General features: G+C 43.7%; 4 protein-coding genes and 1 pseudogene across 10 annotated transcripts; 2 read left to right on the forward strand and 3 right to left on the reverse strand.

Moving 5' to 3' along the window:
- Positions 1-15,906: 15,906 nt before the first annotated feature.
- LOC121548633 (serine/threonine-protein phosphatase 2A 56 kDa regulatory subunit gamma isoform) lies at positions 15,907-79,530 on the reverse strand. Of its 5 annotated transcripts, none has more exons than XM_045210137.1 (16): positions 79,422-79,530; positions 78,906-78,953; positions 77,223-77,385; positions 36,558-36,757; positions 27,990-28,100; positions 27,732-27,824; positions 27,432-27,562; positions 26,669-26,728; positions 26,457-26,565; positions 26,189-26,242; positions 24,955-25,125; positions 24,601-24,728; positions 24,346-24,447; positions 23,990-24,062; positions 23,337-23,447; positions 15,907-18,865 (listed from the first exon to the last, which is right to left on the reverse strand). In XM_045210137.1, exons 1-16 carry the CDS (start codon positions 79,446-79,448, stop codon positions 18,731-18,733), a joined length of 1,716 nt encoding a protein of 571 aa, XP_045066072.1. In that variant the 5' UTR covers positions 79,449-79,530; the 3' UTR covers positions 15,907-18,730. The 5 variants fall into 5 exon arrangements, with proteins under 5 accessions (XP_045066072.1, XP_045066071.1, XP_041716082.2 ...); XM_045210136.1 differs by having other exon boundaries at positions 77,223-77,388; positions 79,422-79,529; XM_041860148.2 differs by lacking the exons at positions 77,223-77,385; positions 78,906-78,953; positions 79,422-79,530 and adding exons at positions 63,364-63,526; positions 65,055-65,102; positions 65,571-65,679.
- An 18,460-nt stretch (positions 79,531-97,990) lies between these two features.
- On the reverse strand, positions 97,991-112,998 carry LOC121548635 (heat shock protein HSP 90-alpha 1). 3 transcript variants are annotated; one of them, XM_041860152.2, is made up of 12 exons: positions 112,744-112,998; positions 111,349-111,498; positions 110,835-110,972; positions 103,098-103,329; positions 102,775-102,908; positions 102,088-102,420; positions 100,896-101,061; positions 100,599-100,789; positions 99,641-99,788; positions 99,275-99,543; positions 98,738-99,071; positions 97,991-98,496 (listed from the first exon to the last, which is right to left on the reverse strand). In XM_041860152.2, exons 2-12 carry the CDS (start codon positions 111,496-111,498, stop codon positions 98,387-98,389), a joined length of 2,205 nt encoding a protein of 734 aa, XP_041716086.1. In that variant the 5' UTR covers positions 112,744-112,998; the 3' UTR covers positions 97,991-98,386. The 3 variants fall into 3 exon arrangements, with proteins under 3 accessions (XP_041716086.1, XP_041716087.1, XP_041716088.1); XM_041860153.2 differs by lacking the exons at positions 110,835-110,972; positions 111,349-111,498; positions 112,744-112,998 and adding exons at positions 103,770-103,919; positions 106,837-107,018 and having other exon boundaries at positions 103,098-103,467; XM_041860154.2 differs by lacking the exons at positions 97,991-98,496; positions 98,738-99,071; positions 99,275-99,543; ... (4 more) ...; positions 102,775-102,908; positions 103,098-103,329 and adding exons at positions 107,495-107,927; positions 108,166-108,499; positions 108,609-108,877; ... (3 more) ...; positions 109,814-110,122; positions 110,306-110,439 and having other exon boundaries at positions 110,606-110,972; positions 112,744-112,959.
- Positions 112,999-115,840: 2,842 nt separating this feature from the next.
- On the forward strand, positions 115,841-125,087 carry LOC121548636 (WD repeat-containing protein 20-like). Its single transcript, XM_041860155.2, has 4 exons — positions 115,841-116,154; positions 120,390-120,572; positions 120,905-122,317; positions 122,926-125,087. The coding sequence occupies exons 1-4, from the start codon at positions 115,906-115,908 to the stop codon at positions 122,977-122,979; spliced, it is 1,899 nt and encodes a 632-aa protein (XP_041716089.1). The 5' UTR covers positions 115,841-115,905; the 3' UTR covers positions 122,980-125,087.
- Positions 125,088-125,491: 404 nt separating this feature from the next.
- Positions 125,492-215,123, reverse strand: LOC121548673 (annotated as a pseudogene).
- A 13,633-nt stretch (positions 215,124-228,756) lies between these two features.
- LOC121548675 lies at positions 228,757-259,584 on the forward strand. Its single transcript, XM_045210041.1, has 7 exons — positions 228,757-228,847; positions 231,556-231,615; positions 233,021-233,080; positions 234,490-234,549; positions 235,962-236,021; positions 259,158-259,244; positions 259,370-259,584. The coding sequence occupies exons 1-7, from the start codon at positions 228,757-228,759 to the stop codon at positions 259,582-259,584; spliced, it is 633 nt and encodes a 210-aa protein (XP_045065976.1).
- The last annotated feature ends 28,774 nt before the right edge of the window (positions 259,585-288,358 follow it).

Genomic DNA, 288,358 nt, shown 5'->3' on the forward strand with positions numbered 1-288,358 from the left:
ATGAAAACAATAGCAGTACTTTGGTTGTTTATTAGTTTATCAATCATTCAGTACTTTTGCAGGTTCTTAAAAAAAACACTGAATAATGTCAAAAGAAAAGAAATCCATCATTACATATAATGATATTAAAAAACTATTAATTTATATGAAAATCTATTGATAGAGGGGGACATTGAATTTATAGAAAAATATTAATTTGATAGAAAACGATGAATTTGCTCCTTACTACACTGTAGACCAGAGTATTACAGCAGACCAGAGACTAGAGAGGACAGTTATCAAAGGAGGAATCACAGTAGACTGCATACCTTTAATGAGCTCTGAGCAGATTACCAGGCTGTGTTGGGTTCACTCTTCTTCTCTAGTGCCATGAAGAACATGGCTGACCTACTATACCCACCAGCCAGGTACCTTCACACGTTTTCAATTAAACTACCAGTCAAAAGTTTGGACACACCTACTCATTCAAGTTTTTTAAAAGTTTTTTTGACACATTTTTACATCATAGAATAATAGTGAAGACATCAAAACTATGAAATAACACATATGGAATCATGTAGTAACCAAAAAAAGTGTTAAAACAAATCAAAATAGCCACCCTTTGCCTTGATGACAGCTTTGCACACTCTTAGCATTCTCTCAACCAGCTTCATGAGGTAGTCACCTGGAATGCATTTCAATTAACAGGTGTGCATTCTTAAAAGTTAATTTGTGGAATTTCTTTCCTTCTTAATGCATTTGAGCCAATCAGTTGTGTTGTGACAAGGTAGGGGTGGTATAGAGAAGATAACCCTATTTGGTAAAAGACCAAGTCCATATTATGTCAAAAACAGCTCAAATAAGCAAAGAAAAATTACATGAAGGTCAGTCAATACAGAACATTTCAAGAACTTTGAAAGTTTCTTCAAGTGCAGTCGCAAAAACTATCAAGCGCTATGATGAAACTGGCTCTCATGAGGACCGCCACAGGAATGGAAGACCCAGAGTTACCTCTGCTGCAGAGGATAAGTTCATTAGAGTTACCAGCATCAGAAATTGCAGCCCAAATAAATGCTTCACAGAGTTCAAGTAACAGACACATCTCAACATCAACTGTTCAGAGGGGACTGTGTGAATCAGGCCTTCATGGTCGAATTGCTGCATAGAAACCACTATTAAAGGACACCAATAAGAAGAAGACACCTGCTTGGGCCAAGAAACATGAGCAATGGACATTAGACCGGTGGAAATTGGTCCTTTGGTCTGGAGTCCAAATTTGAGATTTTTGGTTCCAACCGCCGTGTCTTTGTGAGACGCGTTGTGGGTGAACGGATGATCTCTGCATGTGTAGTTCCCACCGTAAAGCATGGAGGAGGAGGTGTTATGGTGTGGGGGTGCTTTGCTGGTGACACTGTCTGTGATTTATTTAGAATTCAAGGCACACTTAACCAGCATGGATACCACAGCATTCTGTCCCATCTGGTTTGGGCTTAGTGGGACTATCATTTGTTTTTCAAAAGGGCAATGACCCAACACACCTCCAGGCTGTGTAAGGGCTATTTGACCAATAAGGAGAGTGCTGCATCAGATGACCTGGCCTCCACAATCCCCCGACCTCAACCCAATTGAGATGGTTTGGGATGAGTCGGACGGCAGAGTGAAGGAAAAGCAGCCAACAAGTGCTCAGCATATGTTGGAACTCCTTCAAGACTGTTGGAAAAGCATTCCAGGTGAAGTTGGTTGAGAGAATGCCAAGAGTGTGCAAAGCTGTCATCAAGGCAAAGGGTGGCTATTTGAAGAATCTCAAATATAAAATATATTTTGATTTGTTTAACACTTTTTTGGTTACTACATGATTCCATATGTGTTATTTCATAGTTTTGATGTCTTCACTATTATTCTACAATGTAAATTTGTTTAAAAATAAAGAAAAACCCTTGAATGAGGAGGTGTGTCCAAACCTTTGACTGGTAGTGTATGTGTTGGAGCTGTAGTTGCAGTTTCATTTAGCTCGTGATGACCCCATAATAAGTTTGGCGTTTCATCCTCACATAGCATCAAAAGGTTACACCATTGGTTTTGGTAAATGTGTCAACTCACTTGATGAACATTACTTTGCTTAGATTAAGGGGTTTTCCACAGAATAATTTTCTTATGGAATCTACTGAGAAACTGGCGTGAACCGTGACTGATATCTGTCTGTCTGTCTGTCTGTCTGTCTGTCTGTCTGTCTGTCTGTCTCTGTCTGCTGACCAGTCAAATGTTTCTGCTCATATTTACATAATGTACATTCACCCCTTTGTAGCTATTCCAGAAGAACCATCATCACAACACATCTAAATCAGATAATTGAAGTCATAGAATGTATTTAAAACCTTTGTCATGGCTCCTCCTGGTGAACAGTGGCTCCATTAGTATCTGTCTCTGAGTTTCTAGAAAACCACATTCCCATGGTCTCAGCTGAGAGGGTGAACTCAAATCAACTCTCTTCAACACTCCGAACCCCCCCCCCCCCTATCTGTGGGTAGAACAGAACCAGAGGCTGAACATCAGGTGACTGGAGTCATAACAGAGTGGTGCTCACAGATCTGGGACATCTCAGAGCACGCCAGGACAGTGTGCACGGGACAGTGTGCACGGGACAGTGTGCACGAGCCATCTGTGCAGGAATGAACACAAACCAGCTGAGTACAAACCAACAAACTGATAAAAAAAATTGTTTTACTTCTGAATCAAGTTAAAAATGTAAATGTAATAACAAGGGGCCTCTGAAGAGCTGGCCCTGTTTGAGAGGACGGACGAACAAGCCATTTGACTGAACCACAGCCTAGCCACAGCAACAATACATGTCCCAGAGCAGGATGGAATCAGAACGCCATAAAAACGGTCTAATCTCTGTGTGTGTGTGCCATTCTAAATGTTTAATTCAGCGGCCCCATGCGGACCACTGTGAGGTTATGCTGACGTTACGTGAGTGGTCTGAACATTACGTGAGTGGTCTGAACACTGCTTGTCCTATCTGGCACAAATTGGATCTCATGAAACGGCCGCTCTTTAAGTCACGCACAGTGAAGGTCTGCTGAAGTCTCCAGAGTAGTTGTTGTTAGGTAGAGCAGGGGAAACTGGGGCTTCGGTTAGTGTTTACAATTAATGTACATTTTCCTTCAAATATATATGGCTACTGTTTTACATATGTCTCTGTATCTACCTGGCTGAATACATGTTATGTATTCAATTGGTAAAACTTATGTACATGTTAACGAACAGGAGTACACAAGACACGTGCTGGTTTTGTTGCTCATCCACTCCACTTGTGGCACAAAGACATATACTGTATGGGACTCAAACTTATCAGTCATAAACAGTACGTACACACACACAAACACACACACACACAAACGGCAGATGGACTACGGAGGAGAGAGAGAGAGGAGCAAAGAGAGGAGCAGTGTTCTGCTGGGATGACATTTCACTCGATAATCTGATGACCTTTTATGATAATATTTCATTTGATCAAACACTCCTCTCCTCCAGGGAGACTTAGAGATAGATGAAAGCCTGGGTGGCAGACACATGGACACGAGAGGAGGCTATAAGTGTTGTTCCTGCCAGTCCCTCAGTGCGTCAGACTCTGTCTGTAAAACACAGGACCAGTGTTCTGATTGGATCCATGAAGTTATGCTGTTATGAAAGCTGCAATGCACCGTTCGGTGAATATCTATTCTCTACCCATTCTGGGGAATTTAGAATATTTATAATGACACAAAAATGGTCAACAGTTAATGTAAGACCCAAGTTAAAGTATATATCATTACACACATGATAATTACACACATGATAATTACACACAGGATAATTATACACATGATAATTACACAACAGTCCTAAAGTGGATGGGATCTAATCGTAACCTATTAGAGATCTATATGGGGATGGTGTGAATGTTGCAACGGAGAGAAGAAAATAAGAGAAGAAAGGTGAAAACAAGACGAGACGATGTCGTCAGTTTTTTTTGGGGGGGGAAAGTGTCAGTCCAGCATCCAATCATCACTCGTCAGGTTACCTCAGCGTGGCATCTGTATCCCGGGTTGCCATGGCGATTCAGTTGCTATGAGATCAATCCATCTGTAGATCACACAGTGGCTGGCGGAAATCGGACTCAGTTCTCTGCTCAAAACGGACTCAGTTGCACACAGTTAAAAACTCGAACTCCTAGCTTTTACACTCTGGCTTGTCACTGAAACAGAATCATATCGCCTATCACAAAGATTTAGAAACTACATATCTTTCTAAAGGTAGAATCGATAGCCTTAATAGGAGATAATGCTCATGCTGGAATGAGAAATAACTAATAACTGATTGATTCTCCATTAGCATTTATCTTACTGGAGAGTGTGTTGAATGTAAGATGGAGTGTTATAGATCCCCTAACAACTTCTGCTCCCCTCACCCTCTGAGTCATAATCAATGAGGACAGTGAATAACTCCAGCATAGAACTACTCTCCACAGTTTCCAGGTAAAAAACAATCAATAGGACGTGTTTCGACAACAGCATTAGTCATACCAAAATAAACATTGAGGTCAGACTGCATTGCATAGCTAGTTATGACTAGCAACCTTTCACTACACAACTAAGGCCTGTCGGTCAGTCATGTCTCGACAGGATAAAGCTTTTGTCAAATCGGACATAAAAAATTAGATTATTTTGCATTTTCGCTAACCCTAACCCTTTTCCTAACCTTAACTTTATTCTCCTAACCTGCTACATGAAATCTCCTTACCTGCTGTGTAAGTTCTTCTAAACCTTCTACGAAAAGTCAATTTTGACAAAAGCTGTATCCCTTCTAGACAATGCCTTGTCTGTCTGGCCATCTGCAAGTGCCTCTTTAGAGTAGCATGCCACCCAACAAAGACTGTCCCTCCCCCTTCCTCCCCCCTTTCCCTCCCTCTCTACCCCCTTCCCTGCGTGTCCCAGGGACTCTCCTGCGCAACAAGGTGTCCCCGTATGACGCATGGCCCAGTCCCTCTGACGTGGGGCAGTGGCAGAGCCCTGGCTGCCAACATAGAGTACACTCAACTTCCTAATACCATCAATCAGCTTATTTCCCCTGTGACCTCAGGTACCTGAACTTCTGGTTGATTACTCTCCTCCATCTGCACTTCCTCTACCAGTGGCCTGATTTATCATTATCCTTCTCATCCCTCGTGTGTGTGTGTGTATGTGTGTGTGTGTATGTGTGTGTATAGGAGGGAGGTGTGGTTGAGAGAGTTCTATGTCAAGGCTTTGTGTTACACATGGGCCTGTTGAGGGTCTCAATAGATAGTCTCATGTTACATGGATGTTAGAGCCTCTGGCCTTGTACAGGGTGATATAAATCACAGCAACAGCTGTTGGCAGAGTCTACAGTACACTACACCACAGTACAATACAATACTACATTATGAATCATTTGTCACAACGGAAACTGGTACCCACACACAAACACACACACACAAACCGGATATTGGAAACAACAGAAACTGAACACACAATATAAATTGGACACACACACACACTCACACAGGGTCAGGGGTCAAAGGTGATGGTCAGCCCCAGTGCAGTGCCCCTGGTCCTGGTTCCAAACTGGGAAATGGGAAGCACACACACCGTTTGACTTTTTCAGTAAAGTGACTGAAGTTTTCTACGTACTGTAGTATAATGCATAATGCAGCCAATCACCATCTCACCTGAATCTGAAGGAGGTTGGTGTCAGAATTGGGATTGTGAGTGCAATAGGGAGGCATAGGAGCCAGGTCTCCAAGACATTATGTATGAATTCTGTATCTCTGGTTGCCTTTTCTTTTCAGAGTTTCAGCCACAGAGAAGTGATAACGCAAGGATCAATCAGAGGATATCACAAAATCAATATGAAAGTTACAGTCTGTTCCAACAGCTCATCATGGACCGTATAACCTTCCCCTGTCTGGTTTTAATGATTTTACCTTTATTTAACTAGGCTAGTCAGTTAAGAACAAATTCTTATTTACATTGACGGCCTACCCCCGCCAAACCCAGACGACACTGGGCCAATTGTGCACCGCCCTATGGGACTCCCAATCACGTCCGGATTGTGATACAGCCTGGAATCTAACCAGGGTCTGTAGTGACGCCTCTAGCATTGAGATGCAGTGCCTTAGACCGCTGCGCCACTCGGGAGCCCATATAACCATGACTCACAGCTGAACATCTGAACATCTCTCTCGCTGCCACCAGAGGTTACGCTCAGCCCCCCTGATGTCATGTGGCCACTCAACCTTTTGACTGCATTCCCCCAGGAGTGAGTTGGAGAGATCACTTGTTGCAATATTAATTAGGAGGATATGTTCTGTTCTGTACAACATGGAAGAAACGCCCTCGGATTGACAGATTACTGCAGTCAGTGATACTCAGAGGTTTAATATATTTTCTATATTTTCATAATAAAACAACTTTTGTTTTAGGCTATTCATAAATTATATAAATGTACTTACAGAGATGAGACCAAAATTAATTGCATTGAATACTGTACTTCTAAGAGCAACGAGTGATTAAAAGCAGTTTTATGTGAGTGTGGTGAAATAGTAATGAATCCATTATTCTGTTTATTTATCACATCAAAGACATTCATTATGGAAGATCTGTCAAGTTCATTGTCTGCTCAAACAGCTGAACAATGAAGCAGTTTTTTCTGTTTAAATGTTCTTATGGAATTTCATTTTTAAAAAGAGTGCCGAATTTAACTTTAAAAAACAGTAAATTATTATACTGTATTCTACACTAATTCTACCAATAGTGTGATCATGTTGAGCAGTTGGACTGTAAAAACTGTGATAAAGCTTACTTAGGCTCATCGTTCCCCAGGGACCATAGGCCATCGACGACTCCTCTCCATCGGACTCTGTTCTGGGCTGTCTGCTCAATCTCGTTCCACCCCATGCCGGATCTTTTGGTGTCTGCAATAAAATGTCCTTGATATCAAATTAATAATTAGCTCATTATCATGTCAGAAATATATTTTTTTATGCATCTTTGATCTGGTGTACTTATAAATACACATTGGTACACGTCATTCTTCTTACTCAAATGTACAAATGCTCCATCCATGCAGAAACACACCGGATTCTACAAATCAACTAATCATATTCTCTAATCAAGGCTTTGATTAGTAGAATCACTGTGTGTTACAGCTTGGCTGAAGAAAAAAAGACTGGACGCACACACACGTCCTGGCAGGGTAAGATTGCCTACTCCTGTTCCTGACAGTCAGAGTGTGGTCTTGGATACCTGTGGTTTTCCAGTGTGGTCTGAATGTACCTTTGGCCCACATACAGTACAGCTGCAGCTGCAGCCAGACACACAATAACCTACCCACCAGACTCTCACACAGAGAGGGTGTTGTTGTTCCCATTTGACTGTGGTAAACAATAGCATAGTCCCTGTGTGTGTGTGTGTGTGTGTGTGTGTGTGTGTGTGTGTGTGTGTGTGTGTGTGTGTGTGTGTGTGTGTGTGTGTGTGTGTGTGTGTGTTGCTTCAGACGGTGACAGCGGGAGAGTGTCCTGGTGTAACTCTGTGGTATCCTGACAGTCAGCCGTCCCAGCTTCCCTGTTGATTGGATTACTGCTGAGGAGACCAACACAGCGTTATCCTCTTGTCACACACACAGACAGACAACACACACAGACACAGCTCTGCCTGTCCCTTATCAACTGAACTGAGATCACGGCGGCTCTCCTCCTCTCACCTCGCCTTACCTCAGATGAACTCTCAGCACCCCAGTTTCATACATCCCCCCACCCTCCAAGCTCCCACTCCAGCACAAAATACAGCTCTCCTCCCATCCTTCTCGCTCCTCTTCAGCCAATTGGATCTTGGTGGCTAACTCTCAGCTCGCCTGGACTGATTGCTCATCGTTCAGATTCTAACACTGTCGGCCCCTTGTCTTCTAAATATATCATCATATATTCTCTCGTCTCTTCTCCTACACTTTTAGAAAAAAGGGTTCCAAAAGGGTTCTTTGTCTGTCCCCATAGGATAACCCTATTTAGTTCAAGGTAGAACCATTTTTAGTTCCAGGTAGAACCCTTTTTTGTTCCAGGAAGAACCATTTTGGGTTCCATGTAGAACCCTCTGTAAAAAGGGTTCGGCATGAAACTCAAAAGGGCTTTTACCTGGAACCAAAAAGGGTTCTTCAAAGGGATCTCCAATGGGGACAATTGCAGAACCCTTTATGGTTCTAGTAGCAGCTTTTTTTCTAAGAGTGTAGGAACCATGGCTAGGTTCCAATATACACACTAGCATATCGTTTAGAAAGCATACCCAATACATAGCTTCATTCTAAGTGGTATGTTAGTGCAGATATCAGAACAGGGCCCATGTCTATAGTTTCCTAAGGGCATCTATTTCCTGGAAAATCGGGGTGTCCTCCTAACACTGAACACACTGTGAAATCTCATAATGTGGCAAAGGCGGAAATCGGAATCAATCTTTAAGATGGTTCCTGGGAAAGAGTTCAGCCAGAAAATACCCATCAATCACAGAAGTGCTCTCTGCTCCTGGAAGACACAGGAGAGCCAATCAAGATAGCAGAGTTCCTGGAAGTTGCATCTTCTCCTATTAAGAAGTAAGAGGGTTCCAATTAACAACAGCATACCCACTGGGCACAGACATCAGTTCAACATCTAGTTTTGATTTACATTTGGTTGAGTTGTCAACTAATGTGAATTCAACGTGAAATCAACAAAACATTTCACCATGTCATTGGATTTAGGTTTGGGGGAAAAAAGACGGAATACCCTTAGGTTGATGACTTTTTGCAAATCCGATCAGTTTTCCTCGTTGATTCATCGTCAACACATTTATTTTTGGGGTTGAAATGACGTGGACACAATGCTGATTCAACCAGTTTTTGCCCAGTGGTGGTCACTAAAAACGGTACTTTGTCAAAATGATGCCCTATTACTTTGTAATTACAATGTACAAAGTCACAGAGCAGTTACAGACAATGAGCCTGTTGTAATACTACAGGAATGTATCTCTCTTCCTTTCTTGGATAGTTAGGGAGCTAACAAAATTAGGGAGCCAAGATGCCACGACATTCATTAACCCAGTCAGCTCTGATCAATAAACATTTCCCAGTGAACATTTCCAAGGAAATTAGGAGGAAATTATCCATTCTATTTTCAAGAACTAGACTAGAACACAGCTGAGCCGTCGTTTTTATTTTCAGGGCCAAGTGGCACTCTCTTTCTGAAGGGAAAAGACAAGGTGAGAATTGTAAGTCTAGCCTATCGCAGGCAGCTTTCTTTTTGTCTAGGGTGAACTGTGAGTTTAAACCGAGTTCATAGAGTACCATCCGAACACCTAAAGGCAGATTCACAAACCAATTAACTGTGCCAACTTTCCATCCATTGTCCTTTCCCTGTGTGGCCTTCACAACAACTTCCTTCATGGCCGATTAGTAGCTATTTAGCCCTCCCTTCAGGACAGAACAAAACATCACCAACATCAGCCCTATATCTTCATCTGGTAAAAACCTGTTAGCAGTAACTACAACCTCTTTAAGATGCTAAATGCATACAGTAGCTGACAGAAATGTTTGTTACTGGTTAATGCATTTATTTGTTAAAGGCATAGTTAATTGAAATAAGGTAGGCTACTGATTTCCGAGTCTGAATAACCATTTGAAGCCTGTTTCTGAATTTACAGCCTATTTTATTCAATATGGAGACAAAGAAGCTTTGGTAAAGTGTGACGGACTCCTGTAGCTTCAGCAGACATCTTGTGTTATGGTTCTAGGCTGGACCAAAAGCAGACAGGGTAAAAACAGCCAGCCAGTCTCAAGGTTCTTGTCTCATATTAAGTCAATGCTGGGCACTCTCCCTTTCTCTTTTGTTCTGATTGTGTCCATGTCTGTCGTTCTATCACCATCTCTCTCTTTACCTCTCTCATTATTTGTTTGTTTGTTTGTTTGTTTATCTTCTTTCTATCTCTTTCCCCCTCCCTCTGTTTATTTCTGCATCCCTCTCTACCCTCTTCAGGGTCAATTTAACTTGATGTGTGTTTTAATGAAGAGTGGAGCCTACATAACCCCTGATCTGAGTGAAGGCCCTTTCTCCTGCACCATTAAAGACTTATTATATTATTTCCTTTCTTTTCTGGCTAACTTTTATGTTCTCTGACAAATGTGGTTAATTATTAAAGTAGGAGAGCAGCACAGGGTGAAGTAGAATATCCTAAACTAGGTATGTCGCTTAAAGCCACTCATTCGCGCACTCGCTCTTTCCCCTCTCTTTATATTTTTATTTTGCTCTACCTTTTTTTTCAACATCCTTCTCCCTGTTTTTCTCTCCCTCTCTGGGTAGATCGATTCACGCCCCTTTCAGTGTCATAACTGCATACCTCTCCCTCGCTCTCTTTTTCTCACTCTCCCACTTTCTCTCCTTCTCACTCTTTCTCCATCCGTCTCTCTTCCTCCCCCTCTCCTCTCATCTGTCTGCCTGTCTCTCACCCTCCCTGGCCCTGCCTGCTGCCACACCACTCCAGTCAGTCTGCTGACCACAGAGAGAGCTGTTTTGGTGGTGAGTGAGTCGCATGGTCCCATGACAAAGGGAACAGAAAGAAAATAGGTCAGGGAAAACAAACGTATCCCTCTCTACGAAGCAGCACAGCTGAGGGCCTCATCTCTTTATGATGGAGTCACTCGCTGCTTCTATACTGAGTTCTAGCTCTACGAGGTAGAGGCGGGAAGGATAGAAGTAGGGAGAGAATGTTTGTGCAAGAGAGAAATACAGAGAGAGATGGATAGAGACAGATACATGAAAAGAGAGAGACAAAGACAGAGATAGACTTTGAAAATTAAAAGAGAGGGAGTCACATCCATGCTGCTCCAGACCCCCAGAGCAGTGTGAGTCAGCTTCCTGGTCCTCAGTAGCTCTTTCCTGGGTAGCTGGCCCCCTCAGTCTTCCCTCCATCTCCCATTCATCCACAAGCTGCTGGAGAGGGGTGCTGAGTCATGGAGAGGCGGGGAGGAACACAGACATTGCTACGAAAGTAATGCTCACTGTCGAATGCTTTTCCTAAAATATGATTGGACACAATCACAATGGGGTCCCTTAAAAGTTCTAAGCCGTGTTTCCATGGCAATAGTAGCTGACACCATCCTGTCGTGATAAGATGTTTTTGGATACAGAGACCTGGGGTAGCGCCGCAGTAGCAAGATTTAACACTGGAGATAGAGGGGGTATACAGGACAACATGCACACAGCTAGTATATCCTCTCTGAAACTCTCTGGTAGCCTACACAAAGCAAGGCGAAAACATTCAACGAACTCAACGACCTCATCTGAGAGACAGAGAGAAAGATAGAAAGAGCGAGAGAGGAATGAGGGAGGGTAACTACAGGGAGAGAGAGAGAAAGAGGAAGCCAGAGAGAAAGAGGGAGCCAGAGAGAGAGAGAGAGACAGAGAAAAATACTCATTTAGACAACCAGCCGTTGACATATTTTCCCACGTCTCAGATTCCTCAAAGAGAACATTTGTTTTGGGATAAATGGCAAGCAATGTGTCGATGATAAAGCTAATTATTTGTTTTTAATAAACACCTCCAAAGGGTCAAATGCGGACACTCTTTTCACTTACATAAAGGAATGATTATGGCACAGACTGAGGTTAGCCTGTGGCTAATGTTGTTCTAACTGGGAGTGATCCACACTGTCTATTACGACACAATATGGAAGTATATTCTGACTAGGTTACCACCAGACAACGAAATGAAGAATTACTGTATGTATCATCATCATAACCATATCCACCATCATCACCATAATAATCATTGTTATTATCCTGATAAGGATCATGGCGTTGATTGAGCATATTCATTATAGACATGATTCCCTGAGCGGCTGAGCGTGTCGGTCCGTGTGTTGGATGGATGGATGGTGTGGGACCAGAGCAGAGCAGGGCTCAGCAGGGGTGCCTAGGAGGGGCGGCCGCCACGCGACAGTCAGCCCCATCTGCTCTCTAAGTCGCTGGAGAACTGCATGACCCCGGAACAACCAATTAACAGTCAGGGGCTGGCACTGTGTGGCCAATTGGCCCACTACACCACCAGCTAGACAGCACAGCCCAGAAATACACTTACCTCATCTAGCTGTGCGTTCCAAATGGCACCGTATTCACTATATAGTGCACCCCTTTTGCCCAGAGCCCTATGGACCCTGGTCAAAGATAGTGCACTAAATAGGGAATAGGTTGCCAATTGGGACGCAGCCCTGGAAGCTTATATTGGTGGATAACAACTAATAAGGTTAGAGGTTTGGCCTCTTGGTACTGTGAGGCTCTGGTCCAATATCCACACTGGAATCATTGTCAGGTGGCGTCACTCATGCATGAGGCTCGTCCCTCAGTGCAGGCGGAATCTGATGTAAGACAATGCACTAGAACACCATTTAAGAGGTCATGTATTGGGCATACATTAAGACTTGGTATGCTATGGACATTGGGACGTAGCCTGTGAGGTGAGTTTCAAAATAGAAAGGGCCTGCACAAGGCCTTCCTGCAAAATTAAGTTTCATATTTGATTAGAGTTTCCTCTTAATGTCTTCTGTTGGATCACATCATATCTAATATACTATATATAACATAACATAACCCAACATAAAATAGGCCGGAATTCAATCCGATCAAGCTTGTAGACAACGCTGGCCTATTGTAACGAGCAATGGCCAGCATTCGAAGTTCGAACACAAGGTAATCTGTCGCTAAACCATCAATACATGCTAAAATCACCCACATAGCTGATTGCTCAATTGCAACCATCATTGGCCACCGATGTACTGCTCCCTAAAGCAGATGTCAGGGTACATATTTTGTCCTGATTGCTGTCAACATTTTTCAAGACAATTTCATCCTCTTGTGGGTATTATGACTGACCCTGGCTGTGGCTCCACTCTCCGAGGGTGTCTCAGGGGGAGTTGGGATATGCAAAACATTTCCAATTCACATATGCGTATAATACACACTTGTACATGTGTGAAATAGAACAAATATAAGCACCCACCAAATTATTATTAATGATATGCTGTAACTAACCTGCAAGAGAAGTCTTCCCCAATGTGTCAGTGAACAGACTTTAATCTGGACTAATCTCAACATTGGAGTATTTGACATATGAATTTGACCCTGGTCTGGTTCAAATGTGTAAACTAAGCCCCCAGACTTTGCCTAGGTCCTCGTCTGTCAGTAGGTCGTCCCATTTATGCAACAGGCTAACTAAATTTTGAATAGTATTTCAAAGCAATAACAAGACCCCCGACAGCTCCAATCAGTTTTATGCAACAGGCCTCTTGTCTAGTACTTCAAATGCCAGAGTAGCAAATCTCTTCAGATTGTCACTGGTTCACTATGATCTAAAGATTCCTTGTTACTTGTATTTGATTTCTGGTGCTGTGTGAATAAAGAAGTGACCATTTTAAACCACAAGACGGTAGCAGAGGGTTACAATAGGATGCTCTAGTCTGGGAGCTTGATCCTGGGGCCCGGTTTCAATGCTTGGAAAAAACTTGTTGCTTCCTTCCTTTTGGACATCGTAGGTGGTGTAATTATTATTTATTTTTTAAGACAGGCGACTACGTTGTCTACGTTCCAATATACTCATGACAATGAGACAAAACATAAGGGGGTCATACATGCTAATAAAGTCATACAATGCATTATGACTGCATCATAATACATTATAACTGCATCAGGGTTTGTTCTGCATAGAAAAGTATTGGGCGTGCCACCAAAGTTTTTTGCCGGGAAGCCTGTCAAACTATTAAATTATTGTATTTATTATTTATAGAAAATAATTTTCGGGATGAAAAAATGTTTTCAGTGTAAACTTAAACAACTAAAATCAGATATAAAGTATGTAGAAAAGCTAGACAGTCAGGGAGAATCTAAAAGTTAGGCATCAAACATTTTTATGAGAGTACTTTTTTTTACCAGGTTAAGTTGACTGAGACCACATTCTCATTTACAGCGACAACCTGGGGAATAGTTACACAGGAGATGAATTAGCCAATTGGAAGCTGGGGATGATTAGGTGGCCATGATGGTATGAGGGCCAGATTGGGAGTTTAGCCAGGATACCAGGGTTAACACCCCTACTCTTACAATAAGTAGCATGGGATCTTTAGATGACCACAGAGTCAGGACAACCATTTAACATCCCCTACACAGGGTAATGTTCCCAATCACAGCCCTGCAGCATTGGGATATTTTTTTTAGACCAGAATGAGTGCCTCCTACTGGCCCTCCAACACCACTTCCAGCAGCATCTGGTCTCCCATCCAGGGACCGAACACAACCTACCCTGCTCAGCTTCAGAGGTAAACCAGCAGTGGGATGCAGGGTGATATGCTGCTGGCAAAAATACGTCGGATAAAAAAAATGACATGATAGGCCTGGTGGAAACAGAACATTTTCCGGTAAACTTTCCAAATGTCGACAAAACAAAATACGGTAGACAAGTTGGAATCTTTTTGTGTCGGTAAAATTAATTATGCGAAAAATGTCAGCGGAAACGCTCTTATGCTCAAATATGATATAATAACCATCATATCGAAGTAAACTTGGAGTCACGCGATGACAGGTTCTGTGGTCCTCCCACTACGACTCGTCAGGAAAGCATGCAGTTTATTAGGCTACACATTAAATAAGTTATGAACTTCACCGGGTCGTGAAAGTGCAAGGTGATGAGCTCGATGCTCCTTTCCAGTAAATATCGAGGGTCTTATTACGGTGACATGATCGAGGATTGGCTGCCGTTTAATAATAATAATCTTGCTCTTTTGTCCATAATAATCTCATAATAAACCCATTAAACTTTTATTTTTTATTCGGTACATGGGAATTTAACCGCAAAAAAGGTATTTTTATGTGCACTACGTCACCACGCACAGCCTTTTATCTGCAACATGATGGAAACCTCTCTGGTGGGAAAATGTGCATATTGTTTTTATGTATATTTTAGAATATTAACATTAAAATCTGTTGCCAACTGGATGGAAACCTAGTTATTCAGGAGTATTTGTGTCATGGCCATTAATTATGTTTGAGTCACTCAGATAGCATAAGCCATGGCCAAATGCGTAGAATTGAAGGAAAAAATGTGCTTTAAAACTGCAACATTTTATTTCCGCTACATGTCAAAATGTGTTGAATTGCAAGAAATTAGCTTTAAAACAGCTAAATTTGGTCACTGTGGCCAACAGGAGCCACTACATTTTTAGGTCAGCGACTGCACCATTGACCACACCCACCACCTAAACCCCATTTTTATCCACAAAATATTATGCATTATACCTGCAGACTTTACCTACATCATGTTAATAGGTTATTTCTAAATTGTACGCTAGATATTGGAACAGTCAATAAAACAGCTCTGCCGTTAATGCAATCGGTATCGTTTGCATAAAGTATCAAAGGAAATAACTATTAAATGTTTGGGAGCATAATTAGTGTTCACAACTTTATTTTTTATAGTTTACTCTGCGTTAGTCAGTACCTCTATAAAAACGTTTTCGGGTATAAGTCAGTTTATGCCTTTTACTGTAAAAAATATTAAAAAACAAGCTTCTGCTAAATGTTAATATTCTCTCAGGGGTGATGTGTTATTATGTGGAGATATAGTAGGCTAGTCATAAAGGCAATCTCCAGACTGTGCTGGAGAGGAGTCTGAAACCTTGATAAGTGATCTGTGACCATGGATACAGAACTAAATAAGAGGGATAGGGGACACAGTTCATCAAGGAGTAGTCTCACGTGGCCATCCTTCCAAATCTCTTCACACGGGCTTCCAAGGGTAGGCAAGGAGGAATGAGGCAAATCATGAAAGCACTCTATCCCTGTTCTAGGATGAAAATATAAAAACTCACATGTTCTCTTTATTTACCATATTCAGCTAGATAGATGTACACCACTGGAGATTTTGGATAAAAGCACACACACACAATGCTAATGTATGTAGGATCTCATCACATACTTTTAAATGCTGAAACAAACAAAATGTTGAATTACAAATCGATAAAAAATTGTAGAATCCAAATTCTAAACGGTTCTAAATGCATATAGGTCATGTTTTGCGTTGAAGTCTGTGCCACATCCCAACTGTCATAGCTAATAACCGGTTCCTGTACACAGGGGGCATTCTGTACAAAATATGACATCTACCATGTAATAGCTATAACATAAAATAAAAGTACATTATATGTACAATATTAGATGAGGCAATTATAATACAGGGTGTATACCAAAAGACACTTTCAGAATCATTATTTTCAAAGAAAACAAAACCATATGTAAAATGAAGAGGGCGCCAAAGAAGCTAAAATATTAAAGCAATTTGATGAAGAACAACAATCACCAACAGAGTCCTCTCTGCTCTCAGGACACTGGGAACAGCCAGAGATCCATTTACATTCAGTCAACTGAAATTCCAATACTCCTCTGAGAAGCAATGAGGAAAATTGGTATTTCAGATTACTTCCTAAATTGACCCAACCCTGCTGCAATCCTGTTTTGTTTGTGCCATCTATAAAGCACTCTATTCTTACTTTTAGTAATTTTACAACAAAATAGTTGGGGGGGGGGATAAATGAATGGTGAATGTTATTCTTTAAGACAAATAAAATAATCTAGAAAGAGACAGCAAAACAATGTGATCATGGTAGTAATAGTAGCATATTTACAACTTGCACATTCAATCTGAACATCAGAGTTTTTGCAGGCAATGGAAAAGACCCTGCACACATCCAGAAGCAGTGTCGCGTGCACACACACACAGAGAGCTTCTCTACAGGGATACAGCCAGAGTGCATGTATGTCTGGGGGCTCAAACAATGGTGTTGTATCACATACACGTCACATCAATACTCTTGTTGTGTCTCAAATGGCACACTATTTCCTATATAGTGCACTTCTTTTGACCACGGTCCATAGGGCTCTAGGGGAATAAGATGCCATTTGGGACACATCCTAAATGGAACAGGGGGAATAAGATCAGGTTGAATGGGGAGCATCCTTCTCTACACGTTTTTCATTAGAACTAAAACAGACCAGACAGCACAAATGATTTCAACTCATTTTGGATCTTGTGTTTTTATTCAAGTTTTATCAGGAAGTGCTTCTATGTTAAGTCTTTGGGGCTTCTCCACTCCTCTCTAGCTTGACAACAATCATTGATCTGCTTTGTAGATTTACCAAAACAGCTGGTATGCGTTTTACACTCGACACGGCCCTAAATACATACTGAATACTCTGGGTGTGTGTCTACGTGCCTCTCTGGTCTGTTGGGAAGCTAATGATAAATTGAACATGGTTTGGCATTCACATAACGCTGCTATTCTATTCTCAGTTTAGAAGCTTGTACAATAAAGGCACTATGAAAGGAAAGGCTTGTGTTCAATTTTGACTGACTACAGACAGAATGGTCTTTATATGACTGAACTAGGCTACTACTTAAAAGCAACATCGGAAAGAGAGGGGTCTTGGTTATGAAGAGTAGTATTCCTCTGTGTGTAGCCCAGTACAGCTCCTCTCGTCTCCTCCCACTCACACACTAAAGCTCAACAGGAGTCTGTAAACACTGAACTAGAACATAGACCTCAGCATTTTCACAACACTAACATGACAGGACTTCGATATATTGATCGATACTGATTATGAACAAAGACAAAAACAGACTGACAGGGAATGGGGATTGACGTGTTCACATGGACAGTAAACTCCAATGGATCCAGAAAACCATTGATGTGCTGTGCCCTCAGTCTTAGAAAACCATTAACCATTGTTTGAACCAACCACACACACACACTGAAACCTGGGACAACTTATTGCCTACAATATCATACAGCTAAAAATGGGTGGATAAGTTAAAAAAAGAAAAGAAAAAGCAAGAGTGAGGTTGGCACCAAACTAGGTTTGTACAGACCAGCTGACGTCCAGTGGAGGACAGAAGAACCCCCCTTTCACTCAGGCCAACACGTTTAGAGCCACACAACTTTATTACAACAACGTCTTTTGACGGTCCCCAATACTTCACCTCCTATCAAATCAATCCTAGCAGAACACAAGAAACAAAGAGAGAAAGATGAAGCTTATGGCAATAGCAGCTGTAACTAGGCAACTAAGAATAAACAGGTGAGAGAGAAGTACTGTGCATTCCTCTCTATGCTGAGAGAGAAGACAAAACTGCTTCTTCCTTCGCCTGTTACGTACAGTATGCATCTATAATACATGTCTGTCTGCCAGTCCTATTGCACATAACATCTAGAATGAGAGAAAAATAACAGAAAGAAACCAACAAATTAAAACAAGAACAGAAGACCTGAGAGAAATGACTAGAAGGGAACATCACTGCACTCTAGAAAGCTTTTGAGAGAGAAACAATGTCACGTTTGGTGGTCGTGCCATACTGTCCTGTGCCATTGACATCTCTGGGCAGGGCTTGATCGGACTGGGGATCAATTCATAGTTGGACTGGGCGGAGTTGTTTGAGCTGCAGCTTCTTTCAGCTAGGCCATTCTGTTTTGTTCTATTCTGGTCTGGACCTTGTCTGTGCTGGGCCTCTGGGGGCTGGTCTGTCTGTCAGTATGTGGTGTCGGTCTGTCAGTATGTGTCTGACTGTGTATGTCTGACTGTCTGTACTGCGTGTGTGTGTGTGTGTGTCTGTACTGTGTGTGTGTGTGGTCTCTAGTGTCCATCGTGTGGTGTGACCATGTCCTCAGCCCTCCGGTGAGTCTCCAGGGCCTTGACGGTGGAGATGTCCTGAGGCAGCTCAGACTTCCTCCTGACCAGCGGACGCTCCTTACGCTCGTTCCTCTGGAGCTATCGGGGGGAGAGGGAGAACAGTTACGCTCCAGTCATACCAAAAACTAAAAAATATGCTGTTCTATTGCGCATGCAGTGATGGCAGAGGAAAAACAATTACTGGTTCTTTGTTTGCAGTAACTTCTTTGTTGTTGTAATATCCCAAACGGACATAACTGTTTCACCATTAAGGATCCCAGCTAAGTAGCTAAATCAAATCACATTTTATTTGTCACAAGCCGAATACAACAGGGCTTACTTACAAGCCCTTAATAAAACAATGCAGTTCAAGAAATATAATTAAGAACATATTTACTAAATAAACTAAAGTAACAATAAAATAACAATAACGAGGCTATATACAGGGGGTACTGGTACCGAATCAATGTGCAGGGGTACAGGTTAGTTGAGGTAATTTGTACATGTAGGTAGGGGTAAAGTGACTATGCATAGATAATACACAGCGAGTTAATAGTCCCGGTGGCCATTTGATTAATTGTTGAGCAGTCTTAGGGCTGTTAAGGAGCCTTTTGGACCTAGACTTGGTGCTCCAGTACCGTTTGCCGTGCAGTAGCAGAGAGAACAGTCTATGACTTGGGTGACTGGAGTCTTTGACAATATTTTGGGCCTTCCTCTGACACCACCTAGTATATAGGTCCTGGATGGCAGGAAGCTTAGCCCCAATGATGTACTGGGCCATACACACTACCCTCTGTAGCGCCTTACGGTCGAATGCCGAGCAGTTGCCATACCAGGTAGTGATGCAACCGGTCAGGAGGCTCTCGATGGTGCAGCTGTAGAACTTTGAGGATCTGGGGACCCATGCCAAATCTTTTCAGTCTCCTGAGGGGGAAAAGGTGTTGTCGTGCCCTCTTCACGACTGTCTTGGTGTGTTTGGACCATTATAGTTTGTTGGTGTTGTGGACACCAAGGAACTTGAAACTCTCGACCCGCTCCACTACAGCCCCTTCGATGTGAATGGGGGCGTGTTCGGCCCTCCTTTTCCTGTAGCCAACGATCAGCTCCTTTGTCTTGCTCACGTTGAGGGAGAGGTTGTTTTCCAGGCACCACACTGCCAGGTCTCCCACCTCCTCCCTATAGGATGTCTCATCGTTGTCGGTGATCACGCCTACCACCGTTGTGTCGTCAGCAAACTTAATGATGGTGTTGGAGTTGTGCTTGGCCACATAGTCGTGGGTGAACAAGGAGTACAGGACGGGACTACGCACGCACTCCTGTGTTGAGGATCAGTGTGGTAGATGTGTTGTTGCCTACCCTTACCACCTTGGGGCAGCCCGTCAGGAAGTCCAGGATCCAGTTGCAGAGGGAGGTGTTCAGTACCAGGGTCCTTAGCTTAGTGATGAGCTTTGTGGGCACTATGGTATATCCTCGTTTCCCGCTCCCAACTTTGATAATGAATGACCTCCAGTTGTTTGATCGCTAGAGATGATGCCTGGCCTTAGAGACATTAGACTGATCACACATCCTCTGCTCCAAGATATGGGGGAACAGTTACACATCCAGAGAGCTTATCCCCCTAAACAAATGTTATCTAGTCCATGATAGTCCTCAGCGCCGCTAGAATTCAAATAGCAAGTTTAACTAGGTCTATCACGTCTTGACTAGATCACAACTCAAAGTGCTTCATATTGTATAGCCAACTAAGCCCAATCCATCATGTCCTAGCCATTTAGTAGTCCGGTATGAAATGTACATTATGCTGTAGAGTGTACACTGAAGTATACACTCTAGTATTCATTACTGTCAGCTCTCCCCTGCCTTAGAAATGTGAGCCTGCCTATAGACATCTGATCCTGTTAATAAGTACATCACTCACAGCCCTATCCCTGACCCTCTCCTCTACTGCCCAGGCTGCGTCCCAAATGGCACCCTATTCCCTATGTTGTGCACTACTTTGGACCAGGGCCCATAGGGCTCATTTATGACACAGCCTGGGCAGTAGGTGAGAGGAGAGGGACAGGGTCAGGAGAGGGCTGTGAGTGACACACTTCTACTCCTACCCATGCTACACTGCTCCTGTTCGTACACGTCTGTCTCGACCAGTCTTTTAACCCTTAGCCTACAATTTCTGCGCCCCCGTCTGTTTAAGCTAGAGATACGTTTTTTTGCATGGGCTGCGTCTCAAAATACCGCAGCGGCCGATATCGCCCTTCCGCATCTGCGGTGAAAGGTGGCAGAGCTAGAGCGGTGTTTGTCAGACCATGAGACATCCCAAAAATCTTTATTTTCACAAAAAACGGCTGAACACTTTGGCCTACAAAGTATTATGACCACTATTGAAAGATGACTCACAAAAACTATGTATTTTCCCGTTTTGCTCTAGGTAGCCCACAAGCCTCACAAGCCTCGTCTGAAGTCGGTACAGCCTCTTCTGCCAACTTCTGTCTGCAGTGACCGAACGGTTTGGGCTACACACTAATATGACCAATCTGTGGACAGCTGAGACTCTCGCCCACAAGCCTCATCAGAATGTCCCCGGTACCAGTTAAGAAAAATTATGTCAGTATATACAGTGGGGGAAAAAAGTATTTAGTCAGCCACCAATTGTGCAAGTTCTCCCACTTAAAAAGATGAGAGAGGCCTGTAATTTTCATAATAGGTACACGTCAACTATGACAGACAAAATGAGAAAAAAAAAAATCCAGAAAATCACATTGTAGGATTTTTTTATGAATTTATTTGCAAATTATGGTGGAAAATAAGTATTTGGTCAATAACAAAAGTTTCTCAATACTTTGTTATATACCCTTTGTTGGCAATGACACAGGTCAAACGTTTTCTGTAAGTCTTCACAAGGTTTTCACACACTGTTGCTGGTATTTTGGCCCATTCCTCCATGCAGATCTCCTCTAGAGCAGTGATGTTTTGGGGCTGTCGCTGGGCAACACGGACTTTCAACTCCCTCCAAAGATTTTCTATGGGGTTTAGATCTGGAGACTGGCTAGGCCACTCCAGGACCTTGAAATGCTTCTTACGAAGCCACTCCTTCGTTGCCCGGGCGGTGTGTTTGGGATCATTGTAGTGCTGAAAGACCCAGCCACGTTTCATCTTCAATGCCCTTGCTGATGGAAGGAGGTTTTCACTCAAAATCTCACGATACATGGACCCATTCATTCTTTCCTTTACACGGATCAGTCGTCCTGGTCCCTTTGCAGAAAAACAGCCCCAAAGCATGATGTTTCCACCCCCATGCTTCACAGTAGGTATGGTGTTCTTTGGATGCAACTCAGCATTCTTTGTCCTCCAAACATGACGAGTTGAGTTTTTACCAAAAAGTTATATTTTGGTTTCATCTGACCATATGACATTCTCCCAATCCTCTTCTGGATCATCCAAATGCACTCTAGTAAACTTCAGACGGGCCTGGACATGTACTGGCTTATGCAGGGGGACACGTCTGACACTGCAGGATTTGAGTCCCTGGCGGCATGGTGTGTTACTGATGGTAGGCTTTGTTACTTTGGTCCCAGCTCTCTGCAGGTCATTCACTTAGTCCCCCTGTGTGGTTCTGGGATTTTTGCTCACCGTTCTTGTGATCATTTTGACCCCACAGGGTGAGATCTTGCGTGGAGCCCCAGATCGAGGGAGATTATCAGTAGTCTTATATGTCTTCCATTTCCTAATAATTGCTCCCACAGTTGATTTCTTCAAACCAAGCTGCTTACCTATTGCAGATTCAGTCTTCCCAGCCTGGTGCAGGTCTACAATTTTGTTTCTGGTGTCCTTTGACAGCTCTTTGGTCTTGGCCATAGTGGAGTTTGGAGTGTGACTGTTTGAGGTTGTGGACAGGTGTCTTTTATACTGATAACAAGTTCAAACAGGTGCCATTAATACAGGTAACGAGTGGAGGACAGAGGAGCCTCTTAAAGAAGAAGTTACAGGTCTGTGAGAGCCAGAAATATTGCTTGTTTGTAGGTGACCAAATACTTATTTTCCACCATAATTTGCAAATAAATTCATTAAAAATCCTACAATGTGATTTTCTGGATTTATTTTTCTCAATTTGTCTGTCATAGTTGACGTGTACCTGTGATGAAAATTACAGGCCTCTCTCATCTTTTTAAGTGGGAGAACTTGCACAATTGGTGGCTGACTAAATACTTTTTTTCCCCACTGTATATGGAGATAGTTTAGTGCCTAAAATAAGGTGATAAATACATGCAAAAAACTAACTTTTACTATCTGTTGTGCCATGTATCTGCTATTCAATCCGTTTCTATTGGCTAATAGCAGTAATGCCAAATAATTTTTTTATATATATTTTTTTTATACCTTCAGGGGCCTTAAAATTAAAAATCTAATAGCTAAATGATCCTTGGTATGACCATCTTAAAACAATTCCATATGTTAGCTTAGATGCAATGCACTGACTGACAGCATAGAGGACGACAGAGGAATAGCATGCTAGCCCGCCTGCCAACAGATACGCACACACATTACACACCCTTGTACCAACAACACACAGTACCTGTGTGGCTTCTTCCTCTATAGTCTTCTTCAAGATGTTAACATCCTCCATCATTGGTCCGTCTGTCTCCATAGGACTACCCAAGTCTGACGGGTCCACGTACACCAGGAACTAAACACAGCAAGAGAGAGAGAGGGGGGAGGATTATAATGACACACCAGGAAGTAAACCCAGCCAGAGAGAGGTGAGGGACTCCCAGAACCAAAGATAATTATATAGACCTTTTTAGATAATTTGGTCAAATCCATGATGATGAGTCAGAGATGATTTCCTGCCTTAGCTGTGTGTCAGGTTCTGCTGGGAGGTTGTTGTTGGGCTCTGAGCCATAGACACAGAACAGCCATAGACACAGAACAGCCATAGAATACACCTACCTATTTGGTGCTGCCTGGGCTGTCCTGTGGTGGAGGACTAGCGGCAATACTACTGGGTTGATCCCTTGTGGCTCAGTTGGTAGAGAATGGCACTTGCAACTCCAGGGTTGTGGGTTCGATTCCCACGGGGGACCAGTACGAAAATGTATGCACTCACTACTGTAAGTTGCTCTGGATAAGAGCGTCTGCTAAATGACTAAAATGTAAAATGGTTGAGAGCGCAAGAGACAACAGGGCTGGAGTAACACACACACACGAGGAGTGACGGTTAGAGCTCACCTGAGGGTTGGACTTGGCCAGATTCTCAATCTTCACCCACGCCTCTTCTCTCTCTTTCCACTTGGCCTTCTCTCTGCACACACACAACGCCAGGTTTAGGGTGACAGGGGAACAGACATCACAACAACAGTGGATCAACAGTCATCACACAATGACAGCGGAACAGAGATCAGACAACGACAGCGGAACAGAGATCAGACGACAGCAGAACAGTCATTTCAGAGTCATTTCAAGATTAAATCTGCTAAGTGGAGACAGACATAGAATGAAACTATGTGGGTGGACGTTGCGAATGAATGAACAGTTATGACAAATATGTTATTCAGTGTGTGTGTTTAGAGGTAAAGGAGTTTTACTTGTTCTTCTCTGTTCTGAACTGCTGTGTGCAGTCATCAAACAGCTTCTGGTTCATCTCCATGAAGAGCTTCAGGGCATTGTATATCAGACCGTGGATCGTCCTGCACACACACACACACACACATTAACGATACATATGGACCCAGGAGTGCATAACAATAAAACATATGTGTTGTTAACTTCCCTATCACAGGGCAGTAAACAGAGAGGGGAAAAGAGTCTGCTCCATAGCAGTAGGTAGTTGAGTGGCTCACTTGTTCCAGTGGGTCTTGGAGTTGAGGTAGAGCGAGGGGAACATGATAGGGAGGATCCTGGCAGCGTTGTCACTGATCAGACTCATGATGTACTCGTTGTTCCAGTAGTACAGCGCTCTCTCTGCAACCTGACACACACATAAGGAGACAGGGATGCCTAGTCAGGTTTCAACATAGCACAGAACCACACACACAAGCATGGACAGGCACTACATACACATATGTGCAACGCGCTCACACACACACACACACACACTCTGCTTGAGTTCAACCAGAGCACTACATACACATATGTGCAACGCGCTCACGCACACACACACACTCTGCTTGAGTTCAACCAGAGCAAACGCACACCTGGAAGTGAGGGCTGGACACACACTTGGCCAGCTGTCTGAAGAGAGGCTCCATGACCTTGACGAACTCAGAGGGTTCGATGACGTCCAGGATTTCCTCCAGCTCATTGAGGAACATCACCTCCTTTGGACTGTGGGTCTTTGGCCAGTACTTCAACAGAGCCATCACTGTCTATAGGAGAGAAGATTAGAGCCATACATTAATATTGAACTAACTAGTCACACACACAGAGCTGTGGGTCTAACTAGTCACACACACAGAGCTGTGGGTCTAACTAGTCACACACACATAGCTGTGGGTCTAACTAGTCACACACACATAGCTGTGGGTCTAACTAGTCACACACACAGAGCTGTGGGTCTAACTAGTCACACACACAGAGCTGTGGGTCTAACTAGTCACACACACAGAGCTGTGGGTCTAACTAGTCACACACACAGAGCTGTGTGTCTAACTAGTCACACACAGGGCTGTGGGTCTAACTAGTCACACACAGGGCTGTGGGTCTAACTAGTCACACACAGGGCTGTGGGTCTAACTAGTCACACACAGGGCTGTGGGTCTAACTAGTCACACACAGGGCTGTGGGTCTAACTAGTCACACACAGGGCTGTGGGTCTAACTAGTCACACACAGGGCTGTGGGTCTAACTAGTCACACACAGGGCTGTGGGTCTAACTAGTCACACACAGGGCTGTGGGTCTAACTAGTCACACACAGCGCTGTGGGTCTAACTAGTCACACACAGAGCTGTGGGTCTAACTAGTCACACACAGAGCTGTGGGTCTAACTAGTCACACACAGGGCTGTGTGTCTACTAGTCACACACAGAGCTGTGGGTCAACTAGTCACACACAGGGCTGTGGGTCAACTAGTCACACACAGGGCTGTGGGTCAACTAGTCACACACAGAGCTGTGGGTCTAACTAGTCACACACAGAGCTGTGGGTCTAACTAGTCACACACAGGGCTGTGGGTCTAACTAGTCACACACAGAGCTGTGGGTCTAACTAGTCACACACAGAGCTGTGGGTCTAACTAGTCACACACAGAGCTGTGGGTCTAACTAGTCACACACAGAGCTGTGGGTCTAACTAGTCACACACAGAGCTGTGGGTCTTTGGCCAGTACTTCAACAGAGCCATCACTGTCTATGGAGAAGATTCACACATTAACACTAAGCCAGCATTAGAGCAAAGTACTAATCTCACGCAGTCCGTTGGGGATGTCTTACCGGTTCAGTGAGGGTGCTGTCCTTCTCTAGAAACTGCACCACGCAGTACGCCAGCTAGAAAGACAAACAGATACACAAAATAGCAATTTTAACTACAACCATCATGTCGACACCGCTTAATACAACTGTAATGAACGCTTATTACAACCTATAACGCATATAGGCCTAAATCAAAAGGTTTATTGTATAGCAGGCCTAAGGCTTTTTTAACTGTACGGTCATTAACAGGAATTATGTTTCGAAAACAAAGGTAGTTATGGATAGCTACCTGTGGGTGATAGACACTAAGGGACTTGACTTTGTGTAAAGGCAGCAACACTTTCAACAGGAAAATCTTGTGCTCCTCTTTCAACGGTAAGGCAAAGCCATTGATTATGCTGCAAACAGATAGAAGCAGAAAAGGTTGTGATCAGCAATATAATACTTCTGATCAATACAACAAAACAATGTAGGCACAAAAACTATTAAAGCATCAAATACCTTCCTAATATTTCCAACAACTCTGCTATTCCGTTATGATGTTCTGTTTCATAAATGAACCTGGAAAGAAATGACAGTTATGTCATTTAAAATCACGAAAGCAAAACAGAGCAGTTAAACAAATGGTATATTTAAACATTGGCATTCGTCATGTCAAGTGTCTCCAATGATGACACGACTCAGACACTGAGTGTACAGAACATTAAGAACACCTTCCTAATATTGAGCTGCACCGCCCCCCCCCCCTTCTGCCCTCAAAACAGCCTCAATTTGTCGGGGCATGGACTTTACAAGGTGTCGAAAGCGTGCCACAGGGATGCTGGCCCATGTTGACTCCAATGCTTCCCACGGTTGTGTCTAGTTGGCTGGATGTCCTTTGGGTGGTGGACCATTCTTGATACACACGGGAAACTGTTGTGTGAAATACCCAGCAGTGTTGTGATTCTTGACAAACCGATCCGCCTGGCACCTAATACCATACCCTGTTCAAAGGCAGTTAAATCTTTGGTCTTGCCCATTCAACCTCTGAATTGCACACAATCCATGCCTCAATTGTCTCAAGGCTTAAAAATCCTTCTTTAACCTGTCCTCTCCCCTTCATCTACACTGATTGAAGTGTCTTTAACAAGTGACATAAATAAGGGATCATACCGTAGCTTTCATTTGGTCAGTCTGTCATGAAAGAGCAGGTGTTCTTAATGTTTTGTACACTCAGTGTATGACAATACAATTTCATAGTGCAGTATTAGGACCATTTACTCACTTATAGAATATGTTATTTATCTGTTTCCTGATGTACGCTCTCAGGCCCAGGAACTTGCCGTAGATGCGATGCAGAGTTGTCTTTAGAAAGTCCCTTTCCCTGGGGTCTTCACTGTCAAACAGGTCCAATAGCTGTAGAGACAACGCATGTAGTGACATTAAATCACCTGTTCTTTTACACACAGAGACCACACGCAAAAAAGAAATGCATAGAGATGCGGAGACACACTCGGCGACAGACACACATAATCTCACATCCTGTTTCTTTACTTCCAGTGAGAAAGGACCAGTGCCTAGCTACCTGCATTACAAATTTCTGGTCGATATACTTCTTGGCCACATTTGGTTGAAAGTCTGGAGACTCTAGAAACCGGAGGAAGAACTCATAGACGAGCTGGAGAAAGAGGAACAGAGGTGTACACATCAGTGGTATGAAACGGTGCGTGTGTTAATTTCCTTGTTTGTGTGTGTGTGTGTGTGTGTGTGTGTGTGTGTGTGTGTGTGTGTGTGTGTGTGTGTGTGTGTGTGTGTGACTGCGTGTGTGTGCGCGAACATATACCTGGAGGTGTGGCCACGCAGCCTCTAGTGTGGGCTCATCCTCCTCGGGGTCAAACTCAGCCCCTGTGGGGTTGGATGATGGAGGCAACGTCCTGAACATGTTCACTGCAAACTGAAGGACAGAGACACAGGCAAACAGGTCACTACACAGAACATCATATTATTACCATCAGGGCTATTGGAAGAACTATCCCAGGCAGGTGTCAATGGTTGGCCAACTCCAGCACTTTGACATTGAAGTGGAAACTGACATGTTGGGTGTTTCTCAAAATGCATACTACCGTGCTCTGAGCACACGAATTGGAGCATGCACCAGTCGGAGTACGAGTCCAAATCAAAGTATGTGAAATGGAGCGCGGAGGGCACCTCTCGGATGCGTACTCCGCTTGTACACATTTCGAAGCATGTATCGATGCAAGCTTCAATGGAAAGTATGCACAGAAATACACTGCTCAAAAAAATAAAGGGAACACTAAAATAACAGATCTGAATTAATGAAATAATCTTATTAAATACTTTTTTTCTTTACATAGTTGAATGTGCTGACAACAAAAATCACACAAAAGATGTCAATGGAAATCAAATGTATCAACCCATGGAGGTCTGGATTTGGAGTCACCCTCAAAATTAAAGTGGAAAACCACACTACAGGATGATCCAACTTTGATGTAATGTCCTTAAAACAAGTCAAAATGAGGCTCAGTAGTGTGTGTGGCCTCCACGTGCCTGTATGACCTCCCTACAACGCCTGGGCATGCTCCTGATGAGGTGGCGGATGGTCTCCTGAGGGATCTCCTCCCAGACCTGGACTAAAGCATCCGCCAACTCCTGGACAGTCTGTGGTGCAACGTGGCGTTGGTGGATGGAGCGAGACATGATGTCCCAGATGTGCTCAATTGGATTCAGGTCTGGGGAACGGGCGGGCCAGTCCATAGCATCAATGCCTTCCTCTTGCAGGAACTGCTGACACACTCCAGCCACATGAGGTCTAGCATTGTCTTGCATTAGGAGGAACCCAGGGCCAACTGCACCAGCATATGGTCTCACAAGGGGTCTGAGGATCTCATCTCAGTACCTAATGGCAGTCAGGCTACCTCTGGCGAGCACATGGAGGGCTGTGCGGCCCCCCAAAGAAATGCCACCCCATACCATGACTGACCCACCGCCAAACCGGTCATGCTGGAGGATGTTGCAGGCAGCAGAACGTTCTCCAGACTCTGTCACGTCTGTCACGTGCTCAGTGTGAACCTGCTTTCATCCGTGAAGAGCACAGGGCGCCAGTGGCGAATTTGCCAATCTTGGAGTTCTCTGGCAAATGCCAAACGTCCTGCACGGTGTTGGGCTGTAAGCACAACCCCCACCTGTGGACGTCGGGCCCTCATACCACCCTCATGGAATCTGTTTCTGACCGTTTGAGCAGACATGCACATTTGTGGCCTGCTGGAGGTCATTTTGCAGGGCTCTGGCAGTGCTCCTCCTGCTCCTCCTTGCACAAAAGCGGAGGTAGCAGTCCTGCTGCTGGGTTGTTGCCCTGCTACGGCCTCCTCCACGTCTCCTGATGTACTGGCCTGTCTCCTGGTAGCGCCTCCATGCTCTGGACACTACGCTGACAGACACAGCAAACCTTCTTGCCACAGCTCGCATTGATGTGCCATCCTGGATGAGCTGCACTACCTGAGCCACTTGTGTGGGTTGTAGACTCCGTCTCATGCTACCACTAGAGTGAAAGCACCGCCAGCACTCAAACGTGACCAAAACATCAGGAGGAACTGAGAAGTGGTCTGTGGTCACCACCTGCAAAACCAGTCCTTTATTGGGGGTGTCTTGCTAATTGCCTATAATTTCCACCTGTTGTCTATTCCATTTGCACAACAGCATGTGCAATGTACTGTCAATCAGTGTTGCTTCCTAAGTGGACAGTTTGATTTCACAGAAGTGTGATTGACTTGGAGTTACATTGTGTTGTTTAAGTGTTCCCTTTATTTTTTTGAGCAGTGTATGACGCAACCACGTAAAAACGACAAAAAAAATTTGAAATCAATATTTTAACATACCGTGTTAATTTTGGCATGTTTACCTGCCTACAATACCCACTGTAGTTTGCATAGAATGCAATCCCATAGTAAGCCAATAGGTCTAACTGGCCACGAAGAGTGGGTAGCTAGCCACGAAGAATTGACAGCTAGTCATCTACCTTGCATAACATTCGTTTTCGGTCATTTTTGCCTTTAGAACTAGCTGGCTAGCTAGATTATCACAATTCACATATAGCTAACTGGTCATTCTGAAGTTAAACATTTGTTTATGTAGTTGTCTTGTGTCGTCTGTATTGCCATTAGACTGGCTGGCTCGCAGCAGATTGAGTGTTACAGGCAGTAACGCATTACAGGGCATAGTTGTGCTGAGGCGACTGAGGCACGCACATCTCTCGTCTACTGACTCGTGTAAGTATTTGTAGCGTAGCTAGTACCAGGTTATATTGGCATGTTTTCCCAGGGTACTTGCAGGCTGTGTAGTAGCCCATGCAGCAATGGATCATGACTATTGATAGCTTAGCTAGCCAGCTAACTTGGGCAGCTTGCTAACCATGGACGAGGGTTAACCTATAGTTCCAGCACTAGCAAGTTACCTTTTGCTAGTAGACAAGTAGGCTCATTGACTATGCTAATGTTCTATGTTAACGTTAAAGTATGTTGCAAGCTAATGCATAAAGTAAACACGAGTTGTCTCTTGCTAAAGTTAGCTAGCTAGTTACTTTCGTTAAACAATTGTCTATGTTAGTGTTGTCACGATACCAACATTTTATTAACGATACCAGGCCATGCATCACCATACAGAGTAGTACCGTGATACTGAGTGGTCTAGCGTACTGTTTGCCACATCCTCCCGAAGCCTGTTTTTAAAAGACATGAGCATGTGTACACAAAAAAAATATCACTGATATTCACACTTCTACTCAATACAACACATAGAATTTAACTTCACACTGTATAATAGAATATTGCATAGAATGGCTGATAACTCATATTTGCAAAGGACTACCTGTGATTTGTCTGGAGGAATATACATGCATAATGATCTGCATGTCATTGTGGCAGTACAGGGAGAACACTGCATGAAACCTTTACTCTTCAGTAAACAGACCCACACGCTCTCCCTCCCTCAGTCTCACTCGCTCTCAAAACACACACACACACAGTGCTGCCAACTTTAAAAATGTTAGGCACCAAACATAATTTAAGGAGCACCAGAAAGAGATAGTTTAGGCTTCCATTAGGCAAAAATATATAAATCCTACTTTTGAAAACATCTCATGAGTAGCGAAGCAGAACCTTTTCATTTCTTCCTGTGCCAATCAAATTTGCCTAGACCTACTGTCAAGGTAGCAGGTTGTTAGCTAGGTAACATGACTGAACAACGTTGTTTGTTATCAAACCAATAATTAGAGACCCGGGATTCGTTTCAAAAGGACTTCAACATGGTTTGTGAAATTATATTTTAAAAAGGTAGCTAAGTTAATATGGGTCATATATTTTTTACCATTTGTGCTAGAGACAAGCCATTTTCTTTGCTGTAAGCTGCAAGCATGCCTTTCGGGAAGCTGTGCCGTATTTGTCCTCTCTGGCAGTCTGAGGCTGTGAGACAGCGAACTTGCAAAGTCTACTCAGACTGGCCTGTGCTCTTGGTTATACCAAGGATGAAATTATACAATGTATCAACATTGCTTGCTCTGCACGCTGCTCCAATGTATCAAATGTAACAGAAGACTCATCAGGGACTGCATCCCCGTTCACCATCATGGCTATATAAAAAAATTGATGGCGGAATAAATGCGCAGGAAGACCGGACAGAGATGCAGGTGAGTGATGGCTGGAAGGGGATGCAGCTGCCGGCTGATTACAGCTGCCACGTGACAGGCGCATGAAAGTGAAGCAAACATTATTGGATCGGCGCATACAAGAGACTAGTTGCTGTTGCTTAAATTCAACTGAATTTCTAAACAAAACAGACTATTAACATGATATAAAACAGGCCCCAGCGGGTTCTTTAGACCGGTAGGGACTACAAATGTGGTAGCATCATATGAAACTGTACTACGGTATTCTAAGTACCATGAGGTTTTGGTACCATGATATTACCCTGGTACCGGTATACCGTGCAACACTAGTCTATGTAGCTAAATAATACAAACTGATTAACAGTCTCAATTTGCTTTACTGACAATAATGCAATATGAAACAAAATCAGATGTTTAAATCTACAAATGTTTGACGCATAACATTTACAGAGGATAGTCGTGATCCAGGAAAGTCCAGCATAGATTATCAACCGACATGTTGATGACGCAATTTACTCTAAAAAGGTCAATGGTAATGCATTAGCACGAGAGTGTGTAATGCTTCTCAAAATGTAAAATGTATGCTTTCTCCACACTCTCATCCTAATAAGAACGTACTCAAGAAAATGTCCTCGAAGAACGCACTGAGGATGGGAGTGCAGAGCACGGCAGTATGCATATTGAGAAACACCCTTTGTTGCATGTGTATTGTGAATAAAACTAAATATAAGAGAACAGTACATATTTTCATCTGACCTCTTCACCCATCAGCCTGTATCTTCTTGATCATTTACGTATTCATCATTTTCACATTTAAAAACCTTTTCAATCAACGCAGCCAAGCACAAACCAGTAGCAGACTAGAGAGCACAGGAGGAGAATGATGTCAGGACCTTTAAGATGGCATTTACAGCCCCCACCCCCCCCTCCCTCAACCAATGAGCAGCAGACATCTTTATTTTTTTACCAGCCGACGCTTAGGCTACTCTTTTTGTTCACCTCTCCAAGCCAACATACCACCTTGCATCCCACTGCTGGCTTGCATCTGAAGCTATGCAGGCTCAGTCCTGGTTGGTCCCTGGATGGGAGACCAGATGCTGCTGGAAGTGGTGTAGGCGGGCCAGTAGGGGGCACTCTTCCCTCTGGCCTAAGGAGATCCCAATGCCTCAGGGCAGTGAATGGGACATTGCCCAGCATAGGATGCCGTCTATCGGATGGGACATTAAAACGGATGTCCTGACTGTCTGTGGTCATTAAAAATCCCATGGCACTTATCGTAAGAGTAGGTGTGTTAACCCTGGTGTTAAGGCAAAATTCCCAACCTGGCCCCATTTCGCCATGGCCACCTTATCATCCCCCTCATTCCTAATTGGCATATATTATCATCCCCTCTCTAGCTGATGTGTGGTGAGCGTTCTGGCACAAAAATGGTCGCCGTGGATGAGGTAGGTTTCCCCCTTACTATGATAAGCGCTTTGAGTACCTCAGTTGGTAGAAAAGCACTATATAAATCCAATCAATGACCTCTCACCTTTCAGAAAACACTAGAATGACCTCTTCTCCCCCCCCCCCCAGCAGGTTGAGGTTAACATGCACTCACTTGTGACTGACTTCTCAATGTCCTTTTTTTTGGGGGGGGAGCGCTTTACCAATCTGACGCTGATACAGTCTAACAATAGTGCACTTATCAATATTGAGCTCTCTCAAAGAGCCGTCGTTCGTGGTCTATTTAACCATAAAGAACACACCCTTTAGAGTCCACCTCTCCATACTTTGATGTTAAAAGCAGTGAACACATCAAAGTGAAGGATTCAGGAAGGGGAGAACTAAAGTAAACCTAGAGTATATTCTTATGCTGATTTGGCAGCGGCCTTGCATTTTCTGCTACACTGATCAAATAGAGGCAGGATCAGGAGAATGGGGGGACATTTGCACCTTGATCATCCTTGGTTTCCTGCGTGACATTGAAGCCTGCTTTGATAAACATCAAAGGCCATTTAAATTCAGACCTGGCTGGCTGCCAGGCAGGCAGGCAGCACCACGACACATCATATCCCCAGCCATATCCTCAATGGACCCATTTACATTTAGGCTAATACACAGACCCAGTATTTAATTCACTCCACTACAGCTAGTAGTCTGGCTGGTCTGCTAAACCAGGGCTGAACTGAAGGGGCAACACGTATATCTGTTATAGAGGTAGGTGAGCCCATGACGACGAACCCACAAAGGATGAGTTCGGACTTTCACACCAATTTGATTTTAGTAATATGTAACACAGATATTGAGCCCACAGTGCTAGCCCTTGGCTGATAACAGCTAGCTAGGTAGACAATAGGCCTACTGCTAGCCGTACTATAGAATAACAAAGTAGGCCCCGCCCCTGACTCTGGGTAACAGATTCAAGTTCAGTGTGTGTAAAGCAGTTCCACTCTGCCATGCCCTGGGTTCACAGAGTTCACCTGGTAGGGAACGGGACATGCCTATGCCTCAGGAACTAAAAGACAACATCTAGCCTAACTAGAACTGAAATAACCTGAAGTATTTCTGCAAAAGGCAACCGACAAAAAAACGTGAGACTGAGAAATGTGGAAACTTTGTGGTATGTGGAATATGCCATTTGAAAGCTTCTCTGTGACAGCTTAATTGATTGAAATGGCTTATAACTTTCGTGACCACTTGAGGATAGCAGGGTTATGAAGTCACTCAAGCCAGAGAACCCTGCACAAAATGGTTGTTTGTGTGGGGCCTATGAACACTGATACTAAACGTGTTTGCAACACAAACATCACAGAGGATCATCTTTGGTGACCATTGATAGCAAGTTTATGAGGACAATTAGGGATGTGACAAATGGAAAATGTTGCTTAGCGTTTAAAACAGCCATTAGTTTATCGGTTTTCTGTTAAAACGATAAGAAACTATCAGAAAACTCCACATCAATTTACAATGCAGAATAATGCTTCTATTACGTATGACCGCTAGAGCCAGGCAATGAAATTATATCTACCACAACACTTTACAGACATAGAACGCAGCTACAGTTACATGTCAATAGCGACAATTGATAACTTTTCAGCCAAAAAAAAAAAGTTCAGCAACATGTCTGTACCTTTTCAGACAGTAGAATTCTGCTCCGGCGTAAAAAGTTCTGTATTTTTTCCCTGACAACAATAAACGCTGCTGTGTTGTTGTTTTTATGCAGTTTAATGGTATGGTAATTAGATGTTTTATTTCTACTAAATGGCTTGGTAAGTCACGGTATTTAACTTTAAAGTACTTTTTTAGGAGAGAGGGATCTGCGAGCAGCAGCTCGAAATTATTTGATTGACAGTTCTGGTTGCCTAGTGATGGACTTTAGTCCTGCTACAGAAGCGCTATTCCTTTAAAAGACAAGTAAAATGTTAGTTCATCTCAACAGAGAAGGTTCCGTGTCGGCATTTAAAAAACAGTAGTGTAGTCTACCCTAACAGACAAACACGCCGCAGCTCTTTCAACGGGCCACATTCCATTGTCTGAAAAGCGTAATCGATACTGGCTACCGATAGCCTACTGTATTTTCATATGAGGCTAAAACAAAAGAGTAGGCTAGGGTTGGGCGGTATACCGGTTATAACGTTTACCGGGGCATTTTGAAATACTGACAGTATGATTTTCAATACCGTAACATTTATAAAAATATATTATAATAATAAAATACCCATTTGGGGAGGGTTTGCGTGCTACAGCACTGCTTGAAACTATAAGCTAACAATCTAAGATATGCCAACTAAAATATCTCCAGCTCGGGGCTCCAACTATGCATTTTGTTTGATAACTTGCTAGCTAAGTGGCTAGCTTGCAAGATCAAGCTTCTTGTTTACAGCGGAGACAATCAATCCCCTCCTGGATCAAAATCCCTGCTGCTTACATTTGTTTTGTGCAACAACAAAAAATATAAAAAAATTTTTTTGTTGGTCTGGAAAGAAGTAGCGCCCCTTGTTTGCACCCCGGTAATACCATATTCCCCGGTATGGTAAAGAAATTGTATAACAAGGTATGAAAATCTGGATACCGCCCAACCCTAGAGTAGGCTACCCCGTGCTCGCAAGACTGGCCCAAAGCCGTCGGTGCCAGAATAGGCTAGGATATTCTACTCACAACAGACCGAAGTCTGAACATAAACTAGCGAAGAGACAGCAGGCAGGCCAGCGCGCGAGACAGAGGCAGGAGAAGGCAGAAGCGTGGTCATATGTCTTGTCTTGTATGCCTTGCAAATTCACCAAGTAGGCTAAGGTTAGCCTCTTCCACTCTGGCTTTATTTGAATTACACAACTTCCCCAGGCTTTATAGCAGTCTATAAAACTGAAAATAATATGTGTTGTTATAACTTAACTGTGATTGTAATTAAGTTAGGGATTTTTTTGAAACGTTAAGGATCAAAACTTAGTTTAAACGTTTTAACTTTTAAAACGTTCACACCCCTAAGGACAATACATCAACGTCACCAGAGGGCCTTCTCCATTGACTAGGCCCATGTACACCACACAATCAACGGCAGGAGAAACAAACAGCATGATAGTGTAGAAGGTAAGGGTTGTATAAACCAGGAACCAAAAATAAGCAAAAAACAGGTCCAAAACAGGGAGGGACTACTACAAACACTTTTCTTTCCCTTTTCTGTTTAAAAACATTTTGGTACAGTGTGCACTTATGAATACGACCAAGGCATTCTTCACTGTGTCTACTGACCACGTGCACCACCTCTGGGTAGATGGGCTCTGTGATGACGTTCCTGTTGTGGGTGATGTACTCCACCATCTCGCTGAGCGCCGCCCGCTTCACCTCCTTCCATTTCAGGTCGCTCAGAGGGTCGGACAAAAAGTCAAACAGGACGCAGCACTGACGCAGCTTCTGGACAAACAGCTTCTCCTGCTCCGCCGGAGGGACATCTGGGAGGGAGGAGAGAGAGGAGAGAGTCAGATTCATACATTATCCTCTCCTCACATGAGGAAATTCATTTTTCACTGCTTGACAAAATACACAGAACAAAAACTAATTTGCAGCACACAAAATAACCAAAAACCCAGCCACTTAACTAGAGAATGAGTGAGTGATTGAAAGTCTAATACAAAAAAACTAGTCTCAGACACTGACGCTCCTGATTACAGAGCCTGCTGAAGGAATACAAATGTAAACCTTTCAAATCAGGCTTTAGGAGCACGGCAGCCACCAAAGAACCAATAACTTCCAAATAACATTTACATTTAAGTCATTTAGCAGACGCTCTTATCCAGAGCGACTTACAGTTAGTGAGTGCATACATAATTTTTTAATTTTTCATACTGGCCCCCCGTGGGAATAGAACCCACAACCCTGGCATTGCAAACGCCATGCTCTACCAACTGAGCTACATCCCTGCCGGCCAAACCCTGCCCTACCTTGGACGACGCTGGACCAATTGTGCGCCGCCCATGGGTCTCCCGGTCGCGGCCGGCTGCGACAGAGCATGGACTCGAACTAGGATCTCTAGTGGCACAGCTAGCACTGAGATGCAGTGCCTTAGACCACTGCGCCACCGCTCGTTATCAGCCTACTTTCTCTGGATGAATACCCACTTACGTAGATACACTGCATGATCAAAAGTATGTGGACAACTGTTCGTCAAACATGTCATTACACAATCATGGGCATTAATATGGAGTTGGTCCCTCCTTTGCTGCTATAACAGCCTCCACACTTCTGGGAAGGATTTCCACTAGATGTTATAACATTGCTGCGGGGACTTGCTTTCATTCAGCCACAACAGCATTAGTGAGGTCGGGCACTGATGTTGCGCGATTAGGCCTGGCTCGCAGTCAGCGTTCCAATTCATCCCGAAGGTGTTCGTTGGGGTTGAGGTTAGGGCTATGTGCAGGCCAGTCAAACCATTTCTGTATGAACCTCGCTTTGTGCACGGGGGCATTGTCATGCTGAAACCGTAAAGGGCCTTCCCCAAATTGTTGCCACAAAGTTGGAAGCGCAGAATCGTCTAGAATGTCATTGTATGCTGTAGCGTTAAGATCTCCCTTAACTGGAACAAAGTGGCCTAGCCCGAACCATGAACAACAGCCCAAAACCATTATTCCTCCACCAAACTTGACAGTTGGTGCTATGTATTGGGGCAGGCAGTGTTCTCCTGGCATCCGCCAAAACCAGATTCTTCCGTCGGACTGCCAGATGGTGAAGCGTGATTCATCACTCCAGAGAACGCGCGTATCCAAAAGGCGGCAAGCTTTACACCACGACAGCCGACGCTTGACATTGCGCATGGTGATCTTAGGCTTGTGTGCTTGGCCATGGAAACCCATTTCATGAAGCTCCCCAAATAGTTCTGGTGATGACATTACTTCCAGAGGCAGTTTGAAACTCAGTATTGAGTGTTGCAACCGAGGACAGACGGTCCCGTTCTGTGAGCTCGTGTGGCATAGGACTTCGCGGCTGAGTTGTTGCTGCTGCTAAATGTTTCCACTTCACAATAACAGCACTTACTCACTAGCAGGGCAGAAATTTGACAAACTGACTTGTTGGAAATGTGGCCTCCTATGACTGTACCACGTTGAAAGTCACAGCTATTCAGTAAGGCCATTCTACTGCCAATGTTTGTCTATGGAGATTGCATGGCTGTGTGCTCGATTTCATACAAATCCAATCATTTGAAGGGGTGTCCACATACTTCTGTGTATATATATACACATGTATAATATATACACACACATATACATGTACTTTTGTATATACAGTTGAAGTCGGAAGTTTACATACACCTTAGCCAAATACATTTAAACTCAGTTTCACAATTCCTGACATTTAATCCTAGTAAAAATGTCCTGTTTTAGGTCAGTTAGGATTTCCACTTTATTTTATGAATGTGAAATGTCAGAATAATAGTAGAGAGAATGAATTATTTCAGCTTTTCTTTCTTTCATCACATTCCCAGTGGGTCAGAAGTTTACATACACTCAATTAGTATTCGGTAGCATTGCCTTTAAATTGTTTAACTTGGGTCAAACGTGTCGGGTAGCCTCCCATAAGCTTCCCACAGTAAGTTGGGTGAATTTTGGCCCATTCCTCCTGACAGAGCTGGTGTAACAGTCAGGTTTGTAGGCCTCCTTGCTCGTACATTCTTTTTCAGTTCTGCCCACAAATGTTCTATAGGATTGAGGTCAGGGCTTTGTGATGGCCACTCCAATACCTTGACTTTGTTGTCCTTAAGCCATTTTCCCACAACTTTGGAAGTATGCTTGGGGTTATTGTCCATTTGGAAGACCCATTTGCGACCAAGCTTTAACTTGCTGACTGATGTCATGAGATGTTGCTTCAATATATCCATATCATTTTCCTTCCTCATGATGCCATCTATTTTGTGAAGTGCACCAGTCCCTCCTGCAGCAAAGCACCCCCACAGCATGATGCTGCCACCCCCGTGCTTCAAGGTTGGGATGGTGTTCTTCGGCTTGCAAGCAACCCCCTTTTTCCGCCAAATATAACGATGGTCATTATGGACAAACAGTTCTATTTTTGTTTCATCAGACCAGAGGACATTTCTCCAAAAAGTACGATCTTTGTCCCCATGTGCAGCTTTTTTATGGCGGTTTTGGAGCAGTGGCTTCTTACTTCCTGAGCGGCCTTTCAGGTTATGTCGATATAGGACTTGTTTTCCTGTGGATATAGATAATTTTGTACCTGTTTCCTCCAGCATCTTCACAAGGTCCTTTGCTGTTGTTCTGGGATTGATTTGCACTTTTCGCACCAAAGTACGTTCATCTCTAGGCCACAGAACGCGTCTCCTTCCTGAGCGGTATGACGGCTGCGTGGTCCCATGGTGTTTATACTTGCGTACTATTGTTTGAACGTGGTACAGATCAATGTGGTACCTTCAGGCGTTTGGAAATTTCTCCCAAGGATGAACCAGACTTGTGGAGGTCTACAACTTTTTTTCTGAGGTCTTGGCTGATTTCTTTTGCTTTTCCCATGATGTCTTGCAAAGAGGCACTGAGTGTGAAGGTAGGCCTTGAAATACATCCACAGGTACACCTCCAATTGACTCAAATGATATAAATTAGCCTATTAGAAGCATCTAAAGCCATGACATCATTTTCTGGATTTGTCCAAGCTGTTTGAAGGCACAGTCAACTTAGTGTATGTAAACTTCTGACCCACTGGAATTGTGATAAAGTTAATTATAAGTGAAATAATCTGCCTGTAAACAATTGTTGGAAAAATTACTTGTGTCATGCACAAAGTAGATGTCCTAACCGACTTGCCAAAACTATAGTTTGTTAACAAGAAATTTGTGGAGTGGTTGAAAAACGAGTTTTAATGACTCCAACCTAAGTGTATGTAAACTACCGTCTTCAACTGTATATAGTGTAGCTAGCTAGCTATTGCACAATCATTGCCGTGTGCACTGTGTATGCAATGATTGACCACAACACAGCCTGACAGAAATCAATATTTAGAAGCAACCAGCTTCATACACTAGGCCTACATGACAATTCCAATCTGAAGAGGAGACAAATGCGGTCTAACATGGGTCTCCCGTGGCTTCAGACACAGTGCATTCTGGTAAACCACTCAGAATGTTGCTTTTAACCTGTGTTAAGCACACAAACTATTAGAATAAAAGCTTTTTTTCTCTCAATGAAATGAGTGCAAGTTTGCCGGTGTAGATCTTGGTGCTTAGTGTTGAACTGACCTACTACCAATATCTGCACACTAGGTCACCACTGAAGCAGGAGAGAGACAGGACTTTGGACCAGGGGCCATATACACAAAGCGTCTGACAAAGATGGTGGTATATACTGACAAGTTACTGGAGTCTCCGCTCTAACAATGGGGTTAAATGTCCGCAAAGAACAAAGGCAGGCGGGAACATTCTGGCCAATGAGAAGGCAGATTCACATGTGAACAACAGGCACAACTCCGATATAAAATAGTTTCTCAAAATTGGCGGAAAAACTATGCTCGCATGATGGGTACCCTAACCATGCCTGGCTAGCTGAGATTTAAAGATTCATTTTGGTTCCCAGAACTAACACCTTGGCTTTAGCTCAGAGAGATATTGCGGTCTTGAGTTCAACATCTTACCTGGTCAGGTACATTGGTGTCATGACTCAGACTACACAGTCGGCCCAGTGGAACACTGTTCTGTTCCTTATGCTTCCCGCACTCACACAGACAGCAGTGAATGGATATCAATTCTGAGGAAGGCATCTAATACGGACATGCTGATATAAGCCCTAATACATGATTGCTGATCGGATCACTAGTACATTTATGATTGGTGGGTTTTGTTAATTACGTTTTAGTCATTTAGCAGAAGCTCTTACCCAGAGCGACTTACAGTTAGTGAGTGCATATACACTGCTCAAAAAAATAAAGGGAACACTAAAATAACACATCCTAGATCTGAATGAATGAAATAATCTTATTAAATACTTTATTCTTTACATAGTTGAATGTGCTGACAACAAAATCACACAAAAATTATCAATGGAAATCAAATGTATCAACCCATGGAGGTCTGGATTTGGAGTCACCCTCAGGATTAAAGCGGAAAACCACACTACAGGCTGATCCAACTTTGATGTAATGTCCTTAAAACAAGTCAAAATGAGGCTCAGTAGTGTGTGTGGCCTCCACGTGCCTGTATGACCTCCCTACAACGCCTGGGCATGCTCCTGATGAGGTGGCGGATGGTCTCCTGAGGGATCTCCTCCCAGACCTGGACTAAAGCATCCGTTGGTGGATGGAGCGAGACATTATGTCCCAGATATGCTCAATTGGATTCAGGTCTGGGGAACGGGCGGGCCAGTCCATAGCATCAATGCCTTCCTCTTGCAGGAACTGCTGACACACTCCAGCCACATGAGGTCTAGCATTGTCTTGCATTAGGAGGAACCCAGGGCCAACCGCACCAGCATATGGTCTCACAAGGGGTCTGAAGATCTCATCTCAGTACTTAATGGCAGTCAGGCTACCTCTGGCGAGCACATGGAGGGCTGTGCGGCCCCCCAAATAAATGCCACCCCACACCATGACTGACCCACCGCCAAACCGGTCATGCTGGAGGATGTTGCAGGCAGCAGAACGTTCTCCACGGCGTCTCCAGACTCTGTCACGTCTGTCACATGTGCTCAGTGTGAACCTGCTTTCATCTGTGAAGAGCACAGGGCGCCAGTGGCGAATTTGCCAATCTTGGTGTTCTCTGGCAAATGCCAAACGTCCTGGACTGTGTTGGGCTGTAAGCACAACCCCCATCTGTGGACATCGGGCCCTCATACCACCCTCATGGAGTCTGTTTCTGACCATTTGAGCAGACACATGCACATTTGTGGCCTGCTGGAGGTCATTTTGCAGGGCTCTGGCAGTGCTCCTCCTGCTCCTCCTTGCACAAAGGCGGAGGTAGCAGTCCTGCTGCTGGGTTGTTGCCCTCCTACGGCCTCCTCCACATCTCCTGATGTACTGGCCTGTCTCCTGGTAGCGCCTCCTGGTATGCTCTGGACACTACGCTGACAGACACAGCAAACCTTCTTGCCACAGCTCGTATTGATGTGCCATCCTGGATGAGCTGCACTACCTGAGCCACTTGTGTGGGTTGTAGACTCCGTATCATGCTACCACTAGAGTGAAAGCACCGCCAGCATTCAAAAGTGACCAAAACATCAGCCAGGAAGCATAGGAACTGAGAAGTGGTCTGTGGTCACCACCTGCAAAACTAGTCCTTTATTGGTGGTGTCTTGCTAATTGCCTATAATTTCCACCTGTTGTCTATTCCATTTGCACAACAGCATGTGAAATGTATTGTCAATCAGTGTTGCTTCCTAAGTGGACAATTTGATTTCACTGAAGTGTGATTGACTTGGAGTTACATTGTGTTGTTTAAGTGTTCCCTTTATTTTTTTGAGCAGTGTATTATTTTATTTGTCATAGCCCCTGTGGGAATCGAACCCACAACCCGTGCGTTGCAAACGCCATGCTCTATCAACTGAGCTACATCCCTGCCGGCCATTCCCTCCCCTACCCTGGACGACGCTGGGCCATGGGTCTCCCGGTCGCGGCCGGCTACGACAGAGCCTGGATTCGAACCAGGATCTCTGGGCCACTCGGGAGTTAACTGTTTTAACAAACCTTTTGTATTTTTGTACTTATGTATTGTATATTGTTTTTTGTGGTGTGGTTTTTATATAAGCCCTTAGGCTTCCAACCACACATTGTTTAGTTTTTCCTGTATTGTTGTTTATCACTTATTTTCTTTGATGCAAATAAATTAAACCTTAAACCTACAAAACCAATGAGCCAGATACTGAGGAGGACTGAACACCCACCAGTATTATCCCATCAAACACACAACCTTATGACTGAAAAAAACTGCCTGGCTCTCTCTGAGCCTTTCCCAGTTGCCACAGCATGACCTAAGGTCTGCTTCCCAAATGGTACCCTATTCCCTATGTAGTGCGCTACTTTTGACCATTTGGGACTCAACTCCAGAAAGAATCCTACAGAAAAGTTTGAGGAAACAGACGAGGGCTGTCGATCATATAGCACAGCAAATCTTGAGTGTTTCATTCAATTGAATAATTTGCTAATGAAATAGGCCTATTGCACCAACCATGCTGATTCTCCAAACTAGAAAATTCTATATAGGCCTAAACCTGTGTTTTTTTTTAAAAAGTAAAAAGAAACAACCTGACTTAGCAGCCCAGTGCTAACATGTCCCCGTCTCCCATTCATTATCCCAACACTGCTCCTGCTGTGGAACATGCCTGTCTCAGGCGTGCTGAGACGCATGTTAGAGCAACAACCTGCGTGTCCCAATATCCACTCCTCCCATGCCTACCCTATCCTACCCCATGCCTGCTGCCCTTACACAACAGCCCTAGGGTTTCTCATCATGCCTGAAGTATTAAGGGACGCGAGGCACACACAGCTGACACACACACACACACACACATCTGACACAGTGTGTGTGTGCATGAGCTCATGACCTTTATGCCTCCACAGACCTTTACAGGTTAAGAGAAAGCATCTGAACATTCTCTATGGGTGTAAAAGAGCGCACAGATCTAGTATCAGCGTCATCATAACTCCCAGTGAACACAAGCACATCTAAAGGGTTGATGAACAGACCCGGATTCAGCCAAGGCACAACGGTTAGGGCTGCCACAGTAATTGTGTGTCAAGAAGGGCCTACTCTCAATGCTTTAGGACAAGCTGAAAGTGTGGACTGCTTTGCCTAAACCAACTGCTTTGAATGTTTGCACCGTTTATATGCAAAATAATAGCATTAAGGCATTTCTCATAACTAGGCCTAGTAACACCAGTGTTTACCCTAGGATTTTTTTCAGCAGTGGTGGCAAGGGTAAGGGGTGCTACTAGCGTTAGCGCAATGACATGCTAGCTGTTGCCATAGACTTCCATTCATTGAGCCAATGACCACCCATTTAAAAGTGCATCGCCAGAAACATACACTGAGTATACCAAACATTAAGAAAACCTTCCTAATATTGAGGTGCACCCGCCTTTTGCCCTCAAAACAGCCTCAATTCGTCGGGGCATAGACTCTACAAGGTGTTGAAAGCGTTCCACAGGGATGCTGGCCCATGTTGACTCCAATGCTTCCCATAGTTATGTCAAGTTGGCTGGATGTTCTTTGATACACACAGGAAACTGTTGAGCGTGAAAAACCCAGCAGCGTTGCAGTTCTTGACAAAAACTGGTACGCCTGGCACCTACTACCATACCCCGTTCAAAGGCACTGACCGAAAAGAGGACATTGTCTTCCAGCTGATTCATTGCAGCAGCAGTGCTGGTTGTAGGACAAGTGGAAGTAGGGAGAACAAGCATTTTATGGCTTATACAGTGCCTTCAGAAAGTATTCAGACACCTTGACTGTTTCCACATTTTGTTACGTTACAGCCTTATTCTAAAATGGATTAAATAAAAATCCTAAGCAATCTACACACAATACCCCGTTACGACAAAGCGAAAACAGGGTTTAAGAAATGTGCAAATGTATTAAAACTTAAACAGAAACACTTTATTTACATAAGTATTCAGACCCTTTGCTATGAGACTCGAAATTGAGCTCCGGTGCATCCTGTTTCCATTGATCATCCTTGAGATGTTTCTACAATTTGACTGGAGTCCACCTGTGGTAAATTCAACTGATTGGACATGATTTGGAAAGGCAAACACCTGCTATATAAAAGGTCCCACAGTTGACAGTGCGTGTCAGAGCAAAAACCAAGCCATGAGGTCGAAGGAATTGTCCGTAGAGCTTCGAGACAGGATTGTGTCGAGGCACAGATCTGAGGAAGGGTACCAAAAAATGTCTGCAGCATTGAAGGTCCCAATAACACAGTGGCCTCCATCATTCTTAAATGGAAGAAGTTTGGAAACACCAAGACTCTTCCTAGAGCTGGCCGCCCGGCCAAACTGAGCAATCGGGGGAGAAGGGTCTTGGTCAGAGAGGTGACCAAGAACCCGATGGTCACTCTGACGGAGATCTGGAGTTCCTCTGTGGAGATGGGAGAACCTTCCAGAAGGACAACCATCTCTGCAGCACTCCACCAATCAGGCCTTTATGGCAGAGTGACCAGACAGAGGCCTCTCCTCAGTAAAAGGCACATGACAGCCCGCTTGGAGTTTGCCAAAAGGCACCTAAAGACTCTCAGACCATGAGAAACAAGATTCTCTGGTCTGATGAAACCAAGATTGAACTCTTTGGCCTGAATGCCAAGCGTCACGTCTGGAGGAAACCTGCCACCATCCCTACAGTGAAGCATGGTGGCGGCAGCATCATGCTGTGGGGATGTTGTTCAGCGGCAGGGACTGGGAGACTAGTCAGGATCGAGGCAAAGATGAACGGAGCAAAGTACAGAGAGATGCTTGATAAAAACCTGCTCCAGAGCGCTCAGGACCTCAGACTGGGGCGAAGGTTCACCTTCCAACAGGACAATGACCCTAAGCACACAGCCAAGACAACGCAGGAGTGGCTTCAGGAGTGGCTTCTCTGAATGTGCTTGAGTGGCCCAGCCAGAGCCAGGACTTAACCGATCAAACGTCTATGGAGAGACCTGAAAATATCTGTGCAGCAACGCTCCCCATCCAACCTGACAGAGCTTGAGAGGATCTGCAGAGAAGAACTGGAGAAACTCCCCAAATACAGGTGCCAAGCTTTTAGCGTCATACCCAAGGAGACTCGAGGCTGTAATCGCTGCCACAGGTGCTTCAACAAAGTACTGAGTAAAGGGTCTGAATACTTATGTAAATGTAATATTTCCATTTTTATTTTTTAAAATAAATTAGCAAAAACTTTTTTATTTTTTTAAACAGTTTTTGCTTTGTCATTATGGGGTATCGTGTGTAGATTGATGAGGGGAAACAACTATTTAATCCATTTATTTAATCAATTTTAGAATAAGCCTAACGTAACAAAATGTGGAAAAGGTCAAGGTGTCTGAATACTTTCCGAAGGCACTGTAAAAGTGTTGAATAATAAGTGTTGACGTAAACATGAACTCACTCAAAAACAGCAGTTCTTTATCATATTCATTGACAGTCTCTAGTCATGATTATAAAAGTTTTGAAATCTCATAGTATTAACTTCACTGTGCGGTCGAGGAATGTTCATTTTACGCCTGCTACGTAGGTTACTGAAGACACGATAATCTGAGCAATCCGATTGGCCAGCGCTAGGCTTTTACATTTACATTTGAGTCATTTAGCAGACACTCTTATCTAGAGCGACTTACAGTTAGTGCATAATTTTTTTCCCCCATACTGGCCCACCATGGGAATCGAACCCACAACCCTGCCGTTGCAAACGCCATGCTCTACCAACTGAGCTACACGGGACTAATGACATCAATATGCAGCAGTAGGACACAGGTGTCTTGGCAAAATCGATGTGCATAATAAAACGAGATTGTGCTGATGGGGACAGTACGGTTTCTATAAAAATGTACTTGTATTGCAATCAGGAAACCCTGATTTCTTCACTATTAGTAAAAACACCAAACAATGTATTTTCAATGAATAGTGTCTGCTATTTTGTACTAATTTTGTCCTTAAAGCTACTGTGTAACACCGAGGAGGATGTATGAAACAGACATTTTGCTGTTTTAAAGTTAGTTTCCTGCAATTGTACACATTTTGCCATGGGGCAGAGGGAAAATGTGACCGTTTTAAAGCCATTTTCCTGCAATTCTACACATTATGCCATGGCTTATGCCGTGTTCTTATGCTATCTGAGTGACAAACATGACTGTTTATTTTAATTTGTTTTTTCATAATGGTGATTGTTAGTTCTCAAGATCATCCCATTTTTAAAAAACAATATAGCTCCATTATCTGTTCTACATACTTTATATATCTGGTTATAGTCAACGTTTACACTGAAAACATTTTACCATGCCGAAGATTATAAAAAAATGTAATAATATTTTTTTGGAGTGGCAGCAACTAAATGAATATAGGGGAAACACAGCCAATATAGGGGAAACACAGCCAATATAGGGGAAACACAGCCACTGTGGACAGAGCAAGGGACAGATCATAGCGAAAGGGCTCTGCCTTTTTAGGGTGACACCAAACACACACAAACCGCTGTGATCTCACATCCTTTGACATCAGCAGTCTTGGTGGGGGATGGTAGAGGCAGAAGGCAGTAAAACTAGCCCCCTTCCCCTCCCTTTCTCACACGGAGCTATGCAATGCCCTAGCAAAAACCTTCCTTGTTTTCCTACGACAAAAACAACCTTTTCTTGCTCCAAAAACTCCCTAGGTGCCCAGACAGAGGATAACAGACACCCTTCCCTGCCGCCTCCTAGAGCAGGCTTTGGTCTCAAACAGTTTCTATCTCCAAAGCACATTAAACAGCTACAGATGGTAAATGGCAACATTTTTGCCCTCCTCCCCCTAACTAACTAACACACACACACAGAGACCCAGATAGGGGAGACAGAAAAAAACAGCCAGCTAGCATTGCTCACCTCTGAAATGCATGAGGGCCACGGGCTGAAAAGGCCCATTTGAGCTCGGTGCATCCAGAACCATCACGCTGGCAGCTCTAGTGCATGCCAACATCTAGGGGCTGGGGTAGAGGAGAGGGTAGCGCAGGCTAAGGCGAGGAGCCAGCCTCCATTTTAACACCAAACACTCGAGTAGAAAATGAAACTCTGCTGCAGTTGGAGGGAACAGGCTAGTTAGTGATGTCATCCCTCTAAGAAGGAGTCTGATTGGCCAACCTGGGTCACATGGGACAGGCTGTCAGAATGCATAAGCATGAGGCAGGTCGAGAGCATTTGCTGGTGGGCTGGGGAAGGGGCGGGACCTTTGCTGTGATTGGAGCAGATGCAGGAGGTCTGACTAATAACCTCAGGGGGAAAGATGACTGAAGCTCTGCTAACCTTTCCCCTCATCTCTTTTCTTTCTCTGTCGCTCTCTGTCTCACACACAAACAGTCTACCCCCGCACCTATTACAATAAATTACATTCCCATCAAAAAGAGCAATGAGAATAACTAAATCCAGACTCTGACAAAGTAATCCGCTATAAACAAAAAAGCAAGCAAACAAGCAGTGTAGGCTTAATATACTACATATTATCACCTGCCTTATCTTATCTTATTCATATTTTTTATTTTATCTTTATTTAACTAGACAAGTCAGTTAAGAACAAATGATTTACAATGACGGCCTACACCGGCCAAACCCGGACGACGCTGGGCCAATTGTGCGCCGCCTTATGGGACCCCCAATCACGGCCGGTTGTGATACAGCCTGGAATCGAACCAGGGGGTCTGTAGTGACGCCTCAAGCACTGACATGCAGTGCCTTAGACCGCTGCGCCACTCGGGAACCCATCTTAAAAGGCTACATATTTTTTATTTATTTAACCTTTATTTAACAAGGTAAGCCAGTTGAGAACAAGTTCTCATTTACAACTGTGACCTGGCCAAGATAAAGCAAAGCAGTGTGATTAAAAACAACAACAGTTACATACAGTGCTATGAAAAAGTATTTGCCCCCTTTCTAATTTTCTCTACTTTTGCATATTTGTAATACTGAATGTTATCAGATCTTCAACCAAAACCTAATATTAGATAAAGGGAACATAAGTGAACAAATAACAACAATTACGTATTTATTTCATAAACAAAGTTATGCAACACCCAATTGCCCTGTGTGAAAAAGTAACTGCCCCCTTACACTCAATAACTGGTTGTGCCACCTTTAGCTGCAATTACTCCAACCAAATGCTTCCTGTAGTTGTTGATCAGTCTCTCACGTCGCTGTGGAGGAATTTTGGCCCACTCTTCCATTTAGAACTGCTTTAACTCAGTGACGTGTGGGTTTTCAAGCATGAACTGCTCGTTTCAAGTCCTGCCACAACATCTCAATTGGGATTAGGTCTGGACTTTGACTAGGCCATTCCAAAACTTCCAATTTGTTGCTTTTTAGCAATTTCCATGTAGACTCGATTGTGTGTTTTGGATCATTGTCTTGCTGCATGACCCAGCTGCGCTTCAGCTTCAGCTCACAGACGGATGGTCTGACATTCTCCTATAGAATTCTCTGATACAGAGCAGAATTCATGGTTCCTTCTATTAAGGCAAGTCATCCAGGTCCTGAGGCAGCAAAGCATCCCCAAACCATCACACCACCACCACCATGCTTGACCTTTGGTATGATGTTCTTACTGTGGAATGAGGAGTTTGGTTTCGACAGGCATTACTGGAACCATGTCGTCCAAAGAGTTATACTTTTGAATCATCTGTCCATAGAATGTTCTTCCAATAGTCTTGATGATCATCCAGGTGCTTTTTGGCAAACTTGAGTCAACTTTTTGGACGAGATGGGTCCCATTATGCCTGGCGAAAACCAAACACTGCATTCCACAGTAAGAACATCATACCAAAGGTCAAGCATGGTGGTGGTGGTGGTGTGATGGTTTGGGGATGCTTTGCTGCCTCAGGACCTGGACGACTTGCCTTAATAGAAGGAACCATGAATTCTGCTCTGTATCAGAGAATTCTACAGGAGAATGTCAGACCATCCGTCTGTGAGCTGAATCTGAAGCGCAGCTGGGTCATGCAGCAAGACAATGATCCAAAACACACAATCAAGTCTACATGGAAATTGCTAAAAAGCAACAAATTGGAAGTTTTGGAATGGCCTAGTCAAAGTCCAGACCTAATCCCAATTGAGATGTTGTGGCAGGACTTGAAACGAGCAGTTCATGCTTGAAAACCCACACGTCACTGAGTTAAAGCAGTTCTGCATGGAAGAGTGGGCCAAAATTCCTCCACAGCGACGTGAGAGACTGATCAACAACTACAGGAAGCATTTGGTTGGAGTCATTGCAGCTAAAAGTGGCACAACAAGTTACTGAGTGTAAGGGGGGAATTACTTTTTCACACAGGGGAATTGGGTGTTGCATAACTTTGTTTATGAAATAAATATGTAATTGTTGTGTTATTTGTTCACTTATGTTCCCTTTATCTAATATTAGGTTTTGGTTGAAGATCTGATAACATTCAGTATCACAAATATGCAAAAGTAGAGAAAATTAGAAAGGGGGCAAATACTTTTTCATAGCACTGTATGGAATAAACAAAAACAAAACATACAGTCAATAACACAACAGAAAATCTATATACAGTGTGTGCTAATGTAGTAAGATTGGAGGTAAGGTAATAAATAGGCCATAGTGCAAAATAATTACAATTTAGTATTAACACTGGAGTGATAGATGAGCAAAAGATGATGGCATATAGAGATACTGGGGTGCAAGTGAGCAAAATAAATAACAATGTAAATAACAATATTAGGATGAGGTAGTTGGGTGGGCTAATTACAGATGGGCTGTGTACAGGTGCCATTAATACAGGTAACGAGTGGAGGACAGAGGAGCCTCTTAAAGAAGAAGTTACAGGTCTGTGAGAGCCAGAAATCTTGCTTGTTTGTAGGTGACCAAATACTTATTTTCCACCATAATTTTCAAATAAATTCATTAAAAATCCTACAATGAGATTTTCTGGATTATTTTTTCTCAATTTGTCTGTCATAGTTGACTGTGTACCTATGATGAAAATTACAGGCCTCTCTCATCTTTTTAAGTGGGAGAACTTGCACAATTGGTGGCTGACTAAATACTTTTTTCCCCCCACTGTATATGGGGCTTTGGTGACAAAACGGATGGCACTGTGATAGACTACATTCAATTTGCTGAGTAGAGTGTTGGAAGCTATTTTGTAAATGACATCGCCAAAGTCAAGGATCGGTAGGATAGTCAGTTTTACGAGGGCATGTTTTGCAGCATGAGTGAAGGAGGCTTTGTTGCGAAATAGGAAGCCGATTCTAGATTTAACTTTGGATTGGAGATGCTTAATGTGAGTCTGGAAGGAGAGTTTACAGTCTAACCAGACACCTAGGTATTTGTAGTTGTCCATATATTATAAGTCAGACCCGTCGAGAGAAGTGATTCTAGTCGGGCGGGCGGGTGCAAGCAGTGTTCGATTGAAGAGCATGCATTTAGTTTTACTAGCGTTTAAGAGCAGTTGTAGGCCACGGAAGGAGTGTTGTATGGCATTGAAGCTCGTTTGGAGGTTTGTTAACACAGTGTCCAATGAAGGGCCAGATGTATACAAAATGGTGTCGTCTGCATAAAGGTGGATCTGAGAGTCAACAGCAGCAAGAGCGACATCATTGATATACACAGAGAATAGAGTTGGCCCGATAATTACATAATGTGGCACCCCCATAGAGACTGCCAGAGGTCCAGACAACAGGCTCTCCGATTTGACACATTGAACTCTATCTGAGAAGTAGTTGGTGAACCAGGCGAGGCATTCATTTGAGAAACCAAGGCTATTCAGTCTGCCAATAAGAATGCGGTGATTGACAGAGTCAAAAGCCTTGGCCAAGTCGATGAAGACTGCTGCACAGTACTGTCTTTTATCGAACGCATTTTATCGTTTAGGACCTTTAGCGTGGCTGAGCTGCACACATGACCAGCTCGGAAACCAGATTGCATAGCGGAGAAGGTACGGTGGGATTCGGAATGGTCGGTGTTCTGTTTGTTAACTAGGCTTTCAAATACTTTCGAAGGGCAGGATGGATATAGGTCTGTAACAGTTTGGATCTAGAGTGTCACCCCCTTTGAAGAGGGGGATGACCGCGGCAGCTTTCCAATCTCTGGGGATCTCAGACGATACGAAAGAGAGGTTGAACAGGCTAGTAACAGGGGTTGCGACAATTTTGGCGGCTAATTTTAGAAAGAAAGGGTCCAGATTGTCTAGCCCAGCTGATTTGTAGGGGTCCAGATTTAGCAGCTCTTTCAGGACATCAGCTATCTGAATTTGGGAGAAGGAGAAGTGGGGGGGGCAATGGCAGGTTGCAGCGGAGGGTGCAGAGCTGGTGGCCGGGGTAGGGGTAGCCAGGTGGAAAGCATGGCCAGCCGTAGCAAAATGCTTATTGAAATTCTCGATTATCGTAGATTTATCGATGGTGACAGTGTTTCCTAGCCTCAGTGCAGTGGGTAGCTGGGAGGAGGTGCTCTTATTCTCCATGGACTTTACAGTGTCCCAAAACTTTTTGGAGTTAGTGCTACAGGATGCAAATTTCTGTTTGAAAAAGCTAGCCTTTGCTTTCCTAACTGATTGTGTATATTGGTTCCTGACTTACCTGAAAAGTTGCATATCGTGGGGGCTGTTCGATGCTAATGCAGTACGCCACAATATGTTTTTGTGCTGGTCAAGGGCAGGCAAGTCTGGGGTGAACCAGGGGCTATATCTGTTCTTAGTTCTGAATTTTTTGAATGGGGCATGCTTATTTAAGATGGAGAGGAAAGCACTTTTGAAGAACATCCAGGCATCCTCTACTGACGGAATGAGGTCAATATCAATCCAGGATACCCGGGCCAGGTCAATTAGAAAGGCCTGCTCGCTGAAGTATTTTTAGGTAGCGTTTGACAGTGATGAGGGGTGGGCGTTTGACAGTGATGAGGGGTGGGCGTTTGACAGTGATGAGGGGTGGACGTTTGACAGTGATGAGGGGTGGACGTTTGACCGTGATGAGGGGTGGACGTTTGACCGTGATGAGGGGTGGACGTTTGACCGTGATGAGGGGTGGACGTTTGACCGTGATGAGGGGTGGACGTTTGACCTCGGACCCATTACGGACACAGGCAATGAGGCAGTGATTGCTGAGATCCTGGTTGAAGACAGCAGAGGTGTATTTAAAGGGTAAATTAGTCAGGATAATATCTATGAGGGTGCCCATGTTTACGGATTTAGGGTTGTACCTGGTAGGTTCCTTGATAATTTGTGTGAGATTGAGGACATCTAGTTTAGATTGTAGGACGGCCGGGGTGTTAAGCATATCCCAGTTTAGGTCACCAAGCAGTACGAACTCTGAGGATAGATGGGGGGCAATCAATTCACATATGGTGTCCAGGGCACATCTGGGGGCTGAGGGGGTTCTGTAGCAAGCGGCAACAGTGAGAGACTTATTTCTGGAAAGGTGGATTTTTAGAAGTAGAAGCTCAAACTGTTTGGGCACAGACCTGGATAGTATGATAGAGCTCTGCAGGCTCTCTCTACAGTAGATTGCAACTCCGCCCCCTTTGGCAGTTCTATCGAGATGGAAAATGTTGTAGTTCGGAATGGAAATGTCAATTTTTGGTGGCCTTCCTAAGCCAAGATTCAGACACTGCTAGAACATCAGGGTTGGCAGAGTGTGCTAACGCAGTGAATAACTCAAACTTGGGGAGGAGACTTCTGATGTTAATATGCAAGAAACCAAGGATTGTACGGTTACAGAAGTCAACAAATGATAGCGCCTGGGGTTGGGGTAGGAGTGATACTGGGGGCTACAGGGCCTGGGTTAACCTCTACATCACCAGAGGAACAGAGGAGGAATAGAATAAGGATACGGCTAAAGGCTTTAAGAACTGGTCTTCTAGTGCGTTGGGTACAGAGAAAGGGGGCAGATTTCTGGGTGTTGTAGAATAGATTCAGGGCATTATGTACAGACAAGGATATGGAAGGATATGAGTACAGTGGAGGGACACCTAAGTATTGGATAACTATGAAAGAGATAGTATCACTGGAGGTACCGATTGAGCCGGTCTCCGCGTGTATGGGGGGTGGGACAAAGGAGCTCTCTGAGGCTGGTTGAGCTGAACTTGGGGCTCTACAGTGAAATTTCATAATAAGAACTAACCCAAATAGCAATAGGCTAGGCATATTGACATGGGAGAGAGGCATAACGCAATCACAGGTGTTATTCGAGAGGGCTAAGACAACAACTGGTAATGGCGACGAAAGTTTGGGCTGAGGCTAAACAGATCAACAGGATGGGGTACCGTGTAAAGGAACAGTCCAGCAGGCATTAGCTGTGTTGCTGAGTGATCATAAGGTCCAGTGAACAGCACTAAGTAAGTCCGGGAGCAGATCGTAGGCTGCTAAAGCACAGGCGAGCAGGAGGCATGGCTGTTGATTGCACGTGCTAGCGGGCCGGGGCTAGCAGATGGATCTTCGTGGTCATCGAAACGGGAAGCCTGTTGAAACCACATCAGACGATTACGTTGGCAGACCAGACGTGATGGATCGGCGGGGCTCCGTGTCGACACTAGGAGGTCCCGTCCGGTTGACAGAGAGGTAGATAGCCGGGAGATGGGCCTGGCTCGAGGCTAGCTCAAGGCTAACTGGTACGTCGGGAAGTGGATATAAGCCAACAACAGCCATTCGGTTGCAGCTAGCTAGTTGCGATGGTCCGGTGTTAAGGTCCAGTGATTCCGGCAGAAAATCCGATAGCACGCTGTGCAGACTGGCCGATAATTGTCCAGGCTAGAGCTGGCTGGTAGGTAGTGCAGGCCACGGACAGTGGTGAAGGCCGCTAACGGTGGCTAATAGCAAGTAGCTAGTTAGCTGGCTAGTTTCAGCCGTAGGTTCTTGATAAAAAATAAAGAAATAATAGAATCGGTTCCACATTGGGTGAGGCGGGTTGCAGGAAAGTATATTTAGTTTGAGGATGGAAAGTGAGATAAGATAAATATATACGAATAAAATACTATTTACACGAGGACACAACACAACACACGACCGCACTACTACGCCATCTTGGATTATATATCATCACCTGCCTTATCTTAAAAGGCTACATATTATCACCTACCTAATCTTAAAAGACTACATATTATCACCTGCCTTATCCTTCCTCTAGGAAAAGCACAGATAATCCATTGCTACTTTATACAAAGTAGGTCAGTTCTATACACGCACAAGTATTGTTAGGCTGCATCTTATCTCTGGCCCACAACAACAAGTGGATTTCCCCTCAAACAACACGATAACAAGAGGATACATAATGACACAGTGATTGATCCAAGACGTGAAAAATAGCAACACACTTGAAGGGAGGCATCGACTACCATTCAGTAAAATCTGTTAAACACTGTGGTCACAGAGGGCGCGTGCACGTACAGATGGCCCAGGTGTAAGAAACAGGAAGCCACGGTTATAACACAGGAAGCTAGTGAACGAGTGTTCTCTGCCTCAGTTGCTCTCAGAGTGAGCAGTTACAGCACTAACACCAGCACAATGTGTCCATCTGCACCACAGAGTGAGCAGTTACAGCACTAACACCAGCATAATGTGTCCATCTGCACCACAGAGTGAGCAAACAGCGACGATGGCTCACATCCTTCACTTGCTCTTATTCAGGTGTGTGTGTGTCAGCCCTTTCTGCTTGATAAGACATTGACAGGAGTGTAGACTGACTAACCATGTTCATTGTAAGAGCAGGGACACACATAGGATTGTCTACCGTTCACCAGCCAAGAGTAACACCTCTGAACAGTGTCGGCAGTCAAGCTCTTTTGTTCACACAGCAAAGACCATGAAGTCGGCAACGACAAAGCCTTGTTAAAATACACCAAACCAGGAGATGGCAGTAGCATTGTTTGGCAATGCATGTCTGTTTGTGTTGCTTAGTTTATGATCTAGATTCCAATGTTAGTTAGCTAGCTAGATGCGCTAATGTTTCTATTTTGTAGAAAGCCCTTGTTGATACAGATGGCCACAGCTAGATTAATATCTAGCAAATGACTAACAATTTAATTCACTCTCCATATTCCCATACTGCCAGTGCCTGCCCATAGCCAAATGTTTAGCTAGCTAACGTTAGCATATTTACTAGCTAGCACAACATAGCTATTGAGCTAAGGACACTGCACTAACTCGGCAGCTAACACAGGCATTGATTGAATTATAATGGCAATACTAACTACAGTGGTTAGCTAGCTTGGAGGAAGTATTTAGTGTTGTGTGCATTGCGTCTGTGCACTTAACTAGCTACCATCCCGTAGCTTACATTGCATATGAAGTGTGACTGGTTTATGACATTTAACGGTGGATGTACAGAGAAAATTCCCTATTTTTCCCTTTTTGTTGTCACTCCTGTTGGCTCCCCACGTGGGGGGTTTGTGCTCTCTGATTGATTCAAAGTCAAGTTGCTGGCCGAGTCTACAAGAAGAAACGGCAGGTTCGTCGCTACCAGGTCGCCACGCAGCAGTTACCGCTTTCTGTCTAGCAAGAGAAGGAATGGCCTCCCACTGTGATAAGTACCTATCGGCAGTCTATCGGCAGTGAGATTCTCGCCGTGTTTCATGCTTAAGAGTCATGTCTTCCCCCTACTGCGGTTTCTGACCTAAATCAATAGGTGAAGTTAGTCATAGTGCAACTAGTGAACTCAACTGCGTTTTCAGAAAATGTTCCAACTGTAAGCTGGATTCCTTAGCTTTGTTTGTAGCAGGTCGAACTGAACTTGACCAGTCAGGTTAACTGCTGTGTGTTTTCGGTCTGGACGTTCTGTTTCCAGGGTCACCATAGGAAGGTATGAGTAAGCATTTATGTTGCTATAGATACAGACTGAACCAACGGTCTTTACATTAGAGGTGAGGGAGGCTTCATGTCTGTAGTGGCAAAGTAGCACATGGGGAGAGAGCTAATGTCACTGTGCGCCACACTGAATACTCTGCGAGAAGGTTAAAGGAAGAAGCCTCTCTCTTGTAAGTTGACTAGTGCCATTGACAGTTTTCAAGAGGAGATTAGTTAGTAAATGTATTGTTACCAGTATAACTATTTACAATTAGAAAAGACTGATAGCAGGTAATTCGGTTTAGTTATACAAAAGGAGTTCCTGGTTTGTGTGTATGGTGGTGCTGATATTTGGCAGTCTCAGCCATGTACATAGGTTTATGGTACGTGGACAAAAGATTGCAGGCCTGCCGAAGACTAGAGCAAAGCAACGTTTGCAACCGCAACAAATAATTTGCTCAGACCCCAACCAAGGACCATCAAAAGCTGTGCTATAAATTCTCGGACAAACCAAAGATTCCTAGAGGCCCTTCCAGACTCCCTCCACCTACTCAAGGAAGTCGGAGTACAAAAATCAGTTAACGACCTAACTAAGGATCCACATTTAACCTTGCTTAATACCCTAGACGCAGTCGCACCCCTTCAAACAAAAAACATTTGTCACAAGAAACTAGATCCCTAGTATACAGAAAATACCCGAGCCCTGAAGCAAGCTTCCAGAAAATTGGAACGGAAATGGCGCTCCACCAAACTGGAAGTGTTCCTACTAGATTGGAAAGAAAGCACAGTGCAATATCGAAGAGCCCTCACTGCTGCTCGATCATCCTATTTTTCCAACCTAATTGAGGAGAATAAGAACAATCCAAAATGTACAGTGGGGAAAAAAGTATTTAGTCAGCCACCAATTGTGCAAGTTCTCCCACTTAAAAAGATGAGAGAGGCCTGTAATTTTCATCATAGGTACACGTCAACTATGACAGACAAAATGAGAAAAAATAATCCCGAAAATCACATTGTAGGATTTTTAATGAATTTATTTGCAAATTATGGTGGAAAATAAGTATTTGGTCACCTACAAACAAGCAAGATTTCTGGCTCTCACAGACCTGTAACAACTTCTTTAAGAGGCTCCTCTGTCCTCCACTCGTTACCTGTATTAATGGCACCTGTTTGAACTTGTTATCAGTATAAAAGACACCTGTCCACAACCTCAAACAGTCACACTCCAAACTCCACTATGGCCAAGACCAAAGAGCTGTCAAAGGACACCAGAAACAAAATTGTAGACCTGCACCAGGCTGGGAAGACTGAATCTGCAATAGGTAAGCAGCTTGGTTTGAAGAAATCAGCTGTGGGAGCAATTATTAGGAAATGGAAGACATACAAGACCACTGATAATCTCCCTCGATCTGGGGCTCCACGCAAGATCTCACCCCGTGGGGTCAAAATGATCACAAGAACAGTGAGCCAAAATCCCAGAAACACACGGGGGGACCTAGTGAATGACCTGCAGAGAGCTGGGACCAAAGTAACAAAGCCTACCATCAGTAACACACTACGCCGCCAGGGACTCAAATCCTGCAGTGCCAGACGTGTCCCCCTGCTTAAGCCAGTACATGTCCAGGCCCGTCTGAAGTTTGCTAGAGTGCATTTGGATGATCCAGAAGAGGATTGGGAGAATGTCATATGGTCAGATGAAACCAAAATAGAACTTTTTGGTAAAAACTCAACTCGTCGTGTTTGGAGGACAAAGTATGCTGAGTTGCATCCAAAGAACACCATACCTACTGTGAAGCATGGGGGTGGAAACATCATGCTTTGGGGCTGTTTTTCTGCAAAGGGACCAGGACGACTGATCCATGTAAAGGAAAGAATGAATGGGGCCATGTATTGTGAGATTTTGAGTGAAAACCTCCTTCCATCAGCAAGGGCATTGAAGATGAAACGTGGCTGGGTCTTTCAGCATGACAATGATCCCAAACACACCGCCCGGGCAACGAAGGAGTGGCTTCGTAAGAAGCATTTCAAGGTCCTGGAGTGGCCTAGCCAGTCTCCAGATCTCAACCCCATAGAAAATCTTTGGAGGGAGTTGAAAGTCCGTGTTGCCCAGCGACAGCCCCAAAACATCACTGCTCTAGAGGAGATCTGCATGGAGGAATGGGCCAAAATACCAGCAACAGTGTGTGAAAACCTTGTGAAGACTTACAGAAAACGTTTGACCTGTGTCATTGCCAACAAAGGGTATATAACAAAGTATTGAGAAACTTTTGTTATTGACCAAATACTTATTTTCCACCATAATTTGCAAATAAATTCATTAAAAATCCTACAATGTGATTTTCTGGAAAAAAAAAATTCTCATTTTGTCTGTCATAGTTGACGTGTACCTATGATGAAAATTACAGGCCTCTCTCATCTTTTTAAGTGGGAGAACTTGCACAATTGGTGGCTGACTAAATACTTTTTTCCCCCACTGTATATTTGGTACTGTCGCAAAGCTAACTAAAAAGCAGCATTCCCCAAGAGAGGATGCCTTTCACTTCAGCAGTGATTAATTCATGAACTTCTTCGACGAAAACATCATGATCATTAGAAAGCAAATTACGGACTCCTCTTTGAATCTGCATATTTCTCCAAAGCTCAGCTGTCCTGAGTCTGCACAAAACTGCCAGGACCTAGGATCAATGGAGACAAGTTTTTTAATCCTATATCGAGACAGTCATGGCCTCTAAACCTTCAAGCTGCATACTGGACCCTATTCCAACTAAACTACTGAAAGAGCTACTTCCTGTGCGTAGCCCTCCTACGTTGAACATAATAAATGGCTCCCTATCCACTGGATGTGTCCCAAACTCACTAAAAGTGGAAGTAGTAAAGCCTCTCCTGAAAATGCCAGTAAATGTAAAAAATTAATCAGCCTATATCGAATCTCCCACTCGTCTCAAACATTTTAGAAAAAGCTGTTGTGCAGCAACTCACTGCCTTTCTGAAGACAAATCATGTATACGAAACGTTTCAGTCTGATTTTAGACCCCATCATAGCACTGACACTGCACTCGTGAAGGTGGTAAATGACCTATTAATGGCATCAGACCAAGGCTCTGCATCTGTCCTCGTGCTCCTAGACCTTAGTGCTGCTTTTGACACCATCGATCACCACATTCTTTTGGAGAGATTGGAAACCTTAATTGGTCTACACGGACAAGTTCTTGCCTGGTTTAGTTCTTATCTATCGGAAAGATATCAGTTCGTCTCTGTGGATGGTTTGTCCTCTAACAAATCAATTGTGAGTTTCGGTGTTCGTCAAGGTTCCGTTTTAGGACCACTATTGTTTTCACTGTATATTTTACCTCTTGGTGATGTCATTTGGAAACACAATGTTAACTTTCATTGCTATGCGGACGACACACAGCTGTACATATCGATTAAACATGGTGAAGCCCCAAAATTGCCTATCCTGGAAGCCTGTGTTTTAGACATAAGGAAGTGGATGGCGGCAAATGTTTTACTTTTAAACTAAAAAAACAGAGATGCTAGTTCTAGGTTCCAATAAACAAAGAGTAAATATGTGAAAATTAACAAATGCAAAGCACACTGGGTATTGCCATTGTTTCAGGGCGGAGCTCAAGAGTAATACTCAGCATGCATTGCAATTGTTAATTTTTACATTACATATAGTTCATTTATCTGACACTCCTATCACACCATAGTGCCATCAGACTTTTGATACCAATGTAGGGTGAAAGGGGGCCACAAAATGTTGAACCACTATAAAGAAATGGTATAGAGAAGTATTTTGAAAATACAAATTACAGCTTTCGACAGTACCTGTTACAAAATACATTGGCGTGTAGTTCAATACATCATACAAAATACTCAGAAGTAATTAAAATACATGCAACAGAAATACTGCCCATCTCTGTCTGTGGTCTTGTTCTTCTATCCTCGTGGGGACCTGAAATCCCCGAAAGGATAGTAAAACACAAAAATGTTCCCTCGATGGGACATTTCGCATGTCCCAACGAGGATAAAGGCTATTTTAAGCTTAGGGGTTAGGTTTAGAGTTTGGCGTTAACGTTAGGGAAAAAAGGATTTTCAATGGAAATCTATTTTAGGTCCCCACAAGGATAGAAAAACAAGTGTGTGTGAGATAAAGAGCTCTTTCCGGCCTGCTTAGTCATGGGGCATTCTCCTGTCTGAAGAGCTGTTCTTCTGATACAGACTGGCCGCACTCACTCATTGGTCATCCTCCAAACTCTACTTTGGCACAGACCACCGGGCTCCAGCCATTTATAAACTCTCCTGCTAGCCTCTACATTCGTGTAGAACGAACAGGTTGACTTGTGACACGTCAGACTACTCTGGATATTAACAACAAAGTCTGTTTTCTAGTGATTTCAAAGATGTGTCAATGTAAGGAATTGAAGACTTTATGAGTCTGCTGACACTTCAACACCACGTTCTATTGACCTCAAGCTACTACTACTACTGAAGCCATACATCATCCAGTCAATGACTTGAGTTCACAGTCACAGAGTGAACTTTCTCCACTCTGAAACGACAGTTCCCTGAGATGACAGTTCCCAACAGAGAGTGAGATAAACTGTATCCATCCCAGGACAGCTCCGTCACGGGATCTCACACAAAAACACCAGCTGCTGTTCATTCGTTTCTTCACCACCTTTTGGCAAACACTTGCAGTGGTGGGAGAGTTGAGTTGAGTGGGGGAGAACTAAAAACAGACACTCGTCTGAAACACTGTGGCGTTGCTTTTCCCCCAAAGTAGCAAGTTTCTCATGCTTATCAAACTGTGGAAAAGGTAAACATTATCCTGCTACAGCATTCTTCAGGCATTACCACCACGTGAACAGGATGCATATTGCAATCAGCAATAATGTGAGGTGGTATCAGGCTGCATCTTCCCTGCCTGGTCAGTCTGCTGTCCAAAAGAGGCACCTACTAAAGCTCTGTGTAACACAAAAGAAACAATAACTAAAGTTCTTTGTAGCTCTCGGAAATGAGCTCTTCGGCTACACAGAACTAACTCTGCAAAAGCAGCACTTTACCGCTTTGTGTGGCCCAGGTCTCCAGAGACAGCCCTTTGGCACAGGTCTATGTAGTGGTTTAGTCTGCAGTAGTCCAGCCATTCAAAAGCAGCACCACTAAAGCTCGGTGTAGCCTGATTGCTGCAGACAAACAGAGTCAGTCTCCATCCAGAGGAGAATGTGTGGAATGAAAGAAGGCCTTGCTAGGTGCCTGAATGCCTGTTTGGACAGGACCACTGATAACACCCACAAGGTCATGGCCTATGGGACAATATTTGGAGAACAACCTTATCAAAAGCCTTCTTGTTGGGCCCCTGGACGTGACCAGCTGTTATCACGAAGCAGAGCTTATCGAACGAGTTGTAAAGAGCACAGTAATGCAAGATAAAGGAAACGAAGGTATTACATGATCAGAGAAAACAGTCCTTTGTGTCTGCCTGAATGTAGGCTGTCTGACAGAAGACATAGGGAAGAGTGAGAGGTGAATACAGAACACACCGTATCACTGCTGAAGCTGTTGGCTTGCGTGGTTACTGTAACAAGGCAACTGTGGTGTGTGTGCGGGCGTGACTGGATTGTCTCCAAAGCTCCACTCTAGACCCTTGTTGAATACATAGACAGAAACTAGAGCAGCTCTCCACTTTGCCCCGGCTCCTAGACACCAATGTGCGATGTTATTCTAGACCCTGCATCTAGACCTAAGTAATGCACGGGTAGTCTCTTTCCTTTTCACGTGGTGTAGCATAGCTTATGTACTGCTGGATGTGCATACTGTGCAGATTCCACAGCTATAAAAGTTTGGCCATGGACAGCCAACTGCATCCCAGTCCCTCACAGTAGTAACATAACACTGCACTGGATATATATGTACCAGTGCTGATATTGTCCATGAGAAATGCAAGGAAGGGGAGATGGGTTGTAATGTAGCTCCCTGTCAGCCACCCGCTTATCTGGGCAACAGCAGCATCCTGAAACAAGGACCTGGCAGCATTAAAGCCTTATGTCTGGATTACCCCCTAAATATAGACGCTTGGGTTAAATCCAGCGTGAAGTCATAGCCCTTTACGTCCACTGTTTGTTTCCATGTCTTGCACAACGCTGTCGGAGGTACATTTTATAGCATGGCAGAGGGGAGGTACAGAGACTTGCACAGAGAGCGAGAGAGAGTGATGGTAAAGTCGCTGTGATTTACATCAGATAAGAATGCGAGAGGGCTTTTGGAGATGGCAGGCAGCTATGCTAAAGCTTACCATGGCTAAAGCTAGAGGCTAAGCCATAGCCAGGAGTAAGGGAACAGGGAACAGGGGCCAGCACATCCATCAGTAGGGATGGCTGGGAAACCAAACCTTACCAAGCCAGGATTCAGAACAATCAAAAGTATTGTGTGTGTCAATAGCCTAGATACCTAGATTTACTTTCACTTATGGAGTGAACAGAGCCAAAATATGTCTTTGAATAGGCTGAGTTATGGCTAGCCTAGACTAGGAGTGGCTTACTGTGCAGTCATACCTTTGAAGGCATGAGACAAGAGAATGGGCTTCGTTAGGGCTAGGTTAGGAATAGGCTAGATTAGATCCAGTCGTACCTTTGAAGGTGGGCAGCTTCTGCAGCTCTCTGTTGTTGCTGAGGCTGAAGCGGGACGAGCTCTGCCTCTTGTCCTTCTTGACAGGTGTCTGGGAACCCGGCTGCTTGCCCTTCAGCAGCTGAGTGGTGGGAGGGACGCTGTTACTGCCTTTCCTATTGGAACCCTGCTGTGTGGAGGGGGGAGCAAGAAAGTGCATGGATCAGAGCATGCACCTGGGTTTGTTCATTAGACACCAAACGAAAGAAAACGACAAGAAACGGGAGGGACTATTCATTTTCAAGTAATTTCAAAAGGTTTTCCCGTACTGAGCACAACCCAGTGTAGTGTCGTCCCCGTCCCCCCTAGGGTGGATATGGAGTCTGGTAAATGTGGGCAGTTTCTCATAGTCTTGTCCCACCTGCCTGCTGTGATCCATTAATCACCACACATACACCTGACAAGGCTGTCTCTCCGCTGTGGGGTTACATCAGAGTGGGGGATTTGTCAAATTCACTTAACTCAACTAATGTTGCCTTTCACACTACAAGACAGGGGTTTATGGTTTTAGGCCTTAGTGAGCCGCCGGCCCGCTGACTGTATAGTAATGGGAGGAATAAAGCTGCTGGAACCCATGATGGGCACGGATTACTGACTCATGACACAACAGAAGGTCTTCTCTCCCACTGATTCATTTACCCAATGTGTGTTAGCTTCATACTGTCTTAGCTTCATAACTGTATAGCTTCATAGCGGTGTCGGCTTCATGGCGGTGTCGGCTTCTGCAGCTGGTCAGGCCCTTGGGTAAGAAAGTGGTGTGGTTCACACGTCCAAAAAACACAGGAGACCAATAGGAAATAGGTCTAGCTACATGTAATCAAAGTGGCAGAATTGTCTGTTCAGAAACAAGCAGAATAAATATCAACAGACTTCTCTGCTTGCATCTAGTGCCCTGTTTAACCCTGCTCAAACAATGAGAAGGTCGTGCCAGCTCAGACCATTGGCGCTTAAACAAAAGGCATTACACCAAGCCTGAACCAGCCTGTTTAATATGACTCCCATGTTTTCGTTGTCTTCATCCCACTGATGTGGAAAGCTTAGAGCCTCAGTGGTCACAAGCATCCCAGAGGAGAGTGGAGCCTGGCTGTATGCAGAGAGGGGTTGGATTGGTTTGTGGGAGTAATACAGCGACAGCCATTTCAATTTGACACAAGGTTGGCGCATTAGCAGATCAGCTGCATGGCTGCTGACACACAGTACAGTACAGATAGATAACCCCGGATTACACCACTGAGCGTGGGGGGGGGTTAAACTGTTTCTATGAGGGCTTAATTACTGATTGGTGTATGTTCCTGTGGATTCAAGGCTATATCTACGTCTTCAGTACATCTGATTTCAACTGACATAGCTAGCCATCTTAAGTGGTCTCAGATCACAATGGTAGTAGCTAATGTTATGCAAACATTATTTATATTCTGACTAAGTAAAGGGATAGTGGCTACTATGTTTTTGAAACTGACAACTAGTCTCTCTCTACATGTGAATCCGGTTCATATCAGCTGCTTGGATAGAACAAAATGGCATTCACATTGAAATGCTTGCATTCAAAAACAATTGTTTTCTTTCATATTTTGTTTTTGGTGCTGTAGGTAGCTAAGTGTTTATCTTGCCCATTCATAGACGAGTTCTCGAGAGCTAGCCAAGTGTTTAGTTACCTCATGGTCGTTTTCTTGTCCTCCAGTTTTGCCAACTTTTCCAGACTCCTGTAAAGAAAACAAATATTTTAGGCATGCATTGTTCACAAGTCAACTAACTAATGTTTAGGGACAGGGGGGCACGTTTTGACTAACGTCAAATGCTAGCACTTCTTCATGTTTACCTTCCCAAGCTAAGCAATTGTTGTTTGACAGTTTTGTTGTGGTTGAAGTTGAACAAATTATTTAGTAACTTTAAGACATTAACTTTAATTGTAGCAAACGATAGCTATGCGTTTTCATGTCCCTCAAATCGTACTGTACTTTTCATTACAAACAATCTGACTAGCTACACGTAACTAGCCAGCTAACGTTAGCTATCCAAGTTAGCATAGCTAGCTAACGTTAGCTAGTTATAATGGGACATTGTAAATGTCAAGTCGATGGCCGCCTGTTGGTAGTTTAAAACATAAAAAACTAGATGTTGTACACTCCACTACTCGTATTAACAGTTTTGCAAACAAACTCCCAACCCACCTTGTCTTTTTTCGCTTTATTCGGCATTGCACAAATATAGCCGCCCTGGTACCCTGTCTGACGCCCTCCAGAAACTAAATCCTGACAACGCGTTGCGGTTCTTCTTCTTTGGTATCATGGCGTTCGCACATTTTGTTTGTGCATGCCGCCACCTACTGTGTGGTAGTGTGTGGTCGATGACGTTATATTTTCTGATACAAAAATTAAAAGTAAGGAAAAAATGGCACCACCAACTAACCCTACACCTATATAACCAACCACTATTTAATCAAAATCACCACCCCATTCCACTACTTCGCCCCCTACTGATCCTATACCAGGCTGATGGCCTGGGAGGTCGAGACTCTTTTGTTCAACACCATAATAATAATAATAAGCCATTTGGCAGACGCTTTTGTCCAAAGCGACTTACAGTCATGCGTGCATATATTTTTTTACGTATGGGTGGTCCCGGGGATCGAACCCACTACCCTGGCGTTACAAGCGCTGTGCTCTACCAATTGAGCTACATAGGACCACACGCTACATAGGACCACACCATGTAATTCTTCTGCAGTAAAACCTCGTAAACCCAGTGGCGATTTTAGCATGTAACTGTTGGTGGGGCAAACAAAACAAACAACATATTTTATGCACGCCAGCAAAGCCACTCCACAACACTAAACAATACATTTATTGCACTATAACAGTGACAAAAGGTGCCCACAAACAGTTAGGGCCTACATAAAGCTGTCCCTTCTTCTTCTTCTTCTTCTTCTTCTTCAGTGGTGTTTATCGGCAGTTGGCATCCAAAGTTATGGTGCATTACCGCCACCTACTGTACTGGAGTGTGGGCCAGAGACAGGGATAAACTAAATCCTACCTGCCAGCCTCGTTGCTCTTAAAAAAAGATAACAAAATATTTGAGACTATATCTAATGACGTTCTACTCAATATACTCTTTAAACTAATTTCCTGTATTGCCTTCTCCCTCAAACTAGATATCATCCTCTCTCTTTCCCTCTGATACTGCCCACACTGTTGCAATACATGCTCCACGTCTATGTTTCCTGACAATAATCACATTTTCCTGTTGGATGCTTTCCTATCACATTTAATGTCTTATTCAACTGGCTGTGTCCCACCCATAATCTTGTAAAAATTGCCTCCTCTCTTCTGTCCCTTCCTGCCGTCCTCCCCTCCCCCCTTTCCTCTGTACTTGAAAGAAATGCCTTCCCTTATTATCTCTATTCCACTGCTCCTGCCATCTCTGCACCATCACTGTGTATATCAGTCTTTTTGCCTCTGCCTTGCTCATTGAAACACACTACTAAGTGCTTGTTTAGCCAGTTCATCTACTGCCTCGTTCCCCTCCACCCCCACATGGGCTGGGACCCACGTAAATCTCTATGCCCATCTGTAAGTCGCTCTGGATAAGAGCGTCTGCTAAATGACTAAAATGTAAATGTAAATGTAATCCTGCCATGGGTTTGTAGCACCTCATAAAGCAGGTATTGTCTGCTACGTGAGCTAAAGGACAGGAGACTCATTAACACTGCACATGAATCAGAGCAAATAACTACTCTGTCTTGTTTGACTTCCTCCACCCACTTCAAGGCCAACAGTATGGCCAACAGCTCCACCGTATATACAGCCAGATTTACATATACATTTTAGTCATTTAGCAGACGCTCTTATCCAGAGCGACTTACAGTTAGTGAATACATATATTTTTATACTGGCCCCCGTGGGAATCGAACCCACAACCCTGGCGTTGCAAACGCCATGCTCTATCAACTGAGCTACATCCCTGCCGGCCATTCCCTCCCCTACCCTACCCTGGACGACGCTGGGCCAATTGATCTGTAATACGTTTCTTGTCTTCCACCCCACATTCCTGCACTACAAATGCTGACCCAGTACGTCCTGTCCTTGGATCTTTTGAACCATCTGTGTAAATGGCCACAAAATCCTGATACACAGTATCCAGACGTCTCTTAAACAAATCAGATGGACCAACACCCTCCCTATCTTTCTGTGGTCTCTCCAACACTTCTAGATTGACTACTGGAGGCGGGAGTAGCCACGGTGGATTTACAGGAATAGCTACCGTTGGACTAAACTCCCTTCCATACAGTCCCATCCCCTTCGCCTGGGTATAAAGCTGTCCCAACTGCAGAGCTTTCTTTTAAGCACCATGGAGTGAATCCTTACCACCTTTACACCTGGCTATCAGCCGAGCCTTGTCTGGCAGCGAAACAGTTCATTCAGCCTCATTTACTGCCTTTTAAAAAAAAACAGAGCTGATATGGCTGACTTGCTTAAACAAATGTGGTTTCTACTGACAATTGAGATGTACAAACTATGGCATAACGGAACGATAAAAGGCAATCCGTAATTTCGATTAAGACATTAATGAGCGAGCTAAAACAGACGTAGTCAATATAACTATTTGTTCAGCACTTTTGAAATGTACTGCGACAGAATTCAGAACATGGGCCATTCTTACAGTTTTCTCCCTGTACACCAAGTCAGAACCATAGGATAAATAAAGGGGGCATATAAGCAGACAATGAAAGCTCTTACAATATTCGATGATGACATTTCTCTAAAACAGACTATAGGCTACATGAACACCACCAAGTCAGAACAGTAGGCTAAATTGTGAGGAGGAAAGGGACCAAATTATTAGGGTGAGGCAAATGGGCTAGTAACAGCTTACTACACAACATACACTTAGTATTACTTAGCTACGGTATACATATCTCCCTGGCATATTACATCATTTATGCGGCAGCATACAAAACATTTTTGGACTCACCACTGTGCTCACTTGAACAGGAAGATGGCACGGCGGTCCTTCTTGTGGGCAAGTTTTGTCAAGAAACTTTGTCATCAAAGTCTGGCATTCTCTGGATTTATGGTGCTTTCAGACAACTGGGAACTCGGGAAAAAAACAAAGTTGAATCATGATGTCAGTGATCTTCAGGTCGGAGCTCTAAAAAGAGGCCAGAGTTCCCGACTTGGAATTCCAAGTTGGATGACCGTTCAAAATGTATTTTCCCAGTCGGAACTCATTTCTTTCAGAGTTCCCAGTTGTCTTGAACTCACTGAAGTCTAAGATTTCCAAGTTCAGAGTTTCCAGTTGTTTTGAACGCAGCAGAAATCATGCTGGATTGACAGCATGGCCAGTGTATTCAACCTTTTCTGGCCCATGGTGTTGCGTGTGAATGTTTATCCTTTTAAGCTTGGAAAAGAGACCCTTAAACCTAGACTTGGACCACACACTCTCTCCACCAAATAGCAGGGGAAGCACATTACCGGGGGCAAACTCCCCGCCTTCCAGGACACCTACAGGACACCTACAGCACCCGATGTCACAGGAAGGCCAAAAGATCATCAAGGACATCAACCACCCGAGCCACTGCCTGTTCACCCCGCTATTATCCAGAAGGCGAGGTCAGTACAGGTGCATCAAAGCTGGGACCAAGAGACTGAAAAACAGCTTCTATCTCAAGGCCATCAGACTGTTAAATAGCCACCACTAGCACATTAGAGGCTGCTGCTGCCTATTGAAATCAGTGGCCACTTTAATAATGTTTACATATCTTGCACTACTCATCTCATATGTATATACTGTATTCTTTAATATTCTACTGTATCTTAGTCCATGCCGCTCTGTCATTGCTTGTCCATATATGTATATATTCTTAATTCCATTCCTTACTTAGATTTGTGTGTATTGGGTATATGTTGTGAAATTGTTAGATATTACTTCTTAGATATTACTGCACTGTCGGAGCTAGAAGCACAAGCATTTTGTTACACCCTCAATAACATCTGCTAAACACGTATATGTGACAAATAAAATTTGATTTCATCCTGCACTCTCTTCACTAACTCAGCATATGACACCTTCTCTTCTACTCTGACCCTGGCAATCTCAACCTGTCTCTCTTGCACTGGGCACTTCTGATACCCAGCAACATCGGCACCCCCACAGTTGACACACACAGTTTTTTCCACCGATACTACACATTCCTTTCAAATCAAATCAAATCAAATTTTATTGGTCACATGCGCGAATACAACAGGTGCAGACATTACAGTGAAATGCTTACTTACAGCCCTTAACCAACAGTGCATTTATTTTTAACAAAAAAAAGTAAAAATAAAACAAAAAAAAAAGTGTTGAGAAAAAAAAGAGCAGAAGTAAAATAAAATAACAGTAGGGAGGCTATATATACAGGGGGGTACCGGTGCAGAGTCAATGTGCGGGGGCACCGGCTAGTTGAGGTAGTTGAAGCTAGTTGAGGTAGTTTGTCCCATGCCCTCCTGCATTTCTCACATCTCAGAATCTTCCTCCAACACACTGTTGCAACATGGCCATAAGCTTGGCATCTGAAACACCTTAGTGGGTTAGGCACAAAATATCTCACGGGATCCCCTTTCTCCAAAAATGTCACTCCCACTGGGCCGAATCATCCTTTGCATGACCATCGGGGCGAGGCTCGGACTCAGAGGGCTTCACCATACCTACCACCACAGGTCATTCATCCCCACTCTCGTCAGGTTAAATTTCTGAGCCATCAGAGACAACAGAATGCAGTTTGTACTTGGCCATTCTTCTTCAACACACATCTTTACGCTGCACTCAGCTCTTCTCCTTCTTCTTCGCTGCCATAACCACGGCGATCCATTCACCATGCTCATGCCACACCTTCATCCGCTGTACTGCTTGCAGAACACGTACTGATGGCCTTTCTCCAATACCCAACTTCTGTTCCTTAGCCCAATTTACTAGTCTGGCTGTCTCTCGCCTCTCCATGCTCCCAAAATATGGGCTACTCTGCCCATCGAACTTCGTGTCTCACAGATTGTCTGGATGAAGCATCATAGGAACATTTTGATTTTCCACGTAGTGAGAAGATACAGCACTGTGGCGGTTCACCTATCCTCTCCGATATAATAGGCTGCTAACTGTCAGGCGACTCAACGTCTCTTTTTGACAGACAGTGCTCGAGAGTGCATGGGAGCACCCACACATTGGCACCCACCCTGCTGGCAAGACACATTAAAACGGCAGCTGGTTGACATCAGTCAAGTTGGGTGGTTGTCTATCTGGCTCCCTCTCCAACGTGGCAGGTAGCTAGCAGTTTTTCTTTTAATGTATGGTTGTAACTTTTTTTTTTTTTCATCTGCTGGAGACTCACAATTCTTATGTCAACAGTAACTGTTATCTACAAAGTCATATTTGTATTTTGGTGTCAGATTGCTCCAACTATGACACATTTCTATATTTCACAAAGAAATAACAATGGACATGTAGCAAATACTTAGTATGTACAATACCGGTCAAACGTTTTAGAACACCTACTCATTCAATGGTTTTTCTTTATTTGTACTATTTTCTACAATTTCAACCCTCCTGACATACAGCTTGATGTTGTTCTTCTTGTTCTTGTTCTCAAAGAGGTCAAAGGGTGCGCGGCGAGGCACAAAGAGCAGGGCACGGAACTCCAGCTGGCCCTCCACTGAGAAGTGCTGTGGAAGAAAACAAACAGAAGGTCAACAACTGAATTCAAAAACCTTCATGTACACTACCGGTCAAAAGTTTCAGAACACCTACTCATTCAAGGGTTTCTCTTTATTTTTACTATTATCTACCTTGTAGAATAATAGTGAAGATCTCAAAACTATGAATACCACATATGGAATCATGTAGTAACCAAATATATATTTTATATTTGAGATTCTTAAAATAGCCACCTTTTGCCTTGATGACAGCTTTGCACACTCTTGGCATTCTCTCAACCAGCTTCACCTGGAATGCTTTTCCAACAGTCTTGAAGGATTTCCCACATATGCTGAGCACTTGTTGGCTGCTTTTCCTTCACTCTGCGGTCCGACTCATCCCAAACCATCTCAATTTGGTTGAGGTCGGGGGATTGTGGAGGCCAGGTCATCTGATGCAGCACTCCACCACTCTCCTTCTTGGTAAAATAGCCCTTACACAGCCTGGAGGTGTGTTGGGTCATTGTCCTGTTGAAAAACAAATGATAGTCCCACTAAGTCCAAACCAGATGGGATGGTGTATTGCTGCAGAATGCTGTGGTAGCCATGCTGGTTAAGTGTGCCTTGAATTCTAAATAAATCCCAGACAGTGTCACCAGCAAAGCACCCGCACACCATAACACCTCCTCCTCCATGCTTTACGGTGGGAAATACATATGCAGAGATTATCCTTTCACCCACACTGCGTCCCACAAAGACAAGGCGGTTGGAACCAAACATCTCCAATTTGGACAAATTTCCACTTGTCAATTGTCCATTGCTCGTGTTTCTTGGCCCAAGCAAGTCTCTTCTTCTTATTGGTGTCCTTTATTAGTGGTTCTTTGCAGCAACTCAACCATGAATGCCTGATTCACGCAGTCTCCTCTGAACAGTTCATGTTGAGATGTGTCTGTTATTTGAACTCTGTGAAGCATTTATTTGGGCTGCAATTTCTGAGGCTGGTAACTCTAATGAACTTATCCTCTGCAGCAGAGGTAACTCTGGGTCTTCCATTCCTGTGGCGGTCCTCATGAGAGCCAGTTTCATCATAGCGCTTGATGGTTTTTGCGACTGCACTTGTAGAAAATTTCAAAGTTCTTGAAATGTTCCAGACTGACTGTCCTTCATGTCTTAAAGTAATGATGGACAGGCCTTTCTAATTGACCTGGCCCGGGTATCCTGGATGGATATTGACCTCATTCCGTCAGTAGAGGATGCCTGGTTGTTCTTTAAAAGTGCTTTCCTCTCAATCTTAAATAAGCATGCCCCGTTCAAAAATTCAGAACTAAGAACAGATATAGCCCCTGGTTCTCCTCAGACTTGACTGCCCTTGACCAGCACAAAAACATCCTGTTGCGTACTGCATTAGCATCGAACAGCCCCGCGATATGCAACTTTTAGGGAAGTCAGGAACCAATATACACAATCAGTTAGGAAAGCAAAGGCTAGCTTTTTTCAAACAGGAATGTGCATCCCGTAGCACTAACTCCAAAAAGTTTTGGGACACTGTAAAGTCCATGGAAAATAAGAGCACCTCCTCCCAACTGCCCACTGCACTGAGGCTAGGAAACACTGTCACCACCGATAAATCTACAATAATCGAGAATTTCAACAAGCATTTTGATACGGCTGGCCATGCATTCCACCTGGCTACCACTACCCCGGCCACCAGCTCTGCACCCTCCGCTGCAACCTGCCATTGCCCCCCCCCCCGCTTCTCCTTCACACAAATTCAGACAGCTACTGTCCTGAAAGAGCTGAAAAATCTGGACCCCTACAAATCAGCTGGGCTAGACAATCTGGACCCTTTCTTTCTAAAATTAGCCGCCGAAATTGTTGCAACCCCTATTACTAGCCTGTTCAACCTCTCTTTCGTAACGTCTGAGATCCCCAGAGATTGGAAAGCTGCCGCGGTCATCCACCTCTTCAAAGGGGGTGACACTCTAGATCCAAACTGTTATAGACCTATATCCATCCTGCCCTGCCTTTCGAAAGTTTTTGAAAGCCAAGTTAACAAACAGATCACCGACCATTTCGAATCCCACCGTACCTTCTCCGCTATGCAATCCGGTTTCGAGCTGGTCATGGGTGCACCTCAGCCACGCTCAAGGTCCTAAACGATATTATAAACGCGATCAATAAAAGACAGTACTGCGCAGCCGTCTTCATCGACCTGGCCAAGGCTTTCGACTCTGTCAACCACCGCATTCTTATTGGCAGACTAAATAGCCTTGGTTTCTCTAATGACTGCCTTGCCTGGTTCACCAACTACTTCTCAGATAGAATTCAATGTGTCAAATCGGAGGGCCTGTTGTCTGGACCTCTGGCCGTCTCTATGGGGGTGCCACAGGGTTCAATTCTCGGGCCGACTCTATTTTCTGTGTATATCAATGATGTCGCTCTTGCTGCTGGTGACGCTCGGATCCACCTCTATGCGGACGACACCATTTTGTATACATCTGGCCCTTCATTGGACACTGTGTTAACAAACCTCCAAACGAGCTTCAACGCCATACAACACTCCTTCCGTAGCCTCCAACTGCTCTTAAACACTAGTAAAACTAAATGCATGCTCTTCAACCGAACGCTGCTTGCACCCGCCCACCCGACTAGAATCACTACTCTCGGCGGGTCTGACCTAGAGTATGTGGACAACTACAAATACCTAGGTGTCTGGTTAGACTGTAAACTCTCCTTCCAGACTCACATTAAGCATCTCCAATCCAAAGTTAGATCTAGAATCGGCTTCCTATTTCGCAACAAAGCCTCCTTCACTCATGCTGCCAAACATGCCCTCGTAAAACTGACTATCATACCGATCCTTGACTTCGGCGATGTCATTTACAAATTAGCCTACAACACTCTACTCAGCAAATTGGATGTAGTCTATCACAGCTGTACATATCGATTAAACATGGTGAAGCCCCAAAATTGCCTACCCTGGAAGCCTGTGTTTTAGACATAAGGAAGTGGATGGCAGCAAATGTTTTACTTTTAAACTCTGAAAAAACAGAGATGCTAGTTCTAGGTTCCAATAAACAAAGAGTAAATATGTGAAAATGAACAAATGCAAAGCACACTGGGTATTGCCATTGTTTCAGGGCGGAGCTCAAGAGTAATACTCAGCATGCATTGCAATTGTTAATTTTTACATTACATATAGTTCATTTATCTGACACTCCTATCACACCATAGTGCCATCAGACTTTTGATACCAATGTAGGGTGAAAGGGGGCCACAAAATGTTGAACCACTATAAAGAAATGGTATAGAGAAGTATTTTGAAAATACAAATTACAGCTTTCGACAGTACCTGTTACAAAATACATTGGCGTGTAGTTCAATACATCATACAAAATACTCCGAAGTAATTAAAATACATGCAACAGAAATACTGCCCATCTCTGTCTGTGGTCTTGTTCTTCTATCCTCGTGGGGACCTGAAATCCCCGAAAGGATAGTAAAACACAAAAATGTTCCCTCGATGGGACATTTCGCATGTCCCAACGAGGATAAAGGCTATTTTAAGCTTAGGGGTTAGGTTTAGAGTTTGGCGTTAACGTTAGGGAAAAAAGGATTTTCAATGGAAATCTATTTTAGGTCCCCACAAGGATAGAAAAACAAGTGTGTGTGAGATAAAGAGCTCTTTCCGGCCTGCTTAGTCATGGGGCATTCTCCTGTCTGAAGAGCTGTTGTTCTTCTGATACAGACTGGCCGCACTCACTCATTGGTCATCCTCCAAACTCTACTTTGGCACAGGCCACCGGGCTCCAGCCATTTATAAACTCTCCTGCTAGCCTCTACATTCGTGTAGAACGAACAGGTTGACTTGTGACACGTCAGGCTACTCTGGATATTAACAACAAAGTCTGTTTTCTAGTGATTTCAAAGATGTGTCAATGTAAGGAATTGAAGACTTTATGAGTCTGCTGACACTTCAACACCACGTTCTATTGACCTCAAGCTACTACTACTACTGAAGCCATACATCATCCAGTCAATGACTTGAGTTCACAGTCACAGAGTGAACTTTCTCCACTCTGAAACGACAGTTCCCTGAGATGACAGTTCCCAACAGAGAGCGAGATAAACTGTATCCATCCCAGCACAGCTCCGTCACGGGATCTCACACAAAAACACCAGCTGCTGTTCATTCGTTTCTTCACCACCTTTTGGCAAACACTTGCAGTGGTGGGAGAGTTGAGTTGAGTGGGGGAGAACTAAAAACAGACACTCGTCTGAAACACTGTGGCGTTGCTTTTCCCCCAAAGTAGCAAGTTTCTCATGCTTATCAAACTGTGGAAAAGGTAAACATTATCCTGCTACAGCATTCTTCAGGCATTACCACCACGTGAACAGGATGCATATTGCAATCAGCAATAATGTGAGGTGGTATCAGGCTGCATCTTCCCCTGCCTGGTCAGTCTGCTGTCCAAAAGAGGCACCTACTAAAGCTCTGTGTAACACAAAAGAAACAATAACTAAAGTTCTTTGTAGCTCTCGGAAATGAGCTCTTCGGCTACACAGAACTAACTCTGCAAAAGCAGCACTTTACCGCTTTGTGTGGCCCAGGTCTCCAGAGACAGCCCTTTGGCACAGGTCTATGTAGTGGTTTAGTCTGCAGTAGTCCAGCCATTCAAAAGCAGCACCACTAAAGCTCGGTGTAGCCTGATTGCTGCAGACAAACAGAGTCAGTCTCCATCCAGAGGAGAATGTGTGGAATGAAAGAAGGCCTTGCTAGGTGCCTGAATGCCTGTTTGGACAGGACCACTGATAACACCCACAAGGTCATGGCCTATGGGACAATATTTGGAGAACAACCTTATCAAAAGCCTTCTTGTTGGGCCCCTGGACGTGACCAGCTGTTATCACGAAGCAGAGCTTATCGAACGAGTTGTAAAGAGCACAGTAATGCAAGATAAAGGAAACGAAGGTATTACATGATCAGAGAAAACAGTCCTTTGTGTCTGCCTGAATGTAGGCTGTCTGACAGAAGACATAGGGAAGAGTGAGAGGTGAATACAGAACACACCGTATCACTGCTGAAGCTGTTGGCTTGCGTGGTTACTGTAACAAGGCAACTGTGGTGTGTGTGCGGGCGTGACTGGATTGTCTCCAAAGCTCCACTCTAGACCCTTGTTGAATACATAGACAGAAACTAGAGCAGCTCTCCACTTTGCCCCGGCTCCTAGACACCAATGTGCGATGTTATTCTAGACCCTGCATCTAGACCTAAGTAATGCACGGGTAGTCTCTTTCCTTTTCACGTGGTGTAGCATAGCTTATGTACTGCTGGATGTGCATACTGTGCAGATTCCACAGCTATAAAAGTTTGGCCATGGACAGCCAACTGCATCCCAGTCCCTCACAGTAGTAACATAACACTGCACTGGATATATATGTACCAGTGCTGATATTGTCCATGAGAAATGCAAGGAAGGGGAGATGGGTTGTAATGTAGCTCCCCTGTCAGCCACCCGCTTATCTGGGCAACAGCAGCATCCTGAAACAAGGACCTGGCAGCATTAAAGCCTTATCTCTGGATTACCCCCTAAATATAGACGCTTGGGTTAAATCCAGCGTGAAGTCATAGCCCTTTACGTCCACTGTTTGTTTCCATGTCTTGCACAACGCTGTCGGAGGTACATTTTATAGCATGGCAGAGGGGAGGTACAGAGACTTGCACAGAGAGCGAGAGAGAGTGATGGTAAAGTCGCTGTGATTTACATCAGATAAGAATGCGAGAGGGCTTTTGGAGATGGCAGGCAGCTATGCTAAAGCTTACCATGGCTAAAGCTAGAGGCTAAGCCATAGCCAGGAGTAAGGGAACAGGGAACAGGGGCCAGCACATCCATCAGTAGGGATGGCTGGGAAACCAAACCTTACCAAGCCAGGATTCAGAACAATCAAAAGTATTGTGTGTGTCAATAGCCTAGATACCTAGACTTACTTTCACTTATGGAGTGAACAGAGCCAAAATATGTCTTTGAATAGGCTGAGTTATGGCTAGCCTAGACTAGGAGTGGCTTACTGTGCAGTCATACCTTTGAAGGCATGAGACAAGAGAATGGGCTTCGTTAGGGCTAGGTTAGGAATAGGCTAGATTAGATCCAGTCGTACCTTTGAAGGCGGGCAGCTTCTGCAGCTCTCTGTTGTTGCTGAGGCTGAAGCGGGACGAGCTCTGCCTCTTGTCCTTCTTGACAGGTGTCTGGGAACCCGGCTGCTTGCCCTTCAGCAGCTGAGTGGTGGGAGGGACGCTGTTACTGCCTTTCCTATTGGAACCCTGCTGTGTGGAGGGGGGAGCAAGAAAGTGCATGGATCAGAGCATGCACCTGGGTTTGTTCATTAGACACCAAACGAAAGAAAACGACAAGAAACGGGAGGGACTATTCATTTTCAAGTAATTTCAAAAGGTTTTCCCGTACTGAGCACAACCCAGTGTAGTGTCATCCCCGTCCCCCCTAGGGTGGATATGGAGTCTGGTAAATGTGGGCAGTTTCTCATAGTCTTGTCCCACCTGCCTGCTGTGATCCATTAATCACCACACATACACCTGACAAGGCTGTCTCTCCGCTGTGGGGTTACATCAGAGTGGGGGATTTGTCAAATTCACTTAACTCAACTAATGTTGCCTTTCACACTACAAGACAGGGGTTTAGGGTTTTAGGCCTTAGTGAGCCGCCGGCCCGCTGACTGTATAGTAATGGGAGGAATAAAGCTGCTGGAACCCATGATGAGCACGGATTACTGACTCATGACACAACAGAAGGTCTTCTCTCCCACTGATTCATTTACCCAATGTGTGTTAGCTTCATACTGTCTTAGCTTCATAACTGTATAGCTTCATAGCGGTGTCGGCTTCATGGCGGTGTCGGCTTCTGCAGCTGGTCAGGCCCTTGGGTAAGAAAGTGGTGTGGTTCACACGTCCAAAAAACACAGGAGACCAATAGGAAATAGGTCTAGCTACATGTAATCAAAGTGGCAGAATTGTCTGTTCAGAAACAAGCAGAATAAATATCAACAGACTTCTCTGCTTGCATCTAGTGCCCTGTTTAACCCTGCTCAAACAATGAGAAGGTCGTGCCAGCTCAGACCATTGGCGCTTAAACAAAAGGCATTACACCAAGCCTGAACCAGCCTGTTTAATATGACTCCCATGTTTTCGTTGTCTTCATCCCACTGATGTGGAAAGCTTAGAGCCTCAGTGGTCACAAGCATCCCAGAGGAGAGTGGAGCCTGGCTGTATGCAGAGAGGGGTTGGATTGGTTTGTGGGAGTAATACAGCGACAGCCATTTCAATTTGACACAAGGTTGGCGCATTAGCAGATCAGCTGCTGACACACAGTACAGTACAGATAGATAACCCCGGATTACACCACTGAGCGTGGGGGGGGGTTAAACTGTTTCTATGAGGGCTTAATTACTGATTGGTGTATGTTCCTGTGGATTCAAGGCTATATCTACGTCTTCAGTACATCTGATTTCAACTGACATAGCTAGCCATCTTAAGTGGTCTCAGATCACAATGGTAGTAGCTAATGTTATGCAAACATTATTTATATTCTGACTAAGTAAAGGGATAGTGGCTACTATGTTTTTGAAACTGACAACTAGTCTCTCTCTACATGTGAATCCGGTTCATATCAGCTGCTTGGATAGAACAAAATGGCATTCACATTGAAATGCTTGCATTCAAAAACAATTGTTTTCTTTCATATTTTGTTTTTGGTGCTGTAGGTAGCTAAGTGTTTATCTTGCCCATTCATAGACGAGTTCTCGAGAGCTAGCCAAGTGTTTAGTTACCTCATGGTCGTTTTCTTGTCCTCCAGTTTTGCCAACTTTTCCAGACTCCTGTAAAGAAAACAAATATTTTAGGCATGCATTGTTCACAAGTCAACTAACTAATGTTTAGGGACAGGGGGGCACGTTTTGACTAACGTCAAATGCTAGCACTTCTTCATGTTTACCTTCCCAAGCTAAGCAATTGTTGTTTGACAGTTTTGTTGTGGTTGAAGTTGAACAAATTATTTAGTAACTTTAAGACATTAACTTTAATTGTAGCAAACGATAGCTATGCGTTTTCATGTCCCTCAAATCGTACTGTACTTTTCATTACAAACAATCTGACTAGCTACACGTAACTAGCCAGCTAACGTTAGCTATCCAAGTTAGCATAGCTAGCTAACGTTAGCTAGTTATAATGGGACATTGTAAATGTCAAGTCGATGGCCGCCTGTTGGTAGTTTAAAACATAAAAAACTAGATGTTGTACACTCCACTACTCGTATTAACAGTTTTGCAAACAAACTCCCAACCCACCTTGTCTTTTTTCGCTTTATTCGGCATTGCACAAATATAGCCGCCCTGGTACCCTGTCTGACGCCCTCCAGAAACTAAATCCTGACAACGCGTTGCGGTTCTTCTTCTTTGGTATCATGGCGTTCGCACATTTTGTTTGTGCATGCCGCCACCTACTGTGTGGTAGTGTGTGGTCGATGACGTTATATTTTCTGATACAAAAATTAAAAGTAAGGAAAAAATGGCACCACCAACTAACCCTACACCTATATAACCAACCACTATTTAATCAAAATCACCACCCCATTCCACTACTTCGCCCCCTACTGATCCTATACCAGGCTGATGGCCTGGGAGGTCGAGACTCTTTTGTTCAACACCATAATAATAATAATAAGCCATTTAGCAGACGCTTTTGTCCAAAGCGACTTACAGTCATGCGTGCATATATTTTTTTAAAGTATGGGTGGTCCCGGAGATCGAACCCACTACCCTGGCGTTACAAGCGCTGTGCTCTACCAATTGAGCTACATAGGACCACACCATGTAATTCTTCTGCAGTAAAACCTCGTAAACCCAGTGGCGATTTTAGCATGTAACTGTTGGTGGGGCAAACAAAACAAACAACATATTTTATGCACGCCAGCAAAGCCACTCCACAACACTAAACAATACATTTATTGCACTATAACAGTGACAAAAGGTGCCCACAAACAGTTAGGGCTTACATAAAGCTGTCCCTTCTTCTTCTTCTTCTTCTTCTTCTTCAGTGGTGTTTATCGGCAGTTGGCATCCAAAGTTATGGTGCATTACCGCCACCTACTGTACTGGAGTGTGGGCCAGAGACAGGGATAAACTAAATCCTACCTGCCAGCCTCGTTGCTCTTAAAAAAGATAACAAAATATTTGAGACTATATCTAATGACGTTCTACTCAATATACTCTTTAAACTAATTTCCTGTATTGCCTTCTCCCTCAAACTAGATATCATCCTCTCTCTTTCCCTCTGATACTGCCCACACTGTTGCAATACATGCTCCACGTCTATGTTTCCTGACAATAATCACATTTTCCTGTTGGATGCTTTCCTATCACATTTAATGTCTTATTCAACTGGCTGTGTCCCACCCATAATCTTGTAAAAATTGCCTCCTCTCTTCTGTCCCTTCCTGCCGTCCTCCCCTCCCCCCTTTCCTCTGTACTTGAAAGAAATGCCTTCCCTTATTATCTCTATTCCACTGCTCCTGCCATCTCTGCACCATCACTGTGTATATCAGTCTTTTTGCCTCTGCCTTGCTCATTGAAACACACTACTAAGTGCTTGTTTAGCCAGTTCATCTACTGCCTCGTTCCCCTCCACCCCCACATGGGCTGGGACCCACGTAAATCTCTATGCCCATCTGTAAGTCGCTCTGGATAAGAGCGTCTGCTAAATGACTAAAATGTAAATGTAAATGTAATCCTGCCATGGGTTTGTAGCACCTCATAAAGCAGGTATTGTCTGCTACGTGAGCTAAAGGACTGGAGACTCATTAACACTGCACATGAATCAGAGCAAATAACTACTCTGTCTTGTTTGACTTCCTCCACCCACTTCAAGGCCAACAGTATGGCCAACAGCTCCACCGTATATACAGCCAGATTTACATATACATTTTAGTCATTTAGCAGACGCTCTTATCCAGAGCGACTTACAGTTAGTGAATACATATATTTTTATACTGGCCCCGTGGGAATCGAACCCACAACCCTGGCGTTGCAAACGCCATGCTCTATCAACTGAGCTACATCCCTGCCGGCCATTCCCTCCCCTACCCTACCCTGGACGACGCTGGGCCAATTGATCTGTAATACGTTTCTTGTCTTCCACCCCACATTCCTGCACTACAAATGCTGACCCAGTACGTCCTGTCCTTGGATCTTTTGAACCATCTGTGTAAATGGCCACAAAATCCTGATACACAGTATCCAGACGTCTCTTAAACAAATCAGATGGACCAACACCCTCCCTATCTTTCTGTGGTCTCTCCAACACTTCTAGATTGACTACTGGAGGCGGGAGTAGCCACGGTGGATTTACAGGAATAGCTACCGTTGGACTAAACTCCCTTCCATACAGTCCCATCCCCTTCGCCTGGGTATAAAGCTGTCCCAACTGCAGAGCTTTCTTTTAAGCACCATGGAGTGAATCCTTACCACCTTTACACCTGGCTATCAGCCGAGCCTTGTCTGGCAGCGAAACAGTTCATTCAGCCTCATTTACTGCCTTTTAAAAAAAACAGAGCTGATATGGCTGACTTGCTTAAACAAATGTGGTTTCTACTGACAATTGAGATGTACAAACTATGGCATAACGGAACGATAAAAGGCAATCCGTAATTTCGATTAAGACATTAATGAGCGAGCTAAAACAGACGTAGTCAATATAACTATTTGTTCAGCACTTTTGAAATGTACTGCGACAGAATTCAGAACATGGGCCATTCTTACAGTTTTCTCCCTGTACACCAAGTCAGAACCATAGGATAAATAAAGGGGGCATATAAGCAGACAATGAAAGCTCTTACAATATTCGATGATGACATTTCTCTAAAACAGGCTATAGGCTACATGAACACCACCAAGTCAGAACAGTAGGCTAAATTGTGAGGAGGAAAGGGACCAAATTATTAGGGTGAGGCAAATGGGCTAGTAACAGCTTACTACACAACATACACTTAGTATTACTTAGCTACGGTATACATATCTCCCTGGCATATTACATCATTTATGCGGCAGCATACAAAACATTTTTGGACTCACCACTGTGCTCACTTGAACAGGAAGATGGCACGGCGGTCCTTCTTGTGGGCAAGTTTTGTCAAGAAACTTTGTCATCAAAGTCTGGCATTCTCTGGATTTATGGTGCTTTCAGACAACTGGGAACTCGGAAAAAAACAAAGTTGAATCATGATGTCAGTGATCTTCAGGTCGGAGCTCTAAAAAGAGGCCAGAGTTCCCGACTTGGAATTCCAAGTTGGATGACCGTTCAAAATGTATTTTCCCAGTCGGAACTCATTTCTTTCAGAGTTCCCAGTTGTCTTGAACTCACTGAAGTCTAAGATTTCCAAGTTCAGAGTTTCGAGTTGTTTTGAACGCAGCAGAAATCATGCTGGATTGACAGCATGGCCAGTGTATTCAACCTTTTCTGGCCCATGGTGTTGCGTGTGAATGTTTATCCTTTTAAGCTTGGAAAAGAGACCCTTAAACCTAGACTTGGACCACACACTCTCTCCACCAAATAGCAGGGGAAGCACATTACCGGGGGCAAACTCCCCGCCTTCCAGGACACCTACAGGACACCTACAGCACCCGATGTCACAGGAAGGCCAAAAAGATCATCAAGGACATCAACCACCCGAGCCACTGCCTGTTCACCCCGCTATTATCCAGAAGGCGAGGTCAGTACAGGTGCATCAAAGCTGGGACCAAGAGACTGAAAAACAGCTTCTATCTCAAGGCCATCAGACTGTTAAATAGCCACCACTAGCACATTAGAGGCTGCTGCTGCCTATTGAAATCAGTGGCCACTTTAATAATGTTTACATATCTTGCACTACTCATCTCATATGTATATACTGTATTCTTTAATATTCTACTGTATCTTAGTCCATGCCGCTCTGTCATTGCTTGTCCATATATGTATATATTCTTAATTCCATTCCTTACTTAGATTTGTGTGTATTGGGTATATGTTGTGAAATTGTTAGATATTACTTCTTAGATATTACTGCACTGTCGGAGCTAGAAGCACAAGCATTTTGTTACACCCTCAATAACATCTGCTAAACACGTATATGTGACAAATAAAATTTGATTTCATCCTGCACTCTCTTCACTAACTCAGCATATGACACCTTCTCTTCTACTCTGACCCTGGCAATCTCAACCTGTCTCTCTTGCACTGGGCACTTCTGATACCCAGCAACATCGGCACCCCCACAGTTGACACACACAGTTTTTTCCACCGATACTACACATTCCTTTCAAATCAAATCAAATCAAATTTTATTGGTCACATGCGCCGAATACAACAGGTGCAGACATTACAGTGAAATGCTTACTTACAGCCCTTAACCAACAGTGCATTTATTTTTAACAAAAAAAAGTAAAAATAAAACAAAACAAAAAAAAGTGTTGAGAAAAAAAAGAGCAGAAGTAAAATAAAATAACAGTAGGGAGGCTATATATACAGGGGGGTACCGGTGCAGAGTCAATGTGCGGGGGCACCGGCTAGTTGAGGTAGTTGAAGCTAGTTGAGGTAGTTTGTCCCATGCCCTCCTGCATTTCTCACATCTCAGAATCTTCCTCCAACACACTGTTGCAACATGGCCATAAGCTTGGCATCTGAAACACCTTAGTGGGTTAGGCACAAAATATCTCACGGGATCCCCTTTCTCCAAAAATGTCACTCCCACTGGGCCGAATCATCCTTTGCATGACCATCGGGGCGAGGCTCGGACTCAGAGGGCTTCACCATACCTACCACCACAGGTCATTCATCCCCACTCTCGTCAGGTTAAATTTCTGAGCCATCAGAGACAACAGAATGCAGTTTGTACTTGGCCATTCTTCTTCAACACACATCTTTACGCTGCACTCAGCTCTTCTCCTTCTTCTTCGCTGCCATAACCACGGCGATCCATTCACCATGCTCATGCCACACCTTCATCCGCTGTACTGCTTGCAGAACACGTACTGATGGCCTTTCTCCAATACCCAACTTCTGTTCCTTAGCCCAATTTACTAGTCTGGCTGTCTCTCGCCTCTCCATGCTCCCAAAATATGGGCTACTCTGCCCATCGAACTTCGTGTCTCACAGATTGTCTGGATGAAGCATCATAGGAACATTTTGATTTTCCACGTAGTGAGAAGATACAGCACTGTGGCGGTTCACCTATCCTCTCCGATATAATAGGCTGCTAACTGTCAGGCGACTCAACGTCTCTTTTTGACAGACAGTGCTCGAGAGTGCATGGGAGCACCCACACATTGGCACCCACCCTGCTGGCAAGACACATTAAAACGGCAGCTGGTTGACATCAGTCAAGTTGGGTGGTTGTCTATCTGGCTCCCTCTCCAACGTGGCAGGTAGCTAGCAGTTTTTCTTTTAATGTATGGTTGTAACTTTTTTTTTTTTCATCTGCTGGAGACTCACAATTCTTATGTCAACAGTAACTGTTATCTACAAAGTCATATTTGTATTTTGGTGTCAGATTGCTCCAACTATGACACATTTCTATATTTCACAAAGAAATAACAATGGACATGTAGCAAATACTTAGTATGTACAATACCGGTCAAACGTTTTAGAACACCTACTCATTCAATGGTTTTTCTTTATTTGTACTATTTTCTACAATTTCAACCCTCCTGACATACAGCTTGATGTTGTTCTTCTTGTTCTTGTTCTCAAAGAGGTCAAAGGGTGCGCGGCGAGGCACAAAGAGCAGGGCACGGAACTCCAGCTGGCCCTCCACTGAGAAGTGCTGTGGAAGAAAACAAACAGAAGGTCAACAACTGAATTCAAAAACCTTCATGTACACTACCGGTCAAAAGTTTCAGAACACCTACTCATTCAAGGGTTTCTCTTTATTTTTACTATTATCTACCTTGTAGAATAATAGTGAAGATCTCAAAACTATGAATACCACATATGGAATCATGTAGTAACCAAATATATATTTTATATTTGAGATTCTTAAAATAGCCACCTTTTGCCTTGATGACAGCTTTGCACACTCTTGGCATTCTCTCAACCAGCTTCACCTGGAATGCTTTTCCAACAGTCTTGAAGGATTTCCCACATATGCTGAGCACTTGTTGGCTGCTTTTCCTTCACTCTGCGGTCCGACTCATCCCAAACCATCTCAATTTGGTTGAGGTCGGGGGATTGTGGAGGCCAGGTCATCTGATGCAGCACTCCACCACTCTCCTTCTTGGTAAAATAGCCCTTACACAGCCTGGAGGTGTGTTGGGTCATTGTCCTGTTGAAAAACAAATGATAGTCCCACTAAGTCCAAACCAGATGGGATGGTGTATTGCTGCAGAATGCTGTGGTAGCCATGCTGGTTAAGTGTGCCTTGAATTCTAAATAAATCCCAGACAGTGTCACCAGCAAAGCACCCGCACACCATAACACCTCCTCCTCCATGCTTTACGGTGGGAAATACATATGCAGAGATTATCCTTTCACCCACACTGCGTCCCACAAAGACAAGGCGGTTGGAACCAAACATCTCCAATTTGGACAAATTTCCACTTGTCAATTGTCCATTGCTCGTGTTTCTTGGCCCAAGCAAGTCTCTTCTTCTTATTGGTGTCCTTTATTAGTGGTTCTTTGCAGCAACTCAACCATGAATGCCTGATTCACGCAGTCTCCTCTGAACAGTTCATGTTGAGATGTGTCTGTTATTTGAACTCTGTGAAGCATTTATTTGGGCTGCAATTTCTGAGGCTGGTAACTCTAATGAACTTATCCTCTGCAGCAGAGGTAACTCTGGGTCTTCCATTCCTGTGGCGGTCCTCATGAGAGCCAGTTTCATCATAGCGCTTGATGGTTTTTGCGACTGCACTTGTAGAAAATTTCAAAGTTCTTGAAATGTTCCAGACTGACTGTCCTTCATGTCTTAAAGTAATGATGGACAGGCCTTTCTAATTGACCTGGCCCGGGTATCCTGGATGGATATTGACCTCATTCCGTCAGTAGAGGATGCCTGGTTGTTCTTTAAAAGTGCTTTCCTCTCAATCTTAAATAAGCATGCCCCGTTCAAAAAATTCAGAACTAAGAACAGATATAGCCCCTGGTTCTCCTCAGACTTGACTGCCCTTGACCAGCACAAAAACATCCTGTTGCGTACTGCATTAGCATCGAACAGCCCCCGCGATATGCAACTTTTTAGGGAAGTCAGGAACCAATATACACAATCAGTTAGGAAAGCAAAGGCTAGCTTTTTCAAACAGGAATGTGCATCCCGTAGCACTAACTCCAAAAAGTTTTGGGACACTGTAAAGTCCATGGAAAATAAGAGCACCTCCTCCCAACTGCCCACTGCACTGAGGCTAGGAAACACTGTCACCACCGATAAATCTACAATAATCGAGAATTTCAACAAGCATTTTGATACGGCTGGCCATGCATTCCACCTGGCTACCACTACCCCGGCCACCAGCTCTGCACCCTCCGCTGCAACCTGCCATTGCCCCCCGCTTCTCCTTCACACAAATTCAGACAGCTACTGTCCTGAAAGAGCTGAAAAATCTGGACCCCTACAAATCAGCTGGGCTAGACAATCTGGACCCTTTCTTTCTAAAATTAGCCGCCGAAATTGTTGCAACCCCTATTACTAGCCTGTTCAACCTCTCTTTCGTAACGTCTGAGATCCCCAGAGATTGGAAAGCTGCCGCGGTCATCCACCTCTTCAAAGGGGGTGACACTCTAGATCCAAACTGTTATAGACCTATATCCATCCTGCCCTGCCTTTCGAAAGTTTTTGAAAGCCAAGTTAACAAACAGATCACCGACCATTTCGAATCCCACCGTACCTTCTCCGCTATGCAATCCGGTTTCCGAGCTGGTCATGGGTGCACCTCAGCCACGCTCAAGGTCCTAAACGATATTATAAACGCGATCAATAAAAGACAGTACTGCGCAGCCGTCTTCATCGACCTGGCCAAGGCTTTCGACTCTGTCAACCACCGCATTCTTATTGGCAGACTAAATAGCCTTGGTTTCTCTAATGACTGCCTTGCCTGGTTCACCAACTACTTCTCAGATAGAATTCAATGTGTCAAATCGGAGGGCCTGTTGTCTGGACCTCTGGCCGTCTCTATGGGGGTGCCACAGGGTTCAATTCTCGGGCCGACTCTATTTTCTGTGTATATCAATGATGTCGCTCTTGCTGCTGGTGACGCCTTCGGATCCACCTCTATGCGGACGACACCATTTTGTATACATCTGGCCCTTCATTGGACACTGTGTTAACAAACCTCCAAACGAGCTTCAACGCCATACAACACTCCTTCCGTAGCCTCCAACTGCTCTTAAACACTAGTAAAACTAAATGCATGCTCTTCAACCGAACGCTGCTTGCACCCGCCCACCCGACTAGAATCACTACTCTCGGCGGGTCTGACCTAGAGTATGTGGACAACTACAAATACCTAGGTGTCTGGTTAGACTGTAAACTCTCCTTCCAGACTCACATTAAGCATCTCCAATCCAAAGTTAGATCTAGAATCGGCTTCCTATTTCGCAACAAAGCCTCCTTCACTCATGCTGCCAAACATGCCCTCGTAAAACTGACTATCATACCGATCCTTGACTTCGGCGATGTCATTTACAAATTAGCCTACAACACTCTACTCAGCAAATTGGATGTAGTCTATCACAGTGCCATCCGTTTTGTCACCAAAGCCCCATATACTACCCACCACACAATCACTGCACCTGTACACAGCCCATCTGAAATTAGCCCACCCAACTACCTCATCCCCTTATTGTTATTTATTTTGCTAATTTGCACCCCAGTATCTCTATTTGCACATCATCTTTTGCACATCTATCATTCCAGTGTTAATACGAAATTGTAACTATTTTGCACTATGGCCTATTTATTGTCTTACCTCCATAACTTACTACATTCGCACACACTGTATATATATGTTCTGTTTGTATTTTTTACTTTATGTTTCGTTTACCCCATATGTAACTCTGTGTTGTTGTTGTTTTTATCGCACTGCTTTGCTTTATCTTGGCCAGGTCGCAGTTGTAAATGAGAACTTGTTCTCAACTGGCTTACCTGGTTAAATAAAGGTGAAAAAAAAAATATATATATTTTAGGGCTGTCAAAAATAGCGCGTTAACGACGTTAATTAGTTGTTTGCTGTTAATTACGTCAATTTTTTTAACGCATTTCACGCATGCGCAGTGTGACAAATTATTCAGGTCAGGAAAGTGGTTGGGAGCTAGAGGCGAGATGGAGCAAGGTGAGCCTATTGACGGATTCAAATATAAAAAGAATGATGATGGTACAGTTAACAAGTACAAGGTTATTTGCAAGATTTGTAAGAAGGAGTTTCAATTTCACCGGAGCTGTTCAAGCTTGAAGTACCATGTCAACGCCAAACATGCGTTTGCTGGGCCGTCAGATTCAGCAAGTGGTTTGCGCCAGACCACGCTGAATGTTTGCAGGCAATTAACAAAATCAACCTCAGATAATTTGACCAACACAATAGCAAAATGGATTGCAAAGGATTGTAGACCCATTAGCATTGTAGAAGACTCAGGTTTCCTTGATGTTTTGCAAGTGGCGTCTCAAGACTCATTCTATAAGCCACCGTCAAGAGCCACAGTTATGAAGAAAATCCACGAGCTCTATGAAAACGAAAAAGAAAAAAGGAAAGAGGTCTTGGCTCAAGTAAATCATATCGCCCTGACAGGAGACCATTGGACATCAGTGAGTAACAACAATTACCTCGGAGTAACTGCACATTTAATCAGTGACACGTGGGAACTGAAGTCTTTTGCGCTGACTATATTAAAAACTGAGGAGCGTCATTTTGCGGAGGCTTGTAAAGAACAGTTCCTGTCTGTTGCACGTGAGTGGGACATCGAGGGCAAGACTACAACCATTGGGACTGACAGTGCACGCAACATGGTTGCCGCAATTCGACTTACACGCAATGAACACATGAACTGTGTCGCTCACATGGTGCAGAGAAGTGTCACAGTGAGTCTTGCTGACAGCGGACTCACTGAAAATTATGTATCTGTGTCCTGTTATTTATCTTTTGGTATGCATTTCAGAAAAAAAATGGTTAGGATTCAGGTGTAATTGCAAATAGTGATTAATCATGATTAATCCACTGAAAATTCTGATTAATTTGATTAAAAATTTTAATCATTTGACAGCCCTAATATATTTACAATGTAGAAAATAGTAAAAATAAAGAAAAACCCTTGAATGAGTAGGTGTTCTAAAACTTTTGACCGGTAGTGTAGCTGGTACTTGTATTGTAGTTTCTCATCATCATGTTTAATATGACAACTATCTCTGTTAGTCTGTTTGGGATAGCATAGTAGATGCAGATGCCATCTGTTGGCCAAGCTCTCTGATGCAAGACTGTGTAGTGCATAATGTTCTTCCTCTTCCATTCGTGGTGTCTATTCATAGGCTACAGTGAGGGAAATAAGTATTTGATCCCCTGCTGATTTTGTACGTTTGCCCACTGACAAAGAAAGTCTATAATTGTAATGGTAGGTTTATTTGAACAGTGAGAGACAGAATAACAACAAATAAATCTGCTTCTGTGGACAGGTGTCTTTTATACAGGTAACAAACTGAGATTAGGAGCACTCCCTTTAAGAGTGTGCTCCTAATCTCAGCTCATTACCTGTATAAAAGACACCTGAGAGCCAGAAATCTTTCTGATTGAGAGGGGGTCAAATACTTATTTCTCTCATTAAAATGCAAATCAATTTATAACATTTTTGACATGCGTTTTTCTGGATTTTTTTGTTGTTATTCTGTCTCTCACTGTTCAAATAAACATACCATTAAAATTATAGACTGATCATGTCTTTGTCAGTGGGCAAACGTACAAAATCAGCAGGGGATCAAATACTTTTTTCCCTCACTGTATGCTATGCAACTATGCCATTATGTGAAAACTGTGTAATTGTTATCATAAACAATGATTGTAATGCAAAGTATTTCTCAGCACAGTAGGGGAGAGTGGGGTAGGTTGAGCCAAAGGGGTAAGTTGAGACACCCATAACATTTATCATTAATCATTTGACCAAATATTTAGGAAGAGGTCATCAGTTCATGGAGTCTGTGGAGGACGAAACATGGAAAAAGTGGTAAGAAAATTAGATCCAAAAAACAAATTAATTTAACTTCACCAAGTCAAATTAATTTATTGTCTTCTAATCAAATCAAAGCAAATCAAATGTAATTTGTCACATGCGCCAAATACAACAGGTGTGGACCTTACCGTGAAATGCTTACTTACAAGCCCTTAACCAACAATGCAGTTCAAGAAATAGAGTTAAGAAAGTATTTACTAAACTAAAGTAAAAAATAAAATAACAAGTAACACAATAAAATAACAATACAGAGGCTGTAAACAGGGGGTACCAGTACAGAGTCAATGTGCGGGGATACAGGTTAGTCAAGGTAATTAGTACCTCGACTAGAGGGAGGTGTTTAGTCCCAGGGTCCTTAGCTTAGTGATGAGCTTTGTGGGCACTATGGTGTTGAACGCTGAGCTGTAGTCAATGATCATCATTATCACATAGGTGTTCCTTTTGTCCAGGTGGGAAAGGGCAGTGTGGCGTGAGATTGAGATTGCGTCATCTGTGGATCTGTTGGGGCGGTATGCGAATTGGAGTGGGTCTAGGGTTTCCGTGATGATGGTGTTGATATGATATACGCATACCGCCCCAACAGATCCACAGATGACGCAATCTCAATCTCACTCCACACTGCCCTTTCCCACCTGGACAAAAGGAACACCTATGTGATAATGATTGTAGGTAGGCATCGTGGGTTGTTGAGGGTAGTTATTGTATGTACAGTGGGGAAAAAAAGTATTTAGTCAGCCACCAATTGTGCAAATTCTCCCACTTAAAAAGATGAGAGAGGCCTGTAATTTTCATCATAGGTACACGTCAACTATGACAGACAAATTGAGAAAAAAAAATCAAGAAAATCCCATTGTAGGATTTTTAATGAATTTATTTGCAAATTATGGTGGAAAATAAGTATTTGGTCACCTACAAACAAGCAAGATTTCTGGCTCTCACAGACCTGTAACTTCTTCTTTAAGAGGCTCCTCTGTCCTCCACTCGTTACCTGTATTAATGGCACCTGTTTGAACTTGTTATCAGTATAAAAGACACCTGTCCACAACCTCAAACAGTCACACTCCAAACTCCACAATGGCCAAGACCAAAGAGCTGTCAAAGGACACCAAAAACAAAATTGTAGACCTGCACCAGGCTGGGAAGACTGAATCTGCAATAGGTAAGCAGCTTGGTTTGAAGAAATCAACTGTGGGAGCAATTATTAGGAAATGGAAGACATACAAGACCACTGATAATCTCCCCTCGATCTGGGGCTCCACGCAAGATCTCACCCCGTGGGGTCAAAATGATCACAAGAACGGTGAGCAAAAATCCCAGAACCACACGGGGGGACCTAGTGAATGACCTGCAGAGAGCTGGGACCAAAGTAACAAAGCCTACCATCAGTAACACACTACGCCGCCAGGGACTCAAATCCTGCAGTGCGAGACGTGTCCCCCTGCTTAAGCCAGTACATGTCCAGGCCCGTCTGAAGTGCATTTGGATGATCCAGAAGAGGATTGGGAGAATGTCATACGGTCAGATGAAACCAAAATATAACTTTTTGGTAAAAACTCAACTCGTCATGTTTGGAGGACAAATAATGCTGAGTTGCATCCAAAGAACACCATACCTACTGTGAAGCATGGGGTTGGAAACATCATGCTTTGGGGCTGTTTTTCTGCAAAGGGACCAGGACGACTAATCCGTGTAAAGGAAATAATGAATGGGGCCATGTATCGTGAGATTTTGAGTGAAATCCTCCTTCCATCAGCAAGGGCATTGAAGATGAAACGTGGCTGGGTCTTTCAGCATGACAATGATCCCAAACACACCGCCCGGGCAACGAAGGAGTGGCTTCGTAAGAAGCATTTCAAGGTCCTGGAGTGGCCTAGCCAGTCTCCAGATCTCAACCCCATAGAAAATCTTTGGAGGGAGTTGAAAGTCTGTGTTGCCCAGCGACAGCCCCAAAACATCACTGCTCTAGAGGAGATCTGCATGGAGGAATGGGCCAAAATACCAGCAACAGTGTGTGAAAACCTTGTGAAGACTTACAGAAAACGTTTGACCTGTGTCATTGCCAACAAAGGGTATATAACAAAGTATTGAGAAACTTTTGTTATTGACCAAATACTTATTTTCCACCATCATATGCCAATAAATTCATAAAAAATCCTACAATGTGATTTTCTGGATTTTTTTTTCTCATTTTGTCTGTCATAGTTGACGTGTACCTATGATGAAAATTACAGGCCTCTCTCATCTTTTTAAGTGGGAGAACTTGCACAATTGGTGGCTGACTAAATACTTTTTTTCCCCACTGTAATTATTGTAGGTTAGTATTGTATTCGGCGGTGCCGGGTGTAGCACGAAGCTAGCTAGCTAGCTAACTCACCTCCTGGACTAGCTGGCGAGTAGCTATTAGCAACAGTAGCAACTAAATACAATATCCTTTTAGCCAGCTACATTCGTTCGCAGCGACGCCGTTTTTCAAACAAAGTCATCACCGCAGCCATTGCTAGCTAGCCAACGCTACCAGCTAGCAGTACTATAGCAACTAAATACAATATAATTTTAGCCAGCTACATTCGTTCGCAGCGACGCCGTTTTTCAAACAAAGTCAACACAGCAGCCATTGCTAGCTAGCCAACACTACCAGCTAGCTGTACTGTAGCAGCTAAATACAATATCTTTGTGCAAGCTAGCCAACGTTTAATTATTGCTGCGTTATGAAAGGAACTAGACACGGACACGAATTATCTGTTTAGTGTGTTAACACACTATTGGTAGTTTGTTGTAACCAAGTATTGGTGCTAAACTGTGTGTTATTGGATGCTAGCATGCTAGTTAGCTATGGCGTCATAGTTAGCTAGCTGAATAAAGTAAGTTGAGTCTATTCCTCGAAACATTGAACCACTGTAGTTTACAACAATTCTAATTTCTAAAGTGGAAGTTGGGAGAGTTTTATTCGGGTGGTTCAGTGAAACAATTATAGTTTCTGAGGTGGAAGTTGGGAGAGTTATATTTGGGAGTTTTGGTGAGGGAGGCCCTGCTCTCTCCTTTCCCAGATGTTTAGTTCATTTCATTCCGATCTCCTCTGCATTATTGTAGCCATCTGCTACAGCCTGTCAACTATGCCTCTGCCTATCCCTGTTCTCTCCTCTCCGCACAGGCTACACAAACGCCTCACACCGCGTGGCTGCTGCCTCTCTAACCTGGTGGTCCCTGCACGCACCACACACCTGGAGTTCCAGGTCTCAGGCAGCCTCTGGAACTGCCGTTCTGCTGCCAACAAGGCTGACTTCATCCCAGCCTATGCTACCCTCCAGTCCCTCGACTTCCTGGCGCTGACGGAAACATGGATTACCACTGAAAACACTGCTACTCCTTCTGCTCTCTCCTCGTCTGACCATGTGTTCTCGCATACCCCGAGAGCATCTGGTCAGAGGGGTGGTGGCACAGGTATCCTCATCTCTCCCAAGTGGACATTCTAAATTTTTCCCCTAACCCACCTGTCTATCTCCTCATTTGAATTCCATGCTGTCACAGTCACTAGCCCATTTAAGCTTAATATCCTTGTCATCTATCGCCCTCCAGGTTCCCTTGGAGAGTTCATCAATGAGCTTGACGCCTTGATAAGTTCCTTTCCTGAGGATGGCTCACCCCTCACAGTTTTTGGGGGATTTCAACCTCCCTACGTCTACATTTGACTCATTTCTCTCTGCCTCCTTCTTTCCACTCCTCTCCTCTTTTGACCTCACCCTCTCACCGTCCCCCCCTACTCACAAGGCAGGCAATACGCTTGACCTCATCTTTACTAGATGCTGCTCTTCTACTAATCTCACTGCAACTCCCCTCCATGTCTCCGACCACTACTTTGTATCCTTTTCTCTCGCTCTCCTCCTACACTACTCACTCTGCCCCTACACAGATGGTAATGCGCCGCCGCAACCTTCGCTCTCTCTCTCCCACTACTCTCTCCTCCATCCTATCATCTCTTCCCTCTGCTCAATTCTTCTCCCTCCAATCTCCTGATTCTGCCTCCTCAACCCTCCTCTCCTCCCTTTCTGCATCCTTTGACTCTCTGTGTCCCCTATCCTCCCGGCCGGCTCAGCCCTCCCCTCCAGCTCCGTGGCTTGATGACTCATTGCGAGCTCACAGAACAGAGCTCCGGGCAGCTGAGCGGAAATGGAAGAAAACTAGACTCCCTGCGGACCTGGCATCTTTTCACTCCCTCCTCGCTACATTTTCTTCATCTGTGTCTGCTGCTAAGGCCACTTTCTACCACTCTAAATTCCAAGCATCTGCCTCTAACCCTAGGAAGCTCTTTGCCACATTCTCCTCCCTACTGAATCCTCCTCCCCCCCTCCTCCCTCCCTACTGAATCCTGCTCCCCCCCCTCCTCCTCCCTCTCTGTGGATGACTTCGTCAACCACTTTGAAAAGAAGGTTGACGACATCCGATCCTCGTTTGTTAAGTCTAATGACACTGCTGGTCCTGCTCACACTGCCCTACCCTATGCTTTGACTTCTTTCCCCCCTCTCTCTCCAGATAAAATCTTGCGACTTGTGACTGCAGGCCGCCCAACAACCTGCCCGCTTGACCCCATCCCCTCCCCTCCTCTCTTCTCCAGACCATCTCCGGTGACCTTCTCCCCTACCTCACCTCGCTGATCAACTCATCCTTGACCGCTGGCTATGTCCCTTCCGTCTTCAAGAGAGCGAGAGTTGCACCCCTTCTCAAAAAACCAACACTCGATCCCTCTGATGTCAACAACTACAGACCAGTATCCCTTCTTTCTTTTCTTTCCAAAACTATTGAGCGTGCCATCTTTAGCCAACTCTCTTGCTATCTCTCTCAGAATGACCTTCTTGATCCTAACCAGTCAGGTTTCAGGACTGGTCATTCAACTGAGACTGCTCTTCTCTGTGTCACGGAGGCTCTCCGCACTGCTAAAGCTAACTCTCTCTCCTCTGCTCTTGTCCTTCTAGACCTGTCTGCTGCCTTTGATACTGTGAACCATCAGATCCTCCTCTCCACCCTCTCCGAGCTGGGCATCTCCGGCGCGGCTCACTCTTGGATTGCGTCCTACCTGACCGGTCGCTCCTACCAAGTGGCGTGGCGAGAAGCTGTCTCCGCACCACGTGCTCTCACCACTGGTGTCCCCCAGGGCTCAGTTCTAGGCCCTCTCCTATTCTCGCTATACACCAAGTCACTTGGCTCTGTCATATCCTCACATGGCCTCTCCTATCATTGCTACGCTGACGATACACAACTAATCTTCTCCTTTCCCCCTTCTGATAACCAGGTGGCGAATCGCATCTCTGCATGTCTGGCAGACATATCAGTATGGATGACGGATCACCACCTCAAGCTGAATCTTGGCAAGACGGAGCTGCTCTTCCTCCCGGGGAAGGACTGCCCGTTCCATGATCTCGCCATCACGGTTGACAACTCCGTTGTGTCCTCCTCCCAGAGTGCGAAGAGCCTTGGCGTGACCCTGGACAATACCCTGTCGTTCTCCGCTAACATCAAGGCGGTGACCCGATCCTGCAGGTTCATGCTCTACAACATTCGGAGAGTACGACCCTGCCTTACACAGGAAGCGGCACAGGTCCTAATCCAGGCACTTGTCATCTCCCGTCTGGATTACTGCAACTCGCTGTTGGCTGGGCTCCCTGCCTGTGCTATTAAACCCCTACAACTCATCCAGAATGCCGCAGCCCGTCTGGTGTTCAACCTTCCCAAGTTCTCTCACGTCACCCCGCTCCTCCGCACACTCCACTGGCTTCCAGTTGAAGCTCGCATCTGTTACAAGACCATGGTGCTTGCCTATGGAGCTGTGAGGGGAACGGCACCTCCGTACCTTCAGGCTCTGATCAGTCCCTACACCCAAACGAGGGCATTGCGTTCATCCACCTCTGGCCTGCTGGCTCCCCTTCCTCTGCGGAAGCATAGTTCCCGCTCAGCCCAGTCAAAACTGTTCGCTGCTCTGGCACCCCAATGGTGGAACAAGCTCCCTCACGACGCCAGGACAGCGGAGTCACTCACCACCTTCCGGAGACATTTGAAACCCCACCTCTTTAAGGATAAAGTAATCCTTCTACCCCCCCTCTTAAAATAAAAAAATAAAAAAAATTGTAAAGTGGTTATCCCACTGGTTATAGGGTGAATGCACCAATTTGTAAGTCGCTGGTAGTGGTAGTGGTAGTCATTTAGGCAGGTTACCTTTGCTTTCTTGGGCACAGGGACTATGGTTGTCTGCTTTAAACATGTAGGTATTACAGACTCGGTCAGGGAGAGGTTGAAAATGTCAGTGAAGACACTTGCCAGTTGGTCCGCGCACGCTCTGAGTACACGTCCTGGTAATCCATCTGGCCCCGCGGCCTTGTGAATGTTGACCTGTTTAAAGGTCTTGCTCACATTGGCTACGGAGAGCATGCTCACACAGTCGTCCGGAACAGCTGGTGCTCTCATGCATGGTTCAGTGTTGCTTGCCTCGAAGCGAGCATAAAAGGCATTTAGCTCGTCTGGTAGGCTCGCGTCACTGGGAAGCTCGCGGCTGAGTTTCCCTTTGTAGTCCGTAATAGTTTGCAAGCCCTGCCCCATCTGACGAGCGTCAGAGCCGGTGTAGTACGATTCAATCTTAGTCCTGTATTGAAGCTTTGCCTGTGTGATGGATCTTTGTCCAGTTCGAGGTGAGTAATCGCTGTTCTGATATCCAGAAGCTCATTTCAGTCATAAGAGACGGTAGAAGCAACATTATGTACAAAATAAGTTACAAACAATGCGGAAAAACACACAAAATAGCGCAGTTGGTTAGGAGCCCGTAAAACGACAGCCATCCCCTTCACCATTATCTTAGAGGTTTCATGACGCTTGTAGCTACACCAAAGTAGATAATTAAGATTGTTCTATACATCAGTTGGGGTCTATAAGCTTCTATATGAGATTCTAAACCTAGCATGAAAATTCATCCTTGTAGCTTTGTGGGCTAATATAGTCAAAATGTTTGCCTTGGGGTAAATTGAGCCAATGGCCATGGGGTAAGTTGAGCAAATGGGTGAGTCAATGGCAAGTTGAGCAAATTGAAACATTTTCTTCCCAGGCGTAATGCAAGGCATTATCACTGGTATATGAGTTAACAGGGCCTGCCCTATGTTAAGTGTTTAAAAAAAGTACAAAGTGTTTGTAAGGTGTTAAGCCTGTGTTCAAATATGCTTAAAATGATTAAGTCAAAAAAGCAATTGTGATGATGTTGAATTGAGTTTGGGAAATAAAGATAGACAAGGTTTTAAAAAGATAGTGGTAATATTTCATTCAGAACAGAAATGTGTAGGTGGCTTAACTTATCCTATCCCGTGGCTCAACTTACCACAGTCCCGGGATAAGTTGTGCCAAGAGACCACTTTTTTTGGACAAGCTATGTTTTCAAAACTGTAACGTTAACATGAATTCTGATTATTTCCAGGGATACACAACATTCTGAGATATGTAAATATCTTTGTAAGAATACTATATTTCCCTTGACCGAGTGATGCTGAATGTATTTTTTTTAAATCAACTTACCCTACTCTCTCGAAGTGACCTAAGAAGCTGTATACCGTTATGTCTCTAAGCACCTCAAACTTTGGAGTATTTGTAAACTTCTAGAAGAGCTCATTTCATTCGACAACATAAATAGCAAAATGAAGCAATGCAATTGGTTAACGTGGTAAACTTTATTTTTTGGGTCCCACCATTTGAAGTTACAGTATCAATTTGAGAAGATATTTACAGTCAAGTCATACAGTCAACACACAAAAGAACGTTGGAATGTCAATAAATACAAAAATGCATTGATACAATTCAAGATTTAAAAAAAAGAAGTGTCAACAGGCTCTTGTTTTTCTTCAAAATAAAAAAAAGTAAACTAACGTTTAGGGGAATGAATCTGAACTGCATGTGGTCAACGCGGGTCAAGGGATTTTGGATCGAGTAGGAGGGCAAGGGGGGACATTCCAGGCTTATGAACAAACATCAAAGTCATCCTGTCAACACTACTAGTGCCAAAGCTAACTGGCATAGTTACAGTAACACAGCAGCTGAGCAGGTTGGTCTAGTCGACCTCCTCCATCCTGGATGTGTCCTCGTCTCCCTCCAGTGGAGGCATGTCCTCGATGGGGGCTGAGGTTGGCTCCTCAGGGGTCAGCTCATCCTCGTCAATACCTGTACAGGGGAAGGGAGGGAGGAATGGGTCACGGTCAGTTACTGAAGCTTTAACAAGGTTCTCTCTCATATCTAGGCCACTTAATGTTGAGTAAAGTATACTGGAGGGCTAGCTGGAGCCATTATGACCTCATTGATTACACCAACATGGGTCCTTCCGATCAGCAAACACAAAGGGACTACAGGCAAAGGGGCTACCATTGATCGCAAACATCGTCCTTGTTTGAGCAAACCAACTCACCCAGGCCTAGCTTGATCATCCGGTAGATGCGGTTGGAGTGTGTCTGAGGGTCATCCAAGGTGAACCCAGAAGACAGCAGAGCTGTCTCAAACAGCAGAATGACCAGGTCCTTCACAGACTTATCATTCTTATCAGCCTCTGCCTTCTGCCTCAGGGTCTCCACGATGGGGTGGTCTGGGTTGATCTCCAGGTGCTTCTTGGCAGCCATGTAGCCCATGGTAGAGTTGTCCCTCAGGGCTTGGGCCTTCATGATCCTCTCCATGTTGGCTGTCCAGCCGTAGGTGCTGGTCACGATGCAGCAGGGGGAGGAGACCAGGCGGTTGGACACTGTCACCTAAAGGGGGGAGATAGGAGAGGTTGGTTATTAGGGAGATGATCAGAACAGCATTGAATCAGGCAATCGTTGTACTGTCAGTGAGCCTGTAAATACAGTGGCGTTTATTGGTGGCATTTTTTGAGGTAACGTGAGGCCTCCCGACATTTGCCTTAACATAACGGACTGCTTCAGCAACATGATATCTGTAAGCGTTATCTCACCTTCTCAACTTTCTTCTCCAGGATGTCTTTCATGATCTTGCAGAGGTTCTCAAACTGAGACTTCTGCTCTTCCTGTCTCTTCTTCATGTCCTCATCCTCAGGCAGCTCCAGACCCTCCTTGGTCACGGAGACCAGGTTCTTGCCATCGTACTCCTTCAGCTGCTGGACACAGTACTCATCAATGGGCTCAATCATGTAGATCACCTCCAGGCCGGCCTTGCGAAGGCGCTCCACGAACGCCGAGTTGGCCACCTGGTCTTTGGTCTCGCCTGAAACACGCAGTAGGTAAAGCAACTTGAGCAAACAGGTTCTTACAATCTGACAACCTATGAACTGGGCTGTACAGAGAGGAGTGCGTTTCCTCACCAGTGATGTAGTAGATGTGTTTCTGGGTGTCCTTCATGCGTGTGACATAGTCCTTCAGGGAGACCATTTCGTCCCCTGAGGCTGAGGTGTAGTAGCGTAGCATGTCTGAGAGCCTCTTACGGTTCTGAGAGTCCTCATGGATACCCAGCTGGGAAAGAAAACACAGGAGAGATCAGTTAAATAACAATTTGCCCAGAAAGTATCTTGATGCGTTACAAGACTTTTACATTTTCCAGGAAGTAACCCAAAGTTCTGACAAATATGATATCAAGAAGGGGCTTGTATGCTGCCTTGTGTCAGTAAGCTTGTCTAACTATGTAAAAATGGGGGGTAAACGTCCCCTTTAAGATTAGAGCCAGATTTCACATAATTTCAGAGGACATGAGAAAGATGTGCCCCCTGAAGATTGTTTTAACATGTAATCCAAGGCTTACCTTAAGATTTATGCAATAACTGTAACAATATGCCATAGAGCCTGACCCTAGTCATAAAAACCCACTCCAGCAAGACAGAAGGTGGCGGTAAGGAGCCCTAAGCAGCTTATATCAGGTTTAGAGGAGACAAGATGGCGAGGGGATCAGACAGGTGGCGGCCAGTTAAAGGTTAGTGGAACATTCTATAGCTACACCTTTCAGAATGTTCCCCAAGGATTCTTCAAAGAACAGGTGGTGATATGACATAGTGTCCACCTAGATTGTCTTCCACATCCTATTATACCACTAAATACAAGGTGACTGTCGCAACCTAGGTTCAGTTCAGGCTGACCTTGAAGGTAATGTACATAATAATGATAGCTGATGTGTGGTGAACATGCTGGCACAAAATGGTTGCCGTGCATCACCCATGTGGTGGGTGCTGCTGTTACACATCAATTGTCAGAGAACTAGTGAGAAGCTCTGTATAAATAATACAATCCATTATTACTATGTTTACAGTGTCACATTAGTATGAAACTGACCTTGATGTTCTTGGAGAACTGCTCGTAGTACTTCTTGTAGTTTTCTCTGTCCTCTGAGAGCTCTGTGAAAAGCTCTATACACTTCTTGACCAGGTTCTTGCGGATCACCTTGAGGATCTTGCTCTGCTGCAGCATCTCTCTGGAGATGTTCAGGGGGAGATCCTCAGAGTCCACCACACCCTTGATGAAGTCTGGAGAGAACGACAGAGACAATATTGGTCAGATGAGATTATAGCTGTGTTAATCATTCCCAAACCTACTGTATGTGAGCATCTACTTCAGTTCTGTCTGACTTACTGAGGTACTCAGGGATGAGATCGTCACAGTTGTCCATGATGAAGACCCTCCTGACGTACAGCTTGATGTTGTTCTTCTTCTTCTTGTTCTCAAAGAGGTCAAAGGGTGCGCGGCGAGGCACAAAGAGCAGGGCACGGAACTCCAGCTGGCCCTCCACTGAGAAGTGCTGTGGAAGAAAACAAACAGAAGGTCAACAACTGAATTCAAAAACCTTCATGTACACTACCGGTCAAAAGTTTCAGAACACCTAGTCATTCAAGGGTTTCTCTTTATTTTTACTATTATCTACCTTGTAGAATAATAGTGAAGACATCAAAACTATGAAATACCACATATGGAATCATGTAGTAACCAAAAAAGTGTTAAACAAATAAAAATATATTTTATATTTGAGATTCTTCAAATAACCACTCTTTGCCTTGATGACAGCTTCACACACTCTTGACATTCTCTCAACCAGCTTCACCTGGAATGCTTTTCCAACAGTCTTGAAGGAGTTCAAGAGCTGGGTGGTTGTGAGAGTGAGTAGCTGGGTTGAGCTACTCTTTACTTGTATGCAGCCAAGGTTGATTTTCCCTTGTTCTAGTTTCGTTCTGTCGCTATATGCGCTACATTATTGTACACTGAATAAACTCTTGACTTCTGTGTTTTACCTCCTGCGCCTGACTCCGTCATTCACACCTCATCACATGTCGTTTCTCTTTGCTTATTTGAGCTGTTCTTGCCATAATATTTACTTGGTCTTTTACCAAATAGGGCTATCTTCTGTATACCCCCCCCTACCTTGTCACAATACAACTGATTGGCTCAAACGCATTAAGGAAAGAAATTCCACAATTTAACTTTTAAGAAGGCACACCTGTTAATTGAAATGCATTCCAGGCGACCACCTCATAAAGCCGGTTGAGAGAATGCCAAGTGTGTGCAAAGCTGTCATCAAGGCAAAGGGTGGCTATTTGAAGAATCTCAAATATAAAATATAAATAAAGAAAAACCCTTGAATGAGTAGGTGTTCTAAAACTTTTGACCGGTAGTGTACATGTATACTGTATTTGTCATTATGAAATTAGCTGAAGCATTATTAACTGACCAATACTGGTACTACCTGTGACTTTACAAATCAGAGTGAAACGTTGTAAATAAACAGTGTGGAAACGTATTCTGTTGGCCAATATAAATAGAATATCCTCACCTTGACAGCCAGGTGTTCCTCCCAGTCATTGGTCAGGCTCTTGTAGAACTCTCCGTACTCCTCGTTGGTGATGTCATCAGGGTTACGGGTCCAAAGGGGCTTGGTCTTGTTCAGCTCCTCCTGGTCAATGTACTTCTCCTTGATCTTCTTCTTCTTCTTCTTCTTGTCCCCACATGCGCCGTCGAGGCCATGATCATGGTCATGGTGATCCTCCTCATCCGAGCCTATGTCCTCGATATCGGGTTTGTCCTCCTCTCCTTCTTCACCATCCTTCTTCTCCTTCTCCCCCTCCTCCTCATCGTCGCTCACTTCCTTGTCGCGCTCCTTCTCCACCTGATCAGAGAGGATCATGGGAATGTTAGGGGACACATTCATAGAGTTGATGTACAGTAAGTTACAGTTGGCAAAAATATTTCATTCACTGTGCCTGTTTTACATTCAATATAAAAATGCAAAAAGTGAAAAAGGGTCAAGATATCAGCATCAATTTATCGTCCAGTCATTTACTTGTCCAATCTGAAATGTCCTCCTACCCCCTCCCTTGACACCTCTTTTATGCAAATCTGAAAGGATCCTTGAGATGTACTTCAACAACTTAGTAATCACTCAGTGGAGTTTCCACTATATCTAGGGGTTGATTTCACACTGGTTACATAATTTCATCCACTCACGCCTACTAGTTCTTACAAAGAGTGTGATGGGGTATCCGATGAACTGGGAGTGCTTCTTCACGATTTCTTTGACCCGTTTTTCCTCACAATATTCTGTCTGGTCATCCTTCATGTAAAGAATCACCTTGGTGCCACGACCAATAGACTCAGCTTTAAGAGAGAGACATGGGAGTCAAGTCAGCATTTAGAACAGAACATACAAGGAAAACAGTCTATAACTGTAGGCCTACATCATATATTGTAACGGTAGGCCTACAAATATTTTCAGTTCACACCGATTCATATCATAACATACAGTTAAGTGGTTCAGTTCAGTGTAAAACTATAATCTGTCTTTACCTGACGTATCGACTTTGACGGTGAAGGATCCGCCAGCGGAGGATTCCCAGATGTACTGCTCATCATCGTTGTGCTTGGTGATGACAGTCACTCTCTCAGCCACCAGGTAGGCTGAGTAGAAACCCACACCGAACTGCCCGATCATGGAGATGTCTGCTCCAGCCTGCAGGGCCTCCATGAAGGCCTTGGTGCCAGACTTGGCGATGGTTCCCAGGTTGTTGATCAGGTCGGCCTTGGTCATGCCGATGCCGGTGTCAACCAGGGTCAGGGTGCGCTCCTCCTTGTTGGGAATGACCTCGATCTTCAGGTCCTTGCCAGAGTCCATCTTGGTCGGGTCTGTCAGGCTCTCATAGCGGATTTTGTCCAGAGCCTAGTAGTTGATTGTAAATAAATAGGTCTAAATAAATCTGACTTTTGACTTCACACTGGCCTCAGCATGAGATTAACAAAACTCTTAATTAAATGTAAATGTATCCTGCAGGCTACGTCAATATTTCATTGTGTGTAATGTAATAAAATATGAATAAATCAAAACAATCTATAGATATGTAATAAAATATTAATAGTGGTGCAATAAACAAGGAATTGAAGTAAAATGCCTGTGTGTATTTTATGAATCATCAAATAATACTACCAAGTAGTCTAAGTGCCTGTGGTGTCTGAAGTACTCACATCTGAGGAGTTGGAGATGAGCTCCCTAAGGAAGATCTCTTTGTTGGAGTAGAATGTGTTGATGATGAGCGACATCAGCTGGGCGATCTCAGCCTGGAAGGCAAAGGTCTCTGCCTCCTCCTCCATCGGAGCGTCATGGGCTTCCGGCATCTGTGGAGACACAACACACACACACACTGAGAAGGAGACAATGCAAAACAGCCGAAGTTGTGCAATCTGACATCACCATCAAAAACATTTTTCAACTCCATCCCCAAATGAACCACTGTGTATCAGTATTTTAGTCACAGAATGGTCATGACAGTCCAGACGGCTCCATCAGGTCAGCGGCAGTCAGTGGCTAGTAGGGATGTCACAATACTTGTTTTCTCAAAACCATAAGACAATGCTGGAACTGACATTTGGGCGGTGAGTTTCAGACTTAAAGGTCAAATGTCCAATGCAGCTGTTTTTATCTCAAAATCTAATAATTTCTGGGTAACAATGAAGTACCTTACCGTGATTGTTTTCAATTAAAATGGTCAAAAAGCAACAAAAAAATAGCTTCTTAGCAAGGAGCCATTTTGCTAGGACTGTCTGGGAGTGGTCTGAGTGGAAAACTGAAAACTAGCCATTATTGCGTCTGCTAAATGACTAAAATGTAAAAATGTTATTGGCAGAGAGGTTTGGAAGTATCTTTCTTATTGGCCTATTAAAGGTGTACTATGTAGAAATCACTCCGGCATTTCCAGTTGCAAAAATATTAATATTTTGCCTCATTTCAGTTTATGTGACAAAACAAACAAGTATAGTGTAGAGAATCATTGTACAAGCTAAGCCGCGGTGAAATATTTATTCTATAACAATTTTCTGCTGTTTGAAGCTGGTGTACAAAAACGAAAGTAAGACGCAAAAACGAAACTTAAGAACGGGAAGCATAAAAATAGCGCACATAGAACATATCTACCGCTTCTTAGACTTGCCTTCAATGAGAACGCAGATCTATAACTCACATTTTTATGTGAATTTGGTCAGGTCACCCAAAAAGTTACATATTGTAACTTTAACTAATTTACCACCTGGTGAAGTCACCAGGTAGGCAGTCTTTTCAAACCGCTCTTGCACTCAAAGGGAATTATCATAATTTTCAAAATGTCACAATATTATTCCCAAACCATCTCAATTGGGTTGAGGTCGGGGGATTGTGGAGGCCAGGTCATCTAATGCAGCACTCCATCACTCTCGTTGTAAGGGCTATTTCACTCTCGTAAAATAGCCCTTACACAGCCTGAAGGTGTGTTGGGTCATTGTCCTGTTGAAAAAAAAATGCCCAAACCAGATGGGATGGCGTATCGCTGCAGAATGCTGTGGTAGCCACTCTGGTTAAGCGTGCCTTGAATTCTAAATAAATCACAGTCAGTGTCACCAGCAAAGCACCCCCACACCATAACACCACCTCCTCCATGCTTTACGATGGGAACTACACAAGCGGAGATCATCCGTTCACCCACACCACGTCTCACAAAGACACGCCGGTTGGAACCAAAAATCTCCAATTTGGACTCCAGACCAAAGGCCACGTTTCCACCAGTCTAATGTCCATTGCTCATGTTTCTTGGCCCAAGCAGGTCTCTTCTTATATATTTTGATTTGTTTAACACTTTTGGTTACTACATGATTCCATATGTGTTATTTCATAGTTTTGATGTCTTCATTATTATTCTACAATGTATAAAATAGTACAAATAAAGAAAACCCCTTGAATGAGTAGGTGTGTCCAAACTTTTGACTGATAGTGTATATAAAACACAGGAAATCATGTTTTTGACTGCACTGGGCATTTAATGTAGGCTCACTAGCTCTTGCACCTCATTGAGTTCCTGTGAGGGATTTATAGCTAAAACAGACAGATGGTGTTTAACAGACTGTCCTCTCTGTTCCTCACTGCTGCATTGACTTCATTACTGTAATCCACCAAGTGAGAAGCCACAGGTCCTTGCCACGTGGTGAGCTTACTGCTTTTATTTTTACATGTACGTTTTAGTCATTTAGCAGACGCTCTTATCCAGAGTGATTTAGGGTTAGTGCATTGATCTAAAGATAGCTAGGTGAGACTACCACATATCACAGTCATAAATATAATCCCCCCCACACACCCCCTAAAAAATAAGTATGTACACTTTTCCAAATATTTTCCTCAAATGTAGTAAGTACATTTTTACTTTTATATTTTAGATCGTTATTTCATAGAGCAAAGTATTCAACAAAATAAACTGAAATAAATTCCTTGTAAGGACATTGATAGGCACACCATCAATGGATCATTTTCTACTCTGAACAGGCGTACTATAATAGAACAAAATAGAGTCGAATATTCTACATTCCACATTGCTGGTTGGCTATGTAACTACCAGACATAATGATGATGCGATGCGCTAATACTAATAGTTTTTAGAGGGATGGATATATTTAATTGGTTTTTATTCATTCATTCGTCAAATCTCAGTGTAACCTGACCGAAAGCACGTGGCTTGAAGTGCAGCGGACAAACATACTCCACCTGCCGGTTCGCGCGGTAAATAACATGATTCTAGAACCTACCAGCGCATAATCCGTTTCTATCATATCGCAATCTCCTCCTCGCCAATGTGTACCATAATGAGTTTCATGTGAATATTTATGAATTTCCTATTTGAAGAAATATTAGCAAATTGTGATGAATAGTTGTCGTGTCGACCGTGAAGTAATGTGAATGAAAATCCTCTTCGGAAAAGGATTATCAAAGTGTGGCAGACAGACAGTCAAGACCCAAATTGGGATATATTGCAGGTTTTATAGGTCAGCTTCATAATAGAATGAATATGAACGTATGGATGATAGCCTATGCTGAAATAACGTAAGGAAATTAGGAAAAGTACAATGGAATTCATTGCAACAAAATAATGTTTTGGGTGTATTATTCTGATGGTAAAGAATGATAAAATTGTTTCAATATATTTTGTTAATAGACTGGACTACCACTGACTGTATGAATTGAAGAGTGACACTCATCTTAGTGTTGGAATATAAATCTTCAATCATGTCTTACCTTACTGTGGATGGAAATGTCCCTTTACTCTTCTTCAGAAGTTGGTCCCCGACCAAACACAACCTAGCCAGCTAACAGCAGAGATGTGGAGAGGAGGACAACTGGCAAGGTTTTATACCAGCTGAGTCTTCGAGAAATCCTCTGCTTCTAGAACCGTCTGGACTCTTCCTAAACTGTGCTTCTACTGTGTGTAGGATAAGTGTGTGCACTGAGAGGAGCGATGGAATGTCAATCAAACGCTAGATCTCTATTCACGTCCCTCTTGCGTTCAACTCTTGTGAAGGCGGGTTTATGGGCGTGGCGATATCAAGTGGGTTAATTCCTTCATATATGCAAACTGTCATTGGTACAGTACATACCAATATAAATCATTGGTACTTAACATGGCATATTATTCATCATGATGACTCACAAGAATTCACAAGGAAACGAAACTTTTACCTAAGGTCTAGAAAGATCTGAAATACTGTCGTTACAGGGAGCACTTAGGAGAGGGTAAGGTGATTGCAAAAGTATGAATGAAGATGCAAAATAAATAGTTCAGTATTCATCCATCTCTGAGATATTAAATTGTGTAAATTATAAACATGCCTGACATCACAATAATCCAGACTATTTGATAAAGAGGAATCATCAATCAGAAAGAGAAAATGTAAGGTATGTTTCTAAATACATCTTTATTATAAATCTTGTTGTTTTTCATAGAAAATAGCTCACAGTTACAAAAAGACACAAGTCAAATCCCTGTTGACTTGATATTAAATAGCCTATTATTAAAGTACAGTTGAATAGGGTTGAAAGCAGCCAATATACTATATGATTATGGTATTGATTAATAATGATGAATTAAATGCAATACTTTCCTCACAGCTCGACAGTCATGGAAAATGTAAATGGGAAAGTCTATTTGGGACAGCAACAACAATTACTTACAAAATAATGAGTTAAAAGGGGAAAAAATGATGTACTTCTGTAATATTTTTAGTCAACTTCCTCCATTCTAGAGGTGTCATCATCTCCCTCCAGGACAGGCATGTCATCCTCACTGGGCTGGAGGATGTCCTCCACTGCTGAGTCATCATCATCGATGCCTATAGATGAGAAGAAATAGCCCACATTATAAAACCATCTTCAATTGGTGTACAAACTGCTATTCAGACAGCCAAAGTGTGGGAAAAGCAAAAGCCATATTCCTTACCATTGTACTACCATGATATTTCTGTCAGTTACTTGGTGTTTGCAGCCCTGTCTGTATATTGCTCTAGGAGGAGCCTTTGAAGCCCATCAACCAAGACAAATGTTGAGGGCGAATAAGCTTGATCAACTCACCCAGGCCAAGCTTGATCATCCTGTAGATGCGGTTTGCGTGGGTCTGAGGGTCATCCAGTGTGAAGCCAGAAGACATCAGAGCAGTCTCGAACAGCAAGATGACCAGGTCCTTCACGGCTTTGTCGTTCTTGTCTGCCTCAGCTTTCTCTCTCAGAGTCTCGACAATAGGGTGGGTTGGGTTGATCTCCAGGTGCTTCTTGGCTGTCATGTAGCCCATGGTGGAGTTGTCTCTGAGAGCTTGAGATTTCATGATCCTCTCCATGTTGGCTGTCCAGCCGTAGGTGCTTGTCACGATGCAGCAGGGGGAGGAGACCAGGCGGTTGGACACTGAAACCTGTCAACAGATTATTAGTAGTCATAGTGATGGTTGTTGTAAGTGGTCTGATATTAAAAGGTGAAGACACATTGCAGAGGGATTAGGTTCAGGTAAATTGTGCTGGTACCTTCTCAATTTTCTTGTCCAGGATGTCCTTCATGATCTTGCAGAGGTTCTCAAATTTAGAATTCAGCTCTTCCTGTTTCTTCTTCTCATCCTCATCCTCAGGCAGCTCCAGACCCTCCTTGGTCACGGAGACCAGGTTCTTGCCATCGTACTCCTTCAGCTGCTGGACACAGTACTCATCAATCGGCTCAATCATGTAGATCACTTCCAGGCCGGCCTTGCGGAGGCGCTCCACAAAGGAAGAGTTGGCGACCTGTTCCTTGGTCTCACCTAGAATAGGATACACAGTTATTAACAGTTAGATTGCCCTGTTTCTTTCTCAAGTTTTCAATGGAGGGTAGCTCACCAGTAATGTAGTAGATGTGTTTCTGGGTGTCCTTCATGCGGGAAACGTAGTCCTTCAGGGAGACCATTTCGTCACCGGAGTTAGAGGTGTAGTAGCGCAGCATGTCTGACAATTTCTTGCGGTTCTGAGAGTCCTCATGGATTCCCAGCTAAAGGGCACACACAGATGGAAGATGTTAAAGCTAAAGGTCCCTCAAAAAGAGAAGGAGAAGTTCTGGGAGAAGATCTGCGGAAACATGGAAAAGCCATTTCAAAGGGAGGAAGACCTTACCTTGATGTTCTTAGAGAACTGCTCGTAGAACTTCTTGTAATTGTCCTTGTCCTCTGAGAGCTCGATGAAAAGCTCTATACACTTCTTGACCAAGTTCTTGCGGATCACCTTGAGGATTTTGCTCTGCTGCAGCATCTCTCTGGAGATGTTCAGGGGGAGATCCTCAGAGTCCACCACACCCTTGATGAAGTCTGAAGAGAAAGACAGAGACAATTGGTCAGACATCTTACTTACAGCTTTACTTAAAGTCCTGGTTGAGTGAGGTGCTCAGGAGGTATCCATGAAAGGTTCAAGGAACAGTACTCACTGAGATACTCTGGCATCAGCTCGTCACAGTTGTCCATGATGAAGACCCTGCGCACATACAGCTTGATGTTGTTCTTCTTCTTCTTGTTCTCAAAGAGGTCGAAGGAAGCCCTCCTGGGCACAAAGAGCAGAGCGCGGAACTCCAGCTGTCCCTCTACTGAGAAGTGCTGTGGGAATAAAGAGATAAACGTTGACTCATACAGTCATAATAATATATTAATTCATAGGTTGGATCAAGATAAACCCATAAGTTTTGAGTTTTCGGGTTGCCATCATAGACTCACCTTGATAGCCAGGTGGTCCTCCCAGTCGTTGGTCAGACTCTTGTAGAACTCGCCGTACTCCTCATTGGTGATGTCATCAGGGTTACGGGTCCAGATAGGCTTGGTCTTGTTCAGCTCCTCGGCGTCAATGTACTTCTCCTTGACCTTCTTCTTCCTCTTGTTCTTGCTGTCCTTGGTGTCCTCGTCCTCATCAGAGCCAACGTCCTCAATCTTGGGCTTGTCTTTGTCCTCAGCTGCAGCGTCTTTATCAACCTCCTCGTCCTTTTCTCCCTCCTCAAGGTCCACCTCCTTCTCTCTAGACTTCTCCACCTTGATAAAAATGTTCATGTTATTAAAACGTTTTAGGATTTGCCCTCTATGGGGAGCAATGTTTGGGTCCACTGTTATCGACAGGTTACTTTCCTAGTTTATACAGTATATTTCAGTTAATCTCCCCATTATTTTTGCTACATTGTTACAACCAATGAAATATAGAGCTCTATTAGAACTTACATAGAGTGTGATGGGGTAGCCAATGAACTGGGAGTGCTTCTTCACGACCTCCTTGACGCGCTTCTCCTCACAGTATTCAAACTGGTCCTCCTTCATGTGCAGGATCACTTTGGTGCCACGGCCAATGGACTCACCTTCAGATCAGACAAATCAGACTCACACATTGGATCTAGGCTTACTACCTTTAGAATGACATTGTTGTACAGCAGATTCAACTTATGCAGGAAGAGAGTTTATAGTGTTGTATTGGAGAAAAGTGTTTGTAGTAGCATATTAATCAATACTGTTGAAAAGGCTTACCAGTGTCAACTTTGACAGTGAAGGAGCCACCAGCTGCAGACTCCCAGATGTACTGCTCATCATCGTTGTGCTTGGTGATGACAGTCACTCTCTCAGCCACCAGGTAGGCTGAGTAGAAACCCACACCGAACTGCCCGATCATGGAGATGTCTGCTCCAGCCTGCAGGGCCTCCATGAAGGCCTTGGTGCCAGACTTGGCGATGGTTCCCAGGTTGTTGATCAGGTCGGCCTTAGTCATGCCGATGCCGGTGTCAACCAGGGTCAGGGTGCGAGTGCGCAGGTCAGGGGTGACCTCGATCTTCAGGTCCTTGCAGGAATCCAATTTGGAGGGGTCTGTCAAGCTCTCGTATCTGATCTTGTCCAAAGCCTGTCAGAACATGAAAAAAATAGGTCACAACGGTCAAAGGAAGTCTCATGGTTGATAGCTTGAGCTAATTTATCAAGGTGGTTAGCAGGCTAACTCTGAGCTATAACTTATATTGGCTCAGAGTGCAGTGTATGAGTGGTTGGTTACTAAGGTAAAATGTTACATGGGACAATTGGGCGGCAGGTAGCTTAGTGGTTAAGAGCGTTGTGCCAGTAACCGAAAGGTCGCTGGTTCTAATCCCCAAGCCGACTAGGTGAAAAATCTGTCGACGTGCCCTTAAGCAAGGCACTTAACCCTAATTGCTCCTGTAAGTCGCTCTGGATAAGAGCGTCTGCTAATTATTATTATAATTCAGTGTTATGATTAATCTACTCACATCTGAGGAGTTGGAGATGAGCTCCCTAAGGAAGATCTCTTTGTTGGAGTAGAAGGTGTTAATGATCAGGGACATCAGCTGGGCGATCTCAGCCTGGAAGGCAAAGGTCTCCACTTCCTCCTCCATGGTGTGGCCGGCTTTCTCTGGCATCTGGAGAAACAAAATGGCAGACATTGAAATGCCTTTAATTGTACTTTTATTATCCTAAGAATGGCTGAATATCCTTGTATTAAGGCTATTCAGAAGACATGTTTTTTAAAAGCACTTGAGTCTTTTTGCTGCATTTTGCAATAAGTCTTGCTTCAGCGAAATAGAAGATAATAAAACTTATAGTAGCTTACAAATAGTAATTGCCGGAAATGTTAACTTTTTTTTTTTTTAAGCTTTTAACATCCAGAGACACCTGCTTTTTTCTAGAAAGCCTCAAGTCTAGTCAGCCACATGGCAACGAGGGATAGATATGCTGAGGAAGAAAGGCAGCTGTTACAGCCCTCCATCAGAGGCTCCTGTTGCACCGGCCCCATCTGTCAATCAAGGCCTCTGCCATTTGAAAAGAGGGTGGAGTTTCCAGAAACTTCACACCCCCTTGCCAACAGCTGTAGTGGTGCCATGTGAATGTGATAACCTTTCTTTGAAATTGAGGATTAACATGAAGTAAGACTTTTGTCTTGAATAGAGAAATGTTGAGTTTTATTATGTCTTCAGCATGGAATTGTCATCTCTACTCTAGGGTTTTGTGTGTTATTCAATTTCAGCAAAACTATTATAGTTGCTCTTAAAAGTCCTGATTGTTTTAAAGCACTGATATACTGAGAATTATTCATCAAATGCCATTAACACTCTTCCCAATTGAAGACACTTTTTCCTAAAGCAGCTGCTTATCCATAAAAAATATCAAGGCTTCATAAAACTACTTTTTCCAGATCAATGAATCTATGAATCCATCCTTGCCCTTGGCTTCAAACTGACTATATGAACTATATAGGTTCTGGTCTAAGACACTTTCAGGTCTGATAATTGCATTCTTTGATAACTTGTTATAGATAACTTGATTGTAATTGTTCTTTGTGCCGAATGCCAGGCCTCTCTTCTCTTCAGCTGTCATGTCTCTCTCTCCCTCTAACCAGGGTCATATTCCATGCCATGTGCTCATCTCCTGCCATGCTCTCACAAAGGGTTCTACCAGACCCAGGAAAACTGTCTGTTAAAGTGTCCCCACTGATTTAATGCCATTTCAGATTTATACAGTGCAATACTTCCCCAAGATACATTATTCCATATACCAACATAATGTAGGCTGCTTGCTTCCTGCTGGTGTTTCAACTATATAATATTAATGCATAATGTATTTCCAGAATACTGTCTATTGACCTTCCTTGCACCCCTCCCTCTTACCTTGAATAGATAAGAATGTGCTCCTGTGCTTCACTTCGCGTTTGCTGATCGCTGTAGATTGAATCTCAGAGCGTCTCTGCTGTTCCTCTGCAGATTAATCTAGTATTTAAATCTCTGTATTTCACTGGTCCTAATCCTCTATGGATTCAGGTGAATGTCCTCTCATTCGCTGTATCTGAGGACCCCTGGGCCTACTCCTGTCTTTTTATACAAGGGGCGGCTTTCTCGAAGCTCCCATTCAGAAGCTTCCAGAAGGAATGCTCAGTCCCACTACAGTACAGAGTAAGAGAGAGGGGGGGCTAAAGAAAGGACCAGTAGGGTGGGGGAGATAGTGAGAGCTGTGAGGGGTCCGTCACCATAAACCGCATGTGTCCTTATAGGGCAGCACAGTCACAAGGGGTGCCTGTCACTCAGGGGCCAGAGGCGTCCTGATAGCGTGTGTCAGGCCTGGGCCAACCAGGCCCCACCATACACCCCCATGGCCTGTCAGCATAGCCTTTCCAACCACCTGCTCCCACCAGAACCATCCGGACAGACAGACGCAGGGCAGAAGGCCTCCGAAAAGATAACAGGCCACAAGTCTTTTTTTGGCCGGTGAGATTGGGAAAGAATAGCTGATGTGTTAGAGTAATGGTTCAGTTCCAGGCCACAGCAACTGTGTTGAGAGATTGGTTACAGAGTTTACTTCTACAGTCTTTCATCCCGTCTATCCTTAATACACATGCAGGTCTATAGAAAGACACTCTTTTGTGTGGTTTTATCCCAACAAGAGGGCATTGTTTGTGTCCTAACGGTGACACTACTGCTAATTTAGTTATAGTGATGATATAAACAAGATGTGCAATATATTGATTTTGTTTGAGTGCAACATCAGTAGGCTATTTTCTCTGCATTGTTGGGTTAAGGGCTTGTAAGTTAGTTTAGACCTGTTGTTTACGAAAGCATGACGAATGCAATTTGATTTCATTGATTTGAAATGACAAAATGCATATAATGGAGAATGAAGTACGATGTAACTCATGTCTCAATTTGTAGAAGTCATCATGGTAAGACTCATGTCAAATCATGAAACACACAGAAAATTATGGAAAAGACCAGAATTCTCAGGCATGTGTGTTTGACGGGAGACTGCCCAGAGGATGGCACTATTAGCAACAGGCGAGTAAAGCACTACATATCTAATTTAGTTGTTTGGAGAAGTTGTATCTCCCCTGATGGCTGGAAGCATCAAGAGGAGACAGAACAATTAGATTTTGACTCAGATCATGATATGGGGAACTTATGGACGGGACAAATAATGAACAGTAAGGAATACATCTAGTCGCTTGCAACTCTGATGATTAGGACTGGATGACTCGAGTATGCAATTTGAATGGTAATAAACGTATGTAATTAATTCACGCGTGTCCTTAGATTTGGGTTATGTGTTGTCTGTTTATGAGTTATTTTCAATTCAGAGAAATTGTGATCAGATAAAATAGAGATCTGATGTTGCAGAGTGGGCTACAGAGGAAAATAATTTACATTTTAATCATTTAGCAGACTCTCTTTTTTTTCTTTTATATACTGGCCCCCTGTGGGAATCGAACCCACAACCCTGGCGTTGCAAACGCCATGCTCTACCAACTGAGCTACATCCCTGCCGGCCATTCCCTCCCCTACGCTGGGCCAATTGTGCGCCGCCCTATTGGTCTCCCGGTCGCGGCCGGCTACGACATAGCCTGGATTCGAACCAGGATCTCTAATGGCACAGCTAGCACTGAGATGCAGGTCCTTAGACCACTGCGCCACTCGGGAGTACAGTAATGTAGTAGGCTCGATCAAATTAATGAAACAACCTGAATATACATTTCACAATTGTAAAAAAAAATACTTTTTTAGAACGACTTCGAAATTTGCAGCATTCGCGAGCGTTTTTATCGTGATTATTTTAGCATGAAGGTCTACCTAGCCCAAAGGCCGCCAGATGGCGATATTCAGCCGTTTCATCTTACCTTTGGATGGTTTCATTTCATACATGGTTTCATACGTTTCATACATGTGCCTTTGAACCGTAAAATGAAACGACTCATTATCGCCATCTGCCGGCCTTTGGGCTTAGGTAAACCATGATTGAAGGACCGCACTCTCCACAATAAGAAAGTATACATCCCATGCAATTCCACAGGAACGTTTTGCTAGCTAGACAAACTATTACATGCATTTTGTCAAGGGTTTATAAATGTATTTTGCCTCATCAAATTCCTCACTTCCCTCGCTAAACGGAAGCATTACTTCTTTGAAGCTTTAAGCGCATGGGTTCTGGACTCAACTGAGGAGCGCACATTCTGTTGGTAAGATCCAGTAGTGTATAAATAAACCCTGGATTGCTACGCTTTGTATTGGCCATTGAGAGGCTTTGAAGCCACCGGTCGGCCATATTGATACTCCCCAGTAGGAGCAGTCCTCCATAGGTATGAATGGAATTCTACAGTATTTCAATTAAACGTTTCAAGGACAAAATTACATGTATTTAAGTATGTTTTGTTGTAGTGGGGGTAGTAACATTAGTACAAAAAAAAAAAAAAGTATTGAAGGAAAATGTTTTTATATATATAGAAATATATTTATATTTGATAGACTGTATATATCCTGTATATATACTATATATATATATATATATATATATATATATATATATATATATATATATATATATATATATATATATATATATATTTTTATGTTTAGCTCACATAATATAATTTTGAAGTATGCATTAAGGTGTCTGTAATAGAATACACGTGCCAAAAACGAATTTAGACATTAATAAATGCATGGATATTGATATTAATATTAATATATTTATTAAATAATATATTTTGTTCATTTTATTTTTTTCTTCAAGTAAATACTTTCTTAACACTTATTTCTCTTAAAACTGCATTGTTGGGTTAAGGGCTTGTAAGTAAGCATTTCACTGTAAGGTCTACGCCTGTGACAAATAACGTTTGATTTTATTTGATTATATTGCTTTAAAAAATATATATATATACAACGGAGGAGGAGTACCAAGATGGCTGCGCGGTGGCTTCAATACAGCGCCACCTAAACATATTCCAGGGTTTATACACATAATTCGTAAGATCCGGGTTTTGGACAGGATGAACGCCAATTTCCAAGATGGCGGCGGAGGGAGGAGGGAAGGAGATGAACGAAATTAAAACTCAATTCACCACTCGGGAAGGTGTCTATAAACTCCTCACTCACTCCGAATATAGCCGCCCTAACAGGGTGCCTTTTAATTCACAGGGCTCAAATCCGGTGAAAGTCTCCTTCGTGAACGTGAACGACCAGTCGGGCAACGGCGACAGAATCTGTTTCAATGTGGGCCGGGAACTGTACTTTTATATCTACAAAGGCGTAAGAAAGGTAAACAGCACTCAACGATGATAAAGTTTGTATTATTAAGAAGTTCATGTGCCTGTTCAAACGCATAGCAATGTGCTGTCCAGATTGGTAGTTTCACTGACGTGCGCAGATAGCTAGCCAGACCAGGCCACTTAGCTATGGTGGCTAACTAGCTAGTTAGTAGCATCGCCACAGTTTGTTTTGCCCGCACCTTGTGGAGATGTGCTGGTATGTGCATGTCACCCACCTAGCTAGCCAACTAACCAGTTCGAATCAAGTGAAGGGCAATCTTATAGTGGACTGTTTATTACTCTTGTGGGATAGCTATGTGAATATGCACGCTTTAACCTTGGAGCGTGGGCAGTTCTGACATGTTGATTGACATATTCTGCAGTTGCAGAGTACGTTAAATGCGACACGTTAATAATTTACATATTGTGTCTTTTGAGGTTAGCGTGATAACTGACAAGTGGTGTGTTTTTAGTGCACTTGTTTTATTGACTCTGCACCGGTTCTTTGCAATCATAGAATACTCAACTACTGTATAGAAAACTAGTTATGTGTCCGATACTGGTCCTTCCAGGACCCAAAGCCAGCTTGGTACTGTTTATTGCGAAAGGGTGTTTGGTTGGAAGTTAGCTGTGTTTCGGGATGATGATGTCATGCAAGTGGTCTGTCTGCGTCTGACAGTGGCAGGGATGATGTCACTGCATCGAGCTGTTTAAGGCATCTAGTGATAATGACGATGATAATCATATGACCTATTGTTTGTGTCCTCACAGTTCTAAACTTGCTCAAAACATAAAACACGTGAAACTTATATCACATTGTCAGACACCAGTAACTTATATTGTGTTGTGGCTGTTAGGGGCTTTCTATTGTTATGATGAGGAATATGTTGGACTGCTTCCAGGATTTGCTGTGTTGGCCATTTTGGTTTTAACATGGGGGACTTATGGTACACATCTAGGATGGAGTAGATCTGTGTGGGACATTGTAAGATATTTTAACACTTGCAAGTTGTCACCTCAATTTTTGCAAGTATTTCTGACTATGTAGGCTTGGGCGGTATACCATATACGGGGGGATTTGGAAATAGCCATGGCATAGTTTTTCAATACTGTTGAAACTATGTCTTCAAAGTTTTATAATACATTTGAATAATTGTAGCTACTTTTTAAGTAAATAACTGCAGTCAACTTGTGCAATATGTTAATTTCACCTGTCACATAATGTTTCATCATCAAGTTTACCGGTAGTCCCCAGTCACGTGGTGTTTGTTTACAAGCACACAACAACGAGGGACCAGAGCCTTCTGAGTCACTCACTGTTGTGCAGCACGCACCAGGTGATCTAGTTACAGTATGGAATTCACAACTAAATGTTTGCCAGCTAGATATCTTGTAACTGTTAAGTTAGCTGTCTAAAATGTGCTAAATGCTCTGCAGTTGTGCATTTGGTCTGCTAATTTAGTAGACATCTAGCAATGTGATTAGTAGGCTTGGACGGTATCCAGATTGTTGTTCATACTGACCTTGTGCCATCCCGCGATATTCGGTAATATCAGCACAAGGGGCGCTATTTTCAAACCCCACTGAGCCTCTGTAATCCGAACGTTAGCAATGCTAACACGTACATGTAAAACCCCATAGAGAATGCTAACTAAATGCTAACGAGCGCATTGAAAACATTTTATACAGTCTCTGACCTAAAGTATTTGCAGGACAGACATCCTAGCTCATAAAGATATACATGCAACTCAAATGCTACTCAGTTTGTTGCACGCACAAAACAAATATTACACAGGAAGGCTCTTGATCCAGGAGGGGATTCTCTGCTGTTACCAAGAGAAGGTTGATTTTGGAAGAAGCTAGGCGTATGTGGTATGTACCTTTTATACTGGGGTATTTGGCAATAGCCACGGGACTGGACTGTGTAGTCCTTCCTGTAATCAGTGAAGAAGACCAGAGGGGTATTCTACAAAGCAGGATCAATAATATAATATATAATATGCCATTTAGCAGACGCTTTTATCCAAAGCGACTTAAAGTAATGTGTACATACATTTTTACGTATGGGTGGTCCCGGGGATCGAACCCACTACCCTGGCCTTACAAGCGCCATGCTCTACCAATTGAGCTACATAGTTAGTCCTTCCTGTAATCAGTGAAGAAGACCAGAGGGGTATTCTACAAAGCAGGATCAATGAGTTAGCCAGCTAACTTGCCTAACTATTATGATAAAAAAAAAAAAAAAAAAAAGATACGCTGTAAATGGGCATGGTCTAATTGTCTCAACAACCAACATTTTAGCTTTCTTAATGAACCAGAAAATCAATGGTAATTTCTGGTTGTTTAAAGTTAGCTGGCTAACTCATTGGTTCTGCTTTGTAGTATACCCCTCAGGTATAGGACAGAAGAGCTGCTGCCTGGCTAGAAAACCGAGCAAACAGCTGAGATGTGAGCGAGCCCAGTGGGTCGGTTTTGTGAATAGGCCTACAGTCCCTCGCTCATTACCAAAGAGTTAGGACATAGCCTAGTCTGTGTTGAAATCTCCTAATTAGTTTGATGGTGGCATTGGATTATATTTTTGTCTGTGAGGACATTTCTCAGTTGATGACAAGGAGGCCGAAGGCTAAGCATCCTCTAGCCTAATTGGCAAAATGGTTCTTTGTTGCCACTGACCCTGGTGTGCAGTCACTCACTCACTGTCATCTCTCATATGCAGGAGCTCATAGTTAGCAGGTCTGTTAGGGAGCATATCTGTGACCCCTGTTGTGGTCCTTGGTGTGTGATTGAATTTGTCATGGTATTATTCATCTGATGATGGTACACAGATCAGCAAGGTATGGAACTCAGAGACATAGGCTAGGCTATGTCAATTACCTGTCTCTTATGAGTTTCACATGAGTAAAAGTTCAAGTCCCGTGGATAGAATAGGGCTATAGCTATTGGTTTGTCCAGGGCTTTGGGGCAGCATGGATTCTTGGCATATCAAAGTGTGTTAAAGATCCTAATTGCATTAGTGCTGGCCCTGCTCTGATAGATCTGTCAACAGTCTTATGACATAGCCTTATAATCTCCGTCACTGCCTCCAATGGTCCTCTACTCAGTTAGACCAGGGTTTCCCAAATTCGGTCATGGGGACCCCCTGGGTGCACGTTTTGGTTTTTGCCCTAAACAGCTGATTCAAATAACCTACACATTATCAATCACCTGTGTAGTGCTAGGGCAAAAACTAAAATGTGTATCCAGGGGGGGCCCCAGGATCTAGTTTGGGAAACCCTGAGTTAGACCACTAGAGTCACAGACTGGATCCTACAGTATCAACCCTTGGGCAAGGAGGTTTCCTGGATTTCCTAAGAAACACTTCAAGTCTGGACCCCAGTTATAAAACTAGGGCCAGGAGGTTTTCCTGGTCAGTTCACGCTGACAGGAAAAACAATTGTCCCTCATCATCATCAATATAGGGGCTCAAATCCATCTGCAGCGTCCAACTGTACGTACCAGCTGTCCACAAACCCAGTGCTCTTAGATGTTTTACACCCAAGAATTTGACAACAGCTGTTCAATTACGACATAAATTACCCCTCTCACAATGTTTATACAGAAGCATCTCTCTGGTTAGAATGAAGTTGACTCCCTATAGGCCTGGCTCTGCCCTAGACAACTATTGGTAGACACTGGCACTGCAAGGTAACCTACATTCCCCCACTGGAGTGGATCTCTCTCTCTCTCTCTCTCTCTAGCTCTCTCTCTCTCTCTCTCTCTCTCTCTCTCTCTAGCTCTCTCTCTCTCCCCTGCCGTGGCTAAGGATTGTCCGGGGCAACAGGACCAGCGTCTGGTGCCTCTGAGGTAGCCTAATAAAGTTTTATTTGCAGACGTGCGATACCTCAATGCCCTTGACATAATTGTCCTTGGGCAAGTTTGACAGAAGGATGCTACTTGCTAGGTCATGATTTATAGGTCACCGGGATGGTGTTTTTGGGGAAGATTGTGTGAAGGATGGTGGAAGTCCTTGGAGAGAAGGAATGGGAGGTGGGTGTGAGGCTACTTGAGGTCCAATGCTTTCATGTCTCTATTTCAGTTGGCTAATAGGCCTATACTGTTGCAATACCATTGTTTCTCATTAGGTCAGTGCATTATCTGCAGGTGTTATAGTGACAGGAGTGGCCTTGTAAAATCACTGAGGTGTATGTTGAACAAAGATAATTGCTATGTGTGAGTCTGACTGTGTGTCTTGTGTTTCTCCACAAGGCTGCTGACCTGAGCAAGCCCATAGACAAGAGGATCTACAAAGGAACGCAGCCCACGTGTCATGACTTCAACCCCCTCACGGCCACGGCAGAGAGTGTCTCCTTGCTGGTGGGCTTCTCGGCTGGCCAGGTACAGCTCATCGACCCTATCAAGAAGGAGACCAGCAAGCTCTTCAATGAGGAGGTGGGTTCAGCAGAGTTCACTTCAGCCTCACTGGCTAAGATGGGTGTCCTGTGGTTGAATATCAATGTATGTGGCTGACTTTCCTCTCCTGGGAGGAAACTGTTTTCAAATGCAAAATGAGAATATTAAGGTTCCGTTCCCACATCCACACAATGTGTTGGGCATCCATTTAGGTGTTATGGTAGTGTGGCTATTGGAACGTAGCCGTAGTGTTATTAGACAGGTTCAGGTAGCATGTCCTCTGTTTAAAATGTTTTCTTTTCAATGCATGTCTGACAACACTCAGGTCTACATCTCTCCCTAACAAGCTTCTCTCCCTTTCTTACCCTCAGAGACTGATAGACAAGTCTCGTGTGACGTGTGTGCGGTGGGTCCCTGGCTCAGAGAGCCTCTTCCTGGTGGCTCACTCCAGCGGCAGTCTCTACCTGTACAACGTGGAGCACACCTGTGGCACCACGCCACCCCACTACCAGCTCCTCAAACAGGGCGATGGCTACGCTGTGCACACCTGCAAAAGCAAGTCTGCCCGCAACCCCCTACTGCGCTGGACGGTGGGTGAGGGGGCGCTCAACGAGTTTGCCTTCTCCCCCGATGGGAAGTTCCTGGCGTGTGCCAGTCAGGACGGCTTCCTGCGCGTGTTCGGCTTCGACGCGGCCGAGCTTCATGGCACCATGAAGAGCTACTTCGGTGGGCTGCTCTGTGTGTGCTGGAGTCCGGACGGACGCTACATAGTGGCTGGGGGGGAGGACGACCTGGTGACAGTCTGGTCCTTCTCAGACTGCAGGGTGATTGCCAGGGGCCACGGCCACAAGTCGTGGGTGAGCGTAGTGGCGTTCGACCACTGTACGACCAGCGTGGAGGACAGCGACCCTCCCGCCGAGTTCAGTGGGAGCGATGAGGAGTTCCACGAGCAGATCCATTTTGCAGGGGGGCGGGACCGGGCCAACAGCTCCCAATCACATCTCTCCAAGAGGAATTCTACAGACGGCAGGCCGGTCAGCGTGACCTATCGCTTTGGTTCGGTGGGCCAGGACACCCAGCTGTGTCTGTGGGACCTGACTGAGGACATCTTGTTCCCCCACCTGCCCTTGTCACGCACCAGGACTCACACTAACGTCATGAGTGCCACCAGCCCCCCAGCTACTGGGGCGACCTCTACTACTACTACTTCTACTTCTACTACTACTACTTCTACTACTGCTACTACTAACCCACCTGGCACCAATGGCAACAACACCATGAGCAGTAGTAGTGGTAACAGTGGCGCCCCCGCTAACTCACTCCCCGCCCCTCTGCCGCGCTCCAACAGCTTGCCGCACTCCTCCGGCCCTGCAGGTGGCAGCACCACGCCTAACAGCCACATGAGCAGCAAAGGAAGCAGCATCATAGACAGCGCCTTCATCGCCACGGGTGTCAGCAAGTTTGCCACACTGTCGCTGCATGAAACACGCAAGGAGCGCCACGAGAAGGACCACAAACGCAACCACAGCATGGGCCACATCAGCAGCAAGAGTAGCGACAAGCTCAACCAGCTGAGCTCTGCGGCGCGGACAGCCAAGGCGGATGCCGCTAAGACTCTGGGCACGCTGCTGTGCCCCCGCATGGAGGAGGTTCCTCTGCTGGAGCCACTGGTGTGTAAGAAGATCGCTCATGAGAGACTCACTGTGTTAATCTTCCTGGAGGACTGTCTGGTCACAGCCTGCCAGGAGGGCTTCATTTGCACATGGGCCAGACCTGGGAAAGTGGTGAGTCTAAACCCCTACCCCTTTCAACACTATGCCAGGCCTGGGAAAGTAGTGAGTCTGTTACACATCCAACCCCTAGACCCTACACCCTAACACCTACCCCCCTAGACACATGGGCAAGGCCCAGGAAAATGGTGAGTCTAAACCCCTAGACACTTCCAACCCCTAGGGAAGATCTCAATAGCATACTCCTCGCCTCCTTCTCAAAACCCATTGGATGAGAAAGCCAGAGGTGCCTCCCTCTGACCTTCTCCTCCAATGGGTTTTGAGACACTATAGTTGGACATCCAGCACCTAGACTCTTCTCATAGATCTCTGAAAATGTTGATTGACTGTGATTGGTGGTTTAGGTTTGCTATGCAGCGTCCTCTTTTGCCTACTGTGATACCCTTACAAGGCTGGTTATCAATCCAGGATCTTAATTGGCCGTTTAGAAATGTTGGTATGGAATTGTTTTGGTGCTAAAAATGTTTTCCTTTTTTATGATGATGATGAAACCTACCGTTTCCCATTGATGATACAAGTTTCAATTCAAATAGTTTTTCCTTTCTGAGTGTCCAAAAAGTCTCCTCCTCTAACTCATCCCACTCTCCTCTCCTCCTCTGCAGGGCTTACTGCCATCTCAGAACCCGGCCAACTCTCCTAGTGGGACTGTAGTATAGCCCTGGTGCTAGTGCTGTTAAACTTAACCAAGCTCCACCAGACCACAGACACAGGACGGGACAGGATGACCTGGCCACCCCTCGCCACAGCCCTGTAGTGCTGTTCTTCACTCTCTCACACCTTCACCACCACTGAAGGTCTCTTTTCGTTCTGTTCATCTTTAGATAGAAAGATAGATAGCTAACGTGGGCCAGTGAGGGTAAATGGAGTGGCCCAGAGTCTGAAAGGGGTGTAAAGGATCATGCAGGAAGCGTGTTGTTCAGGGACAGGAGGCTGGCTGGGCTGTGTTTAATTTGTTTCCACCTCTCTTCCTCTCTAGCCCGGTCCAGAAACAACCCCTAGCCACTACTACCTCCAAGACACTTTGTGTAGATCTGAAAGACTTGGTTATGTTTAATCAATATGGTAGTAGCCACATTTCTTCCCCTATCCAGTCCACAGATCTACCAGAGTGCCTAGGGGTTAGGGGGTGTTTTGGGACAGGTGCTATCTCTTCTCGCTAGTCCCTCATCCCTGACTAACCCTGGTGCAGTTTGATCTCATGTTCACAGCAAAGGGAGACCGGAGCAGTTCGCTTCCTTTTAACTACAAGAAAAAAAAAAAGTTTTTAATTTAAATCAGAACATCATAGCTTGAGTATTTTGCACTGATTTTTTTTCTTCTTCTTGTTTCTGTTTTCTGTTAATTTTTAATTCATAATGATGATGGGACAAAAAAACAAGATGTTTTTCAGACAGCCTTTGGATGCACTTGGGTTGCGGCGAGGCATCTCTCTGTCTGGATGCTGCAATCATAGGGTTTTAAAGAAGGAGAAAAAAGAGAATTGTTTGCACTTAATAGTTAGAAGAGAATGGCTTTACAATTTTGGAGTGTGCAAGGACTCCCCTGACAAGGTTGTTAAAAATAGAAATAAAACCTTTTATATCTATTGAACATTTATTTTAATATTATTTCAGATTTAAAAATGGGCTCTGTATTATATGTAAATATTGTACTTCAATGATTTATGGGTGAAATGATCATTATTACACAAGTTGGAAGTTCTTCATTTCAGAAAATAGTGATATTTCTAATGCAGAATATATATACATAATAATATTAAAAATTAATCTTGAATATGCAGGTTGTTTTTTCTTTTCTGTTGTACATAAAGAGAATTCAGGTGTATTTTTCTTAATGAAATGTTTGGTTGTCTCCATGGAAACCTCTATCTAATAGGTAGTGCTGAAAGCTAGCCTGTCGCTGCAGACCACTCTATGTCGACAGGTATGTCCAGTCCCAAATCCACCCCTGTACCCTGTGCACTTGTGGAGACCCGGATTAGGTAGGTATGGGCAATGTAGAAATAGCTCCACCTTTCCCTGAAAGACTTGATTCAATTTTCACCATATTGCTTATATATCTGTCCAGTCCTCTCAGATCTGCACAAGGGCACAGGTCGTAGGTGCTAGAGGTTGATTTAGGACCGGGCCGTAGGCTAAGATAGGAGCCGTCTAATTCAGCCATCACTCAGAGCTCAGGTAAAACACGGAAGACTACTGCTGACATAGTACTCTCACCCATTAATAGGCACCAGTACACGAAACATCTGTGTGAATTCACTTACCTACCTAGTATATAACAAATATGACTGAACCGGTGTTATGGTTGTGTGTGGACTATGGCGCTACGTGAGGTATGACGACAGGACTGATGTCGAAAATGTGTGTGAACCAGACAACTGACACTGTGTTTATAAACGTCAATACTTGATGGTGGTATGAGTGCTGGGGCTATCTCAGGGGAGTGAAACATTGCAAAATGTTCACATTGAAATGTATTGTGTAAAAAGATATGAATCGAATCATCTATTCATTACATTTCTAAAAGCTTCGTAGCACTAAGGTCATCTTTCAACCATTACCTACAATGGACTTCTATAAGGATGATCTTAGCTCTACGAAGCTTCCGGGAAATTCTCCCCTGAATGTTTCACCTCCCTGAAGCCACCCCAAGAGAAGAGGGAGTGTGTGAAGCACCCAGGTAGGCAGTGGAAGGATTCTCCAAGGTCTAACAGTGGGAGTGTTTTTTTTCTCCATGTGACTCCTATTAAACAGCTTTGACAGACCTTGTTGTCTCTGACCTGCAGTCTTTACTAGTGGACTGAATGGACAGTCAGTCACCAGAGGAATTTCCTCTAAATGTTTCTCACTTGAATAAAACAAAATTGTTGTGCTATGGTAATCATGAGTTTAGCTATAGCACTGCTTGTTTTAGTAGTATTGTATGGGCACAAGAGACCTAAGTAGTTAATTCAAATTAAATCAGTCTTGAGTCTGAACACAAGTCAGTTTGACCAACTGTTTAATAACTTAGTTGTGGCTCTAAAAGAGCTGAACTAATGGTTTCTTGGAACCTGTATTAAACCACCACATTGTGTCTCCACCTCCCACACCACCAGCTTAAGCATTATGGGCCTGGGAGTAGTGAGGCTGTCAGTGTTTTGGGTCTCTGTGTTCCCCTCCACTAGTGCTAGCTGGGGGGGGGGGGGGCATGGTACAGCTGTCCAAGGCCTGGTGATGGGACTCCTCTCTGGGCTAGAGGGACAGGTAGACAGAACCTATAATTATCTTTATCAGAATAGGGTAGAATATAACTTTGTTGTCCTTACAGAGATGGAAATATGCCTCTGGCGTCACCTAACAAGTACAATATTTAAGTAATAATGCCAGAGAAGCTGGTGTTTGGAGGATATATTGGCACAGTGTTGTTGGGGCAAACCGTGCCAATATAACATCCAAACACTGGCTTCGAGGGCATTATCACTTTTATACAATAGGTTATCAACATATTCAAATAATGATTGACATATTTTCATTAAAAAGCGATTTCGCTTGGCATAGAAAATGTGCTCTCTCGTCAGGACACTGTTGTTCAGAGGAGCTAGCCAATAACACAGCTAACACAATCACTTCAAACTGAAGCTGGAAAGTCAGCAAACTAGCTGCGCTTCGTTTCGTTTGACCTTTTTTCAATTGACATTTCTTTGTATATATCCATAAAAATGATGCCAGCTGATTCATGATTTAGACTGGCTGAGAAACGCTACCTGCCTGTGTCTTGTCCTGACTCCCGACACATTCATTACTATGGGACATCTGGAGATCGAATTTGGATATTGAAACAATGTTTCAAATGTCGGAGAGACAGACAGCAAGGTTTATACAAATATTCGCTGTTGAAAAGTAAATGTTAGTCTAAAATAAATGTGAGATAATGTCTAGATGCTTTTTATAGTGGAGATCAAGGAAAGGGAGGTTAAGGGGGGGAAAGATGCATGTTTAAAGTATTGACCACTGACCTGCTTCTGTCGCGGTGAGCGGCAGGTCTACGATGGCAGGGAGGCGTTCACGATGGGTCCTGGCGGTGCAGAAGGAGGGCGTGGGGTATGGATAGGCCCCAGGTACTGGGGGGAAAGCTACACTCAGTCTGGGTAACTCCACCGCATAGCACAGGGTCATCTGGAGCTGGGAGAGCGAGGTAGACAGGCTCTGTTAGAGAGGGTGTTGAAGGTGAAGTATAATGGCTGTAGGGATGTCAGTGTACAGTAGGCTACAGTGCTAGATTAGCATACATGAGTGCCACACATGGGTTGACTTGTCAGTGTGTATGTGAGGGGTCACCAGTCATCTGCCATGCCTAGGGTGGTCCCCAGCACTGGGTGTGTTGGAGGCCCTCTAGGGTCCTGCTGGCTTGTCTCAGAGCTGCAGCTCTTCTGTCTGCCAGCCTGCCATGGAACAACACACACACACACACACACACACACACACACACACACTGTACATGAGTCGCCACATCACACTGCATTAATACATTCCAAGTTCAACTGTGGGCCTAGTAACATGATTAGCTTTGCTTTTCAATCAGCTTGGCACGTTCATCCTATAAGAAGATGGATGGAGACGGGGGAAGGGAGATCAAGTGTGGACCCTAAGAGGACTGCAATCTGTACTGTAAGACATTATCCAGGCCTATACTGTATGTGGACAGTATTAAATATAGTTCTCTGAAAAGGAGAGATGGTAAAATATATATGAACCTGTCTTGTGTGCGTCCCAAATGAAACCCTATTCCCTATATAGTGTAGTGCATTACCTATGGGCCTTGGTCAAAAGCAGTGCACTACTTAGGGAATAGGGACATAGACTAGCCATGTCCCACAGAGACTCACAGTTGTTCTCTGAAGATGGTGTGTTGCAGGGCGGCTCTGGAACTGAAGAGGTCATCAGGGTCATACTCCAGCATGCCGTGCAGCAGAAACAGACTGCTCTCAGAACACTGGGGAGCAGCTCGGACAGACCACTACCAGTCCTCCGCTGGAAGTTGAAGGGCATCGTACGAGACCTGGCTGAAGGGGAAATAGTCCCTTTTTCAGAAACTGACAGAATATCACTGCTGTTGTTGAGGTTGATGATAGTACTCTGCTGAAAGTTAGGCTATACACAGGCAGGGACTTCTACCAATAACAAAGTAGCAGTAGTTATAATATGTTAGCTAAATCATTTAGCGTCATGACAAGAGGTCTGCTCCACTCACGGCTTGAATTTGCGGAGGACAGCTACTTTGGGAGTTCCCAGGACATCATGGATCTTTGAGACCTGGTCCAGCTCGTTTGACCCAGGAAAGAGAGGCCAGAGGTTGCAAGGGACAGGAAGAGTGGAAGGTCTCGCGTAATCAAACTGAGAGGGTGGAGGGGGGGGTTACACAAGCTATGTCCCAATGATCCATACTTTATGGTGGTGGAAACTCCCACTAGCCCATGCCTCCACCAATCCAATGATTTTTGATTTGTGGGAAGTAGTGAACGAATGCACCCTTCAGGAGAAAGGAGATATTATTGGGACACACACATTTACAGTAAACAAGTAAGGACTAGGTTTGGGACAAGTAGAGGGTCCCACTTCCCTTCAACTAGTTATATGGCACCACCTAGTGGTGAAACACACAGGTACGTCTGTCAGAGGAAATTGTGATTGGTTCCTTATGATCTTGTACAAGACACAACCCTGGAGGCTACAGCTCTTGAAGACACACCTGTACTACAGTGGAAGAGATACTATTACCCCATTAATACATAATGAATCAATACCTGATGATCTTGTAGAAGACACAGCCGGCGCTCCAGACGTCCATCTTGTGAGAGTAGTGTCTGTCCGTTAGGAGGCACTCTGGGGCTCTGTACCAACGTGTAGAGATTTATTCTGTGTAGGGCGGGCATAAACACTCTTACACGAACCAAAGTCCCCCAGCTTCAGAGTGTCCTTCTGTTTAGGGGAGAAGACACAGAGCACTACTACTACATGTGCTATACTGGACGACCAACAGGTACTGTATGAAGCTTGCTGATGAAGGCTGGAATGTGTGGCTTTTAAATGATAAAGAAACATTTTACTGAACATCCATTTACAGAAAATAGTGACAAAAAAAATGAAGTATAGTAACTGAGTGTGTGTCATGGCATTCTAAGTGCTGTGGAGTTCTCCTCCCAACTCAATAGGTCTATGTCTGTGGGAATCTGTCTCACCTTAATATTCTCTAGTTTGACATCTCGTTGGAAGAGACCATGACGAGAATCTACATGTCAGAGTAATCAACTGAAATGACACACACACGTATCAGAAATGAGCCTGTTCTCCTATGCGATAACATTTACATTTTACACATTTAGCAGACACGCTTATCCAGAGCGACTTACAATTAGTGAGTGCATACATTTTTCATACTGGACCCCCGTGGGAATTGAACCCACAACCCTGGCGTTGCAAGCGCCATGCTCTACCAACTGAGCTACACGGGACCTGTGATTACCTGTGCATGTGGTCCAGGGACTTTCAGAGCTGGTACATGTAGTTGTGGATCCTGCTCTCTGGCATGGGGTCCTGTCGGGTTAACCCAGGGGTCAGAGGTCAGGGGGTATGGTAGAAATGAAGCACAGTTTTTACACCTCAGTCACCCCTGATAAAATCACCAGTTTACTGCTGATTCCAGCAAAGGTAAAGGCTGTGTTTCATTCCTGATAGATGTGAATGTTCCCTCCCTTTTGCCCTCTTTAACTCTGGTAGGATTGGATATGTGGAAGAAATATGACGGGAAACTAGATGGAACAACTGCTTACGACCACCAGTCTGAAATCTATGAAGGGGAGTGAATAAGGGAAGAAAGAAGGGAACCATGTTTTGGAATGAAATGCAGCCATACACTAAGAGTAGACTTAGACTAGGAGAATAACATCCTCTTTTAAATAACTCTTCATCATCAGACACATACAGTAGAGAGCAGTATGTTTGTTCATTAATATCACTAATATCAGGAGAAAGGATCAGGTTGGACATTCACTTTAATGTCATTACATCTGGTGAAGTTATAGGAGCATAACAAGAATACATACCTGAGAATGTGGAGGTGAAGTCAATGGAGGTCTCAACTTTTCCCCTTTCAGTCAGCTGACACGTCCACTTCCTGTTGTTGTCCTCCTTCTGGAGTGTCACAGTCAGAGTGATGTCACAAGGAGAACATTCTGGAGTCTCCCTGCAGATCAGTACCTGTCTCATCCACCCAGCTCAGAGTAACACCACTAATGATGTGTGAGTTACACTTTCCATAATAGGTGTGAAGAGAGCATGTTACTTTCATTGTTCCATCAGGCTTCATATCTGTCATTGATGTGGACTGGGAGACTGTGAAAGAAAAGAAGATAGTTTACTGTCACAAATACATCTACTATACCAAGCTTAATGTATTCAAACAATAATACTCACTATTTAGAAGAGACAAATAAAAAGCTTCATCCACTCCACGTTTGGTTCCATTCTTAAGGTCCTCTTGGCAGGTGTAGAGTCCAGCATCCTCAGCTCTGACATCACTAACATGTAGAGAAAAGTTAGACCCAAGACTCAGTCTGTCTGTTCTGTTGAGTTGTTTTCCTTTCCTGACCTCCCCCATTGACCTCTTCAATAGTACCAGTAGATGCATCGCTGTTATAGTTCCATGTAGTTGAGGAGCAGTCTGGAAAAACCACATTGTTACATGGCAGACTGACATCATCTCCCACTCTGGAGTACACAGAGAGTGTCTGACACCTTGATAGACAGAATATGTCTCTAATTAGAAAATGTTTCATTTGGGCACATTTTGTTAAACACAGTGCTGAACTTGTGTTTTGGACTTGAGAGAGTAACACAGTGTTTGAGATGTTACTGAAATGTCTACCAGTCACGAGAAGAGCAGTGCTGATCAGTAGCTTCATCAGAAGGCCATTATACATGTACATTTACAGTTGAGTCATTTAGTAGTTAGTGCATTCATCTTAAGATAGCTAGGTGGAAAAACCACATACTATCACAGTCATAGTAAGTACATTTTTCCTCAATAAAGTAGCTACCAGCAATGGCAGAGCTAGTTAGGGAAAAAAAAGAGAAGGGGGGTCATGTAGGATTATTTAAGATACTCTTTGAAAGGGTAGGGTTTTAGATATTTTCGGAAGGTGGGCAGGGACTCTACTGACCTAGCTTCAGGGGGAAGCTGGTTCCACCATTGGGGTCCCAGGACAGAGAAGAGCTTTGACTGGGCTGAGCGGGAGCTACCCTCCCCAAAAGTCACGCACAACACCAAATCAATAAATGGTCTTATCACATGTCTGGTAGTGTGGCTTGTGTGGTCATACAGGAGGATATTGAAGGCATTGGGAGTGAGCTGTAGGGAGTGTCAATGATGCAGCAGCGTCTCTGAATGCCTTCCAAGTCCTTGGAGAGACAAGAGACTTGATTCCACTGATATGTCATGTTGACATGTTGACTATGTCACTTGACTTATTTCCATCCTGTAAACAATTTAAAGAAAGGCAGCATGTACACAGAATTAGAGGAACGGAGGTATACCAATTATGATTAACCAATCAAGTGAATATGACCATATTAAGGCAAATTCACTACAACATCACTACACACTCTCATACAGTACATGTGAATAAGGCCTTCAACTGCTGGTGAGCTGGAGCATTCTTACCAAGGTGTCAGAAATGCTTTCCGTTTTAATACTTGTTCCATTACAGAAAAAAACATGACCTCTTAGAGGAAGTGATGCTACAATGGTGAATAGAGATACTGCTTTATGGTGAGAAACGTATGGTCCTGAGACACTCTGATAGAGGAGAGAGAAAGAGAGAGAGAGAGAGAGAGAGAGAGAGAGGACAATGGCTAACGTCCATCATTCATTTTTGGGACTGCTTGTGACTGTTTTGTACCTGCTAACAGGTAAGACAGAGGAGAGAGAGAATAACAATACTATTTATTAAGAGACCATCACTCACATTCAACACGGAAAACCATACATCGGAGAAAAAAAAGATATGTTATGTTTACATTTCTGTTGTTTTTCTGTCTACTTTTATCTTCACTATTGTATATATAATTACTTTATTATTATTCAGTACACCTGTGAAGAATATCAATAAGAATACCTATGAAATATAATGTAATCTGTATTACCAGTGAATAATCATCTGATGCCATTCTCTTGTCAGGTGTCAGTGGAAACACTCTTCCTCTGTACTCCATTGTTGGAGGTAATGTCAGTCTGCCGTGTACCAATGTGGTTTATCCAAACTGTTCCTCAACTACATGGATCTATAGCAGAGATGGATATATTGGTATTATTGAAGAAGTTGGTCATGGGAGGGTGAAAAAGGAAGAACAGAACAACAGAGCAGACAGACTGAGTTTAGGGTCTGACTGTTCTCTACATGTTAGTGATGTCAGAGCTGAGGATGCTGGATTCTACATCTGTCAACAGTTCCTTACAGAGGGTGGACCACAATATGGAGGTGATGCTCCTGTTCATCTGTCTGTTCTAACTGGTGAGTATTACTGTTCCAACTCAGTGAGTACACCCAGATACTCAAGTCAAGACACTTGAATTCATGTTTTTCCAGACAGTTCTGATAGAACAACTCTGATTCATGTCAAGACAACCACCAGTACTATGCAACAGTCTAAGTTAGACTTGTAATGTAAAAACAGCCCCAAACATATTTATAGGAAGTACTGCTTGTCTAGTGCTCTAGAGATTGGAGAAAGATTTAGCAGATTGCAGTAGAGAAAACTCTACAGGCAACATAGAGTGAGTCAGTGGATGTGGATTCATTCTGTACTGTGATGTCACCCTTATTCACCAATGAAAAGTGGGCACCCTGCTGGTATTGTATTTGCTACTATTTCCATTCTCAGTTGTATAGTAGATTGTTTGGGAGGTACAGCATTGGGCCAAAGTCAGCTGTATTACCTTGGTCAATACGCAGAGCATATACAGTATTTGTATATGCAGCCTAACTTTCATGTTTTTTATTTTAAATTTGCTGTGGTGCACTTCACACTTCTCTCTACCATTGTGAATTTCTGCTTGTCTAGGTAACGCTGACGTCCCCTTGCCAAAGCTAAACTTTAATGACATTAAAGTGAATATCAAACCTGATCCTTTCTCTTGATTTTGGTGATTAGTGAACAAGCATACTGCATGTGTCTGATGATGAAGAGTTAAACTAAAAGAGGATGTTCTTCTCCTACTGAACTACATATTAAAGACAAGGGCAATGAAGATGGTGGTGATTTCACCTTCAAGGTCTCAGGTATAAAGAAACTCAGATATAGTCCATCTTCCATGTGCCATCTGGATAAATAAAATGAATACTGCTCCTGTAAAGCTGTTTCCCAAATGTTGGGTCAGTGCTGGTCCCTCATGCTTGAGACTGGGTTATAAAAAATGTATCTATCAAAGTCAAGACACTTGAATTAATGTTTTTCAGATGGACCAACTCTGAATCCTGTCCAGACAACCATCAGTACTCAGGAGAAGTCTAAGACTGGTAATGTAAAAACAGCCCCAAACATATTTATAGGAAGTACTGCTTGTCTAGATATTGGAGTAGAGAAAACTCTACAGGCAACACCGAGTGAGTCAGTGGATGTGGATCTATTCTGTACTGTGATGTCACCCTTATTCACCAATGAAAAGTGGTCACCCTGTTTGTTTTCAACAACTATGCAGGGAGTACATAGTTTGAGTGCCAGTCTCTTTAGCTAACATTCCACTCCTTGCCACTCCTTGCAATTGCCATTGCGGGAATCTCAACATTCAATAGAGTACCACAGTATGAGCCATAATACCCATAAAACCTAGTGGTCAAACACGGAAATGGTTCCAATCGTTTTTCCATCATTACATTTTCCCATAGGGGATTTTAGAGACACTTCAAATAAGGGCTGTGTTTCGTGTAGGCTTACCCTGGCATGACGTTTTGATAATATATTCGCCTGTATTTACCCTGAAAAAATTGCCTTTAGAAAATATTCATACTCCTTGACTTATTCCACATTTTGTTGTGTTACAATTCAAAATGGATTAAATGTCTCACCCATCTACACACAATAGCCCATAATGACAAAGTGAAAACAGAAATATCTAATTTAAATAAGTATTCACACTCCTGATTCAATACATGTTAGAATCACATTGGGCAGCGATTACAGCTGTGAGTATTTCTGGGTAAGTCTCTAAGAGCTTTGCACACCTGGATTGTACAATATTTGCATATTATTCTTTTTTTAATTCTTCAACCTCTGTCAAGTTGTTGATCATTGCTAGACTGCCATTTTCAAGTCTTGCCATAGATTTTCAAGCCGATTTAAGTCAAAACTGTAACTAGGCCACTAAGGAATATTCAATGTTGTCTTGGTAAGCAACTCCAGTATATATTTGGCCTTGTGTTCTAGGCTATTGTCCTGTTGAAGGGTGAATGCGTTTCCCAGTGTCTGTTGGAAAGCAGACTGAACCAGGTTTTCCTCTAGGATTTTGCTTGTGCTTAGCTCTATTCCGCTTCTTTTTCCCCCCAAAACTCCCTAGTCTTTGCTGATGACAAGCATACCAATAACATGATGCAGCCACCACTATTCTTGAAAATATGAAGAGTGGTACTCAGTGAAGTGTTGTGTTGGTGTCACGATCGTCGTAGGGAATAGACCAAGGCGCAGCGTGATGAACGAACATGTTTAAACTTTATTATCTTTAGTGATAATAGACAACAATAAACAAAACAAGAAACGACTCGTGAAGTCCACGGTAACAATGACCAAACGGAACAAGAACCCACAAACACAAAGGGAAAACAGACAGTTTAAATATGGCTCCCAATCAGAGACAACCAACGACAGCTGACACTCGTTGCCTCTGATTGGGAGTCACTCTGGCCAACATAGAAATAAACACAACAGAAAGAACACACCCTGGCTCAACATATAGAGTCCCAGAGCCAGGGTGTGACAAGATGTTGACTATGTCACTTGACTTATTTCCATCCTGTAAACAATTTAAAGAAAGACAGCATGTCCACAGAATTAGAGGAATGGAGGTGTACCAATTATGATGAACCAATCAAGTGAATAAGACCATGTTAAGGCAAATTCACTACAACAATACAACATCACTACACACTCTCATACAGTACATGTGAATAAGGCCTTCAACTGCTGGTGAGCTGGAGCATTCTTACCAAGGTGTCAGAAATGCTTTCCGTTTTAATACTTGTTCCATTACAGAAAAAAACATGACCTCTTTGAGGAAGTGATGCTATAATGGTGAATAGAGATACTGCTGTATGGTGAGAAACGTATGGTCCTGAGACACTCTGATAGAGGAGAGAAAGAGAGAGAGAGAGAGAGAGAGGACAATGGCTGATGTCTATCATTCATTTTTGGGACTGCTTGTGACTGTTTTGTACCTGCTAACAGGTAAGACAGAGGAGAAAGAGAATAACAATACTATTTATTAAGAGACCATCACTCACATTCAACACGGAAAACCATACATCTGAGAAAAAAAAGATATGCTGAAGTTATGTTTACATTTCTGTTGTTTTTCTGTCTACTTTTATCTTCACTATTGTATATATAATTACTTTATTATTATTCAGTACACCTGTGAAGAATATCAATAAGAATACCTATGAAATATAATGTAATCTGTATTACCAGTGAATAATCATCTGATGCCATTCTCTTGTCAGGTGTCAGTGGAAACTCTCTTCCTCTGTACTCCATTGTTGGAGGTAATGTCAGTCTGCCGTGTACCAATGTGGTTTATCCAAACTGCTCCTCAACTACATGGACCTATGGATCTATTGAAGAAGTTGGTCATGGGAGGGTGAAAAAGGAAGAACAGAACAAAAGAGCAGACAGACTGAGTTTAGGGTCTAACTGTTCTCTACATGTTAGTGATTTCAGAGCTGAGGATGCTGGAGTCTACACCTGTCGACAGTTCGTTACAAAGGGTGAACCACAACATGGAGTTGATGCTCCTGTTCATCTGTCTGTTCTAACTGGTGAGTATTACTGTTCCAACTCAGTGAGTACACCCAGATACTCAATACATACTGTACATACTAGTCTTCTTTTTCAGTATCCTCGTCAACACCAGTGACAGATCTAAAGCCTGATGGAACAGTGGCGTTAAGGTGTTCTCTGCTCACCTTTGATGGAAAGTGTAACTGACAGATCATTAGTGGTGTTCATCTGTAGATCATCTGTATGACATATGCATATGCAGTACATGGTCAATGTGCCATCTGGTTCCGTAGAAATGGGTCCTGTCCCTGTAAAGCAGTGTTTCTTAAATGCTGGGTCAGGGTTTGTCCCAATGGCTTGAAACTTTTGCTCTACCAAAGTCAAGACACTTGAATTCATGTTTTTCCAGACAGTTCTGATAGAACAACTCTGATTCATGTCGAGACAACCACCAGTACTATGCAACAGTCTAAGTTAGACTTGTAATGTAAAAACAGCCCCAAACATATTTATAGGAAGTACTGCTTGTCTAGTGCTGTAGAGATTGGAGAAAGATTTAGCAGATTGCAGTAGAGAAAACTCTACAGGCAACATAGAGTGAGTCAGTGGATGTGGATTCATTCTGTACTGTGATGTCACCCTTATTCACCAATGAAAAGTGGGCACCCTGCTGGTATTGTATTTGCTACTATTTCCCATCTCAGTTGTATAGTAGATGGTTTGGGAGGTACAGCATTGGGCCAAAGTCAGCTATATTACCTTGGTCAATACGCAGAGCATATACAGTATTTGTATTTGCAGCCTAACTTTCATGTTTTTTATTTTTTATTTGCTGTGGTGCACTTCACACTTCTCTCTACCCATGTGAATTTCTGCTTGTCTAGGTAACGCTGACGTCCCCTTGCCAAAGCTAAACTTTAATGACATTAAAGTGATATCAAACCTGATCCTTTCTCTTGATTTTGGTGATTAGTGATCAAGCATACTGCATGTGTCTGATGATGAAGAGTTAAACTAAAAGAGGATGTTCTTCTCCTACTGAACTACATATTAAAGACAAGGGCACTGAAGATGGTGGTGATTTCACCTTCAAGGACTCAGGTTAAAAAAAAACTAAAATATAGTACATCTTCCATGTGCCATCTGGATAAATTCCCAAATGTTGGGTCAGTGCTGGTCCCTCATGCTTGAGACTGGGTTATAAAAAATGTATCTATCAAAGTCAAGACACTTGAATTAATGTTTTTCAGATGGACCAACTCTGAATCCTGTCAAGACAACCACCAGTACTCAGGAGCAGCCTAAGACTGGTAATGTAAAAACAGCCCCAAACATATTTATAGGAAGTACTGCTTGTCTAGATATTGGAGTAGAGAAAACTCTACAGGCAACACCGAGTGAGTCAGTGGATGTGCATCTATTCTGTACTGTGATGTCACCCTTATTCACCAATGAAAAGTGGTCACCCTGTTTGTTTTCAACAACTATGCAGGGAGTACATAGTTTGAGTGCCAGTCTCTTTAGCTAACATTCCACTCCTTGCCACTCCTTGCAATTGCCATTGCGGGAATCTCAACATTCAATAGAGTACCACAGTATGAGCCAAAATACCCATAAAACCTAGTGGTCAAACACGGAAATGGTTCCAATCGTTTTTCCATCATTCAATTTTCCCATAGGGGATTTTAGAGACACTTCAAATAAGGGCTGTGTTTCGTGTAGGCTTACCCTGGCATGACGTTTTGATAATATATTCGCCTGTATTTACCCACAAAAATTGCCTTTAGAAAATATTCATACTCCTTGACTTATTCCACATTTTGTTGTGTTACAATTCAAAATGGATTAAATGTCTCACCCATCTACACACAATAGCCCTTAATGACAAAGTGAAAACAGAAATATCTAATTTAAATAAGTATTCACACTCCTGATTCAATACATGTTAGAATCACATTGGGCAGCGATTACAGCTGTGAGTATTTCTGGGTAAGTCTCTAAGAGCTTTGCACACCTGGATTGTACAATATTTGAATATTATTCTTTTTTTAATTCTTCAACCTCTGTCAAGTTGTTGATCATTGCTAGACTGCCATTTTCAAGTCTTGCCATAGATTTTCAAGCCGATTTAAGTCAAAACTGTAACTAGGCCACTAAGGAATATTCAATGTTGTCTTGGTAAGCAACTCCAGTATATATTTGGCCTTGTGTTCTAGGCTATTGTCCTGTTGAAGGGTGAATGTATTTCCCAGTGTCTGTTGGAAAGCAGACTGAACCAGGTTTTCCTCTAGGATTTTGCTTGTGCTTAGCTCTATTCCGCTTCTTTTTCCCCCCCAAAACTCCCTAGTCTTTGCTGATGACAAGCATACCAATAACATGATGCAGCCACCACTATTCTTGAAAATATGAAGAGTGGTACTCAGTGAAGTGTTGTGTTGAATTTGCCCCAAACATAAGGCGTTGTATTAAGGACATAAAGTGAATTTCTTTGCCACATTTTTTGCAGTTTTACTTTAGTGCCTTATTGCATGTTTTGGGATTTTTTTTTCTTCTGTAAAGGCTTTCTTCTTTTCACTCTGTCATTTAGGTTAGTATTGTGTGGTAACTACAATGCTGTTGGTCCATCATGAGTTTTCTCCTATCACAGCCATTAAACTCTGTAACTGTTTTAAAGTCACCATAAGCCTCATAGTGAAATCCCTGATTGGTTTCCTTCCTCTCCGGCAACTGAGTTAGGAAGGACGCCTCTATCCTTGTAGTGACTGTGTGTATTGATACACCATCCAAAGTGTAATTATTAACTTCATCATGCTCAAAGGGATATTCAATGTCTGCATTTCTTTTACCCATCTACCAATACGTACCCTTCTTTGCAAGGCATTGGAAAACATCCCTGGTCTTATAGATGGAATCTGTGTTTAAAATTCACTGCTCGACTGAGGGACCTTACAGATAATTGGATGTGTAGTGTACAGAGATGAGATAGTCATTCAAAAATCATGTTAAACACTATTATTGCACACAGAGTGAGTCCATGCAACTTATGTGACTTGCACATTTTTACTCCTGAACGTATTTAGGCTTGCCATAGCAAAGGTGTGGAATACTTATTGACTCAAAAAATGGTTGTGCCATGCATCTGCCGCCATCACCTCATGTAGTCTTGCATGATGTCTACGTTGATGCTAATTAGCATTTTCGAACCTGTGTCACAGATTTAGCCGAGGCTGCTCCTCCTCCTTGCTCGGGCAGGCTTCGGCGTTTGTCGTCCCCGGAGTACTAGCTACCACCGATCTAGGTTTCAGCAATCATCTAGATTGGTCTGCTTTGTGTACACCTGTTTCCCATTAGTGTTGATGGTTTCCCTTTATAACCCCTGTCTGTCATTCGTTTGTTGTGTGTGATTGTTCTCCGTTTGTTTTCGGCAGGACTGTGTATTGCGATTATTGTTCCTCCCTGTTTTGGAGGTTTTGTTGTTTTGTACTTTTCATTACGTTTATTAGTAAAGTACATCTGCCAGTCTCTCGGTGTCCTGCGCTTGACTTCGTTCACCGCATACACATTTATCCTGACAATCTGAGAGTAAATAGAGCCGAATATATTCATAAAAGTCACCTTGTCCGAGAGAGATTTACAAGGTTATCAAAACATCACCCCAGGGAAAGCCTACGTGAAACACAGACCTTGTTTGAAATGGTTCTATAATCTCCAATGTGAAAAAATGAATGGTGAATAAAAGATTCAAACAATTTCCATGTTTGACTGCAAGGTTGTATGGGTATTATATCATGTCCACTGTGGAACCAAATATTATTATAGTGGTGGGGCTCTATCCACTATGGATACAACTTCCTCTGCGCTTGTGCATTATCATAATTCACATGCCTGCCACTAGAAATCCCTTTATTAGCATGTTTCTGTTAGCTTATACATCATGACAAAATACACCATATTACCAAAGATGGATCTATCTGTGATATTACCATGCTAATGTGCATGGACCTTGTAAAAAAAAACATACCTGATCCAAATGGTTGCCCAATCAGGCAGGCTAGATGCAGTAATTTCGCAATGTACATGCATTCAAAACGCCAGGCTTTTGAGCGTTTAGTCAAACAACATAGGCTATTGAATGCAGTTTACAGCCTACAGTTTTGTGCTCACTTGAAAACAATAACATTCTTCATTACATTGTGTTGTTGTAGCCTAGGTAGGATACATTTATTGTCCCTAAAAAACTGAAACAATAGGGTAGCTTTTCCAACTACATACCCAGGGATTGGGAGGGAGTGCACTCAGCGCAGCCTCCGTAGCCCACATAGTGTATCTGATCAACTTATTTTTTTCTTTCAATGTGTAAATTGACAGGATATATTCACTGCAGTATGAAGTCTAACGTTTAGTTTATTAATTATGCGCTAACATGCATACCCTTCAAATTTTGGCTATAGGCTACATCTCAATCGTGTCTGTCTTCATTTTTCTGTAGTGCAATTACACACCTGGCCTCTCCGCTGCCACGGTCCCAGGAAAAGCCAGACTACAAAAGCTTGTTGGACACTTATTCAGACATATTTAGTTAGCCTACTAATAGTGTATAGGAGGAGAGATGTACGCTTGCTGCTGTTTGCTGAATGTAAAAAAGGATACATACAGCATTAACGGGCAGAGAGTTGGAAAGGAGAAGCTCATATTTTCCTATAGTAGGCCTATCTTAACACCGGGCTACATCCTGACAAAATAGGCCTACATCATATGAGTGGCCTGCTAATGTACCTTTCTGGACCTTCTAAACTGTCGAGAACAGACCCAAACTGATCAAAATAGTTGCATAATCAAGTCTACACTGTTGGCCAACGCAGTTATTTCGTCATGAAACAAAACAGGATGTGTGAGTGGTTATTCAAATTAACCTATACATCACTGCAGTTTACAGCCTATTGACAATAATAGTATATTGATAGAGCATGGCGTTTGCAACGCCAGGGTTGTGGGTTCGATTCCCACTGGGGGGGGGGCAGTATAAAAAAATATGTATTCACTAACTGTAAGTCGCTCTGGATAAGAGCGTATGCTAAATGACTAAAATGTAAAATGTAAAAAAAATATTCACTTGATAACAATAATACATTCCTCATTGCACTGTGTTGTTGTAGCCCAATTATTTTATTGTCTAAAAACGTAGGCCTAGTATGTGTGGCTCAGTTGGTAGATTATGGCACTTGCATGGCACTTGCACTTGCAACGCCAGGGTTGTGGGTTCGATTCCCACGGGGGACCAGTAGGAACAAATATGAAAATGTATGCACTCACTACTGTAAGTTGCTCTGGATAAGAGTGTCTGGTAAATGTAGTAAATAGTGGAGGTTTGTGTGCCTGGGAACCACAGAGCGCAGCCTGGAGGAAACAGGGCAGGGTCCTTGCCATTCATGCAAGACCAAAAAATGCTGCCCCTGAAAAACTGGAAAAATCCCAGTAAGAAAAATGCCATTTAAAATACATATTTTCCAGACGTTGAAGTTAAGTTCAATTTAGGTTCTGAATGAAAGGTGAAAATACGTATATTCCGTACATTTCAAATACATATTTTCCAGAACGTTGAAAAGGCATATTTTCTGGATGTTGAAAAATACGGATTTTCCGGACGTTGAAATCAGGTTCATTTTCGGTTCTTAATGAAAGTTGAAAATACTTATTTTTCTAATGTTGAAAACACGTATATTCCAGACGTTGAAAATATGTATTTTCCGGATAATGAAATCAGGCAAATTTTTGGTTCTGAATGAAAGTAGAAAATACATAATCAAGGCTGGTCCAGACCGGACAAAATCTGAACCAAACACAGACGTCTATGATTGGTTCAGATTTGGTCCGGACCAAAAACCAATGTCCATGGAAGTGGAAATCAAGGCCTGTCCGGACTGTACCAAAAAAATATTTGCAAAAAGCGTGGGTGTCGGTCCGTGCTTACTGAGGTGTAGTCTACAGCGTTGCCTGAAATTGAATTATATGAATGCCTATGTGGTAAGTCTACCTTTTGTAAAACACCCAAAAAAGTTGTCCGGTCTGGGAAGGACCGGAAAAAGATGTCCAGAAGACGTAGTCTCGTGCTTACTGGGGTGTAGCCTACCATGTCGGCCCTCATTGGAATTTTAGGCATGCCCATCCATGTGGTAGGCCCACCCTTTGTAAAACAGGCCATTGCATTTGCTTTATTAGTCCTGATTCCTGTGACTAATCAATTTATCAATTTAAGCTCTGAATATCAGCTAACCAACTTCATCAGGAGTTATCATGAGCCTGTTTGCAATGTGTGAACACAGCTGGAAATGCAGAAGTATTTTATTTTTCGCTATGATCAGCTTGTCAAAAATTAAGCATACAAACATGACAATGGGGTGAAACTCCTGGACAACAGTTGTGATTGTCCATTCCATATTGTTCATTGTACTTTGACCTGTCCTCTTTTTAGGATATGTTGTTTGTTAACCTGACAGTGCATTCTTTATTTGATTGGGCGCCATTTAGGTTAGGCTATTTGATCAGAGAAACCTGCATGATGTAAAACGTGTCAGTCTCATTACATTGTCATACATTTATCTCCATCCTGTAGGCTACAGAAAAGGCCACACTCTTTCTACCATATGCTATATCTGCTACATGATTTATGTTAGATATTTTTTTGACGGAACCTTGGTGGAGCGCCGCAGCGAAGCGGCTCTCCAACCGCACCCTGGAGAGACGCGCTGGGAATAGACAAACAAAATATTTTGCGCCCCTGATTCTCACAGGGCGGCATCAATGCTTACCTAAAAAGCCCATATGCCACTGGTTGAGAGAAATTGTCATTGTTTTGGGGCAGAATTATGTGAGGATTTATATGTTGTTGTTGGAGGCGTCTTGGTCAGTTTAGCTCAGAAAATGCCGCCCTCGTCAATCTGCCACCGTAGGTGGCCGCGTAGGGTTTCCACCACTTCCGAATTCGCCCATTACATTTCAACTGGAGCACGCGGAGCAATACACAAGGGATTGTGGGAAGGTGAGCGGTGCGAACCCTGTTAGTAGAGCGATAAAAAAAGACAGCTCCACTCTACTTCATGCAAATTGCACGCGACCACCACTGTCGTTAACCAATCAGGTGAGGAGCAGATGTTTGCTTGAAAAAGTTCCGCTTGTCGTTAGTTCCAGACAAGCACAACCAAAAGAGATGGAGGAAAGCCGTAAGCATGAATTTTCCATGTAATATTCTACCAATTGGATTATGGTATCTTAACATTATGATTCTCATTGTCACAAGCCGTGCTAGAACTCCGGTCTCAGATGTGGAGAGCTGGGGGTAATACCCCTTAGCCACAGAGGAGGTGTAGTAGGACCCAAATGAAACACCCAAGGCAATACTCCAGGCCAGTAGATTTAATGTAAAAAACAAAGGTTCTTCGCCATTCACAAATAGTCCAACAAAAGTTCTTCTCAGAAAGAGGTATGTTAACAAAACAGGAGGCAAAACAAAATAACTCCACGAGGGGAGAAAAACAAACTAAAGATAACTTAGAAAACCTTACTTGGAAAGACACGGTGGAACAAAGCAGGAGACACATAGCCAGGACTCAATAACCAAGTGAGAAACAAGGGGAAAACACACAGCTAAAATACACAAGGGGAAACAAGGCACAGGTGACCTGGATCAAGCTAATTAGGACACACGAGGAAGAACTAAGGCAGAGGGGAACACAGATGACCTCTAGAGGCCCGGAGACAAACAGGAGGCAGGAAGCTGACAGGACCCCCTCCTCTAGGAACGACTCCTGACGTTCCTTCCAGAACACCCCGGCCCCAGGGTGCGAAAATCTCGGATCAAACCTGGGTCCAGGATGTCCCTGGCTGGAACCCAGGAGCGCTCCTCTGGCCCGTAGCCCTCCCAGTCCACCAGATACTGCAGAGAGTTCTGGACCCTCCGGGAGTCCAGTATCCGGCGGACTGTGTAGGCTGGCTGGCCGTCAATGATCCTGGGAGGTGGCGGGGGGTCTGCGTGGGGGGGGCAAAAGGAGAAGACAAGACAGGTTTAAGGAGTGAAACATGGAAAGTGGGGTTAACTCTAAGGGAGCGAGGCAGAACCAAACGATACGAAACAGGGTTAACCTTTCTAGCAATGCGGAAAGGGCCGATGTATCTCTGGGAAAGCTTCTTGGATTCGACCCGGAGGGGCAGGTTCTTAGTGGCCAACCAAACTCTCTGACCAGCTCGGAAACTAGGGGCCGTCCGGCGGTGTCGATTAGCCTGACTTTGTATCTCTGGGAGGTCCGAAGGAGGATACACCTGGCCTTCTTCCAGGTCCGCCTACAGCGTTGGACAAAGCGCTGGGCCGAGGGAACACCAACTTGCGCCTCTTCCTCTGGAAATAATGGAGGGTTGTAACCGAACTGGCATTCGAAGGGGGGACAATCCGGTGGCTGAAGACTGGAGGGTGTTGTGGGCATATTCAGCCCAAATGATATAGGTGGCCCAAGACGTGGGATTACTGGCCGCCATACACCGCAGGGTGGTCTCCAGATCCTGATTAATCCGTTCCGTTTGGACATTAGACTCTGGATGGAACCCTGACGATAGGCTGGCTGTGGCCCCAATAAGCCTGCAGAAGGCCCCCAAAACCGGGGACGAGAATTGGGGACCTCGGTCAGAGACCACGCCCAGGGGAATGCCAAATATCCGGAAGACATGGTTCATGAGGAGCTCAGCAGTCTCCTTAGCCGAGGGCAGCTTGGGCAGGGGAATAAACCGGGCAGCCTTTAGAGAACCGGTCAACGATCACTAGGATGACGGTGTTGCCCTGGGATGGAGGAAGTCCCGTAACAAAGTCCAGAGAAAGGTGTGACCATGGCCTTCGAGGAATAGGTAAGGGATGGAGCAGTCCCTGGGGTCGCTGGCGCGTCGACTTTCCCTGGTTGCACACCGGGCAGGCCTCAACATAGACCTGCACGTCCTTCTTGATGGACGGCCACCAAAACCGCCGTCGGAGGAATTCCAGTGTGCGAGCACTGCCTGGATGGCATGTCAAGGGCGACTCATGACCCCACTGCAAGACGCGGGCCCGAACAGAGAGAGGAACGTACAGGCGACCGGCAGGACCACCGCCTGGATCGGGCTCATGGACAAGGGCTTCTCGTACCCCTCTTTCTAGTTCCCACTGAAGAGGTGCGACGATCCTAGATCTCGGAATAATCGATGCCAAGGGCTTCTCTTGTACCTCGGGAGAATAGGCTCGAGACAGGGCATCCGGCTTGACGTTCTTGGTGCCAGGTCGGTAAGACAGGAGGAACTGGAATCGATTAAAGAAAAGGGACCATCGTGCTTGCCGAGGGTTCATCCGCTTAGCCTGTTGGAGATATTCCAGGTTCTTGTGGTCTGTGAGAACCTGGAACGGGTGCTGAGCCCCCTCAAGCCAATGGCGCCACTCTTCCAAGGCCAGTTTTACTGCAAGCAACTCTAGATCCCCCACGTGGTAGTTGCGCTCGGCCTCAGACAGGCGGCGAGACATGAAGGCACAAGGGTGTAATCTCCCATCCTCACCCCTCTGTGACAGGACGGCTCCCACCCCCACCTCTGAGGCGTCCACCTCCACCACGAAAGGTCTTTCTGGGTCAGGAGTCACCAGAATCGGAGCAGACGTGAAGCGGCGCTTGAGATCCTCGAAGGCCCCTGCTGCTTCCGGACCCCAGTGAACCTTGGTCCCTCCTCCCTTGGTAAGCGTCGTCAAGGGGGCTACCACTGAGCTGAAATTCTTGATGAACTTCCGATAGAAGTTAGAAAAGCCAATGAACCGTTGAACCTCCTTGACCGTGGCAGGTGTGGGCCAGCTGCGGACCGCTTCGACCTTCTTGGGATCCATCTCTAGGTGCCCGGGAGTGACAATAAACCCGAGAAACTGAGTCTGAGAAACATGAAATTCACACTTCTCAGGTTTAACATAGAGGTGATTGTCAAGGAGCCTCTGGAGAACCCGGCTAACATGCCCCTCATGCTCCTTCAGTGACCTCGAGAAGATGAGGATATCGTCCAGGTACACGAAGATGAACAGATTAAGCATATCCCGGAGAACATCATTAATCAGGGCTTGGAATACTGCGGGGGCATTGGTGAGCCCGAACGGCATCACCCGATATTCATAGTGCCCCGTGGGCGTGTTGAACGCCGTCTTCCATTCGTCACCTTGCCGGATCCGCACGAGATGGTAAGCATTGCGGAGATCCAGTTTAGAAAAAATGGAAGCCCCTTGAAGCAGCTCAAAAGCAGTGGCCATGAGAGGAAGAGGATATCGATTCCGAACCGTGATCTTGTTGAGTCCCCGGTAATCAATACAAGGCCTAAGACCCCCGTCCTTCTTTTCAACAAAAGAAGCCCGCCCCAGCCGGGGAAGTAGAGGCATGGATGAGGCCGGCTGCCAAGGACTCCTTAATGTAGGTGTCCATAGCTGCGTGCTCGGGGAGGACAAGGAAAAGATCCGACCTCTAGGAGGGCAGCACCCAGGGAGTAGATCAATGGCACAGTCATACGTGCGATGAGGCGGTAAGGAAGTAGCCCGGGCCTTGCTGAACACAGCCTTGAACCGATGGTAAACACTGGGGACTAGGGAGACGTCAACAGACTCTTGAAACTGGGTACTAGGGGCTGAGGGACTCTGAAGCATGCAGGTGAGTTGGCAAGTGGGACCCCAGCTTAGAATGGTGCCAGTAGGCCAGTCGATCTGGGGATTATGTCTGCATAGCCAAGGGTGACCCAGGATAATAGGATACTCGGGAGAGTCAATGAGATAGAAGGTTTCCTCCTGCTGGTGTTGAGAGATGGTAAGTCGCAGGGACTGAGTCGCCTCTGTAACCTTTCCTGGTTCCAGAGGTCTGCCATCTAAGGCTGTAACTGCCTGGGGATGAGGAAGTAGTTGGGTAGGGATCTTAAGTTCCTTAGCCAAGGTTACATCCAGGAAATCACCTGCGGCACCGGAATCGATCATAGCCTGGACCCGATGCTGGTGGCCCTCCCAGGACAGAGTGGCTGGAATAGCCAGGACAGCGTTAGTAGGAGGAGCTCTAATTCTCCCCATCACAGCCCTCCTGTAGCTGGGCGGGGACTGGCGTTTCCCGAAGCTCGGGGCAAGTGGATCGGAAGTGGCCGGCAACCCCGCAGTAGAGGCACCGACGCTCCCTCATGCGACGTTCCCTTTCATTGGGAGAAAGCCTGGAACGGCCTAACTGCATGCTCTCCGGGGAATCCTGGAGCAGTTCAGGAGCCGGGGAAGCTCTGAATGACGGAGTCCAAACAGGAGAAACAGAGCTGCTCCGAGGAACTTGGGACTGAGACACCTGGCGGCGAGCCGTTCTCCGCTCTCTTAGACGATTGTCCAGGCGGATGGCCAAGGCTATGAGGGACTCGAGATCTCCAGCTGGTTCTCGGGTGGCTAACTCATCTTGAAGGGGGCTCAGATAACCCTCCCTGAAAGCAGACCCTCAGCGCTTCATCATTCCATCCGCTCCTTGCTGCTATGGTCCGAAAATCAATGGCGAAATCTGCCGTGCTTCGGGAGCCCTGACGGAGAGACAGTAGGCGCTTGGAAGCCTCCCGCCCACTGACAGGATGATCGAACACCCGCTTGAACTCTTCTACAAATGCAGCGTGGGAATCACAACAGGCCTCCTGGGACTGCCACACCGCAGAGGCCCAGGCGAGCGCCTTGTCTGAAAGAAGGGTAATGATGTAGGCAATCTTGGAACGGTCTGTGGGAAAACTTGAGGATTGGAGCTCGAAGGTGAGGGAGCATTGGGTGAGGAAACCCTGGCAAGAGCTTGGATCCCCAGAAAAGGGCTTGGGAGGTGGTAGTCGGGGCTCCGCCAACCGAGAAGGCCTGTCGTCACTGGGAGGTGACCTGGGGGAAGGGAGAGGACCAAGGAGGCGTTCAAAGAGCTGGTGAAGGGAACTCATCATTTCGGCCAGGAGTTGAGAATGTCTAGCCATCAGCTCCTCTTGTCGGCTGAGAACGGCTTCATGGCGCTGGAAAGAAGCCTCATGTCGAGTGATCACCGCCAACAGGTCCTGGGAACTGAGTGTTTCTGGGTCCATGATTGGTCTTGGTTATTCTGTCACAAGCCGTGCTAGAACTCTGGTCTCAGATGTGGAGAGCTGGGGGTAATACCCCTTAGCCACAGAGGAGGTGTAGTAGGACCCAAATGAAACACCCAAGGCAATACTCCAGGCCAGTAGATTTAATGTAAAAAACAAAGGTTCTTCGCCATTCACAAATAGTCCAACAAAAGTTCTTCTCAGAAAGAGGTATGTTAACAAAACAGGAGGCAAAACAAAATAACTCCACGAGGGGAGAAAAACTAACTAAAGATAACTTAGAAAACCTTACTTGGAAAGACACGGTGGAACAAAGCAGGAGACACATAGCCAGGACTCAATAACCAAGTGAGAAACAAGGGGAAAACACACAGCTAAAATACACAAGGGGAAACAAGGCACAGGTGACCTGGATCAAGCTAATTAGGACACACGAGGAAGAACTAAGGCAGAGGGGAACACAGATGACCTCTAGAGGCCCGGAGACAAACAGGAGGCAGGAAGCTGACACTCATATATTATAGTTTATGGCTTTTTCATTATACTGGTGTCATGACATTGATGATTATACACTACATGACCAAAAGTATTTGGACACCTGCTCGTCAAACATCTCATTCCAAAAGCATTGGCATTAATATGGAGTTGGTCCCCCCTTTGCTGCTATAACAGCTTCCACTCTTCTGGGAAGGTTTTCCACTAGATGTTGGAACATTGCTGTGGGGACTTACTTCCATTCAGCCACAAGAGCATTAGTGAGGTCGGGCACTGATGTTGGGCGATTAGGCCTGGCTTGCAGTCGGCATTCCAATTCATCCCAAAGGTGTTCGATGGGGTTGTGGTCAGGGCTCTGTGCAGGCCAGTCAAGTTATTGCACACCAATCTCGATAAACCATTTCTGTATGGACCTCGATTTGTGCACGGGGGAATTGTCATGCTGGAACAGGAAAAGGCCTTCCCCATACTGTTGCCACGAAGTTGGAAGCACAGAATCGTCTAGAATGTCATTGTATGCTGTAGCGTTAAGATTTCCCTTCACTGGAACTAAGGGGCCTAGCACGAACCATGAAAAACAGCCCCAGAACATTATTCTTCCTCCACCAAATTGTACAGTTGCCACTATACATTGGGCCAGGTAGCGTTCTCCTGGCGTCCACCAAAACCAGATTCGTCCATTGGACTGCCAGATGGTGAAGCGTGATTCATCACTCCAGAGACTGCGTTTTTTTTTTTTGGGGGGGGGGGGGTGGTAGATCAGCTTTAATGTTGCAGATAGATTGTAACTTCCATAAATGGAATTGTTTGCATCACTTCCAATCCCTCATATGTTTTTTTTCTCGCAAATATATACAGTGGGGAGAACAAGTATTTGATACACTGCCGATTTTGCAGGTTTTCCTACTTACAAAGCATGTAGAGGTCTGTTATTTTTATCATAGGTACACTTCAACTGTTAGAAACAGAATCTAAAACAAAAATCCAGAAAATCACATTGTATGATTTTTAAGTAATTAATTTGCATTTTATTGCATGACATAAGAATTTGATCACCTACCAACCAGTAAGAATTCCGGCTCTCACAGACCTGTTAGTTTTTCTTTAAGAAGCCCTCCTGTTCTCCACTCATTACCTGTATTAACTGCACCTGTTTGAACTTGTGTCACGGTTTCGGCCGAGGCTGCTCCTCCTCCTGGTTCGGGCAGGCTTCGGCGGTCGTCGTCCCCGGAGTACTAGTTGCCACCGATCTATGTTTCATGTTCGTTTGGTTTTGTCTTGATGTTGTACACCTGTGTCTTGTTAGTCCTCGTTAGTGTCCTATTTAGTTCTCGTTGTGTGTGTTTGCCTTGTGTGTGATTGCTCTTCTGTTTCGTGTTGGAGCTACGTACTTCCCTCCAGTGTTTTGGAGAGGTTTTTCGCACATGTTAGTGCGCCGTTTGTTTGACGCCTGTGCGCGCCGTTATTTCGCCTTCGGGCTTATTGTGCTTATTTTCTACGTGAATATTGCACTAAAGTCTTTTGGACTGAGCTTCTGCGTCCTGCGCTTGATTCATGCACCACACCCACCTTCAGCACCCCTTGACAACTTGTTACCTGTATAAAAGACACCTGTCCACACACTCAATCAAACAGACTCCAACCTCTCCACAATGGCCAAGACCAGAGAGCTGTGTAAGGACATCAGGGATAAAACTGTAGACCTGCACAAGAAAAAATAAAATGTATATATCAAAGTCAAGACACTTTAATTAATGTTTTTCAGATGGAACAACTCTGAATCCTGTCCAGACAACCATCAGTACTCAGGAGCAGTGTAAGACTGGTAATGTAAAAAACAGCCCCAAACATATTTATAGGAAGTACTGCTTGTCTAGATATTGGAGTAGAGAAAACTCTACAGGCAACACCGAGTGAGTCAGTGGATGTGGATCTATTCTGTACTGTGATGTCACCCTTATTCACCAATGAAAAGTGGTCACCCTGTTTGTTTTCAACAACTATGCAGGGAGTACATAGTTTGAGTGCCAGTCTCTTTAGCTAACATTCCACTCCTTGCCACCCTTGCAATTGCCATTGCGGGAATCTCAACATTCAATAGAGTACCACAGTATGAGCCATAATACCCATAAAACCTAGTGGTCAAACACGGAAATGGTTCCAATCGTTTTTCCATCATTACATTTTCCCATAGGGGATTTTAGAGACACTTCAAATAAGGGCTGTGTTTCGTGTAGGCTTACCCTGGCATGACGTTTTGATAATATATTCGCCTGTATTTACCCCGAAAAAATTGCCTTTAGAAAATATTCATACTCCTTGACTTATTTCACATTTTTTTGTGTTACAATTCAAAATGGATTAAATGTCTCACCCATCTACACACAATAGCCCATAATGACAAAGTGAAAACAGAAATATCTCATTTAAATAAGTATTCACACTCCTGATTCAATACATGTTAGAATCACATTGGGCAGCGATTACAGCTGTGAGTATTTCTGGGTAAGTCTCTAAGAGCTTTGCACACCTGGATTGTACAATATTTGCATATTATTCTTTTTTAAATTCTTCAACCTCTGTCAAGTTGTTGATCATTGCTAGACTGCCATTTTCAAGTCTTGCCATAGATTTTCAAGCCGATTTAAGTCAAAAACTGTAACTAGGCCACTAAGGAATATTCAATGTTGTCTTGGTAAGCAACTCCAGTATATATTTGGCCTTGTGTTCTAGGCTATTGTCCTGTTGAAGGGTGAATGCGTTTCCCAGTGTCTGTTGGAAAGCAGACTGAACCATGTTTTCCTCTAGGATTTTGCTTGTGCTTAGCTCTATTCCGCTTCTTTTTCCCCCCAAAACTCCCTAGTCTTTGCTGATGACAAGCATACCAATAACATGATGCAGCCACCACTATTCTTGAAAATATGAAGAGTGGTACTCAGTGAAGTGTTGTGTTGGATTTGCCCCAAACATAACATGTTGTATTAAGGACATAAAGTGAATTTCTTTGCCACATTTTTTGCAGTTTTACTTTAGTGCCTTATTGCATGTTATGGAATTTTTTTCTTCTTCTGTAAAGGCTTCCTTCTTTCCACTCTGTCATTTAGGTTAGTATTGTGTGGTAACTACAATGCTGTTGGTCCATCGTGAGTTTTCTCCTATCACAGCCATTAAACTCTGTAACTGTTTTAAAGTCACCATAAGCCTCATAGTGAAATCCCTGATTGGTTTCCTTCCTCTCCGGCAACTGAGTTAGGAAGGACGCCTGTATCCTTGTAGTGACTGTGTGTATTGATACACCATCCAAAGTGTAATTATTAACTTCATCATGCTCAAAGGGATATTCAATGTCTGCATTTCTTTTACCCATCTACCAATAGGTGCCCTTTGCAAGGCATTGGAAAACATCCCTGGTCTTATAGATGGAATCTGTGTTTAAAATTCACTGCTCGACTGAGGGACCTTACAGATAATTGGATGTGTAGTGTACAGAGATGAGATAGTCATTCAAAAATCATGTTAAACACTATTATTGCACACAGAGTGAGTCCATGCAACTTATGTGACTTGTTAAGCACATTTTTACTCCTGAACTTATTTAGGCTTGCCATAGCAAAGGTGTGGAATACTTATTGACTCAAAAAATGGTTGTGCCATGCATCTGCCGCCATCACCTCATGTAGTCTTGCATGATGTCTACTTTGATGCTAATTAGCATTTTCGAATCTGAGAGTAAATAGAGCCGAATATATTTATAAAAGTCACCTTGTCCGAGAGAGATTTACAAGGTTATCAAAACATCACCCCAGGGAAAGCTTACGTGAAACACAGACCTTGTTTGAAATGGTTCTATAATCTCCAATGTGAAAAAATGAATGGTGAATAAAAGATTCAAACAATTTCCATGTTTGACTGCAAGGTTGTATGGGTATTATATCATGTCCACTGTGGAACCAAATATTATTATAGTGGTGGGGCTCTATCCACTATGGATACAACTTCCTCTGCTCTTTTGCATTATCATAATTCACATGCCTGCCACTAGAAATCCCTTTATTAGCATGTTTCTGTTAGCTTATACATCATGACAAAATACACCATATTACCAAAGATGGTTCTATCTGTGATATTACCATGCTAATGTGCATGGACCTTGTAAAAAAAACAACATACCTGGGGATTGGGAGGGAGTGCACTCAGCGCAGCCTCCGTAGCCCACACAGTGTATCTGATCAACTTTTTTTTCTTCTTTCACTGTGTAAATTGACAGGATATATTCACTGCAGTATAAAGTCTAACGTTTAGTTTATTAATTATGCGCTAATATGCATACCCTTCAAATTTTGGCTATAGGCTACATCTCAATCGTGTCTGTCTTCATTTTTCTGTAGTGCAATTACACACCTGGCCTCTCCGCTGCCACGGTCCCAGGAAAAGCCAGACTACAAAAGCTTGTTGGACACTTATTCAGACATATTTAGTTAGCCTACTAATAGTGTATAGGAGGAGAGATGTACGCTTGCTGCTGTTTTCTGAATGTAAAAAAGGATACATACAGCATTAACGGGCAGAGATTTGGAAAGGAGAAGCTCATATTTTCCTATAGTAGGCCTATCTAAACACTGGGCTACATCCTGACAAAATAGGCCTACATCATATGAGTGGCCTGCTAATGTACCTTTCTGGACCTTCTAAACTGTCGAGAATAGACCCAAACTGATCAAAATAGTTGCATCATCAAATCTACACTGTTGGCCTATGAAACAGTTATTTCGTCATGAAACAAAACAGGATGTGTGAGTGGTTATTCAAATTAACCCATACATCACTGCAGTTTACAGCCTATTGACAATAATAGTATATTCACTTGATAACAATAATACATTCCTCATTGCACTGTGTTGTTGTAGCCCAATTATTTTCTTGTCTAAAAACGTAGGCCTAGTATGTGTGGCTCAGTTGGTAGATTATGGCACTTGCATGGCACTTGCACTTGCAACGCTAGGGTTGTGGGTTCGATTCCCACGGGGGACCAGTAGGAACAAATATGAAAATGTATGCACTCACTACTGTAAGTTGCTCTGGATAAGAGTGTCTGGTAAATGTAGTAAATAGTGGAGGTTTGTGTGCTTGGGAACCACAGAGTGCAGCCTGGTGGAAACAGGGCAGGGTCATTGCCATTCATGCAAGACCAAAAAATGCTGCCCCTGAAAAACTGGAATAATCCCAGTAAGAAAAATGCCATTTAAAATACATATTTTCCAGACGTTGAAGTTAAGTTCAATTTAGGTTCTGAATGAAAGGTGAAAATACGTATATTTCCCTACATTTCAAATACATATTTTCCATAACGTTGAAAAGGCATATTTTCTGGATGTTGAAAAATACAGATTTTCCGGACGTTGAAATCAGGTTCATTTTCGGTTCTGAATGAAAGTTGAAAATACTTATTTTTCAAAAGTTGAAAACACGTATATTCCAGACGTTGACAATATGTATTTTCCGGATATTGAAATCAGGCACATTTTTGGTTCTGAATGAAAGTTGAAAACACTTAATCAAGGCTGGTCCAGACCGGACAAAATCTGAACCAAACATAGACGTCTATGATTGATTCAGATTTGGTCCGGACCAAAAACCAATGTCCATGGAAGTGGAAATCAAGGCCTGTCCGGACTGTACCAAAAAAAGATTTGCAAAAAGCGTGGCCGTTGGTCCGTGCTTACTGAGGTGTAACCTACAGTGTTGCCTGAAATTGAATTATATGAATGCCTATGTGGTAAGTCTACCTTTTGTAAAACACCCAAAAAAGTTGTCCGGTCTGGGAAGGACAGGAAAAAGGTGTCCAGAAGACGTAGTCTCGTGCTTACTGGGGTGTAGCCTACCATGTCGGCCCTCAATGGAATTTTAGGCATGCCCATCCATGTGGTAGGCCCACCCTTTGTAAAACAGGCCATTGCATTGGCTTTATTAGTCCTGATTCCTGTGATTAATCAATTTGTCAATTTAAGTTCTGAATATCAGCTACCCAACTTTATCAGGAGTTATCATGAGCCTGTTTGCAATGTGTTAACACAGCTGGAAATGCAAAAGTATTTTATTTTTTGCTATGATCAGCTTGTCAAAATTTAAGCATACAAACTTGAAACCACTGATCATGACAATGGGGTGAAACTCCTGGACAACAGTTGTGATTGTCCATTCCATATTGTCCATTTTACTTTGACCTGTCCTCTTTTTAGGATATGTTCTTTGTTAACCTGACAGTGCATTCTTTATTTGATTGGGCGCCATTTAGGTTAGGCTATTTGATCAGAGAAACCTGCATGATGTAAAACGTGTCAGTCTCATTACATTGTCATACATTTATCTCCATCCTGTAGGCTACAGAAAAGGCCACACTCTTTCTACCATATGCTATATCTTCTACATGATTTATGTTAGATATTTTTTTGACGGAACCTTGGTGGAGCACCGCAGCGAAGCGTCTCTCCAACTGCACCCTGGAGAGACGCGCTGGGAATAGACAAGCAAAATATTTTGCGCCCCTGCTTCTCACAGGGCGGCATCAATGCTTACCTAAAAAGCCCATATGCCACTGGTTGAGAGAAATTGTCATTGTTTTGGAGCAGAATTATGTGAGGATTTATATGTTGTTGTTGGAGGCGTCTTGGTCAGTTTAGCTCAGAAAATGCCGCCCTCGTCAATCTGCCACCATAGGTGGCCGTGTAGGGTTTTCACCACTTCCGAATTCGCCCATTACATTTCAACTGGAGCACGCGGAGCAATACACAAGAGATTGTGGGAAGGTGAGCGGTGCGAACCCTGTTAGTAGAGTGATAAAAAAAGACAGCTCCACTCTACTTCATGCAAATTGCACGCGACCACCACTGCAGTTAACCAATCAGGTGAGGAGCAGATGTTTGCTTGAAAAAGTTCCGCCTGTCGTTAGTTCCAGACAAGCACAACCAAAAGAGATGGAGGAAAGCCAATCATTGCTGTGTCTGGTTTTCCAATTCTATATGATTTTGCTTTGCTAGAATACAGAGACAAAATAATGAAGTCAATAGCATGGAGGAGGATTGTTGGTGGGTGAAGAGAGATTTGCACAACCATTTTTGCTTGTGCTGCTAGCTAGCTATGAACATCAAGCAACCTAAACCTCAAAACAGTGATCAAAGCCACCATTTGTGAATTTGTTGAGTAAATCAAATTGTGAAATTTGCCCACCAAAGGATGGAAATCACCAGTAACACGCATTATAACATCATAAAGGATACAGTAAGCATGAATTTTCCATGTAATATTCTACCAATTGGATTATGGTATCTTAACATTATGATTCTCATATATTATAGTTTATGGCTTTTTTATTATACTGGTGTCATGACATTGATGATTATACACTACATGACCAAAAGTATATGGACACCTGCTCGTCGAACATCTCATTCCAAAAGCATTGGCATTAATATGGAGTTGGTCCCCACTTTGCTGCTCTAACAGCTTCCACTCTTCTGGGAAGGCTTTCCACTAGATGTTGGAACATTGCTGCGGGGACTTGCTTCCATTCAGCCACAAGAGCATTAGTGAGGTTGGGCACTGATGTTGGGCGATTAGGCCTGGCTTGCAGTCGGCATTCCAATTCATCCCAAAGGTGTTCGATGGGGTTGTGGTCAGGGCTCTGTGCAGGCCAGTCAAGTTATTGCACACCAATCTCGACAAACCATTTCTGTATGGACCTCGATTTGTGCACTGGGGAATTGTCATGCTGGGACAGGAAAAGGCCTTCCCCATACTGTTGCCACAAAGTTGGAAGCATAGAATCGTCTAGAATGTCATTGTATGCTGTAGCGTTAAGATTTCCCTTCACTGGAACTAAGGGGCCTAGCACGAACCATGAAAAACAGCCCCAGAACATTATTCTTCCTCCACCAAATTGTACAGTTGCCACTATACATTGGGCCAGGTAGCGTTCTCCTGGCGTCCACCAAAACCAGATTCGTCCATTGGACTGCCAGATGGTGAAGCGTGATTCATCACTCCAGAGACTGCGTTTTTTTTTTTTTTGGGGGTGGTAGATCAGCTTTAATGTTGCAGATAGATTGTAACTTCCATAAATGGAATTGTTTGCATCACTTCCAATCCCTCATATGTTTTTTTTCTCGCAAATATATACAGTGGGGAGAACAAGTATTTGATATACTGCCAATTTTGCAGGTTTTCCTACTTACAAAGCATGTAGAGGTCTGTTATTTTTATCATAGGTACACTTCAACTGTTAGAAACAGAATCTAAAACAAAAATCCAGAAAATCACATTGTATAATTTTTAAGTAATTAATTTGCATTTTATTGCATGACATAAGAATTTGATCACCTACCAACCAGTAACAATTCCGGCTCTCACAGACCTGTTAGTTTTTCTTTAAGAAGCCCTCCTGTTCTCCACTCATTACCTGTATTAACTGCACCTGTTTGAACTTGTGTCACGGTTTCGGCCGAGGCTGCTCCTCCTCCTGGTTCGGGCAGGCTTCGGCGGTTGTCGTCCCCGGAGTACTAGCTGCCACCGATCTATGTTTCATGTTCGTTTGGTTTTGTCTTGATGTTGTACACCTGTGTCTTGTTAGTCCTCGTTAGTGTCCTATTTAGTTCTCGTTGTGTGTGTTTGCCTTGTGTGTGATTGCTCTTCTGTTTCGTGTTGGAGCTACGTACTTCCCTCCAGTGTTTTGGAGAGGTTTTTCGCACATGTTAGTGCGCCGTTTGTTTGACGCCTGTGCGCGCCGTTATTTCGCCTTCGGGTTTATTGTGCTTATTTTCTACGTGAATATTGCACTAAAGTCTTTTGGACTGAGCTTCTGCGTCCTGCGCTTGATTCATGCACCACATCCACCTTCAGCACCCCTTGACAACTTGTTACCTGTATAAAAGACACCTGTCCACACACTCAATCAAACAGACTCAAACCTCTCCACAATGGCCAAGACCAGAGAGCTGTGTAAGGACATCAGGGATAAAACTGTAGACCTGCACAAGAAAAAATAAAATGTATATATCAAAGTCAAGACACTTTAATTAATGTTTTTCAGATGGAACAACTCTGAATCCTGTCCAGACAACCATCAGTACTCAGGAGCAGTGTAAGACTGGTAATGTAAAAACAGCCCCAAACATATTTATAGGAAGTACTGCTTGTCTAGATATTGGAGTAGAGAAAACTCTACAGGCAACACCGAGTGAGTCAGTGGATGTGGATCTATTCTGTACTGTGATGTCACCCTTATTCACCAATGAAAAGTGGTCACCCTGTTTGTTTTCAACAACTATGCAGGGAGTACATAGTTTGAGTGCCAGTCTCTTTAGCTAACATTCCACTCCTTGCCACTCCTTGCAATTGCCATTGCGGGAATCTCAACATTCAATAGAGTACCACAGTATGAGCCATAATACCCATAAAACCTAGTGGTCAAACACGGAAATGGTTCCAATCGTTTTTCCATCATTCAATTTTCCCATAGGGGATTTTAGAGACACTTCAAATAAGGGCTGTGTTTCGTGTAGGCTTACCCTGGCATGACGTTTTGATAATATATTCGCCTGTATTTACCCCGAAAAAATTGCCTTTAGAAAATATTCATACTCCTTGACTTATTCCACATTTTGTTGTGTTACAATTCAAAATGGATTAAATATCTCACCCATCTACACACAATAGCCCATAATGACAAAGTGAAAACAGAAATATCTAATTTAAATAAGTATTCACACTCCTGATTCAATACATGTTAGAATCACATTGGGCAGCGATTACAGCTGTGAGTATTTCTGGGTAAGTCTCTAAGAGCTTTGCACACCTGGATTGTACAATATTTGCATATTATTCTTTTTTAAATTCTTCAACCTCTGTCAAGTTGTTGATCATTGCTAGACTGCCATTTTCAAGTCTTGCCATAGATTTTCAAGCCGATTTAAGTCAAAACTGTAACTAGGCCACTAAGGAATATTCAATGTTGTCTTGGTAAGCAACTCCAGTATATATTTGGCCTTTTGTTCTAGGTTATTGTCCTGTTGAAGGGTGAATGTGTTTCCCAGTGTCTGTTGGAAAGCAGACTGAACCAGGTTTTCCTCTAGGATTTTGCTTGTGCTTAGCTCTATTCCGCTTCTTTTTCCCCCCAAAACTCCCTAGTCTTTGCTGATGACAAGCATACCAATAACATGATGCAGCCACCACTATTCTTGAAAATATGAAGAGTGGTACTCAGTGAAGTGTGGTGTTGGATTTGCCCCAAACATAACACGTTGTATTAAGGACATAAAGTGAATTTCTTTGCCACATTTTTTGCAGTTTTACTTTAGTGCCTTATTGCATGTTTTGGGATTTTTTTCTTCTTCTGTAAAGGCTTCCTTCTTTCCACTCTGTCATTTAGGTTAGTATTGTGTGGTAACTACAATGCTGTTGGTCCATCGTGAGTTTTCTCCTATCACAGCCATTAAACTCTGTAACTGTTTTAAAGTCACCATAAGCCTCATAGTGAAATCCCTGATTGGTTTCCTTCCTCTCCGGCAACTGAGTTAGGAAGGACGCCTGTATCCTTGTAGTGACTGTGTGTATTGATACACCATCCAAAGTGTAATTATTAACTTCATCATGCTCAAAGGGATATTCAATGTCTGCATTTCTTTTACCCATCTACCAATAGGTGCCCTTTGCAAGGCATTGGAAAACATCCCTGGTCTTATAGATGGAATCTGTGTTTAAAATTCACTGCTCGACTGAGGGACCTTACAGATAATTGGATGTGTAGTGTACAGAGATGAGATAGTCATTCAAAAATCATGTTAAACACTATTATTGTACACAGAGTGAGTCCATGCAACTTATGTGACTTGTTAAGCACATTTTTACTCCTGAACTTATTTAGGCTTGCCATAGCAAAGGTGTGGAATACTTATTGACTCAAAAAATGGTTGTGCCATGCATCTGCCGCCATCACCTCATGTAGTCTTGCATGATGTCTACGTTGATGCTAATTAGCATTTTCGAATCTGAGAGTAAATAGAGCCGAATATATTTATAAAAGTCACCTTGTCCGAGAGAGATTTACAAGGTTATCAAAACATCACCCCAGGGAAAGCCTACGTGAAACACAGACCTTGTTTGAAATGGTTCTATAATCTCCAATGTGAAAAAATGAATGGTGAATAAAAGATTCAAACAATTTCCATGTTTGACTGCAAGGTTGTATGGGTATTATATCATGTCCACTGTGGAACCAAATATTATTATAGTGGTGGGGCTCTATCCACTATGGATACAACTTCCTCTGCGCTTGTGCATTATCATAATTCATATGCCTGCCACTAGAAATCCCTTTATTAGCATGTTTCTGTTAGCTTATACATCATGACAAAATACACCATATTACCAAAGATGGTTCTATCTGTGATATTACCATGCTAATGTGCATGGACCTTGTAAAAAAACAACATACCTGGGGATTGGGAGGGAGTGCACTCAGCGCAGCCTCCGTAGCCCACATAGTGTATCTGATCAACTTTTTTTTTCTTTCACTGTGTAAATTGACAGGATATATTCACTGCAGTATAAAGTCTAACGTTTAGTTTATTAATTATGCGCTAATATGCATACCCTTCAAATTTTGGCTATAGGCTACATCTCAATCGTGTCTGTCTTCATTTTTCTGTAGTGCAATTACACACCTGGCCTCTCCGCTGCCACGGTCCCAGGAAAAGCTAGACTACAAAAGCTTGTTGGACACTTATTCAGACATATTTAGTTAGCCTACTAATAGTGTATAGGAGGAGAGATGTACGCTTGCTGCTGTTTTCTGAATGTAAAAAAGGATACATACAGCATTAACGGGCAGAGATCTGTTGCCACAAAGTTGGAAGCACAGAATCGTCTAGAATGTCATTGTATGCTGTAGTGTTAAGATGTCCCTTCACTGGAACTAAGGGGCCTAGCACAAACCATGAAAAACAGCCCCAGAACAGTTTTTTTTTTTTTTTGGGGGGTAGATCAGCTTTAATGTTGCAGATAGATTGTAACTTCCATAAATGTAATTGTCTGCATCACTTCCAATCCCTCATATGTTTTTTTTTTTCGCAACTGCTCAAAAAAATAAAGGGAACACTTAAACAACACAATGTAACTCCAAGTCAATCACACTACTGTGAAATCAAACTGTCCACTTAGGAAGCAACACTGATTGACAATAAATGTCACATGCTGTTGTGCAAATGGAATAGACAACCTGTGGAAATTATAGGCAATTAGCAAGACACCCCCAATAAAGGACTGGTTTTGCAGGTGGTGACCACAGACCACTTCTCAGTTCCTATGCTTCCTGGCTGATGTTTTGGTCACTTTTGGATGCTGGCGGTGCTTTCACTCTAGTGGTAGCATGAGACGGAGTCTACAACCCACACAAGTGGCTCAGGTAGTGCAGCTCATTCAGGATGGCACATCAATGCGAGCTGTGGCAAGAAGGTTTGCTGTGTCTGTCAGCGTAGTGTCCAGAGCATGGAGGCGCTACCAGGAGACAGGCCAGTACATCAGGAGACGTGGAGGAGGCCGTAGGAGGGCAACAACCCAGCAGCAGGACTGCTACCTCTGCCTTTGTGCAAGGAGGAGCAGGAGGAGCACTGCCAGAGCCCTGCAAAATGACCTCTAGCAGGCCACAAATGTGCATGTGTCTGCTCAAACGGTCAGAATGAGACTCCATGAGGGTGGCATGAGGGCCCGACGTCCACAGGCGTGGGTTGTGCTTACAGCCCAACACCGTGCAGGACGTTTGGCATTTGCCAGAGAACACCAAGATTGGCAAATTCGCCACTGGCGCCCTGTGCTCTTCACAGATGAAAGCAGGTTCCAATGGCACGTTGTGTTTGCTATTCCAAGTTTATCATTTTAAAGATAAAGTGGCGCAGTGGTCTAAGGCACTGCATCGCAGTGCTAGCTGTGCCACTAGAGATCCTGGTTCGAATCCAGGCTCTGTCGTAGCCGGCCGCGACCGGGAGACCCATGGGGCGGCGCACAATTGGCCCAGCGTCATCCAGGGTAGGGGAGGGAATGGCTGGCAGAGCATGGCGTTTGCAACGCCAGGGTTGTGGGTTCGATTCCCACGGGGGAAAAAATAAATAAAAATGTATGCACTCACTAACTGTAAGTCGTTCTGGATAAGAGCGTCTGCTAAATGACGTAAATGTAAATGTAAAAGGCTAATTGATCATTAGAAAACCCTTTTGCAATTATGTTAGCACAGCTGAAAACTGTTGTGCTGATTAAAGAAGCAATAAAACTGGCCTTCTTGAGACTAGTTGAGTATCTGGAGCATCAGAGTTCGATTACAGGATCAAAATGGCCAGAAACAAATAACTTTCTTCTGAAACTCATCAGTCTATTCTTGTTCTGAGAAATGAAGGCTATTCCATGCAAGAAATTGCCAAAAACTGAAGATCTCGTATAACGCTGTGTACTACTCCATTCACAGAACAGCGCAAACTGGCTCTAACCAGAATAGAAAGAGGAGTGGGAGGCCCCGGTGCACAACTCAGCAAGTGGACAAATACATTTGAGTGTCTAGTTTGAGAAACAGACGCCTCACTGGTCCTCAACTGGCAGCTTCATGAAATAGTACCCGCAAAACACCAGTCTCAACGTTAACAGTGAAGAGGCGACTCCGGGATGCTGACCTTCTAGGCAGAGTTGCAAAGCCATTACAGTTATAATTGGCTATACTTATTTCACCACTTACCATAATGAGATACAAGTTTCAAATCTATTTATCATAATATATGTTTGTAAATGTACCAATTAAAAATACCATAGTGATTGAGTGTCCATATAGCTGTACCATGATATTTGCATTAAGAGTACGAGTTTCCACTGCTCCAGAGTCTGATGGAAGCGAGCTTTACACCATTCTAGTCTACGCTTGGCATTGCACATGGTGATCTTAGGCTTGTGTGCAGCTGCTCTGCCATGGAAAACCATTTCATGAAGCTCCCAATGAACAGTTCTTGTGCTGATGTTGCTTATAGATGCAGTTTGGAACTCGGTAGTGAGTGTTGCAACCGAGACAGGCAACATTTACGCGCTACGCACTTCAGCACTCGGCGGTCCTGTTCTGTGAGCTTGTGTGGCCTACCACTTCATGAATGAGCCGTTGTTGCTCCTAGACATTTCCACTTTACAATAACAGCACTTACATTTGACCGGGGCAGCTCTAGCAGGGCAGACATTTGACGAACTGACTTGTTGGAAAGGTGGCATCCTATGACGGTGCCACATTGAAAGTCACTGAGCTCTACAGTAATGCCATTCTAATGCCAATGTTTTTCTTGGCAGATTGAATGGCTGTGTGTTCAATTTTATATACCTGTTGTCGTAGAAATATTTGACTAATAGATAATCAACTCAAAAATATCTCTCAAGACACCGGAGCTTGTTAATTCAAGAATTAGACTTCATTGCATAATAAAGCCGAGCTAGCCCCATGGAACAACTGTCTCTCTCTGGCTTAGAGATCTCTTATATTCACACAAATGAAAAAACATGCGTACATTCCTAACTTATTTTAGTTCTGCCCCACCCTTCTTTTTCAACGTCCAGCTGTCACACAATGTCCACTCCAAAAGGTCATGAATGCTTTTTTCTATATGAAGCCTCTCATTCTATCATTCTATTGGCTGTGTGGCTTAGGCCCCTTCTTAAAAAAGAACTACGGTAATGCATACCATGTGTCTATAACAAGCCCATGGGCCACAGTTTGAGAGCCCCTGCGACAGAGCACATACATTCATTTAAACATAATCATGTTTATTACTAATATTATTATTTTACCTTTGACCTCTCCCTACATTTGCCTTAATGATACATAAAATAATACCATATAATCCCCCCTATGGGACATTCCAACAATGTCCAAACAATACAAAGATTAATTGTATAAATGAATATAAGCATGTGCATTTCCTTATTTCTAACCTTGCCATATGTGGTTACTTTTCATCCACATTTTCCTGTTGGGTTTTGTAACCATGGCAGGCCCTTCCACCCCCAGGAACAACTCCATACAAACATTCAAAATTCCCAAATGGACAATCCATTGGTCCTCCCTTAACGTTTACAAAATGTCCCATATTCATTTACATACTGTCCTGGAGCTCCCTGAACTGGGTGTATTTCTTTGGCTGAACTAGTAACAATGATCTGTACAGTTATTTGTTTTACTGTGGTTTGGATAAACAAATTATTTTAACAGAGGTAGTATACAGCAAAAACCGTTCCCATTACTACAAGTGCTATTTCTATCATGATTGCCATCTTTGTAAACATTGCTCCCCACTTCTGTTTAATTGTAGCATTTTCTCATATATGTATTAGTATCCTAACACATCAACATATGCAACTTTATCTTAACAATAATATCTAGGACATGTTAAGAATGGTGTCAACATCTTTAGCTTACATAATATTTTTCCACCCATATCACAAGTATTATAACAATCAAAATAATCAATGTCAATATCTAATCCATTAATTGCAATGTCAACATCACTAGGCATTAATATTAATAACTTATTCAGATCAATTAGTCCACTTATAATTTATAATCATAATCAAATTAATTACCCACAACAACTTTAGAATGACAATTCTTAATTAGTCACCTTTGTTCCATCATTCAAAGTTAAAACTCTCACCTTGGTACATATTGACACTGGCCAAATGTATATTTATATTATAATAATTCTAGCATTAACTTCCTCATAACGAGAATTACAACAGATCAGTACCCTAATGCATTGTCCAAATTACTATAAATTTAGTAGTGTATAATACCTCCTTAATCAACATACTACCTCAACTATCACTCCCTTCCTCTACCAGCACTCAATCTTCTGGCGTCTTCATTATGATCTTCAGATAGCTTTATAGTTCATCTTGGATTACCCATAGCAATGTCCCAATTCCAATGTCACACCTGAACCGCCACATCTCCACCATCATCCTGTTTTGTCCATGTGCAAACCAGTATATTGCTTTGATTTGATGCTGGATTCAGGTCTCCTGGCAGAAGTGATTCAGACAGGAACGTCTTCAACGCCTTTGTTGTTCCTCTTCAGCCGAGTAGAGGATTTTTGGTTTTTATTGAGGTTTACACCGTTCTGGGCCAAATGATCTCTGCAATGCATTACGACACCATCCGCAGTAACCTCAGGAAAGGACAGATCATAACAGTTCAGTTGAGTTAATTTCCAATCCAAAACATCCCTATTAACATTGTCTACATGACAAATCATTCACATTCTCCCTTGAATTCTCCCAAATTATATAACCCAATTGTTTTATTGTAACATTCCTATATTTTTGCTCATACTCTATTTGACATTACTCTGGTGTTTCCCTTTCCTTCTTCCTATTCTAACAATTGCTTACACTTCTCTCCTCATCCTGGTTGATCATAAAACTGTTTATATTTAGGATTTCCTAAATATTACAAACATTCTGCTGGCCAATATGGTCTTTCCGAGTTCCTTATATGACAAAAGTTGTAGTTGAATCATAACACAGTCCTAGTAACTGCGAAGATTTTGAACTATTGTTAATTCTTTAAACGGAGATGTGGTGCATATTAGACTATTTTCTTTATTTAATTGTAATATAATATATTGTACTCATCTATATCAATCATTGTTTAACGGCTCTTTCAATTCCCTTTCTTCTGTATTTGGTATAGCTCTAACATATACAGGGTTTAATGCACTTTCCCAAGGAATAACTACTCCAATAACACTTCCCTCTGGAAATCTAACACCAAATACTACATCAAATTGTTTATCTAAGTCTTGGACTGTTCTCCTTATGTCTATGATTCACCTGTCTCTTTCTTTCATTATCTTAAGGTCACACTACCCCATGTGACTTCCCCATACTCTTTGTGCTGGTTTCTCACACACCAATAATATTTTAACCCTTGTATTTTAATAGTGATCCCTTCCTGTATTTTTAGTTATGGTTCCTGCCTGTGCAAGAATATACATTCTAATCCTGTCTATATCCCTTCTATGTCTTGTTCTTCTGCTCTTTATTATTATTAGTACTCCATTCTCCTTATTTTCAGGTAACTAGTCAAGTGTAGAGAAATCAATGATAAGGATATCTGGTGCGTCTTGGAGGTCTGGAATCTCTCGGTGGTCTGGAATCTCTCAGCGGTCTGGAAGGTCCTTAAAGTCTCTTAATCATCAGTTCCCTCACTCTGGTACAATGGTTAAGATGATACCCGATACTCCCCTCTATCCGTACCATCGTTGGTATAATCTGGACAACGATGTGTATGGTCACTTCAGTTGTTAACCTTCCCCCGTCACTAGGGTCTCCGGATCAGCCAGAGTCCCTCTCAATCTATCGACATCGGTCTGTGAAAAGTGTCCTTCAATCAGCCTACCCATAGGGAAGCTCAGAGTTACTGCTGCAAAGACACAAGCACAGACACACACAAAAGACAACAATGCTACCCAATAGCTGAGGTTGGAACACTCCTATAGTGGGAAACATGAATCTTAGTATCTGTCTCCACCACTTTTACCATTATTAAGGTAGCCAACAACACCTGGTACAGGCCCCTCCACATAGGGTCTTTCCAGCTCTTTCTTCTGTAGTCTTTTGCCATCACATAGTCTCCAGGGCACAGAAAATACTCAGATTATCCTACTCAGTTGGGCAGAGTTATCTTCACCCATGAAAATAAAATCTTAAGAACATTGTTAGGTTAGGTGAGACACAGTATGCTACTCATGTCCTCTCATCGGTCAAGAGAAGCCTTGAGATTATGAAGCACACCTGCTTCCAGCTTGTTGTAGTTCACTTATCTCATAGACAGACCACCTCTACACCATGCCTCCTATCACAAAAACAAAAATGATTTAACCTAACCCATAACACATTATTACTACTGCTCATATCCTTAATACACCTTGCATATTTCCCCACAAAACCATAATAAAACATTAAAACCTCTGTAATCCCAACTTCCCCCCTTGGACACATGCATCACATCGTGATTCATGTGTACAAAAAAACAAAACAAAACAATATTGCCTATCCAACCTAAAATAATAACTAACCTTAAAATGACAACTCTTGAGCATATCTTTACTTAACTGTATTCCATAACACTATTCAAGGAATACCTCTCCTTCAGGACTAACCCTCTCACTACATCCTTGTCCTGTTTCGACTAATTTATATATAGGATTTTTTTCCAAATTATAAACTTCTTCACAATTATCCTTATTTTATCTAACCCCCTAATTCAGCATGCCTCTAGAATTCGTAGTGCGGGTGATCAGGTTGCACTATAAAGCCAGGACAGATTTCAGAGGTCATTGAAATCATTCAATGAATTGTTTCATCCAATAGTATACTACTCCTAACAACCATCAAGACCTTTCATAAATGTTGTAAGTCTTTAGTACAGCTCTTTTCAAAATAAATCACACATATTTACTTATCCCTCAGTAAATAAAACCCAAATTACATGTGTATGCCCCTTTACGATATTTCACTTCCATCCCATCAAAAAAACCCAAATAGAAATAAAAATCCTATACAACTAACATTTCATACTAAGTAGTTTGTTTGTGGTTATTCGAACACCATATAGTAAAACAATAAACAAACAAAAATGGCCAGGCCTTATTTATTTTGGTAGCTCCCTATGACATCCTAAAAATAAAACTACTTAGTTTTACTAACTAGTTCCACCCTAGCCTACAGACTTTTTTAAACCTCCCAATAAAGAAATCCCCATGTTCCTGGAAGAAAAAGTATACATGTCGTTAACATATAATCAACAATCCAAAGATAGTAATTACACACAAAACATCATACATATATCCCCAGTTCTATCTCATCAACAATCATTAACCCCAGCATCAATTTAAAATTGTTTGATACGTCGTGTCCTACCTTACCACTAACATAATATTATAGGAGACTCCCATCAACCCTTAAAAGAAACTCCCACTTAGAAGACACTAGATAATAACACGTTTTATTATGTTAACTACACCTTCCACTATAAACCTATAACCCCATTTTAGTAAACGTCGCAAACTGTTGCATTGATGTTCTCTTTTTTCTTTCTCTAAAATATAAACTTATTGTTTCATAATCCAAAACCCATAAAAAGATGTCTACTTAATCCATCAAGCCAACAGCAACAACTACCTCCCAAGGTTCAACGTACTATAAACAAATTATCGTTATCTGAAGTAATAAAACATCATCATAACTCACTTCTGTTTAAACAAACTATATAATGTCATAATAAAATGATCAATTATCAAATATCGTTCCTTATTCAACTATCGAGACATGTTCTTTATTAGTAAATCGTCTCCACAAAGCAATACTACCTAATAACATATTCTCATTCTCCTAAGTAGAAATAATTACTTCTATTAAACAATCCCATTCAACATCAAGTCAACCTATCTCATCACCCAATTAACTTATTTTTTAAACCCTCTACAATATCTATCATACTCTACCGCTAATTTCCCTCATAATGGTACCTTAACAGATGACAAATAATTTTATATTTATAGTAAAAACCAATAAAACATCCAATTCACCAATATGCAATTTTAATTACAATGTTATCCTATCCGACATGGATTGGTAGGACAACATCTTTCCTATAATGTTATCAATGAAACCAGTAATTCACATCAATAACATCAATGTAAAAGATTTGCTTTCTGTCCCCTACTGGATTCGTACCAGGGACCCTCTGCACACATCGACAACATTCACCATCGAAGCACCGTTACCCGTCGCTCCACCTATGCCACGCAAAGCATCTACTTCCAGTTCATAGAGCAAGTGACGTCACCCAACGAAAACCGCACTAGCTCTCACCGCTAACTAGCTAGCAATTTCCTGCCGATAATAATAATAATAATAATATGCCATTTAGCAGACGCTTTTATCCAAAGCGATTTATAGTCATAATATTCAACCTCCTATGACTTCCTACAGAATACGCGATCCTATAAACCTAACTTAACCCATAATGTCCCTTATAGCGCTCTCACGTTTCAGCAAGCCCCAATGTTTAACACCCACAGACAAAAATGGAAATTCTTCCATTTTTACTAGCAGACCTAATAAAACACTTTCAAACAGCGTTCTGCATTTACCTCTATCATAGGGTTTAAAAACGAACTTAACAACATTAATCATGCTAAATTTCCAGAGTAACGTCATGTTTGATTCAGTTGATCTATTACCATAAAAGACATTCACTTCTCCATGCGTCGTAAACTATATCCTTTTTCTCCTGTAATCAACTAAAATCATAGCCACGCAATTAAACCATCACTCTGCCATTATCAGAATGAATTAACTATCCTTTCTAAGTAAGCTACAAGTAACACCAAACACTTGCTGTAGTTTACCATCATATATTGAAATCAACCATTTATCACAATCCAATTTATTTATAGACATATTCCACCATTGTCACTCGTTTAATCTAGCAAAACCTTATTCAATGACTAAAAATTGCTACCACGTACTCTCCTCTCCGTTAACATTTTAGTCATTTAGCAGATGCTCTTATTCCAAGCGACGCACAATTAGTGGGCTCATACATTATTATACTTATACTAGCCCCCCTTGGGAATCGAACACCCAACCCTGGCGTTGCAAGCACCGTGCTCTACCAACTGAGCTACAGAGGACCACAGATGAGCGTATAGTGCCTTTTTCTGATAATGTTATAATTGTAGCCTATTGCATTACTTTAGTTTAAAATATAAGTTTGTTTATTCAACAAATCTATAACCCACTATAAATTGGTGCTATTCACTCAGCATATAATAGCCAAAGATCCTTACATCCCCTAGTTCACGTAACGAAAATACATTATCATTCTACAATTCACCAATTATTCGCATACATTACTGGTGTCACGCAAACCATAGAATAAAGTAATAACAATTAGAATTTTGTCAAATAAATGTTTTCCATCCAACTATTCAAACTTGCTTTAAATAACTTTTTCAGCTCGATACAGTCAAGCAAGTACGACTCTCTTTTATCCGGAAACCAGTTCATGGCATTAGTAAAGTCTATTCACATCCCAACAATAACTAATAATATATGTATATTAATATTATCAAAATACCTTACTTTCATTCCAGTCTACCTAAACAATTCAAATTATTGCCATAACTCTATCGCAATTGCCAGTACGCTATTCAGACTATAGTCACTCCTCACTCCTTCCCGTTGAATAAGTGAGTCCTCCAGTCTGAAAAGACGCAGGCTGCTAAAGCGTCCAGTCTTATCCTGAATGTTCCTTCAATCTAAACAACCCACAACCATAGCTGAACTATACTTAGAAAACCTAGATGCCTCTAGCGATGCAGAATCTATGCTTTATTGAAATGACAAGTTAATCCTCCTTTATTCCAATGATAATGGTCAGTAGTTTTAGTATCTGGCACATACCACACTTTATCAGAAAATAGCTTTGAAGGACACAGATCTCACACGCTCAACGTATACAATTTAACAGTCAACGAGTCAAACCCCACATTCATTGATTTGGAAACAGATCTAACGACCTAACCAAATGAATTATATTTTCCCCTAACATACTAACATTTCTTGACTATCTTACCTCTGCTTCTGAAATAATAGATAGTTTATTATAATGCTTAATTCTACCACATGTCCTATGTACTCTCTCCCATTTCCACGTACGTCTACGTGTTTGGGCAAGTCAACACCTATAATTTTATCCAATCCCTCGTATTAAATCACACTCACATAAAATTCATTATATTCCAATATATTCATATCTACCAAACCATTCATGTTTCTAATTATTCTTTATTGCCACAAATTAGTTAATCACCATCTAGTCTCAGCGGAACAAACAACAAATTACCCAAATCCTTTCCCTCAGTCATAGAATCCTCCTAGAATCATATATGCTGGTCACTATTCCCCTGATCTTACAAAATTCTATGACAGGCATTGTTGTACGAAACTCCAAGATATAATTTACAAGAAAAGCTTATTATTCCAACGTATATATAATTATCAAACACACCTCTATATCTCATCATTCAAACTTCAGAGTGCGACTAATTTACACCATTATACCACTCTTATTCCATATTTATACAATGTTGTCCTCAAACGCCCTTAATTACTATTTGTATAACCTACAGGAATATTTTATTCTATCAAAGGGCCCAAATTTGGAATGTTAACCCTATCCTAGTTATTATTTTACTGTAGTCAATTTATCATAATACTACATCACCTCTAAAGTTTCTAAATATAATGTCAGAAACATACCCTAAAAGATTTATCAAAATACTATGCATAGACGTCATATGACCACACCGGTACACGTGACCTGTTCCTCCAACAGGATTTATTCTACGCCTCCTGGTAACGTGAATTTTCTACACTCAGTTGGTCAATGAATATCCACGCACCATTTATTATTCTCTTTCCTAATGTGAGATTGGGCACGCCCTTTCTCCATCAGACAGAAGCTTCAAACAACCTCAAATATATTTCCTTTCCTTACAGAAAGGCTATTTACTTGCAGGATTTCTTATTATTCTCACTCACACAGATGAGCAGCCACTTGTGCCCAAATGAATCAGACAGTTGAATGACTCACAGCCGCCCAAGCCACCCATTCAACCATACGAGATGAGCAGACCTACTCTAATTAACACTTTATCAAAATTTTGACGCCCTTGTAGCTATTTAACCCGTTCACCTACTCAGGATGACCGGTGTTACTCCAATTTATGGTGTCACCTACGCCGGATGACCTAACTTTTTTACCTGATCGACCCTACCTAATTTTGGCATCACCACAACACAGGATGATGCCCTACCTGCCCGTTCAGACCTCTGGGGTGCTAATTTTAGCTCTCCAAAGCGGTATCCACAGGATTTCTGCCTACCTAAGCAGTCCTCAAGACGATTCATTTTCACTACACGTCTAGAGCGGTATCTGTAGGTCCCAAATTTAGCTAGCCACCTGCCCGTTCAGACCTCTGGAGTGCTAATTTTAGCTCTCCAAAGCAGTATCCACAGGATTTAACATGTTATTGTCTGATCGCTCAACCAGCTGGACAGCCGCCCGTGTCGAAATGACCCAGACAGAGCGATCAGCAAGATGAATCAAATGAATCAAATGAATCAAATGAATCAAATGAATCAAATGAATCAAATCAATTGAACAGACGGTTCAGACAAACGACAGCGACATGTATTCTTAAATTCAAAAGCTCCTAGGTTTTAATTCTCTGGTTCTTAAATTTGGAGAGACCTACTTGGTATTTCTTTAGATGTTGCCGAGCCCCGGATCAGACCACACAAACGTTATACTATATAAGTAAGAACTTGGCTTACCTTTTAAAAGTAGCCGCTTTTGTTTGTATGGTCCGTCCAAGCCGTTTCACAACTGCAGATGTATACCGTCTCTGATCCCTATTTTTCAACTCCTGGCAAAAGCTCGCCAATTATGTCGTAGAAATATTTGACTAATAGATAATCAACTCAAAAATATCTCTCAAGACACCGGAGCTTGTGAATTCAAGAATTAGACTTTATTGCATAATAAAGCCGAGCTAGCCTCATCTCTCTCTGGCTTAGAGATCTCTTATATTCACACAAATGAAAAAACATGCGTACATTCCTAACTTATTTTAGTTCTGCCCCACCCTTCTTTTTCAACGTCCAGCTGACACAATGTCCACTCCAAAAGGTCATGAATGCTTTTTTCTATATGAAGCCTCTTATTCTATCATTCTATTGGCTGCGTGGCTTAGGCCTCTTCTTAAAAAAGGACTATGGTAATGCATACCATGTGTCTATAACAAGCCCATGGGCCACAGTTTGAGAGCCCCTGCGACAGAGCACATACATTCATTTAAACATAATCATGTTTATTACTAATATTATTATTTTACCTTTGACCTCTCCCTACATTTGCCTTAATTATACATAAAATAATACCATACTGTCAGCAACAGGTGTGGCTGACATAGCCGAATCCACTAATTTGAAGGGGTGTCCACATACTTTTGTATATATAGTGTAGCTCACTTCCTGTAAAGTGCATAGGCCTACATGCACATGAATGGGTACTTTGGGTAAAGGAAATTGTGGCTTTGATTTGCAAACATTGTTGTGCAAATCTTTACCCACCATCAACACCAACATCTCTGCAATCCCCCTCCATGCCATTGACCTTCAGATTTTGTCTCTGTGTTCTAAAATCAAATAAACAAGGGAGAATTACAAAGCTCCCCATACCACAGTAATTTCCTTTTTGACATTTTTAAATAGCCTACAAATGGCCAGCTCCTTATTTGTATGTACAGTACTGTACCTAGAATACAAGGGTTGCATTTGCACTAAACAATGTTCATGTCAGAAAAATAATGTAGAAAATCTGGCTTATACATTATCTACTGGTATCATTTTCAATTGAGAACATATAGCTAGCTCATCAATATGCAAATGATGTGTGAGTTTAGCTATTCTCTGCTTCAGATGTACAATGACAAGGGGCACATTGATTGCACATGCACATTAGGCCAGTTATGCCATCATACTGTATGCTTCTGGCTGCATTGGTGATGCATGCCATTATGATAAGCTGCAAAATGGGTTCACATGGCTGATATCCTGAGACAGTGACAATCAAATATAACCGATTGGAGGGCTCACAACTGGACAAAAAGGTTATCTGTGATGAATGAACATTGACACTAGTTCATCTTGAATAAAGTTTTTAAGTTAACAATTAAAACAAGTTTAAACACTTCACTTCAATGAATCAAAATATAATTTAAAAATGTACAAATAATCGAACTTGTTTGTAAATGTTAGACATCTCAGTAAGCATAATTTCAAGTGAATAAAAAAGTCCATACTCTCTGATCTACGGGGTGAGCAGACTTCTATTCCATCCCAGCAATAATACACATTATTATCAACTCATTAGGTTTGATAAGTTGAATCAGGTAGCATACCTCCTGGAGAAGGATTGGCCTGCTACAGTTGTAATACGTTTGTAGCCTACATTGTGTGTGACTTTTAACTCTTTTGTTGTATAAAACATTAGCTAACATAAGTACAAATACAACCCATGGCATACAAGCATGTGCTAGCAGTCTCTTGGGACATTCACTGGGACCTCTTCATCTGCAGACAGGCTTTCGCAGCTCTCCATATCTGAAGACAGACATCACAAAGAAACAGGCTTCATTTTATTACAATTAGACAGCCCTGACTATTATCTCGCTACATCAAGATATAGCTAATATGAAGGTAATTAGCTGATGATACAGTACTTCACTTAGCTATAGTATGTAAAGTTGGCTAGCTAGCTAGCTAACAAGCAGCTCATTAGCCTACACACAGTGGCCTGCTAGCTAATAATACATCGTTTTTTAAAAACATTTTTTGAATGTATTTACTTACTTACTTGAATAGGTTCACGCCTTCGCCCACGCCCACGAAAAGGCCAATCTTTTGGAGCGAAGAGCTGCCATTTCATAATCTGGTAACTTATTTTTCTTGCAGTTTGACAGGTAAATATTTAGCTTATAGTCCTAATATTTAGTTAATGAATGGCCTAATATCTAGCTAATTTTTAGCTTTTTACTTCGGCTACACATCACTAGCCTCTCTCTTCCATCTGTTTTTGTGCACAACAGGCAATAGGTTACTCAAGCCTCTCCAGAATAGGCCATTCCAGGAAAAGCTATAGGCTACAAAAACTATATGACATTTATTTTGATTATTTTCTATACTATGCCTAATAGCCTATTCAGGGAAAGAAGCGGGCTTGATCTTGCTAATTACTGAAATATAAAACAGGCCAACAGCATAGAAAATGCATGTCGGGGAAAATTGAGGAGAGAAAGAGCATTGCTGTGATCACTTTTGGACAGTTATGATAACATTGTTGAACTGATGTTATCATAACTGGCCAAAAGTGATCACACCAATGCATTTTCTCTCCTCAGAGTGAAGAGGCGACTCCGGGATGCTGACCTTTTTTTATTTTTTATTTTATTTCACCTTTATTTAACCAGGTAAGCCAGTTGAGAACAGGTTCTCATTTACAACTGCGACCTGGCCAAGATAAAGCAAAATAGTGCAATAAAAACAACACAGAGTTACATATGGGGTAAAAAAAACATAAAGTCAGAAATACAACAGAAAATATATATACAGTGTGTGCAAATGTAGCAAGTTATGGAGGTAAGGCAATAAATAGGCTATAGTGCAGAATAATTACAATAGTATTAACACTGGAATGCTAGATGTGCAAGAGATGATGTGCAAATAGAGATACTGGGGTGCAAAAGAGCAAAATAAATAACAATATAGGGATGAGGTAGTTGGGTGGGCTAATTTCAGATGGGCTGTGTACAGGTGCAGTGATCGGTAAGGTGCTCTGACAACTGATGCTTAAAGTTATTGAGGGAGATAAGAGTCTCCAGCTTCAGAGATTTTTGCAATTCGTTCCAGAGTTGCAAAGAAAAAGCCATATCTCAGACTGCCCATCTTAATCTTTTCTTTTTATTGGCCAGTCTGAGATATGGCTTTTTCTTTGCAACTCTGCCTAGAAGGTCAGCATCCCGGAGTCGCCTCTTCACTGTTGACGTTGAGACTGGTGTTTTGCGGGTACTATTTAATGAAGCTGCCAGTTGAGGACCTGTGAGGCGCTTGTCTCTCAAACTAGACACTCTAATGTATTTGTCCTCTTGCTCAGTTGTGCACCGAGGCCTCCCACTCCTCTTTCTATTCTGGTTAGCAGCAGTTTGCGCTGAAGTACACAGCATTGTACGTGATCTTCAGTTTCTTGGTAATTTCTCTTATGGAATAGCCTTCATTTCTCAGAACAAGAATAGACTGACGAGTTTCAGAAGAAATGTCTAAATGACCCCAAACTATTGAATGGTAGTGTGTATATATATATATATATTTTTGCGAGAACACCGACCGCTCCCCCGGCCGTTACTGGTAGTAGGACTATAGGAACCTACCCACATCACGATTCACCCGTTCCACCTGCCCATTAGACTCAGGGTGAAACCCAGAGGTCAGGCTGACCGAGACCCCCTGATGTTCCATGAACGCCTTCCAGACCCTGGACGTAAACTGGGGACCCCGGTCAGACACTATGTTCTTTGGCACCCCGTAGTGCCGGAAGACGTGAGTAAACTGAGCTTCCTTAGTTTGCAGGGCCGTGGGGAGACCAGGCAGAGGAAGGAGGCGGCAGGCTTTAGAAAAGCGGTCCACAACGACCAGGATGGTGGTGTTACCCTGAGAGAGGGAAAGATCAGTGAGGAAGTCAATTGATAAGTGGGACCATGGCTGTTGTGGAACTGGTAAGGGATGTAACTTACTTGCTGGAAGGTGCCTAGGTGCCTTACTCTAGGCGCACACCGAGCAGAAGGAGACATACACCCTAACGTCCTTAGCCAAGGTAGGCCACCAGTACTTCCCGGCCGATACCTGGGTGACCAGAGGAGGGGGACGTGTGTGCCCAATAGATAAGACGATCACGGACAAGAGATGGCCCGTACTGCAGCCCAGCTGGGCACTGAGGTGGAGATGGCTCTGTGCGTAACGCCCGCTTTAGGTCCGCGTCCACCGCCCACACTACCAGCGCCACAATGTAGGAGGCCGGGAGTATGGGGGTGTTGTCTAGCCGTACAGCCGTGACAGTGTGTCTGCCTTCACTTTCTTAGAGCCTGGTATATATGACAGCGTGAAATCAAACCGGGTGAAGAACAAGGCCCAGCTGGCCTGGCGAGTGTTCAGCCTCCTCGCTGCCCGGATGTACTCCAGGTTACGGTGGTCAGTCCAGACAAGGAAAGGGTGTTTGCCCCCTTGAGCCAGTGCCTCCACGTGGTCAGGGTCTGACAACAGCCAACAGCTCCCGATCACCAATGTCGTAGTTCTGCTCCGCTGGGCTGAGCCTCTTAGAGAAGAAGGCACAGGGGCAGAGCTTGGATGGCGTGCCCGAGCGTTGGGATAGGAGAGAGCCTATCCCACCTCAGATGCATGCACCTCCACTACGAACGGTAATGATGGATCGGGATGGGCCAGTACCGGGGCTGAGGTGAACAGAGCTCTCAGGTTACTGAAAGCCCTGTCAGCCTCAGCAGACCAGCGGAGACGGGACGGCCCACCCTTCAACAGAGAGGTGATGGGAGCTGTTTTAGAAAGGACTGGAAGACTGATGGAGCATTCATCAACCCGTACGGCATCACCAGGTATTCATAATGCCCCGTGGTTGTGCTGAATGCGGTCTTCCACTCGTCCCCTTCCCGGACACGCACCAGGTTGTACGCACTCCGGAGATCTAATTTCATGAAGAAGCGCGCCCCATGCATTTATTCTATAACAGAGGGTATGAAGGGTAGATGGTAACTATAGCAAACAGTAGTTTGATTAAGTGCCTGGTAATCAATGCAAGGGCGCAGACCTCCATCTTTCTTCCTCACGAAAAATAAACTTGAGGAGGCGGGCAAAGTGGAGAGACGAAATGGAGAGACGTATGTCTCCATAGCCTCTGTTTCAGCCTGCGACAGGGGATATACATGACTCCTGGGAGGCACAGCGCCTAATCGGAGGTTTATTGCGCAATCCCCCGCCCGATGGGGTGGTAAATTGGTCGCCTGCGTTATGGAAAACGTGTGCGCCAAGTAGAGGTATTTGGGTGGAATGCGCACGGTGGAGGTAGTGTCTGGACTTTACACCGTGGTTGCACCAACGGAAACAGGTAGACACCTACCTTGACACTCTTACGACCACCCCGTGAGAACCCTCTGCGGCCATGAAAAGGTGGGGTCGTGTAGTGCGAGTCAGGGAACACCCAACACAACAGGGAAATCAGGGGACTCAATAACATAAAAGGTGATTTGCTCCCTATGGGTCTCCTGCATAATCGTCGTGACTGGTGCTGTAACCTCCCTAACAAAACCTGACCCTAATGGTCGACTGTCAAGTGCTTTGATGGGCAATGGAATGGGTAGGGGAACCAATGTAATACATAGACTATTAGCTAAAGACCTGTCCATAAAGTTACCAGCTGCGCCTGAATCGACCTGCGCCTTACACTGGGGAACTACCGTGTAAATCAGGGAAGCTGACGTGTATGGTGAAGTGCGCAGTAGAGGGCTCTGAACGAGTGTGGGGTTACGCTACCTGGGGTGACGCGAGAGTGCCCTGAACGCCGCCTCCAGACCCAGAAGAACTCTGACGACAGCGTGCAGCAGAATGTCCTCTCTTGCCACAAGAGTGACACTGGATCTGTCGTCCTCCGTTCTTCCAGATCGCTGCACCACCCAGCGCCATCGGAACGTAATCCAGGTTGAAGGGGGGTGAAATGGGCAGGCCCCTTCCAGGACGTCCTCTTTAAGCCAGCAGGTTGTCCAACCGGATGGCCATGTACACCAGCTGGTTGAAAGTCAAACATGGTATCCCGGCAGGATAGCTCCCTTCGGACGTCCTCACACAGGCTGCATCGGAAGTGGTCGATGAGGGCCCGCTCGTTCCACCCGGACCCAGCCGCTAGAGTTCTAAACTCCAGGGCAATGTCTTGCGCGGTCACCTGCCTCAGATGGACCAGACGCTCGCCCGACTCTCTACTTTTGGGAGATGATCGAAGACTGCCCGGAAGAGGTGAGGGAACGCCCCGTAGTTGCCTAACGCGTCTCCTCCTTCACTCCAGACCGCGTTGGAGACCAGGGCGGACACCTTCTCCCGCTCCGATGGAGCCGGGCTGATGGTGGAAAAATAGAGGTCCAGCTGCGTGAGGAATCCCTGGCAGCGGGCCGCTGTCCCGTCGTACTCCCTCGGTCATGATAGGTGAATACCTCTGGGTGTGGGTGGCTGGATCCGGTCGCTCAGCTTGTCCCAAAGGGTTGGGTCCTCTCCTCTCCAGGCATTGGACGACCTGGAGAACCCGATCCATCGCTTCTCCCAAGCTAACATGTTGGAATGCTCCCGGACCCGCTCCACGACTCCAGGCATATTCCCCGCTCCTGCTGACTCCATGCTGTTGGGTGTGTGATTCTGTAGCTGGTGATTTTGGACGGAGTCAGGCGCAGGAGGGTAAATCGCAGAATAAATGGTTTATTCGGCAATACAGTGGTACGCAGCAATGCATAAAACACTACAGTGAGGTATAACGGCGCACTGGAGAAAACAAGGCACACCGGTGAATATCCCGGTGAAGTAAAGCAGAAGTCGAACCCATCACTTCAGTTATTTGGCTGTACGTTCGAAAATGAGGTGGATATGTGATGGAGTTAAAGTAGAGTTGCTCATGGGTTGTTGGAAATAACATGAATATTTTCCATGACAACATGTGGAGCCTCGAAAATATAATTAGAATTTATAACCAAGTCAAAAACAAACATTTACCTGTTTGCTAGTCAAGTTGTATTTTGAGTCTTAAAGTCAAAACTAAGATGTTTTGGGGTTGGAATTACAGTATGTATTTTCGTTTGAGAGTTTTGACAGGCTTCATCTGGACAAACAAAATACAGTTGTTTGCAACCGGATACCAACTGTGTTCTGTGGAGGAAAAAAATTTAACAAGTTCCAAGATTTGCATAATCGTTGTGATCGGAGGATAGCTGTGAGGGCGATAGAATCAGGATCAAATCCTCTGTTCTCCTCAAGCTCATTAATGAGAGAATGTTCATATTTGAAGATGACAGAAAGGCCAGTCTCTTTGGCACATTACATGGAGTACAGGGAGTGGATTAGCTAAATAGACTGGTACTCAGGTTAGGGAGTACAGTCTCTACTGCAAGACAAGCCTTGTCAGCAACCTTTCGGTTACTGGCCTCTTAACTGCTAGGCTACCTGCCGCCTCACTACTTCACACGTCTGTCTTCCTGTGTGAATTTCTGCTTGTCTGGGTAATGCTTATGTATTTTCTGCTAAATTAACGGCCATGGGACTATAAACGACAAGGACAATGAGGAACAGAGGGAACATATATACACATACTGATCAGGGGGAATGGGAACCAGGTGTGTGTAATGATACAAGACAGTCTGGGGTTGGTGGTAATGAACAAGGTCAGTGACGCCTAGAAGGCCGGTGAAGTAGACTTCGGAGCTGGTGATCGGAATGAGCAGCAGTACCGGGAGGATCCGTGACAGTTTTACTGAGCTATAATTCATATGAGGAAATCAGTTAATTGAAATAAATTCATTAGGGTCCTAATCTATAGATTACACATTACTGGGAATACAGATATGCATCTGTTGGTCACAGATACTATTTTTTTAAATGGGCCTCACATTGGGCGTCAGGATCTCGTCAAGGTATTTTTGTGCATTCAAATTGCCATCAATAAAATGTAATTTTATTCGTTGTCCGTAGCGTACAGTGACTTCGGAAAGTTTTCAGACCCCTTGACTTTTTCCACATATTATTACGTTAGAGCCATATTCTAAAATGGATTAAATCGTTTTTCCCCTCAATCTACACACAATACTCCATTATGACGAAGCAAAAACAGGTTATAATTTTTTTCTGCAAATGTATTAAAAATAAAAAAACGGAAATATCCTATTTACATAAGTATTCAGACCCTTTACTCAGTACTTTGTTGAAGCACTTTTGCAGCGAATACAGCATTGAGTCTTGTTGGGTATGATGCTACCAGCTTGGCACACCTGTATTTGGGGAGTTTCTCCCATTCTTCTCTGCATATACTCTCAAGCTCTGTCAGGTTGGATGGGGAGAGTTGCTGCACAGCTATTTTCAGGTCTCTCCAGAGATGTTCGATCGGGTTCAAGTACGGGCTCTGGCTGTGCCACTCATGGACATTCAGAGACTTGAGTGGCATTGACTCGGTACTGGTGCCACCTGTATATAGCCTCGCTATTGTTATTTTACTGCTGCTCTTTAATAATTGTTTTATTTTTAGGTATTCTTTCTTCAAACTGCATTGTTGGTTAAGGGCATGTAAGTAAGCATTTCACTGTAAGGTCTACACCTTCTGTATTCGGCGCATGTGACAAATCAAATTTGATATGATTTGTCCCGAAGTCACTCCTGCGCTGTCTTGGCTGTGTGCTTAGGGTTGTTGTCCTGTTGGAAGGTGAACCTTCGCCCCAGTCTGAGGTCCTGAGCCCTCTGGAGCAGGTATTCATCAAGGATCTCTCTGTACTTTGCTCCGTTCATCTATTCCTCGATCCTGACTATTCTCCCAGTCCCTGCCGCTGAAAAACATCCCCACAGCATGATGCTGCCACCACCATTCTTCACAGTAGGGATGGTGCCAGGTATCTTCCCGACGTGATGCTTGGCATTCAGGCCAAATAGTTCAATCTTGGTTTCATGTCACGAGTTGCTAAGCCAGAACCCAGAAGCAGACCAGGACAAGGTAAGTTGAAACGAAGGTGAGTGTTTATTACAAATTCAAGAGTGATGCTGAATAATCCAGGGAACAGAGCGGGCGGCGTTGATTAGTTGTTGGGGGTGCAGTGTTTGATCCCATCCTGGGTCAGCAGCCGCGGACCACCAAGCAGAGGTTGGATGAAGGTTCCGGACGGGTGACTGCAGATGGAACAAAACGGGGGTAAGTAAGCAACCAACCAACAAGGTGCAAAAACAACAAAACTAACGCTAGGCTCTAAGACTGATACTCTGGTAAACCTACTGTTCATGGCTAACGATCCGGCAGGGACTGGATGTTAGGCCAGAGCCTAAGAAGGGTGATGATCAGGACCAGGTGTGCAGATTGCTGATGGGATGCAGGTGCGGAAATCAAGAGAGCTCCCCGGAGCGTTCCCGAACCCTCGGGAAACTGGAGATCACGAACAGAAAAACTAGTCACCAGACAGGACCCGACTCAGACTGCCGGGATCGTTACATTTCATCAGACCAGATAATCTTGTTTCTCATGGTCTGAGAGTATTTAGGTGCCTTTTTGCAAACTGCAAGCAGGCTGTCATGTGCCTTTTACTGAGGGGTGGCTTCAGTCTGGCCACTCTACCATAAAGGCTTGATTGGTGGAGTGCTGCAGAGATGGTTGTTCTTCTGGAAGGTTCTCCCATCTCCACAGAGGAACTCTAGAGCTCTGTCAGAGGGACCATCGGGTCAGCTCTAGGAAGAGTCTTAGTGGTTCCAAACTTCTTCCATTTAAGAATGATGGGGAACACTGTGTTCTTGGGGACCTTCAATGCTGCATAATTTTTTTGGTACACTTCCCCAGATATGTGCCTTGACACAATCCTGTCTCAGAGCTCTACGGACAATTCCTTCGACCTCATGGCTTGGTTTTGATCTGACATGCACTGTCAACTTTGGGACCTTATATAGACAGGTGTGTGCCTTTCCAAATCATGTCCAATCAATTGAATTTACCACAGGTGGACTCCAATCAAGTTGTAGAAACATCTCAAGGATGATCAGTGGAAACAGGATGCACCTGACCTCAAATTCGAATCTCATAGCAAAAGGTCTGAATACTTATGTAAATAAGGTATTTCTGTTTTTAATTTTTGATACATTTGCTAAAAAATCTTTAAAAAACTGTTTTCGCTTTGTCATTATGGGCTATTGTGTGTAGACTGCTGAGATAATTTTTTTGAATAAGGCTGTAATGTAACAAAATGTGGAAAAAGTCAAGGGGTCTGAATACTTTCCGAAGACGCTGTAATATACTGTATATACACATATAAAATATTATTACACACTATTATCCAGGGAGTACAGCCTCTACTGCAAGACCAGCCTTACCAACCCCATCTTCTGCTGATATTTTATTTAATACTATTTATATTCTCAGTTGTGTGGTAGATTGTATGACTGGTACATAATGGGGCCAAAGTCAGATGTATTACATTGGTCAATACACAAAGCATGTATTTGTACATTAAACTAAATTTCATGTTACATTTTTTTACTTGGCTGTGGTGCCGTTCACACTTTCCTCTTCCTTTGTGAATTTCTGCCTCTCTGTGACGCCAAATACCACTACTCCAGGTTTTAAATTATTTAGTGGATGGTGTGAACAATCGTAATCCTTATGCACAAATGAAAACGCTAAGCTAGATCTTTGGTGTTCAGACAGAGGTGAAGTTTTAGAGGTGTTTGGCTCATGGATATTGGTTTTTCAGCATCCTCTATTGACTGCTGTGTGATATAAACTTTACTTTCATATAAATCAATCTAAACAATTGACTGTGTTTAATCACTGTCTGTCTCATCATCCAGGTACCAGTAATGCTGTTAAGTTGCCCATCAGTCACATCATGCTCTTTTTGGCACTGACCATCATGGCTGCCATAGTCACTATTCACACAACAAGGAGGAACCGCCCACCCAAGGCTCTGCACCCACAAGCAGGTGAGAGTCACAGGCATTGGTCCAGTTCCATTTAGGTTCCTAATTCCTCCCACCTAGCTCCCACAACATCAGTGTTCACAGATCTAAAAATAATGTATAGACCTAAACATTATGAATGGTTCCATCAATCCATAGAACATATGGAGCATACAACAAATTACATTCACATATTCTGATCTTCAGATGTGTGAACTGAAATGGAATCAGGTCATAAATAGTCCTTTGACATAATCATCTTGTCCATCTAAACCCCTATTAATTATTTAATCTTTACAGTCTGCTATAGAATGAATGGTGAGACATGTTGTCTGATGTGTGTGTTGTTGTTTTGTTCTCTGTATAGAAGAAGCCTCTGGTATTGAGCTTCAGGTCCTGGAGGAATGACCCCTTGTTCCTCACTCTTCTTCCTGTGCTGGACCAAGACTTTCAAACTGTCTGTAGGTTTATTGATTGAGTAACAGAGAACATTATACGTTTTTTTTTTACAATTGATGTTCATCTATTGTATTGCATAGTGTGGAAGATGTATTAATTCATAGTTGTGTTCTAATATTTTAGTATCTTTTTACACACCTTTTTGGGGGGATGCTGTAGGGATTCAGATATCAATTAAGCAAACCTTGGTTGATGTGTATGCTAAGCTGCTTTTTTCTTTCTGTCCATTGTGAATCAAATCAGCATGGAGACATTCCTTGATTTTGTTTAATGAATAGTTTTTTTCCTAAGCAGATTTAAAATGAGCACAATGCTTCTTCTAAAATGTTAATGAATTTCTGAAACTGTTTTTAAATAAAGTAATAAAAATGTCAAACTCGTCAGTTACAGGTGTTTTTCAGGCTACCCTTCCACAATGTAAGGTAAAACATGAATGCATTGACCTTATTTCATTTACAACCTTCTTCTAGTCAGCATCAAAGATAGGTTTGTCTGTCCTTTTAGAAAGACGACCGTCAGAGATGTTCTGTCAGCCTACTCAAAATTTCTATGACAAAATAAAGAATTTGAGTGCAATTTGAAGCACTAGAAGGTCTAGCTTACCATAGCAGGCTGTAGTACGCTATGTTAAACAGGTGTCCACACCAAGTACGGTATCGGTATGACCACCAGGTCGTCTAAGGAGGGGTGCACCGGCCCAGGTCGGAAACGAAGCATCTGTTTCCAGAACCAAATAGAGTAGCTGGCCAGCACACATATGAGATTTAGTTCTTGGTGCTGAGATTAGGGTGTGAAAGAGTGAGTGTAGTCCTCATGTTGATGTCTTGGCTCCCTGAGGTTAGTTGACAGTGGAGTAGATGGAGCTGGGGTCAGCAGGGTTCTCTGGCTCTCTCCCTCTGGTAGAATAGGGCATAACAGAGGAATAGGTCACTGCATCTTCAACCTGGACCTACAAAGACAACACACACTCACACACAACAAAGTAAAGGCTTTAAACAGTGTATAGGAGGGAGAGTCATACCATTACAATATGTACAGTATAGCTTCACATCAACTCTCTGAGGGAGATTTTGATTGAAGTGGTCAATGGAGGCAGATTGACTCAACAAGGGTCAAAATTCTTATTGAAAGATGAATCATTTAAACTGGACATTTGTCTCATTGCATGATAACAACTGGGTGAAATCATGTTTCATATTAATCATGTTTCAAATTCCATTAATATATTGAGGAACTGACCCTGTCGTCATTGGTTGTTGCAGTGGAGTGGTTTACTGCATTCAGACCCTTTATAAATTAGTAACAAAGGTAATGAATTCAAAACAGTAGAATTATAGTGCCAACTCTTAGATATTTTACTACAACAATAGTATAATACACTAACCGTGTTTATTAAGCCACAGTGCATCAATGACATGTCTTTGTTACTCACAATGCTGTTATCAGTTTGCACTTTCAGATTCTCTGAAAATAACAAATTACTGAATGATTGAAACAACGGAACAACTGTCTCCATGTGTATTACTGTGTTATCATTGCACTCATTAAACTCAAAGAAAAACGATGAATGTCAGTATGTACTTTCTCTCCTTCTGCGTGCTATGATGACAACAACACAAACAGCTGCTCCCACAGCCACAGGGAGGATCTGGTTAAGTGGAGAACCTGAAAGACCAGGAAGAGGAAAGGGAGATAGTCACAGCCACTACTACAGCCACTCCTACAGTCACAGGAAGGATCTAGTTAAGTGGAGAAACCTGAAAAACCAGAAAGAGGATGGGGGTCTAGTTTAGTGGACCAGAGTGGCGGCTACAGACTCCATCACCGGCCCAGACCTGGAAGGCGTTCCCTGGGAGTATTGGGATCTGGGGGAGGTGTTTAGTAAGAGGCGTGCCAAGGGCCTACCTCCTCACTGGCCTTCCGACTGCGCTATCGATCTCCTGCCGGTCGCCATGCCCACACGAGGGCGATTGTTTTCCCTGTCCCGGCTGGAGATGCTGGCCATGACGGAGTATATCGATGACGCACTCGTCGAGGGTCACATCCATACCTCTACCTCACCCGCGGGCATGGGCTTCTTCTTCGTGGGGAAAAAGGACGGTGGGCAGCGGTCGTGCATTGATTGCAGGGCTCTCAACAACATCACTGTTAAGAACCGCTACCCACTCCCCCTGATGACGGCGGCATTCGAGTCATTGCAGGGAGCCCGGGTCTTCACCAAGCTGGACTTATGCAATGCCTACAACCTGGTGAGGATTCGGGAGGGGACGAGTGGAAGACGGCTTTTAACACACCCAGTGGGCATTACGAGTACCAAGTCATGCCGTTCGGTCTAGCCAACGCGCCTGCAGTGTTCCAGTTGTTGGTCAATGATGTACTCGGGACCTCCTCGACTACAGCGTCTTCGTGTATTTGGATGACATCCTAATATATTCGAAGGACGTGAGTGAACACCAGCAGCACGTTCGGCAGGTCCTCCAACGCCTTCTCCGTCACCAGCTCTACGTCAAGGCAGAGAAGTGTGTGTTCCACACAGAGACAGTCTCCATCCTGGGGTTCATCGTCACCCAGGGGGACCTACGGATGGACCCAGCCAAGGTCAGCGCGGTTTTGGATTGACCCCAGCCCTCATCCCTCAAGCAACTACAATGGTTTTTAGGGTTCGCTAATTTTTATTGCCGATTTATTCGCAATTTTAGCTCCCCTAGCCGCTCCCATGACAGCCCTCACCAAGACGAGCGTACGCTCCTTCGCCTGGATCCCGGAAGCGGGGAACGCATTTGATGCGCTTAACATCGGCCCAGTTCCTCGGGCATCCTGATCCATCCCTGCCATTCATTGTGGAGGTGGATGCTTCAGACGTTGCGGTGGGAGCAATCCTGTCCCAGCTGTTCCTCACGGACATTAAGACTCACCCCTGCACATTTTTCTCCAGTCGGCTGTCCCGAGCGGAGCGGGAATTACGACATGGGGAACCGTGAGCTGCTAGTGTAGGCATTGGCTAGAGGGGGGCCGCCCATTCATTCGTCGCATGGACTGACCACAAGAACTTTGCCTATATTCAAGGGGCCAAGAGGCTCAACTCGCGCCAGGCCAGGTGGCCGTTGTTCTTCACCAGGTTCCATTTACATTTTAGTCATTTAGCAGACGCTCTTATCCAGAGCGACTTACAGTTAGTGAGTGCATACATTATTTTATTTTTCATACTGGCCCTCCGTGGGAATCGAACCCACAACCCTGGCATTGCAAACGCCATGCTCTACCAACTGAGCTACATCCCTGCCGGCCATTCCCTCCCCTAACCTGGACGACACTGGGCCAATTGTGCGCCGCCCCATAGGTCTCCTGGTCGCGGCCGGCTACGACAGAGGCTGGATTAGAACCAGGATCTCTAGTGGCACAGCTAGCACTGCGATGCAGTGCCTTAGACCACTGCGCCACTCGGGAGACTGGTTCTCCATCTCATACCGTCCGGGGTCGAAGAACACCAAGCCTTACGCGCTCTCCCGGCAGTTCGACCCCATGGACCTGGTGGAGAGGGACGACCCCATTGTCCCCAACGCCCTGATTGCTGCTCCATTTTTGTGGGGAATTGATAGGCTGGTCAGAACACCGCTACGGCGGGAGGCCGATCCGGACGGAAGTCCATCGGGGAGGATGTACTTACCCAAGGCTGCGCGCTCGTGACTGCTTTAGTGGGCACACGTGTCCGACCTCGCCAGTCATCCGGGGGGCGCCAGGACGTTGGAGTTCCTGCGTAGGAGGTTCTGGTGGCCATCTGCTGAGCGGGATATGCGCGCCTTTGTGCCTGCTTGCCCGGTGTGCGGGCGCACCAAGAGCTCACGTCAGCCCGCGGCAGGGCTGCTCTGACCCCTGCCTATCCCCAAGCGCCCCTGGTCCCACATCTCGCTGGATTTCATTTCCGCCCTACGCCCCTCTGATGGATACACAGTCATCTTGGTCGTTGTGGACCGGTTCTCGAAGGCTTCCCACTTCATTCCGCTGCCCACGGCCTGTCCCCCTTCCAGTGCCAATACGGGTACCAACCCCCCCTATTCCCCGAGCAAAAGGAGGAGGCGGCGGTCCCGTCGGTCCAGGCCCACATCAGTCGCTATCGCCGCACCTGGACGCAGGTACGGCCGGCACTTAAGTGGGCCACGGTCAGGTCTCAACATCAGGCCAACCGCAGGCGTCGCCCGGCCCTGGTCTTTCGCCCGGGACAGAGGGTGTGGCTCTCCATGCCGCCTATGGGATCTTCCCCTCCCGCGTGGAGTCCAGGAAGCTGTCCCCCCGGTTCGTCGGGCCATTCAGAGTGGTCCGGCGAGTCAACCCAGTGGCCTACCGCCTGCAACTTCCCCCCACCATACGGGTGCATCCCACATTCCATGTGTCCCCCCTCAAGCCTGGCTCCACCTCCCCATCCTGTTCCCGCGCTGTGCCTCGTCGGAGGGCAGCCGGCTTTTACTGTGAACCGGATCCTGGACTGCCGGTGGGTGGGGAGGGGTCTCCAATTTCTGGTGGACTGGGAGGGTTATGGGCCGGAGAAGCTGTCCTGGGTGCGGGAGGGACATTCTGGACCCAGGGCTGATAACAACATTCCGTCGCCTCCACCCAGAGGAGGTGGGGCAATGTTACAGGAGGGGTTCTCAGTTCCGGAGCGACCCACTAGGTGTCATCCTCCGACAACCTTAGACACCTCCTCACTCACAGTCGGGACTAATTATCATCCTATTGGTGTCACCTGTGTCTATCGGTTCACCTGTGTATTTATGCCCTCACTTCCCTGTGTTCCCTTGCTTAGTTTTCTCTGCTAGTTTCTCTATGTCCAGCAGTACTACTCAGTGTCTGATTGGAGATCTATGTACAGGTACTTGAGAGTGTTCTCCCTGTTTCGTTATTTGTTTCAGTCTTCGGTAGTATTTCGTATTTTGGCTGTCAGCCGGATTTTGGAGACTTATTTTCTCCGCCTTTCTTTTATTGTGATAAGTCCGTTATTTTGTATTTTGGCTTCGGGAACACCAGTAAAGATCCTTGTTTCACCATCTCTGCCTACTGCCTACTGTATATCCTGCACCGCACCTGGGTCACACCTCACCCCAACCCTTACATATGGGTAGTTCCATATGTTTTACATTTCCCAATGATTGAGACCACTGTGCTCTTGGAAACTTTCAATACTCTAGAATTTTTTTTATACTGTTCCCCAGATACAGTATATGCCTCATCACAATTCTATCTCGGAGATCTACGGACAGTTCCTTGGACTTTATGGTATAGTTTCTACTCTGACATGCACTGTCAACTGTGGGACCTTCTATAGACCGGTGTGGTTCTTTCTAAATCATGTCCAAACAATTGAATTGGCCACAGGTGGACTCCAATCAAGCTTTAGTGACATATCAAGGAAATTGGATACACCTGAGCTCAATATGGAGTGTCATAGCAAAGGGCTGTGAATACTTATGTGAATGAGATATTTCTGTATTTCATTTTTGTGTGTAGATGGGTGAGAATTATACATTTTTTTAAATCCATTTTGAATTCAGGCTGTAACACAACAAAATGTGGAATAAGTCAAGGGGTATGTATAATTTCTGAATGCACTGTAGAAATGCATGCTCTGTGTATTGACCAAGGTAATACATCTGACTTTGGCCCAATGATGTACCACTCTACCAGAGAACTGAGAATGGAAATAGTACAATATACAATACCAGAATAAGGTGGGGAAGCTGGTGTTGCAGTTGAGGCCTTCTTCCCTGGATAGTAATAGAGAACATACAAGATTTGCAGAGGTGAGTCCAGCATGACAGTACAGTCCACAACATATTTAATGACTCACTCTGTGAAGTTATAGAGTGAAAAGCCTGTAAAGTTTTCCTCCACTGTCATCTCTCAAAGACTATTTTCTCTCTAGACAAGAAATAGTTCCTATAAATATGTACAGTGGCTTGCAAAAGTATTCACCCCCCTTGGCATTTTTGCTATTTTGTTGCCTTACAACCTGGAATTAAAATGGATTTTTAGGGGTTTTGTATCATTTGATTGGCACAACATGCCTACCACTCTGAAGATGCAAAATATTTTTTATTGTGAAACAAACAAGCAATGAGACAAAAAAACGGAAAACTTGAGCGTGCATAACTATTCCTTGGTCTTCATGGTGCCGCTTGCTTGGTGGTGCCCCTTGCATGGTGACGTTGCAGACTCTGGGGCCTTTCAGAACATGTGTATATATACTGAGATCATGTGACACTTAGATTGCACACAAGTAGACTTTATTTAATTAATTATGTGACTTCTGAAGGTAATTGGTTGCACCAGATCTTATTTAGGGGCTTCATAGCAAAGGAGGTGAATACATATGCACGCACCACTTTTCCGGTATTTCTTTGTTGTTGAATTTTTTGAAACAAGTAATTTTTTTCATTTCACTTCACCAATTTTGACTATTTTGTGTATGTCCATGACATGAAATCCAAATAAAAATCAATTTAGATTACAGTTTGTAATGCAACAAAATAGGAAAAACGCCAAGGGGGATGACTTATTTTGCAAGGCACTGTATGGGGCTGTTTTCATGTTACCAGTCTTAGGCTGCTGATGAGTACTGATGGTTGTCCTGACAGGAAGCAGAATAGTTCGATCAAGACTGTCTGAAAAACATACATTCAAGTATCTTGACTTCAGTATGGCAAAATGTCACAACCCAGTCTCAAGCCATTCGAGGGACCAGCCCTGACTAAACATTTGGGAAATACTCCTTTACAGGAACAGTACTCACTTCTATGGATCCAGATGGCACATGGAAGATGTACTATGTCTGCAGTGCACACATCATACAGATGGGAGTTTTTTTGTTAAACCTGGGACCATGAAGGGGAATTCAATGAAGGTCTTCACTGCTCCCACATTGTCAGTAAACTGACACCTCCACTTCCTGTTGTTGTCCTCCCTCTGGAGTGTCAGAGTGATGTCACAGCCTCTGATCACTGTGTGATCTGATATTTGGAGTCTCTCTGCAGCCAGGTCCGGCCCACTCATTAGGCAGGATTAGGTGGCCGCCTATGGCATCAGATTGACGAGGACGGCATTTTCTGAGCTAAACTGACCAAGACGCAACTCCAACAACAACACATAAAACCTCACATAATTCTGCCCTAATAGAAAGACAATCTCTCTCAACCAGAACATGTTTTAGGTCCTTAAAATGTGTGCAGAGAGCACCTTAATGTTACTGGTCTGTCAGGCTTTATATCTGTCACTGGTATGGACGAGGAGACTGAAAAAGAGAAAAAATCATACTTGCAGGCGTTTTTCAGTATCGTAATGTACTGCTTACTTTGCATATTACCGTAAACACTACACTTTTGTGTAGCGAAATTTAAGCTCTGATTTAAACAGTAATACTCACTGGTTAGAACAGACAGATGAACAGGAGCAACCCCTCCTGTGTGTGTGTGTGTGTGTGTGTGTGTGTGTGTGTGTGTGTGTGTGTCTTGAGAAAAAGAGAACAATCATTCATGATGACTTTTTTCTTGGCTACTACTAGCTAGGTAAGCTTGTGTGCGAGTGTAATATGAATACTGATAGTATGAAAGTTAGTAATAAATTAGTAAATGACATGCTTGTTATAATAATAATATACCATTTAGCATACACTTTTATCCAAAGCGACTTACAGTCATGCGTGCATACATTTTTGTGTATGGGTGGTCCCGGGGATCGAACCCACTACCTTGGCGTTACAAGCGCCGTGCTCTACCAGCTGAGCTACAGCTGTTGTGTGATGTCCCTTGTAGAGAAATATTGCAGACAGAGATGACGAAGTCTCAGGGACAAGTATCAGAGAAAAAAGAGGACAGAGAAGGACAAGAAGAGAAGTTGGGCAGCAGCCTCATACAGCGTCTCATGGGCATCTTAGGTTTTTTAGAACCATTGGTCAGGGAGCGTGCCACCACTTTGAATTTCCCAGCCACAGCTGAAAGAGAGAGCCAGGGACAGAGAGAGACCAACATGAGGTAGATGAGGAAATGGGAGAAGGAGCGAGAGAGGAGGTAGAAGGACGAAGTGACGAAGGAGAAGAAGAGGTAGGAGAGAGAGGATGATGAAACTGAGGTAGGGAGGACACAGGAGAAGGATATAAATGATATGGAGACAGATGGCAGGACCAGGCTCAAGATAACCAAGTGGTCGCACCGAGAACCCCATCCGTAGTCCCACCTGTAGTCCCAGAGACCCACCCGTAGTCCCACCTGTAGTCCCAGAGTCCCACCCATAGTCCCACCTGTAGTCCCAGAGTCCCACCCGTAGTCCCACCTGTAGTCCCACCCGTAGTCCCACCTGTAGTCCCATCCGTAGTCCCACCTGTAGTCCCAGAGTCCCATCCGTAGTCCCACCTGTAGTCCCATCCGTAGTCCCACCTGTAGTCCCAGAGTCCCATCCGTAGTCCCACCTGTAGTCCCACCTGTAGTCCCAGAGTCCCATCCGTAGTCCCACCTGTAGTCCCATCCGTAGTCCCAGAGTCCCAACCGTAGTCCCACCTGTAGTCACACCTGTAGTCCCACCTGTAGTCCCAGAGTCCCATCCGTAGTCCCACCTGTAGTCCCATCCGTAGTCCCAACTGTAGTCCCACCCAGAGTCACACACAGAGTTCGCCGGGATTTTGCTAAAAGTAATATCCCCATATTAAAGAGGCTCCCCCTGCCAAAAAAAGCTGCCATGAAGCTGCAAATCCACCAGCTGCTATACAATACATAATTCAATTGTACGTTTTTACAACTTTTAAAAGTGTTTTACTCATGTTTGTTCCTATGAAAATCAACCGTAAATATCTTTCTCTTGTATTTTTTCTTGTCTTTTATTGCAGAAGTGAGAAGACAGGAGAAGAGAAGAAGACAAGGAGATGGTGCTTAGTCTTCATCCAGGACACTAGTCTGCAAGTACACACATACACTCCTCTGCTCTACTCTCCTCTCTCCTCTACTCTGCTCTACTCCCCTCTCTCCTCTACATTTACATTTACTCTGCAGTACTCTCCTCTCTCCTCTACTCTGCTGTACTCTCCTCTCTCCTCTACTCTGCTCTAATCTCCTCTCTCCTCTACTCTGATCTACTATTCTCTCTCCTCTGCTCTGCTGTACTCTCCTCTACTCTACTCTACTCTCATCTACTCTGCTCTACTCTCCTCTCTCCTCTACTCTGCTCTACTCTCCTCTCTCCTCTACTCTGCTTTACTCTCCTCTCTCCTCTACATTTACATTTACATTTACTCTGCAGTAGAGCAGAGCAGAGTAGAGGAGAGAGGAGAGTATAGCAGAGTAGAGGAGAGGGGAGAGTAGAGCAGAGTAGAGGAGAGAGGAGAGTACAGCAGAGTAGAGTAGAGGAGAGTACAGCGGAGTAGAGTAGAGGAGAGGAGAGGAGAGGAGAGGAGAGGAGAGGAGAGGAGATGGGAGGGGAGTGGAACGGAGCGGAGAGGAGAGGAGAGGAGAGGAGAGGAGAGGAAATGGGAGTGGAGATTAGAGTAGAGTAGAGTAGAGGAGAGAGGAGAGTACAACAGAGTGGAGGAGAGAGGAGAGTAGAGCAGAGTAGAGGAGAGAGGAGAGTAGAGCAGAGTAGAGGAGGTACTCTGCTCTACTCTCCCCTCTCCTCTACTCTGCTATACTCTCCTCTCTCCTCTACTATGCTCTTCTCTTCTCTCCTCTATCCTCTACTCTACTCTGCTCTACTCTACTCTCCTCTCCTCTCCTCTCTCCTCTACTCTGCATTACTCTCCTCTCCTCTCTCCTCTACTCTGATCAACTCTCCTCTCTGCTCTACTCTCCTCTACTCTGCTCTACTCTCCTTTCTCCACTTCTCTGCTCTACTCTCCTCTCTCCTCTACTCTGCTCTACTCTACTCTCCTCTCTCCTCTATTGTTCTCTACTCCCCCCTCTCCTCTCCTCTCCTCTGCTATACTCTCCTCTCTCCTCTACTCTGCTCTGCTCTACTCTCCTCTCTCCTCTACTCTCCTCTCCTCTCCTCTCTCCTCTACTCTCCTCTACTCTGATCAACTCTCCTCTCTCCTCTACTCTGCTCTACTTTCCTCTCTCCTCTACTATGCTCAGCTCTACTCTCCTCTACTCTCCTCTCTCCTCTACTCTGCTCTCCTCTCCTCTCTCCTCTACTCTGCTCTACTCTCCTCTCTCCACTTCTCTGCTCTACTCTCCTCTCTCCTCTACTCTCCTCTCTCCTCTACTCTTCTCTCCTCTCCTCTACTCTCTCCTCTACTCTGCTCTCCTCTACTCTACTGTACTCTCCTCTCTCCTCTACTCTGTTGTACTCTCCTGTCTCCTCTACTCTGCTGTACTCTCCTCTCTCCACTTCTCTGCTCTACTCTCCTCTCTCCTCTACTCTCCTCTCTCCTCTACTCTGCTCTCCTTTACTCTCCTTGCTCCTCTCCTCTGCTCTCCTCTCCTCTCCTCTGCTGTACTCTCCTCTCTCCTCTACTCTGCTGTACTCTCCTCTCTCCACTTCTCTGCTCTACTCTCCTCTCTCCTCTACTCTCCTCTCTCCTCTACTCTGCTCTCCTTTACTCTCCTTTCTCCTCTCCTCTGCTCTCCTCTCTCTACTCTGCTGTACTCTCCTCTCTCCTCTACTCTGCTGTACTCTCTTCTCTCCAATCCTCTGCTCTACTATCCTCTCTCCTCTACTCTCCTCTCTCCACTACTCTTCTCTACTCTCCTCTCTCCTCTACTCTGAAATACTCTCCTCTCTCCTCTACTCTGCTCTACACTCCTCTCTCCACGTCTCTGCTCTACTCTCCTCTCTCCTCTGAACAACTCTCCTCTACTCTGCTCTACTTTCCTCTCTCCTCTACTCTGATCTGCTCTACTCTCCTCTACTCTCCTCTACTCTGATCTGCTCTACTCTCCTCTCCTCTCCTCTCCTCTCTCCTCTCCTCTGCTCTACTCTCCTGTCTCTCTACTCTGCTCTACTCTCCTCTCTACAATCCTCTGCTCTACTCTCTCCTGCTCTACTCTCCTCTCTCCTCTCCTCTTTTTCTACTCTTCTCTCCTCTGCTCTACTCTCCTCTATCCTCTACTCTGCTCTACTCTACTCTCTCCTCCACTCTGCTCTACTCTCCTCTCTCCACTCCTCTGCTCTACTCTCCTCTCTCCTCTACTCTGCTCTACTCTACTCTCCTCTCTCCTCTATTATTATCTACTCCCCCCTCCCCTCTACTCTGCTATACTCTCCTCTCTCCTCTACTCTGCTCTGCTTTACTCTCCTCTCTCCTCTACTCTGCTCTACTCTACTCTACTCTCCTCTCCTCTCTCCTCTACTCTGCTCTACTTTCCTCTCTCCTCTACTATGCTCTGCTCTACTCTCCTCTACTCTGCTCTACTCTCCTCTCTCCTCTACTCTGCTCTACTCTCCTCTCTCCACTTCTCTGCTCTACTCTCCTCTCTCCTCTCCTCTCCTCTCTCCTCTACTCTGCTCTCCTCTCCTCTCTCCTCTACTCTGCTCTCCTCTTCTCTCCTCTCTCATCTACTCTGCTGTACTCTCCTCTCTCCTCTACTCTGCTGTACTATCCTCTCTCCTCTACTCTCCTCTCTCCACTACTCTTCTCTCCTCTCCTCTACTCTCTCCTCTACTCTGCTCTCCTCTACTCTGATGTACTCTCCTCTCTCCTCTACTCTGCTGTACTCTCCTCTCTCCTCTACTCTGCTGTACTCTCCTCTCTCCACTTCTCTGCTCTACTCTCCTCTCTCCTCTCCTCTCTCCTCTACTCTGCTCTCCTTTACTCTCCTTTCTCCTCTCCTCTGCTCTCCTCTCCTCTCCTCTGCTGTACTCTCCTCTCTCCTCTACTCTGCTGTACTCTCCTCTCTCCACTTCTCTGCTCAACTCTCCACTCTCCTCTACTCTCCTCTCTCCTCTACTCTGCTCTCCTTTACTCTCCTTTCTCCTCTCCTCTGCTCTCCTCTCCTCTACTCTGCTGTACTCTCCTCTCTCCTCTACTCTGCTGTACTCTCTTCTCTCCAATCCTCTGCTCTACTATCCTCTCTCCTCTACTCTCCTCTCTCCACTACTCTTCTCTACTCTCCTCTCTCCTCTACTCTGAAATACTCTCCTCTCTCCTCTACTCTTCTCTACACTCCTCTCTCCACGTCTCTGCTCTACTCTCCTCTCTCCTCTGAACAACTCTCCTCTACTCTGTTCTACTTTCCTCTCTCCTCTACTCTGATCTGCTCTACTCTCCTCTACTCTCCTCTACTCTGATCTGCTCTACTCTCCTCTCCTCTCCTCTCTCCTATCCTCTGCTCTACTCTCCTGTCTCTCTACTCTGCTCTACTCTCCTCTCTACAATCCTCTGCTCTACTCTCTCCTGCTCTACTCTCCTCTCTCCTCTCCTCTTTTCTACTCTTCTCTCCTCTGCTCTACTCTCCTCTATCCTCTACTCTGCTCTACTCTACTCTCTCCTCCACTCTGCTCTACTCTCCTCTCTCCACTCCTCTGCTCTACTCTCCTCTCTCCTCTACTCTGCTCTACTCTATTCTCCTCTCTCCTCTATTATTCTCTACTCCCCCCTCTCCTCTACTCTGCTATACTCTCCTCTCTCCTCTACTCTGCTCTGCTTTACTCTCCTCTCTCCTCTACTCTGCTCTACTCTACTCTACTCTACTCTACTCTCCTCTCCTCTCTCCTCTACTCTGCTCTACTTTCCTCTCTCCTCTACTATGCTCTGCTCTACTCTCCTCTACTCTGCTCTACTCTCCTCTCTCCTCTCCTCTGCTCTACTCTCCTCTCTCCACTTCTCTGCTCTACTCTCCTCTCTCCTCTCCTCTCCTCTCTCCTCTACTCTGCTCTCCTCTCCTCTCTCCTCTACTCTGCTCTCCTCTTCTCTCCTCTCTCATCTACTCTGCTGTACTCTCCTCTCTCCTCTACTCTGCTGTACTATCCTCTCTCCTCTACTCTCCTCTCTCCACTACTCTTCTCTCCTCTCCTCTACTCTCTCCTCTACTCTGCTCTCCTCTTCTCTCCTCTCTCATCTACTCTGATGTACTCTCCTCTCTCCTCTACTCTGCTGTACTCTCCTCTCTACTCTACTCTGCTGTACTCTCCTCTCTCCACTTCTCTGCTCTACTCTCCTCTCTCCTCTACTCTCCTCTCTCCTCTACTCTGCTCTCCTTTACTCTCCTTTCTCCTCTCCTCTGCTCTCCTCTCCTCTCCTCTGCTGTACTCTCCTCTCTCCTCTACTCTGCTGTACTCTCTTCTCTCCAATCCTCTGCTCTACTATCCTCTCTCCTCTACTCTCCTCTCTCCACTACTCTTCTCTACTCTCCTCTCTCCTCTACTCTGCTCTCCTCTTCTCTCCTCTCTCATCTACTCTGCTGTACTCTCCTCTCTCCTCTACTCTGCTGTACTATCCTCTCTCCTCTACTCTCCTCTCTCCACTACTCTTCTCTCCTCTCCTCTACTCTCTCCTCTACTCTGCTCTCCTCTTCTCTCCTCTCTCATCTACTCTGATGTACTCTCCTCTCTCCTCTACTCTGCTGTACTCTCCTCTCTACTCTACTCTGCTGTACTCTCCTCTCTCCACTTCTCTGCTCTACTCTCCTCTCTCCTCTACTCTCCTCTCTCCTCTACTCTGCTCTCCTTTACTCTCCTTTCTCCTCTCCTCTGCTCTCCTTTCCTCTACTCTGCTGTACTCTCCTCTCTCCTCTACTCTGCTGTACTCTCTTCTCTCCAATCCTCTGCTCTACTATCCTCTCTCCTCTACTCTCCTCTCTCCACTACTCTTCTCTACTCTCCTCTCTCCTCTACTCTGAAATACTCTCCTCTCTCCTCTACTCTGCTCTACACTCCTCTCTCCACGTCTCTGCTCTACTCTCCTCTCTCCTCTGAACAACTCTCCTCTACTCTGCTCTACTTTCCTCTCTCCTCTACTCTGATCTGCTCTATTCTCCTCTACTCTCCTCTACTCTGATCTGCTCTACTCTCCTCTCCTCTCCTCTCTCCTCTCCTCTGCTCTACTCTCCTGTCTCTCTACTCTGCTCTACTCTCCTCTCTACAATCCTCTGCTCTACTCTCTCCTGCTCTACTCTCCTCTCCTCTTTTCTACTCTTCTCTCCTCTGCTCTACTCTCCTCTATCCTCTACTCTGCTCTACTCTACTCTCTCCTCCACTCTGCTCTACTCTCCTCTCTCCACTCCTCTGCTCTACTCTCCTCTCTCCTCTACTCTGCTCTACTCTACTCTCCTCTCTCCTCTATTATTCTCTACTCCCCCCTCTCCTCTACTCTGCTATACTCTCCTCTCTCCTCTACTCTGCTCTGCTTTACTCTCCTCTCTCCTCTGCTCTACTCTACTCTACTCTACTCTACTCTCCTCTCCTCTCTCCTCTACTCTGCTCTACTTTCCTCTCTCCTCTACTATAATCTGCTCTACTCTCCTCTACTCTGCTCTACTCTCCTCTCTCCTCTACTCTGCTCTACTCTCCTCTCTCCACTTCTCTGCTCTACTCTCCTCTCTCCTCTCCTCTCCTCTCTCCTCTACTCTGCTCTCCTCTCCTCTCTCCTCTACTCTGCTCTCCTCTTCTCTCCTCTCCCATCTACTCTGCTGTACTCTCCTCTCTCCTCTACTCTGCTGTAATATCCTCTCTCCTCTACTCTCCTCTCTCCACTACTCTTCTATACTCTCCTCTCTCCTCTACTCTGAAATACTCTACTCTCTCCTCTGCTCTCCTCTCCTCTCCTCTCCTCTCCTCTCCTCTCCTCTCCTCTCCTCTCCTCTCCTCTCCTCTCCTCTCCTCTCCTCTCCTCTCCTCTCCTCTCCTCTCCTCTCCTCTAATCTGATCAACTCTCCTCTACTCTGCTCTACTTTCCTCTCTCCTCTACTCTGATCTGCTCTACTCTCCTCTACTCTGATCTGCTCTACTCTCCTCTCTCCTCTCCTCTGCTCTACTCTCCTGTCTCCTCTACTCTGCTCTACTCTCCTCTCTCCTCTCCTCTACTCTCCTCTATCCTCTACTCTGCTCTACTCTACTCTCTCCTCTACTCTGCTGTACTCTCCTCTCTCCTCTACTCTGCTCTACACTCCTCTCTCCTCTACTCTGTTGTACTCTCCTCTCTCCTCTACTCTGTTGTACTCTCCTTTACTCTGCTCTATTCTACCCTTCTCTCCCCGGCTCTGCTGGCCGCCATTCCTTCCAGTTCTCTGCTGCCAATGACTGGAACGAATTGCAAAAATCTCTGAAGCTGGAGACTCTTATCTCCCTCACTAACTTTAAGCATCCGTTGTCAGAGCACCTTACCGATCACTGCACCTGTACACAGCCCATCTGAAATTATTCCACCCAACTACCTCATCCCTATATTGTTATTTATTTTGCTCTTTTGCACCCCAGTATCTCTATTTGCACATAATCTCTTGCACATCTAGCATTCCAGTGTTAATACTAATTGTAATTATTTTGCACTATAGCCTATTTATTGCCTTACCTCCATAACTTGCTACATTTGCACACACTGTATATATATTTTCTGTTGTATTTTTGACTTTATGTTTTTTTACCCCATATGTAACTCTGTGTTGTTGTTTTTATCGCACTGCTTTGCTTTATCTTGGCCAGGTCGCAGTTGTAAATGAGAACTTGTTCTCAACTGGCTTACCTGGTTAAATAAAGGTTAAATAAAAAAATGAAAAAATTAAAAATCTGAGACCCTGGTCAGTCAATCGACTGCTCTTCCCTCTGCCAGCCTCTACCTGACTCGATGGTTAAACCCGTCAACTTCCAATGAATCTTTGTTTTCATTTCAACAATTTACTATCTGTGATGCGCTAGATGCCTTGCCTAAGATTGATGGAGAAAAAATTTCCACTGGAGCTGATATGCTTGATCCATTTTTGCTGCTGCTCTCTGCCCCCCTGATTGCTGAATCATTAACTCATATTTGTAACCTGACGATTATATCTGGTACTATCCCCAAGGTTTGGAAGGCGGCCCATGTACTCCCCCCTTCACAAAGGTGGTGAAGCCTATTTCTAAACTTTCTTGCCTAGATAAAATATTTGAATCCTTGATTAATTCTCAACAAAGATCTTTCTTATCTTTGAAATGTATTCTAAATGTACATCAGTCGGGTTTTACACTAGGTCATAGCACTATCTCTGCTGCATCCCTAGTTAGAAATGATTTGGTTAACTGTATGGAAAAAAGGCAACATTGTGCTGCCCTCTTCATTGACCTGTCAAAGGCTTTCGATACTGTTGATCACTCACTGCTAATTCAGAGGCTTTCCTCTATTGGCCTAGACCAGGCTGCATGTAACTGGTTTAAAAACTACATTGACCTGAAATTAGTGCTGAATGCAGGTAAAACGAAGTATATTGTTCTCCAGAGCACATGAAAATAAGTCTGATGAATTAAGCATATGTACTTTGGATGGTGTCCATATTGATCGTGTCCCTGTGTCACGGTTTACTAAGCCAGAACCCAGAAGCAGACCAGGACAAGGTGAGTTGAAACGAAGGTGAGTATTTATTTAACAGATTCCAAAAACGATGTAGAATAATCCAGGGGACAGAGCGGACGGCGGAGATGAGTTGGTGGAGGTGCAGTGGTAGATCCAAGAATGGCTCGGCAGCCGCCGACAACCAGGCAGGGGTTGGGTGAAGGTTCCGGGAGATTGACTGCAGATAGAAACAAAACGGAGGTAAGTACACGGCAAGCCAACAAGGTGCAAAACAACAAAACTAACGCTAGAAACTCCAAGGCTGATACACTGACAAACATACTGTTCATGGCTAACGATCCGGCAGGGAATGGATGTTAGGCCAGAGCCTAAGAAGGGTGATGATCAGGACCAGGTGTGCAGATTGCTGATGGGATGCAGGTGCGGAAATCAAGAGAGCTCCCCGGAGCGTTCCAGAACCCACGGGAAACTGGAGATCCCGAGCAGAAAAACTAGTCCACAGACAGGACCCGACTCAGACTGCCGGGATCGTTACAGTACCCCCCCTCCGACGAACGCCACCGGGCGGACTCCCCGGAGCGCCAGGATGGAGGCGGTAGAAGTCACGGATGAGGTCAGCATCTAGGATCTGTCGCCGCGGAATCCAACTCCTCTCTTCAGGACCATACCCCTCCCAGTCCACGAGATACTGGAAACCCCGGCCCCGCCGTCTGGAATCCATGATGCGTCGCACCGTGTAGGCAGGACCACCTCCGATCATCCGAGGAGGAGGAGGAGGAGGCGGAGGAGGCAACAGAGGACTGAGGAAAACAGGCTTGAGGCAGGAGACATGAAAGGTGGGATGGACTCTGAGCGTCCTCGGGAGTTTGAGTCGAACTGCCACCGGATTGATCACCTTCTCCACCACAAACGGACCAATGAACTTCGGTAACAACTTCCTAGACTCAGTCCGTAAAGGAAGATCCCGTGTGGCCAACCAGACCCTATCTCCGATGGTGTAGGTGGGAGCGGGGATCCGGCGACGATTCGCCTGGAGCTGATACCGGTCCGAAACTCTAAGGAGTGCCTTTCTGGCCCGATGCCAGGTCCGGTGGCAACGCGAATATGGGCCTGAACAGAAGGCACTGAGAGCTCCTTCTCCTGAGAAGGGAACAAGGGAGGTTGGTAGCCATACAGGCACTGGAAGGGAGACATCCCAGTGGCAGATGTAGGGAGAGTATTGTGGGCATACTCAACCCAAGGCAACTGAGAGACCCAGGAGGTGGGGTTGGAAGAGGCCAGGCAGCGTAGCGTGGATTCCATCTTCTGGTTGGCTCTCTCCGCCTGACCATTAGATTGGGGGTGAAAACCAGATGTGAGACTGACTGTAGCTCCAATGGCCAAACAGAAGGACTTCCAGACAGCAGAGGTAAACTGAGGGCCACGGTCGGAAACGATATCACTGGGCAACCCGTGGACCCTGAAAACCTCCCTAACCAGGATCTCGGACGTCTCCGAGGCAGAGGGAAGCTTGGCAATTGGCACAAAGTGGGCGAACTTGCTGAATCTGTCCACGATAGTCAGAACGACCGTGTTCCCCTCAGAAGCGGGCAACCCAGTGACAAAGTCCAGGGCCAGATGCGACCATGGTCGCGGGGAATAGGAAGGGGGTGAAGTAGTCCAGAGCTGGGCCGATTGGTACTCTTATTCTGCGCACACACTGGACAGGCAGCAACATAACCCCGAGTATCCTCGGCCATGGCAGGCCACCAAAAACGTCTGCGAAGAAACGCCATCGTCCGAGCCACGCCAGGGTGACAAGCCATCTTGCTGGCGTGGGACCATTTGAGGACCGCAGGACGAACCGACTCAGGCACAAACAACCGACCGGGTGGACCGTTACCGGGACCGGGCTGCGTCCGAAGAGCCGCCATCACCTCCTCCTCAATCTTCCACCTAACAGCTCCCACGACGCAGTTCCGGGGAGAATTGTCTCGGTCTTGGACCCACTCTCCTCCGTCTTGGAGAACATCCGAGACAAGGCGTCCGCCTTGCCGTTCTTAGATCCAGGTCGGAACGTCAGGGAAAAATTGAATCGTCCGAAAAACAACGACCACCTGGCCTGACGGGAGTTGAGACGTCTAGCCGATTGCACGTAAGCAAGATTCTTGTGGTCAGTCCAGACAATAAACGGCTGCTCCGCCCCCTCCAACCAGTGGCGCCACTCCTCCAAGGCAAGTTTCACCGCGAGAAGCTCCCGGTTACCCACATCGTAATTCCTCTCCGCAGGCGAAAGGCGACGAGAGTAGTAGGCGCAGGGATGGAGTTTACTGTCCGTGGAGCATCGCTGCGACAGGATGGCGCCAACTCCCACATCAGACGCGTCCACTTCAACGGCAGAACTGACGGGCCGTGTCGGTTGAGAGAGAATCGGTGCGTTGGTGAATCGCCTCTTCAAATCCAGAAACGCTCGATCCGCCTCCGGATTCCACTTGAAGCTCCTGATACTGGAAGTCAAGGCCGTTAACGGAGCGGCCACACGGCTGTAATCCCGGATGAATCTGCGGTAGAAATTCGGAAACCCCAAAAATCTCTGGAGCTGCAATCTCGTACCGGGCTGGGCCCATTCCAGAACCGCTCTAACCTTCTCCTGGTCCATCCTAATCTCTCCCCTGGAGATGATGTACCCGAGAAAGGATGTCGTGTGGGCGTGAAACTCGCACTTCTCGGCCTTCACGAACAGGCGATTCTCCAACAATCGCTGCAGAACCTGCCGGACATGCTGGACGTGGTCGGAAGGTTCCTTCGAGAAGATCAGAATGTCATCCAGGTAAACAAACACAAAGAGACCGATCATATCTCTCAGGACGTCGTTCACCATACTCTGGAATACCGCTGGAGCATTGGTCAGTCCAAACGGCATCACCTGATACTCGAGGTGACCCATCGGTGTATTGAAACCCGTCAACCACTCGTCTCCCTCTCTGATCCGGACCATGTGATACGCATTGCGTAGGTCTAGCTTGGTGAACACCGTAGCACCCTGTAAGGAGTCGAAGGCAGAACTCATCAAGGGCAGGGGATACTTGTTCTTGACCGTGATGTCATTCAACCCCCGATAATCAATACACGGTCGAAGAGAGCCATCCTTCTTACCCACAAAGAAGAATCCTGCCCCCAGGGGTGATGACGAGGGACGAACGAGACCAGCAGCTAGGGACTCCTTGATGTAGGTCTCCAAAGCCTCACGTTCAGGGCGGGAGATACTGTATAACCTTCCCTTGGGGTAGACAGCTCCAGGGAACAGGTTGATGGCACAATCATATGGTCGGTGGGGAGGGAGTGACAGAGCCTTCTGCTTACTGAACACTTCCCCAAATCGTGATATGTCTCGGGAACCAGGGACAAATCTGGGGGGTTTAGCCTCAATCACCTGACTGGGAACCGAATGGGGACAGGCAGTCTTGAGACAGTTAGCATGACAATCAAGGCTCCAACTCGTTACCTTGCCCGTCACCCAATCGAACGTGGGATTGTGTTCCTTCAGCCAGGGGTATCCAAGGACCAGAGGAACATGGGAAGACGGCAGAATGAAGAATGAAATCATCTCCGAATGATTCCCCGACAACAGCATCTTAACCGGTTCAGTCCTCATCGTGATACGTGCCAGACTACTGCCGTTCAGAGTGGTCGCTTCAATGGCTTCCGGCAATTGCTCCTTGGAAAGCCCCAGCTGTTCCACCAACTCGGCATCAAGAAAGCTTCCATCGGCACCTGAATCGATAAAAGCGTTAATCGCTACGCTCTGATTCCTGTTCACAAGGGTAGCCGGGAAACGGGGTCTGACAGAGGTACTGAGAGGTTGAAACTGGCTCGCTAAAAGTCCTCCCAACTTTAGCGAGCCGGGCAGTTTGACGACCGCCGGGAACAAGTGGAGATGTAATGTCCCGAGCTACCACAGTAGAGGCAGCAGTTGGTCTTACATCTATGTTGACGCTCCTCCTTGGTTAACCCGTGCCGCCCCACTTGCATGGGTTCAGAATCGGGAGAGAGGACCTCTCCACTAATCCTTTGTGGTGGAGAATGATCGACGTGTTCTGGTCCACCACCCGACCCGACTGGGAACTGAGAAGCTGATCGATTGGACGGACCCCATTGCTTCTCCCTCCTTCGGCTCTCGGACTCGATTATCCACCCGAATAGACAAGGCTACCAAGCTGTCCAGGTCACTAGGCTCCGGATAGGAGATCAACTCATCCTTGAGCTGCTCCGACAGACCCTGGTAAAAGGCCGCTTGCAGAGACTCCTCATTCCACCCACTCTCCACAGCCAACGTCTTGAACTCGATCACGAAGTCGGCCACGCTGCGAGTTCCTTGGTGAAGCGAAAACAGGCGCCTAGCTGCGTCCCTCCCTCGGACGGAATGGTCGAAGAGCTTCCTCATCTCGGCCGTGAACCCCTGGTATGAAGCCATGCAGGGGTCTTGTCGTTCCCAAACGGCTGAAGCCCACTCCAGCGCTCGACCACGCAGCAACTCAATCACAAAGGCTATCCTAGCCTTGTCTGTGGCATAAGAGTAGGGCTGTAGATCGAACACTAACCCACACTGCATAAGGAAAGAACGGCATCTTCCCAGCTCCCCCTCATATTTATCCGGCGTCGGAACCTTGGGCTCACGGAAGGACACAGCTCCAGACGCGGCAGGCGAGATGGGTGAAACCGGTAGTGGATCCTCCACCGGAAACTTGCGCTGGTTCTGGACCTCCGTCAGGCCGGTAGAAAGGTTCCGAACTGCCAACGCGATCTCCTGTAGCTCCGTGCTATGATGGCCCAACATCTTCTCCTGATGGGTAATGGCATGGCGAACAGAGTCCAGGTCCGCTGGGTTCATTACTGGCCGGATCGTTCTGTCACGGTTTACTAAGCCAGAACCCAGAAGCAGACCAGGACAAGGTGAGTTGAAACGAAGGTGAGTATTTATTTAACAGATTCCAAAAACGATGTAGAATAATCCAGGGGACAGAGCGGACGGGCGGAGATGAGTTGGTGGAGGTGCAGTGGTAGATCCAAGAATGGCTCGGCAGCCGCCGACAACCAGGCAGGGGTTGGGTGAAGGTTCCGGGAGATTGACTGCAGATAGAAACAAAACGGAGGTAAGTACACGGCAAGCCAACAAGGTGCAAAACAACAAAACTAACGCTAGAAACTCCAAGGCTGATACACTGACAAACATACTGTTCATGGCTAACGATCCGGCAGGGAATGGATGTTAGGCCAGAGCCTAAGAAGGGTGATGATCAGGACCAGGTGTGCAGATTGCTGATGGGATGCAGGTGCGGAAATCAAGAGAGCTCCCCGGAGCGTTCCAGAACCCACGGGAAACTGGAGATCCCGAGCAGAAAAACTAGTCCACAGACAGGACCCGACTCAGACTGCCGGGATCGTTACACCCTGATTACAAATATCTGGGCATCTAGATAGACGAAAAACGGTCTTTTCAAAAGCATATTGATGAGTTAGTTAAGAAGCTGAGAATAAAAATGGGCTTCTTCTATAGAAATAGGTCCTGCCTATCGCTAGATAGTAATTCAGTCGACGTTCATATCGGTCCTAGACTATGGCAACATCATCTATATGAATGCAGCTGCCACTTCATTAAAGCCAGTAGGTGCAGTTTATCATAGCGCACTGTGCTTTATTATGGGCGACAATTTTAGTACTCATCACTCCATTCTCTACTAGAAAGTTGGTTGGCCCTCTTTGATGTCACGTAGGTTGATACATTGCTATGTTTTCATTTATAAAGCCCTTTTACAAAAAGACCCACATTACCGACCATCATTACTAAACTTTAGACATACGAATAACCACACCCGGTATCAGGGATGGCTAACTCTGGAAATCAATTTGGTCTCTACTGAGTTAACTAAAAGCTGATTTACCTTTCTTGTACCTTATTTGTGGAACAATCTTCAAAATGTTCTTAAATTTGATGTTCTGGTTTCTCTAGGGCAATTCAGAAAGCTGTTTGAGGATGTTATTACTGATGAATGTGTTTGTTTTTTATGACCGTATGTTTCTTTCTTTCTGCTTGAATTTTGTATTTATGTTATGATGTGTGTATGTTCTGTAATTTGTTTAATTCAGGGCTCATCTGTAAAAGAGACCTTGGTCTCAGTATGATTCCCGGATAAAATAAAGGTTAAATTAAAAATTTAAAATATGAACTCCTACAGAATTAAGCATTTATTGCAGTAAATGATACACCAAATGTCTGATTTTTTTTTGTCTCTGGACAGGAGTGGAGAAATATTTATTTATTTCAGCATCTTGAGAGAATGCCAATGCTCAGTTAGATACCATCTGTAGAGGTGCTATCTTTATCAGCATCATAAAAGCTGATAGTATTTCAACCACATAAAATATGCATCCAAGCTGAACTGAAATATTATCAGAAACCTGTTGGGTCATATTCACAGCTTTCTATTTCCTTACAACCAGTCAAACTGATGTCATTTGGAAATTTTGCACAGAAAATCGTTCCTTGCTCCGGTTCTACTAAGCAATATGGAATTGTTTAAAGAAGGTCATACCAAGGACAATTTTTCTATTTGATTTAGAATTTTAAGACCCCTTGAAGTATAAAAAACCTATATATAAATATTAGCCCATTCAAAAACATTCAATAACAGATTCACTACATGGAACAATAGATAGTCCCCCCCCAAAAAAATCTAAACTAAGTTTGTTCTGAAGTGTCTGCCCTATATCTGAGAGATATAAGAAAGATCAAGAAACATTCGTTTTTTTAAATGTACATTTAACCCCTTACTTTTGGCACTAAACAGTCTCCATAGATGCTTCCATTCATTTTTTCAACTGGTACCGGGGGACCTTCAGACGAGGCCTTTGGGTGTCCTAGAGCAAAACGTGTTCGTGAGAGTCTCACCTTCCCACAGAGGGGTCAAATTAGTGTGCAGCCCCAACTGTTCGGACGCTACAGATAGAAGTTGGCAAACTGGCTGTACCGACTTCAGACAAGTCCCAAGACACTGTGGGGGTCGTAGAGTAAAATGGAGAACACCATCATGTTCATGAGATTATCATCTTTCCAAAGAAGGGTCATAATAGTTTGTACGCTACAGACGATTCTGTGAGAAGACTGATTTTCAGGATGTCTCATGGTCTGACAAACAACGCAGATGCAGAAGCGTTACACAGGCGGACACAATGGATTGAGACGCATATATCTCTAGCTTAAACGGACAGATTTTTATGGGGATTTTTTTATTTTGCTAGTTAGATTTCTGCGGGGGCGCGGACATCGGCCTAGGGGGTTAAGATTAAAATGTGTGAATTCTTTGAAAGAACTCATCCACCTAGTCAATTCATGTCAGCATGACAAAACATTGAGGTGAGGGGAATTTATGTGTTTTTCATAGGTGAAAGTAAAATAAATATGTCTTGGTATTTTCTCTTTGTTTGAATTATGGGAGTATACATGAACAATTATGTTTGTTAAAAAAAGGAAAGGGAGAGCTAGATTCAAAAACTATTTCTGAGTTGCTAGGTCAAGTCATGTGGTAACAAGGCAACAGTAATTATGTTGTCCCCCATGAATGATGCAGCCCTGAAATTCAAAGTTTGGAATTCCAGTTGATTATTAAAAGCGCCCCCTTGGGCCTATCAGTGTAATTTTCTACATGCCGGAGTTCAATGGCAAGAGGCATCATTCACCCAAGTGTTGTTAAAATCGGCCCAGTGGTGTCTGAGATATTGTGAATAACATATGAACGGATGGGAGTCAGATCCATAGTCCCCCATCCCATGTCATCGTGGGGGACAGTAACAATGTTTTAGAAATTAGAAATAAGAAAGAAATAAGCGATAGAAAAAGGACAGCGCCCTCCTCACAACCTCTCCAATCAGTCTTGTGAGAGAGAGAGCTTAGTGACAGCTTGGTAAATATGTTCTCTCTCGTATGACGTCTGGGTGTATCATTAACCATGATGATAAAAGGCAACAGTAAACATGTAGTCACCCACAAATAATGTAATAAATGACAGATCTCCACGGCAAGCCGCATCATTCGAACGAACAAACGTACTAACGAAAGTACAAATTAACGTACGTGTGTTTGGAATATTTCGTGTGGAGAGCGTTTGCATATTGGGAAGATGTCGCCGAGAAATCAGAATAGAATGTTGATGCCTGGTCGACGTGTAAACAATGTAGAACTGTAGAATTTACAACAGGGGTCGCCAACCTTTTGCAGCATGAGAGCTACTTTCAAAAATGTTTGCGAGCGACTCATTTCTTTCTAGCTTTCAAATAGGCACATTTCTCTCTTCTCCTCTCCCCTGCAACTCTTGGTGTACAAGAGAAAGTAGAGCACTATGCTTTAAGTCGATATACCTGGTAAAATAGTGGTAAATTACAATTGTTCATAGAGCAAATGCTCACCTACAATGGCCACTGGCACGCTGGAGAAGTGTGCTCTTCACGGATTAATCCCGGTTTCAGCTGTACCGGGCAGATGGCAGACCGTGTGACGTCGTGTGGGCGAGCGGTTTGCTGATTTCAAAGTTGGGAACAGAGTGCCCCATGGTGTCGGTGGGGTTATGGTATGGGCAGGCATAAGCTACGGACAACGAACAGAATTGCATTGTACCGATGGAAATTTTAATGCACAGAGATACCGTGACGAGATCCTGAGGACCATTGTCTTATTTGTATTTATTAAGGCAAGGCAGCAGCTACTCTTCCTTGGGTCCAGCATCATTAAGGCCATCATATACAATACAAAATATTACATGACATTCAATTTCATAACCCTTTTCACAACACATTAACCCCCGTGATGGTTCAAGTTTTTATATTTTCTTTTCTTCTGTTCATTAAGAAATCCTGCAGTGTCTGACAGATTAAATTTCATTAAGTTTGCCGACGACACAACAGTGGTAGGCCTGATCACCGACAACGATGAGACAGCCTATAGGGAGGAGGTCAGAGACCTGGCCGTGTGGTGCCAGGATAACAACCTCTCCCTCAACGTGACCAAGACAAAGGAGATGATTGTGGACTACAGGAAAAAAAAGAAGACTGAGCACGCCCCCATTCTCATCGACGGGGCTGTAGTGGAACAGGTTGAGAGCTTCAAGTTCCTTGGTGTCCACATCACCAACAAACTATCATGGTCCCAACACACCAAGACAGTCGTGAAGAGGGCACGACAAAGCCTATTCCCCCTCAGGGAGACTGAAAAGATTTGGCATGGGTCCTCAGATCCTCAAAAAAATTCTACAGCTGCACCATCGAGAGCATCCTGACTGGTTGCATCACCGCCTGGTATGGCAACTGCTTGGCCTCCGACCGCAAGGCACTACAGAGGGTAGTGCGTACGGCCCAGTACATCACTAGGGCCAAGCTTCCTGCCATCCATGACCTCTATACCAGGCGGTGTCAGAGGAAGGCCCTCAAAATTGTCAAAGACTCCAGCCACCCTAGTCATAGACTGTTCTCTCTGCTACCGGCTAGTTGTACCGGAGTGCCAAGTCTAGGTCCAAAAGACTTCTCAACAGCTTCTACCCCCAAGCCATAAGACTCCTGAACAGCTAATCATGGCTACCCGGACTATTTGCACTGCCCCCCCACCCCATCTTTTTACGCTGCTGCTACTCTGTTAATTATTTATGCATAGTCACTTTAACTCTACCCACATGTACATATTACTTCAACTACCTCAACTAGCCGGTGCCCTCGCACATTGACTCTGCACCGGTACCCCTCTGCCTCCCTACTGTTATTTTATTTTACTTCTGCTCTTTTTTTCTCAACACTTTTTTGTTGTTGTTTTATTTTACTTTTTTATAAAAAATAAATGCACTGTTGGTTAAGGGCTGTAAGTAAGCATTTCACTGTAATGTCTGCACCTGTTGTATTCGGCGCATGTGGCCAATAACATTTGATTTGATTTGATTTGTGATCAGAAGGACAACTGGAATTGCTGGTTTTTCAGACAGAATAGCACTCTCTAGTGGTAGCAGTTGTAATGGGAGTCCCACACAAAGCGTTTAGGGAAGACCGAGGTTGGTTGTCCTCTTCTCTTCTCTCCTCTCTCTCTCTCTCCCCTCTCTCTTTTCTCCTCTCTATCCTCTCTCTCATATCTCTCCCCTCTCCCCTCTCCCCTCTCCACTCTCCCCTCCTCTCCTCTCCTCTCCTCTCCTTTCCTCTCCTCTCCTCTCCTCTCCTCTCCTCTCCTCTCCCTCTCCTCTCCTCTCCTCTCCTCTCCTCTCCTCTCCTCTCCTCTCGCTCTCCTCAGGGTCCTGCTGGCTCGTCTCAGAGCTGCCAGCCTGCCATGGAACAACACCCATACACACACACACACACTGTACATGAGACTCCACATCACACTGCATTAATCATAATCTTAATAAAATGGATGGAGAATATTCTGAAAATACAGCTGGTTTGAACCGGGAAAAGAAAGGCCAGAGGCTAAAGGGGACAGGAAGAGGAGGAGGGGGGTCATACAGAGGTCAAACCAAGAGGGTGGATGGTTACACCACAGAACTATAATGATCATTTAACCATTCTATTTATATGGCTTACACTGTGTCCAACAAGTAGGGACTAGGGACAAGTAGAGGATCCCACTTCCCCTTCAACTAGTTATATGGCACCACCTAGTGGTGAAACACACAGGTACGTTTGTCAGAGTAAATTATGATTGGTTCCTTATGATCTTGTACAAGACACAACCCTGGAGGCTACAGCTCTTGAAGACACACCTGTACTACAGTGGAAAATAAACTATTACCTGATTAATACATAATGAACACCCGTTTTCCTAAAACAGTGACTGAATACAATGTATAGTAACAATATAATTGTGAGTGTTTGTCATAGCGTTCTTAGTGCCACCATGGAAGGTTCAGTGGAGTTCTCTGCCAAACTCATAAGATCTATGTATAGGAATCTGTCTCAACTTAATCAGAATGTTCTCTGGTTTGATGTCCTGCTGGAAGAGACCATGACTGTGGGGGAGAGAATCTACATGTCAGAGAAATCAACTGAAATGACCCTTGACCTTGACACACTGCTCTCCTATGCTCATCTGTGATTACCTGTGATTACCTGTGCATGTGGTCCAGAGACTTGCAGAGCTGGTACATGTAGTTGTGGATCCTGTTCTCTGGCATGGGGTACTGTTGGGTCAGAGGTCAGGGGTTATGGTAGAAATGAAGCACAGTTTTTACACCTCAGTCACCCCTGAAAAAAACACCAGTTTACTGCTGATTCCAGCAAAGGTAAAGGCTGTGTTTCATTCCTGATAGATGTGAATGTTCCCTCCCTTTTGCCCTCTTTAATTCTGGTAGGATTGGATATGTGGAAGAAATATGACGGGAAACTAGATGGAACAACTGCTTACGACCACCAGTCTGAAATCTATGAAGGGGAGTGAATGAGGGAAGAAAGAAGGGAACAATGTTTTGGAATGAAATGCAGCCATACACTAAGAGTAGACTTAGACTACATAAACCTTCACTGACCTTTAATCAGCTCATAGATGTTCAACTCCATCAGCTCACAAGTTTTCAGACCCCTTGACTCTTTCCACATTTTGTTACATTGTTGTTTTTTCCCCCTCATCAATCTACACACAATACCCCATAATGACAAAGCAAAAACAGTTATTTCTTTGTGCAAAAACCCCCCAACTGATATCACATTTACATAAGTATTCAGACCCTTTACTCAGTACTTTGTTGAAGCACCTTTGGCAGTGATTACATTCTCGAGTCTTCTTGTGTATGACGCTACAAACTTGGCACACCTTTATTTGGGGAGTTCCTCCCATTCAAGTCCAGGCTCTGGCTGGGCCACTCAAGGACATTCAGAGACTTGTCCTGAAGCCACTCCTGCGTTGTCTTGGCTGTGTGCTTAGGGTCGTTGTCCTGTTGGAAGGTGAACGTTCGCCCCAGTCTGAGGTTCCTGAGCACTCTGGAGCAGGTTTTCAAGGATCTCTCTGTACTTTGCTCCATTCATCTTTCCCTCGATCCTGACTAGTCTCCCAGTCCCTGCCACTGAAAAACATCCCCACTGCATGATACTGCCACCATCATGCTTCACCGTAGGGATGGTGCCAAGTTTCCTCCAGACGTGACGCTTGGCATTCAGGCCAAAGAGTTCAATCTTGGCTTCATCAGACCAGAGAATCTTGTATCTCATGGTCTGAGAGTTTTTTAGGTTCCTTTTGGCAAACTCCAAGAGGGCTGTCATGTGCCTTTTACTGAGGAGTGGCTTCTGTCTGGCCACTCTACCATAAAGGCCTGATTGGTGGAGTGCTGCAGAGATGGTTGTCCTTCTGAAAGGTTCTCCCATCTCCACAGAGGAACTCTGGAGCTCTGTCAGAGTGACCATCGGGTTCTTGGTCACCTCCCTGACCAAGACCCTTCTCCCCCAATTGCTCAGTTTGGCCAGGCGGCCAGCTCTAGGAAGAGTCTTGGTGGTTCCAAACTTCTTCCATTTCAAATTGATGGAGGCCACTGTGTTCTTGGCGACCTTCAATGATGCAGAAATGTTTTGGTACCCTTCCCCAGATCTGTGCCTCGACACAATCCTGTCTCGGAGCTCTACGGACAATTCCTTCGACCTCATGGCTTGGTTTTTGCTCTGACATGCACTGTCAACTGTGACCTTATATAGACAGGTGTGTTAAGTATGCGAATAGGAAAGAAATGATAATCTTGTGAGGAGCACAGGTATGCCTTGATTTGGACAAGAGAAACAAACACACACTGTAGTGTTCCTCACATGATGATCTCATGTAGCTGTAGGATGTTGGGATGAGAACTCAGTCTCCTCATGGCCTGGAACTCCCTTAGGTTACAGACATGCCCAGAGCTGAACCACAACACAACACAACACACCACAGCACAGTCACTAACAACCATCTACACAAACATGTACATCTGTAAATGTAGAATTGTTTTATGTAAAATAAAGTTGTGTGTAAGACCCTCGATATGTTTGTATAACAAGGTGCACTTCTCTGCTGGTCTGTGAGTTACATTACCTTTCTTGAGACTGCTTTAATGTCTTACAGGCATTGTACTTTCCATCCTTTTTACATCTGGTCTTTACAAAAACTGCAAATGTCCCCTCTCCAATTTTCTTGATGATTCTGTATTTTATAAGAGATAGTACTGAGCAATTAAACAAAATGTCGTTATTTTTAAAATTTTAAACAAGTAATTGACCGACATCCAATTATTTAGTTCAGTTTGCGCACATGCACAGTATCTCTAGAGATAAATCAGATCCAGCCTGAACTGTGCGATGTAGAAGGGAGTTGTAGTTTCCAACAGGACAATATTATACATAATGTAGCGCATAAAACGTGGTAATTAACTACAATGACCAAAATCCATTGCGCATCTACTTGTACGGTCTGTGTTTCTTTTACGCCTGCTACAGAAGAGACAAGAATGTGCTATGGTCAGGGGATATAGAGAGGCAACTGCTGCTTTGCAAAGGATCTCTACCTGAAAATACATGATCTAAGTGATTGATAGTTGGTATTCAGCAGTCATAAAAGTATGGCTTATTTACTTTGAAGAACTACTAAAATAGTGATTTTGTCAGACAGCATAGGCAGCAGCTCTATAGAGATGAGATGATGACTTGGAATGAAATAATAAAGTCATCAAATGAAACACACAACAACTGAAATATTTTATGAAAGAAAAGTAATGTGAATAAATTATGGCTAATAAGTGATAAGTAGTAATGGGCAGTAACTACCATCATGGGACTTTTATTAATTGTTTTATTGTGTGTTGTTACAGCATTCAACCCAAAAATTTTAAACCGAAATCGAACACAGTGATTATTTTTTTATTATCGAACCGATGTTAAAAAGCACTAATTGCTCAGCACTAATAAGATAATGCAGAACACAATACAAAATACATTACAAGACATGAATGAAGGAAGGAAGCTAAGCAACGTTTTCACAAATAAATTACGGTTGTTGAATAGACAACATTTGTAAAAAATTATAATAATTATATATATATATATATATATATATATATATATATATATATATATATATATATACAGTGGGGAAAAAAAGTATTTAGTCAGCCACCAATTGTGCAAGTTCTCCCACTTAAAAAGATGAGAGAGGCCATTTTGTCTGTCATCAACTATGACAGACAAAATGAGAATTTTTTCCCCAGAAAATCACATTGTAGGATTTTTTATGAATTTATTTGCAAATTATGGTGGAAAATAAGTATTTGGTCAACAACAAAAGTTTCTCAATACTTTGTTATATACCCTTTGTTGGCAATGACATAGGTCAAACGTTTTCTGTAAGTCTTCACAAGGTTTTCACACACTGTTGCTGTTATTTTGGCCCATTCCTCCATGCAGATCTCCTCTAGAGCAGTGATGTTTTGGGGCTGTCGCTGGGCAACACGGACTTTCAACTCCCTCCAAAGATTTTCTATGGGGTTGAGATCTGGAGACTAGCTAGGCCACTCCAGGACCTTGAAATGCTTCTTACGAAGCCACTCCTTTGTTGCCCGGGCGGTGTGTTTGGGATCATTGTCATGCTGAAAGACCCAGCCACGTTTCATCTTCAATGCCCTTGCTGATGGAAGGAGGTTTTCACTCAAAATCTCACGATACATGGCCCCATTCATTCTTTCCTTTACACGGATCAGTCGTCCTGGTCCCTTTGCAGAAAAACAGCCCCAAAGCATGATGTTTCCACCCCCATGCTTCACAGTAGGTATGGTGTTCTTTGGATGCAACTCAGCATTCTTTGTCCTCCAAACACGACAAGTTGAGTTTTTACCAAAAAGTTCTATTTTGGTTTTATCTGACCATATGACATTCTCCCAATCATCCAAATGCACTCTAGCAAACTTCAGACGGGCCTGGACATGTACTGGCTTAAGCAGGGGGATACGTCTGGCACTGCAGGATTTGAGTCCCTGGCGGTGTAGTGTGTTACTGATGGTAGGCTTTGTTACTTTGGTCCCAGCTTTCTGCAGGTCATTCACTAGGTCCCCCCGTGTGGTTCTGGGATTTTTGCTCACCGTTCTTGTGATCATTTTGACCCCACGGGGTGAGATCTTGCGTGGAGCCCCAGATCGAGGGAGATTATCAGTGGTCTTGTATGTCTTCCATTTCCTAATAATTGCTCCCACAGTTGATTTCTTCAAACCAAGCTGCTTACCTATTGCAGATTCAGTCTTCCCAGCCTGGTGCAGGTCTACAATTTTGTTTCTGGTGTCCTTTGACAGCTCTTTGGTCTTGGCCATAGTGGAGTTTGGAGTGTGACTGTTTGAGGTTGTGGACAGGTGTCTTTTATACTAATAACAAGTTCAAACAGGTGCCATTAATACAGGTAACGAGTGGAGGACAGAGGAGCCTCTTAAAGAAGAAGTTACAGGTCTGTGAGAGCCAGAAATCTTGCTTGTTTGTAGGTGACCAAATACTTATTTTCCACCATAATTTGCAAATAAATTCATAAAAAATCCTACAATGTGATTTTCTGGAATTTTGTTTTCTCAATTTGTCTGTCATAGTTGACAGACAAATTGAGAAAATTACAGGCCTCTCTCATCTTTTTAAGTGGGAGAACTTGCACAATTGGTGGCTGACTAAATACTTTTTTCCCCCACTGTATATATATGATTATACATGAAAAACGAAAACAAATAGTAATATCTCAACCATTTTTAATAAAGGTTTTGATATTTCAGAAATAGTAGTCTGGAATATAAACCACAACATCTTACTTACCATCCATCCTTTAGACTGCTCAAGAACTCTGAAAGACATATTTCATATGGTCCCATATGGTTTATCACATCTAAAGCCCTGGGAAAATGATAACCAATTTCATTAAGACATTTGAGGTTTCATTACAACATCATCACCTGGCAACAAATGGCTATAAATGATGATCCTGTGTTAAATCATGAACACAAGTGTCTTTTTGCAAGAATATTTTGCTCTCAACGGGCCCTGCAGCATTATATTATTTCCTAATTTCGTCAGTAGGAGTCAGTATAATTCTCAATTGTCTTAGGTAACCTGCTAATGATCTGCTAAACAACATTTTGTAGAGGAAATTCCTACCGTGAAGCAGTTTTGTTTAACAAATACAAATAAATGAAGAAAGGATTGCGATGTCTTGCCAAGTCTGCACTGCAGTGTCTGCTCACAGGCACTATCCCACTACTGGAGGGCACGGGGGCGTTGGCCTGCTTCGTTTCCGACCTGGGCCAATGCACCCATCCTTAGATGACCTGGTGGTCCCGGGCTCCCCCAGGAGCACCATATCTATACCGAATTTAGTGTGGCACCGCACCAGGAGAGAAACTCAGCTGCAAGTAAAAGTGATAAAGGGAGTATGTGACGTCATTTTGAAAGAAGCTGTAGGCTACAGTCCTTTTATTTTCAATGTCAATGGGAAGAACAAGAAAGTGCTGCTGACTAGCTTGTAAGAAATTAAATAAGGTCAATGCATTCATGCTTTACCATTCATTGTCTAAGTGTACAGAACAAACACACCTGTAACGGACAATGAGTTTGAAATATAGTATTTGTATTTTGTTTATTTAAAAACAGTTTCAGAAATATATTTAAATGTTTAGAAAAAGCATTGTGCTCCTTTTAAGTCTGCAAATAAAGATTTAATAAACGAATCCAAGGAATTTCTCCATGCTGACTTCATTCACAATAGACAGAAAAAAACGAAAAGAAAACATATCTTACACAAAAATTGGCCAGTGGCTGAATCTAGTTTATGATCCCTGCAGTAGATCCCTGCACTAAAAGTTGAATTCTGTTCTGTTAATCTAGTCCACCAGCCGGCTAGAAATTTAGCCTGAGGACAAGGTTAGTGTTCTGGAGCTGAGGAAAAACGTCGCCTCAGGAACACCAATCCCTAGCATTTACATTTGTGAAAGACAACTTTGGTTATTTATAGTAGGCCATCCAAATCATGTGAATAAGGTTATATAATATATTATAACATCTTACCAAGTGCACATGGATGAGTGATATTTGGCATCAGAGAAGAAGCAAGGTTTGGGCCTGATGGTCACATTGGAAAATGGTTCAATAAAGAGAGCTGAAAAAGGGTTGCTATAGACAGAGAGGTTTGGACTTTCTCTCTTATTAGTCTATTAACTAATTACTGCCTTGTGATGTCACCAGACAGGCCAAAACTCCATCCCACCAAAACAGGCTGAAATTTCAGGCGGTCTTTTCAAACAGCTCTTACACTAAAAGGGCATTATGATCATTTTCACAATTTCACAGTATTATTACAACCTTATAGTGTGGAAATATATAAAACACCAGAAATTACTTTTTTGACTGCACTGGGCCTTTAACCATGTTTTGAGGCTATACAGTGTTTGTTTACATGTACTTTGTTTACAAACATCAGAGTAAAAGAAAGCCTATATTTTGGGTTCTGATGGGGTACGACAGTTGAACTAAGCTCATGAGGCATTGATAAGTTATATTCTTTAAGAATGAATGGGTATATATCATTAATTTATAAGTAAAACAATTGATGTAGCAACTGCAGATTGCCCCTTTAATGAACAGGAAAAAATGGGTGTTCTGTGGGTGTTCTGTGGGGCCCTGATGCCTGACAGGAATCAAAGTATGGGTACTCTCTTCTCTACCAATTCAACATTGATATCCCACACAGAAACAGATCCAACATTTAAGAAACACTGCTCTACAGGAACAGTACTAATTTCTATTCATCCAGATGGCACATGGAAGATGTACTATATCTGCACCACAGGAGGCTGCTGAGGGGAGAACGGCTCATAATAATGGCTGGAATGGAGCAAATGGAATGACATTAAACACATGGAAACCATGTGTTTGATGTATCTGATACCATTCCACCAATTCCACTCCAGTCATTACCTTTAGCCCATCCTCCATAATTAAGGTGCCACCAAACTCCTGTGATCTGCACACATCACACAGATGGGAATGTTTTTTACCTGGGACCGTGGAGATGACTTCACCATCATCATAATCATACTAATTATAAGTGCCTGTGTTTTCAGTATCTAATTCACAAGGAGTAGAACATACTTTATAGTTTTTTTTCAATAAGTCATTATCAGACACATACAGTACAGTTTAAAGTTTAAAGTTTTAATGTCATGTGCACTAGCACAGTCAAATACCTTTCTTGCAAGCTATAAACCCAACAATGTAGTGATCAATATCAATGTTGTACTAAAAAATAACAACGGTAGAACAAAAACACATGAGAAATAAAAATAAGAAATAAGAAGAACAGGAGAAAGTAAGAAGCTACAGTATCATACGAAATGGATGATGAACATCCACAAATGAATACATACCATACGGAACGGAACATTTCATAATAAATGGTGTGTCTCAGATTGACGTACAATACGTTACGAATTGCAATTCGTATAATATGTTACGAATTTGCAAAACGTACAATATGTTATGAATTTGCAAAACGTATGATATGTTACGAATTCCAATTTGTTGTGGCTAATGTTAGCTAGGTGGCTAAATGGCTAACACTAACGTTAGCTAGCTGTTTATGTTACACCCCTGAAAAAGGGAAGAAATAATCACGAACGTGACGCAGTTATGTTTCCTCACTGACAAATTTAGTGTAATGATTTTACAAAAATACCACATTTTACAGAACAACAGATCTACAGGAACCAGAGTTTTGTAGGGTACAAAGCTTATTCAAGTCACAACAGCATAAACTGTAATTCACTAAAACATATACAAATGTTTCAATATAACTGTCAAACACAAAGTAGCTTTAGCTCAGTAACCCATAACTACATTTATCAACCATGTCAACAAAGTATTCGAAACACATTATACAAATAACCCCAAATATTATTATTAACAACGCACATGTTCATTCACAATTAGCATAAAATGGCAGCTACTCTCAGTACGAAGCTATCGCTGCAACCAAGCAGATTACAGTCACACACGCACCTAATAACTCTCTTCAACTTAACTCTAACTTCCTCAAGATGTTACTAACACATACCTTAAACTCTCTTCACAGGTTAGCAAGTTATTACATTCAAATTAACTCGTTTCATATCAATAACGTACCTGAAAAAGGGGGAGAAATAATCACGAACGTGACGCAGTTATGTTTCCTCACTGACAAATTTAGTGTAATGAGAAAAAGACCGCGATTCCCCCAGGAAGTTGGGTGGAGACCAGAGCAATCGATCTCAGGCTCATAGATTAAGAGCATTTAGTAGATCACAGATGAACACTTTTACCCTTAAATTAGGCACCACAAAATAAAGTAGTCAATATAACATTTACACATTCCTCTTACAATATTAACCCTTTGACTCTTGACGGATTTTAAACACATTTATGCATTTTATCAATCTCTATGAACTAGTACTGGATGCATAATCTTTTTAACCTTAGATATTTTAAGATCCTTACATACCATGAACTTACTAATACTTTTTAGTGTATAACAGGCTATGAATATGTCCTTTAACCTGTCACACTCTCCCCGACAAAATAAATGTTGTCCCAACATTACCAACATTATCTTCTTAAACAGTCTATAAGCACTGGACGTAGAAAATCCTCTTCTGTAAGCTAGTCCTTGAGCAGAGGTCAAAGTTCACAGTTCAAATAGAACCAAGAAGTTATATTCACAGTCCATATCTGTTGACCAGCTGTATAAACAGTCCATAAGCAGTCTTTTCTCATACTATTGTCAACAGTCCATCAGTTTTAATGATCTATATGCATAGTCTGCTAATTGTCTTGTGAAAGTCTGTGAAATCAGTCAGTAGTCCATGGTCAAACATGTCAACTCTGTCTGTGGCCTCAAGTTTGCTGAAGTCCATACATGTAGGGTGGCTGAAGGTAATATCCCTGTAGTGATGGCAGCCATGGAACCAGTCCTGGTGCAGGGTAGACAGGGAACAACTGTGGCTGTGGCTGGATACTGTAGCAGGAAGGGATACCAAGCTGATCATAGGTGATACGTCTTGGAGGGTGTCTCTCTCTTTGTGGCAGCTGGTAAGCTGGTTCCTCAGGTTCAGCAGCAGCAGTTAATGAAGGAAAGGCACTTAGTGGACGACCATCAGGCACATTTTCAGCAGGCAAGTTCATCTCCTCAGCAGGTAGTTCTTTAACTGTTGTTTTCTCCTCCAGCTGATTTTCAACAAGCGGCTGTGCTGGTAGCATATCAGGAACTGGCACCGCAACTGTTTGTTTCACTGGTGGGGGCCTGTTTTCCGACTCTCTCGCTGGTTCAGCATACCTCTCAGGTACTGTAGGAGATGTGGGGACCTGTAGCGGCTCATGATGAAGGTCATATTCATCCCCGCTGTCTTCATCAGAATCTAGAGGCTGTGATCCAGGCTGATGTCTCTTCTTCTTACTTTTGTCATCTTTAGTCATTTCTGGTTGTCTCTCAAAAGGTAAGTAGTCACAGGACATGAGCAGGTTTCTGTGCAGGACCCTGGAGCGTCCCCTACCCTTTTCTTGTCTCAACTCATAAATCGGCAGGTCTGAACCCATTTGTCTCACTACTGTGTGAATTTGATCTTCCCAATAGTTACGGAGTTTGCCTGGTCCTCCTCTTGGTGTCAGGTTTTTAATCAGAACTCGCTCGCCAGGCTGTAGCACTGAACTCCTAACTTTAGTGTCATAGTACTTTTTACTTCTTTCAGCAGCTTTCTGAGCATTTTCATTTGCAATGGCGTATGCTTCTTCCATTCCTCGTTTCCAGTTCTCCACGTAGTCTCGCTGGTTACTGGAACCTGCCTCTGTGCACAATCCAAAGAACATATCAACTGGAAGCCTGGGTGATCTCCCAAACAGAAGATAAAATGGTGAATAGCCAGTCACTTCGCAACGGGTGCAGTTATAGGCATAAACCAGTTTGTTTAGAGACTCCTTCCAGTTTGACTTTTGTGTCTCAGTTAGTGTCTTTAGCATTTGCAACAATGTTCTGTTCATTCGTTCCACTTGACCGTTCCCCATCGGGTGGTAGGGTGTTGTTCTGGACCCCGCCATGCCACTGAGTTTCTTTAACTGATGGAACAACTGATTTTCGAATTCTCCCCCTTGGTCATGGTGGATGCGGGAGGGGAACCCAAACTTCAGGGCAAAGTCATTGAAGATGAGATTTGCAGCAGTTTTTCCTGACTTTGATGTGGTGGCGTAGGCTTGAGTGTAACGTGTAAAATGATCAACAATCACGAGGATGTACTCATATCCCCCCTTTGCATCTGTCGAGATGGAGGAAATCTATACATACCAGTTCAAATGGCTGTGTTGTCACAATGTTTGTCAGAGGAGCTCTTGTTTCATGGCCTGGCTTTTTCTGCTTGACACAGCTACAAGTTTTAGTCACATAGTGCTCAATGTCAGATTGCATATAAGGCCAGAAGAAGCGGTCACGTACTAGTGATACAGTGCGGTCAGTACCTTGGTGTCCCATGTTATTGTGCAACTCTTCCATCACTTTACCTTTGTACTGCTCTGGTAGAACTAACTGCTTGCGGGCTGTAGTGATTCTGTAAAGAATACCATCACTGTCGATTGTCAATTTGTCCCATTCTCTGAATAGGCATTTTGTCTTTGGACTGAATTCCTTTTGCTCTTTAACTGGCGGTTTGGAACCAGACAGCTTGAAATCGAGCACAGGACGGATGACCGGATCAGACTCTTGTGCCTCTCTTATCCCCTCTTTTGGGATCGAGCTGATTGTTGCTGTAGTTGTCTCACCTTCAGCTGATACTGACATAGATGCAGCTGAAATTGACCAAGGCACAAAAGGCTCTTTCTGTACCTCTACTGCTTGTATAGTGGCGGCAATGGTGTCTGGTGGAAGCTCCTCAGAACATTCTCTCATCAGTGACTCTACATCCAGTGGCATCCTCGACAAAGCATCTGCATCACCGTTCTCTCTGCCTGGCCTGTACTTTATTGTAAAGTGGAAATCAGCCAATTCTGCAACCCACCTGGAAGTGGTTGCGTTCAGTTTTGCAGTAGACAGAATGTAGCTGAGCGGGTTGTTATCACTGTATACAGTGAAGGTCGGAGCATAGTACAAATAATCATGGAACTTATCAGTGATTGCCCATTTCAGAGCTAGAAATTCTAGCTTGCCAGAGTGGTAGTGATAGTTCTTCTCAGCTGCTGTTAAGGTTCGAGAGCCATAAGCAATGACCCTAAGCTTCCCATCTTGCTCTTGATAAAGAACTGCTCCCAAGCCTTGATGTGACGCATCAGTGTGTACAACAAATGGCTGAGTGAAGTCAGGGAAACCTAAGACTGGTGGGTGAAGCAGACACTCAATCAGCTGTTCAAGTGCCTGTTGATGCTGGTCAGTCCACAGGATTGGCTTGTTTGAGGGCACCACATGACTTACTTTCTTTGTTTTTGCTTTCCGTGGGTGGTCAGGTATTTTCTCTGAATCTGCTTTCAGGAGGTCATACAGACAGCTGGCCCTCCTAGAAAAGTCTTTGATGTACTGTCTGTAGTAAGTGAGTAAACCAAGCATTTTTCTGAGCTGGCCCACAGTCTGTGGTCTGATCTCTTTCAATGCTCTTACTGCTTCAAAATCGGCTGGGTCAACTTTGCTGCCGTCTGCAGACACTATTCTGCCCAAATAACGGACCTGGGGTTTAAAGAGATCACACTTACTTGGCTTGAGTTTGATGCCATACTCTCTGAGACGCTGCAAAACCTTTTGCACATCATTCACATGGCTGTCGAAAGTTTTACTGAAAACTAGCGTGTCGTCCAGATAAGGAATGCAGATGTTGTCCCGGAGCCCTTCCAAACATTCCTCCATACAACGCTGAAAAGCTGCAGGAGCGTTCATGAGGCCGAATGGCATACGTATCCACTCATATAGTCCCCATGGGGTCACAAATGCTGTCAGTGATCTGCTTTCTTCAGAGATGAACCCTTGGTGATATGCTTTTCCCTGATCTAAAAGGGAGAACCAGGAATTACCACCTAAACTGTCCATGATGTCCTGGACCCGAGGGATGGGCTGGCGGTCGGGATGTGTCTTTCTGTTCAGGTCTCTGTAATCTATACACAACCGGAGGGTCCCGTCCTTCTTCCTAACGCACACGACAGGTGAAGAATATGAAGAGTTTGACTTCCTAACCCAACCCTGGGCTATGAGGTCATGAAGGTAACCCTTCATCTCCTGATACAGTGGCCTGGGCACTGACATGTATGTGCGCTTGACTGGTTCAGAGTCCTTTAGAGAAATAGTCATTTTCAATCGTTCAATGCAGCCAATGTCATTGTCTGATCTGGAGAAGGAGTGACACTCTTCTCTAAGCATTTTCCTAACAACCTCTCTCTGTTCTTCGGTTAGGTGACTTAAACCTACTGGTGGATCCCACTGTTCAGTAGCAGTACATGGAGTTTGAACACTAGTGTGATTCACTGTGGCTGGGGTGACAGCTTTTTCAAAGACTTGGGCAGGTAACACAGTCATAATGGTTTGTACTGTACCGATTATGGTGCGTCCTAGCAGGGCAATGTCGTGGTCAGTGGGGTTAGAGACATCAAGCATGACAACTGGAAAAACACCTTTCTTAACTCTGACTAGTGTGTCAAAGAACTCAAGTTCATCTGGCCACTGCGGGTTCAGGTCTGGCTGGAAAAGCATTGTCATGTCATCTTTGAAAGGCTGGGAAGCTACCCGGCACTCAATCTGAATGCTACTGTGTTTTGGTACAGCAACCTTCTCTTTCTTGGTCTTCACTGCGTATTCATCTGTCTGTTCTGCGCTAACAGCCTGTATAAAAGCCCTCACCTTATTTCTTTTGAGGCTTGGGAAAGCTTTTTTCACTGTACTGTACCGTTTAGTCTTTTCGGTCATTGTCAGGATGTGCTCAATAACATTGAAACCTATGATGGGATGAGATAGGTGACAGCCTTTCATTACCAGCACTGGGATGATCAGTTCCTTCGTTTGGTCAGTTTCAGAGGCTAGCCGAAAAGTTGTTTCAATCCATCCCAGGTACGGCATTTCAGTCCCATTTGCTGCCGTCAATCTTAGATCATCAGGTGAGTCCAGAATTTCTGAAACATCCCTCAGCCTTGCGTTTGGGAGAGATTCCGCTTTCCATCGTTCATCAATGACCGATACCTGAGAGCCTGTGTCCCATAGAGCTTGGAGGTGGTGGCGATTCAGGTGACACTCAACAAGGCACTGTCTACCGACTAGCGAGGTGACCTTATGGGGGTGGCAACCTTGAGCTAGGGATGGTAAAGAGTGGGCATTTTCTTCTGTACAGGAAAGCTTTTCACAGGTAGAGTCCATTTTCAGGTGAGTGCATTTTTCCTTATGTTTAGTCCAATGTTGGTTTTGACATCCTTTGGAACAGTACAGTGTCTCTTTACATGATGAACATTGTTTCAGGTTCTCAAATGAATCTTCTCTGGCACAATTTGCACATTTCTGGGACTTTTTGGTAGCTACGGTTAACACTTGTCCCTCAGCGGTAACCCTTCCCCGTTTAAAGGGGCCTCTTTGGATGGTCTGACTCCCGGATTTTACATCCAGCTTGAAAATGTTCTCCACTCCCACATCGGAAGCAGTGTGTGCAGCGTGCATCTGTTCTGGCCTGCTGGCAGACAAAACACCTCCTTGGAGCTTGAGCAGAGCGGTTGGTATACAGGTTAGGTGCATATTGATACTGCGCAGGGTCAGGTGCTTGGGGCTGACTGTAGTTGCTGTAATACTGCTGCTGGGAAACAGGTGGCTGGGGTTCCCTATCTGGCCTCCTAACTGGAAGTGGGGCATGGGCATAAGGCGATGACTGAAACATAGGCTGCTGTAATGTCTCCTTAATCTGAGCAATCTCGGCACTGAGACCTTTTAGGGAAGCTACACCTGTCTTAAGTTCAGCTAACTCTGTTAATAGTTCTGCGGGTATCTTAGCTTTGGCTTCCTTCACAGGACACTTTGCAGATGGTGTATCTTCTAACTGGACTACACTTACAGTTGTAGCAGGCTGTGGGGCATTAAAACGCTTTTTGTTTCGTCTTTCTAACTCATTAGCACAAGCAATGTTAAGCTTCTCTAGCAAAACCTCATCTGATGTTTCGCTATCAAGCAGGAGAGGCTGCATGTCTATCCTGATACTGTCACTCTGGAGACCTGTAAGGACTGTGTGTAAACACATGCGCTGGACTAGAGCAGGGTCATACTTAAGCCCTGATTCTGACTCCTGGGACGCAAATAGTACTTTCTGCCTCAAATCTAAGACGCGCATCAGGAAGCTTTGAGGGGTCTCCTTGCTATGCTGTGCTTCTGAAGCTAGCTGTTTGTAAAGCTCTGTTGCACTCTTCTCTTGGAAGTGGGAACGCAGGATGCATCTAAGTGTGGGAAGAGTTAGCTGGGGTTTACCTTCCAAGTAGCTGCGTAGCTGTGAGCCTGGAGAAATAGCCCTGATTACTGCGTCTACTATTTCTACCTCAGGATAGCCTCTGTTAAGTCCATTCTCAATCTGATGGGCAAGGCTGGAAAAAGTCAGTTTATCTTTCTGGCCCGGTTCACCTATCTGACCAGAAATTTTTAACTCTTTGCGCCAGTATGAGCCGGGCTGTGCACTGGGTGAGAGCTGCATGCTCCTCTGAAGATGGGCAGGGGGTTGGGGCTGGCGCAGAGAATCACTGGCTTGGTCTGCAGTACTCTGCTCAGTTCCCACCCCTTGTTGTGGGGTTACAGTTCTCAGTCCCTCTATTCTGTGATGTGTTCTGGCTGTTTCAATATCATGGTCAGTTTGCCCTGTCTTGCTATCTATGCCACTGATCATCTCTGTCATTTTGTCTTTAAGTAACAATAATTCCGACATGCCGCCATCTTCTAACTCTGCAACTTCCTCTCTTTCAAGGAACATCATAATGTGAGTCATCAGTGATATGCGGGATTTGTCTTGAACATCTCTTCTCTGTTCGCCTGATATGTCAAGGAAATCACATACGTCTAGTAACTTGTCTTTAGTCAGGGTGTGCAATTCTCCTACTACCTCTTCCTGTAGTTCTTCCAAGGCGGTTGTCATGTTGACAGGACAGGAGGAACCTTTACTGTGCAGGAGTTGACTCTGAATTAGGTGGTCCTTACTGTCTCTGATGGTCTCTCAACGGCCTCAGTCGACACGTGACTTAACCCCCAACTTCCAGCTCCCCTCGAACAGCAACACTTTCCTCACTGCAGCCTGCCTGGGTTGTTATGTAGGGATTTAGCTGGCTCGGAATTCAGCGACCAGGATGTGGAAGCCGGACATCTGAGCAGCAATCTCAGCGGAGCCTCCAAAATGTTACACCCCTGAAAAAGGGAAGAAATAATCACGAACGTGACGCAGTTATGTTTCCTCACTGACAAATTTAGTGTAATGATTTTACAAAAATACCACATTTTACAGAACAACAGATCTACAGGAACCAGAGTTTTGTAGGGTACAAAGCTTATTCAAGTCACAACAGCATAAACTGTAATTCACTAAAACATATACAAATGTTTCAATATAACTGTCAAACACAAAGTAGCTTTAGCTCAGTAACCCATAACTACATTTATCAACCATGTCAACAAAGTATTCGAAACACATTATACAAATAACCCCAAATATTATTATTAACAACGCACATGTTCATTCACAATTAGCATAAAATGGCAGCTACTCTCAGTACGAAGCTATCGCTGCAACCAAGCAGATTACAGTCACACACGCACCTAATAACTCTCTTCAACTTAACTCTAACTTCCTCAAGATGTTACTAACACATACCTTAAACTCTCTTCACAGGTTAGCAAGTTATTACATTCAAATTAACTCGTTTCATATCAATAACGTACCTGAAAAAGGGGAGAAATAATCACGAACGTGACGCAGTTATGTTTCCTCACTGACAAATTTAGTGTAATGAGAAAAAGACCGCGATTCCCCCAGGAAGTTGGGTGGAGACCAGAGCAATCGATCTCAGGCTCATAGATTAAGAGCATTTAGTAGATCACAGATGAACACTTTTACCCTTAAATTAGGCACCACAAAATAAAGTAGTCAATATAACATTTACACATTCCTCTTACAATATTAACCCTTTGACTCTTGACGGATTTTAAACACATTTATGCATTTTATCAATCTCTATGAACTAGTACTGGATGCATAATCTTTTTAACCTTAGATATTTTAAGATCCTTACATACCATGAACTTACTAATACTTTTTAGTGTATAACAGGCTATGAATATGTCCTTTAACCTGTCACATTTAATGCTAGCTAGAGGTTAGGGTTATGGGTTAAGGTTAAAGGGTTAAGGTTAGGGGAAGGATTAGCTAACATGCTAAGTACTTGCAAAGTAGCAAGTAGTTGCAAAGTTGCTAATTAGCTCAAGTTCTCCACGATGAGATTTGAACACACAACCTTTGGGTTGCTGGACGTTCAAGTTATACACCCACCAATCCACAAAAGTCAACAAGATGAGATTTGGAAGGATGTCCACACAAGACTAACATTCACACAACCCCACAGCCAACAACAGTGTCTTTGTCTCAGTTCCCATAGTCACAGTATAGGCTACAGTTCCCACTGTATCTTTATATATTGTTGTTGCGAAATGCAAACTCTTCTCAATCTTTTTAAGGTGTGAAATGACTAGCTATGTTAGTTTAGAGTGAGAAAAGATGCGGTGGTAAAATTAAAAGACAACTCATGATCTCTTTTTCTCTCTCTCTGGTCAGCCTCAGAAAAACAGAAGTGGTCTGAGTGTTGTGATTAACTATGTTTAACTCACCGTCCGAAAATATATAACTATGCTTAACACATAGTTTAACTTATAGTCTACTGATTCTGAAAAGATCTAACTATGTTAACATATAGTTCAACTTATAGTATACTGAAAAATCCCCAATACTATTACAGGAAGGTGATTGGATGCCCAGTTCATCTCTTGATAGGTTTAGGTTATTTGAACATATTGGTACATAGGCAGAAACCTACATCAAATTTGATGTCATACACAAACAGGTACAAATATATAATCTGCATTAATATATGGACAGTAGATCATCAAAAGTCACACACAACAAATATACACACCATCAGATCAATAAATAGTCATATCAAATGTCTTTATTGATGGAGCATGCATTTTGCATAGCTTGAGAGCTCTTGTCAATAATGATTTTTGGTGTCTGGTAGTGCAGCTTGTTGCATTGATCTCCTCAGATCATGCATCTCTGTGTAGGGGTTAGAAACTTGTTCAGAGGACTTGTGTGATTGGACAGGACCGCTTTGAAGGTCTTGGGAGTGAGTTGTAGGAAGTGCCAATGATGCAGCAGCAGCGTCTCTGAATGCCTTCCAAGTCCTTGGAGAGACAAGAGACTTGATTCCACTGATATGTCATGTTGACATGTTGACTATGTCACTTGACTTATTTCCATCCTGTAAACAATTTCAAGAAAGACAGCATGTACACAGAATTAGAGGAACGGAGGTGTACCAATTATGATTAACCAATCAAGTGAATATGACCATATTAAGGCAAATTCACTACATCACTACATCATCACTACACACTCTCATACAGTACATGTGAATAAGGCCTTCAACTGCTGGTGAGCTGGAGCATTCTTACCAAGGTGTCAGAAATGCTTTCCGTTTTAATACTTGTTCCATTACAGAAAAAACCATGACCTCTTAGAGGAAGTGATGCCATAGTGGTGAATAGAGATACTGCTGTATGGTGAGAAACGTATGGTCCTGAGACACTCTGATAGAGGAGAGAGAGAGAGAGAGAGAGGACAATGGCTAACGTCCATCATTCATTTTTGGGACTGCTTGTGACTGTTTTGTACCTGCTAACAGGTAAGACAGAGGAGAGAGAGAATAACAATACTATTTATTAAGAGACCATCACTCACATTCAACACGGAAAACCATACATCTGAGAAAAAAAAGATATGCTGAAGTTATGTTTACATTTCTGTTGTTTTTCTGTCTACTTTTATCTTCACTATTGTATATATAATTACTTTATTATTATTCAGTACACCTGTGAAGAATATCAATAAGAATACCTATGAAATATAATGTAATCTGTATTACCAGTGAATAATCATCTGATGCCATTCTCTTGTCAGGTGTCAGTGGAAACACTCTTCCTCTGTACTCCATTGTGGGAGGTGATGTCAGTCTGCCGTGTACCAATGTGGTTTATCCAAACTGTTCCTCAACTACATGGAACTATAACAGAGATGGATCTACTGGTACTATTGAAGAAGTTGGCCTGGGGAGGTTGAAAAAGGAAAAACAGAACAACAGAGCTGACAGACTGAGTTTAGGGTCTGACTGTTCTCTACATGTTAGTGATGTCAGAGCTGAGGATGCTGGATTCTACATCTGTCAACAGTTCCTTACAGAGGGTGGACCACAATATGGAGGTGATGCTCCTGTTCATCTGTTTGTTCTAACTGGTGAGTATTACTGTTCCAACTCAGTGAGTACACCCAGATACTCAATACATACTGTACATACTAGTCTTCTTTTTCAGTATCCTCGTCAACACCAGTGACAGATCTAAAGCCTGATGGAACAGTCGCGTTAAGGTGTTCTCTGCTCACCTTTGATGGAAAGTGTAACTGACAGATCATTAGTGGTGTTCATCTGTAGATCATCTGTATGACATATGCATATGCAGTACATGGTCATTGTGCCATCTGGTTCCGTAGAAATGGGTCCTATCCCTGTAAAGCAGTCTTAAATGCTGGGTCAGGGTTTGTCCCAATGGCTTGAAACTTTTGCTCTACCAAAGTCAAGACACTTGAATTTCCAGACAGTTCTGATAGAACAACTCTGATTCATGTCAAGACAACCACCAGTACTATGCAACAGTCTAAGTTAGACTTGTAATGTAAAAACAGCCCCAAACATATTTATAGGAAGTACTGCTTGTCTAGTGCTCTAGAGATTGGAGAAAGATTTAGCAGATTGCAGTAGAGAAAACTCTACAGGCAACATAGAGTGAGTCAGTGGATGTGGATTCATTCTGTACTGTGATGTCACCCTTATTCACCAATGAAAAGTGGGCACCCTGCTGGTATTGTATTTGCTACTATTTCCATTCTCAGTTGTATAGTAGATGGTTTGGGAGGTACAGCATTGGGCCAAAGTCAGCTGTATTACCTTGGTCAATACGCAGAGCATATACAGTATTTGTATTTGCAGCCTAACTTTCATGTTTTTTATTTTTTATTTGCTGTGGTGCACTTCACACTTCTCTCTACCCATGTGAATTTCTGCTTGTCTAGGTAACGCTGACGTCCCCTTGCCAAAGCTAAACTTTAATGACATTAAAGTGATATCAAACCTGATCCTTTCTCTTGATTTTGGTGATTAGTGAACAAGCATACTGCATGTGTCTGATGATGAAGAGTTAAACTAAAAGAGGATGTTCTTCTCCTACTGAACTACATATTAAAGACAAGGGCACTGAAGATGGTGGTGATTTCACCTTCAAGGTCTCAGGTATAAAAAAACTCAGATATAGTACATCTTCCATGTGCCATCTGGATAAATAAAATGAGTACTGCTCCTGTAAAGATGGTTCCCAAATGTTGGGTCAGTGCTGGTCCCTCATGCTTGAGACTGGGTTATAAAAAATTTATCTATCAAAGTCATGATTCTTGAATTAATGTTTTTCAGATGGAACAACTCCGAATCCTGTCAAGACAACCACCAGTACTCAGGAGCAGCCTAAGACTGGTAATGTAAAAACAGCCCCAAACATATTTATAGGAAGTACTGCTTGTCTAGATATTGGAGTAGAGAAAACTCTACAGGCAACACCGAGTGAGTCAGTGGATGTGGATCTATTCTGTACTGTGATGTCACCCTTATTCACCAATGAAAAGTGGTCACCCTGTTTGTTTTCAACAACTATGCAGGGAGTACATAGTTTGAGTGCCAGTCTCTTTAGCTAACATTCCACTCCTTGCCACTCCTTGCAATTGCCATTGCGGGAATCTCAACATTCAATAGAGTACCACAGTATGAGCCATAATACCCATAAAACCTAGTGGTCAAACACGGAAATGGTTCCAATCGTTTTTCCATCATTACATTTTCCCATAGGGGATTTTAGAGACACTTCAAATAAGGGCTGTGTTTCGTGTAGGCTTACCCTGGCATGAAGTTTTGATAATATATTCGCCTGTATTTACCCCGAAAAATTGCCTTTAGAAAATATTCATACTCCTTGACTTATTCCACATTTTGTTGTGTTACAATTCAAAATTGATTAAATGTCTCACCCATCTACACACAATAGCCCTTAATGACAAAGTGAAAACAGAAATATCTAATTTAAATAAGTATTCACACTCCTGATTCAATACATGTTAGAATCACATTGGGCAGCGATTACAGCTGTGAGTATTTCTGGGTAAGTCTCTAAGAGCTTTGCACACCTGGATTGTACAATATTTGCATATTATTCTTTTTTAAATTCTTCAACCTCTGTCAAGTTGTTGATCATTGCTAGACTGCCATTTTCAAGTCTTGCCATAGATTTTCAAGCCGATTTAAGTCAAAACTGTAACTAGGCCACTAAGGAATATTCAATGTTGTCTTGGTAAGCAACTCCAGTATATATTTGGCCTTGTGTTCTAGGCTATTGTCCTGTTGAAGGGTGAATGTATTTCCCAGTGTCTGGTGGAAAGCAGACTGAACCAGGTTTTCCTCTAGTACTTTGCTTGTGCTTAGCTCTATTCCGCTTCTTTTCCCCCCCCAAAACTCCCTAGTCTTTGCTGATGACAAGCATACCAATAACATGATGCAGCCACCACTATTCTTGAAAATATGAAGAGTGGTACTCAGTGAAGTATTGTGTTGAATTTGCCCCAAACATAACACGTTGTATTAAGGACATAAAGTAAATTTCTTTGCCACATTTATTGCAGTTTTACTTTAGTGCCTTATTGCATGTTTTGGCAGGTTAAAAAAACTCAGATTTAGTACATATTCCATGTGCCATCTGGATAAATAAAATGAATACTGCTCCTGTAAAGCTGTTTCCCAAATGTTGGGCCAGTGCTGGTCCCTCATGCTTGAGACTGGGTTATAAAAAATGTATCTATCAAAGTCAAGACACTTTAATTAATGTTTTTCAGATGGAACAACTCCGATTCCTGTCAAGACAACCACCAGTACTCAGGAGCAGTCTAAGACTGGTAATGTAAAAACAGCCCCAAACATATTTATAGGAAGTACTGCTTGTCTAGATATTGGAGTAGAGTAAACTCTACAGGCAACACCGAGTGAGTCAGTGGATGTGCATCTATTCTGTACTGTGATGTCACCCTTATTCACCAATGAAAAGTGGTCACCTGTTTGTTTTCAACAACTATGCAGGGAGTACATAGTTTGAGTGCCAGTCTCTTTAGCTAACATTCCACTCCTTGCCACTCCTTGCAATTGCCATTGCGGGAATCTCAACATTCAATAGAGTACCACAGTATGAGCCATAATACCCATAAAACCTAGTGGTCAAACACGGAAATGGTTCCAATCGTTTTTCCATCATTACATTTTCCCATAGGGGATTTTAGAGACACTTCAAATAAGGGCTGTGTTTCGTGTAGGCTTACCCTGGCATGACGTTTTGATAATATATTTCCTCTATTTACCCCGAAAAATTGCCTTTAGAAAATATTCATACTCCTTGACTTATTCCACATTTTGTTGTGTTACAATTCAAAATGGATTAAATGTCTCACCCATCTACACACAATAGCCCATAATGACAAAGTGAAAACAGAAATATCTCATTTAAATAAGTATTCACACTCCTGATTCAATACATGTTAGAATCACATTGGGCAGCGATTACAGCTGTGAGTATTTCTGGGTAAGTCTCTAAGAGCTTTGCACACCTGGATTGTACAATATTTGCATATTATTCTTTTTTAAATTCTTCAACCTCTGTCAAGTTGTTGATCATTGCTAGACTGCCATTTTCAAGTCTTGCCATAGATTTTCAAGCCGATTTAAGTCAAAACTGTAACTAGGCCACTAAGGAATATTCAATGTTGTCTTGGTAAGCAACTCCAGTATACATTTGGCCTTGTGTTCTAGGCTATTGTCCTGTTGAAGGGTGAATGTATTTCCCAGTGTCTGTTGGAAAGCAGACTGAACCAGGTTTTCCTCTAGGATTTTGCTTGTGCTTAGCTCTATTCCGCACTTCTTTTTTCCCCCAAAACTCCCTAGTCTTTGCTGATGACAAGCATACCAATAACATGATGCAGCCACCACTATTCTTGAAAATATGAAGAGTGGTACTCAGTGAAGTGTTGTGTTGGATTTGCCCCAAACATAAGGTGTTGTATTAAGGACATAAAGTGAATTTCTTTGCCACATTTTTTGCAGTTTTACTTTAGTGCCTTATTGCATGTTTTGGCAGGTTAAAAAAACTCAGATATAGTACATCTTCCATGTGCCATCTGGATAAATAAAACGAATACTGCTCCTGTAAAGATGGTTCCCAAATGTTGGGTCAGTGCTGAACCCTCATGCTTGAGACTGGGTTATAAAAAATGTATCTATCAAAGTCAAGACACTTTAATTAATGTTTTTCAGATGGACCAACTCTGAATCCTGTCAAGACAACCACCAGTACTCAGAAGAAGTCTAAGACTGGTAATGTAAAAACAGCCCCAAACATATTTATAGGAAGTACTGCTTGTCTAGATATTTATTGGAGTAGAGAAAACTCTACAGGCAAAACCGAGTGAGTCAGTTGATGTGGATCTATTCTGTACTGTGATGTCACCCTTATTCACCAATGAAAAGTGGTCACCTGTTTGTTTTCAACAACTATGCAGGGAGTACATAGTTTGAGTGCCAGTCTCTTTAGCTAACATTCCACTCCTTGCCACTCCTTGCAATTGCCATTGCGGGAATCTCAACATTCAATAGAGTACCACAGTATGAGCCATAATACCCATAAAACCTAGTGGTCAAACACGGAAATGGTTCCAATCGTTTTTCCATCATTACATTTTCCCATAGGGGATTTTAGAGACACTTCAAATAAGGGCTGTGTTTCGTGTAGGCTTACCCTGGCATGACGTTTTGATAATATATTTCCTCTATTTACCCCGAAAAATTGCCTTTAGAAAATATTCATACTCCTTGACTTATTCCACATTTTGTTGTGTTACAATTCAAAATGGATTAAATGTCTCACCCATCTACACACAATAGCCCATAATGACAAAGTGAAAACAGAAATATCTCATTTAAATAAGTATTCACACTCCTGATTCAATACATGTTAGAATCACATTGGGCAGCGATTACAGCTGTGAGTATTTCTGGGTAAGTCTCTAAGAGCTTTGCACACCTGGATTGTACAATATTTGCATATTATTCTTTTTAAATTCTTCAACCTCTGTCAAGTTGTTGATCATTGCTAGACTGCCATTTTCAAGTCTTGCCATAGATTTTCAAGCCGATTTAAGTCAAAACTGTAACTAGGCCACTAAGGAATATTCAATGTTGTCTTGGTAAGCAACTCCAGTATACATTTGGCCTTGTGTTCTAGGCTATTGTCCTGTTGAAGGGTGAATGTATTTCCCAGTGTCTGTTGGAAAGCAGACTGAACCAGGTTTTCCTCTAGGATTTTGCTTGTGCTTAGCTCTATTCCGCACTTCTTTTTCCCCCCCAAAACTCCCTAGTCTTTGCTGATGACAAGCATACCAATAACATGATGCAGCCACCACTATTCTTGAAAATATGAAGAGTGGTACTCAGTGAAGTGTTGTGTTGGATTTGCCCCAAACATAAGGTCTTGTATTAAGGACATAAAGTGAATTTCTTTGCCACATTTTTTGCAGTTTTACTTTAGTGCCTTATTGCATGTTTTGGCAGGTTAAAAAAACTCAGATATAGTACATCTTCCATGTGCCATCTGGATAAATAAAACGAATACTGCTCCTGTAAAGATGGTTCCCAAATGTTGGGTCAGTGCTGGTCCCTCATGCTTGAGACTGGGTTATAAAAAATGTATCTATCAAAGTCAAGACACTTTAATTAATGTTTTTCAGATGGACCAACTCTGAATCCTGTCAAGACAACCACCAGTACTCAGAAGAAGTCTAAGACTGGTAATGTAAAAACAGCCCCAAACATATTTATAGGAAGTACTGCTTGTCTAGATATTTATTGGAGTAGAGAAAACTCTACAGGCAAAACCGAGTGAGTCAGTTGATGTGGATCTATTCTGTACTGTGATGTCACCCTTATTCACCAATGAAAAGTGGTCACCTGTTTGTTTTCAACAACTATGCAGGGAGTACATAGTTTGAGTGCCAGTCTCTTTAGCTAACATTCCACTCCTTGCCAATCCTTGCAATTGCCATTGCGGGAATCTCAACATTCAATAGAGTACCACAGTATGAGCCATAATACCCATAAAACCTAGTGGTCAAACACGGAAATGGTTCCAATCGTTTTTCCATCATTACATTTTCCCATAGGGGATTTTAGAGACACTTCAAATAAGGGCTGTGTTTCATGTAGGCTTACCCTGGCATGACGTTTTGATAATATATTCGCCTGTATTTACCCCGAAAAAATTGCCTTTAGAAAATATTCATACTCCTTGACTTATTACACATTTTGTTGTGTTACAATTCAAAATGGATTAAATGTCTCACCCATCTACACACAATAGCCCTTAATGACAAAGTGAAAACAGAAATATCTCATTTAAATAAGTATTCACACTCCTGATTCAATACATGTTAGAATCACATTGGGCAGCGATTACAGCTGTGAGTATTTCTGGGTAAGTCTCTAAGAGCTTTGCACACCTGGATTGTACAATATTTGCATATTATTCTTTTTTAAATTCTTCAACCTCTGTTAAGTTGTTGATCATTGCTAGACTGCCATTTTCAAGTCTTGCCATAGATTTTCAAGCCGATTTAAGTCAAAACTGTAACTAGGCCACTAAGAAATATTCAATGTTGTCTTGGTAAGCAACTCCAGTATATATTTGGTCTTGTGTTCTAGGCTATTGTCCCGTTGAAGGGTGAATGTATTTCCCAGTGTCTGGTGGAAAGCAGACTGAACCAGGTTTTCCTCTAGGATTTTGCTTGTGCTTAGCTCTATTCCGCTTCTTTCCCCCCCCCAAAACTCACTAGTCTTTGCTGATGACAAGCATACCAATAACATGATGCAGCCACCACTATTCTTGAAAATATGAAGAGTGGTACTCAGTGAAGTGTTGTGTTGAATTTGCCCCAAACATAACACGTTGTATTAAGGACATAAAGTAAATTTCTTTGCCACATTTATTGCAGTTTTACTTTAGTGCCTTATTGCATGTTTTGGCAGGTTAAAAAAAAACTCAGATATAGTCCATCTTCCATGTGCCATCTGGATAAATAAAATGAATACTGCTCCTGTAAAGCTGTTTCCCAAATGTTGGGTCAGTGCTGGTCCCTCATGCTTGAGACTGGGTTATAAAAAATGTATCTATCAAAGTCAAGACACTTTAATTAATGTTTTTCAGATGGAGCAACTCTGAATCCTGTCAAGACAACCACCAGTACTCAGGAGCAGTCTAAGACTGGTAATGTAAAAACAGCCCCAAACATATTTATAGGAAGTACTGCTTGTCTAGATATTGGAGTAGAGTAAACTCTACAGGCAACACCGAGTGAGTCAGTGGATGTGCATCTATTCTGTACTGTGATGTCACCCTTATTCACCAATGAAAAGTGGTCACCTGTTTGTTTTCAACAACTATGCAGGGAGTACATAGTTTGAGTGCCAGTCTCTTTAGCTAACATTCCACTCCTTGCCACTCCTTGCAATTGCCATTGCGGGAATCTCAACATTCAATAGAGTACCACAGTATGAGCCATAATACCCATAAAACCTAGTGGTCAAACACGGAAATGGTTCCAATCGTTTTTCCATCATTACATTTTCCCATAGGGGATTTTAGAGACACTTCAAATAAGGGCTGTGTTTCATGTAGGCTTACCCTGGCATGACGTTTTGATAATATATTTCCTCTATTTACCCCGAAAAATTGCCTTTAGAAAATATTCATACTCCTTGACTTATTCCACATTTTGTTGTGTTACAATTCAAAATGGATTAAATGTCTCACCCATCTACACACAATAGCCCATAATGACAAAGTGAAAACAGAAATATCTCATTTAAATAAGTATTCACACTCCTGATTCAATACATGTTAGAATCACATTGGGCAGCGATTACAGCTGTGAGTATTTCTGGGTAAGTCTCTAAGAGCTTTGCACACCTGGATTGTACAATATTTGCATATTATTCTTTTTTAAATTCTTCAACCTCTGTCAAGTTGTTGATCATTGCTAGACTGCCATTTTCAAGTCTTGCCATAGATTTTCAAGCCGATTTAAGTCAAAACTGTAACTAGGCCACTAAGGAATATTCAATGTTGTCTTGGTAAGCAACTCCAGTATACATTTGGCCTTGTGTTCTAGGCTATTGTCCTGTTGAAGGGTGAATGTATTTCCCAGTGTCTGTTGGAAAGCAGACTGAACCAGGTTTTACTCTAGGATTTTGCTTGTGCTTAGCTCTATTCCACTTCTTTTTTCCCCCCAAAACTCCCTAGTCTTTGCTGATGACAAGCATACCAATAACATGATGCAGCCACCACTATTCTTGAAAATATGAAGACGTACTCAGTGAAGTGTTGTGTTGGATTTGCCCCAAACATAAGGTGTTGTATTAAGGACATAAAGTGAATTTCTTTGCCACATTTTTTGCAGTTTTACTTTAGTGCCTTATTGCATGTTTTGGCAGGTTAAAAAAACTCAGATATAGTACATCTTCCATGTGCCATCTGGATAAATAAAATGAATACTGCTCCTGTAAAGATGGTTCCCAAATGTTGGGTCAGTGCTGGTCCCTCATGCTTGAGACTGGGTTATAAAAAATGTATCTATCAAAGTCAAGACACTTTAATTAATGTTTTTCAGATGGACCAACTCTGAATCCTGTCAAGACAACCACCAGTACTCAGAAGAAGTCTAAGACTGGTAATGTAAAAACAGCCCCAATGTCAGTAATGCTGTAGGTCGGTGTAGTGGTGGAATCAAGCGCAGGACACCGAAGTATAGTCCAAAAGACTTTAGTGCAATTTCCAACAAGGAAAATTCGAACAAACTTGCCCGAAGGCGAAACTACGCACGAAGGCGACAAAACAAAAGGCGCACTACACAGGTGCGTAAACGCTCCAACACAGTGGAGTAAAGCTCAACCGAGCGAACAAGTAATTCTACAAGCACAACACACGACAGAAATAAATCAATCACACACAACACTAGACAAACACAACGAGAAACTTATAGGACACTAATTACACTAAACGATAACAGGTTTCACAACAAACAGACAAAAGCAAACGAACATAGAAACATGCAACGGTGGCAGCTAGTATTCCGGAGACAACGAACGCCGAAGCCTGCCCGAACAAGGAAGAGAGGCAGCCTCGGCCGAAACCGTGACAGTACCCCCCCCTTGACGCGCGGCTCCAGACGTGCGCCGACTCCGGCCTCGGGGACGACCAGGAGGACGCGGAGCAGGGTGCGTTGGGTGCCCACGATGGAATTCCGTCAGGAGAGACGGGTCCAAAATGTCTCTCCTCGGCACCCAGCACCGTTCCTCCGGACCGTACCCCTCCCACTCCACTAGATATTGGAGACCCCCCATCCGACGTCTCGAATCCAAGATGGACCTCACGGAGTACGCCGGTGCCCCTCGATGTCCAATGGGGGGCGGAGGAGTCTCCCTGATCTCACTTTCTTGGAGTGGGCCAGCTACCACCGGCCTGAGAAGAGACACATGGAACGAGGGGTTAATACTTTTATATTCAACAGGTAGTTGTAATTTGTAACACACCTCGTTCAACCTTCTCAGGACTTTAAATGGCCCTACAAACCGCCGACCCAGTTTCCGACAGGGCAGGCGGAGGGGCAGGTTTCTGGTAGAGAGCCAGACTCGATCACCAGGTGCGTACACTGGTCCCTCACTGCGGTGGAGATCGGCGCTCGCCTTATGACGACGGAGGGCCCGCTGCAGGTGGACGTGTGCAGCGTTCCATGTCTCCTCCGAGCGCCGCGCCCACTCATCCACCGCAGGAGCCTCGATCTGGCTCAGCTGCCAAGGTGCCAGAACCGGCTGGTAACCTAACACACATTGGAAAGGGGTTAGGTTAGTGGAGGAATGGCGTAGGGAATTCTGGGCCATCTCGGCCCAGGGAACGTACCTTGCCCACTCCTCCGGCCGGTCCTGACAGTATGTTCTAAGAAACCTACCCACATCCTGGTTCACGCGTTCCACCTGCCCATTACTCTCCGGGTGGTAACCCGAGGTGAGGCTCACCGAGACCCCCAACCGCTCCATAAAGGCTCTCCAGACCCTGGAGGTAAATTGGGGACCTCGATCAGACACAATATCCTCGGGTACCCGTAGTGCCGGAACACATGGGTGAATAGTGCTTCGGCAGTTTGCAGGGCAGTAGGAAGGCCCGGCATGGGGAGCAAATGACAGGCCTTAGAAAACCGGTCCACAACGACCAGTATAGTGGTATTCCCCTGTGAAGGAGGAAGGTCAGTAAGGAAATCCACCGAGAGGTGGGACCATGGTCGTTGTGGAACGGGCAGGGGTAGTAACTTACCCCTAGGCAGATGTCTAGGCGCCTTACACTGGGCGCACACCGAGCAGGAGGAAACATAAACCCTCACATCCCTTGCCAACGTGGGCCACCAGTACTTGGCACTAAGACAGTGCACTGTCCGGCCGATACCAGGGTGTCCAGAGGAGGGTGACGTGTGAGCCCAATAGATCAATCGATCCCGAACCTCGAGCGGAACGTACTTCCGACCCTCCGGGCATTGCGGTGGACTAGGGTCGGTGCGTAACGCCCGCTCGAGCTCAGCATCGACCTCCCACACTACCGGTGCCACCAGACACGACTCCGGCAGTATGGGGAGTGGGCTCCACGGACCTCTCCTCCGTGTCATACCGCCGAGACAGTGCATCTGCCTTACCGTTCTGTGACCCAGGGATGTACGTGATCTTAAATGTAAACCGGGTCAAAAACATATTCCATCTTGCCTGGCGAGGGTTCAGCCTCCTCGCTGCCCGGATGTACTCCAGGTTACGGTGGTCCGTCAAAATGAGGAAAGGGTGTTGAGCCCCCTCAAGCCAGTGCCTCCACACCTTTAGGACCTGTACCACGGCTAACAGCTCCCTGTCCCCTACGTCATAGTTTCGCTCCGCCGGACTGAGCTTCTTGGAATAAAAAGCACAGGGGCGGAGTTTAGGTGGCGCGCCTGACCGTTGTGAAAGCACGGCTCCTAATCCGGCCTCTGACGCGTCCACCTCTACCTGAAATGGCAAAGAGGGATCCGGATGCGCCAGCACCGGGGCCGAGGTAAACAGGTCCTTCAGCCTCCCAAACGCCCTGTCCGCCTCAGCAGACCACTGCAGACGCACCGGACCCCCCTTCAAAAGAGACGTGATGGGAGCTGCCACCTGTCCAAAACCCCGGATAAACCTCCGGTAGTAATTCGCAAACCCCAAAAACTGCTGCACCTCCTTCACAGTGGTTGGTGTTTGCCAATTACGCACGGCTGACACCCGGTCTACCTCCATCTTCACCCCTGACGCAGACAACTGATACCCCCAAAAAGGAGACCGACTCCTGGAAAAACAGACACTTCTCTGCCTTAACATACAGGTCGTGCTCCACCAGCCTCCGCAACACTCTGCGCACCAGGGCCACATGCTCGACTCGGGTAGGCGAGTACACGAGAATGTCATCTATGTACACAACCACCCCCTGCCCCTGCATGTCCCTGAAGATCTCATCCACGAATGATTGGAAAACTGACGGAGCGTTCATCAACCCGTATGGCATGACAAGATACTCGTAATGGCCCGAGGTGGTACTAAAGGCTGTCTTCCATTCATCGCCCTCCCTGATGCGCACCAAGTTGTACGCGCTCCTGAGATCTAATTTAGTGAAGAAACGCGCCCCATGCAATGACTCAGTCATGGTCGCAATCAGCGGGAGTGGATAACTGTACTTCACCGTGATCTGATTGAGACCACGGTAATCGATGCACGGGGCGTAAACCACCATCCTTTTTCTTCACAAAAAAGAAACTCGAGGACGCAGGGGAAGTGGAAGGCCGTATGTATCCTTGTCTCAGAGATTCCTCTATGTAAGTCTCCATAGCTTTCTTCTCCTCCTGAGACAGAGGATACACATGGCTCCGTGGGAGCGCAGCTCCTGCCTGGAGGTCTATCGCACAATCTCCCTGCCTATGGGGCGGCAACTGCGTCGCCCTCGACTTACTAAACGCAATAGCCAAATCCCCATACTCAGGGGGAACGTGCAATGCGGGCACCTGGTTTGGACTCTCCACCGAGGTAGCCCCTACGGAAACGCCCAAACATCGACCCACACACTGGGCAGACCACTCCATCAGAGCCCTCTCCTGCCACGAAATAGATGGGTTATGGGTACTCAACCAGGGCATGCCCAGCACCACCGGATACGCAGGCGAGTCGATCAGAAATAGCTGAATCATCTCCTGATGACCCCCCTGCGCACACATCCTAAGTGGCGCAGTGACCTCCCTGATCAAGCCCGCACCCAACGGACGGCTATCTAGGGCATGAACGGGGAAAGGGACATCAACAGGGAGAAGGGGAATCCCTAAGGCTAAACAAAACTTCTTATCAACAAAATTCCCAGCCGCGCCTGAATCTACCAGCGCCTTATGCTGGGAATGAGGTGCTACCTGTGGAAAACGCACAGGTATACAGAAATGTGCAACAGAGAGCTCTGGGTGAGTGGGGCGCCTACTCACCTGGAAGGACTCCCCAGTCGGGACCTGTCGTCCTCTCCCCTAAGAGGCCATCCCCAGCACCTAGCCGCAGTGTTTCCTCCCCGACCACAGTTGGTGCAGGAGATGGACCCCCTCGTAAGCCGACCCCTCCTCTCTCTAGCGCCAGCGCCCCCGAGCTCCATGGGGCACGGCTCGGAGGCGCTGGAGGGTGAAATGGACGGACCCCCCTCGGAACGTCCGCGGGTAGCTAGCAGGTTATCCAGCCTGATGGACATGTCGACCAACTGGTCGAACGAGAGGCTGGTGTCCCTACAGGCCAGCTCCTGACGGACGTCCTCGTGTAGACTACATCTGTAGTGATCGATGAGAGCCCGCTCATTCCACCCTGCATCCGCCGCTAGAGTACGGAATTCTAGGGCGAACTCCTGGGCACTCCTCTTCCCCTGCCGGAGGAAGACCAGACGCTCCCCCGCCGCTTTCCCCTCCGGGGGATGGTCAAACACCGCCCTGAAGCGGCGGGAGAACTCGTCGTAGGTGATGGTGTCCGCGTCGATCCTCCTCCACTCTGCGTTGGCCCATTCCAACGCCTTCCCGGAAAGGCAGGAGATCAGGGCGGACACGCTCTCATGTCCCGAGGGCGCCGGGTGCACGGTGGCCAGGTACAGCTCCACCTGGAGAAGGAATCCCTGACACCCGGCCGCGGTCCCATCGTAGGCCCTCGGGAGCGAGAGTCGAACTCCTCTGGGTTCCGGAGCGGTGGAGGAGTCCCCCAGCCTCGGATGGTGGTGATCACCTCCTGCAGTGCGGACCCCATCTGCAGGATCTGGTCACTCTGTTCACGGACCCTGTCCTCCAGCGTCGCCTGGGCTGCTGCGGCTCCTGCTGATTCCATTCTTGATGGTGTGTGATTTTGTCAGTAATGCTGTAGGTGGGTGTAGTGGTGGAATCAAGCGCAGGACACCGAAGTATAGTCCAAAAGACTTTAGTGCAATTTCCAACAAGGAAAATTCGAACAAACTTGCCCGAAGGCGAAACTACGCACGAAGGCGACAAAACAAAAGGCGCACTACACAGGTGCGTAAACGCTCCAACACAGTGGAGTAAAGCTCAACCGAGCGAACAAGTAATTCTACAAGCACAACACACGACAGAAATAAATCAATCACACACAACACTAGACAAACACAACGAGAAACTTATAGGACACTAATTACACTAAACGATAACAGGTGTCACAACAAACAGACAAAAGCAAACGAACATAGAAACATGCAACGGTGGCAGCTAGTATTCCGGAGACAACGAACGCCGAAGCCTGCCCGAACAAGGAAGAGAGGCAGCCTCGGCCGAAACCGTGACACCCAAACATATTTATAGGAAGTACTGCTTGTCTAGATATTGGAGTAGAGTAAACTCTACAGGCAACACCGAGTGAGTCAGTGGATGTGCATCTATTCTGAACTGTGATGTCACCCTTATTCACCAATGAAAAGTGGTCACCCTGTTTGTTTTCAACAACAATGCAGGGAGTACATAGTTTGAGTGCCAGTCTCTTTAGCTAACATTCCACTCCTTGCCACTCCTTGCAATTGCCATTGCGGGAATCTCAACATTCAATAGAGTACCACAGTATGAGCCATAATACCCATAAAACCTAGTGGTCAAACACGGAAATGGTTCCAATCGTTTTTCCATCATTACATTTTCCCATAGGGGATTTTAGAGACACTTCAAATAAGGGCTGTGTTTCGTGTAGGCTTACCCTGGCATGACGTTTTCATTATATATTCGCCTGTATTTACCCCGAAAAATTGCCTTTAGAAAATATTCATACTCCTTGACTTATTCCACATTTTGTTGTGTTACAATTCAAAATGGATTAAATGTCTCACCCATCTACACACAATAGCCCATAATGACAAAGTGAAAACAGAAATATCTCATTTAAATAAGTATTCACACTCCTGATTCAATACATGTTAGAATCACATTGGGCAGCGATTACAGCTGTGAGTATTTCTGGGTAAGTCTCTAAGAGCTTTGCACACCTGGATTGTACAATATTTGCATATTATTCTTTTTTAAATTCTTCAACCTCTGTCAAGTTGTTGATCATTGCTAGACTGCCATTTTCAAGTCTTGCCATATATTTTCAAGCCGATTTAAGTCAAAACTGTAACTAGGCCACTAAGGAATATTCAATGTTGTCTTGGTAAGCAACTTCAGTATATATTTGGCCTTGTGTTCTAGGCTATTGTCCTGTTGAAGGGTGAATGTATTTCCCAGTGTCTGGTGGAAAGCAGACTGAACTAGGTTTTACTCTAGGATTTTGCTTGTGCTTAGCTCTATTCCGCTTCTTTTTTCCCCCCAAAACTCCCTAGTCTTTGCTGATGACAAGCATACCAATAACATAGGCTATTGACTGCAGTTTACAGCCTACAGTTTTGTGCTCACTTGAAAACAATAACATTCTTCATTACATTGTGTTGTTGTAGCCTAGGTAGGATACATTTATTGTCCCTAAAAAACTGAAACAATAGGGTAGCTTTTCCAACTGCATACCCAGGGATTGGGAGGGAGTGCACTCAGCGCAGCCTCCGTAGCCCACATAGTGTATCTGATCAACTTTTTTCTTTTCTTTCACTGTGTAAATTGACAGGATATATTCACTGCAGTATGAAGTCTAACGTTTAGTTTATTAATTATGCGCTAATATGCATACCCTTCACATTTTGGCTATAGGCTACATCTCAATCGTGTCTGTCTTCATTTTTCTGTAGTGCAATTACACACCTGGCCTCTCCGCTGCCACGGTCCCAGGAATAGCCAGACTACAAAAGCTTGTTGGACACTTATTCAGACATATTTATTTTGCCTACTAATAGTGTATAGGAGGAGAGATGTACGCTTGCTGCTGTTTGCTGAATGTAAAAAAGGATACATACAGCATTAACGGGCAGAGAGTTGGAAAGGAGAAGCTCATATTTTCCTATAGTAGGCCTATCTTAACACCGGGCTACATCCTGACAAAATAGGCCTACATCATATGAGTGGCCTGCTAATGTACCTTTCTGGACCTTCTAAACTGTCGAGAATAGACCCAAACTGATCAAAATAGTTGCATAATCAAGTCTACACTGTTGGCCTATGCAGTTATTTCGTCATGAAACAAAACAGGATGTGTGAGTGGTTATTCAAATTACCTATACATCACTGCAGTTTACAGCCTATTGACAATAATAGTATATTCACTTGATAACAATAATACATTCCTCATTGCACTGTGTTGTTGTAGCCCAATAATTTTCTTGTCTAAAAACGTAGGCCTAGTATGTGTGGCTCAGTTGGTAGAGCATGGCACTTGCACTTGCAACGCCAGGGTTGTGGGTTCGATTCCCACGGGGGACCAGTAGGAACAAATATGAAAATGTATGCACTCACTACTGTAAGTTGCTCTGGATAAGAGTGTCTGGTAAATGTAGTAAATAGTGGAGGTTTGTGTGCCTGGGAACCACAGAGTGCAGCCTGGAGGAAACAGGGCAGGGTCCTTGCCATTCATGCAAGACCAAAAAATGCTGCCCCTGAAAAACTGGAAAAATTCCATTTAAAAGACATATTTTCCAGACGTTGAAGTTAAGTTCAATTTAGGTTCTGAATGAAAGGTAAAAATAAGTATATTCCATACATTTCAAATACATATTTTCCAGAACGTTGAAAAGGCATATTTTCTGGATGTTGAAAAATACGGATTTTCCGGACGTTGAAATCAGGTTCATTTTCGGTTCTGAATGAAAGTTGAAAATACTTATTTTTCTAATGTTGAAAACACGTATATTCCAGACGTTTAAAATATGTATTTTCCGGATATTGAAATCAGGCTAATTTTTGGTTCTGAATGAAAGTTGAAAACACATAATCAAGGCTGGTCCAGACCGGACAAAATCTGAACCAAACATAGACGTCTATGATTGGTTCAGATTTGGTCCGGACCAAAAACCAATGTCCATGGAAGTGGAAATCAAGGCCTGTCCGGACTGTACCAAAAAAAGATTTGCAAAAAGCGTGGGCGTCGGTCCGTGCTTACTGAGGTGTAGCCTACAGCGTTGCCTTAAATTGAATTATATGAATGACTATGTGGTAAGTCTACCTTTTGTAAAACACCCAAAAAAGTTGTCCGGTCTGGGAAGGACCGGAAAAAGATGTCCAGAAGACGTAGTCTCGTGCTTACTGGGGTGTAGCCTACCATGTCGGCCCTCATTGGAATTTTAGGCATGCCCATCCATGTGGTAGGCCCACCCTTTGTAAACAGGCCATTGCATTGGCTTTATTAGTCCTAATCAATTTGTCAATTTAAGCTCTGAATATCAGCTACCCAACTTTATCAGGAGTTATCATGAGCCTGTTTGCAATGTGTGAACACAGCTGGAAATGCAGAAGTATTTAATTTTTCGCTATGATCAGCTTGTCAAAAATTAAGCATACAAACTTGAAACCACTGATCATGACAATGGAGTGAAACTCCTGGACAACAGTTGTGATTGTCCATTCCATATTGTCCATTGTACTTTGACCTGTCCTCTTTTCAGGATATGTTGTGGTCCTCTGTAGCTCAACTGGTAGAGCACGGTGCTTGTAACGCCAAGGTAGTGGGTTCGATCCCCGGGACCACCCATACACAAAAATGTATGCACGCATGACTGTAAGTTGCTTTGGATAAAAGCGTCTGCTAAATGACATATTTATTTATTTTGTTTGTTAACCTGACAGTGCATTCTTTATTTGATTGGGCGCCATTTAGGTTAGGCTATTTGATCAGAGAAACCTGCATGATGTAAAACGTGTCAGTCTCATTACATTGTCATACATTTATCTCCATCCTGTAGGCTACAGAAAAGGCCACACTCTTTCTACCATATGCTATATCTGCTACATGATTTATGTTAGATATTTTTTTGACGGAACCTTGGTGGAGCGCCTCAGCGAAGCGGCTCTCCAACCGCACCCTGGAGAGACGCGCTGGGAATAGACAAACAAAATATTTTGCCCCCCTGCTTCTCACAGGGCGGCATCAATGCTTACCTAAAAAGCCCATATGCCACTGGTTGAGAGAAATTGTCATTGTTTTGGGGCAGAAATATGTGAGGATTTATATGTTGTTGTTGGAGGCGTCTTGGTCAGTTTAGCTCAGAAAATGCCGCCCTCGTCAATCTGCCACCGTAGGTGGCCGCGTAGGGTTTCCACCACTTCCGAATTCGCCCATTACATTTCAACTGGAGCACGCGGAGCAATACACAAGGGATTGTGGGAAGGTGAGCGGTGCGAACCCTGTTAGTAGAGCGATAAAAAAAGACAGCTCCACTCTACTTCATGCAAATTGCACGCGACCACCACTGCGGTTAACCAATCAGGTGAGGAGCAGATGTTTGCTTGAAAAAGTTCCGCCTGTCGTTAGTTCCAGACAAGCACAACCAAAAGAGAAGGAGGAAAGCCAATCATTGCTGTGTCTGGTTTTCCAATTCTATATGATTTTGCTTTGCTGGAATACAGAGACAAAATAATGAAGTCAATGGCATGGAGGAGGATTGTTGGTGTTGATGGTGGGTGAAGGTGGGTGAAGAGAGATTTGCACAACCATTTTTGCTTGTGCTGCTAGCTAGCTATGAACATCAAGCAACCTAAACCTCAAAACAGTGATCAAAGCCACCATTTGTGGCTTCCTCCACCAAACTTTACAGTTGGCACTATACATTGGGGCAGGTAGCGTTCTCCTGGCGTCCACCAAAACCAGATTTGTCCATTGGACTGCCAGATGGTGAAGCATGTGATCAGCTTTAATGTTGCAGATAGATTGTAACTTCCATAAATGTAATTGTCTGCATCACTTCCAATCCCTCATATGTTTTTTTTCTCGCAAACATTATTTGAACAGTTAGAGACAGAATAAGAACAAAAAAATCCAGAAAAAAACGCATGTCAAAAATGTTATAAATTGATATACATTTTAATGAGGGAAATAAGTATTTGACCCCTCTTCAAAACGTAACTTAGTACTTGGTGGCAAAACCCTTGTTGGCAATCACAGAGGTCAGACGTTTCTTGTAGTTGGCCACCAGCTTTGCACACATCTCAGGAGGGATTTTGTTCCACTCCTCTTTGCAGATCTTCTCCAAGTCATTAAGGTTTCGAGGCTGAGGTTTGGCAACTCGAACATTCAGCTCCCTCCACAGATTTTCTATGGGATTAAGGTCTGGAGACTGGCTAGGCCACTCCAGGACCTTAATGTGCTTCTTCTTGAGCCAGTCCTTTGTTGCCTTGGCCGTGTGTTTTGGGTCATTGTCATGCTGGAATACCCATCCACGACTCATTTTCAATGCCCTGGCTGAGGGAAGGAGGTTCTCACCCAAGATTTGACGGTACATGGCTACATCCATCGTCCCTTTGATGCGATGAAGTTGTCCTGTCCCCTTAGCAGAAAAACACCCCCAAAGCATAATGTTTCCACCTCCATGTTTGACGGTGGGGATGGTGTTCTTGGGGTCATAGGCAGCATTCCTCCTCCAAACACGGCGAGTTGAGTTGATGCCAAAGAGCTCGATTTTGGTCTCATCTGACCACAACACTTTCACCCAGTTCTCCTCTGAATCATTCAGATGTTCATTGGCAAACTTCAGACGGCACTGCAGGATTTCAGTCCTTCACGGCGTAGTGTGTTACCAATTGTTTTCTTGGTGACTATGGTCCCAGCTGCCTTGAGATCATTGACAAGATCCTCCATTCTCATGATCATTGCAACTCCACGAGGTGAGTACTTGCATGGAGCCCCAGGCCGAGGGAGTTTGACAGTTATTTTGTGTTTCTTCCATTTGCGAATAATCGCACCAACTGTTGTCACCTTCTCACCAAGCTGCTTGGCGATGGTCTTGTAGCCCATTCCAGCCTTATGTAGGTCTACAATCTTGTCCCTGACATCCTTGGAGAGCTCTTTGGTCTTGGCCATGGTGGAGAGTTTGGAATCTGATTGATTGATTGCTTCTGTGGACAGGTGTCTTTTATACAGGTAACAAGCTGAGATTAGGAGCACTCCCTTTAAGAGTGTGCTCCTAATCTCAGCTCGTTACCAGTATAAAAGACACCTGGGAGCCAGAAATCTTTCTGATTGAGAGGGGGTCAAATACTTATTTCCCTCATTAAAATGCAAATTAATTTATAAAAAAAATTCCATGCATTGTTATGGATTTTTTTGTTGTTATTCTGTCTTTCACTGTTCAAATAAACCTACCATTAAAATTATAGACTGATTATTTATTTGTCAGTGGGCAAACGTACAAAATCAGCAGGGGATCAAATACTTTTTTCCCTCACTGTATACGTACATACACATACATGTACACATACATACATATAAATACATATACGTACACTACCGTTCAAAAGTTTAGGGTCACTTAGAAAAGTCCTTGTTTTCGAAAGAAAAGCAATTTTTTTGTCCATTAAAATAACATCAAATTGATCCGAAATACGGTGTAGACATTGTTAATGTTGTAAATGGCTATTGTAGCTGGAAACAGCAGATTTTTTATGGAATATCTGCATAGGCGTACAGAGGCCCATTATCAGCAACCATCAGTCCTGTGTTCCAATGGCACATTGTGTTTGCTAATCCAAGTTTATCATTTTAAAAGGCTAATTGATCATTAGAAAACCATTTTGCAATTATGTTAGCACAGCTGAAAACTGTTGTGCTGATTAAAGAAGCAATAAAACTGGCCGTCTTGAGACTAGTTGAGTATCTGGAGCATCAGCAATCGTGGTTTCAATTACAGGATCAAAATGGCCAGAAACAAATAGCTTTCTTCTGAAACTCGTCAGTCAATTCTTGTTCTGAGAAATGAAGGCTATTCCATGCAAGAAATTGCCAAAAACGGAAGATCTCGTACAACGCTGTGTACTACTCCCTTCACAGAACAGCGCAAACTGGCTCTAACCAGAATAGAAAGAGGAGTGGGAGGCCCCGGTGCACAACTCAGCAAGTGGACAAATACATTTGAGTGTCTAGTTTGAGAAACAGACGCCTCACTGGTCCTCAACTGGCAGCTTCATGAAATAGTACACGCAAAACACCAGTCTCAATGTTAACAGTGAAGAGGTGACTCCGGGATGCTGACCTTCTAGGCAGAGTTGCAAAGCCATTACAGTTATACCTGGCTATACTTATTTCACCACTTACCATAATGAGATACAAGTTTTAAATCTATTTATCATAATATATGTTTGTAAATTTACCAATTAAAAATACCATAGTGATTGAGTGTCCATATAGCTGTACCATGATATTTGCATTAAGAGAACGAGTTTCCACTGCTCCAGAGTCCAATGGCAGCGAGCTTTATACCATTCTAGTCGACGCTTGGCATTGCGCATGGTGATCTTAGGCTTGTGTGCGGCTGCTCTGCCATGGAAAACCATTTCATGAAGCTCCCAACTAACAGTTATTGTGCTGATGTTGCTTACAGATGCAGTTTGGAACTCGGTAGTGAGTGTTGCAACCGAGGACAGACGATATTTACGCGCTACGCACTTCAGCACTCGGCGGTCCTGTTCTGTGAGCTTGTGTGGCCTACCACTTCATGGCTGAGCCGTTGTTGCTCCTAGACATTTCCACTTTACAATAACAGCACTTACATTTGACCGGGGCAACTCTAGCAGGGCAGACATTTGACGAACTGACTTGTTGGAAAGGTGGCATCCTATGACGGTGCCACGTTGAAAGTCACTGAGCTCTACTGTAAGGCCATTCTAATGCCAATGTTTTTCTTCGCAGATTGAATGGCTGTGTGCTTGATTTTATATACCTGTCAGCAACGGGTGTGGCTGACATAGCCAAATCCACTAATTTGAAGGGGTGTCCACATACTTTTGTATATATAGTGTAGCTCACTTCCTGTAAAATGCATAGGCCTTCATGCACATGAATGGGTACTTTGGGTAAAGGAAATTGTGGCTTTGACTTGCAAACATTGTCGTGCAAATCTTTACCCACCATCTACACCAACATCTCTGCAATCCCCCTCCAAGCCATTGACCTTCAGATTTTGTCTCTGTGTTCTAAAATCAAATAAACGAGGGAGAATTACAAAGCTCCCCACACCACAGTAATTTCCTTTTTGACATGTTTAAATAGCCTACAAATGGCCAGCTCCTTATTTTTATGTACAGTACTTTACCTAGAATACAAGGGTTGCATTTGCACAAAACAATTTTCATGTCAGAAAAATAATGTAGAAAATCTGGCTTATACAATATCTACTGGTATCATTTTCAATTGAGAACATATAGCTAGCTCATCAATATGCAAATTATGTGTGAGTTTAGCTATTCTCTGCTTCAGATGTACAATGACAAAGGGCACATTGATTGCACATGCACAATAGGCCAGTTATGCCATTATACTGTACGCTTCTGGCTGCATTGGTGAAGCATGCCATTATGATAAGCTGCAAAATGGGTTCACATGGCTGATATCCTGAGACAGTGACAATCAAATATAACCGATTGGAGAGCTCACAACTGGACAAAAAGGTTATCTGTGATGAATGAACATTGACACTAGTTCATCTTGAATAAAGTTTTAAGTTAACAATTAAAACAAGTTTAAACACTTCACTTCAATGAATCAACATTGAATGAATCAAAATATAATAAAAAAATGTACAAATAATCGAACTTGTTTGTAAATGTTAGACATCTCAGTAAGCATAATTTCAGGTGAACAAAAAAGTCCATACTCTCTAATCTACGGGGTGAGCAGACTTCTATTCCATCCCAGCAATAATACACATTATTATCAACTCATTTGGTTTGATAAGTTGAATCAGGTGTGTTAGTGCTGGGCTGGAACAGAAGCCTGCACACCCAGCATACCTCCAGGAGAAGGATTGGCCTGCTACAGTTGTAATACGTTTGTAGCCTACATTTTGTGTGACTTTTAACTATATTGTTTTATAAAACATTAGCTAACATAAGTACACGTACAAACCATGGCATACAAGGATGTGCCAGCAGTCTCTTGGGACATTCACTGGGACCTCTTCATCTGCAGACAGGCTTTTGCATCTCTCCATATCTGAAGACAGACATCACAAAGAAACAGGCTTCATTTTATTACAATTAGACAGCCCTGACTATTATCTCTCTACATCAAGATATAGCTAATATGAAGGTAACTAGCTGATGATACAGTACTTCACTTAGCTATAGTATGTAAAGTTGGCTAGCTAGCTAACTAACAAGCATCTCATTAGCCTACAGACAGTGGCCTGCTAGCTAATAATAATTGTTTTTTAAAAACATTTTCAAAATGTATTTACTTACTTACTTGAATAGGTTCATGCCTTCGCCTACGCCTACGAAACGGCCAATCTTTTGGACAGAAGAGCTGCCATTTCATAATCTGTTACTTCATTTTTCTTGCACTTTGACAGGTAAATATTTAGCCTATAGTCCTAATATTTAGCTAATGAATGGCCTAATATCTAGCTAATATATAGCTTTTTACTTCGGATACACATCACTAGCCTCTCTCTTCCATCTGTTTTTGTGCACAACAGGCAATAGGCTACTCAAGCCTCTCCAGAATAGGCCATTCCTCTTCTCGTGAAATCCCAGGAAAAGCTATAGGCTACAAAAGCTATAGGACATATATTTTGATTATTTGTTATACTATGCCTAATTGCCTATTCAGGGAAAGAAGCAGGCTTGCTCTTGTTAACTACTGAATGTAAAACAGGCCAAAAGCATAGAAAATGCATATCGGGGAAAGTTGAGGAGAGAAAGAGCATTGGTGTGATCACTTTTGGACAGTTATGATAACATTGTTGCACTGATGCATTGCAAGTAGTTGCACAGGACAGACATACAGTGGGGGAAAAAAGTATTTAGTCAAATCAAATCAAATCAAATTGTATTGGTCACATGCGCCGAATACAACAGGTGCAGACATTACAGTGAAATGCTTAAAAAAAATAAAACAACAACAAAAAAAGTGTTGAGAAAAAAAAGAGCAGAAGTAAAATAAAATAACAGTAGGGAGGCTATATATACAGGGGGGTACCGGTGCAGAGTCAATGTGCGGGGGCACCGGCTAGTTGAGGTAGTTGAAGTAATATGTACATGTGGGTAGAGTTAAAGTGACTATGCATAAATCATTAACAGAGTAGCAGCAGCGTAAAAAGGATGGGGTTGGGGGGCAGTGCAAATAGTCCGGGTAGCCATGATTAGCTGTTCAGGAGTCTTATGGCTTGGGGGTAGAAGCTGTTGAGAAGTCTTTTGGACCTAGACTTGGCACTCCAGTACCTCTTGCCGTGCGGTAGCAGAGAGAACAGTCTATGACTAGGGTGGCTGGAGTCTTTGACAATTTTGAGGGCCTTCCTCTGACACCGCCTGGTATAGAGGTCCTGGATGGCAGGAAGCTTGGCCCCAGTGATGTACTGGGCCGTACGCACTACCCTCTGTAGTGCCTTGCGGTCGGAGGCCAAGCAGTTGCCATACCAGGCGGTGATGCAACCAGTCAGGAGGCTCTCGATGGTGCAGCTGTTTAATTTTTTGAGGATCTGAGGACCCATGCCAAATCTTTTCAGTCTCCTGAGGGGGAATAGGCTTTGTCGTGCCCTCTTCACGACTGTCTTGGTGTGTTTGGACCATGATAGTTCGTTGGTGATATGGACACCAAGGAACTTGAAGCTCTCAACCTGTTCCACTACAGCCCCGTCGATGAGAATGGGGGCGTGCTCAGTCCTCTTTTTTTTCCTGTAGTCCACAATCATCTCCTTTTGTCTTGGTCACGTTGAGGGAGAGGTTGTTGTTCTGGCACCACACGGCCAGGTCTCTGACCTCCTCCCTATAGGCTGTCTCATCGTTGTCGGTGATCAGGCCTACCACTGTTGTGTCGTCGGCAAACTTAATGATGGTGTTGGAGTCGTGCCTGGCCATGCAGTCATGGGTGAACAGAGAGTACAGGAGGGGACTGAGCACGCACCCCTGAGGGGCCCCCGTGTTGAGGATCAGTGTGGCAGATGTGTTGTTACCTACCCTTACCACCTGGGGGCGGCCCGTCAGGAAGTCCAGGATCCAGTTGCAGAGGGAGGTGTTTAGTCCCAGGATCCTTAGCTTAGTGATGAGCTTAGAGGGCACTATGGTGTTGAATGCTGAGCTGTAGTCAATGAATAGCATTCTCACGTAGGTGTTCCTCTTGTCCAGGTGGGAAAGGGCAGTGTGGAGTGCAATAGAGATTGCATCATCTGTGGATCTGTTGGGGCGGTGTGCAAATTGGAGTGGGTCTAGGGTTTCTGGGATAATGCTGTTGATGTGAGCCATGACCAGCCTTTCAAAGCACTTCATGGCTACAGACGTCAGTGCTACGGGTCGGTAGTCATATAGGCAGGTTATCTTAGAGTCCTTGGGCACGGGGACTATGGTGGTCTGCTTGAAACATGTTGGTATTACAGACTCAGTCAAGGACATGTTGAAAATGTCAGTGAAGACACTTGCCAGTTGGTCAGCACATGCTCGGAGTACACGTCCTGGTAATCCGTCTGGCCCTGCGGCCTTGTGAATGTTGACCTGCTTAAAAGTCTTACTCACATCGGCTACGGAGAGCGTGATCAGGCACCAATTGTGCAAGTTCTCCCACTTAAAAAGATGAGAGAGGCCTGTAATTTTCATCATAGGTACACATCAGCTATGACAGACAAATTGAGAAAAAAATATCCAGTAAATCACATTGTAGGATTTTTAATGAATTTATTTGCAAATTATGGTGGAAAATAAGTATTTGGTCACCTACAAACAAGCAAGATTTCTGGCTCTCACAGACCTGTAACTTCTTCTTTAAAAGGCTCCTCTGTCCTCCACTCGTTACCTGTATTAATGTCACCTGTTTGAACTTGTTATCAGTATAAAAGACACCTGTCCACAACCTCAAACAGTCACACTCCAAACTCCACTATGGCCAAGACCAAAGAGCTGTCAAAGGACACCAGAAACAAAATTGTAGACCTGCACCAGGCTGGGAAGACTGAATCTGCAATAGGTAAGCAGCTTGGTTTGAAGAAATCAACAGTGGGAGCAATTATTAGGAAATGGAAGACATACAAAACCACTGATAATCTCCCTCGATCTGGGGCTCCACACAAGATCTCACCCCGTGGGGTCAAAATGATCACAAGAACGGTGAGCAAAAAGTGTAGTTATTGACTTGGTGAATGGCACAGGCCTTAACTCTGACACAACACAACTAATGTTATTATCACAACAGAACTAGCCTAACAGTAAGTCTAGCTAACGTTAGAGAACTTGAATGAAATAAATATAGAATTACACTCATACTTGTTTACTTGACTTTTATAAATGGACTCTTTCAAATAATTTACTCTGGCAAGTTTGCCACCAGTTCGCTGCAGTAGTGAAGTAAAGCGGAAGTCGAATCCATCACTTCAGTTGTTTGGCAGTGCCCATAGCAACGTTAGAAAATGAGGTGGATGTGTGCTGGAGTTACAGCAGAGTTGCTCATGGGTTGTTAGAAATGACATTAATATTTTCCATGACAACATGTGGAGCCTAGAAAATATAATTAGAATTTATAACCAGTCAAAAACAAACATTTACCTGTTTGCTAGTCAAGTTGTATTTTGAGGCTTAAAGTCAAAACTAAGATGTTTTGTGGTTTTGTGGTAATTACAGTATGTATTTTAGTTTGAGAGTTTTGACAGGTTTCATCTGGACAAACAAAAATCAGTTGCTTAGCAACCAGATACCAACTGTGTTCTGTGGAGGAAAAAAGTGATCGAGTTCCAATATTTGCATAATTGTTGTGATTGGAGGATAGCTGTGAGGGCGATAGAATCAGGATCAAATCCTCTGTTCTCCTCAAGCTCATTAATGAGAGAATGTTCATATTTGAAGATGACAGAAAGGCCAGTCTCTTTGGCACATGACATTGAATACAGGGAGTGGATTAGCTAAAGAGACTGGTACTCAGGTTAGGGAGTACAGCCTCTACTGCAAGACAAGCCTTGTCAGCAACCTTTCGGTTACTGACCCAATGCTCTTAACCGCTAGGCTACCTTCCGCCTCACTACTTCCCATTTCTCTCTTCCTGTGTGAATTTCTGCTTGTCTGGGTAACGCGGATGTCTTTTCTGCTAAATTACGTGCGAGTAAACAATTCTCTGGTTCTCCTCAACTAAACCAGACCCCCATCCCTTCTCTGGTCCTGTCTTATTCTCCCCCATGAAACCAGACCCTGTCTCCTCACTGGTCCCCCATAACCAGACCCTCCTCCCCTCTCTGGTCCTCTCAGGCAGGGCATAAGCGACATACTGTTATGATTTAACTGGATAGAACCCAAATGCAGACAAGTACACCAAGCCAGAGAAGTTTTAACAGGTTTATTATAATGTTCAATAGTCCAGGTTTCCAATAAATGGGGAAGAGCAAGTCCAGGTTACAGGGAGGGTACAGATCCAGGTCAGGGCAGGTGTGGTACCGTAATGTCCTAGTGTCCGTGGTGAGTCCAAAGGAGAGGCCCGATAGTGGAGAGCAGGATGGTGGTGGCAGGAGTGAAGCGGAGGCAGGAGTCAGGTTCCAAATATCTGTGGCACAGGAGAAAAAGTAAATAAACAGTCCAAAAAACACAAGAGCGAAAACAGACAGGTTGAGTCGGCAGCGAGACTAACATGGTTGTCTTGACTATGATCTGACGATGAGTGGAAAGTTTGACCGGGTCTTAAAGGCTGAGGTGATTATGGTGAATGAGCTGCAGCTGGAACCCTGACTCCCGCACACCAGACTTCACTCCTGCAATCAAGGACAGACAGAGGGGAGGGAGAGAGCAGAGAGAGAGCTACCTAGCAGCAGTAGGCCTAACACATACATGTAAGTGGTCACGTAGGGCCACCGGCCCTTTCTGGAACTCAGTCGGGGTCTCGACTTACTATTGAGAGTAAAATTAGTACAATACACCAGCTGCAATTTCGAAATGTGTTTGTGCATCAGCAGTTTTTCTCTTGTTAAGTCAGTCACTGACAGTGACTCAATTATCCATGTCAGCCAACAATTTTTAGATTGGTAGGTAGTCTAGTAGTAATCATGGCTGAATACCGACCGGGCACGTGCCCAGGAGACCTGACCTTCACGAGTCCCCCTCTGATTTTGTTAGTCATTCTCACCAATATATTATGTAAAGATGACATAAGTCATTACAAAATGTGTAGAATTGTAGCTAAAAAAAACTGTCTCTCCACCCCATGGCAAAATGGATAGAATTGCAGAACATTTACAGTAAAACGGACTGAAGTTTGTTATAAAAGGTGATAAATGCAGTCGTTTTTATCTCAATATCAAATCATTTCTGGTTAACAATTATGTACCTTACTGTGATTGTTTTAAATTAAAGAAAAAAAATAGCTTCTTAGCAAAGAGCAATTTCTCAAGCAAGAATTTTGCTAGGACTGTCTGGGAGTGGTGTGAGTGGGGAGGGGCAAACTGAAAAATAGCTATTATTGTCAGAGAGGTTTGGAACTCTCTTTCTTATTAACTATGTTACCTCATGGGGATGTCACCATGGAGGTCTAAAACTCCATCCCACCAAAACAGGCTGAAATTTCAGGCGGTTTCATAATATATATATACAGTACTAGCCACAAGTTTGGAAACACCTACTCATTCAAGGGTTTTTCTTTATTTTTACTATTTTTTACATTATAGAATGATAGTGAAGACATCAAAACTATTAAATAACACATATGGAATCATGTAGTAACCAAAAAAGTGTTAAACAAATCAAAATATATTTAATATTTGAGATTCTTCAAATAGCCACCTTTTGCCTTGATGACAGCTTTTTACACTCTTGGCATTCTCTCAACCAGCTTCACCTGGAATGCTTTTCCAACAGTCTTGAAGGAGTTCCCACATATGCTGAGCACTTGTTGGCTGCTTTTCCTTCACTCTGTAGTCCAATTCATCCCAAACCATCTCAATTGGGTTGAAGTCGGGTGATTGTGGAGGCCAGGTCATCTGATGCAGCACTCCATCACTCTCCTTCTTGGTCAAATAGCCCTTACACAGCCTGGAGTGTGTTGGGTATTTGTCCTGTTGAAAAAAGAATTTATAGGCCCTGTGTAGCTCAGTTGGTAGAGCATGGCGTGGCAATGCCAGGGTTGTGGGTTCATTTCCCACGGGGGACCAGTATGAAAACAAAAATGAAAAAAAAATGTATGCACTCACTAACTGTAAGTGGCTCTGGATAAGAGTGTCTGCTAAATTGCTAAAATGTAAGCGCAAACCAGATGGGATGGCGTATCGCTGCAGAATGCTGTGGTAGCCATGCTGGTTAAGTTTGTAATTATTTTGCACTATAGCCTATTTATTGCCTTACCTCCATAACTTGCTACATTTGCACACACTGTATATATATTTTCTGTTGTATTTTTTTTGACTTTATGTTTTTTTACCCCAAATGTAACTCTGTGTTGTTGTTTTTATCGCACTACTATGCTTTATCTTGGCCAGGTCGCAGTTGTAAATGAGAACTTGTTCTCAACTGGCTTACCTGGTTAAATAAAGGTGAAATAAAAAATAAATAAAAGTGTGCCTTGAATTCTAAATAAATCACAAACAGTGTCACCAGCAAAGCACCCCCACACCATCACACCTCCTCCTCCATGCTTCACGGTGGGAACTACACATGCGGAGATCATCCATTCACCTACTCTGCGTCTCACAAAGACACAGCGGTTGGAACCAAAAATCTCAAATTTTGACTCATCAGACCAAAGGACAGATTTCCACCAGTCTAATATCCATTTCTTGCGTTTCTTGGCTCAATCAAGTCTCTTGTTCTTATTGGTGTCCTTTAGTAGTGTTTTCTTTGCAGTAATTCAACCATGAAGGCCTGATTCACGCAGTCTCCTCTGAACAGTTGATTTTGAGATGTGTCTGTTACTTGAACACTGTGAAGCATTTATTTGGGCTGCAATTTCTGAGGCTGGTAACTCTAATGAACTTATCCTCTGCAGCAGAGGTAACTCTGGGTCTTCCTTTCCTGTGGCGGTCCTCATGAGAGCCAGTTTCATCATAGCGCTTGATGGTTTTTGCGACTGCAATTGAAGAAACTTTAAAAGTTCTTGAAATGTTCCGTATTGACTGACCTTCATGTCTTAAAGTAATGATGGACTGTTGTTTCTCTTTGCTTATTTGAGCTGTTCTTGCCATGATATGGACTTGTTTTGTTTTTACCAAATAGGGCTATCTTAAGAAGCATTAAGAAGGAAATAAATTCCACAAATTAACTTTTAAGAAGGCACACCTGTTAATTGAAATGGATTCCAGGTGACTACCTCATGAAGTTGGTTGAGAGAATGCCAAGAGTGTGCAAAGCTGTCATCAAGGCAAAGGGTGGCTATTTGAAGAATCTCAAATCTCAAATATATTTTGATTTGTTGAACACTTTTTAGGTTACTACATGATTCCATTTGTGTTATTTCATAGTTTTGATGTAGTTATAATGTAGAAAATAGTAAAAATAAAGAAAAACCCTTGAGTAGGTGTTCTAAAACTTTTGACCGGTAGTGTATATATATATAAAACACAGGAAAATCACGTTTTGGACTGCACTGGGCCTTTAAAACTGCAACACTCCCACGGCAAAATGTGTAGAATTGGAAGACATTTACTTTAAAACGTAAATTTTTCTCCCCCAACCCAACTCGCTTAGGGCCCCCAACAGGCTAGAGCCGGCCCTGCTCTCAGGTACCCCACTAAACCAGACCCTGCTCCCCTCTCTGGTCCTCTCAGGTTCTCAGATCCTCATCTTCACGGTGGCTGTGGTAGCAGTGGTGTGTGTCATTGCTGCCGTCATCATAGTACGCAGAAGGAGAGAAAGTAAGGACTTACTGTACATTTGTCTTTGATCTTTCTTTGAGTTTAATGGAGTTCATTAAAAACACAGTAATACATGGAGCCAGCCATTGAAATTCTTCTTATGTTTTTTGGGGGGTTCTTTGCAGAGAATCAAGTGCCGAATGATAACAGCATTGTGAGTAACAAAGACATGTCATTGATGCGCTGTGGCTTAATAAACACAGTTAGTGTATTATACTATTGTTGTAGGAAATTAACTAAGAGTTTGCTCTGTAATTCTATTGTTTTGAATCCATTACCATTGTTACTAATTTATGAAGGGTATGAATGCAGTAAACCACTCCACCCCACAAACCAATGATGACAGGGTCAGTTCCTCATTATATTAATGGAATTTGAAACATGGTTAATATGAAACATGATTTCACCCAGTTGTTATCAAGTATTGAGACTAATGTCCAGTTTAAATGATACATGTTTCAATAACAATTTTGACACTTGTAGAGTCAACCTGCTGACAGAAACACCTATGCTTCCATTGACCACTTCAATCAAAATTCCCCTCATAGAGTTGATGTAAGTGAAGCTATACTGAACATATTGTAAAGGTATTGCTCTCCCTCCTATTCACTGTTTAAAGCCTTTCCTTTGTTGTGACGTGTGTGTGTGTGTGTCTGTAGGCCCAGGGTGAAGATGCAGTGACATATGCCTCAGTTATGCCCTCTTCTGGCAGAGGGAGAGAGCCAGCGAACCCTGCTGATCCCAGCCCCCTTTACTCCACTGTCAGCAAACCTCAGGGAGCCAAGACATCAACATGAGGACTGCAATCACTCTTTCACACCCTAATACCAGACCCGATTTGGTTCTAGGAACAGGGGTTTTCGTGCTATTAAAAGGGGCAATCTGCACTAGCTACATCCATTTCTGGATTTATAAGTTAATGATGTTTAGCCATTGATTCTTGAAAAATAAAATGTATAAATGCCTCATGAGTTTAGTTCAACTGTCATACCCCATCAGAACCCAAAATATACACTTGTTTTACTCCAATGTTTGTAAACAAATTAAATGTAAACAAACACACTGTATAGCCTCAAAACATGGTTAAAACTATCATTTTGATATCATGGATGGTCAGTCCTTGCATCCATAGCTCTGTCTATGAATTTGAGAGTGGTTACATTTCTCCAGCCCCATCCCTCAGCTTTTTAGCAAAACTGTGGCGTGGAGTATGCATTGTTACTGTTTCAGCTACTGATTGCCGCTTTAAGATGTGTGTATTTCATTCATATAGACCAATGAGATAGGAGACTGGAAAAGTGGAAGAGTTTGAGAGTCAGAAGAGCATGCTTCAGATTCAACTCATGCTGACTCTGGTAGCCTAGGCTGTACAGTGCATTCGGAAAATATTCAGACCCCTTGACTTTTTACACATTTTGTTACTTTACAGCCTTATTCTAAATGGATTAAATCGTTTTTTTCCCCCCTCATCAATCTACACACAATACTCATAATGACAAAGTAAAAAAGGTATTTAAACATTTTTGCAAAGACATATCACATTTACATAAGTGTTCAGACCCTTTACTCAGTACTTTGTTGAAGCACATTTGGCAGCGATTACAGCCTTGAGTCTACTTGGGTATGACACTAAAAGCTTGGCACACCTGTATTTGGGGAGTTTCTCCCATTCTTCTCTGCAGATCCTCTCAAGCTCTGTCAGGTTGGATGGGGAGCGTCGCTTCACAGATATTTTCAGGTCTCTCCAGAGATGTTTGATCAGGTTCAAGTCCGGGCTCTGGCTAGGCCACTCAAGGACATTCATGGACTTGTCCGGAAGCCACTCCTGCGTTGTCTTGGCTGTGTGCTTAAGGTCGTTGTCCTGTTGGAAGGTGAACCTTCGCCCCAGTCTGAGGTCCTGAGCGCTCTGGAGCAGGTTTTCATCAAGGATCTCTCTGTACTTTGCTCCGTTCATTTTCCTTCGATCCTGACTAGTATCCCAGTCCCTGCCGCTGAAAAACATCCCTGGATGGTGCCAGGTTTCCTCCAGATGTGACGCTTGGCATTCAACTCAAAGAGTTCAATCTTGGTTTCATCAGACCAGAGAATCTTGTTTCTCATGGTCTGAGTCCGTTAGGTGCCTTTTGGCAAACTCCAAGCAGGCTGTCATGTGCCTTTTACTGAGCAGTGGCGTCCGTCTGGCCACTCTACCATAAAGGCCTGATTGGTGGAGTGCTGCAGAGATGATTGTCCTTCTGGAAGATTCTCTAATCTCCACAGAGGAACTATGGAGCTCTGTCAGAGTGACCATCGGGTTCTTGGTCACCTCCCTGAACAAGGCCCTTCTCCCCCGATTGCTCAGTTTGGCCTGGCAGCCAGCTCTAAGAAGAGTCTTGGTGGTTCCAAACTTCTTCCATTTAAGAATGATGGAGGCCACTGTCTTCTTGGGGATCTTCAATGCTGCATAATTTTTTTGGTACCCTTCCCCAGATCTGTGCTTTGACACAATCCTGTCTCGGAGCTCTACGGACAAGTCCTTCGACCTCATGGCTTGGTCTTTGCTCTGACATGTACTGTCAACTGTGGGACCTTATATAGACAGGTGTGTGGCTTTCTAAATCATGTCCAATCAATTGAATTTACCACAGGTGGACTCCAACCAAGTTGTAGAAACATCTCAAGGATGATCAATGGAAACAGGATGAACCTGAGCTCAATTTCGAGTCTCATAACAAGGGGTCTGAATACTTATGTAAATAAGGTATTTCTGTTTTGTTTTTTAAATAAATGTGCAAAAAAATTCTAGAAACCTATTTTTGCTTCATTATTATGGGGTATTGTGTGTAGATTGATGAGGATTTGTATTTATTTAATTAATTTTAGAATAAGGCTGTAACGTAACAAAATGTGGAAAAACTTTCCGAATGCACTGTATACAAGTGGACCGCTGGACCACACAGGCCACTAAGATGATTACTAGATGGATAAGGTAGAACACTGGTTTTATGTTTTCTTTTAGGATAATAGCAGCTTCTTTGCCAAACATTTTTTCTATGCAGATAAACTCATGACTATTATTTCCAGCATTACTCTTGTTTAAAATGATATTGACTAAAGTGACATACTTAATAAAATGGAAATAAATCCGAACTGAATGTTTCATTTTGATATTACTTATTGGGGTTTTCTTCAGTAATTTACTCTATTCTTCAGTAGGAGGCAGTATACATTCTCAAATGTGAGATAGGTCCATATTGATCGTCTTTGCTTTTTGTTCTACTAAGAAGCAGTTGCCATACTCTCCTCTCCTCTCCTCTCCTCTCCTCTCCTCTCCTCTCCTCTCCTCTCGCTCTCCTCTCTCCAGGGTCCTGCTGGCTCGTCTCAGAGCTGCCAGCCTGCCATGGAACAACACCCATACACACACACACATATACACACACACACTGTACATGAGTCTCCACATCACACTGCATTAATCATAATCTAAATAAAATGGATGGATAATATTCTGAAAATACTGCTGGTTTGAACCGGGACAGGAAGAGGAGGAGGGGGGTCATACAGAGGTCAAACCAAGAGGGTGGATGGTTACACCACAGAACTATAATGATAATTTAATCATTCTATTTCTATGGCTTACACTGTGTCCAACAAGTAGGGACTAGGGACAAGTAGAGGATCCCACTTCCCTTTAACTAGTTACATGGCACCACCTAGTGGTGAAACTCACTGGTACGTAAAATGTGATTAGTTTGGTTCCTTATGATCTTGAAGACACAACCCTGGAGGCTACAGCGCTCAAAGACACACCTGTACTACAGTGGAAAATAAACTATTACCTGATTAATACATAATGAACACCCGTTTTCCTAAAACAGTGACTGAATACAAAGTATAGTAACAATGTAACTGTGAGTGTTTGTCATGGCGTTCTTAGTGCCACCATGGAAGGTTCAGTGGAGTTCTCTGCCAAACTCAAAAGATCTATGTCTATGGGAATCTGTCTCACCTTAATCAGAATGTTCTCTGGTTTGACGTCCTGCTGGAAGAGACCATGACTGTGGGGAGAGAATCTACATGTCAGAGAAATCAACTGAAATTATCCTTGACCTTGACATACACGCAAGTAGGAGCCTGTTCTCCTATGCTCATCTGTGATTACCTGTGATTACCTGTGCATGTGGTCCAGAGACTTGCAGAGCTGGTACATGTAGTTGTGGATCCTGTTCTCTGACATGGGATACTGTTGGGTCAGAGGTCAGGGGTTATGGTAGAAATGAAGCACAGTTTTTACACCTCAGTCACCCCTGATAATATCACCAGTTTACTGCTGATTCCAGCAAAGGTAAAGGCTGTGTTTCATTCCTGATAGATGTGAATGTTCCCTCCCTTTTGCCCTCTTTAATTCTGGTAGGATTGGATATGTGGAAGAAATATTACGGGAAACTAGATGGAACAACTGCTTACGACCACAAGTCTGAAATCTATGAAGGGGAGTGAATGAGGGAAGAAAGAAGGGAACCATGTTTTGGAATGAAATGCAGCCATACACTAAGAGTAGACTTAGACTACATAAACCTTCACTGACCTTTAATCAGCTCATAGATGTTAAACTCCATCAGCTCACAAGTATTCAGACCCCTTGACTCTTTCCACATTTTGTTACGTTGTTGTTTTTTCCCCCTCATCAATCTACACACAATACCCCATAATGACAAAGCAAAAACAGTAATTTTTTTGTGCAAAAAATCCCCAACTGATAACACATTTACATAAGTATTCAGACCCTTTACTCAGTACTTTGTTGAAGCACCTTTGGCAGTGATTACAGCCTCGAGTCTTCTTGTGTATGACGCTACAAACTTGGCACACCTGTATTTGGGGAGTTCCTCCCATTCAAGTCCAGGCTCTGGCTGGGCCACTCAAGGACATTCAGAGACTTGTCCTGAAGCCACTCCTGCGTTGTCTTGGCTGTGTGCTTAGGGTCGTTGTCCTGTTGGAAGGTGAACGTTCGCCTGAGTCTGAGGTTCCTGAGCACTCTGGAGCAGGTTTTCAAGGATCTCTCTGTACTTTGCTCCATTCATCTTTCCCTCGATCCTGACTAGTCTCCCAGTCCCTGCCACTGAAAAACATCCCCACTGCATGATACTGCCACCATCATGCTTCACCGTAGGGATGGTGCCAAGTTTCCTCCAGATGTGACGCTTGGCATTCAGGCCAAAGAGTTCAATGTTGGTTTCATCAGACCAGAGAATCTTGTATCTCATGGTCTGAGAGTCCTTTAGGTGCCTTTTGGCAAACTCCAAGAGGGCTGTCATGTGCCTTTTACTGAGGAGTGGCTTCTGTCTGGCCACTCTACCATAAAGGCCTGATTGGTGGAGTGCTGCAGAGATGGTTGTCCTTCTGAAAGGTTTTCCCATCTCCACAGAGGAAATCTGGAGCTCTGTCAGAGTGACCATCGGGTTCTTGGTCACCTCCCTGACCAAGGCCCTTCTCCCCCGATTGCTCAGTTTGGCCGGGCGGCCAGCTCTAGGAATAGTCTTGGTGGTTCCAAACTTCTTCCATTTAAGAATGATGGAGGCCACTGTGTTCTTGGCGACCTTCAATGATGCAGAAATGTTTTGGTATCCTTCCCCAGATCTGTGCCTCGACACAATCCTGTCTCGGAGCTCTACGGACAATTCCTTCGACCTCATGGCTTGGTTTTTGCTCTGACATGCACTGTCAACTGTGACCTTATATAGACAGGTGTGTTCCTTTCCAAATCATGTCCAATCAATTGAATTTACCAAAGGTGGACTCCAATCAAGTTGTAGAAACGTCTCAAGGATGGTCAATGGAAAAGGATGCACCTGGGCTCAATTTCGAGTCTCATAGCAAAGGGTCTGAATACTTATGTATATAAGGTATTTCTGTTTTTTATGTTTAATACATTTGCAAACATTTCTAAAAACCTGTTTTCGCTTTGTCATTATGGGGTATTGTGTGTAGATTGATGAGGTAAAACTATTATTTAATCCATTTTAGAATAAGGCTGTAACATAACAAAATGTTGAAAAAGGAAGGGGTCTGAACACTTTTCGAATGCACTGTATCAGAGACACTGAGCCTCTGTTCTCATCACTGACAGGACACCATCAGACAGAAGAAGAAATTAAGTATGCGAATAGGAAAGAAATGATAATCTTGTGAGGAGCACAGATATGCCTTGATTTGGACAAGAGAAACAAAAACACACAATAGTGTTCCTCACATGATGATCTCATGTAGCTGTAGGATGTTGGGATGAGAACTCAGTCTCCTCATGGCCTGGAACTCCCTTAGGTTACAGACATGCCCAGAGCTGAACCACAACACAACACAACACACCACAGCACAGTCACTAACAACCATCTACACAAACATGTACATCTGTAAATGTAGAATTGTTTTATGTAAAATAAAGTTGTGTGTAAGACCCTCGATATGTCTGTATAACAAGGTGCACTTCTCTGCTGGTCTGTGAGTTACATTACCTTTCTTGAGACTGCTTTAATGTCTTACAGGCATAGTATAATATATAATAATATATATAATATAATATAATATGCCATTTAGCAGACGCTTTTATCCAAAGCGACTTACAGTCATGTGTGCATACATTTTTTTTTTGTGTATGGGTGGTCCCGGGGATCGAACCCACTACCTTGGCGTTACAAGCGCCGTGCTCTACCAGCTGAGCTACAGAGGACCACCACCATAGTACTTTCCATCCTTTTTACATCTGGTCTTTACAACAACTGCAAATGTCCCCACTCCATTTTTCTTGATGATTCTGTATTTTATAAGAGATAGTACTGAGCAATTAAACAAAATGTCGTTATTTTTTCAATTTTAAACAAGTAATTGACCGACATCCAATTATTTAGTTCAGTTTGCGCACATGCACAGTATCTCTAGAGATAAATCAGATCCAGCCTGAACTGTGCGATGTAGAAGGGAGTTGTAGTTTCCAACAGGACAATATTATACATAATGTAGCGCATAAAACGTGGTAATTAACTACAATGACCAAAATCCATTGCGCTTCTACTTGTACAGTCTGTGTTTATTTTACGCCTGCTACAGAAGAGACAAGAATGTGCTATAGTCAGGGGATATAGAGAGGCAACTGCTGCTTTGCAAAGGATCTCTACCTGAAAATACATGATCTAAGTGATTTTCCGTTGGTATTCAGCAGTCATAAAAGTATGCCTTATTTACTTTGAAGAACTACAAAATAGTGATTTTGTCAGACAGCATATGCAGCAGCTCTATAGAGATGAGATGATGATTTGGAATGAAATAATAAAGTCATCAAATGAAACACACAACAACTGAAATATTTTATGAAAGAAAAGTAATGTGAATAAATTATGGTTATAAAGTGAGAAGTAGTAATGGGCAGTCACTACCATCATGGGACTTTTATTAATTGTTTTATTGTGTGTTGTTACAGCATTCAAACCAAAAAATTGAAACCAAAATCGAACACAGTGATTATTTTTTAATTATCGAACCGATGTTAAGAAGCACTAATTGCTCAGCACTAATAAGATAATGCAGAAGACAATACAAAATACATTACAAGACATACATGAAGGAGGGAAGCTACTCAAAGTTTTTACAAATAAATTACGTTCGATTAATATAAAACATTTGTAATATATATCTATATACATGATTATAAATGAAAACGGAAAAAAATAGTAATATCTCAACCATTTGTAATAAAGGTTTCGATATTTCAGAAAAAGTAGTCTGGAATATAAACCACAAAATCTTACTTACCATCCATCCTTTAGACTGCTCAAGAACTCTGATTTACATATTTCATATGGTCCCATATGGTTTAAAATCTAAATTCCTGGGAAAATGATAACCAATTTCATTAAGACATTTGAGGTTTCATTACAACATCATCGCCTGGCAACAAATGGCTATAAATTATGATCCTGTGTTAAATCATGAACACAAGTGTCTTTTTGCAAGAATATTTTGCTCTCAACGGGCCCTGCAGCATTATATTATTTCCTAATTTTGTCAGTAGGAGTCAGTATAATTCTCAATTGTCTTTGGTAACCTGCTAATGATCTGCTAAACAACATTTTGTAGAGGCAATTCCCACCGTGAAGCAGTTTTGTTTAAAAAATAAAAATAAATGAAGAAAATATTGCGATGTCTTGCCAAGTCTGCACTGCAGCGTCTATTCACAGGCACTATCCCACTACTGGAGGGCACGGGGGCGTTGGCCTGCTTCGTTTCCGACCTGGGCCAGTGCACCCATCCTTAGATGACCTGGTGGTCCCGGACTCCCCTAGGAGCACCATATCGATACCAAATTTAGTGTGGACACCCGTTCAACATAGTGCACTATAGCCCAGAACTCTTCAGCTCACTCGATCCGCCAACCTCAACCTTACAGGCACGCGCCACCACACCAGGAGAGAAACTCAGCTGCAAGTAAAAGTGATAAAGGGAGTATGTGACGTCATTTCGAAAGAAGCTGTAGGCTACAGTACTTTTATTTGCAATGTCAATGGGAAGAACAAGAAAGTGCTGCTGACTAGCTTGTAAGAAATTCAATAAGGTCAATGCATTCATGCTTTACCATTCATTGTCGAAGTGTACAGAACAAACACACCTGTAACGGACAATGAGTTTGAAATATAGTATTTGTATTTGGTTATTTAAAAACAGTTTCAGAAATATATTAAAATGTTTAGAAAAAGCATTGTGCTCCTTTTAACATTTACATTTACATTTATGTCATTTAGCAGACGCTCTTATCCAGAGCGACATACAAATTGGTGCATTCACCTTAAAGTGGGATAACCACTTTACAATGTTTTTTTTTTTTTTTTTTTTTGGGTAGGGGGGGTGGGTTGGGGTAAGGGGGGGGTAGAATGATTACTTTATCCTATCCCAGGTATTCCTTAAAGAGGTGGGGTTTCAAATGTCTCCGGAAGGTGGTGAGTGACTCCGCTGTCCTGGCGTCGTGAGGGAGCTTGTTCCACCATTGGGGTGCCAGAGCAGCGAACTCTTTTGACTGGGCTGAGCGGGAACTATGCTTCCGCAGAGGTAGGGGAGCCAGCAGGCCAGAGGTGGATGAACGCAATGCCCTCGTTTGGGTGTAGGGACTGATCACAGCCTGAAGGTACGGAGGTGCCGTTCCCCTCACAGCTCCGTAGGCAAGCACCATGGTCTTGTAGCAGATGCGAGCTTCAACTGGAAGCCAGTGGAGTGTGCGGAGGAGCGGGGTGACGTGAGAGAACTTGGGAAGGTTGAACACCAGACGGGCTGCGGCATTCTGGATGAGTTGTAGGGGTTTAATGGCACAGGCAGGGAGCCCAGCCAACAGCGAGTTGCAGTAATCCAGACGGGGAGATGACAAGTGCCTGGATTAGGACCTGTGCCGCTTCCTGTGTAAGGCAGGGTCGTACTCTCCGAATGTTGTAGAGCATGAACCTACAGGATCGGGTCACCGCCTTGATGTTAGCGGAGAACGACAGGGTGTTGTCCAGGGTCACACCAAGGCTCTTCGCACTCTGGGAGGAGGACACAACGGAGTTGTCAACCGTGATGGCGAGATCATGGAACAGGCAGTCCTTCCCCGGGAGGAAGAGCAGCTCCGTCTTGCCAAGGTTCAGCTTGAGGTGGTGATCCGTCATCCATACTGATATGTCTGCCAGACATGCAGAGATGCGATTCGCCACCTGGTTATCAGAAGGGGGAAAGGAGAAGATTAGTTGTGTGGATCAAGAAGGTCAATCTGAGAGAGATAGCAAGAGAGTTGGCTAAAGACGGCACGCTCAATAGTTTTGGAGAGAAAAGAAAGAAGGGATACTGGTCTGTAGTTGTTGACATCAGAGGGATCGAGTGTTGGTTTTTTGAGAAGGGGTGCAACTCTCTCTCTCTTGAAGACGGAAGGGACATAGCCAGCGGTCAAGGATGAGTTGATCAGCGAGGTGAGGTAAGGGAGAAGGTCACCGGAGATGGTCTGGAGAAGAGAGGAGGGGATAGGGTCAAGCGGGCAGGTTGTTGAGCGGCCTGCCGTCACAAGTCGCAAGATTTTATCTGGAGAGAGAGGGGAGAAAGAAGTCAAAGCATAGGGTAGGGCAGTGTGAGCAGGACCAGCAGTGTCATTTGACTTAACAAACGAGGATCGGATGTCGTCAACCTTCTTTTCAAAATGGTTGACGAAGTCATCCACAGAGAGGGAGGAGGGGGGATTCAGCAGGGAGGAGAATGTGGCAAAGAGCTTCCTAGGGTTAGAGGCAGATGCTTGGAATTTAGAGTGGTAGAAAGTGGCCTTAGCAGCAGAAATAGATGAAGAAAATGTAGAGAGGAGGGAGTGAAAAGATGCCAGGTCCGCAGGGAGTCTAGTTTTCTTCCATTTCCGCTCAGCTGCCCGGAGCTCTGTTCTGTGAGCTCGCAATGAGTCATCAAGCCACGGAGCAGGAGGGGAGGACCGAGCCGGCCGGGAGGATAGGGGACATAGAGAGTCCAAGGATGCAGAAAGGGAGGAGAGGAGGGTTGAGGAGGCAGAATCAGGAGATTGGAGGGAGAAGGATTGAGCAGAGGGAAGAGATGATAGGATGGAAGAGGAGAGAGTAGCGGGAGAGAGAGAGCGAAGGTTGCGACGGCGCATTACCATCTGTGTAGGGGCAGAGTGAGTAGTGTTGGAGGAGAGCGAGAGAGAAAAGGATACAAAGTAGTGGTCGGAGACATGGAGGGGAGTTGCAGTGAGATTAGTAGAACAACAGCATCTAGTAAAGATGAGGTCAAGCGTATTGCCTGCCTTGTGAGTAGGGGGGGACGGTGAGAGGGTGAGGTCAAAAGAGGAGAGGAGTGGAAAGAAGGAGGCAGAGAGAAATGAGTCAAATATAGACGTAGGGAGGTTGAAATCCCCCAGAACTGTGAGGGGTGAGCCATCCTCAGGAAAGGAACTTATCAAGGCGTCAAGCTCATTGATGAACTCTCCAAGGGAACCTGGAGGGCGATAGATGACAAGGATATTAAGCTTAAATGGGCTAGTGACTGTTACAGCATGGAATTCAAATGAGGAGATAGACAGATGGGTCAGGGGAAAAATTGAGAATGTCCACTTGGGAGAGATGAGGATTCCTGTGCCACCACCCCGCTGACCAGATGCTCTCGGGGTATGCGAGAACACATGGTTAGACGAGGAGAGAGCAGTAGGAGTAGCAGTGTTTTCAGTGGTAATCCATGTTTCTGTCAGCGCCAAGAAGTCGAGGGACTGGAGGGTAGCACAGGCTGAGATGAACTCTGCCTTGTTGGCAGCAGAACGGCAGTTCCAGAGGCTGCCTGAGACCTGGAACTCCACGTGGGTGGTGCGTGCAGGGACCACCAGGTTAGAGAGGCAGCAGCCACACGGTGTGAGGCGTTTGTATAGCCTGTGCGTAGAGGAGAGAACAGGGATAGGCAGAGGCATAGTTGACAGGCTGCAGCAAATGGCTACAATAATGCAGAGGAGATCGGAATGAAATGAACTAAACATCTGGGAAAAGAGAGAGCGGGGCCTCCCTCACCACAACTCCCAAATATAACTCTCCCAACTTCCACCTCAGAAACTATAATTGTTGTAAACTACAGTGGTTCAATGTTTTCTAGGAATAGACTAACTTAGTTTATTCAGCTAGCTAACTAGGTACAGTATTATTCCGTGAAAATCGTCCGGGCACCTAGTCATAAGACGCCACAGCCAGCTAGCATGCCGGACTCCAACAACACGGTTTAGCGCCAATACTCGGCCACAACAAACCACCAGTGTATCAACACGGAAGCAGATCGTTCGTGTCCGTGTCTAACGTTGTGGGTTAGTCCCGACAGCTTGAGCGAGTCCGTCGTCAACTTATTCAGCCAGTTAGTTAGCTAGAATAGTTAGCAAACTAGCTAGCCATTGCTTTCAGACAAAGAAGAACCCCTCCTTTCACGGCACGAACACACAGAGTCTGATTAGGCAAAGAAAGATTTATTAAGGAATTTCTCCATGCTGACTTCATTCACAATAGACAGAAAAAACGAAAAGAAAACGTATCATACACAACAATTGGCCCGTTGCTGAATCTAGTTGATGATCCCTGCAGTAGATCCCTGCACTAAAAGTCAAATTCTGTTCTGTTAATCTAGTCCACCAGCCGGCTAGAAATTTAGCCTGAGGACGAGGTTAGTGTTCTGGAGCTGAGGAAAAACGTTGCCTCAGGAACACCCATCCCTAGCATTTACATTTGTGAAAGACAACTTTGGTTATTTATAGTAGGCCATCCAAATCATGTGAATAAGGTTATATAATATATTATAACATCTTACCAAGTGCACATGGATGAGTGATATTTGGCATCAGAGAAGAAGCAAGGTTTGGGCCTGATGGTCACATTGGAAAATGGTTCAATAAAGAGAGCTGAAAAAGGGTTGCTATAGACAGAGAGGTTTGGACTTTCTCTCTTATTAGTCTATTAACTAATTACTGCCTTGTGATGTCACCAGACAGGCCAAAACTCCATCCCACCAAAACAGGCTGAAATTTCAGGCAGTCTTTTCAAACAGCTCTTACACTAAAAGGGCATTATGATCATTTTCACAATTTCACAGTATTATTACAACCTTATAGTGTGGAAATATATAAAACACCAGAAATTACGTTTTTGACTGCACTGGGCCTTTAACCATATTTTGAGGCTATATAGTGTTTGTTTAGATGTACTTTGTTTACAAACATCAGAGTAAAAGAAAGCCTATATTTTGGGTTCTGATGGGGTACGACAGTTGATATAAGCTCATGAGGCATTTATAAGTTATATTCTTTAAGAATTAATGGGTACATATCATTAATTTATAAGTAAAACAATTGATGTAGCAACTGCAGATTGCCCCTTTAATGAACAGGGAAAAATGGGTGTTCTGTGGGTGTTCTGTGGGGCCCTGATGCCTGACAGGAATCAAAGTATGGGTACTCTTTTCTCTACCAATTCAACATTGATATCCCACACAGAAACAGATCCAACATTTAAGAAACACTGCTCTACAGGAACAGTACTAATTTCTATTCATCCAGATGGCACATGGAAGATGTACTATATCTGCACCACAGGAGGCTGCTGAGGGGAGAACGGCTCATAATAATGGCTGGAATGGAGCAAATGGAATGACATTAAACACATGGAAACCATGTGTTTGATGTATCTGATACCATTCCACCAATTCCACTCCAGTCATTACCTTTAGCCCATCCTCCATAATTAAGGTGCCACCAAACTCCTGTGATCTGCACACATCACACAGATCGGAATGTTTTTTACCTGGGACCGTGGAGATGACTTCACCATCATCATAATCATACTAATCATAAGTGCCTGTGTCTTCAGTATCTAATTCAGAAGGAGTAGAACTAGTTTTTTTTTCAATAAGTCATTATCAGACACATACAGTACAGTTTAAAGTTTAAAGTTTTAATGTCATGTGCACTAGCACAGTCAAATACCTTTCTTGCAAGCTATAAACCCAACAATGTAGTGATCAATATCAATGTTGTACTAAAAAATAACAACGGTAGAACAAAAACACAGGAGCAGCCGCCATCAAAGCCTTAGCAGACACACTCTGCCCTGGGAAATCAGAGAGCTGTCTTTAGGTTGTGTTTTCTCTAGCAGGAGGTATGCTTGGCTTCTCATATGGTGTTGAGTAAAGCTTAAACCATGTATTTAGATCGTAGGTAGGTAGTTTATTTAGGTTGTTAGTTAGGTAGTTATTGTAGGTTTCCGTAGGCAATTATTGTAGGTAAGTATTGTTTACGTATTGTTTAAGTATTGTTACGGCGGAGCCCGGCGAAGCACGAGGCTAGCTAGCTAGCGGGTAGCTACTGGTAACGTTTATTGGTAATTATCTGTTTAGTGCAATGGTGGAGAGTGGTTTCCAATGTTAATGTGCTAGCTAATGTGCTAGCTAGCCAACGTTTAATTTTTTTTTGCTGCGTTATGAAAGGAACTAGACACGGACATGAATTATCTGTTTAGTGTGTTAACACACTCTTGGTATGCTAGCTAGCTAGCGGGTAGCTACTGGTAACGTTTATTGGTAATTATCTGTTTAGTGCAACGGTGGAGAGTTGTTTCCAATGTTAATGTGCTAGCTAGCCAACGTTTAATTTTTGCTGCGTTTAAAGCAACTAGACACGGACATGAATTATCTGTTTAGTGTGTTAACACACTCTTGGTAGTTTGTTGTAACCAAGTATTGGTGCTAAACTGTGTGTTATTGGATGCTAGCATGCTAGTTAGCTATGGCGTCATAGCTAGGCATCGTGGGCTGTTGTGGGTAGTTACTGTGGGTTGGCATAGTTTTTCGCGCGGTGCGGGGATAGCACGAAGCTAGCTAGCTAGCCGTTCTTCAAACAAGGTCAACACAGTGGCCATTGCTAGCTAGCCAACAGACACGGGCACGAATTATCTGCTTAGTGTGTTAACACACTATTGGTGGTTTGTTGTGACCAAGTGTTGGTGCTAAACTGTGTGTTTTTGGATGCTAGCATGCTAGTTAGCTATGGTGTCATAGTTAGCTAGCTGAATAAAGTGGGTTGAGTCTATTCCTTTAAACATTGAACCGCTGTGGTTCACAACAATTCTGATTTCTAAAGGTGGAAGTTGGTAGAGTTTTTGTTCGGGTGGTTCAGTGAAACAATTATAGTTTCTGAGGTAGAAGTTTTTGATGAGGGAGGCCCTGCTCTCTACTCTCCCAGATGTTTAGTTCATTTCATTCCGATCTCCTCTGCATTATTGTAGCCATTTGCTACAGCCTGTCAACTATGCCTCTGCCTATCCCTGTTCTCTCCTCTCTGCACAGGCTACACAAACGCCCCACACCGCGTGGCTGCTGCCTCTCTAACCCGGTGGTCCCTGCACGCACCCCACACCTGGAGTTCCAGGTCTCAGGCAGCCTCTGGAACTGCCGTTCTGCTGCCAACAAAGCTGACTTCATCCCAGCTTATGCTAATCTCCAGTCCCTCGACTTCCTGGCGCTGACGGAAACATGGATTACCACTGAAAACACTGCTACTCCTACTGCTCTCTCCTCGTCTGACCATGTGTTCTCGCATACCCCGAGAGCATCTGGTCAGAGGGGTGGTGGCACAGGAATCCTCATCTCTCCCAAGTGGACATTCTCAATTTTTCCCCTAACCCATTTGTCTATCTCCTCATTTGAATTCCATGCTGTCACAGTCACTAGCCCATTTAAGCTTAATATCCTTGTCATCTATCGCCCTCCAGGTTCCCTTGGAGAGTTCATCAATGAGCTTGATGCCTTGATAAGTTCCTTTCCTGAGGATGGCTCACCCCTCACAGTTTTGGGGGATTTCAACCTCCCTATGTCCACATTTGACTCATTTCTCTCTGCCTCCTTCTTTCCACTCCTCTCCTCTTTTGACCTCACCCTCTCACCGTCCCCCCCTACTCACAAGGCAGGCAATACGCTTGACCTCATCTTTACTAGATGCTGCTCTTCTACTAATCTCACTGCAACTCCCCTCCATGTCTCCGACCACTACTTTGTTTCCTTTTCTCTCTCGCTCTCCTCCCACACTACTCACTCTGCCCCTACACAGATGGTAATGCGCCGCAGCAACCTTCGCTCTCTCTCTCCCACTACTCTCTCCTCTTCCATCCTATCATCTCTTCCCTCTGCTCAATCCTTCTCCCTCCAATCTCCTGATTCTGCCTCCTCAACCCTCCTCTCCTCCCTTTCTGCATCCTTTGACTCTCTGTGTCCCCTATCCTCCCGGCCGGCTCGGTCCTCCCCTCCAGCTCCGTGGCTTGATGACTCATTGCGAGCTCACAGAACAGAGCTCCGGGCAGCGGAGCGGAAATGGAAGAAAACTAGACTCCCTGCGGACCTGGCATCTTTTCACTCCCTCCTCTCTACATTTTCTTCATCTGTTTCTGCTGCTAAGGCCACTTTCTACCACTCTAAATTCCAAGCATCTGCCTCTAACCCTAGGAAGCTCTTTGCCACATTTTCCTCTCTGCTGAATCCTCCCCCCCCCCCCTCTCTCTGTGGATGACTTCGTCAACCACTTTGAAAAGAAGGTTGACGACATTCGATCCTCGTTTGTTAAGTCTAATGACACTGCTGGTCCTACTCACACTGCCCCTACCCTATGCTTTGACTTCTTTCTCCCCTCTCTCTCCAGATAAAATCCTGTGACTTGTGACTGCAGGCCGCCCAACAACCTGCCCGCTTGACCCCATCCCCTCCTCTCTTCTCCAGACCATCTCCGGTGACCTTCTCCCCTACCTCACCTGGCTGATCAACTCATCCTTGACCGCTGGCCATGTCCCTTCCGTCTTCAAGAGAGCGAGAGTTGCTCCCCTTCTCAAAAAACCAACACTCGATCCCACTGATGTCAACAACTACAGACCAGTATCCCTTCTTTCTTTTCTTTCCAAAACTATTGAGCGTGCCGTCTTTAGCCAACTCTCTTGCTATCTCTCTCAGAATGACCTTCTTGATCCAAACCAGTCAGGTTTCAGGACTGGTCATTCAACTGAGACTGCTCTTCTCTGTGTCACGGAGGCTCTCCGCACTGCTAAAGCTAACTCTCTCTCCTCTGCTCTTGTCCTTCTAGACCTGTCTGCTGCCTTTGATACTGTGAACCATCAGATCCTCCTCCCCACCCTCTCCGAGCTGGGCATCTCCGGCGCGGCTCACTCCTGGATTGCGTCCTACCTGACCGGTCGCTCCTACCAAGTGGCGTGGCGAGAAGCTGTCTCCGCACCACGTGCTCTCACCACTGGTGTCCCCCAGGGCTCAGTTCTAGGCCCTCTCCTTTTCTCCCTATACACCAAGTCACTTGGCTCTGTCATATCCTCACATGGCCTCTCCTATCATTGCTACGCTGACGATACACAACTAATCTTCTCCTTTCCCCCTTCTGATAACCAGGTGGCGAATCGCATCTCTGCATGTCTGGCAGACATATCAGTATGGATGACGGATCACCACCTCAAGCTGAACCCTGGCAAGACGGAGCTGCTCTTCCTCCCGGGGAAGGACTGCCCGTTCCATGATCTCGCCATCACGGTTGACAACTCCGCTGTGTCCTCCTCCCAGAGTGCGAAGAGCCTAGGCGTGACCCTGGACAACACCCTGTCGTTCTCCGCCAACATCAAGGCGGTGACCCGCTCCTGCAGGTTCATGCTCTACAACATCCGGAGAGTACGACCCTGCCTTACACAGGAAGCGGCACAGGTCCTAATCCAGGCACTTGTCATCTCCCGTCTGGACTACTGCAACTCGCTGTTGGCTGGCCTCCCTGCCTGTGCCATTAAACACCTACAACTAATCCAGAATGCCGCAGCCCGTCTGGTGTTCAACCTTCCCAAGTTCTCTCACGTCACCCCCCTCCTCCGCACACTCCACTGGCTTCCAGTTGAAGCTCGCATCCGCTACAAGACCATGGTGCTTGCCTATGGAGCAGTGAGGGGAACGGCACCTCTGTACCTTCGGGCTCTGATCAGTCCCTACACCCAAACGAGGGCATTGCGTTCATCCACCTCTGGCCTGCTGGCTCCCTTCCTCTGCGGAAGCATAGTTCCCGCCCAGCCCAGTCAAAACTGTTCGCTGCTCTGGCACCCCAATGGTGGAACAAGCTCCCTCACGACGCCAGGACAGCGGAGTCACTCACCACCTTCCGGAGACATTTGAAACCCCACCTCTTTAAGGAATACCTGGGATAGGATAAAGTAATCCTTCTACCCCCCCCCCCCCAAAATTGTAAAGTGGTTATCCCACTGGCTATAGGGTGAACGCACCAATTTGTGAGTCGCTCTGGATAAGAGCGTCTGCTAAATGACGTAAATGTGCCCTTGAGCAAGGCACTTAACCCTAATTGCTCCTGTAAGTCGCTCTGGATAAGAGCGTCTGCTAAATGACTAAAATGTAAAATGTAATGAGAAATAAAAATAAGAAATAAGAAGAACAGGAGAAAGTAAGAAGCTACAGTATCATACGAAATGGATGATGAACATCCACAAATGTATACATACCATACGGAACGGAACATTTAATAATAAATGGTGAGTCTCAGATTGACGTACAATACGTTACGAATTGCAATTCGTATAATATGTTACGAATTTGCAAAACGTACAATATGTTATGAATTTGCAAAACGTATGATATGTTACGAATTCCAATTTGTTGTGGCTAATGTTAGCTAGGTTGCTAAATGGCTAACACTAATGTTAGCTAGCTGGCTAATGCTAGCTAGAGGTTAGGGTTAGGGGTTAAGGTTAAAGGGTTAAGGTTAGGGGAAGGGTTAGCTAACATGCTAAGTACTTGCAAACTAGCAAGTAGTTGCAAAGTTGCTAATTAGCTCAAGTTCTCCACGATGAGATTTGAACACACAACCTTTGGGTTGCTGGACGTTCAAGTTATACACCCACCAATCCACAAAAGTCAACAAGATGAGATTTGGAAGGATGTCCACACAAGACTAACATTCACACAACCCCACAGCCAATAACAGTGTCTTTGTCTCAGTTCCCATAGTCACAGTATAGGCTACAGTTCCCACTGTATCTTTATATATTGTTGTTGCGAAATGCAAACTCTTCTCAATCTTTTTAAGGTGTGAAATGACTAGCTATGTTAGTTTAGAGTGAGAAAAGATGCTGTGGTAAAATTAAAAGACAACTCATGATCTCTTTTTCTCTCTCTCTGCTCAGCCTCAGAAAAACAGAAGTGGTCTGAGCTGAAAGAACCACTGAGAGAAGGACAAGTTGCAGACATAGACATATTTATTCATTATTCTGTGTATATTTACATCATTGATTGCAGTTACATTCACCTCTCTAACAATTGACATTCCCTCAATTACCAAGGTGGGATATCAGCCTTTAGAGGAAATGTTTTGCATATTTAGTTTGTAAACACATAACAATTCTCAAATCTTTCATTTTTTGACATTTTCTCTACAAACACAGTTAAACGTGTTGCTTCTATAAGCTGGTATGAGCAATATACCCTGCTATTGATGTAGAAAATTGTCCTTATACTTATGAAAAAACCAAAGTACTTCTAGAGTTTTTGTAGAATCAAGATAGACTTTATTACACAAGCAATAGAGCCGAGCTGGTCTGCAACTAACGTTCCACCTCTCAGCTCTCAGTTTATATACATTTTCATCCTTACTCATTTTACACACATTTTAGCTTAATCCCTCCCTGATAGTTCCTCCACCACTGTTTCCAGTTTTCACCTCTTGACCACTCCACCCACTTCCTTATTTTATAATAGTGGTGAAATCTGACTTCTCTTCCTTCTATGTATTCAGTTTCTGAAAAACAGTAGTGGTGGGACCAAGCCCTGTCATGTAAAAATAACAGAGCCATTTCCCAGCGCTGTTCTGACCCCTCAACTGATTCCCAAACATATCAATCGATACTTAAACATGGCTTAAACATGGCAGGTCCATTTTCTGAGCCACAATCAATTCCCAAACATATACAGTTCCCACATATAGCAGTACCATTCCCACACATAGCAGGCAGCTCTCACACATAGCAAGCCCATTTCCAGGCCCATTCCCAGGTCCATTTCCTGGCTCTGTTCCAGGCCTCTCCCCTCTGTACCACTTAGTCCTAACGCCTGTCATGCTGTGATTAACCATGTTTAACTTATAGTCTGAAAATATTTAACTATGTTTAACCCTGGCTCTGTTCCAGGCCTCTTCCTTCTGCACCACCTAGTCTCAAAGGCTGTTACATGTCATGTTGTGATTAACTATGTTTTGACTCACCGTCCGAAAATATATATCTATGCTTAACACATAGTTTAATTTATAGTCTACTGATTCTGAAAAGATCTAACTATGTTAACATATAGTTCAACTTATAGTCTACGGAAAAATCCCCAATACTTTTACAGGAAGGTGATTGGATGCCCAGTTCATCTCTTGATAGGTTTAGGTTATTTGAACATATTGGTACATAGGCAGAAACCTACATCAAATTTGATGTCATACACAAACAGGTACAAATATATAATCTGCATTACTATATGGTCAGTAGATCATTAAAAGTCACACACAACAAATAGACACACCATCAGATCAATAAATAGTCATATCAAATGTCTTTATTGATGTAGCATGCATTTTGCATAGCTTGAGAGCTCTTGTCAATAATAATTTTTGGTGTCTGGTAGTGCAGCTTGTTGCATTGATCTCCTCAGATCATACTGTCTCTGTGTAGGGGTTAGAAACTTGTTCAGAGGACTTGTGTGATTGGACAGGACCGCTTTGAAGGTCTTGGGAGTGAGTTGTAGGAAGTGCCAATGATGCAGCAGCAGCGTCTCTGAATGCCTTCCAAGTCCTTGGAGAGACAAGAGACTTGATTCCACTGATATGTCATGTTGACATGTTGACTATGTCACTTGACTTATTTCCATCCTGTAAACAATTTAAAGAAAGGCAGCATGTACACAGAATTAGAGGAACGGAGGTGTACCAATTATGATTAACCAATCAAGTGAATATGACCATATTATGGCAAATTCCCTACATCACTACATCATCACTACACACTCTCATACAGTACATGTGAATAAGGCCTTCAACTGCTGGTGAGCTGGAGCATTCTTACCAAGGTGTCAGAAATGCTTTCCGTTTTAATACTTGTTCCATTACAGAAAAAACCATGACCTCTTAGAGGAAGTGATGCTATAATGGTGAATGGAGATACTTCTTTATGGTGAGAAACGTATGGTCCTGAGACACTCTGACAGAGGAGAGAGAAAGAGAGCGAGGACAATGGCTGGTGTCTATCATTCCTTTTTGGGACTGCTTGTGACTGTTTTGTACCTGCTAACAGGTAAGACAGAGGAGAGAGAGAATAACAATACTATTTATTCACCAATGAAAAGTGGGCACTCTGCTGGTATTGTATTTGCTACTATTACCATTCTCAGTTGTATAGTACATTGTTTGAGAGCTACAGCATTGGGCCAAAGTCAGCTGTATTACCTTGGTCAATACGCAGAGCATATACAGTATTTGTATTTGCAGCCTAACTTTCATGTTTTTTATTTTAAATTTGCTGTGGTGCACTTCACACTTCTCTCTACCCATGTGAATTTCTGCTTGTCTAGGTAACGCTGACGTCCCCTTGCCAAAGCTAAATTTTAATGACATTAAAGTGAATATCAAACGTGATCCTTTCTCCTGATTTTAGTGATTAGTGAACAAGCATACTGCATGTGTCTGATGATGAAGAGTTAAACTAAAGACTGTCTAAGACTGGTAATGTAAAAACAGCCCCAAACATATTCATAGGAAGTACTGCTTGTCTAGTGCTCTAGAGTTTGGAGAAAGATTTAGCAGAAGATAGTGGTGATTTCACCTTCAAGGTCTCAGGTATAAAAAAAACTCAGATATAGTCCATCTTCCATGTGCCATCTGGATAAATAAAATGAGTACTGCTCCTGTAAAGCAGTTTCCCAAATGTTGGGTCAGTGCTGGTCCCTCATGCTTGAGACTGGGTTATAAATTTTTTTATCTATCAAAGTCAAGACACTTGAATTAATGTTTTTCAGATGGAGCAACTCTGAATACTGTCAAGACAACCACCAGTACTCAGGAGCAGACTAAGACTGGTAATGTAAAAACAGCCCCAAACATATTTATAGGTAGTACTGCTTGTCTAGTGCTCTAGAGATTGGAGTAGAGAAAGATTTAGCAGATTGCAGTAGAGAAAACTCTACAGGCAACATATAGTGAGTCAGTGGATGTGGATCCATTCTGTACTGTGATGTCACCCTTATTCACCAATGAAAAGTGGGCACCCTGCTGGTATCGTATTTGCTACTATTGTCGTAGAAATATTTGACTCAAAAGTAGTCAACTCAAAAATATCTCTCAAGAGACTGGAGCTTGTGAATCTAAAAAGTATACTTTATTATTTGCATAACAAAGCCGAGCTTGCTCCATGGAGCAACTGCTTGCCCTGAAGCGGAGCTCTCCTCTTATACAGACACAAATGCATAGTCATGCTTAAACAACATACATAGTTACTCCTCTCTATGTGAATGAATAACATCTTTCAGTATCACATGTTGGCTACTCACGGGGGCTACTTGCGCTTCTCTAAATGGGGCCTCTGTATCTTATTAGTGGCGTGACTCAAAAAATGATATACACACATACATTAAAGAACAATCACACTCTGTATTGACTATATTCACTATCCAGACATATATCTGGAGTACAAAGTATCAATCATGTTCATTCTGTTTTACCTTTATCATTTCATAACACATTATAAAACATATCAATTAATACTTAAACACGGTTTAAACATGTCATCCGTAACCCATTCTCAACCACATACATTTAAGCATTTATCATTTACCATCCTCCCTGGCCCTTGAGATTATGTGCATGTGGCTATGTGTCAGGTCATAAGCACAAACAAATGATAACACTAGTTCCATTGTTACTCCAATCTCCACACAGCCACCATGAGGAGTTGTATCTCCATCACATGTCATTGACATACCCAGACCAGCTGCAGGGAGTTTATGAAAAGCACAGAAATGTCTCTGCTCTGTCTCAACCCTTCAACTAGTTCTCAATCCATAAGCATTTAAGGTATATAGGTGTTTCATTCTCCCATACTATTTCCATTCTCAGTTGTATAGTACATTGTTTGAGAGCTACAGCATTGGGCCAAAGTCAGCTGTATTACCTTGGTCAATACGCAGAGCATATACAGTATTTGTATTTGCAGCCTAACTTTCATGTTTTTTATTTTAAATTTGCTGTGGTGCACTTCACACTTCTCTCTACCCATGTGAATTTCTGCTTGTCTAGGTAACGCTGACGTCCCTTGCCAAAGCGAAATTTTAATGACATTAAAGTGAATATCAAACGTGATCCTTTCTCCTGATTTTGGTGATTAGTGAACAAGCATACTGCATGTGTCTGATGATGAAGAGTTAAACTAAAAGAGGATGTTCTTCTCCTACTGAACTACATATTAAAGACAAGGGGACTGAAGATGGTGGTGATTTCACCTTCAAGGTCTCAGGTATAAAAAAACTCAGATATAGTCCATCTTCCATGTGCCATCTGGATAAATAAAATGAATACTGCTCCTGTAAAGCTGTTTCCCAAATGTTGGGTCAGTGCTGGTCCCTCATGCTTGAGACTGGGTTATAAAAAAAATGTAAATATCAAATTCAAGACACTTTAATTTATGTAGCTCAGCTGGTAGAGCACGGCGCTTGTAACGCCAAGGTAGTGGGTTCGATCCCCGGGACCACCCATACACAAAAAATGTATGCACGCATGACTGTAAGTCGCTTTGGATAAAAGCGTCTGCTAAATGGCATATTATATTATTATTATTATTATTATATGTTTTTCAGATGAAGCAACTCTGAATCCTGTCAAGACAACCACCAGTACTCAGGAGCAGTCTATGACTGGTAATGTAAAAACAGCCCCAAACATATTTATAGGAAGTACTGCTTGTCTAGATATTGGAGTAGAGAAAACTCTACAGGCAACACCGAGTGAGTCAGTGGATGTGGATCTATTCTGTACTGTGATGTCACCCTTATTCACCAATGAAAAGTGGTCACCCTGTTTGTTTTCAACAACTATGCAGGGAGTACATAGTTTGAGTGCCAGTCTCTTTAGCTAACATTCCACTCCTTGCCACTCCTTGCAATTGCCATTGCGGGAATCTCAACATTCAATAGAGTACCACAGTATGAGCCAAAATACCCATAAAACCTAGTGGTCAAACACGGAAATGGTTCCAATCGTTTTTCCATCATTCAATTTTCCCATAGGGGATTTTAGAGACACTTCAAATAAGGGCTGTGTTTCGTGTAGGCTTACCCTGGCATGATGTTTTGATAATATATTCGCCTGTATTTACCCCGAAAAAATTGCCATTAAAAAATATTCATACTCCTTGACTTATTCCACATTTTGTTGTGTTACAATTCAAAATGGATTAAATGTCTCACCCATCTACACACAATAGCCCTTAATGACAAAGTGAAAACAGAAATATCTCATTTAAATAAGTATTCACACTCCTGATTCAATACATGTTAGAATCACATTGGGCAGCGATTACATCTGTGAGTATTTCTGGGTAAGTCTCTAAGAGCTTTGCACACCTGGATTGTACAATATTTGCATATTATTATTTTTTTAATTCTTCAACCTCTGTCAAGTTGTTGATCATTGCTAGACTGCCATTTTCAAGTCTTGCCATAGATTTTCAAGCCGATTTAAGTCAAAACTGTAACTAGGCCACTAAGGAATATTCAATGTTGTCTTGGTAAGCAACTCCAGTATATATTTGGCCTTGTGTTCTAGGCTATTGTCCTGTTGAAGGGTGAATGTGTTTCCCAGTGTCTGTTGGAAAGCAGACTGAACCAGGTTTTCCTCTAGGATTTTGCTTGTGCTTAGCTCTATTCCGCTTCTTTCCCCCCCCCCCAAAACTCCCTACTCTTTGCTGATGACAAGCATACCAATAACATGATGCAGCCACCACTATTCTTGAAAATATGAAGAGTGGTACTCAGTGAAGTGTTGTGTTGAATTTGCCCCAAACATAACACGTTGTATTAAGGACATAAAGTGAATTTCTTTGCCAAATGTTTTGCAGTTTTACTTTAGTGCCTTATTGCATGTTTTGGCAGGTTAAAAATGAACTCAGATATAGTCCATCTTCCATGTGCCATCTGGATAAATAAAATGAATACTGCTCCTGTAAAGCTGTTTCCCAAATGTTGGGTCAGTGCTGGTCCCTCATGCTTGAGACTGGGTTATAAAAAAAAATGTATATATCAAAGTCAAGACACTTTAATTTATGTTTTTCAGATGGAGCAACTCTGAATCCTGTCAAGACAACCACCAGTACTCAGGAGCAGTCTATGACTGGTAATGTAAAAACAGCCCCAAACATATTTATAGGAAGTACTGCTTGTCTAGATATTGGAGTAGAGAAAACTCTACAGGCAACACCGAGTGAGTCAGTGGATGTGGATCTATTCTGTACTGTGATGTCACCCTTATTCACCAATGAAAAGTGGTCACCCTGTTTGTTTTCAACAACTATGCAGGGAGTACATAGTTTGAGTGCCAGTCTCTTTAGCTAACATTCCACTCCTTGCCACTCCTTGCAATTGCCATTGCGGGAATCACAACATTCAATAGAGTACCACAGTATGAGCCATAATACCCATAAAACCTAGTGGTCAAACACGGAAATGGTTCCAATCGTTTTTCCATCATTCAATTTTCCCATAGGGGATTTTAGAGACACTTCAAATAAGGGCTGTGTTTCGTGTAGGCTTACCCTGGCATGATGTTTTGATAATATATTCGCCTGTATTTACCCCGAAAAAATTGCCATTAGAAAATATTCATACTCCTTGACTTATTCCACATTTTGTTGTGTTACAATTCAAAATGGATTAAATGTCTCACCCATCTACACACAATAGCCCTTAATGACAAAGTGAAAACAGAAATATCTAATTTAAATAAGTATTCACACTCCTGATTCAATACATGTTAGAATCACATTGGGCAGCGATTACATCTGTGAGTATTTCTGGGTAAGTCTCTAAGAGCTTTGCACACCTGGATTGTACAATATTTGCATATTATTATTTTTTAAATTCTTCAACCTCTGTCAAGTTGTTGATCATTGCTAGACTGCCATTTTCAAGTCTTGCCATAGATTTTCAAGCCGATTTAAGTCAAAACTGTAACTAGGCCACTAAGGAATATTCAATGTTGTCTTGGTAAGCAACTCCAGTATATATTTGGCCTTGTGTTCTAGGCTATTGTCCTGTTGAAGGGTGAATGTGTTTCCCAGTGTCTGTTGGAAAGCAGACTGAACCAGGTTTTCCTCTAGGATTTTGCTTGTGCTTAGCTCTATTCCGCTTCTTCCCCCCCAAAACTCCCTACTCTTTGCTGATGACAAGCATACCAATAACATGATGCAGCCACCACTATTCTTGAAAATATGAAGAGTGGTACTCAGTGAAGTGTTGTGTTGAATTTGCCCCAAACATAACACGTTGTATTAAGGACATAAAGTGAATTTCTTTGCCAAATGTTTTGCAGTTTTACTTTAGTGCCTTATTGCATGTTTTGGCAGGTTAAAAATGAACTCAGATATAGTCCATCTTCCATGTGCCATCTGGATAAATAAAATGAATACTGCTCCTGTAAAGCTGTTTCCCAAATGTTGGGTCAGTGCTGGTCCCTCATGCTTGAGACTGGGTTATAAAAAAAATGTATATATCAAAGTCAAGACACTTTAATTTATGTTTTTCAGATGGAGCAACTCTGAATCCTGTCAAGACAACCACCAGTACTCAGGAGCAGTCTATGACTGGTAATGTAAAAACAGCCCCAAACATATTTATAGGAAGTACTGCTTGTCTAGATATTGGAGTAGAGAAAACTCTACAGGCAACACCGAGTGAGTCAGTGGATGTGGATCTATTCTGTACTGTGATGTCACCCTTATTCACCAATGAAAAGTGGTCACCCTGTTTGTTTTCAACAACTATGCAGGGAGTACATAGTTTGAGTGCCAGTCTCTTTAGCTAACATTCCACTCCTTGCCACTCCTTGCAATTGCCATTGCGGGAATCACAACATTCAATAGAGTACCACAGTATGAGCCATAATACCCATAAAACCTAGTGGTCAAACACGGAAATGGTTCCAATCGTTTTTCCATCATTCAATTTTCCCATAGGGGATTTTAGAGACACTTCAAATAAGGGCTGTGTTTCATGTAGACTTACCCTGGCATGATGTTTTGATAATATATTCGCCTGTATTTACCCCGAAAAAATTGCCTTTAGAAAATATTCATACTCCTTGACTTATTCCACATTTTGTTGTGTTACAATTCAAAATGGATTAAATGTCTCACCCATCTACACACAATAGCCCTTAATGACAAAGTGAAAACAGAAATATCTAATTTAAATAAGTATTCACACTCCTGATTCAATACATGTTAGAATCACATTGGGCAGCGATTACAGCTGTGAGTATTTCTGGGTAAGTCTCTAAGAGCTTTGCACACATGGATTGTACAATATTTGCATATTATTATTTTTTAAATTCTTCAACCTCTGTCAAGTTGTTGATCATTGCTAGACTGCCATTTTCAAGTCTTGCCATAGATTTTCAAGCCGATTTAAGTCAAAACTGTAACTAGGCCACTAAGGAATATTCAATGTTGTCTTGGTAAGCAACTCCAGTATATATTTGGCCTTGTGTTCTAGGCTATTGTCCTGTTGAAGGGTGAATGTGTTTCCCAGTGTCTGTTGGAAAGCAGACTGAACCAGGTTTTCCTCTAGGATTTTGCTTGTGCTTAGCTCTATTCCGCTTCTTTTTCCCCCCCAAAACTCCCTAGTCTTTGCTGATGACAAGCATACCAATAACATGATGCAGCCACCACTATTCTTGAAAATATGAAGAGTGGTACTCAGTGAAGTGTTGTGTTGGATTTGCCCCAAACATAACGTGTTGTATTAAGGACATGAAGTGAATTTCTTTGCCACATTTTTTGCAGTTTTACTTTAGTGCCTTATTGCATGTTTTGGGATTTTTTTCTTCTTCTGTAAAGGCTTCCTTCTTTTCACTCTGTCATTTAGGTTAGTATTGTGTGGTAACTACAATGCTGTTGGTCCATCGTGAGTTTTCTCCTATCACAGCCATTAAACTCTGTAACTGTTTTAAAGTCACCATTAGCCTCATAGTGAAATCCCTGATTGGTTTCCTTCCTCTCCGGCAACTGAGTTAGGAAGGACGCCTGTATCCTTGTAGTGACTGTGTGTATTGATACACCATCCAAAGTGTAATTATTAACTTCATCATGCTCAAAGGGATATTCAATGTCTGCATTTCTTTTACCCATCTACCAATACGTACCCTTCTTTGCAAGGCATTGGAAAACATCCCTGGTCTTATAGATGGAATCTGAATTTAAAATTCACTGCTCGACTGAGGGACCTTACAGATAATTGGATGTGTAGTGTACAGAGATGAGGTAGTCATTCAAAAATCATGTTAAACACTATTATTGTACACAGAGTGAGTCCATGCAACTTATGTGACTTGTTAAGCACATTTTTACTCCTGAACTTATTTAGGCTTGCCATAGCAAAGGTGTGGAATACTTATTGACTCAAAAAATGGTTGTGCCATGCATCTGCCGCCATCACCTCATGTAGTCTTGCATAATGTCTACTTTGATACTAATTAGCATTTTCAAATCTGAGAGTAAATAGAGCCGAATATATTTATAAAAGTCACCTTGTCCGAGAGAGAGGTTATCAAAACATCACCCCAGGGAAAGCCTACGTGAAACACAGACCTTGTTTGAAATGGTTCTATAATCTCCAATGTGAAAAAATGAATGGTGAATAAAAGATTCAAACAATTTCCATGTTTGACTGCAAGGTTGTATGGGTATTATATCATGTCCACTGTGGAACCAAATATTATTATAGTGGTGGGGCTCTATCCACTATGGATACAACTTCCTCTGCGCTTGTGCATTATCATAATTCACATGCCTGCCACTAGAAATCCCTTTATTAGCATGTTTCTGTTAGCTTATACATCATGACAAAATACACCATATTACCAAAGATGGTTCTATCTGTGATATTACCATGCTAATGTGCATGGACCTTGTAAAAAAAAACATACCTGATCCAAATGGTTGCCCAATCAGGCAGGCTAGATGCAGTAATTTCGCAATGTACATGCATTCAAAACGCCAGGCTTTTGAGCGTTTAGTCAAACAACATAGGCTATTGACTGCAGTTTACAGCCTACAGTTTTGTGCTCACTTGAAAACAATAACATTCTTCATTACATTGTGTTGTTGTAGCCTAGGTAGGATACATTTATTGTCCCTAAAAAACTGAAACAATAGGGTAGCTTTTCCAACTGCATACCCAGGGATTGGGAGGGAGTGCACTCAGCGCAGCCTCCGTAGCCCACATAGTGTATCTGATCAACTTTTTTTTTTCTTTCTCTG

Source organism: Coregonus clupeaformis, chromosome 33 (genome assembly GCF_020615455.1).
Source record: "Coregonus clupeaformis isolate EN_2021a chromosome 33, ASM2061545v1, whole genome shotgun sequence".
Taxonomy (NCBI): domain Eukaryota; kingdom Metazoa; phylum Chordata; class Actinopteri; order Salmoniformes; family Salmonidae; genus Coregonus; species Coregonus clupeaformis.

Coding starts and splice junctions, on each gene's coding strand:
- LOC121548633 (XM_045210136.1), bottom strand. CDS start 79,448: ATGCCGAATAAAGCGAAAAAAGACAAG. Junction 78,954..79,421: donor ATAAAGCGAAAAAAGACAAG/GTGGGTTGGGAG, acceptor TTTTCTTTACAG/GAGTCTGGAAAAGTTGGCAA. Junction 24,448..24,600: donor TCCAAGACCCACTGGAACAA/GTGAGCCACTCA, acceptor GTGTGTGTGCAG/GACGATCCACGGTCTGATAT.
- LOC121548635 (XM_041860152.2), bottom strand. CDS start 111,498: ATGCCAGAGAAAGCCGGCCACACCATGGAGGAGGAAGTGGAGACCTTT. Junction 102,421..102,774: donor GATACCCCATCACACTCTTT/GTAAGAACTAGT, acceptor CTCTCTGATCAG/GTGGAGAAGGAGCGCGACAA. Junction 99,072..99,274: donor TGGAGAAGAAAGTTGAGAAG/GTGAGATAACGC, acceptor TCCCCCCTTTAG/GTGACAGTGTCCAACCGCCT.
- LOC121548636 (XM_041860155.2), top strand. CDS start 115,906: ATGGCGGCGGAGGGAGGAGGGAAGGAGATGAACGAAATTAAAACTCAA. Junction 120,573..120,904: donor GCAAGCTCTTCAATGAGGAG/GTGGGTTCAGCA, acceptor TCTTACCCTCAG/AGACTGATAGACAAGTCTCG. Junction 122,318..122,925: donor GGGCCAGACCTGGGAAAGTG/GTGAGTCTAAAC, acceptor CCTCCTCTGCAG/GGCTTACTGCCATCTCAGAA.
- LOC121548675 (XM_045210041.1), top strand. CDS start 228,757: ATGTCAGAGCTGAGGATGCTGGATTCTACATCTGTCAACAGTTCCTTA. Junction 233,081..234,489: donor TCAGAAGAAGTCTAAGACTG/GTAATGTAAAAA, acceptor AATGTTTTTCAG/ATGGACCAACTCTGAATCCT. Junction 234,550..235,961: donor TCAGAAGAAGTCTAAGACTG/GTAATGTAAAAA, acceptor AATGTTTTTCAG/ATGGAGCAACTCTGAATCCT.